The following is a 288,358-nucleotide window of genomic DNA, read 5'->3' as shown; positions in this document are numbered from 1 at the left end:
CATGGCCTGCCTAGCGTGTCTGGGCTTTCATCAGCAGTGAACTGATGGCAGGCCTGCTCTGGAGAGGACTTCTGTGTCTGGCACCTTGTCTTGCCACCAGATCCTCAGAAGTCTGCGGAGGAGCTCCATTTGAGCTTCTCCACCTCCTTTTAGCAATAATGTAGTTGATTTTATTTTTATATTCCTTTATTAAATTTATTGGCTTCCCATCTTACCACAGGTTAATTTTTATATACCCATCTGGTGATGTCATTGTATAGAGCAGTGAAGGTTAATCTTTTTGAAGCTGAGTGCCCAAAGCATGCGCACTTGCATGCGAATGCACATACGTATGCCTGAACCCCCAAAATGCAATGCAATAGCCCCCCATGCATGCACCCGCCCCTACACATACACCCCAGCCCCCCCGTGCCCTGTTTTGGCTTTCAAGTTGGTGCAGGAGGGTTTCCAGGCCCAAAATAGTTTGCAGGGGGGGGGGCGGCTCGTGCAATGCCCCCACACCATTTTGGCTTCCAGGTTGGTAGAGGAGGCTTTCCAGGCCCAAAATGCCCCCTCGCGCCCCATTTTGGGCCTGGAAAACCTCCTGCATCAACCTGCACCCCCCTGCATGCATATGCACATCCCCCGCATGCGTGCACACGTCTCCCACATGCGCCCCATCCCCGCGCATGCGCAGCAGAGATCCAAAGGCCAGTTGGCCAGCAGGAGGCACACATGAATGTGCAGTAGAGCTGGGCTGGGGCAATGGCTGACGTGCCCTCAGAGAGGGCTCTGCATGCCACCTGTGGCATGCGTGCCATAAGTTCGCCATCACAGGTATAGAGGCATTGTTTTGGTTCTTTAGTCAGTGCTAGCTATGAAGAAATCATTGGAAGAATGATGGGGTAGAATTTGTTAAGTCAGTCTCCAGTTTTATTTTGGTTTCCTAAGCCTTACAAGGCAACTACATTTCCTTCTTTCATTTTTCTAACTTTGTCACCAATGACAAGCAGCACACCTTCCTTGCATGTTCTATTGATTTCATATTGAATTTGAACATAGAAGTCATCAATCTCCTCTTTTTCTGTATCAGTGGTTTACCAATCATCATATTAAAAGAATTTTCCATCAAGTCTAACTGATATTATTTTGGTGACTGATTTTTCTGTAGCCAAGCACTGTACTTGATACTAGGAATTACAATGACATGTTTTGGTTTTCTTCTGTGCTACCCTGTTTCCCCCCAAAATAAGACATCCCCTGATAATAAGCCCAATCAGGCTTTTGAGCGCATGGCAATAAGGCCCAGCACTTATTTCAGGGTTCAAAAAAATATAAGTCAGGGTCTTATTTTCGGGGAAACACGGTACTTCTGCATCATTTGTATGTTAAATGTCCACAAACCAGTAATTTAATATGAATGGTTAGACTGTTAGCATACTGTACACAGTAAGAAAGATTAACTTGGTGGAGATATGCAGAAATAATTTTTAGGCAAAAGGGACTGAACATCTTTTCAAATCCAGAGCCACAAAATAATATTTTGAAATGGCTCAGGAAAATGCCTCCTTAATTCTCTAGAGTATAGAGAATTAGGCAAAGAAGGCTAATGTACAGAACAATCAGACTTATAAGAATCTTTTGTTATTTATTTAGAATAGGTTTAGCTTTTCCCGGAGTTAATTTCCAGACCTGGTCTACCTAATGGAGATGACAACTATTAAGGTTGTATGGACACTTAAATATTTTGATTGTGCATGCATGACCATAGTATATATTTTTAATTTACGGTTTTTTTTCAATTAACCCAATGTTCTGTGTTGGCACAACTATACAGAACTATGAAAAAATCATTTGATATAGTTTTCCCAAAAAAAGAGGGCTATAATATAGTTAGCTTTCATGATTCAGTGTCCAGTGTGCAGTCCAAATAGTTCTTCACCTTAACAAAAGCTTATAATGGCACAGCAAAATAAGAGGAAATAATAACTATCAGAAAACCTCTACATAGCCTGGAATATAACAGGTAGATAAAATGATAATAGCATATTTAAAGTTTATTGGGGTAATGGAAATATGGTTTCCTACTGCCTTTTTCTAGAATATTTTTAATCTACCAATGTAGCTTAACACTTCATAAGCATTAACCATGTCCAATCTCTGCTTAGCTTTTCCAAGGTCAGCCAAGGTTGGCTAAATAGGGTTGCACACAACACACAGTGACTTGGAGCCTATAACACCTATGTATGCTTACTTTCAAGTCGTGTTTGATATATTAGCATTTAATATGGAGCTGAGAGCCAGTTTGATGTAATGGTTAAGGCATCAGGCTAGAAACCAGAACATGAATCCTAGTCCCACTTTCGGCACAAAGCCAGTTGGGGGATGTTGGGCCAATCATTTCCTTTTAGTCCTTAGAAGGAGGCAATGGAAATCACTTCTAAAAAACCTTGCCAAGGAAACTTCAGGGACTTTCCAGCGAGTTCTGAGAACTGGACATGATTGAATGAGGGGAAAAAATGGAGCTGGTATGGTAGATGCTGGTTAAAATTTTGGGAATTGCAGTGCCAACACACCAGGGGATACTATCAGGTTAGGAATCCCATTCATGAAATCCACTGGGTATCTTTGGATCAGTCATCAATTTGAAGCAGAATCTATTTCACAGAATAATTGTGAATGTAAGAAGGCTCTGCCTTGTACATCCTTGCATAAGGCTGCGCAGAAATCTAAAATAACAAATGTTGATTGTTGTTTTGATTTCTAACACACCTAAAAGAAATAGATAACTGGCGGTTAAAGTACCCCATTAAAAAGGGGGGTTTAGGGACAGAGAATTCTAATTTCATCTACTTGACAATATCATCTCTCTTCCTCTTATCCCTACGTGTGATGTGGCACACCTGCTCACACCCACATTAATTGTAGTTTCTGGTAAGCAAACAATTGCTTTCCTCTGATGTAAACTAACCCAACACAGCTTTGTCATAAAACTTAATTAAGGTTTTAAAATCTTGCACTTTTACAAGCTGATCAATGTTCCACCAGAGGCAGAAATGCCACGTTGTCTCGCCTACCTTTCCTGCTTATTTCCTTTTCCCACCCCCCCACCCCATTTCAGATTGTACAAAAATACAAACTAAGTCTAAGTCAAGAATAAACATTCAGAAAAAGGAAAAGTGTAGTAGTTATAGTTCCCAATTAAGTTAAATTTAAAATATCTGAAATCTGCCAAAATTGTTCTGCTAGATGCGCTGAAAATAGCATCAGTAATTTGTACAATTCTTTAATTTGTCTGGATAGTTACTATTTCTTGGAACAGTTGAGATATTTCATTATGGTTTTGGCCCAGAAATTTATAGGTACTTTCCTGGATTTAGAGGAACATACTTCTTAGTGGGAAGTTGGGGGTTTCCCCTTAAAATCTGCAAATATTCTGCTTCTCTAAGAATCGAATCTACATCTGCCTAGTTACAATAATACTATAGTGTCTGATACTGCCAGGGATTTTCTCACTGGAAGTAACGTTTATCTTGTTCAGTCACAAAGTGCATCTTTAAACTAAGGATTAGCTATTTTTCCACCTTGTCATCTGAATCCTCAAATATGTGTGATTTTTTTTCTATTATTATTTGCCATCAAGTTGTTGTTGTTAAGTCTTAGAAGCCATACCTATCTACCTTGCCACTGCTCATCCTTTCCTTCCAGCATTAGAGTTCTTTCCAGAGATTGAGGTCTTTCATAATGTGTTCAATATAGACCCTGATCATTTGTGCTTCAAGTGAAAACTCTGGGTTATGATCCTTTGATTTGCTTTCTTGACTGTCCAGTCTTCTCCAATACCAAAGTTTAAAGGTATTAATATTCTTCCTAACCTGCTTCTTGGAAGTCCAACTTTTACATCCATAGAGTGTCACAGCATTTGTGTCACACATGGTTTGTACAATTCTGTTCTTCATAAGTATAGATATATCACAGCATTTGATTCTCTTTTCCATGGTCCTCATGGCTACTCTACCAAGCGCTGGTCTGCATGTAGCTCTTCATTGCTGGTTTCTTTACTGTTCATGGTTGATCCTAAAAAGAGGACGCTATCTACCCCTTTGGTATCTTCATTGTCAACTGGCTAGTTGTCAACTGGCTAGTTGTTTTAACCCTAACCTCCCCCTTTTTTTGCATGTCTTATTATTGTTTGGTTTTCTTTATGTTTAATTTTAGTTCCATTTTTCACTGTGCTTCTTGATTTTTATTACTATAGCTCAGTGATGACGAACCCTTTCAGCACCAAGTGCCCAAATTGGAACGTGCGTGTGTGTCATGCACCAGAACACTAGAAACCCGAAGACCAGCTGGCCGGCGCACGCATGCCTATTTTGTGGCCATTTTCAGGCTGTTTTGGGGGCCATTTTTGGCCCAAAAAATGGCTTGAAAATGACCCGGAAAACAGCCTGGTTATGGCTTTTTGCCATTTTCTGGTGCTCCAGCGCCCGCGAAAACCAGCTGGCTGGCATGCATGTGTGAAACCAGAAGAGCAGCTGGCAATGGCGCGCGTGCCCACAGAAAGGGCTCTGCATGCCACCTCTGACACAAGTGCCATAGGTTTGCCATCACAGCTATAGCTTGTGGCTCCTTTGCATTGTTGGCAATTGGGACAGTGTTATCTGCATAGCATGTTATTGATGTTTTTTCTTACAATGAGATCTGAGATTCCAATTTTTCTGAACACTTTCCACAGCTTGACATGATTAAGATAATTGAAGGCCTTTCTATAATCAATATCAAGTATATAGTTGCCATTTCTTTTTCCATTTGAACTGTGTTGGATGACTAAGCGTTATTTTGCTAACATGTGAAACGAAGAATATTATACAATACTTTGCACATTCTGTTAAATCTCTTTTTTCAAGGTAGAGTGACCTCTTCCAATCCTCTTCCTCTTGCAATCCGATGTCCACTGTTTCCTGTTTCATTTTGGTTGCCTAAGCCATACAAGCCAACTACAACAACTTCTTTCTTTTTTCTAAATTTGGCATTCCACTCATCAATTACAAGCAGCACATCTTGCTAGCACAATTATTTATTTATTTAGAGTATGGCATCTATAGAGGCCATGCAATCATTGATATACAAATTTAGTTTAAATAAAGTGTTAGCATATGCAATTCTATGGCTCCATATTATCGTGATATTATTACAGTTTATCTTGATATTTTATATTGTATTTGTCTGTCTGTATGTTTGTTGTATAGAATAGAATTGCAATGGAATAGATGTTATAATTCAATATCTAAGGAAGCTAACCATCTGTTTCTGATTTGGCTGTGACAAAATTATGCCAAGTGCCTTGAAATTTCCTAAGACATTCTTGAACTTTATGTGTTAATTTTGTTCCAGAACACCAGTGTCACATTGTGGGCTCTCAGCCATTCCCCACTTAAGAGCTTTGTCTTAGTTCTGGCATGGCCTGTCCCAATTCTATTCTGGTGATGCCATATCTTTCAGGCCAACTGCATTCCTGGAAGTGGTTTTGTTAGGATAGGTGTGGTTTGTTTGGTTGTGGTTATTAAAAGTCACTCATCTTAATTGCCATTCTTCATCTAGATTCTAAGTCTGTGGTATGTTATTCCAAATTGGTTTCCTAGACTTGAATTTGATCGTAGAAGTTATCAGTCTCCTCTTCTTCTGTATCAGTGATTAGAGCACAAATTTGATCATCATATTAAAAGAGTTTTCCGTGTGATCTAACTGATATTATTTGTTCACTTTTCTTACTATATTCTTCCTAATTATAAAAGCTGTTCTGTGTAGTTTTTTCAAGTCCTACGTAATAAATGGTGGTATCTTCTCATTGGAAGTATCCAGTCCATCTCAATTTGCAATGTCAATTATCAGTTCGTTTCATCTTTCACTACGTTGAGTGTTCCCATGCTCATGCTTACATTCTTACATTCAATATTCGTATTGTGATTCTACTTTTGCAGCTTTTTGTTTTTCTATATGGCACAATCAGCAACCAGACATCCTAAAGACTTTAATCTGGCCATGTCATAAACACCATTGGTACCCTGGAGGATCCTCAGTTCTTCTTCAGTAGAATATTTATTTATTTATATCCTATATTGTTTTCATAAATAACCCAAGGCACACACAATACTCCTTCCTCCTATTTTCCCCACAATAAGAACCTTGTGAAGTGGATTGGGCTGAGAATGAGTGACTGGCCAAAGTCCCCACCATCTTTCATGCATAAGGCAAGACTAGAACTCATAGTCTCCTGGCTTCTGACCTAGTGCCTTTGTCAGGTTTCGATGTTGTCTTAATTAAAATAAATTGCATTTCCAAACAAGTAATCTTTGAAGAAATCTTTCATTTTATTAAGCACGACGACCTGTCCCCGATTGTGGCGTAGCCAACACTGACTTCCTGTCCCCAAACCTTCCCTTTCCGTTCCCCAATTCTCGGCATCTCATTGGCCCTCTTCCAAATCACTCTCCCCATATCTAGTACTTCAGCTCCCAGGAATGTCCCCCCTCCCATCTCATCTCCTAGGGGACATTATCTTCAGGGAAAATAAGTAGGTAAGAAGTCAAGCGTCCTCTTGCCAGCTGCCCCCCTTCTCCTTATGTCAGCACTAGAGTAAATGCAGGTTGAAGTGCTGACAGCCTTAACTACTAGACCAGACCTGGGCTTTTATAGCCTATGGGTCATATCCAACCCTTCAGGTATCCCTGTCTGGCCTGCAGTGTGTATCAGTGCAGCATCAGGAGTGGGGAGCATGGGGGCCATTCACATCAGTTCCAGTTTCTCACATGGTCCCTTGGAAAAATTAATTGCCCATCCCTCCACTAGACCAAACTGATGCTCATTGATGTTGAGTGCTCTCCGACCTAAGGGGACCATCACCTGGCATGATATCATCAATCATTTTATAGCTTCTACAGGTAGTCCCAATTTACGACCACAATTGAGTCCAAAATGTATGTGGCTAAGCGAGACATTTGTTAAGTGAGTTTTACTCTATTTTACTATCTTTCTTGCCATGGTTGTTAAACGAATCACTGCAATTGTTAAATTAGTAACATGCTTGTTAAATGAGTCTGGATTAACCATTGACTTTGCTGTCAGGTCGCAAAAGATGATCACATGATCCCAGGCCACTGCAACCGTCATAAATATGAGTCAGTTGCCAAGCATCTGAATTTTGATCACATGACCATGGGGATGCTGCAACGGTCGAGTGACAAATGGTCACTTTTTTCAGTGATGTTGTAACTTTGAACAGTCATTAAATGTACTGTTGCAAGTTGAGAACCACCTGTATTCCTATGGTTTTCTTAGTAAAAATCAGGAGTTGTTTCCCACTGTCTTCTCCCACACAGTATAAGGCAATGATGGCTAACCTTTTTGCCATTGTGTGCCAAAAGCGGGGGTAGTGGGGGGGATTGCGCATGCCCACACCCATAATTTAGTACGCCCCGTTCCTCCACACATGCATGCATGACCCCCCCCCACTCTCCCTCCGCTTTTGGCACGCGATGGCACGGTGGGCCCAGTAGGCCCATTTTTTTGCCCTCCCCAGGCTCCAGAGCCTTTCTAGGGCGAAAACAGCCTCCCCCCACCCCCCGGAGGCCCAGAAACAGCCCGTTTCCCGACTTCCAGTGGGCCCGGAAGGCCCGAAAATCAGCTGGCCAGCGTGCACATGCGTGCTGGACTGAGGTAGGGCAACGCTTGCGTGCCCACAGATATGGCTCCGTGTGCCACCTGTGCCATAGGTTCGCCATCACGGGGATAAGGTGATGCCTTTGCCATTGTCAATTTTATTTTATTTTATTTTACTTCGAATTTATATACTGCCCTTCTTCCTGGGAACTCAGGGCGGTGTACAGCCAGATAAAAACACATAATATAAACATTAAGAACAGATTAAAAGGAAGTATCTCAATTTGGCCAAAAATTTAAAAAACATACAAATTTAAAATCATTTAAAAGGCATTGTTAGGCCAGCCCGGCTTGTTGGAAAAGGAAAGTTTTAAGGGCACGGCAGAAGGCACGGAGATCTAATAAAGATCTAATAAAGTAATTGCCTGCCTCCAGCATCTTCCTACATCACTGCAGCCCAATATAGATGTCTGCTTGCTTTAGCTGGACAGTGGGAATGACCTTCTCGCCTTGGGTGACCCTGCTGGGAATATATATTCCTGGCCTATACACCTGAGGTTCTTTGATCATCTCGCTCTGGAACACATATACCCATGATGGCGAACCTATGGCACGCGTGCCACAGGTGGCACGCAGAGCCCTCTCTGTGGGCACGTGCGCCATCACCAGCTGCTCTTCTGTTTTCCGGCACATGCATGCACGCCAGCCAGCTGATCTTTATGCATGCCAGAGCCCTGAAAACCCGAAGACCAGGTGGCCGGCTGGCACATGTGCACTAGCCAGCCGGGACTCTGGCGCACTCGCACACGCGTTGGGCACTCGGTGCTGAAAAGGTTCACCATCACTGACATATACACACCCACCTTGGGGATTTGGGGAGGGACAAATGTGTGTAGGTGCTCAGGGGGAGAGCACCTACACACCTACACACTCTGGGGAGGGGGACCCCATAGTGTGTGTGTGTCTGTCTGTCAATATGTGACAATAAAGGTTATCTCTATCTCTCTGTCTGTCCGCCTGTCTATCTTATTGTTTGTATGTCTGGAAATCCAAAGTTAAGTGATCAAAAGCTGCTTTGCAAGAACCAGTCTCAGTCCTAAAAACTTCAGACTGCAGCTAAGCGAAAACCCTGCTTGAAACTTTGCAATGCGGTCACCTCTCCTAGGCTTGACTGACGCCGGCAGGAAGGCAAGAATGATTTAACCTCTGTTGAATAAACTACCATTCGGCTGCGTTGGCCCAGCAAAACAATCCTTTGCGAATTTACAATCCCTTACAAACTCCAGTGATCCGATCCGGGCAACCTCTTAAGCGCCAAGTAAAGCCACCTCTTTTATTTTATTTATTTATTTATTATTTACATTTCTATACCGCCTTTCTCCTTTCGGACTCAGGGCGGTGAACAGCCAAAAGTAAAACATTTGTACACAAAAGTTAAAACAGTTTTAAAATAATTAAATAAAGTTTGGCCCGCAATTTAAAACATTTCAATTAAAACCAGTATCAATTTTAAAACCAATATAAAATCAGTAGGTCAGTAGTATCAGTAGATACCGTAGTTTTGCAGATTCCCAGAAACGTGGTGGTGGTGGGGAGTGGGATTGATTCAGGTTGGGGCAAGCAAACGTAACCCCTTCCAGGAGGAACCCAGATTCCGAAATCGGCGAGCGGTCAGCGGATACCGCACGAGCGTATTCCTGCGGTTTCAGGATTCCTCCCCGAAGGCTGCTTGCCAATGGGACGCCCTCCCTTCTCGGCCCGAGTCACCCACTCGGCAGTCAAGGCAAGCCTCGCGCCTGAAAATCCTCCGTTCCCGGCACCAGATCGGCAACCGGCTTTCCCCTCCGCGCGCGGCTACCTTTTCGCAAGCCAGCCCAAGAGCGATCTCGAGGGGGGGGGGAAAAAAAAAAGAAAGCAAGCAAGAAAAAGTCCCCGGGAATTTTAAATCTATTTTCGGTTCTTTGCAAAGTCCTGGAAAACGGGGGGGGGGATGGGCGGAGGGAGGGACGGGAGCCAGAGAGAAGCCACCGGCTCCTCTGATTTGCATAGCTTTGCACGTTCCCAGGAGGAGAGCCAGCTGGCGGAGAGGCTGCTCCGGCGAGGCTACGTGTGCGAAAGAACGTAAGCTGGCGGCTGGAAAAGAGATCCCGCCGGGCGGGCGAAGGAGGTGCAGAGATAGAGGTTGAAGGAAAGCTCACATGCAGCTGAGTAACGCGCTCTGGATTCCTCGCGGTGCAGCTCCTGCCCAGCATAAATCAATTGGTGCACGCTTCTTACATACATTAACACACATATACGCTCACACACTCGTGTGCGCCTACACGCGCACGTACACACTCAGCCCTTGCCCCCCCGCCTTCCTTTTTTTTTTTTCCAATTCCTAAGCTTTTAAGGTTTGTTGCAACAACTGCCGCGCGCCCTTCTCGGGTGCGCGTGAGCCTTTCTCTTGAAATGTTTTTTGTTTTTGTTTTTTTTGCTGAAAAAGCTTTTTCTCCTTTCCGAGTGAAAACGTCTAACCCCATCCAAGGAACGCTTTGCCCCCAGTCAACTCTTGGGTTGATAAGCAAATGCAATTTCCCGCAATATTTTCCAAACGAGAGGGACGCTGCTAGCTGCAAAGGAAGAGCTGTTACCAGTGGCACGTTTCTAGCCACCCCGGCCGTTTAAATTCTGAAATCCCAGGTCCTGGAGGGTCCGCGGCGGAAAAACCCGGCCGCTTCTCCAGGAGCTGAATCGTCCTTAACCAAAAAAAAAAAAAAAAAAATCTGATCTGCCCGGACCAGATTTACCTATATAGTTCAAGTTAGGCAGGCTCTCCTTAAAGAGGGAAGCGCTGGAAGTTTCCTGACTTTCCCCGGGTCCATTAGATCTCATTTCAAAGGGAGTTAAATCAAAATACTGCCTATTTTTCAACAGCCTGCCCCCCCACTCCACCTTCCACCGTGACCTTAGTAAATAGCCCCGCCCCTTCTCTCCCCCCCCCACTTTCCCCCGCTGCTGCTCTATAAAAAGGGCGAGCGGCTCGTGGAGAGCCAGTGGTAACTTCAGTGGCGCAAGCGAGGTAGACGCGGAGCTGAGCAGCTGTGTCGGGGTTTTATATATATATATATATATATTCGCATTTACGTTACAGGAGGATTTGTGGGGAACCCTCGGTTGGATTATCCTCGTTATCAGGTCTGCATTTTTTTCTTCCTTCTTAAATGGGAATTTAAGGCGAGGGGGAGTTGGGGGGGCGGCGGGAAAGGGAGAAAGGGAGTCTTCCAACCGGAGCGCGTGTGCAGGTGGCGACGGCGGGTCTGAAAGCGGGCGAGAGACACTTGCTCGAGGCTGCCGGTCCTTGGATCGGGGCTTCCTCTAGAAGTTCAAAAGCAGCGATGGTCAGAATTCAGTCGCGTTGTGCAAAGTGGGAGAGGGGAAAAGCAGCCATAGGCAACAGGAGCGCGTCTTTAAAATGCTTTTACCTGGGATTTTTTTGGAGGGGAGGGGGGCGACGGCGGTGGCTTCAGCCTTCAGCCTTTCTAAGCAAACCGAAAGTGTGTCAGATGGGAGCCCTGGACGCTGGGTATTGATCTTGATTAAGCGGACTTTTAGTGTTGCCTGGAAAAGGTCCCTCACTGGCTTAGGAATAGGGAGAATGAGAGAAGACAAGAGAAGGAGAAGAGGAGGGAGGGAGCCTCTGGGTGCGCAGAGCTGCCAAGAAACTCTTCCCCCCCCCCTCTTGGAGAAGATCAGTCTTGTGTTGACCCTTTGCCCTTCTCTCCCCAGACAAGATGAAAGCCGTTTCGCTTACCCTTCTCTACCTGGGTTCGGTGTTGTTCTTCGGAGTAGATGCAACCAAGCTGGATATTGCATCAAACTTCAAAAGGAAGTAAGTAGGCACCAACAGCACTTAAGACTTGCGGCTAAGATTGGTGATAGAGAAAGACAGTCTGCCTGTATAGGATCTTCCCACCGGTGGTTGTTCTTTCAAAGTTTGGGGACTAAGCAGGGGGTCTTTAGGTTTCATTGAAGAAGGACTCTGGGTCCCCCTTGTCACCTCTTCTTCCTCCGGTCAAAGGCAGACTGTCCTTCAACAAATCACTCCTTTCTCTAAGGAAGGGCAACTTGCTAGTTCTACACCACCAACATAACTCAACGTTTTATCGGTTTTTCCTCTTTTGCCTCATTATCCAGGTGGACCACAAAGTTGCTGAGCCGAGTCAGGCGGGACCTGCCAGCTCGGGTGGCTGCTGAAAGCTTGCATTGGAACCTGCCAAAGCAAGTGGCTGATCCAAGGGTGCATTCTTTCATCCGCACCCAGGATGTGAAAGACATCCTGCAGCAGCCCAGGTAATTAAGTCTTCTCACCTGAATGTTAACTGTTGTGACGGTCAGAGCATCTGCTGGCAAAGGAGGTGGGGGGAAATGGAATGGTGGGATGTTTGAGCAAGAAAGGAGAGAGCAACAAAGGAGCCAGAGTTCGGCTTGGCTCCAGCAAGGGAGGCACACACACACACACACCCTTAGAGATGCCTCCCCGTGATGGTTGAAGGTGGGCTCCTCTGGCACGTTGAAGTCAAGTCTGTTAAGAAGATAAATGTCAGGTCTGCAGGTGCCAAAGTGCCTAAAGCTGAAAGGGGCTCATTCCCCAAAGGACTCAGAAGTGGAAACTTTTAAGTAAAGAACCCCTTTTTGGTTTGCTGCAGCTCTGCTCTACACCTTGGTTTCTTCCCTGGGTCTTGCCAGGTTGTGGTTTCTCTGTCATCCTTCACTCACGACTTCTTGTATCACTTTTCTTTTTCTCTGTCTCAGCCTGGAGAGCAGACGCATCCGTGTGAAGAGAGAACCGGCTTGTAAATTGTCGATATGCGTCACTCAGGACTTAGTCAAGCGGCTCAACCAATGGACTGACAGTTCCAAGGACCTCTCTGCTCCTCCCAAGAAGCTCACCATATCAGGCTATGGGCGCAGGCGGCGCTCTTTCGCTTTCTTGGTCCAAGGGTAGGAGTTCACGGCCAGTTTGATTGAGTTGGAGTCCACTTTGATGCAAATCTATGTGCTCCCAAACTTGGAGAGGATAAAAAGAGTTGCTGCAGCCCCCTGATGGCGAAAAGGGGGAACGGGCAAATGCCCTCCAAGGACTCAGGCTTTAGGCTACGGCAGGAACAGGTGACCAAACTTTGCACCCCTCCCTAAGTATCTTGTGGAATAAAGACTGGATGGAAGCTACAGAGGCACTCTTTTCGTCAAGTTAGGTGGTGATGGTGCTGCTGGTGGCTGGCTCTTCTCTACTTCGGGGTGACTGCCCTCCCTTTTCCCCCCACATGGCATGGAATTGGCAGGTCCTTCTCTCAGGAGGGGCGTCTTGATACTTGAATGATCTGGCCTGGCAAAGTGCAATGGACTATAATGTGTGTGAGGTGATTTCTGGCTGCGATCAAGTAAGGATGAGTGAGTGAGTGATTGCCGATGAGAGAAATCAATCCTATTTAAACAAGTGGTGTTCTGTTCTTGTATTCTTTTTAATGACAGAGATATTTTTATATTATATGTATAGACATAGATTATATTGCTTATGGGCATTATTTTTTTAATTCCCAAAATTTCGTTTTCAACTTTTAGTTTTCATCGGTGGGATCACCCGCTGTAACAGTTTTAGGGGAGGAAAAGTGCTTTTTTTAGAATTGGCAGGATGTGCTGTTTAGGTTAAATTTCATAATGAAGAACTCTAAAATATTTCACATCCACAATGTTTAACCTAAGCATCTTTCCTCTAAAATAAACCCTCTTGAGTTTTGGTGGAGGTGGCTTTCCTGTAAAGATCTGTAGGACTACAGCCTTTTGTTCTAATGTGTAATTTTATGATTCAGTTATACTTTCTGTATGAAAAGTGCATTTTGTAAGCATCAAGGAAACCGATGGAAAACAAGCTACTTGTCAGGAGTGCATTGAAATGTGCATCCTGTAGTTTTCACTGTATTTATATTAGTCTGTTTGCCCCATTTGATGAAGTTATATTGCCAATCTCTCCTAGACCAATATGTGAAAGAAATAATAAATCTTATTGCACAAAAATAGTTCTCTGTTGATGTTTTAAGACAAGATGGGAAGACGCGATGTTTCATGTTTAGCTTTAGAATTACATGGATCCCGAACTCCTTCGTTGCCATAGTTTGTCATTGGCCAAGAAGCCAGCGTTGAGGCCAAAAGCCCCATAAACTTCAAGGTCCTGTCTGCTCACACATATTTCTAAGTGAAGCTATAACATGCCAGAATTTGGGCTGTCCGTTTATTTATTTTATTGTATTTCTGTTTCTATTTTCGGCTGTAATTAATTATAGAGGCAACTATCTTGTTCACATTGCACAACAAAATTCAGAGATTTATGTAGCGGGAAGAACATATTCTTAGAAAAAGAAAAATGGCCAAAATAGCTTCCAAGGTTATTCATGTTAAATGATTTCCTGGGCCACAGTTCAGGTTTAATCCAGAGGATTGCTGTGGGCAGGAACACATTACAGCCGGTGACCAACACACACATTGCATCAGTTTCTAGTCACAATGTCGTTTAATGTAACAACAGCACCAGCTAGTGGCATGATTTATCATTATTCCGGTGCTGCTGTTTGGTTTCTCAAGAATACCCGCAAGTCAGCATGGCATATTTTTATTCCTAAATAATGTTTTGGAATGCAGTACATGGATTATTAAGAAACTTGAAAATAAAATATTTTTGCAGATCCTAGAATAATGTTTTTAAACTGAACTATTACATTGGCTGGAAAATTCTCAAGGATGTATGTTAACAACAATTGCAATACTGATTTAAAACTAGTGAAATAAAACCTGAAGATAAATAATATTTTTGTCTTTTGGCTAATACTAGGCAATAATAGCAATAACCAGAAGAAAATAAAAAAGTTTATTTTCTAGACAGTTTATTTTCTAAGTATTTTCTTGTGAAATACGTAGTCTAGTAGTAAGACACTAGTGTAGTCAAGTTACCATATTGATAGTTCTAACACCACCAGATTAGATTAACTAGGTCAGAAGTTGCATTTGGAATATGGTCTTCCCGCCCTCTTCCATAAACCCCTGGGATGTTCTCAGGAAACTCCTGGTAAGGTTTCATTGCCAGCCCTTTGCCTGAGCAGATACCCAATTCCCTGTGGCTTGGCCATTACAGCAACATTTGAAAGCATGTTCTTGCTGCTGGTCTTGGCAGTGAGATTTCTAATGGAGAGGATGGATTTCTCACCCTTTCCTCAGCTGCTCCATGTTGCATGACCCAATGGGCAAAGTGGGGCAGTTGACAGGGCTCTGGCATTTTGGTGACCTGGATGAAACAGACTTGGCTTAACCTTGTGCACAGCTGAGTCAGCTTCGCACAGCCTTCTTAAGTGCTGTGGAATAGCAGCCTTGTACATGAATGTCTTTAACTCAACGTTCCTTATAGGTAAGAATTTTAGATGCCGAAACCTAAAAAATGGGATTCAGCTTATCCACAGATGGGCTTATCTGCCAGTACATATAGTAATACCTTTTCAAAGTGCCTGTATTTTCCATGTACACATGTGGATAAAGGCATCCATAAATAATCTTACCTGAAAATTTCAAACAAAATTGCATGAAAAATGATCCGCTTACCTATGCATGGCACATTTTTTTGGTATTTTGGTTGAAAATTTCTGGATCAGCTTATATGCAGATGGGTGTATATATATGTGAGTGTGTATATGGTAATCTGATGGAGAGAATATACAGTTCATGGAAACAAGATTTTTCCTTTATCACCAGGTGCCATAAAGGATTTTTCTGTTAAGTTTGGAATTGTTCATTCTTTATGGTCTCAGAACTCTTCTCCATAAGTCCCTGAACAGCATCCTACGCTGTGCTGGCTAGGGATATTGGAAATTAAGTTTCAGAATACATAGACTACTCAGTATGCATAATATATACTGTGTTTCCTTGAAAATAAGACCCTGTTTTATATTTTTTTGAACCCTGAAATAAGCGCTTGGCCTTATTTTGGGGGAGGTTTTACTATTTTGGGGTGCGTGGAGCAAGATGGGGATCCTCTTGCCGTCTTACCTGATTTCCAGTTCTGCATTTAAATATTTTCAGGGAGGGCTTATTTTCAGGGGGAGTCTTATTTTAACACATGTGCTCAAAAGCCCGATTGGGCTTATTATCAGGGGATGTCTTATTTTTGGGGAAACAGGGTATATGCAGTTCATAATATTACCATACATTGGCCCTATCTTTGATACTTTTAAAAATAAATATGCCAAGGATGTAAACTGATATTTTGCATGTAAAACTGCATTCAGTTACTTTTTTCCCCTCTTCATCATATAGTAATCTTCTAATTTTTTTGCATTAGAAATCTTACTATAATCATATGGTCAATCAATCATTCAGTAAGAAATATACATTTAAGAAATACAGCAAATGTCTCTTGTTCTACCAACTTCAATTTACAAGTATTCCTGCAATAGCAATCTACACTTCTAATTAAGAAATTGGGTGCTATTTTTTACAATTTCTCTACATATTTGATATGCTAGATAAGATATCCTCTTCTGGGTTAGTTGCCTAATAATACATTATTCTCATACACAGCTTTACATGGCTACAGACAGAGAATGAATGACGATGTTCTCTAAGTAGTGTAAAATTACAAAACAATAATTTGGAACAAATTTGCTACCATGAATTTATTGTAGAGATCCTCAACTTTTATAAGTTTAGACAGTTTTGAACCTGACTATCTGTGCACTGTCACTCTCATAACATACATTTCCAGTCTTTAAAATATACCTGAGAGGACTTCCTAAAGGGATCTTGTTTATCAGTTATTAAGTGTGCAGGAGAGGGACTTTTCTTGTTTCATTTCCAGGCTGTTCCATGTGAGGAATTGACAATTCTTGACACTTGGCTTTTAAAAACGCATCTCTCAATTTCAGGCTCAAGCCCAAAGACGAGACAGAGAGATCTAAGCAAGTCCAATCCTCTATTTTCTTGTGACTAATGGACATAATCTTGCCAAACTAAAGCTCTAACTTTCTAAACTACTAGCTATATCCTCAAAGATTCTAAGGTGTGGCCACCATGATCCTCTTCTCTCTCCTCTATCCAGCTTGGGGTTCCAAAGTCTCTTGAATGGGGGCTATTACTGGTAAAGCTGAGTTGATAAAATCTTCCCTCTCTGCTGCCACAGGTGCACATTCCATCACACTCATTAGGCTTTTAATGTTTATTATGTTTTGTGTTACTTTTCTAAACAAAGCAGTTGTTTCTGAATTTCAATTATAGATATCCACCTAGACCTATTATGGCGAACCTATGGCACATGTCCAGAGGCGGCACGCAGCACTTCCTCTGCGGGCATGTGAGTGGTCGCCCCAGTTCAGCTCTGCTGCGCATGCGCATGGGCCACCCACCATCCAGTTGGTCTTCGGGTCTGTGCCACGCATGCGTGGGGGCGGGGTGGGGGCGGGGGGCTTGTGCACATGCACGGGGGTGGGGCACATGCAGAGGGGTGTGTGCATGCATGGGGGGCAGGGCACATGTGCGGGGGTTGTGCATTGCATTTTGGGGATTTGGGCACATGTGCGCGCTTTGGGCACTCGGTCCAGAAAAGGTTAGCCATTACTGACATAGACAATTCATTTCAGTAGTAAGGTGGAATATAGCTGGAACAAACAAACAAACAAATAAATAAAATACTTCCGATCTAATTTTATTTTTCCGATTTTATTTTTCAGAAAGCCAATAAAGAAGGTCAGTTCAGAAGAATAATGGACAGCAAGTAAAGCTTATACATTCATCTGCTAGGAGTTAGCTGTGATTTAGGTTGACACTTTTTTCTTGGAATGTACAAGCAAGTTCTCATCTCATTTTAAGATGCCTACAATTCTAATGTTACAACTTCTGGGATATAGGATGTACTTATTCAAATATACTGTAACTGCTTGCCGAACTCTCATTTGTCAGTTGCATTTATTGACTAACTTTGCATGTTTTACCAGAAGAATTTATTATGTTGTCAGCAAGAGTTATACTTTGAAGTCTGGAACCACAATGATTGGAAAAGGGTGATTTCCAGTTGCAATGCATTTAATTGTCAAACAATATGCTCCTAGAACTCTATGTATTTAATGAAAAGAAATGCATTTTAATATATTGTTTATAGCTGTGTGAGGCTGTAATAGCAGGATGTTGCAGGGTTTGTAAATATGTATAAGGAATCCCGATTTTTCATTCTTTAGGGATTATCAGCTGAAATGTACTTCAAAGCAGGGCTAAAGAGTGTGCTTGTTTGCATACCAGCTGCATGTAAAGGTTTTGCAAGCATTAGTTAGCATTTCCTAACATGCTTAAAGCATTTTGCCTTTTTTGGCTGTATAGGACTATTTTGTCTCATAAAAACAGAATGGTTAGCAGCATTTTTTTTTAAAGATATTAGAAAGTAATCAGGAGTGACAAGGCCTTGGTTTGCACAATCAAATACTCCTAAGTGTGCTATGGGAGGCAATAAGAGATATTCCAGGAAAATAATATTAAGTGGGATTATACTTTTTTGTCTATTCAGGTTTTGCTGATTCCACACTCCACTATTTTTAGTTCCTTTCTTAGGTTGCTTCTAAATATTGCTATATTTCTGCAAACCTTCATGAGGACTTGGTATCTCCCTCTTGAGCCAGAGTAAACCTGGATTGAATAAGCCTCATAAAGTGACTGGAGGAAATTAAAGAAACAATGGTGGTGGTGGTGGTGGTGGGGTGTTACAATAAAAGGCAACTTCTGCAATCATACAACCAAACACACAACCAAAAAGCAATGTCAGTGTTTGGAAGTGGCTATTTACTTAAAAGTGGACAACTGCTTCAGATAATGACATTCCAGCTCTCTGTGTTTTTGCTTACTCTTCTCATCTGTTTTCCAAATTCCTTTGATTTGAAACGATTTACGTCTTTGCCCTTGTGATTTCATTGCCAAGAATGTCAAAACTCAGAACGCTTAAATTTCTGGCCTAGTTGAATGCAGCTGAAAGCAGGAAAACTGTAGCTGTTGATGGTACTCTTGATTCTGGAGTTAGGGATGGAACTGGGGCAGACTTCAGTAAAAAGAAAAGGCAAGAGCACCATCTACTGAAATGACAGTGACCAGCAGAAAGACAGCAGATTATGCTCTCTCATTTCAATACAATTATGAAGTAAAACTAGGATGCATTTTTCCCTCCCATGTGTTAGAAATCAACCAGAAATTATATGCAGACATATCTCGGCATCTTCTTTCCATAGATCAGCTGATGTTTGATGAATACCAGAAGAAGGGGCCATTTTAAAAACATCTTGGGAGATACAAGGATGATTTTGTATTTTCGTCAAGCCAAAGGAAATTTGCATTTGAACAGGTCACGGGCGCAGTGATGAAGGAATATGGTGTCTTTTCCTACTTTTAATATCTCAACTTCTTAACATTCTTCACTGCAGAAGCTCACTAGGAAATTTGGAACTAATTGGTCTCTCTCAACCAGACCTCACAGAATTGTTTTTGTACACAAAAATAAGAGGAGGGAGTGTCCCATCTTGAGCTCCAAAATTAAAGGTAGGATGTAAATCTAATAAGCAAAATAACGGGCAGAGTTTGTTTTCAAAGAGACTACTACCGTTGCTTCTATGAATCCTGGAGTAATCTTCAGGATAGAAAGTCTTGTGACTTTTTTCTTCAGTGAGGCCCATAGCTATAACTAAACTTGTCCTTAGTAATCCTCCTTCGTCAGTGGTGGGTTGCCCCCGGTTCACACCGGTTCTATAGAACCAGTAGTAAAACCGATGGGAGGCTCCGCCCACTGACCCTGACATCATGAAAATGCTTCTCCGCATGTGCAGATTGCGCGTGGCCCCATTGCGAAAGTAAAGGTAAGTAGAACCCACCCCTGTCCTTCATCCCCTGTCCAAACTGGTAAAAAAAACCCAAAACCCTCTCAACTATGTTCTCAATTGGGGGTATTCCATGTAAAACAGGGATTTTCCAGCTGGCACCTAGGGTTCCACAAGAGTTTAATAGGATTACATAAGAGATGACAAAAATACATCCGTAATAATTATACAATTCAACGTCTTCCTGACAGTACTTAATTCTTAACTTTCTTCATCTATTCCCACATGTTCCTACTTAATCGACATATTTAATCACATTTTATATCTTATTTTGTTCTTGAGGTCTTTTAACTTGTATTTTTGGATTTTAAGTGTTAATAAAGGTTTTTCAGAAAAAAAAAGGATTACATAAGAGATGAAGGGCAAAAAAGTGAAGGCTCCTTCAAATTCAACCAATCACCTTCTTTACCATTAGAGCTTCATCTCTTGATCAGGGGTTCCAAGTTTTTTTTAAAACAAGTTTTCTTTTTTTAAAAAAAAAAAGTTTGAAAACCCCTCTTGTAGAACCCTTATTAAGAATTTTTTTTTAAAATTTGATTTATATGCCGCCCTTCTCCGAAGACTCAGGGCGGCTTACAATGTGCTCAGCAATAGCCTTCATCCTTTTGTATATTTATACAAAGTCAGCTTATTGCCCCCACAAACTGGGTCCTCATTTCACCTACCTTAGAAAGGATGGAAGGCTGAGTCAACCTTGAGCCTTGGCGAGATTCGAACCCTGCAGTAATTGCAGGCAGCTGGTCTTAATAAGCTTAATAACAGGGTGCCTTAAACCCCTGTACTACCAAGGCTCTTAAGCCAGTCACTTACATCAGATAGTCTGGGTGCAAATACTGCATTTATTTTTTTGTTTTCAGAAGACTAAGGAGATGGAGGCAAGCAGTAAGAAGGAACAGCCAATTCTGTCTCACTATCAGTAACTTCAGTGACTTTTCCCAGTGCACCCTTTAGGAGAAACCTTTCACATTGCTGAAGCAGTTCAGGGAAAGGGTGTGCTTCCATCAGTGTTTCTCAATCTTGGCAACTTTATGAGGCATGGACTTCAACTTCAGAATTCCCTAGCTAGCTAGATGTGGGAGTTGGAAGTCCTTACATCTGGACTGTGACTGCCCAGTGGATTGATTATCAGAAGAAGCTGAAGCAGCATGTTTTCATGATGTACGAACGAGAAAAGGGGCTTAGAGGCAAAACAATTGTTTCATATTACAAAAATTAGAACTACTGTGTTAATACAGAACAGCTGGAAAGGAACTTGGAGGTCTTCTAGTTCAACCCTCTGCTCAAGCAGGAAATCCTATACCATTTCAGACAAATGGTTGTCCAATTGCTTCTTAAAAACTTCCAGTGTTGGAGCATTCACAACTTCTGGAGGCAAGTCATTCCACTGATTAATTGTTGTAGCTGTCAGGAAATTTCTCCTTAGTTCTAGGTTGCTTCTCTTCTTGTGTAGTTTCCATCCATTGCTTCTTGTCCTGCCTTTAGGTGCTTTGGAGAATAGGTTGACTCCCTCTTCTTTATGGCAACCCATTAAATCAGTGGTGAAATCTAAAATTTGTTACTACCGGTTCTGTGGGTGTGGCTTGGTGGGGGTGGTGGTAATGTGACTGGGTGGGCGTGGCCAATTTTTTTTTTACTTTTAAAACCATTTTTTCTACAACCTCTTTGGTGAAGAGGTTGTTAAAAAATGCTTTCAAAAGGCTCTGACTATCCAAGCTGAGTTGCCTGTTCGTTAGAGGCATTTAAAAGGAAAAAAGTCTCTGCCGATTAGGCAACTCAGCTTGGATCATCAGAGGCATTTAAAAGAAAAAAAACCCTTTTTTCTTTTAAAAGCCTTTGATGATCCCAGCTGAGTCGCGCAATCATCAGGGGCTTTTTTTTTTACTTTTAAAAGCATTTTTTTCTGCGAAGAGGTTGTAGAAAAAATGTTTTTAAAAGTAAAAAAAAAAGCCTCTGATGATTGTGCAGCTCAACTGGGCATGGGGGGGGCAGGGATTTTTGCTACCGGTTCTCCGAACCACTCTCCTCCATCGCTACCGGATCAGGCGATCCGGTCCGAACCGGGAGCATTTCACCCCTGCCTTAGATATTGGAACACTGCTATTATGTCACTGTATCCAGATCTGGGCTGTAAAAATAATGAATAACCCAACTCCATGATACCATCTAAGGATTGTCTAGATTTTTGCAGACTGCATCTAGATAGCCTAGATGCATACTGATAAAAGCAACTTTCAATCTATGACTGGCATTGATTTTATACAATTGAGGCCATTTTAATGGCTTTATTCATTCTTTGTTTTCATCTGGAACAAGTAACGGGCAGGAGAGGCAGCAATCAGCCTTAGCAAAACGCATACAGATACACGCAAGGGGGGAAAAGCATTCTAACTCCCCTTTGAATATTTACTTATGAGAAAATGACACTAAAAAGCTTTTTGATGTCCATGCTTTCCTGCAACTTTGGGCTTCCCAAGTGTCTGCCTTTCTGAGCATCTGATAAACTAAAAGCTAAGTGGCAGTTTTGTCAGCAGTTCAAGGACAGCATGTGTCTCTGGGTGACAGATGACCTATGAAAATATTCAGTCACATGCTTCAAAACAAACTAGCAGCATCTGTTCATTAAATTCTTCAATTAAAATCAGAATATCATTTTCAAAGGCTTGTTCTGAACCCAGCAGAACAAGGAATGCAAGCATACAGCTAAAAATGAAAATGACTAGACTTTCTAGACCAAAGGTCTAAGACAAGTTAAAATTATAACAGAGACAAAATGAAAAGAAAAACAAGAATTTCACAGAAAAGGAAGTCATTCTTGTTCGCTGATCCATCCGAAAATATACTTTAAGGAAGGATTGCTTTCCAAACTGGTATGTGGCTGGTGATAGGCTGAAAGGGTTTGGCTTAACTAAAGAATCTGTTTTGGTAAAAACATTTTTTCCTTTCTTTCTTTCTTTCTTTCTTTTTTTTTTTTGGCTTTGTTTTTTCTAAAAGACATTGCTCAAAGGAATAGGGATGGAGCACATTAAGTTCTTGCAAGTCAATTTTATTATTCTTTAATAAAACTAAAGAATTGTTTATTTCCATCAGTTAATTTCTGAGCCTGAAATAACACAGGGAGTTTAGAGACACACTTCCTGCTTCCGTGCTTCTTGGATTTACTTATCCACCAGAGCTGATGAATTTATCTAGAGATAGCAGCTTTTCCCATAAACTGAAAGCTGAGAAGACGAGAGAAGCAAAAAACAAAGTAAAGTGATACTAGGGCATGAATATACGTGTGTGCTCAACAGTCATTTTTCATGCAGTAGCAATCTTCTACGGTAAGTAACTTGGAACCATTAGGGATCGTGATTGGCATCACTGATTCTTATGTGTCATCTACAAATGGAGATGTATTAAATCTTCTCGTTTGATCAATCCATGTTAGGATATAGAGATCGTCCTAGGTCCGCCCCCCCAAATACCAACCAAATATCTATTATATAATTATCTAATATAAATCCAGGAGGGAATTATATATTATATAATTCCCTCCTGGATACTAATGTCCATTAACACTTGCTTTCATCACTTATTAGGTCAAATTATCTAGCAATCACAGAATTTCCATCCTTCTTTCTATTTTCCTGCTTGTGATCATCTGAGGCACTTTCCCCCAACTTCAGCATCTCCAGATATATGGCCTTCAACTCCTAGTACTCTCCACCAGCATGGCTGATGCTGAGAGTTCTGAGCGTAGTCCACACTTCTGGAAGTTGTCATAGTTGTAAACACCTTTTTTTTTTCCATGACAGAAAGCCAAATGCCAAGTGAAACACAGGATATGATTTCCAGATCCATCAGACATTTTTGTTTTAACAAAAATTATTACCTTCTGTTGACTGGTCTATTGAGTAAGAAATTTAGGAACCAGTGCTTTAAATCAGGGGAAATGAATTTTTTTACAGTTTTGAGAGCCACATTTTCTTTCACATGTACATCTATAACGATCTCTCACATATAGATCTACCAATACACATACTGTAGATCAAGGGTGAAATCTACTTACCTTCCCTACTGGTTCAGAAGTGCATGCGCCCTGCACGCATGCTCACTCCACTTGTGTGCACGCACGCATCACATGTGTGCGTGGAGCCTCTGCACATGCGCAAACAGGTTACTTCCTGGTTAAAACCAGGAAGTAACGATGACCAGGTGGGTGGGTGGAGCCTCGCACTGCAGGCACTACCGGTTCTCCGAACCACCTGCCACCATCGCTACCAGTTTGGCCGAACTGGTTCGAACCGGTAGCATTTCACCCCTGCTGAATATATCCACTTTGTCCTATATAGACAATTTCTCCCTTTCTCCCACATATCCTTTCGTACAATATACTGTACACATATGCACAGATATACTTTCCCTCTCCCCATGCATACTAAATCTTACAACATCACTTTGAGAAATGAGGGAAATGTGAGTTTTACCCCTTCTTTCCTGAAAAATATAAGCCCAGAGCCAATGGATTTGAAGGCAGAGATGCTGGTTAATAACTGATTAGCTTCAAGGTCATGAAGTACAAGTCAAAGCACTCACTGAACTGTAGGAAGATAGTAAAAATAAGCAACTTCATAAGTATAAGAGAGAAACTGCACCCTTGCTATGATAGAGGGACAATAACTGGTTCAATGAAGATTCCTTCAGTAAAGATCCTTATGTAGCTGCCCTATGCCTGATGTCTGAGAGACTGCAACAGAGTCCAAACACAACAGCCATGTTAGGGAGATTCAGATGTAGTGCCAAGTCCTGATCCAGAGAGCCTGACATTTCCAGCTAGGCAACTTGTAGAGCTGTTTTGCTAAGACTGAAAGAGTCTACTTGCTGTATACTTGCTGCCAGTAGCAGAGGGTTGAGTATAAAGGTTGCCCTCTCCTTTTCAGCATTCCTGCTGAAAATAAATAGGGAAATGCACAAATATGGGACAGCTTCACTAGGAGAAAAGGCAAAAGCCAAAATGATACAGTAGATCACTTTACTCCTTCAGAGAGAAGAAGAAGAAGAAGAAGAAGAAGAAGAAGAAGAAGAAGAAGAAGAAGAAGAAGAAGAAGAAGAAGAAGAAGAAGAAGAAGAAGAAGAAGAAGAAGAAGAAAACAAGGTGCAAAAGCTAATCTTGAAGCCCACTTTAAAGGAGTCATTCTGCTTTGTAAGATACGCTTTCTGACAGTGAATACCCCGTTTTCTTTCTTTTTCAGTCTGAGAGAGGATGTTTGCTTATTTCCTCTAAAAAAATGGCTGGGATTTCTACTGTTTGGAGGCTCCTCCCACCCTTGAATAGGTCCCCTTAAACGGGACTGCAAAATGCCTTCCTTTTGTACAGGTATGGTTCCACAGAAAAAAAACCCTTCTCCTGAAGAGCTAATTCTTTACTCTCTTCCCAGTCAGCTGGCTTCCTTCCTCTGAGTTTGGCTGTCAGAAGAGGGCTATTTGTGGACAGTGTTGAGCTCATGCCGAGTACACTCACTTTGTGGAGGGCAGAGTGGTATTGGCCAGGTTGTATTTATAAGTGCTGTAGGAAGGCTGATGTCATAGAAAGTTCACTGTTAACATATCAGAAAGAGTTCCTGATGTAGCACTTCTATTGTAGAAAGTTAGCACCCACCCCTCTCCTAGAAGAATAAAATATTCTGAGAAATATTAAAAAGGTAGAATATTATATTTCCCTAAAGGAGAAACATGCTCTTGCAAATCAGCCCCCACCTTTCTTAATAGCCCCAGCAGGACTGAGCCAGCCTATTTACAAGACAAAAGACCTTCAGCTCCAGGGTGATGGGATTAAGATATGTCCCTTCAGGACATAATAGGACCATTTAGTAGAAGACACAGAGCTCACTGCATTGCACAATCTCCTAAGAACATTGCATCACTCAGCAAACTTCAACCAAACCAGGGAGCTCAGACAAATATGACCCCATAGCAATCTGACAACAGCCAATAGAATACATGTTTTTGCATAGGAACAGGAAGCTCAGCCCAAGAGAAGGTATAAAAAAAACCCACTCTCAATTCCATGTGCTTTTTGCACCAGAACCACAAACATGTACTTCTGTTCATCAGTAAATGGACCCTCTTTCCAATCAGCCTCAAGCCTCCATTTTGTCTCCAGTGCCTTTCTCCCAGCTTGGAATTCAACCAGATGGATATTTCTCCCAACACTATATAGTAGCGACAGCTATATGCCTTCCCTGCTTTGGTCAATATCAGCAGCATTGCCATAAATATTGATTAGTGACTGTGGTGTTGCTATATTCTTCATTGTTTAAAATGTTTTGAGAATACAGGTATCATTTTTTCACACTATATGTTGATGTTGGTGGTTGTACTTCAATTGTCTGGAGGGCTTCAGAAAACTTGGCCCATTGAAGTAGCTGCCTGCGGAGCAAAAGTCAATGTTGTTCCTGTTTTCTTAGGAGTGATGTCTCAGACTTACCTTGAGTGATGTGGTGGCCTAGAGATGGAGCTCTCGCCTCACAATCAGAAGGCTATGAGTTCAATCCTAGGTAGAGGCAGATATTTCTCTCTCTGTGCACAATGAAACTATATCTGCTGAATAAAACCTCCACATTGGCGACAGGAAGGGCATCTGGCCAGAAAACACTCAGCTCCATTCAGTTGCCCAGACTCCACCCTGCAAGGGATTATGGGGTCATTAAAAGAAGATGATGTTTAGACCCCTTCTGAGGGTTTAGACCCTTTTTGAAATGCCACTTAACTGAGCCCTAATTCAGTCTGGGAAAGGTCATTTCAAACAAGGTATGGCTAGATGAAGGGAAAATTAGAATTTCTTGTGGTCATGTCTACATGCCTAAGGCCTTTCTTATAACTATGATATTTGGTAGTGCTCAGACTTAAAAACCTTCCTTCCCAAACTATTCATTGTAGGGAACATATTTGAATATATTAACTTTCTGTGGGTTGGCCATGCTTTAGTCCTGTCATGCTACTGGCCTCTCTGTGCTAGATCTTAGATTTCACTTGGAACCTGATTCTAGTGCCTGCCACATGGTGGGACTCCCTGTGCTTGATGCTGCACTTAATTTTGGACTTTATTTCTTCTGTCCCAGTGGAGTTTCATGACAGTCCAGCCAGGACTGTCATGATGCCATTGGGCGGCTCTGCCTGTTCTTTCCATTCACTTGGCAAATCTCAGAGAACATAAGACTCCAAACAAGGCAGTCATTTACAGAAGCTGTCTGCCCAAATGCTTTTGACATTATGCCTTTGTTTCTTAGCAGTGGGCTATTTCTTCTCATTAATGCCCCAGTTACAAACCAAAAGACAAATGCAGATAATGTAGTTAATAATAGGTGACCATAATCTAATTGTGCCTGCTGAAAATCTACCTCAGATGATGAAGTATTTATTTACCTTTTAAAACTCTGCATTCTCCCTGATCTGCACCAACCTGCACTGTCTTATCCATGTGTTGTCTGTCTCACATTTATGATGACTGTCCATTCTGTATTCAGTTTTGACCATCTGACTTCACTCTTGGTATATGTACAATATCCACAAAGCAAAGCATATGATTACATGATGCAGCATAGACCTAAATTAGAAAAATTGCTGGTCACAGCCAACAGTGGCATTTCCGACTCTTGGAGAACAGCCAGATAAATTCTTTATTTACCAATGCTGCTGACTGACAGACATTCTACAGTGCTTAGAGTAAAATATGAAAGACAATATTATTGCAGAAGGATGCCTAAAAGGTTTTCATCGCATTGCCCCCCCCCCAAAAAAAACCCCGAGGAAGGGGGAAATTCTAGTGAATATTTTTCTTTCTGGGTCAAATTCCAAAAGATTGGATGTCATAATTAAACAATGGTTTATAAATATGTCTCTTCCAATGCATTCCCCATTTAGCATTACTTAACATTGTTCTTGCACATGAGTATATCCAAAAAAGCAATACAAATCACTAACACCAGTTCTAAATCAGTTGTGTTTATTATATTAGAACATTTTATAAGGCTTTTATTCCCTAAATATTTTTAGAAGAGCTATTTGTTTCAGAAAATGATTAGTTTTAACTTTGAAGTAATTTCAACTTTCTGAGTACACAGATACTTGGAACTGGGTCATACGTCCTGGAGTGAAGGGGGGGAAAGGTAATTATTTCATGAGTTGAAAGAACTCTGTTATATAAAAATGTTTAAAAACATGGACTCTATCCTTTGATAGTGGTTTGTATCTGAGCTAAAAAAAGCAATTATTAATTGTGATGGCAACTTATTTTTCACTAATTGATTTTTTTTGTAGTTTTCTGGTTTTAATTTTTTTGTTCACAGCTCACAGTCTCAATATTGAGATGGGCAACCATATAAATTGTTTAAATAAAAAATACTGTAGAATTGTTCATATAGGCTAACTACTTTTGCTTCAAAAGTTTAGATGACCACTAGAATCTCATGTGTATTTCATTACTGCCATCCAATAGCTATCCAGATTTGTACAGCCCAGATAAGGGAGTTCTGCTTCATTGATTGATTGATTATGTGCCATCAAGTCATTCTCAACTTGTAGAGATCGCACAGATAGATTTTTCCCCATGATGATCTGTCCCTAACCTGGTTTTTCAGATCTTCCAATAGTAAACCTATCACTACTGTAACTGAACCTGTCCACCTTGCTGCTGGTCATCCTCTACTTCCTTCTCCTTGCATCTTTTCCAATATTATAACCTTTTCCAGAGGGTTAGTGTTAGGTTGGGCGATTGAAGAGGCAGAAGCAAGGCAGTGCGTGACAACAGCTCTTTAATATAGTGTGAACTTCAGCACAGGTTACAGGCAAACAGCTCCCTTTATATACCTTGCCGGCCAGGGAGCTGACCAATCACAATTGACCTATTGTTGTTTAAATCTCCCACCAAAACTATATACATAACAGCTAGATCTTCCCATAATGTGTCCAAGCAGGGTAATTTGAGCCTGGTCATTTGTGAGACTAGTGAGAACTCGATGCTGCTCAATCATTGGGTTGATTTGCTCAATGATTCATTGGTTTGTTTTCTTGACAGTTCACAGTATTCTCAGAATTCTTCTCCAACACCAAAGTTGAAAAACATCAATACTTTTCCTATTCTCTTCTTCAAAGTCCAACTTTTGCTTCCAGAGAGCATCACATGGAATACCATAGCTTGCACAATTTTGATCTTTATAAGTATGGTTCTTTGGAGGTATAAAGCCATCGCAGCCTTTGAATATCTTTTCCAAGACCTTCATGCTTCTCTATCAAATACTGGTCTCTCACATATTTCTTAAGTGCTTGTTTCTTTTAGTATTAATAAAAGAAAGAAATTGTCTACTTCAATATGTTTATTATCAATTCTAAGGCTGGTTGTTCTAGCTGTTGTAATTAGTTTGGTCTTCTTTATATTTAATTTTAGTCCCATTTTTCACTGTGCTCTTTGACTTTTGTTACTAGTTTCCAGAATCCAGATCTATGCATTTTCAGCTATCAGAGTTGTGTCATCAGCATATGCTGATGATAAAACCAATTTTCTTTCTCCAGTTTTAAAGCCATGCTCCTCTTCTTCCAACCTTAATATATATTCAGCATATTGGTTGAATAAATAAGGGGGGAATATACAATCATGTACTCCTTTGCCAATCTGGAGCCAATCTGTTTTTCCATGTTCTGTCTGTACTGTAAGTTCTGCTTCACAGCTAAAATAATATTTGACATGTGGATCATTTGTCTATGGCCATCATTCTGTGCACTAAACAGAAACTTTAAACACTAAACTTTATGACTTCTACTTGTGTTTCGCTATGAATAGTGGGAAATATAGTCCAAGAGATACAGAAGACATCCAATCTGTACAGGTTGCCTCTGCTAGGCCTTTTCCTGGATCTGGTTCTCTACATTAGGGTATCTGCCTAGACAAAAAGTATAATGTTGCACTCATATTTTTTTGTTCTTTTCCTGCATTCCTAAAAGTGCAGGAAAAAGGGTCTTCTATTTTTGGGGATCAACTAAGTGTGTTTGTTCCTTGGTTTTTCTAGATAGATGCCTTACCACTAGACCAACCTGGTTCTATACTCACAAATGTAACAAATACATATATGTTTTTAAATGCTTGGCAATATAAATAAAAAGTCAGATGAAACATAATAATTCGGGGAAATGTCTTATTATTGTAGTCATCATATTAGAATACAGAATCAAATAGAATGGTAATCCTTTTTATGCAATAGATTATTGTGTGGACTTAAGCATAGAAAAAAAAGTGGTATCCCCCCACCCTCCATACATCCACGTCACATTTTGATGGCAGTCATCAGATACCATAGGACTGTTCATGAAAGCTCCCACTCCTAATAATTGCACTATACTGGTAGAGAAGGAACCCTTTGTTGTGACTTGTGAGAGTGAAAGTTAGACAGAAGTTAGGTTCACCACTTCTCTCATATTGAATTGGAAACAGATGACAGAACAGGACTAGAATTTACATGAATTGTTAGACTTAATGATTCTTTTCCTTTTTCTACCAATGGATCCTTGCCATCCTCAATATTCCATCTCCCATTGCCATAATAGTAACAAGAGCTTGCCAATTGTGATCCAGATATAGTCGAAGTCATCTGAAGGTTGACTCACAACTTTCCTTGTGAAGAGAATGACAGAATATTTTCTTCATCTTTTTTTATGTCTCAACATTTCTATTTTTAAAGACAGTACCAACAATAAAAACTTTAAAATAAGAAAGGCTATACATAGCTGCTGTCAGACAGGAATGGGAATTTTGGTGAAAAGCATTATTTATGTCCTGACATTAGAGTCCTCACCTTTGTTATCTATTGCAACACGTTATAATTAAATTGCTATTTTTTGTCCCAATTTCGAGGGTGAACCAATATTATATAGATGAATTAAACCACAAACAGATAAATAAATCTCTAGGGAAAATTTAATTTTCAGTGAAACTATAAATGTAAAAACTTTAATGAACAGTTGAAGACTAGAATAAATGTAATAAAAATATTGTGCTCATTTGAAGCAGTAAAGTCTGAAATGATTCATAGAAATTCATAGAAATATTTTTCTTGGTTAAAAGGAGGACAAGATTTTAGCTATGGGATTTTGCTGATTGGATTCCAGAGATCATTTCCACTAACTGAAGTAGGATTTAATCACAGATAAATACAGTTACTAGGTTTACATCTTTTTCCTTCGTTAATGTGAAATATCCAATTCATTCCATTAAGGAAGTTTACAATGTTGGGTGTAATTCATAGATTTGAACATTAGATCATTATTTTCTACATTGTGCATTGGAGAAAAAATAATTCACCTATTGTCCTAAATTGTTCAATTTAGAAATAAATCTTAACTGGGATTCTTTAGGGTTCTATTTTCATCCCCCATGTGCTTTTTTTTTTTTTTAAATCTACCTGTATTTAATGGCACAGATTAAATAGAGGGTGGAAGCTGATTTATCACCAATATACAGCTTCTCCTTTTCATCTAATACAGGTTAAGATGTTAATGTTCTGAATCAGAGCTTGAGAAGAGTCAGACAGATGCAAGCTAATGAACTGAGACAGGATGGAGATACTGTTTGGGGGATGATTGAGTTGTAGATATTCTAGAGATGTGTTGAGGAAGTAAGATTCTTAGTGGAAAGATATGGCACATATTTGCACCCATCTTTTTCTAAAGAGTCAACTGAGTGGCCTCAGTAGCTTGGAATGCCTTTTTTTTTTTTTACATTAGGTTGACATAGGACAAGATAAAGCTGCTTAGAATTGTCTCAGCAAAGAGCATCACACTGTGGAGGAGACAGGATACTCTTCACACTTTGCATAGAGAAAGCACTTTACATTATTCTCGTCTCTTCCACTCTGTCAGTCAGAGGTGGCTCTGTGAAGGTGATGGAAGATTTTAAGAGGGGGCTGTGGAAGAGAGTGTTGCTTCACAGCTTCCCTCAAGGTCTCCCAGCAGGGACAGCCAGAAGATTTTTCCAGATTTTCTGGCTGAGACAGAAAGGGGTTGAGGAGGGGCTACATAAAACAGTAAAGCAATGAACTATGTCTGCTTATCCAAAATTCTTCATAAAACAGCTTCAGAGGAGCGTTTCGTTGAAAATTTACTTGAAGCAAGAGACCTCAAGGATTTGTCCAGTTATATAATATTTTAGCTGCAATTTTAGTTGAAGAAAAATAGCCTTGCAAAACTCATTTATACACTGGCAACCTCTCTTTGAATAACCTGCAAGGTGTCATGTGCAATTTTTTAAAGAAAATATCCATATAAATATAATTTAACTCAGCACAGGGCAGCTAGCCTGCTAACTGAAGATATTTCCATACAGCACTGTTTCCATTCCCCTATTTCTTCAGAAAGAATTGAAGCTGGCTGTACAATGTGTTTGCCACATTACAATAGATGGAGAACACTATGAGCCAATCCATGCTACATACAACTGATAGGAGAGTAATAAAATCAGGAAGTCCATGTCTTTTGAACTACCTAGCTAATGGAATAACACATACACTCTCAAGTCTATCTCCATGGAAAGGGGATAGAATGATCACCACCACTTTGTACATTTTCAGAGCATGCAAGTCTTGTAAAGATTTAGTACATTTAATACATATCTGGTTGTCTTACAAAACATTTGAGCTGTTGGTATAAGGCAGGGGTGTCAAACTCATGTCATCCCGTCATCGTTGTGACATTTTGCGACTTCCTCCCCTTTGCTAAACCCAGGGGTGGTCATGGCCAGTGCGTGATGCATCTGGCCCATGGGCTGCGAGTTTGACACCCCTGGTATAAGGGGTAATCTGGTTGGTTGATAAAATGTTATTCTTTTTAAATATAATTTCTATCGAAAACCATGACAAAGGGATAATACTGAAGTTTTGCATTCAGTTTTGCTACTTTCTCTAGCAACTACAATCCTGATTGTAAGATGTTGTGTGGATAAGCTATGTGTATGTATTTTTATGAAGCAGTAATGATTTTTTGCTGGGAGAGTGGAGATAGGCTGGGGTAGGAATTTAATGCACATTGCTTAGATAAGCAAGGGCAATCAAACCTGTTGTTTCTCTCTGTGTGTGATTACAGGGACTGTGAAATTGATCAAAAGGTTTAAAATCAAGTCTACTGATGAAGCTGTGTATGAAATCTTTTAAGGAGCTTTGGATTCAGCTGCTGATAGTTAAGATGACATGGGATTCCTACACATGGAAAAACAGTTCACCCTCCAAGATCCATAGAGTTCCAACATAGCATATCACAAAATAGAAATTTTGCTATTTGTTCTATGCCACAGCAGATTCGGAAGAAAATCTGCTTGGCAATCAAAGAGGACAACATTTTAAGAATATAGCTCATATGGCACTAATGTCAAATTGATACAAATACTGCATGTGAAGTTGACTTAAGACTGTTATATAATCTTATTGCTTTGTAATCTACATTTACTGCTAACATGGTTTTGAGCTGGTTTTCACCTTTAAAGTTCTAAGGCATCAACAATGCAGCTCTTTTCATTTTTACTAACTAGATTACCTTGAAGAAGTTTTCCACTCCCTCCCTTTTATACTATGTGGTAGAGAATTCTTTTGGCTCGGTGGCCATACTATTAATTTTGTAACTTTCTTAGGTATAGTGGGGCTACTGATCTCATCTTCTCATTAGAGAGAATGGAATCACATTTGGGAAATGGAGTTTTGGGGAATGATTTAAGGGATGAACTTGGCTCAATTTTCAGCATACACACATCTACAGAGATTCCCAGTCATCTAGATCATGGTTGTCTCAAAGGTGCTTTTTCAAGAGGCAACTGGACTGAATGGTGGGGATGGTGGGGAATCAGAAATGCTCAGGAGAATCTTCAGTCAACATAACATGCATGCACACTTCAAACCCAGAAATACATTAAGGGAAAAGCTTGTTTACCCAAAGGATAAAACACCCAGACACAAACTGAGCAACATGGTATATGCAGTACAATGCAGTGAGCATTGTACAGATCTATACATTGGGGAAACAAAACAACCACTTCATGAACGCATGGCACAACATAGGAGAACAAACACATCAGGACTAGATTCAGCAATCCACCTGCATTTAAAAGACACAGGCCACTCTTTTGAAGACAACAAAGTCCATATTTTGGATAGAGGATCGCTGGTTTGAAAGAGGGGTTAAAGAAGCCATCTATGTCAAAACTGAACAGCAGAAAGGGAGGGATACAACATCATCTATCTCCAATCTACAGCGCAGTCCTTTCAACAGTTCCAAGAAGGCTCCACACCAATTTGCACCACTCAGGTGACCCTGATAATACAGATAAACCTCCAGGTGACCTTAACAATTTCTAAAAGAATGCAAATGACCAGCTGTCTGCAAGGAGTATAAATCCTTCCATTCCCCACCTCCAGTCACAGCTGAAGAAGCTTCTTGGATGAGAAGTGAAACATCTTCAAAGAAAAACCAGAACATCCAGTTGCTGCTTGAAAAAAGCATCTTTGGGACACAGAGAGAGAGGGAGGGAGGGAGGAGGGAAAAAATCTTAAGTGCCTTATGTCTCTATGTCCCTATAACATTTTAACATATTTTGATCTGTCTCACTTTAGAAGATTCCAAAAGCGGCAAACAACATCCCTGTGGAGGAGAAATGCAGTCAGCAAGACATTGAGTGCCACCCCTGTTCCAGAAGACGTGTAATATGGAATGTGGAATGTTCCTCTTTAAGAGATTATCCAACATATAATGAAAAACGACATATTATTTTAATCTTTCTCAAATTCAAATATTTTGGCTCATGTGCTGACTACTTTTGAAGGGATTCCAGCTTTCCAGTAGAAGTGGGGGGTGTTGCATTATTTTTCTTTCTGAAAAAACTCAACCCAATGACAATGCCAAATATAGGCATCACATGATCGGACACTTATGAAATTGTTTAAAGATGTCACCCAGCTAATTACTTGGCATGACTCAGATTTGACCATATTATAATTGTACAATGAATGGAAAGAATAGTTATGTAATGTACCAAAACAAAAACATTAAAACTAGAGAAACCCAACACATCAGTGAATGAAGTCTCCAAGGTTCCTTTTTCCTCTCATACAACGCTAATCAATATGACAGACAAAATTCTTTTTTTTTATTGAAAAAGTTTTCAAATACAAATTTCCCCCCCTTTTTTTCCCCCCTCTCCCTCCCCCTCCCTAGCCCCCCCTCCCCACCCATCCCCCCGTGACTTCTTCATAACAAAAAAAACCCCTAATTCATAACAGATTACTTACTCCCTTCTCTAAATATTGACCTTTACTTACTAAAAATATTATTAATATTATAACATCCCCCTTTATCCATACATTTCAGAAAAAAGAAAAGAAAGGAAAAAAAAAAAGACATTATACTATGACATTATAGAATAACTTCTCCACTTTAAAACTATACGATAAGTCCTACTTTAACATTTAATCTTCTATATATATTACTATAACATTTCAAAGCGGCCTTCCCCATAAAATCTAGTTTAACATTTATTCCACTCTATCCATTTCCTCCACTCCCCTAAATATATCACTTAAAAATCCCTTTTCTTAGACTAATCAATCTACTAACTAGCTTATTCACCCACTATCATGCAAAATTACCATACACAACATTTCTTAATATCTTTGATTAACTGCCCACACTACTTAAAAATATATGTCTATATTTTCCATTATATCTAAATAAAAAAAAAAAAGACAATGACTTTAAATTTATAATCCATATAGTATCTTCTTTGAGGTCTTTCCACTGAATTGGTAGAACCAACATCCATAATCAGGTAACATAGCTTGCTGGTGCAACAGTTTATTCAGGATCTTCAATCATATCTGCCCCCATCAGTAGTAAATATCTTCTTATATATATAAAAGTAAAAACAACCACCTGAGTGACATTATAATTATATTCCATATAGTAATAATTATGGGTTTCATCAGGATTATTAATTCCCATCATCGTAGTGGGTAACAACCCGATCTTCTGCATGCCCCAGCATAATTCTCTTGCCTTGTGATTCAGGATAATATAATATGTTTATCAACACAAAAAGAAATTCCAAAATGGATAATTCAAATCCATCAGTTTAAGGCTCGTTTCACGTCCCCAGATTACGGCCATGCAGAGATCTGCCACAATCCTCAGGATGATATTAACCAATACGTCGCCTCTTCTGTATTTACACATAATCATTCATATTTTAAAGTCACTGGCTTCACTGTTGCCTGATTTAGAAATTTCTATTTTTATGCCACCTATTTCTTTTTTTCTTTTCTTTTTGTGGGTTTGGTTTCCATCCTGGTTTCCTTTCTACAAATTGTGTATCATCTGGTCGGTTTTTATTCTGCTTTGTAGATTGGTGTTGCTCGTTTTGTTTTTGTATCTCATGTTTCTTTTTTATCCCTTGTATATTCCCTAATTGGTTTCCATGCTTATCCTTGCCTTGATAAGTCATCACATTAAGGTTAGATGCCACTTCTCTCAAATTTGTAGATAGTCCAGCTGGGGTATCCAATAAATCCAAAGGCAATTCATCTGGTACAGTCTCTGTAATTCGATATTTTACCTTTATTTCCGGCTCCTTCTGCTTATCCTGTATTATACCTGAAGATGTTAAGTTCATTTTCAACCTATTTTGATAAAATTCTCCCGCTCTTTCAACAGTATTTAGCTGATATCTTTCTCCTTGGTATCTAAATATAATACCAACTGGGGCGTCCCACCTGAATGGGATATTTCTCTTTTTTAACTCATTCACCAGAAAACCAAATTTCTTCCTTTCCATCAATATCTTAGGTGGGAGTTCCTTGTAAATCCAAATCTTTGTTCCATACAATTGCAAATTAGAATTGAAGGAATTTTGCACGATATTATTCCTAATTTCTTTATCTGTAAAATAAATCACCACATCTCTAGGCAATTGCCTTTGCTTGGCAATCCAGGAGTTGATTCGATAAACTCTGTCAATCCTACAAAACACTTCGTCAGGTTGAACCTTTAGAATCCCAGCTAGAAATTCAGAAGATATTTTCCTTAAATCATCTCTATTATTTTCCTGCAAACCTCTTAATCTTATCGCATATTCTGTGAAATTATATTGTACCATTAAAATCTCTTTTTCAATCTTCTGTTGCAGATTTTCTGCATTACCATACTTTTGATCAGCATCCATTTTAGGTTTTTCTTCTAAGCTATTATCCTGAGTGTTTGTCAAATCATTTTCAATTTTTTGAATTCTATTGTCCAATTCATCTTGAATTTCTTCCATTTTAGACTCTAGTACATTAGTATTTGTGTCCAACTGTATCATAAATTCTGTAAAGCCATTAGCCACTTTCGAGAATTTTTTCTCCAAAGAATCAAACTTAGATTTCACCAATTCTTTAATTTCCTGCTTAAATTTTTCAAGTTGCTGATTCACAATCTCCTCCCTTCTTTCAATCTCCTCTATAAAAAATTCTATTATATTAAAATCAGGTTTCTGAGACTGAAGAGTTAAGACTTGTTCCTTTAAGTTGTTGGTGGGGGAATCCCCCCCTTCTTGTTTATCTGACTTTATGAGTCTCAGTGCCATGTTTCCGCCCAGGCAGGCTTTGTTAAAAAAAAAGCAAGAAAAAAAAAAAAAGGGACTTCTTTCCAATCAACAACAATATCAAGTCTCCAAGGGAAGAAAAAGAGAAAAAGACACAGGAGCGAAGTTTTGTCTACAAATGTAGCCAGTGGTATTTATTCCGCTACATTGTAGTAATAGAAAACGGAAGGACTTTCCCTTTCAGTCTCTCCTCCAGCCAACGCCATTTTAAAAGGCTTTTTTTCCTCTTTCTTTTCCTCCTCTCTCTTAAGTATTTTTTTTAAAAAATCAGTAAAATACTTGCGGTTCAGTATTACAGGTCCAGCTCACATTTTCTTTGAGTAGTCTGTTAAATTTGCAGGCTTGCTTTTGACGCCTGGCTCTGCATCAGCAGAGGTCTCCCAAAGCCCGGAGCAGCGGCTGGGGATACGGGGCATCTCATCCGCTCCGTCCCAAAAGTAAAGGAAAAACTTTTGGGACTCCGCAGAGAGTTCTACCCACCCCTGCCGGCTCTATCTCCGTTTCGTCATGGAAACAGAGTTTTTTCGAGCCGCCATTCCGTTGGAAAGGCGGCTCTGACAGGCGATGGAAGCTGACGATCCCAAAGGAACGTCTGGCAGCGACAAACAGCAAACCGGAAGTCGACAAAATTCTTTATTAACTGAATTATCTTATCATTATCTGAAACCCATAATTTTTAAAATTAGATCTATTTTAATACAATATTTAAAAAAAATATATCAGGAACACATGCCTTTTTAAAATTGTATTATTATTATTTTTAATTGTTGATTATTTTTTATATTATTGTTTTATCAGTTTTTTATTCTGCATTGCTCAGAGTCACATTTTGTGAGATGGGAGGCTGTATAAATGTGATGAATAAACAAACAAACAAACAGGTTAAGAAGATTTTGGAATAGGAATGTCTTTTGTTGAATAATCTTCGAGGCATCAGCATCAAAAGTACAACGGTTTGACAAATCACACAATCTATAAATGTTCATGAAAGATCTTGAAAAGCTAATGTCAGGTAGATAGGAATGGAAGGTCATTGGTAGCTGGAATGTAATTGAGGAAACTGAACAAAAAAGAAGGAAAAGATGGATCTGTGAGTTCTTCTACTTAAAAAGATGCTGATCCAAAATAACTTAAGTTGGGTAAAAATGGAAGGCAAGGCAAGACGAGGAAAAGGTAAAAGTGAGCATGATTATTTATTCTTCAAGTTACCATATACAACAGGAATAGGAAATATTTGGGACTTCAACAGTTGGGTGGCATTCCCTTACAGCTCTCATTATTAACTATGCTAAATGGAATTAGGTTAGTTGAAAGATAAGAATCTAACCTTTGGAAATCCACAAGTTCTTCTACCTATTTAGAAGTGCAGAGGGAGTCTTAATAAAGAAATGCAAGATTTGTTAGGAGAACTGGTAAGAGAAAATAAATAATTCAGTCCTGGGGGAAAAAGAGGGAATACAAAAAAGGAGCTCAAAAAACTTAATTCTACTTTCTGTAAGAAAGAGGGAAGCCACAGCAGGCTTTCAAGATTCTGTTATTACATCTTACATCAATAAAGTCACATTCTTCTGTTGGGACTGTTCATATTAGATATCCTTGCAATGTTCAGTAACATCAACTACCATGTCCTTGTGGACCACTATGAGGACAGGGAATGGGGGCACTGTTTACCATGTTTCCCATGCATGTAGGTTGCTCTAGTTGGTAGTAATGAGACATAAACCATTGAACACGTAACTACTCTAGCATGGAGTGCCACAGGGCTTGGTTAGCATCTACATGAAATGCTGGAAAAGTGTTAAATACATCTTAAAAATACACAGTTATATATCATTAACCTGAGATGCAGTGAATGTTGGAGGCAGTAAAGAATTGGATGGGGGGAAATAACTTGAAAGTGAATCATAGGAAGTTTAAGTTACCATTTGTCAAATAATGTCAGTTTTAGTGTTGGCCTGTATGCTAGTTCTCACTGAAAGAGCACAGTTATCACATGTGGTTTCTTTGGAATTCATGGCTTCTGCTTGAACATCAGATGGAATCTTTGGCCAATTGCATTTTTTTCCAAACTGAAAAAGATCAGCCATCCCACTCCTTAACTATGGACATAGAAAACCTATCAGTGTGGGTGCCAGCTTTAACCTGTGGCTAATAGGGCTTGTATGTCATCTATAAGATGATCAATCCTGAAAAGGAAGGATTTGCAGTCTGTAGACACAACCCTTGGGCCATTTCCCTACGTGCAGCTTCCTTTTTGGGATATGATCCAAGTACTCCTCAGTGGCTTCAGAACAGATTGTGAAGGTACTTCTTTACTACATCAAAACGTTTCCTTTGGCACGTGCTTGGGAAGCCCCCCCTCATAATTGCCTACACAGTGACCTTCTTGGATTTCATTGATCTCATGGAAAATGCTCTTGTCAAAGATAAATTGCAAAGCCATTTGTGCCGGGGGAAAAAATGACAAGTTTTTTAAAAGAATAATTGCAATCTCTTTTAGTGTTTCAAAAGTAAATGTGGCCATCAGTCCATACATTTTCTATATCCAAAACAACACAGTTGTGTTCCACCCACGTAATAAATAAGTGTGAGACATCAGAAACAATCTTTTAAGTTCAGAGCTGTGAAGGATGCATTCACACAATTCAGAGAAATAAAGAGCAGCTAGTTTGCCAGATTTCTAGCAACAAGTGCAGGCATTGGCAATGATTCCTGAAGAAAGTTTGAAGAAACATTTCATTTGGATGAGTACATATTTTCAATTCCCGGCCAATCTACAATCTGTAAAAGGATAAAAACAGAGCCAGAATAAATACAGTCCTTCACAACATTTCCACAACTCTCATCTGTCCAACAAGTTTGCCAGTATCCTTGGCCCTTAAAAAAAATACTGGCAATACATATAAATTATGTGAATAAACCTTTGGTGACCTTATTCTGATATGAAGATAAATTTTCTCTTTTAGTTTAGACATAGTCCATGAACTTATTTGATCTGACTCAATTTTTTATGATGAGAAATACATTGTGCTACAGAATCATTTTACTAAAATAAGTTTATGTCAAGAATAAAACAATATGGATGAGACCATCTGGAAGGTAATTCTCTCAACTCTACGTGCATCATGAAAGTCTCACTACTGAAACGTGATAATACAGAAACCTTTCAATCAGTGGGGGAATTCAATTTTTTTTACTACCGGTTCTGTGGGCGTGGCTTGGTGGGTGTGGTGTGGCTTGGTGGGCATGGCTTGGTGGGCATGGCAGGGGAAGAATACTGCAAAATCTCCATTCCCACCCCACTCCAGGGGAAGGATACTGCAAAATCCCCATTCCCTCCCCACTTCTGGGGGAAGGATATTGCAAAAACTCCATTCCTACCCCATTCTGGGGCCAGCCAGAGATGGTATCTGCTGGTTTTCTGAACTACTCCAAATTTCCACTACCAGTTCTCCAGAACCTGTCAGAACCTGCTGAATAGCACCCCTCCTTTCAATACTCCTTTATTTCTAGGAATACCTATCCTTATTGTTAGACAGCATGAAGAACCCAGCTAATCTGAAGTATTGTGGTAACACAAAAAATATTATTCATGTATTATTGTTGTTATTTGTTCTCCTCAGAGGAACCCCTTCCTTTTATACACTTTAATTACACACTTATGGCCTGCCTCTTCGTTGTTTTTTTTTGGGTTTTTTTTTGCCCTTCTCCTTGCCAATACCTCTGAAGATAGCAAAAACAATGAGAATGAACTACTGGGAATTAAAGTCTACTGAGAGGACCTCTGTCACATCTCTGTTCTGACTAATTTATTTATTTATTTATTTATTTATTATTGAATTTCTATACTGCCCTTCTCCCTGAGGACTCAGGGCAGTGTACAGCCAGAATTAAAAAACATGTAAGACAAATATTAAAAAACAATTAAAAGATATATAAATTTGGCCCAATTAAAACTCACTACCAATTAAAACATTTAAAACATTTAAAAAACATTTAAAAATTTCTTCTTAAGCCAGCCCGGCTTGCTTGAAAAAATGGGTTTTAAGGGCACGACGGAAGGCACTGAGGTCTTGGATTCTCCTTATCTCTGGGGGGAGCTGATTCCAGAGGGTAGGTGCCCCCACAGAGAAGGCCCTCCCCCTGGGGGTCACCAGCCTACACTGTTTGGCTGATGGCACCCCGAGGAGGCCCTCTCTGTGGGAGCGCACGGGTCGATGGGAGGTCGTCGGTAGCAGCAGGCGGTCTCGAAGATAGCTAGGCCCTATGCCATGGAGCGCTTTGAAGGTAATATTGAAGGAGAAATGGCTGACTGGCTTCTATATTTCCACAAAACCCTCTAATGATCTCTACATTCCTGTATTGGACCAGTTAAAGGTGTCCTGCATCAAAAAGGACTTATGACTTTTATGAAAGCCATAAGAATCTACTCACATAGATTATCTCTCCTGTTTGTTTTGTCCTATATTGCTTTGATAGCATGGGTATAAAGTTGCAAACTTTTGAAAGATAATACTATGTCACAATTCTCTTGAAACAACCCTCTTTTGAAGATGAACTCAAACAACCAGCTGTAGAGTCAGAATTCAAGAGCCAGGAACTCACACAATAGAGTTTTGATCATTAAAGGCAGAAAACCTCTTACCTCAAACTGCTTGAAGCTTCACCATGCTCTAGAACCGGCAGGGGTGTCAAACTGGCAGCTGGATGCATCATGCACAGGCCACGCCCGCCTCAGCTGCCTGAAGGGAAAAAACATTGCGATACGTCACATGACGGCAATGGGACGCCGCACATTTGACACCTGTGTTCTAGAAATTGCAAGTGGCAATGGGTTTAAGCTTACTGATACAATTTACAACCATTTGTTTAGCCACTGTTTGAAGTTACAATGTCAGTGAAAAAACTAACTTACAACTAATCCTTACACTTACAACTGTCACAGCATCTACACAATTATATCGTCAAAACTTGGGTGCTTGGAAACCAGAAATTCCGGTCCCAATTGTGGTTGTAAGTTGAGGACTACCTAAGAAATGGATCTAACTATGAGAATTAACATAGGAATAGAGCCGTGAATATGAAAAGGAAATTAATGGTAGGAAGTTGAAGTTTAAGAATGATCCTAAGAGCTTACAATCTCCCTATTTTTATCAGTTGAAATTGAAATAATACTTAGCTATTAACCTTAGAATAATTAATTTGATTTAGTCTATCAAATGTTAACTCCATCCCAGTTTCTCTGAGTTCATATTCTGCTTTCAAGTCTGTGAATTGCTAGGTAGCTATCTTCAAGTCCCTGATCTTTGCAGCTTTTATTTGGCTTGGAGACGTACATTGACTTTAGAATTTAGCAGTATGATACAGAATCCAATATGGAGTCCACAGGATATGTTTGATTTTTCCAATGTCATGTTCCCCAAACCTGGCATCCTCCTTCTTCTTCTACTACTACTTCATCAGGTTAGAATACCTGATGAAAAGTTGACCACAGTTGTTTAGGGAATTATGGGCAACAATAATGACTTGAATTGTTATTGTTATTATTTTTAGCCAGCAGTCAATATGCAGCCCTCCAAATTAGCTGAGAGTACTTTTCACTCATGCAACAATAGCTTATCTTTATGGCCACATGTCTGAATATTGTGTGGAGATTTAAGTGGAGCTTCAAGCACCTCAAGTAAGGTTTATCTTTCCTTTTTCTTCCTGATATATTTTCAACAATCCAGTCCCTACGTGAATCCTCTAATGTATCTGGAGCTTAACTGATGACCTTGGTAAGAAAAGAAGAGAATGTCATCACAAGGGCCATGTCCCGGTTCTTTTTGTAATAACTCTCTTGGCCATTGGATGCACTCTCAAAGCAAACAGAAAGGCCACTTTTGTAACTGAATCAAACTCAAATTTGGTCCGACAGCCAACTTTCCAGGCTTACTACTATTTGAAAAGGGCTGGAAACGTGACAGAACACCAGCAGAGAATATTCCAAGGGTTAGAAACCATCTCTCTGAGGGCCATATTGTGACTCTGTTTCTCGGCAGCAGGGACAAACAGAAATTGAGGAAATGTTATTATATACTTTTGGAACTGAAGATCAACATCTGGAATAATACTGTCTGGAAAATAACACAGATCCCAGGACAGTTACTAGGGCATAATGTGATCATGATGCATCATTTCCTCTTTCTACATCAGTTATCCTCCATGAATGAATCCTTGGCATTATGAAATATGGAATATACTTCCAGGTGTTGTTTTTTGATCTTGATCTTATTTGGTATCCTAGTGGAGTTCCTTTCCTTTCCTTTCCTTTCCTTTCCTTTCCTTTCCTTTCCTTTCCTTTCCTTTCCTTTCCTTTCCTTTCCTTTCCTTTCCTTTCCTTTCCTTTCCTTTCCCTTCCCTCCCCTTCCCCTCCCCTCCCCTCCCCTCCCCTCCCCTCCTCTCCTCTCGCCCTTCTCCTCTCCATCAAAGAAGAATGCATTCCTATGCTTATTTTCCTATGACTTATATACATGCTTTGTGTTGATTAATATCACTAGCCCATCTAGTACAATACAGGTTGTCCTTGACTTTCAAATATCTGTTTCAAGTTACAGGGCAGTGAAAAAGTGACTTATGACCTACAGAACACTTAAGACTGTCACAGCATCCCCATGGTCATGTGATCAAAATTTGGACACATGGGAACCAGTATGTATTTAGGATGGTTGCAGCATCCTGGAGTCATGTGGTCACCATTTGTGACTTTCCCAGTCAGCTTCCAACAAGTAAAATCAATGGGGGGTAGCTAGATTCATTTAATGAACATGTGATTCACTTAACTGCAGGGATTCACTTAACAACTGTGGCAAAAATGGCTGTAAAATTGGGTGTAACTCATTTAACAATCATCTTGCTTAGCACAGAAATTCTGTGTTAGGAAATGACTGCTACCTAACTGGTTGGGTTGGCAATATATAAACCATCAATATATGTTTGTATCAAAACTGTATTGTATAGCTTTAAGACCGTATTGCTGTATTGTATCATACTGTGTCCTGATTGGCTAGCTCTGTAGCCAATGTCCTTAAGAGGGAGCTAGAATCATGGCTTATTCTCTCTGCTGCTCGCTACCGCTCACTGCTGCTTTTTTGCTGTTCTTGCTACTGTTTGCAACTCTAGAAGAACTGTGAATGATTAAGACAACTGGTAAGAAGACTTTGTTATTGGAATATATCTGGACTGACATTTTGGCTATCTACTGCTTTATCTGTGTATGACCTGGATTGTTTATTGGACTTTGCTTTACTTTTTCCTAAAAGTAAAATTATATCACAACTCAGTGTATCTGTGTGTTGACTGTGATTATTCATAACTACTCTCAGCCATTTTCATGTGCACACCCTTGCTACTCAAGGGTTACTCTGCATATTCCTTAACATTCTGGCTCCAATTGTGTTCAAGGACTACTTGTAATGCTGTTTGGTGGATGATAGTTCTCCAAGGACTACAGCAAGACTTGCTTTTTGTCAGCTTTGCTAGTGCCCAGGGTAGAAAAGATGGCTCAAGGGATGGTGGTCAAAGACTCATCTGGATTCCTTCACCTCTGACAGACTGGAGAAGGGCAAGAAGTTTGTGTAGAACAATAAACTTCACTTTTTAGAAAATAAGGCACAGATAGGTAAGGTTAGGTATTGTATGAGCTACCAGATGGTGCCCAATCTGGTTTTGCCTGGGGCCATATATAAACACACATATGTGGATTTAAATGTGGGTTGAGAAATGTGTAGAATGGGGATGTGAAGAGCAAAAAGGAAAAAACTTTTAAAACCCCTTTCTATTTACTTTAATGGTAATGGTGCCCCTTTCTTCCTCTTATATATTGTCCAGTTTTAATTTTACTTTTTTGAAAACCAGCTGTAGCTGAGGAATGGATTTTGGAGTGAACAAAATGCCTTGCAAATAATTTATGATGATTAATAATAGTTGTTTGCAAAATGCAAATAACTTACAACCATATTGTAAAATTTATATTGTAAACAACCAACCAGTTTCCTCACGGAGGAACTCATTATTGAGGCCTAAAACTTGCTAAATGCTGCCTAGAGCTTTTATTCATTCTCTATTGCAATACAGTTAATTGCTTTCCTCGTTTCCCAGATTTTATTTATTTATTGGTTCGATTTATATGCCGCCCTTCTCAGGAGACTCAGGGCGGCTTACAATGCGTTAAGCAATAGCCGTCATACTTTTGTACATACCTGCTTAGTAGGGCTTTTGGCCCCCCCAAGCAGTGCTCCTTTTTATACAGTCAGCTTATTGCCCCCACAATCCGGGTCCTCATTTTACCTACCTCGGAAGGATGGAAGGCTGAGTCAACCTTGAGCCTGGTGAGATTTGAACTCACAGTAATTGCAGGCAGCTGGCAGCTAAGTGCTACTTCAACAGCACTCTAGTCTGCTGCACCACCAAGGCTCCTAATTCCTGCTAAAGGCTTCTATTAACATTGGCAGACCTGAGTGTTTCATTTGAACTGAAAAGTCATGTTATAAATGTCTTAGCAGTAGATTAAACAGTAATAGAAAAATGCTGAGTGTGCTTGGGTTGATTATTGGTCAATGTATATTGACTGTTGGAAATCTAGATTCTGTTTTCTATCCATTCTGTTATTCTTGCTACCAAACACACACAAAAATCTTAATTTAATATTATACTGATCAAGATGTACATGTTCCTTTAAAACCATTCTCTCCAAAAAAGTAAAGATGGTTATTTTTAGCAGTACCATTTCTCTGCCTCTGTTTCAAAATCATTCCTTTTTTGTTACACTTAGCATAACTGAAGTTGTAGGGGGAAATGTTTGATTTGGATTAATAACACAAATAGATCTTTAATTTTGAAAATGTTCAGCCACCAGGGAGCGTGAAGGAAGAAACTGATGAATGTAGATTAAAGATGGACAATGTAAGCCAATAGCATTTGGTTTCATACAAGAACCATACCATTAAAAGTACACACACATAAAGAATTGCCTTCCTGGATTTATTTTCTATGCACAAAATGACCATGTTAACTTTGGTAATTTTTAATTTGATCACTAGGTGGCTCTATATTCATGTTATTTAATGCACTCAAGTCCCCGCCCCCCCCCTCCCAAATGCAAGTGAAGTAATCACAAATCTGTAAACATCCATTACATGCAGGTATCAATCTCTGTAACAAATTGCTACGTTTCTGCATAATCTAAATCCTGTTGCTTTAAAACCTGCCCAAGGTTACCCATCTGGCTTTCATGCCTAAGGCAGTAGACCAAACTGTCTAAATAAAACATACAAACCTAAAAAAAAAAAGAAATTGTATTTATGTGACCCTGAAATAAGTAAAAGATAGGTGTAAATCAACAGCTAATCTCAATAGTCTGACACTAGCATATAAACCACATGCAAAGGGATCAAAGACACACTACACAACATCAAAATAACAATGGTGGAGGCTGCCAGAAGTGCCAGAACCAAAACTTTGTAACTCCCTTGATATTCAAAGTAGTAAAAGAGGAGGAGGAGGAGCAGGAGGAGGAGGAGGAAGAGTGATTACAATTCAAACAAAACGATGCACAACATACAATAGCTTTCTTTATTTGATCTTAGTAGAGCACATTAAGAGCTCCCTGCAGGAAGTTGGAAATAGCCTTTTTCTGTTATTTTCATGGGAATTTCAACTTACTTCTCTGTCTCTTAACATCTACTTAGGTTCCTTAATCAGCAAATTGTCTTGCGATTTCTGATACTGACACAGGGAATTTCAAATATGCTGGTCCTTTTTCTGTCTGAATCTGGTGCCTATAAATTGTTAACTACTATAAAAAAAAACTACAACAAAGTCGAAAAATACACATACAAAATTAATTAATTAATGAAACAAATAAAACCATGTGCACTGGCTGCTCAGATCACATAGACCTATTTTAAGAGTATTAATTACTCTTATAACTCAGAATATTACCAAAGGATATAGTTTATGGTTAGAAATAACTATGTAACAGAGTTCTTTCAACTCATGCAATCATGGGCAGACTTTTGTAGCCCAGATTTTGGAGCACAAGTTACAACTCTGTTGCAAGAGTGAGGAAATTGATAGTTGTTGATCTTCTGGATATTGAGTCAATGTTTCTCTCTTCCAATTTTTTGAGTGCCATTTTGTGAATTTTCATGGTTTATATACTTACTGCATATATCACATAATATGTTTTCATGTTTTGTTTCTATCTATGGTACCTACTACTTAAACAGCTAGAATCCAGTGGTGAAATGTAAAATTTGTTACTACCGGTTCTGTGGGCATGGCTTGGTGGTGGTGGGGGTAATGTGTCTTTTGGCATGGCCAACTTTTAAAAAAAAAACTTCTAAAAGCATTTTTTCTACAAAAAATGCTTTTAAAAGGCTCTGATGATCCCAGCTGAGCCGCGCGATCATCAGAGGCTTTTTTTTTACTTTTAAAAGCATTTTTTTCTGCCGAAGAAAAAATCCTTTTAAAAGTTTAAAAAAAAGCCTCTGATGATCGCACTGCTCAGCTGGGCATGGGGGGGGCAGGGTTTTTTGCTACTGGTTCTCCGAACCACTCGCCACCATCACTACCGGATCGGGCGATCCGGTCTGAACCGGGAGCATTTCACCCCTGCTAGAATCCACATTTTGGTAAATATTCATTACTGGCATTTTTGAAACTTGGCATTTCCATAACAGTCTTTGTTCCCCATCACAGCTAAAATTTCTCCTAATATCAAATGAATTCTCCTGGAGCTTTGTCTCTGCTCATGGCATCAAATAATACAGCGGTTTATTAATTGTATTTTTTCTCCTTAGTGACATTAGATATTTGAACAATGCTGATTTATTTTTCCCAGCATATAATCATCATTGAAGAATCTTTGGTGGGAACAGGACTAGAGCTGTGATGGAGGACATATGGCACATGTGCCAGAGGTGGCATGCAGCAACCTCTCTGTGGGCACATGAGCCGTTGCCTCAGCTCCGCTGCGCATGTGTGTATGCTTCCTGCTGGCCAGCTGGTCTTCGAGTCTGTTCCACACATGTGCGTGGGGGAGGGGCGCATGCAGGGGTATGTGCGCATGTGCGGGGCACATGTGGGGGCACGCGTCCATGGGCGGGGAGCATGCAGGGGGCCGCACTCAAATGCCCGGGGCATGAGATGTGGGGAGCATACAGGGGGCTGCGTGTGCATGAGTGGGGGCAAGGCGCATGCATGGGTGCTGTGCATGCATTGCATTTTGGGGTTCAGGTGCAAGCGCATGCATTCATGCATGCACGCACATGCTCTTGGCGTTCGGTCTGGAAAAGTTTAGCCATCACTGGACTAGAGTATCAACTCAAACATAGAGCCAATTTGGTATCCAGGTAGTCCTCGACTTATAAAAGCTGATTTAGTGACTGTTCGAAGTTACAACGGCACTGAAAAAAGTGACTTATGACCGTTTTTCACACTTACAACCATTGCAGTGTCCCCACGGTCACATGATCAAAATTCGGATGCATGGCAACTGACTCACAATAGAAATTTTGGGCTCAATTGTCATCGTAAATCGAGGATTACCTGTAGTGGTTAAGGTGCTGGCCTAGAAGCCAGGACACAGTGATTTCTAGTCCTGTAGGCATGAACACTATGTCTCACTCAGCTCAATCCATCTCACATAGTCATGGGGAAAATAGGAGGTGGAGGGGCCATTCAATATGTTCACTGCCTTGATTTATTATAAAAATAATAAATGGGAGATATAAATAAATATAACAAATATTTGGATCACCGTTTAACTCCAAGTTAAGCTAACCTTAAGGATAGCAACTTTGTGTTTGGTTGTGACCTTTTAATGTAGATAGCAGATCTGTTTAGCTTATACTATCTGCCTCTGTTAGATAATGCCTGTGTCAGATAATAATAATACAGAATAAATTTTGCATGAGCCGTTTCAAAGGATCATGAATCATTAAATCAATTTCGAAGTAGCATTTAATGCAATTTTTTCTCCATTTTTATTGCAGCTTATAATCATGCCCCCGGAGATACGAAGGATAGCGGAACTCCGGGTCTTTCGCCGTGCCCTGAAAACTTTTCTTTTCCATCAAGCAGGGTTGGTGTGAACCCCCTCCCCCTTTTTTAGTCTTTTTTAGTTTTTTAGTTTTTAAATTGTCATTGGGTTTTAATTGAATTGTTTTAAATTGGGCCAGTTATGTAATTCTTTTAATAATTTTAAATTTTATATTGGTATGCGTTTTAGTTCTGGCTGTACACCGCCCTGAGTCCATTAGGAGAAGGGTGGTATACAAATTGAATAAAAATAAATAAAAATAAATAAAAGAGCCAGCCTACTAATTTAGAATATATAAATGGTTATGTGCTTTTCCTCTTGCAATATTCCTGAGAGATAGCTCAGGAATAACACTAGGAAGAAAAAAAATGTGCTTGCCCTCTTCTCTTGTATCTGATGACATGAACTATACCTCACCAAAGCTTATATCTTTGTAAAAAAATTGTTAGCCTGAAAAAAAGGCTACCAGATTCCTTCTGATTTATCTCCCCTCTTTAATTCTTTTTTTTTTGGCATTGGACTGACAATAGCTCAGGGGTGGGTTTCACTTACCTTTGCTATTGGTTTGCTCGCACGCACGCCACTTCTGCGCATATGCAGAAGCTTTTGCGCATGTGCACAGCGTATTTGATGATGTCCGGGCGGGTGGGGGGATCCTACCGCTGCTGCTGCTACCAGTTTTCTTGAACTGGGATGAACCGGTAGCAACCCACCACTGCAATAGCTGATTTTGTTACTCGTTTCATATTAAAGAAGCCATATCATTCTTATAGAATATAAACATTCAATATAAATATTGAATTGGGACTGGTTTGTTCTGTCCTTAAGCAGAAAAAGAGATTTCCCCTAGACAGCAGACCTAGGGAGGCTTCCAGGATACAATTGTTGACAATAATGACTTATACTCTTAGGGGCAGTCTGTTCTATGTCCCTAAAAGTAGCTTGCTACTTCCAGGAAGAGCAGGAAAATCTCTTGCACTGCCTGCATTCCAGTTCCTTTTGCACATGGTGTTGAAAAAGGAGCTCTCTCGTCCTTCACTACAAGCAGAGAAATGTCTTAGGATGGTAGACCTCTCAGCTAACAGTCTGGTGACAACCCTTTTGACTGCTGTTGACTAGAGCCTCTTGTGCAGAAGGAGTAACTGTGAAGAAGGCTCTTGTAACAAAAGGAAAGGAGAACTAGGAATATACTGGTTTATTTCCTGAGGCTATTTCTGAGCTTTCAGCCAAGAACAATCCTCCAAAGTAATTTACAAACAAAAACATTGTATTATATGAAGTTTGAAATATAAAAATCACAGAATTTAAGAGTATGAGGAAACCCAACTGCAGGTGAAAAATAAGTGAAAGAATATGACACGTTGGAAAGTTAATGGAGAAGTTAGAAAGTTTTAAATAAGTCTCTTTTAGTAAAATAAGTTTCCAGCATTGATTCATAACACATCAATATAACAATAGAATAACATCTCTTAAAGCACAGAGACCTTCTTTGGAACTATATGCTGATATTTTGCATTTTTGATTCTTTCTTGCCTTTTATATGAACAGAATAACTAATATCCTCTCTCTGCCTCTAACTCTCTGAAATAAGACTGAACATCAAAAAAGAGCAAAGCAAAGCAAGACACACACACACACACACACACACACACACACACACACACACAGAGTTCCCATCATCTCCCTTGAAGTCCCCTAACAAGTGATTACTGAAATTTTATTAAATGCATGTGAAAGATACAAGTTTGCTTTCTGACTGATGTTCATGTGATGAATTGAGATGCATGTGTGTATGTGGGGGAGAAGTCCTATACTTTTGTGCTGAAACTTGTCCCCAAAAGTTTCTAACCACCTGACCATATTGGCAGGAAGGTTTTATTGGCTGTTTGTACTTCCAGCCCTCACAAAGAGTTTGAAGTTGGCCAGCAGTTGTCTTCTTGAAAGACTGAGAATGATGAGCCAATCCAGAGAATTCCAAGAGATTCTATGAAAGAGATGCTGAAGCTCTGTAGGGAAGAAAAAAGCCAGGGGCGCAGGATGAAACAAGTTGCTGCCAATGAAAGAACAGACCACCCAAAAGCTTGGCAAAACTGCTGGGGGAAAAAACAAGTTTTGCTCCCATTGCAAATAACCTGGCACAGAGCCAGACATAAGTTGACTTCGCTTCCCAAATCAGATAACACCAAGTAGTCAGGCAAATCTAGAACAATTTCTGAAGTGCTGCAAAGATAGGAAGCTGTGCCCTATGTATTATCATTCAGGATCAGAATGTGCAAAATTTATACAAAAAAACGTGCAAAATTTATACAAAAACCCCATATATTATGAACCTGCTTATCTTCCAGATATGCTGGGACTGCAGTTATTATTATTATGATTACATATACAACAACATGAAATTATAGCTATCAGGTATTATCTTCATCCCCCCCCCCTGTCAAATATTTGTTCTACTTTCATTTTCAGATCTTCATATTTTGTTATTTTCTCTGGTTCTTTCTCTTCTATTCTGCTGTCTCCAAGTACTGCCACATCGACTATCCAAACTTTTTTTTTGTCTATAGACAATTGTTAAATCTGGGTCTGTTATGTGGCAGGTGTTTGTATGTTTGAATTCAAAGAGCACTTTAGCTTCTCTCTTTTCTATTGCTTACTAGTTTATAGTTCCACCAGTTTTTGCTTGTAGGTAAATGGTATTTCTTGTGAATATTCCAAGGAACCATTGTTGCTGTTTTTCATGTTTGTTCTTTATAATCAGGCTGTGCAATCTTCTTGCAGCCACTAACTATTATGCATTCATTTAATCCCAACTTTTTAATATGTAACTCGAAGCAATGAACCTACCTAATGTTCCTGTCACTTTATTTATCCCATAACAACAACTGTGTGTATAGGTTGGGCTGAAAAAGAGTGACTGTCCCAAAGTCACCCAATTAACTTTCATGCCTAAGGCAGGCCTAGAGTTTTCTGGTTTGTAGGCCAGCACTTTAACCACAGTTCCTCAAACATTATCATATTTTAATTCTGTTTCCACTTTGAATATTTGTTTATTGTAATCAAATTTCTAGTACATAATGCATCTCTTGCTATTCCTGATTGTAGGGCATTTCCAAGCCTTGTGAGTCTTTCCTATCTTTCCTCCAAATCAAGGAAGATAAAATGTTTCTAGGTTTCACCATGAATTTGTATATTAGGAAAGTATTGCATTCCATCTTAAACTTCTCTTTGACCAATAATATTTATCCATAGGCATTCTAGCATGCCATTAGTTTTGCATGCTTATTTCTTCCTTTGACATGCCTAGAACTTCCTCATTATGCTGACTTCTCTAACAACCTCTTCTCTACTTTTATCACTCTCCTATCATCCACATGAATTGGGGAAGCTTATAAAAATAACCACTAAGAATCCACATTGACTTGATGGCACATCATTAAGATAATCACACAAACAAATTATTCTATACATTGATATTTCACTGTACCTCTTGCTAAAATATCTGTTGCATGTTAACTTTGGTCTTCAGTTTTGTGCTGTTCCTCCCTTATTATGATTAATACTATTAAAACATAATGGCATTTCAGAAACCTATGGAGAACTTTTTTTCCTAGCAGTAGACCCTGGCTAGTGACTATATATTTCCACAAAGAGAAGCTACAATGGATAAAAGGTGATGGTCCTTTAACCAAACTCTGTTTTAGTTGTGGTGGTGCAGTGGCTAGAATGCAGTGCTGCATGCTAATTCTTCTGACTGCCAGTTGCCAGCAGTTTCGAATCTCACCAACTCAAAGTTGACTCAGCCTTCCATCCTTCCGATGTCGATAAAATGAAGATCCAGATTGTTGGGCATAATATGCTGACACTGTAAACCGCCTAGAGAGGGCTGTAAAGCACTGTGAAGTGGTATGTAAGTCTAAGTACTACTGCTATTGCTAGTCCTAGCTTTGTCATTCACCAAGCACTTGGGTTAGAAATAAATCCAGCAAGAACTGGAGAGAGATGTGAGCAAGAGATTGGGCACCGGCAAAGGACAGGTTACACAACTAGATATTCTGCCTTATCACTGCTTTAGTGATAAGCGGAAAACCAATTTAAGTTATAGTTTGATCCATAGGACTGAATTGATTGCATTGTTAACTGTAGAGTTTAATTTAAAAGCTGACTTTGCAAAGAAAGTGGGAAAGCAGGAATTTTGTTAGATATTTGTAGAAATGGCTCAGCATGAGAGAGGTATTTATAGCAACCTAGGTCTTCAAAGTCTATTGTGTATGTGCTGACTTGAGTAGAATGCACTTAAAAGGCTGATGTCCAGATAGGGAAAAATAAAAAGTTGCCAACATACAAGGGGTTGTACATTATTTACAGTACTGTCCCAGACAATATATTAGCATTCTGAAGAAAATATATGGAGAAATCCTGAGTTTGTCTGATTGTTAATGTACGCTAATCTAAAGGCCATTTACATTGCAGCCAACTTGACATCTGAAGGAACTGAGTGATCTATTTCTCACTTTTTGTTTATCAAACTGCTGAAGGTGCTTCCTTTAAGAGTAGTAATGGTAGCTTGTGGCAAAAATCTTAAGGCATTGTAGGAGATGAACATGGCAATCCCACTGAGACCTCAGAACATTTGTGTAATTACTGGCACTTCAATTCCCCAATCCATCAAATGCATTGATTTGTAATTTAGTCTTCAAACCTCTGCTAATCTGAAAACTGAGCAAAAGAAATAAAAATCACACCTCTGCCCCAGTCACCTTTACTCCCTATAAAAAGTATATTTAACAACTGGTTCCACCGACATTTCAGCCCACATATGTAGCTAATGTTCAGTGCACTTGCCTGGCTGAAGGCAAAACAAACTAATAAAGTCCCAGTAGTTCTTATGAGGGGGAACTGAAACAGCTTCAAGCCATCTTGCCTCTGGAAAGATCTGAAGACCAGGAAATGATAAGAGCAATACAGTGAAGGTTCCTGCAATTAGTAGAATGGATCAAGCCCAGTAGTGGGATTCAAATCCCGTTGCTACTAGTTTGCTCGTGGGCGCTCTCTCTCTCTCTCGCACGCGCGTAATGCTTCTGTGCATGCGCAGAGATGTCTGGGTGGGTGGGCAGAGCTTCCCGCCACCACCGGTTCACCTGATCCGGGGCAAACCAGTACCAACCCACCACTGATCAAGCCACATCTATACTGCAGCATGTTTTGTTATTTATAAGTTTACTGCAGCTTCAAAGACATCGCAGCTGAGGCAGACAGTCTTGAACACAGATAGTCTCATGGGATTAGAGAGGTTTCAGGTGGATGTTGAATTGATACAGCAAATATTCTCATAGGCAATAATAGAACCCTCTCTCCAGAGTGGTGAGGCTGACTTCACTGTTTTTATTTCCTCCGGCATTAGGACTTAAGAAAGCAGTTTGCAGATAGAACGGAGTAGGTAAGGAAAGCATGTTGCAAACTACTTTCGCAGACAAGTAGAGATCCAAAGCACTGTGTTTAAGAACTTACCTTATTTGATGTGCTGATTTTGGTGAGTTGCCTATTTGCAATTGTAAAAAAAAAGAAGTTTGCAACATCTTTAGCAAAACTAAGAAAATCCTGCATTTGTAATTTTCTTTACTGAACAGGGACAGTGGAGAACAGCTTTTCATACAAGGGCTATTTGGTGTAAAAATGGAGCTTTTTTTTTCTTTCTTCCTTTCTTCAAATTCTGGAATCTAGTAAATAAAAGGAAATCTCTGAGATTTAAATCTAATAATCTAAAATCTATGTGGCTGAATATATTTCATCCCTTGCATAGGTTCTGTTTACATATTATTAGCAAGGTCATGACAAATACAATGACAGCAAAATAAATGTTTTGGTTAAAATGCATGCAGGGCCATACATGTTTTGAAGAAATGTGACATGAGAAATGTAGCCTGTTGACTAGTTTACACCACTTGTGACTTGTGTCTAGAATTGTTATGTAAATTATGACCTGTTTATATAAAGTTTATGACCTATCAGAAGTAGAGAGCATGGTGCATATTGAGTAATATTTGTCAGGTGCATGAGTTTTCCAGATATACTGTCAATAAGGATATAGTGCAACTAGATAAGGTTTAGCTCATCTACAGTAAAATGATAAGAGGGATGGGGATGGAGCAGCTTTCCTTGAAGAAAGATTGAGACACTTGAGGTTTTTTATTCTAGAGAAAAGGTGTAATGGGTTGTGAAAATAACCTTGGGAGACAGGAACCTTGACAAGGACAGACAAAAGATATCTCTGCCCACAAGAGAGAAGAGGGGCAATGGAAAGGATCCTCTATAGTTTTCTGTAAAGTAAAAGTAGAAATACTTTCATACTTGCAAGATTTTGTTACTGTAGCTTTACAATAAGGGTAGACTTAATACTTAAGGTTTCTGGGGTTTTTTCTAGACTACTTTCAAGGGCTGACAGGATGCAACTGAGAAGGGATATGCTTGAGGTGCACAAAATTACGCATGGTGTGAATAAAGTGGACAAGTTATCTTCCTCTTCCCATCACCCAGTGAAACTGATCCTGAATCAGGACAGAGAAAAGATTAAAAAAAACAAAACACCATGTAATTAAAGTTTGGAATTTGCTCCCCTTGAGATGGGATGGTAGCTACCAGCTTGGCTGGCTTAAAGATAGGGGTCAATTTGTGGAAGTCATGGAAATCAATGCTGTTAAACTTGATGGTAGTGAAGGATATCTGCAGGAAGATCTACTAGATTTCCTTATGCAGTTGGTTGGCCATTTTGGGAACAGATTCCTTGACTAAATGGGCCAGAGGACTGATCAGATTACTGCTTATGTGCTTATTCCATGTTATGATGGAAATTATTGAGAATCTTTTGTTGTTGTTATTGAAACCCTACCCATTTTCAAATTTTTTGAAAAAACAGACCAGAATCCAAGTCATTTTCACCAATCAAGAAAGATTTTGATGCAAGATTCCTGGCAAACTTCTTTTAATGCGATGTTCCAAAATAGTTTGCAATATGACACCGGGGCCAGCTTTTCAAATGGGGGAAAAGTTCCTGAATGAACTTCAAGTAGCTCTTTGGGTCCTGGCCATACTCTACAGTGGGAAGATTTAAGATTAGTTGGTGATGAAAAGGAGCTATGTTTAGCATGTTATAGCAAGTAAATCTTCAATATATTTCCCATTTATATATAAAACTTATTTAGTGATTTAAAATAAAATGATTTATTCTATTTTCATCAGGAGAAAATCAATCTAAGCAGTACAATATTGAACCTTGTTCCAGATTGATTCAGAAATATTTGCAGTTTTATGTAGTTTGATTAACATCAACCTGGAAACAAAGGATGAATTTTTAAAATTCAAATTTTTATTCACAGAGTGTCACTCTTTTTAGGAAATATAGTTTTGTGGGAGTTAGTAGGAGAGAGTAGATTGAGCAGCAGCTTGTTAACAAGTTCTTCAATCTTATATAAAATTACTTCATATTATTAGTTTATCTTTGCTTTTTTATATTTTAGTCAAGGTTATCTTAGTTAACTATATTTATATATATTTAAAAACTATGGTCTTTGCAAGAATCCAACCTAGTTTTTACATTGTACTAAGCAGTGACTCATTTAATATTGGCTACTGAATAAATAACAATGATTGTATTCATATATCACATTAAATCAAAGCAAAACAAATTACATTATCTGTTAAAGTGATCTGTGACTCCAGTAAGTCTCACATTTGCTGTTTCTGTTCTAATGTGTGGCAATGCTGTCACTCTGTTCCTACGAGATTTATTTTACATATTCAGTGAGCATTTATGTTGACTCATTAATTTATTTTTTAAACTTGACAATACTGATGCTAGCATGGAGAGGTCCCTTTGGCATAAAGAGGTAGTGAAATAAAAACATAAAATATATTTCTTTGGGACTGATGAGCAGAGGGATAAATTAGCTTGGATGAAACACAGCCTGAGCAAAAACAATAATTTAGAATGAATACATTAATCTTACTGAAGCAGATATATGCCCATTTTGCCCAAATATCTTCACATTAAGTTTTCTCTTAATAATGTGGTTATTCAGGATCTCACATCCTTTTAAAGAACTTTTAGTCCATTGGGATGCAATTCACATCAGAATACAATGAATATATTCTTTCTTTCTCTCTCATCTTACATCACAATATCTTGACTGTGGCTTTCTTCCATAGAGTTGGAAGTTGTACTTTATTTCTAAATAGGAGATGCTTGGACTAAGCCTACTTACAGTGAAGCAGCTGAATTTTTACCAATCAAAAGGCGCTATGGAGTTAATCCACCTTTATCTTCTTAAATGTTTTCAATAAAATAAAAAAAGACAGAAGCCCCTGTAGAAAAATATGGGGCAACTTTGAATAGAAAACAATTCTTAAATGCGGCAAGGCAATTGTATAAAAAGTCCAATTAACTGTCTTGCCATTTATAGAACTATAGAACTCTAAGATCTTGGGCTTCAATATGTTTATTGATTGATTGAATTTATAGATCTCCAATTTCACTATCCAAAATGACCATGGGCAGTTTACAATACATGTTATTAAACTTTGGGCATTACTATTTTGGGTTTGGATTAGAATACCCAGATAGAACACTAGAACAATCTTTCTCTCTCTGTAGTACAGAATTAGTTTTCTATGTCTTCAGATCCTGGTTATTGGTATCACATTATCTCCATATACAGGTAATCCTCGACTTACAACAGTTCATTTAATGACTGTTCAAAGTTACAATGGCACTAAAAAAATATGACTTACAATCGTTTTTCACTGTTACGACCTTGGCAGCATCCCCATGATCATATGATCAAAATCCAGAGGCTTGGCAACTGCTCCATATTTATGACCATTGCTGTATCCCAGAGTCATGTGATTGCCTTTTGTGACCTGGTCAATGGGGAAGCCAGAATCACTTAACAACTGGATTACTAATTTATCAACTGCAGTTAATGCACTTAACAACTGTGATCATAAAATGGGACAAAACTCACTTAACAAATATCTCACCTAACAGCAGAAATGTTGGGCTCAATTTGGTCGTAAGTTGAGGACTGCCTGCAATCATATCACAAATTAATCTTCTTGACCTCTACCACCCTCCTCACAGCAACAACTCTGGGGTACAACATCTATATCAACCATCCCAACGTGTAAATTCCAATGTTTTCGAGGAAGGGAAGACCCAAAGGTGCTTTTCAAGAGGCAACTGGACTTTTTCTGATTTTTCTTTGAAGATGTTTCACTTCTCATCCAAGAAGCTTTTTCATCTCTGAACTGAAGAAACTTGAGAATCTACATAGACGTTTACAGTGATGGAGTTTATGGACCATCCCAGTATACTGGCACAATGTTAAGTGCCACTGATTTCATTTGGAGAGATGAAACGGCTGCATAGCTCTTCCCTTCCTCAATGTCTGTAGAGATTCTCAGTCATGCAGGTCATGGTTGTCCCAAAGGTGCTTTTTTTCCAAGAGGCAACCAGACTTTCTGGTTTTTCTTTGAATAAGTTTTGTTTGGCTTCTCATTCAAGAAGCTTCTTTCGTTTTCACCATCCAATCAGAGCTGAAGCAGCTTCTTGGATGAGAAACAAAAGGTCTTCAGAAAGAAAAACCAGAAAGTCCAGTCCCCTCTTGAAAAAAGCACCTTTGGACAACCATCACTTAAGTTTCCTTTTTTTCCTAACGTTTCTTAAAGCAACTTGTGAATGGGCTTGTGCTACAGCAGTCACCAGTTTATTGTGGAAAGAAGACGCCTCAGACTCCGAATGCGGTCCCAAGACTTCCTTCCGAAAGCCGCTTTTAGGCCAGGAACAATCCCTTCCTCCACACACACACAGAGACCCCAGCCTTTCCCCTTCCCCACATCTCGCGTGAGAGGGAAGCTTTCCCGCGGCTGGCCGGCTTCGTCGTTCAAGGACCGCCGCGAGGCGCGCACCAGCCTGGCCTCCGAGCGATCACCTGCAGCCGGGCTGCGCTTTAACTCCAGCCAGGAGGCGCCCTCCGCCTTGGCCAAGACTCTTTCCTGCAAGGCGTCGCCGTCGCCGCGCCCCGGCAGCTCTCTTTTGCCTTTCCACCAGGGGGACCGAGCCGGCTTCGCGGAGGCGACCCCCTCCTTCTTCGAAGTTTTTCCTCTTCAACACGCCCGATTCAAGGAGAAGAGCTCCCGGTTGGCGTCGCAGGGGAAAAAAAGGCGACCTAGCCATCTCTTCCTCCCTACGCGGTTGCCTGAGAGAGAACCGCCGAGGGCGCCGCCGGCTGAGGTACGCTCGTCCTGCCGCCTGTACCCACGCACTGTGACCCTTGAGAGCGAGCGAGAGAGAGCAGGGCTTGGTGGACTGTCAATGCCGGCAGAGGCGGTCCAGTCGGGCAGAGCAAGAAGGGTAACGAGAATGGGGGGTGGGGTTGGGGGTGACAAGGTAGCGTGGACGGAGGAGGAGGAGAAGGGAAGCCGAGGCTCGGGCTTAACCCTCGCAGCGTTTGAGGTGGTGCTGGTGGTGGGGTGGGGAAAGCATCGTGTAGGGCTCGCACGCACGTTCTCCAGAGGAGCGCGCGCGCATGTTTGGTGTCCGCCGGCATATACGGCGGTGCTTGGGACGAGCCTCTCCGCATCCGGAAAGACTCAACATATTTGCATAGGAGACCTCCTCGGCCTGGCCTGTTGCCAAGCCCTTGGAAGGAGAAGGGAGGGGGGGCTGCAACGGGACAGAGGTGTGTGTGTGTGGGGGGGGAGAAGCGTCTTGCCGGAGCAGGGGTTGCTCCAGCTTCGGCCAACAGCTACGCTTTTTAGCCGGCCGTGGCAGCTGCGGCACCCTGGCGAGATGTATGCGGCAGCTTCTGACCGCGGCGGCTCCTCCCCCTTCTGCCTCCTTCCCACAGCAGGCCGACCGGCTCTCGTGAAACCACCTTGCCCAGCAGCCAAAAGCAGCCCGGCTCCCCGAGCTCCACCATGACTGCCCCTGCTGGGACGCTAGGTAAGTAGTATCCGAGTCGCTGCTTTAAAATAGGCGGCCGGGCATAAAGCGCAGAGCTTGATTGGGGAAGGGCGGCAACGGGCTGTGGCCACGGGACGGATGGAAACCATGCTCGAGCACCTGCAGAACTGCTCAGCCTGACAGGGTGGGTAGGTGGGTGGGTGGGAGGGTGAGATGGGAATCCCCTTCCCTGGCTGAGGCTCCCATCCGCTTGGCTGCGTTCTCCCAGTTGCGCTCCCTCTGTACATCATCTTCCCAACCCCCCCCCCTTTAATAGCTTGTAATATAAAATATTCAAGCCCCAGTGTATCTCACTCGATAAATGGTCTCTAATTCGACGTCTGGAAAGGGGAAAAGAGCGAGCCGACTCCGAAGCGATTAAACGGAGGACCAGCTCATCACCTTAACTTTGGGGGGTGGGAGGGAAAAAAACAAGCCAACCAACCACAACCCCAGCATATGCAGGCATTGTTTCTTAAAGGACGAGAGAAAAAGTATCTTTCAAAAACGGCAAACAATTCGTTTCATGCTATAATTTCAGGGCTCTCCCAGCATCTTGGCTTTCATTCGTTTTCTCTTGCTATTATTAAGCAACTCCTTGTTTTGAAGATTATACTTTGCAGATCATGAATTTGGTAAGCATATATAGGAGGAAGCAGATGCAGTGACATCATCGGATTTAGCCAGCTTCAGTGGTTCATGAGTACTGCACATCACAGCATCCCCTAGAATTTGTACACCAAATTTAATCTTGGAAAGTTTATTTGTGTGTGTGTGTGTGTAACAAAGTGCGGCCTGGAAATACCAGCTTCTTTCTTATTTTTTTAGCTTAGCAAATAAGCCTGGTTATAGCGTTGGGAGTATATATGTATGTGTGTACATACACATACACGTTTGTGATATTACTGCAGCAATAAAATCTCTGTACTTGTATAATAAAGTTTCTGTTCATGTATAATTCTATATAGAATCAAGGATTGTACTTAAAGCTTGCATTGTTTGTTGCTTATCACAAGATATTACTTTAAATGAGTGCTATTGGAAACTTTTTACAGAGATAAGAAATAAGAAATAAAATACATTAGGCTCATTATAAAGAAATATGAAAGTTAAAATGCTTTACTTCTTTATTAAGTATCAGAATAGATCAATATTTAATGTTAGGAACTGCTATTAGGATGAAATTAACCAAATTTCATGAAATTAATAAAATGCCCATTGGCATTTTTAGATTATTTCTTAGATCAGCAAATTTTTGCATCAACAGTTGACTAGCTGTATTATGTTTGTGGGAATATTCTTTAATACATCTGAGGAAAAAAATTCAGATCAAAACTATATCAGATTTTGGTTTTGTTTCAATTTTAAAAATCTATTTTAAAAGTTTTATTGTTATTAGTCAGGGAAATTAAAGATCTCATTTAACTCAATGAAATGAATGAGACTTTCAACTCCAATTTTACAGTCATTTAAACTGAAGTAATCACCTCATCTGAATATAATTTGAATATAATTCATTCATTACAATTAAATTGGATTTAAATCAAATCGAGTTCTTTGTGTTGATTTCACTTGTTTCTTGCAACTCTTGAAGTATGGTGCTTGGCATATCAGTTCAAATCCAAATGTTGTATTTGACTCAAATAAATTTGCATAATCTTACTTTAGGAACAAGGTGCTTCCATTCAAAACAAAAGGAAGCCAGTCCCTGTGATAGTTATTTGACATAATGAATACAATGAAAAAGAGTAGAGAAAAAGTTGGGCCTGGTTTACTAAATTTATGCTGTATCTTTCCTCCAGAGTTTGAGGTGTTATTCTTACAACAGAATAGCTCTCTAAATTATGCTGGGTTAAGAACAGTGGCTAAGCAAAAAGTCAGCATATGTTAGTTCTATTGTGTATTCCATTATATGGGTAAAGGGATCTGGGGAGCAAGAGGGAATTAGGATTAGTGATTACAATGCATGTCACAATGCAAACTTCATTCCTTAGGATATTGTTTGTGAAATTGTGATGTTGGAGGTTGCATAATGATGTCATGATAGGTTTCATCATTTCATCATTGTGATAAGGAATGGATGCCCATGCATATTAGGTTGTTTAACCCAAATCTTAAAGGGAGAGATAGTTTGATACAGTGTTTGAAGCACTGAACTATAAACCAGGAGACTGGGATTCCTAGATCTGCCTTAGATGCAAAGCCAACTGGTAACTCCTTTTCAAACTTGGAAGAAGATAATGACAAGCCAGTTCTGAAAAAAATATTGTCAACAATTGTGACTTTTCCAGGCCATCCCCCCAAATCAAGACTGACTTAAAAGTACAACTTCCCCAACTCTATTCTTGTCTATAGCCAAGTGGCTGCTGATGGGGTTTACAGACAATAGAATTTCAAATCTGTAACAAATTAGTTTCAAATGTTAATGTTTCTAAGTGCAAAATTGCAGTTGTTCTCGGCTTACTAACCAAAGTGGTAAACCTAAGATTTAGTTCAAGAACTGTACATGACAGCAGGTTAAGATAATAGCATGCAAATGTTTGTTAATTGCAATTTTTGGCTTGTATGTCTTGGAGACATACACTTTGAATGACCCAAAATGCCCACCCAGTTTTTCAACTGAGTTTAGCCTTAGGTCTCTGGTCCTAGGTAAATATTCTTGACTACGTTACCTTTGAAGTACTTGAATGGATTTTGTGCTGTGTGCTGATTCTTACTACATATGGGTGCAAAACAAGGAAAACTAAATATACTTTATGCTGTTAAATATTTCATTACATAAATATTTTATTAACTGTAGAAACAATGAAGCATTGAAATACTGAAATATCCGTTGCAAATGTATGTAGAGCAGTAGGGTGTACTGGTTAAGATGAACTGGGACTTCACAATGTTGCGGTGGGGAAAATTGGAAGACAGCATGTTGAATACATTGTCTGGAACCCCTGAAGGAAAGAGACAATATTATCAAACAAATAATTCATGTTGGATAGTCACCATGATGTCTTATTACTGCTGGTTTCAGTTGTTTCTGAATCAAATTCTTAAGAAAAGTTGGTTTACCAGAATAGTATGGCAGCACATAAAGTCAGCACTGAATTGTGGTTCAATTCAATGTAAATTTACATTCTTCTCAGTTTTTGCATTTGGTTTGGAAAAGGTCCATTGTTTTCTTAAATTTAATCACAGAGATTGTTTCTACATGTCCTCTCTAGTCAATTACCCCCCCATCTCTCTCTCTCACACACACACATACACACACACACACTGTGTGCAAACAGTACAGGATTGGGGACAATTGAAACAGTTTTAAATTGCTTACTTTTTAAGCACTCCTGCCTGCTGCAATTTACTGTTATATTTTATCAGTTCACAGTAGTGCAATCAATGTTGGCACTACTCTGCAGTGTTTGGCCATGGGGAGGGGTTATCCACACCCACTTGTCTCAGACCTTTTTCCATCCTCTTTGTGGTTTCAGGGGAAGAATAAAGATTATAACAGAGTAAGTCAGAGTCACAGAAGGGATGTATTTTCCCAGGGACTTTTTAAGGCTTTGAATTTGTCTAAGTATCAAGAAGGAACAGTTAAGCTTCTGGTAAGCAGCTTGCATGATAGAGTTGATGGAGACAGAGGGTTACCTTAGTCCCAAATGGAGGCCTGTTTTGGACCTAGGATAGTCACATGACATGCTAACACCTCCCAGACCTAGATAAGCAGATAATGCAAATAGGCATTCATCTTTTTACATAACTGCAGAGGCTTTTTGAATTGCATCTAATACATTTAGGACTAAGAAATAATGAATATGGAAGTTGGAAAGAAACATTTCATTAGAAAATCTTTCACACATATCACAAAGGAATATTTGAAGTTTACTTAATTTTACTAATTCCTGCTGAGCTATTCAAGTCTTTAAAATTGGTTTATAAGATTGGCTATAAGAAAAGCTTGCTAGGATGATTAGAAAATGGAAGAATTTAAGGTAAAATGTGCTTTTTGTAAATTATTAGAGTGGTGTGAATTTATTACATTTTATATTAATAAAAGAAATAGCAGAATTAATACATTTTGTGTTTTTCATAGCAGAGATGCCCAGACAATTCCCAAAGTTAAATATGTCTGAAGTTGACGAGTCAGTGCGAATCTTAGCTGAAAAGGTTTTTGCCAAGGTTCTTCGAGAAGAAGATAGCAAAGATGCCTTGTCACTTTTCACTGTGCCTGAAGATTGTCCTATTGGGCAACAAGAGGCTAAAGAAAGAGAACTTCAGAAGGAATTGGCAGAACAACAGTCTTTGGAAACTACCAAAAGGTAGCTTTGATGGAAGAATGTTTAGTAATGAGATTTGAGGTTTGCTAAGAACAGTTGTTTGATGCCATCAGATATAATATGAAGTGTTGTCACTCTCTAATCCTGCCATTGGCTTTTTATATGATTTTAGTCTTTTTGATGATGTATTCTTGATTGACTCATAATGTGCCATCCAGTTGCAAATCCTATAAATATATTTTCTCCATGATGATCTGTCCTGAACTTTCAGGTCATTTCAACAGTACATCCATTGCCACGGTAACTGAGTTTATCCAGCTTGATCCTGGTTGTCTTCTGTTTTCTGTGCATTCTTCTTATTTATATGAATTCAGTGCCACCCACCTCTGGCTTATTCAGTTAAACTGAAGATAGGGAATGCCAATTAGAAATGAAATCAACTTATACAGATAGAAAGTGAGCGAATCAGGAGTCCAATTGATCCTACTACTTATACAGCTTGTGTGCAAATGAGCCTACATAAAACTCAAGCTCATTCCTGCAGATAACCATTTGGTAAAGGCATATTAAGTTTTTTTTAATTGCTCACTCTTTGACTATTGTTGAAGTTCATCCTTGTTGTTCCTATGATACTCTATCTTACTTGTCGTTGACAAGTAATCAATGAACAGCTGTAAATAGATGGCTGAGACATAAATACGAAAGATGTTTATGGGCATCACATAAATGGTCCCTTCTAGTTACGTTCCTGTCTGTCAAAATATTTAGCAACTTAATTAAACAAAAGTATTGCTTTTTAATGTGGAGAAAATGACTTCTAAATTCATTCAAACAGTCAAAAGGTTTACACTGTAATACTGTGTAAACAAGATTTTATTGCTCATTTGATAAACATTGTAAAATGAATTTGTACTGAAGTCTCAACAGACCATTTGTCTAACACATTTGCAGAGTCTGTCTAGTACCATATTTTACAATCCTTAATATTTTTCATAAATACCCATTTTGAATATTTCCAATGAGATTTCTACATGAGACAGAAGTAACATAGTGGATTCATGAAGTAGAAAAAAAGCCTTTTGACTAAAGAAATGTGTATATTATTCTTTAGAAGATTTCCAGAGCAAAGAGACTATTTGTTGCCTTAAATTGATGTCTTGTTGACTTTATATTGTGTGTTATGAATACCTAGGAAGAAAAGTTTCAAGATGATTCGATCCCAGTCCTTGTCATTACAAATTCCATTACAAGACTGGAAGCCTCCATCAGCTACTCCGGCTGTGTCTCCTCCTACTCCAGTTCTTCCAGGTGCCTTTCAACCTATCCAAGGGACATATGATGTTCCAGAATTTCAAAGAGTTACAATTAGTGGGGATTACTGTGCTGGGGTAAGCAAACAGACAGATGATGGCAATGATTTTTTTTCTTATAAATTAAATATTGTATATATAACATGAAATTAAATTTTTGTTTTATGATGCTTATGCTTGTGTAGAATTGTTTAAGCAACCATGGGAAAATTGTCCTGGTCAATAGCTTTGTTGCAATGAATAAAGATATAATATACTACTATAGAAATACAGTATTCCAAATGATAGATTTGGAGTACACAATTTGTCCTGTGGGATTCCTGTAGTAGTTAAAGACAACCTTTATTTTTACTCTTTTCTTCATGTTAATCGTCAACTGGAGGCATGTACTGCTAAACAACATGACTAGACATTACCTAAAATAGGAAGTCCAAGCATACTTTCCATAGTGACATATATTGGCCTTGTTCCATTTGCAGGATATTATTACTAGGAATATGAATAGGTATGAAGTTGGAGTCAAATAACTAGATAACTTTGTGGGAAATGTCCAGAGGCCCCCAGCTTCAGGTAACAAATAGGATATTACATCTTCACTTGTATGATGTGTTGATATGAAGTAACAGTGTTCATTAAGCTGAAAGGATCCTTTCTAAGAAATCCTCAGAAATCAGATACTAAGCCTAGACCTGGATATAATTTCTTGAACCATTATTTATAGCCAAAGCTCTGGAAATGTGTTTTGCATTTACTGAATTAGCTGAGGTCTTAATCACATTGTTTTACAAAGTTATATTTTAAATCTGATTTAAAATTTAAATATCTGATCTTTATCTCTGATTCTCACTGAAGTGATAAATCTTAGTCAGACTGCAGATAGAAGGTGGATAATTAAATACCCATTTGTACAACATTTTCACACAACATACTTAATAAGGCATTAGTGAGAAGCATTCTGTCACAATTTTCTAGCTTTTTATATGCAGGGAATTCCTTTGAATGAAGGAGCATTCTGTGAATTGACTCCCACTTGCATTCTTGAATAATATAGGCTGCATGCACACATCTGCTTTCCCACCCCAGAGCTGGCAGGAAAACATCCCTGCTCTAAATATTTATACCCCCACAGTTGCATCCTTATGTGTCTCCAATATGTCTGTGCTGCACTGTGTTCATTCAACTTTGGCATGCAGCGTTCTTTTTTTTTACAAACATTTTTTTTTTAAAAAAAATTGATTTATATGCCGCCCTTCTCCAGAGACTCAGGGTGGCTTACAATGCATTAAGCAATAGCCTTCAAACTTTTGTATATTTAAACAAAGTCAGCTTATTGCCCCCATAATCTGGGTCCTCATTTTACCCACCTTAGAAAGGATGGAAGGCTGAGTCAATATTTTATTGTATTTCATAAACAAACATTAAAATACAAATTAACATAAAGGGAAAATAGGGAGGAGAATAATGGGACAAGTTAAAAGTTGACAAAAAATACATCAAATATTTTAAAAAAGTGACTTCTGACACATTTCAGTACAAAGATAACAACTATTCTCTAATTGAAATGAATATTCAATATTTAAACTGTCTTAGAATGCTAATTATCACTAATCCAAAAAACTTCTTCTCATAATTTTAATCTAACATATAATAAATGATCAAATACGTCTAACCATATACTCATTAATGGCTGTAATGGTTGGCTATCTCAACTGAAATTCCAGCCTTGCCCAATATCATCTAGTATGTGAATTTATTTATTTGTTGTTCCATTTATATGCCTGCCCACTTATTGGTTGGCAGGTACAAATTGGTTACTTTGTACACTGCAGGCTTTTTTTCTTTTCTATTTTACTGTTGACCAATTTAACTTTAAAGCATGTTTTGAAACTGTGAGTTGACTGGTTAACTGTTTGGCTATGAACCACTAATTGCAGTGGTGGGATTCAATTTCTTTTTACTACTGGTTCTGTGGGCATGGCTTTGTGGGTGTGGCATGGCTTAGTGGGCGTGGCAGGGGAAGGATACTGTAAAATCTCCGTTCCCCCCCCCACTCCAGGGGAAGGATACTGTAAAATTTCCATTTCCTCTCCACTTCAGGGGAAGGTTACTGCAAAATCCTCATTTCCTCCTGATCAGCTGGGACTTGGGAGACAGAGAATAGATGGGAGCGGGGCCAGTCAGAGGTGGTATTTACCGGTTCTCCGAACTACTCAAAATTTCTGCTACCGGTTCTCCAGAACTGGTCAGAACCTGCTGAATACCACCTCTGACTAATTGGCAGAGAGAGTCTGGCTTTTTGTATCTCTTAGTTTCCATCTACCCAATGGACAAGTGCTGCTAAACAGATGGAATTTGAGAATTGGTTAACTGTAAGGATGAGCATAGGAATTACAAAGTATTCTTAGTATGTAAGAAGATGAAGCGACAAATCAGGAATAACTTGAAACCGCACAGAAATGCAAGTCCCAACCCCACAGGCTACAGAAGTTCAAGAGCTGAGCCTTTATACTGTCCACTAATGCTGTAAGCCAGGATTTTACATTCAGTTAATTGGTTGATCAACATTTAAAAAAAAAAAGTTGGCTGCAAAAGTTCTGGTCTCTCTTACTGCCAAAAGAGAAGTGGAACATAGGGAAGGAGTTCAGGGATGAAATGGGAGGAAATTATTCCATAGGAAACACCAGAACTAGTTGGAGTCGGGTCTATGACAATTCACCATGGCAACTCACCATTGCCAACTTGCCATGGCCAACTTACTGCAGGACAACTTGCAATAGCCAACTCATTGCAGGACAACTCACTGCAAGACAAGACATACGCTAATATTAAAGAAATAGTAGAATAGAATCATTAAAGAAAGGAGGGAGAGAATGAAATGTGAATGGAATTTTTTTTTAAAAAAAATAAAATTTATTTTAAATAATTAAATAGAATTGTTAAATTGTTCTGCAGAGAGTTGTCCCACAATGAGTTGGTTGTGGTGAACTGTCCTACAGCGAGTTGACAATGGCAAGTTGGCTGTGGCAAGTTGTGCCATTCTAGTTGGAGTCACAATATTGCCAACCCAGAGCATGTAATTTCAGGCTACTTTTATGAAGTCCGTCAACACTCTTTACATTGTGTAGACCAGGGGTCTCCAATCTTGGCAACTTTAAGATTTGTGGACTAATAATCAGCTTTACTGGCTAAGGAATTCTGGGAGTTGAAGTCCAAAGTCTTAAAGTTGCCAAGGTTGGAGACCCCTGGTGTAGACAGTGTGTCTTGAAGATGGATGTTAGGGAAAACACCACTTCCAGAACTTTTAGTTTAAGCCATCCTTGGGCACTGTCCCCTGTGGGAAGATGGTGAGATAGACTCTGTGGCATGTTTTTGGAAAATAGTTAGTGGGCTGTCCTTGCACCAGGCAAGGAGGCTATTGGGATTTTCCTGTAGTCTGGCAGAGGTGTATTGCTTCAAAGAGAAGCATAATTTACTTCCAAGTACATTCATTTTGGATTAGGATTATACTTTTAATTATTAACTGTATAACTCTCCCTTTAGGTTACAGTTGATGATTATGAACAAGCTGCCAGAAATTTAGCAAAAGCTTTACTTATTCGAGAGAAGTATTGCCGCTTTGCTTACCATCGTTTTCCAAGGACGACAGCACAATATTTATGCAGTATGAAAAATGAAAAATGGAAAACTGAAGATGAAGTGCTCCCAGGTAAATTAGCTCTAATTAAAAAAAATAATGTTCACTTGCTTTTAGTTTTTTTCCCTAGACATTAAGAAGAGATTGACATGCCAAAATAAAACAGTTAATGGTACTTAATGTAAGCAAGAAAAAACATAATCTGCTATATTAATATAGAGGTGCAATTGAAAAGTATTAAAATAGAATATGAAGAAAAGATAGTTATCATTAAGTGAGAGCATAACTCCCCTTTTTAAATCTTTAGAATAGTGAATATTTTTTCTATATCCTAATCAGATTTGGTTGTTGGCTCTTTCTTGGACTGAAAGGTGAAAAAGAATCTTAAATATTAGAAGTGTCTGCAGGATATGGGTCAAGGGGAACAAATAATGAAAACAGTACAAGCTCTGCCTTTCCAATGTATCTGCCATGATGTCACACGCATGTAGGAAAGGATGGGGTTTATGTTACTAACATGTTGCTATCATTTTGGTACAAGTGCTAATGCCTCTTTAATTACTTTAAAAATTGCTTCTAAAATTTATTTGGGTTTTAAAAATATAGAGAGAATGGCTGTTTCAGAGCTAACCCTCTTGGAGATGTGTGTTTTTTGTCTTCTTTCCAATATACCATGTTTCCCTGAAAATAAGACCCTGTCTTATATTTTTTTGAACCCTGAAATAAGCGTTTGGCCTTATTTTTGCGTAGGTCTTATTATTTTGGGACATGTGGAGAAAGATGGGGCTCCTCTTGCTGTCTTACCTGATTTCCAGTTCTGCGTTTAAATATTTTCGGGGAGGGCTTATTTTTGGGGAGAGGCTTATTTTAACACAGTGGCGTTAAGAACAGCATTGACGAACTCAGGCATGCAGCGCTGGGGCCGCCTGCTCTGCTCATCTGCGCACTTGTACATGGTGCTGCCGCACAGCCCGATCAGCAGCAGCAAGAGCAGCCCAAAGTTCAAGTGGATGTCCATCCCTGCGGCTTCCCTTCCCTTTCCGAAGCCCAGAAGTGCCACTTCCTGCAAAAGCGGCTCGCTTGCCTGCCTGCCCGCCTACCTGCCCCTTGCTCTCCGCTGTCTCCTGAGGAAAAGAGGGCCCCGGCTCGCTGCAGCACCACTATTACATCCACCGAGTGTGCATAGAAAGTTTAGCACGCACACACGCACGCAGCCTCTCTCCTCTCTCTCTGCTAAAGGGTGGGGGCACCACGTTGCACGCTGGGATACGCAGCCCTCCAGCAGAGGCGGAGGGGGAGGGGGAGGGTTAGGGAGTGGTGTCTCAGTTCCTAAGACCATCGAAAATATGTATTTTCTGATGGTCTTAGGCGACCCCCAAAGGCGTCACGACCCACAGGTTGAGAACCACTGTTTTAGAGAGTCATTGAAGCACTTGGAGGTTTATCTGTGTCCTCAGGGTCACCTGAGTAGTGCTCCTGTTTCCTGTAGTCTGCAATTTTTTCTCTGGAAATCCATTCCTGCTCCTACACCATTCAAAGGGTGTTCATTCCAAATTGTATAGCTAAAAGTCTGTAGAGATTCTCAGTCATCCAGCTCATGGTTGTGACTTCGATGGCTATGTTGAAGCACTTGGAGGTTTATCTGTGACTATGACCCTGTAAAAGGATGCAAATGACCAGCTGTCTGCAAGGAATATAAATCCTTCCATTCTCCATTATCCTGTCAGAGCAGAAAAAGCTTCTTGGATTAGAAGGACATGATTTACAACTGGGATGGCACGCCTTCCTATGGTATGAGAAGAAAAAAAGCCATAGATACTTCCAAAATCACAATATAAGAAATTCACTAATATCTGTATGGGAAAAAAAATAAAACCTAAAATATATTTGAAAATCCCAGAATGAGATGGAAGCTTTTACATACCCAAACTTGGTGAACTTTTAAAAAATTGTTACTTATAAAGACATTTTGGACAATGTAAGGAAATTAAAATTGAAACAAGAGCTTGAAGAACAGGGCATTATTATCATGGTGGCCAAAATTGCAAATACAATCTAGATATGATTCAGACATGAAGGAGTACGGTTTCTATAAAAGACAAACACCTTTTGATCAGGCACTGTTGAACTTTGATGAAAAACTAATTAAGAAGGTATATAACTTCTTATTGAATTTGAAAATGGAAAATAAACAAATAAAAGATACAATGCTACAATGGGAAATTTTTTGGGGCCATAATATAGAACTAGAGAAATGGCAAAACTTATGGGAAAGGAATTATAAATTAACAATGGCAACCTTTTATAAAGAAAATCTATATAAAATGTTATATAGATGGCATTTACCACCTGCTAGATTAGCTTTAAAAATATGCTAGGAAATGTTGGAAATGTAATAAAAAAAACCCGGGCACATTTTATCATTTGTGGTGGACTTGCGACAAAGCAAAAAAAATATGGGCAAAGATACACAGTTGGTTAGAAAAGATGATAGGGAAACATGTAGATTTCAAACCTGAACTGTTTTTATTAGATATAATATCAGAAAAACTTGATAAGAAAAGTATGTATTTAATATTACATGTCTAAACAGCAGCGAGGATTATTTTTGCACAATATTAGAAAAATGAAGATATACCACGAGATGAAGAAATAGTTAAGAAGATATTAGATTGTGCGGAAATGGATGGATTGACATTGAAAATTAAACAGAAAGAGGATGTAGAATACTATCAAACATGGAATTTTTTTTACCAATGGCTGAAGAAAAGGGGTGAAGATTAAGAATGTAATTTGTATTGTTAAATAAATTAAATACCCAGACAACACAACGTTTATTAAGCACTAAGAAATGTATTTAATAGAAAATCAATAAAATAATTTTTTTTAAAAAAAGCTTCTTGGATGAGAGGCAAAATGTCTTCAAAGAAAAAACAAGAAAGTCCAGTTGCCTCCTGAAAAATCACCTTAGGGACAACCATGACCTGGATGACTGAGAATCTCTACAGCCGTTAAGCAGAGTTACTATTTCACAATAAGACCAGTATGATACAGCATACAGGTTCTTTTTTAAAGAAAAACTATTGATTACTAACAATTTAATTTCCAGCTATGATAGAATGAGTCTGTATTTTAAATGATGCTAGAATGTCTGACCTTGATATTTTACAGATTTCCATCCACCACCGAAAGAACTGCAAGATCCTTATAATCTTGATGATTCTCCAGGGAACTTGGACTATGTTGTAAAGATGAAGGATGGCATCTTCTTAGTTTTTGAAAACAAAGACATGATGGAACTTAATGAACCACGAAGTTTGCCTTACCCTGATCGGCAGACCTACACCCTTGACCTCAGCCATGTATTGGCTCTTATTGCCGATGGCCCAACGTATGGTTCTTTTTAACTTTAAGAATTCCATAAGGCTTGGACATTAAATGCTTTATTAATCATAATGCTGCAGTTGTTCTTCAGCCACTTCTGTTTGATGAAGTTCTAGAACTCTAATCCTATGCAAGTTTATTTAGAAATAGCTTTAGTCTGAAAATATATTATTAGGTGCATGTAAAGACAGTGGAAGAATAGTATGTGAATTAGGCTTAGGTTAACTCCCAGCACTTTCTGAAAAGTAATATAAATAAGTGCTCCTTAATCAGAAGAATGGAAATGACCCATTGAATGAGAAACAGTTATTTTAGTGTGAAATAGTACATTTTAAACCTGAAATGGGATGCTTCACATTTAAAATAGTTCTAGTTCAAAGTTATTTGTACCAGGGCTCCTTGGGGCATGTCAAAAAGCTAAAATGGTTCACACAACTGTGAGATCAGTCCTGCCCAGTGGTGAAATTCAAATTTTTTTACTACCAGTTCTGTGGGAATGGCTTGGTGGGCATGGCAGGGGAAGGATACTACAAAATCCCCATTCCCTCCTCACTTCTGGGGGAAGGATATTGCAAATCTCTATTCCCACCCCACTCTAGGACCAGCCAGAGGTGGTATTTGCTGGTTCTCCGAACTACTCAAAATTTCAGCTACCGGTTCTCTGAACTACTCAAAATTTCTGCTACTGGTTCTCCAGAACCTGTCAGAACCTGCTGGATTTCACTCCTGGTCCTGCCCTTTTTTTACATACAGGACACACATATTAAAAAGGAGTTGTTTCACTTGTGTGCTCACACTATCTTATTTACATTTTGACCTCTACTGCAGAGGTCCCTGACCAGTATTAATCCCCAGCGATATACTGCTCAAAAAAATAAAGGGAACACAAGCAGAAGACATCCGAAATCTGAATGAATGAAATAGCCTTATTAAATACTTGTTTGTTACATACAGTAGTTTTGTGTTCCCTTTAGTTGTTTGAGCAGTGTATAAACTACTGTATGTAAAGAACAAAGTATTTAATAAGGCTATTTCATTCATTCAGATCTCGGATGTCTTCTGCTTGTGTTCCCTTTATTTTTTTGAGCAGTATATGTTATTTAATGTAAAACAATTCTTTTCTATATAATATAAAAGTATAATTAACCAATGAGGGTTCCTCTTTCACAGGAAAACATATTGCCACAAGCGGCTTAACTTTCTAGGATCTAAGTTTGGTTTACATGAAATGCTAAATGAGATGTCTGAACTAAAAGAACTGAAGAGTAACCCTCATCGAGATTTTTATAATGTAAGAAAGGTAAGTGAAAGGTTATACAATTATTCTTCATTTTTTAATATCTAGTCTCCCCAATCATTGAAAATGTCTTATTGTATATTGAAAATTTGAAATGTCAAATTTTTCAGCTTTCAATTTCCAAACATTAGGGATGCTCAAAAGTTGTGACATGCCTTAGGGATTGTAAAGATATTTTGGTTACTTTAATATAATTTAGATGTGCTTTGTAAGTAACTACATAAATATCATAACTTTTTAACATTGTGTTTGTTTCAGTGATATGTCTTCTAATCAATCTCACTTCTTAAAGCCTTTTGAGTATGGATAGCCATATCTAAAGTTTGAATCTGGTGACAGGTTGTGAACACTGAAGAAATACAACAGTAAGGACTTATAGCTTCAATTTTTTTCAGCTAGTTTAAGAGTGTAACTGAGATGGAAGTATGGAATATGTAGTAGCACAACATTGAAAGCAAATGTGGTTATCTGAAGATCTGTAGAAAGAGGCTGTAATTCAGACCTTTGCAAATGAGAGATCTAGAGTGAGCAGTTGATACTTTAATTTTTACTCCAATATTACTTTTGTGTAATACAAAAGTCATAACTACTAGTATCTTTGGAATGAGGTGGAAGTTGTCAATGTTCTTATTCAGTACAGTGTAGTATACGGTATATTTAGACATCTTAAGCATCTTTTTTCAATTTATTTTGTCATCTTATTTACTTAGACACCTTTCTTTCAATTTATTCAAAATTTTATAACTCAAAAGATTGACACTTTTTGAAGAGAATGAATTTATTATATAAATAAAATCGGCCTAGTGCATATTAATATGTGAAATTGAATAATAAATAAACCAGTAAATAGAATATTAGAATTGGAAAAACCAGATTCAAATTCTTGTTTGACCAGTAACTTTTGGCCAAATTGCATATTACATACTGTGTTTCTCCGAAAATAAGACCCTGTTTTATATTTTTTTGAAGCCTGAAATAAGCGCTTGACCTTATTGCCATGTGCTCAAAAGCCCAATTGGGCTTATTATCAGGGTATGTCTTGTTTGGGGGAAACAGGGTAGACAACATGGACTCAAAAGGAAACACAATCCAATAAAATCCAGAAAAGTCTGAGGATTTATAAATACACTCCCAATTCATTCTCTTCCTAGTTTTTAGCTGATCATTGGTTGCAACTGGGCATTTTCTCATCCTCTGGATACTCTCGGAATTGTTTTCTAGTAATAATTGTCTTCTAGTAATCTAACAGATTCCTCACTGGATCTAATACTCAAGGAAGAGAATGGTAGATCATAGAAAGGCTCCTGTTTTGATTGAAAGGGTTGTGGGGAGAGGGGGCATGAAAAGAGTTAGTTTCTCTTTTACCTTTGCAAATGAGAGATCTAGAGTGAGCAGTGGATACTTTAATTTTTACTCCAATATTACTTTTGTGTATCAGTTCCTCCAGACCTTCTGTGAAAGAGGCAGAATCTCTCCTCATGAGCTTTTTCAGGTTCCCTCTTTTATAAGATCTAAACAGAGAATTAGAGAACTAGCAACAGGTTTGCCTAATTTTTCTTCCTCCAGTCATTTCCCCATTTGATAGACTCCAGTAACTTAGGCCAAATGTAGAAATCTAAAAAATAGTCACAAGAGAAATGTCAGTGGAGAAAGGGTGGAGGTGTAAAGATAAGTAAAATAAAGCATTCTATGTAACATTTTATTTTTTTATACTTAATGTATTTTTATATTTTATTTATATCAGGAGAACAGAGTTGCTGATTGTAGTGAGGAGAACTAAAGACTAAGAATAAGGGAAATAATCAAAAGCATTTTTCCCCTTCCAACAAGACAGAATGGGAATAGTGAATTCTGTAGGCACTAAAGGAGATTCTTATATCTTAAAATATCCCCGTTAAGCCTCTTTCAGGGCTGGCCCAGATGGTGCGCAGTTTCATATTTATTGACTATCACAAGAGGCTAATAATGTTTAGCACAGGCATTGCATGTGAGCAGAAGGGACAGAGTGACCTCGTTTGGGAAGGAACGATATAAACATTGCCCTTTTAAGATTACTCTGAATTCTTACTGTGACTGATGTACATGCAAGTTATAAGAAAAGCCCGGAATAAACTATCCATAAAACATCCAATAATAAACTACTCAACAAGTATTTCAGATTGCTGTATTGAACTAAACTGTGTAGGTGTAACAATTTCTCCCCCCAAAGAGTTGAAAACAAAATAATTACATCTAAAAATGTTGCGTTATGGATTGTAATGCTATTGTAGAGATCTTTCAGATTTCAAAACAAATTATTACAACATGCAACAAATACAAAATACATGTGGTCCTCAATTTACAACCAGTTGTTTAGTGAGTGTTTAGTGACGGCACTAAAAAAATGTGACTTATGACCGATTTTCACATTTATGACCACTGTAGCATCCCCTTGGTCACGTGATCAGTTTTTGGGTAGTTGTTAACTGGCATGTGCTTATGGCAGTTGCACCAGTGTTGAGTTGCCCCCGGTTCAGACCGGTTTTATAGAACCGGTAGTAAAATGGGCGGGAGGCTCCGCCCACTGACCCTGACATCATCAGAAGTGATCTGCACATGATCCCGTTGCAAACCGGTAGTAAAGGTAAGTAGAACCCACACCTGAGTTGCCCTGTCTTGTGATCATGTGATCACCATTTGTAATCTTCCCAGCTGGCTTCTGACAAGGAATCTGGGGGAAGCCAGATTCGCTTAACGACCACATAGTTCACTTAACAACTGCAGTGATTCACTTAGCAACTGTGACAAAAAGGTCATACAATGGGGGAATATTCACTTAACATCTGCCTTGCTTAGCAACGGAAATTTTGGGCTCAGTTGTGGTCATAAATTGAGGATTACCTATAAAATAGCCATCAATGATTAAACATCTCTGATCCTGGAAAAGAGTGATTGTGTATTTGTAACATCTCATTGTCTCAGAATTACTACCACTTATTACTATAGTTGTTGGCTGCTTTGTTTGCTTCTGTTGCTAACCTAGCAATATATGTCAAATGAATGGACATCTTCAGTCTTCAGAATCCTGCTATGGAGGATTAGAGAACCTTTTAATAAGAAGAATAAGAATGTGATAGCTTTGTTACATGGACCAATGTAAATCTTTCACCGTAGATTGTTTGCTTCCTCCCTTCCTCAATTTTTATGCTGCCCATTTCACTGATAGTAACTCTGGGCAATATACAATATAATGAAAAATAAAAGAAGTTATACAAGGAAATTAAAAGTAGGGGAGTAAAATAAGAAAGCTAAAAACTAAGACAGAAGGCAGCCTGGAGTAGGGATCTTTCCTACCCTGTCATTCACTCCTAATACAACATGCCTCTGTTGGGGTCCCAAGCCTGGCAGCAGAGCCAAATTTGCAGGTTCTTTGGAAGGCCAGGAGTGTGGGGGTGGACTCACCTCCAATGGGAGAATATTGCAGAGGGCAGGAGCCACAGCAGAAAGGCTCTTCTCTTAGACCTCCCCCCACAACCGTCTTCCACCCAAAATTCCTTGGTTGATGGGATCTGAAGTAGATCTATTTCACTGACATGAGTGGGGATCCATGCAATGAAGGGCTTTAACGGTAATGACCAAAAACCTTGAGTTCGACACAGAAGGAAATTGGTAACCAGCACAATTTGTGTAACAACGTTGTCACATGTGCCACATGAGGGACCTCCAGAACCTTCTGGAGGTCCCTCATGTGGCACATGTGACAATGTTGTTACACAAATTGTGCTGGTTACCAATTTCCTTCTGTGTTGAACCTTCTGCAACACTGCATTCTGTACCAGTTGTAGCTTCCAAATAATCTTCAAGGGTAGTCCCATGTAGAGCACATTGCAGTAATCCAACTGAGAGATAGCCAGGGCATGAGTGACTGTGCAGGACCTCACAATCCAGGAAAGGGAAAAATTGGTGCACAACGCAAAGTTGTGCAAAGGCTTTCCTAGCCACATATGCCACCTGCTCTTTGAACAGGATTCGTGAGCCTAGGAGAATTCCCAGATCTGGGGTAATGTAACCTTATCCAGAACTAAAGATGATAAACCAACAGATTCCTTAGGCCACATAAACTCACAGCCACCCTGTCTTACAGGATTCAGCTAAAGCTTGCTGTTCTCCATCCAGACCCTCATAGCTTCCAGACACTGCGAGAGGGTAGCTATAGAATCACTTGGATCACCAGGAATGGAGATAAAAAGTTGGGATAAGGTATTGATGATACTTTATCCCATGGTGTTGGATGATCTCACCCAGAGGTTTCATGTAGATGTTAAAAAGGAACAGAGAGAACACCAATTCTTGTGGCATACCAGAAAGAAACAATCATGGACCTCTCATTCCCTATCAACACTGATTGGGATTGTCCTTGAAGAAAGGAGCTTCATGAACCAGTGCAACACTGCACCACCCAGCCCAAACCCCATAGCTTGCTAAATGGTTACCATACTTTTTCCATCATCATCTTCCTCCCTTTACTCCCTTCCTCCCAGCAGTGCCCTGCTGGCACTGAATAACCTTTTAGAAGCGATTGACTGTGTTATGACCTCAAACGTTTAAGTGGTGTTGCCAATAACCATAATGCTAGGATTTGTTGTACAAAATGAGGAAGACTAGAGGAACTGGGTTTGTTTAGTCCTGAGAATACAATAGCACCCACAAATATCCAAAAAGATATATTATTCAGAAGAAAAAACACTCATCTCCGGGCACAGGAAGACACATTTTAATTGAATCTTAAAAAGAAAAATGGGAGCAAATCAGCAAGAAACGAATGATTGACAAGATGGTGAGCTCCTCTTTGCTGAATATTCTCAATTCAATTTGGATTCCTGCTGTGACAGGTAGTTGGACTTGATGACTTAAATGACTCCTTCCAGCTCTGTGATTCAGTGACATTTGGAGAGCACTTGATTGCTTCCACCTATCCTGAAGTGTAGTCGATAAAATGAAATTACATGATTTTCATTTGCTCAGGGGACATTAGCTTAGTTGGAGGGAATATTAGTTTGAGCATGCAGTCAGTTAAATATGAGTTTCTATGCTGGGGTTTTTCTTTGTGTAGCAACTACTGTTATCCAACCTAAGAATTTGAATGTTCAATGTTGTTATTTATTTATGAATTATATTGAGCCACCCATTTCACAATTGTGCCTCTGAGAGTGAAAAGAAGATTTCCAACCAACAACAAAAAACAAACACAAGTAATAATAAAGCAACCATAATTCAGTAATATTAAATAAATTATGGGCAATATGTTCAAATCAAAGCTATGTTTGTTAGTGTTTCTTTGCCATGTTTCTTCAGCCTTCTATGAAAACTAGTAGTATTTACAGAATTGATGTTATATATTGGGACGCCTAGGATAACCTTGACTGAAGCACCAAAGTCATCTATCACCACACTATGTAAACTGGTGGAGACAATGATAGAATTACTGACTCTTCTAAATATAGAATAGTTATCTATCTTGGTGACAGATTTAATACATGTGTGTACATAAAACTCTCAAGTGCCACCTCCCTCATCAGAATGTTGGAAGGTGTCAAAATTGTTTAGTATGCTGTAAACTTAGTAGTGCCTTCAATGACCCTGTTGATGGGGCCAAAAAGAAGAATAGATGGGTGCCAAGGAGAAGAAAGTAAGAGGAAAAAAGAGAGAAATAATAGTGTATCAGATATATTTGAGATTAACATGATAAAACAAAATATAGTTTGGGTGAACCCCTGCCCTACTTTTTTTATCCATACATATTAAAGTTATTGTTCAGATCTGTACCTGTTTTGCCTAAAAATTAAACTATAACTCAGTTATGATCCTATGCTAAAGTAATAGCAGACATATGCCTTCAGTGTTTGTGCCACTTTGATTTTCATAGCAAATAAAAGAAAAAGTAAGACAAATGATTAGAGAAATGTTGCTTTCTATCATCTTCAAGTTTTCAAATGAAATTGTGCATAAAAGATGTATGCTAATTAATTATCTATCTGGCGTGCAAATCAGCTTTATGGGTTTTATTATTGCCTTCTTAAAATTCTAAGAGCTTTCAAAAATACATACTGATTTCAATTATTACTCTGGATTAACATTTTACAGCACCAGAATCAAGATAGTTGTGATACAGTCTTGAGAATTCTTTGGAAATTAAAAAAGGAACATTTCTAATAAAACTGTATGCTGTTCAATCCTATTCATTTTAAAAATGATGAAAAGCATGCTTGAGTTGACCTTAACTCTGGGTGATATATCCAGGCAACAAATGCAATTTCTTATTTGCTTGGAACTATCAGAATAAACTCAAGACATCAGTGTGTATATTACGAACGTGTACCTCCACAAATTAAAATTTAAAGATACCCTGATTTAGTAACCCTTGATTTAAAACATCATATGTGATGGACCAGATTTGCACAGCAATATACATTGCTGTGAAAATTATGTAAAAAATAAATAATAAATTATGTAAATAATAAAAATGGATGAAAATTTTGTAATTTCTTATTTAGCAGATATTCATGAATAACAGACACCCCTCCCCCAGTTAGTTTATTAAAATGTGGTTTCACTGTATCCTTAACAATAAATCAGTCTAGTACTGAAATCTGTAGATTTTTTGATTACCACAAACTGCCTATTATTAATTCCCCAAAAGTGTCCTAATACAATAAATGGCAAAGGAAAATGTACACTCCAAACAAATAATTTTGGCTTTTTATATTCTGTTATTTTTTACCAGATATCTTTCCTTTTTAGCGTCTCTATATGTTAGTGTTTTATATTGTTTTTAGTCTATATGCTGCCAGAATGATAATGGAGTCAGGCAGCCTATAAGTGAAATAAGTACATAAATAAATTGTGCATTTTAAGTGAAGAACACGAAACATTTAACTGTGTGCTAAAGTCATGGGAATTCATAGGAAGCATGTAAAGATTTTGCTGTTTATTGAGAAAAGAAAACCTAACTGTGAGGAGAATATAACTGAGGGATTTTTCTCAGACATTTAAAAACCTTTAATAAATTAAAGTAGTCTTTCTACCACAAGTAGGAAAGGGTTATAACCATAAAAAAATAAAGAGTAAAGATGGGTAAAGAGTAAATAAATACAGAAGACTTCAGCATCACCCATCTAAGAGCATTTTGTTTTTTGAAGCCTTCAGTGAAAAGGCTGATGGAAGTCTGATACCATGAATACTTCTGGCCTGTCTGATTCCCTGTGATCTCCTAATTTTGTGATAATAGATCGGGTTACCTCCAGATCAGTGGGAAAATATTATATGGTGAGGGAAAAATCTATCATAATTTAATTCCATTTCCAAAGAATATTATGCACAGAGAAGAATAGTAGTGGATAGTATCTTCATAGATAGATATGCTCAGTAAGTCATTGCTGGATGACTCAATAGAATATACATTCATATACACGTAGCCTTTATTTGTGTGTAATTGACTGTAATGTTCATACTGTAAATCAGTGTAATCTACAACTGCAATTATGGAGTGGTTCACATACTTTTATATTTTCATTATAGAACCTTTGTTGGTTGCTAATTGTCCTGAAACCTCTCTTTTGCTTCATCTGAATGGTTCATTTACCCATGCAGTCATAAGAGCCTTGGTAGTACAGTGGTCTAAGGCACCCTGTTATTAAACTGGTTATTAAGACCAGCTGCCTGCAATTACTGCAGGTTCGAATCTCGCCAAGGCTCAAGGTTGACTCAGCCTTCCATCCTTTCTAAGGTAGGTGAAATGAGGACCCAGTTTGTGGGGGCAATAAGCTGACTTTGTATAAATATACAAAAGGATGAAGGCTATTGCTGAGCACATTGTAAGCCGCCCTGAGTCTCCGGAGAAGGGCGGCATATAAGTCAAATTTAAAAAAAAAAAAGGATGACCATGTGAATGGCATCAGCACTATAAGAGCCTTGGTGGTGCAGTGGACTAAAGTGCTCGTAAGTAGCACTTAGCTGCCAGCTGCCTGCAATTACTGCGATTTCAAATCTCACCAGGCTCAAGGTTGACTCAGCCTTCCATCCTTCCAAGCTAGGTAAAATGAAGAGCCGGATTGTGGGGGCAATAAACTGACTTTGTATAAAAAAGAACACCGCTTTGGGGGCCCCGAAAGCCCTACTAAGCAGGTATATACAAAAGTATGAAGGCTATTGCTTAACGCATTGTAAGCCGCCCTGAGTCTCCAGGGAAGGGCGGCATATAAATCAAATAAATAAATATCTGTGGCTCTTTTTCATCCAGTCCAATAAATGCTTCTGAATAACATTTTTTAAAAAATGAACTTCCCTTCTGTGCCTTATTACTGTGCTGTGCTGATTTCAAACATGATTTCAATGAACTGTGTTGTATCTTATTCAAGAATAGCATCTCTCTGCTATTCATTAAAACAGTTACATCTTTTTTCCAGCTTCATCTGCCCAAAAGAGGGGGGGAAAAAGCTACTTTAATGAATCCTTAAAGCAACATGATCATTTTTCAGGTTTTCAGTAGTCTGAAAAAGGACTTGGCTGACTTAATCTGTAGCAGAGAAGTGCTGAGTTCACATGAGATCTGAAGCATCTTTCTGAATAATGATTGAAAGATGTCCAGCCTTAACAGACTAATGGGCAATCTGAGACCCCAGGGACCATGTACAACCTCCTCAAACCTTCCCACAGCTTTTATGAAAATTGTTACCAACCCATAATTTTTAATGTAATCAAAGGAAAAATTAAATGCACAGAGGGCAATGATATTGTGTTTAATTAATTGAATTAAGTTATTTTAAATTTAGATGTCCCCCCCCCCTAATTTTAACCCTTTGTTATATCGTAAGATGCCTTGACATACCCTTGGCCGAAACAGATTGCATCCTGAGCAGCTCAAGGTTGACTCAGCTTTCTATCCTTTCAAGATCAGTAAAATGAGGACCTAGATTGTTAGGTGCAATATGCTCGCTCTGTAAAGCACTATGAAGCGGTATATAAGTGCTATTGATACTGATATTGCTACTTTTAAGAGAGAATTCATTGCTGCTGTTTTCTATCATAGGACCTGATTTATACATGCAAAATAAGTATCTTTTTCAATAGCAGTATTTTGAAGAGGCAATGAAGGGTATAATAAACACAAAAATCTACTTGTGTTTCCAAAACATTTTTTTGGATCAGGATGTGACTTACTAAATGTACTTTTCTCATTTTGACTTTGACTGAGTTGATTAGTCAGTGGAATAATCAAGACACTCAGTTTTGCTACAGTATTTGTAATACAATCGGCATTTGACTAGACTAACAAGATATGTGTTTGCATAGTGTAAATGTAATATTATTTGTGGAAATTCCCATATTGAATGTTTGTTTCCTTGTTGAGTAAACCAGAATCTTCTGCTTGCCTCTTACAAATTTCTAAATAGTTGGTTAGGCATATATGGTCAACTGTAATTCATTTATTACTCTCTTGCCATGTTCATTAAATAATGTTCCTCAAGGTATAAAAGAGCTGAAGATACTGAAGATTCTCATTTTGCTGAATTGAAGCATTGTTTTGTTTCATAATGATTATAGAAAATAAAATAGACAGCCCCTTAAATAAATACCTCTTGCTTAAGCTTCAGTAGTTATGATTAAAGACACAGAGAAAGCATGGAGGATTGAATGAAGTTGAAGGATTTTTTTTTATCATAGTAGAGGCTAAATTATTTTTGCAACTGAAATGAAATTAATAAGGATTGGTCAACTTCATCTATTCGGTGAAGAGCTTATCCATCCTGATCTCCCTTGATAGGAACAGTATATCATATCACCTTAAATTCTTAATAATAATGTTTGTGAGCTGAAGTAAAATGTGGCCTATTGCTTGAGCTAAAAAAAGACATTTTCCCTCGCTTCTGCAAATAGTCAGAAGTGCAATTGCTTTGGAGAAGAATCTGATAACAATTTGAACTCTGCAGACGTAAGAACTCTTTTCTATTTCAGTCCTCTCTGTTTTCTAGCTTGCACTCAATTCTCAAATCCTGCAGAAAGATTACAGATTTAACTGTATGTTTCTCTGTGACAGTAACATAAGTGTATTGGTTCATATAGATTAGGGGTGTCAAGCTCGCATCATCACAGTGTTGTCACGTGATGTAATGGGCCTTTTCCCTCCTTTGCTAAACCAAGCGGGGGAGGGGCCAGCACATGATACATCTGGCCCATGGGCCACGAGTTTGACAACCCTGATATAGATCTTAAAGGTAGAGAATTGTTCTGTCCCCGTCCCACACACGCACACAAACAGACAGCCGGGGGTTAAGTAAACTGGCAGACAACCAATTCTTCCAATAAGACGCTTGGCAGCAACCCAGTAGTTGCTTGCCAAGAACTTTTACTCAATAAACAAAATACACACAGTCAAGAATTGTCCATTTCATAAAATAAATCCAAGGCCGATAATGTTGTTTCCAAAGATGCAATGTGACTCGATAGTAGTTAGTTTTGTCCGTCACAGAGTCTGAATGGCCACGTCACCCCCTTTTATATCCTGTGGGGTGTGGTCCAGTGACTCAGCCTAATCTCTGGCACGCCTTTTCTTCTGTTGTGTGCGCTTATCTCTGCGACGCTGCCGAGGATCCAGCCAAGACTCATTACCCTCATCACTGTCCACCTGTGGCTGTGTGGACGTGCTTGGCCCCGGCCCTATCTCTTGCCCTTCAGCGGACACCGAAGGCATTGCCAGAGAGGAAGGTCCTGGAGAGGGAGGCCTTGCCAACTCCTCTCCTTCACTCTCGGAGTCCTCTCCTGCCGATGACACAGGCTCAGGTAATGGAGCCACAACAAGAATGCTACCGGTTCACACCAGTTTGGGGGAACTGATAGTGATTAAAGCTACCGGTTCATCTGAACTGGTATTTCCGACGATCAGCTGTGCCGTGCAATTTAGATTTGCTAGAAATCCTGCTTTCTAGCAAATCTAAATTGCACGGCACAGCTGTTCCCCCCCTGCTGTTCTACTTACCTTGTTAAGCCTTCTTTTTCCGCACAAAGCATGCGTTTGGTGTGCACTGTGCATGTGCACATGCACTGTGCGCTTTGCATGCATTGTGCATGCGCGCACAGTGTGCTTTTGGTGTGCACTGTACATGCATGCACGCACAGCATGCTTTTGGCATGCACTGCACATGTGCACGCACAGCACGTGTTCGGCATGCACCGCACATGCGCAGGCAGAGAACCGGTGGCAATCCACAGAGGATTTCACTACTGCATTAATCCCTGAGAAAATAAGACACATGGGATATGTTTTAAAATGCTAAATATTTTTGAGTAAAACTCATTAAACAGCCTAATAGGTTAATAAGATGGACTGTTCTTTCGTGACTTGGCTAACACTGTTGGCTCTGGTTCAGATATGCTGAAAATAAGGGAGTAAATTAAAATTGGCAGGAAAAGGGAAAACATGTATGTCATGAGAAAAAGTACTGAACAAAATGTATAGGTAGCCAAATCTGTCTGTCTGTCTGTCTGTCTATCGTCTCTCTCTCTATCTATCTATACACAGACACACACATACTCTGTTTCCCCCAAAATAAGACATCTCCTGATAATAAGCCCAATCGGGCTTTTGAGCACATGGCAATAAGGGTTCAAAAAATAAAATAAAATAAGACAGGGTTTTTATTTTCGGGGAAACACAGTATGTGACTATAAACTATTCATGGAATGTTGTTACCTTCCACTGAAGTGGTACCTATTTATCTACTTACTTTTACATGCTTTTGAACTGCTATGTGGGCAGAAGCTGGGGCAAGTAATGGGAACTTACTCTGTCGTGCAATCTTGAACCTGGGCTATCAGTTTTTCAGCTGACAAGCTCAAATGTCTAACTCCTGAGCCACAGCACCCTCTAATCATCATCTAATCTCTAGTTTTCAGTAATTTCCTTTTGCTGCTTTGGGCAACAACTCAAAAGTCCTTCAGGGTTACAAAGGTATAGATGAGATGAAAAGGGCCCAGTCTCTTCTGTTGATGGACCAAATATTAGGATAAAAGACAGGCTTCTGCCAACAGTAACATATGTCATTCACAAGGCTGTTAATTCACAATGGCATTGTCTATACAGTTTGGAAATGCTTTCCAATCTTCTTCCATTTTAATTTAGGAACTTTCTTATCCTAAGGGCTTAACAAAAGAAATCTGTGATCCTTCACCAACCCTCAAAGTGGACTTGTTTGTGACATAGTTAATTTTTATTAGAGGTGTGGATTTGGGTGAATTCAAGATTATATTTCTTGCCTTACTTGCTGTCTGATATCTGTGAAAATGTGTTTTGTAATTTTACATTAACAGTAGCACATTAATGGATAAATTACAAGTAATCCTCAACTTATAACCATTCGTTTAGTGACTCTTTGAAGTTACAACAAAACTGGAAAAAAAATGACTTATGACCGTTTTTCAGTCTTACAACTGTTGCAGCATCCTCATGGTCACATGATTAAAATTCAAACACTGACTCATATTTATGGGGTAGATTAGCAGTGTTTCCCAAACTTGACCCTTTGAAGATGTATGGACTTCAACTCCCAGAATTCCTCAACCAGGCATACTGGTTGGGGAATTCTGGGAATTGAAGTCCATGCATCTTAAAATAGCCAAGTTTGGCAAACACTGGATTATGGGATCATGTGATCACTTTTTGTGACCCTCAGACAAGCCCAAGGCAATGGGAAATCCAGATTCACTTAATAACCATGTTACTAATTTAACAACTGCAGTGATTCACTTGACAGCTGTGGCAAAAAAGGTTGTAAAATGGGACAAAACTCACTTAACAACTATCTTGCTTAGCAACAGAAATTTGAGGCTCAATCATTATCTGTAATGTCTTTAACTTAAATTTGTGTCACAGCGATAGTAATAAAATAGGTGGGAAAAATTGCTACTTTTTTATTATTTCAGGTTGATACCCACATCCACGCTGCTGCTTGCATGAATCAGAAACATCTGCTGAGGTTCATTAAGCACACTTATCAAACTGAACCCAACAGGATAGTTGGGGAAAGAAAAGACAAGAAGCTGACTTTGAAGCAGGTGTTTGAAAGCCTACACATGGATCCCTATGACCTCACTGTAGACTCACTAGATGTTCATGCAGTAAGTTCATTTTAAATAAAGAACACATCTGAATAATTATCAAGGTTTCGTAAATTGCCCAGCCATGGAAAGAGAAAGAAACTTTGGGTTGACAAACTCTTATGCCTTTTGTGTATTTACTGTGCTAGTTGTTATAGTCTGAATTCAAGTTACCTTTTTGTAGGCTCATATTTTATATTTTAAAAAAACATTATGAATATGTGAGTTACTAAAACTAATATCCAGTGATAAATAATATAAGAATATAACAAATGTACTTTTTTAACCCCTGCTTTTCTTAGGATCGCCAGACATTTCACCGGTTTGATAAATTTAACTCCAAATATAATCCAGTTGGTGCAAGTGAGTTGAGGGACTTATACTTGAAAACAGAAAACTATCTCGGTGGTGAATATTTTGCTCGGATGGTGAAGGTAAGCAGCTTTTCAGCTAATCATGTCTTAGCTTCTGTGTCTTCCAAGATAATGTTGATTCCTGGTGACTACCTAGAGACATCCCTGAAGGCTCCTTGGCAAGTTTTTCGGAAGTGACTTTCCATTGCCTTCTTTCTAGGGCTGAAAGAGTGTGACCATTATATATTTATTTGTTCTGGCCCAAAGCCATCTAGTAAATCTAGTTAGAATGTGAATTCTTTTGTATGCCAAATAAAACCAGGAAAAGTTACACCTGCTCTGAAAGATTTTAGGCCATTCAGTTACAATGGACAGAAAACTCTGTAGGAGCATGTCATCATGTAACCATTTTAAATAGGTTACTATTAACCAAAGATACAGTGGGGCAAAAAAGTATTTAGTCAGCCACCAATTGTGGAAGTTCTCCCACTTAAAAAGATGAGAGAGGCCTGTAATTGACATCATAGGTAGATCTCAACTATGAGAGACAAAATGAGAAAACAAATCCAGACAATCACATTGTCTGATTTGGAAAGAATTTATTTGCAAATTATGGTGGAAAATAAGTATTTGGTCAATATCAAAAGTTCATCTCAATACTTTGTTATATATCCTTTGTTGGCAATGCATAGGTCAAACGTTTTCCATGCAGATCTCCTCTAGAGCAGTGATGTTTTGGGGTTGTCGCTGGGCAACATGGACTTTCAACTCCCTCCAAAGGTTTTCTATGGGGTTGAGATCTGGAGACTGGCTAGGCCACTCCAGTACCTTGAAATGCTTCTTACGAAGCCACTCCTTCGTTGCCCGGGCAGTGTGTTTGGGATCATTGTCATGCTGAAAGACCCAGCCACGTTTCATCTTCAATACCCTTGCTGATGGAAGGAGGTTTGCACACAAAATCTCACAATACATGGCCCCATTCATTCTTTCCTGTACACGGATCAGTCATCCTGATCCCTTTGCAGAGAAAAGCCCCAAAGCATGATGATGCCACCCCCATGCTTCACAGTAGGTATGGTGTTCTTTGGATGCAACTCAGCACTCTCTCTCCTCCAAACAAGACGAGTTGTGTTTCTACCAAACAGTTCTACTTTGGTTTCATCTGACCATATGACATTCTCCCAATTCTCTTCTGGATCATCCAAATGCTCTCTAGCAAACTTCAGACGGGCCCGGACATGTACTGGCTTAAACAGGGGGACACGTCTGGCACTGCAGGATCTGAGTCCCTGGCAGTGTGTTACTGATGGTAGCCTTTGTGGTGAAATCTACTTACCTTCCTTACCGGTTCAGAAGTGCTCATGCACGTCACATGCATGCGCAGACTCTCTGCGCATACGCAAAACCTGTGTATGCGCACAGGGTAAAAAACACATTACTTCCTGATTAAAACCAGGAAGTAACAATACCCAGGTGGGTGGGCGGAGCCTCGTGCCACCATTGCTACCGGTTCTCCGAACCACCTGCCACAATCGCTACCGGATCGCCCAATCCGGTTTGAACCAGGAGTATTTCACCCCTGACCTGCAGGGACCCCATTGTTAAACTTTTTCTGTGATGGCTGTCCTACTCTGGAACAGCTTAGCCCTGGATATTTAAACTATTCCTTGTTGATAATATTTTCAAAGAGCTGTAAAAAATGTACCTCTTTTGAAACACTTTGGACTCAAATGAATGAGGATATGAGGATATCAGAGATGTGGCGTATCAGTTACTGTACATTTGTTTTAACCAATGTTTTTACTCTGCTACGCATTTGTTATTGCTCAGAGCCTTTATGAAGGAAGCAGTATATAAACCAGAATAATAATTCATCCTAGATACAGTTCCATTGAAGCCTTATCTAATTCTTCCATTAGCGTTTTCTAAAGTCCTGAACTTTTCTGTTCCAAAAGTTAAATCCTGTAACTATGCCATGGGCTGATGTCTTGCATAGCCCATTTACCTGCATATCTTAATGTGAACTATTCTAACTGATGAATTTCTCATCAGTTTTTTTTCCATTGTTGTAGATAATAATGAATTGTTTTACTCATGAAAATAAGATTTCTAATCCAATTGTATCAATGTCTAGATACTACTGAGGATTTATTAATCTTAAATGTTTTTATTTGAAAGAGAAATACAATTTAGCATTAATATAAATCAAATTTTGCATGAAAAATATATTATAAATCTACAAATACTTTCTGTTTGCATAAATTAGGGCATGGGATTGGAATTGAAGGACATCTTTGACCTACTGTAAATATTTGAATAAAGAGAAATGATGTACATATACACGCAATATATATGAATCATACATAAAATGTTTATAAAACTTAAATAGTACACCATTTTACATTATTCTGGTATAAAAGAGTTATCCAAAACACAATAAATGATTTGGAATATCTGATTAATCTGTTCAGTTCTTCAAAATTATTTTGATGTTAGTCTTTAGAGGTTAAGCCCATTTAAATCTCATTTTCAACAGTGAAAATGTGTTTGCCTTTTTTCTGTGAATTATGGATTGCTGAAATGCTTCATTGCATAAATTTGTGGACATTTGTGGGTGCAATTAGAAGACAAAATTGGACATCCTGCCTCCATTAGGAAAACCAGACTGAATGTAACAGTAATTACATGAATCCTATTTCATTCATATATTAGCAGCATATCTGTTTAATATTAATTAACAGAGATGCTGTTAATTATGAAGATGACATTTATGAAATAATGGAAGAGTATGTGTAGAGTAAAACAAAGATGGAATGACTTCAATTTCATATGTTTTATTACTCTTAATTAGAATCCATATAGTTTGTGGCTAATGTTTTGAATTTTACAGCTCATTGTTGGTATGAACTGCTCAGGGAGGGGTCTTCCTATAGTGTCTATTTGTTCAGGTCATGGAGGAACCACATCAACTGTGCCTGAAGAATAGGAGTATCATGTCCAAATTGATCCAGGAAAAAAGATTAGATCTAATCAATTACCCAAAGAGATAGGGATTCCCTTTCACTGGATACTGCTTCTACAGTCAAGTGGGGAGCCCCGCATTTCTTCAGGGTTGAAAGGATTGAATAGCCGCATCACCGTTGCCCAGGGAATGCCAAGTTTGGGGCTCCTTTCATATCCCCGTTAAATTGCCCACTGAAGTGGTACCCATTTATTTACGGTCACTTGATTTTGAACTGCTGGGTTGGCAGGAGCTATAGTGTGTGATGGGAGCTCACCCCGTCTCACACAGCAGCAACTGGGTCTTGAACATGAGCCTACGGATCATCAGCCCAGTGTCTAATCTAATGAGCCACTGCACTCTTCACTGGATGTGTTGGATAGCCATTATTTTGGGACAGATGCATCTGCAAGGACAGTCAAAGAGGGGAAAGTAGTGTCACACTTCACGACACAATTCTGCCTTTTTTCTACACATATCATGATATTGCAGGCACCTGTGAAAGAAATGGAATTGTGTTGCAATGGTGCAAGACTGCTTTGGTCATTTGGATGAAAGCACTGGGTTTTGTGGATGCCTCTGATACACAATGCTTTAAGAAGAATTAGGGGTGACATGATAGCAGTATCCAGTATTTGAGGGGCTGCCACAAATTATTCTCCAAAGCACCGGAGGGCAGGACAAGAAACAATGGTTGGAAACTAATCAAAGAGAGAAGCAACCTGGAATTAAGGAGAAACTTCCTAACAGTGAGGACAATTAACCGGTGGAAGAGCTTGCCTTCAGAAGTTGTGGATGCTTCATCACTGGAGGTTTTTAAGAAGAGACTGGATAGTCATTTGTCTGAAATGATATAGCTTCTCTTGCTTGAACCGGGGTGGGGGTGGGGGCTGGACTAGAAGCCCTTCCAGCTCATTCTATTCTAATTCTAATTCTAAATTAAAATTAGGGGGTGGACTTGATGGCATCTTCCTATACTTAAATGCTTTTATTGATAAAGGAGTGTTTTTATTGATAAACAGATCCTGGAAGATATAATGGAAACTACTCAGTATAGTTTCGTGTACTGGTGCTTAATTTTATTGTTAACATTGATCACTGAATTTGCAAGTCTCAAAGAGCTCAGTCTGTGGTTTCACAGTTACAGATGCAATCAATTATTAACTTTGTTAGGTAGAGTATAGAACAATACATCCCAGTTTCTGGATCTCCTTGTTACCATCTAGTGGTCATCTAGCAGTACAGGTGGAATAATTCTTCATTCAGATATTCATGATTGGGGTGAATGTTAAGCAGGATGCAACATCTGTAGCTAATAATATGGTCTATGTTCCTCCTGTCCCCCCATCAGATTTCAGCAAAACCCTGATATCCATGTCTAAGAGAGATGAGTTCCTCACCTCTTCCAATTAGGTTTCTATGGTGGAGGGAATATTTCTGTCTTAACAAAGTTTAGAAATACTTTAGGGCCTTTCCCGTATTGCTCACATTTCTAAATTTCATGGTACTGCATCAGAAGAATGCTGAAATATATAAAGTTTCAAACACTGTGGCAAATATTATGTGGCAGGAAGTTCTATAATTTGCAAATTTAAAAACAATCCTAAATGGCATCATTAAGTCTGTAAACACTTGGGGAATTTGAAATGTGGAATCAAAATGCATTGTGATTAATGATCAGTAGGTGTATTTCTAAGTTAGGCTCTGCATGTAAGACTTTTTGATGAAATATGTTTGCTCTAAACAGAAAAGTAATAATGGCTTATTTTGAATAGGAAGTTGCCCGTGAACTAGAAGAAAGTAAATACCAGTACACAGAACCTCGGCTGTCTATTTATGGGCGTTCTGCAGATGAGTGGCAGAATTTGGCTAAATGGTTCATAAGGCACAAAGTTTATTCACCTCACATGCGCTGGATGATTCAGGTCCCAAGAATCTAGTAAGTAAAAGAATCAATAATTAATTGCACTAGTGGAAACTGTTTCATTTCTCTTTTTTCCAGTTCTTTAACAGAGAGAGAGATTTAAAATATGCTTAAGTATAAAAAGAACTTCCCTTACAGGAATGAGGAAATTTGACTTTTTTTTTCTTTCCACAATTGTGGTTAAGTAAATAACCTTGCACCATGACTGTTGCCACACTATATTGTGTGAGGTCATCTGGAGGGTTTGACAGCTTCAATTAATTTGCCTGTAAGAAACATGTTGCTTTAAAAAGTGTTGAGGACAATATTTTGGAAACCATAATGATTTGGAAGATAAAAGGACTAAAGAAAGCTAGGCAGTAACATGGCATTGCTAAAGTGGGTGGTACCAGGAAGTTTCTATTTTAGAAGAGTTGGTATGGCTTACTTCCTCCTTCCCTTCCTTTCTGGTATGTTAAACCTGGGAGATTAGCACAAAGGTAGCAGCATTTTAGCAGGTTGGTTCCATAATTTGATGAGCTGATTTCTAATGAACAAGAGAGACTTGAGAGCCATGTGCAGGTCCATCCTGCCATTTTCCAATAAAAATTGGCTTATCATGTAAAGTTAAATGTGTAAATGCAATCCATATAAATTGCTGCAGTGCAATTTTACTTTAAATTTATAATTATTCGAGTTTATACATGGGAAGCAAAGATACATCCCCCAAATAGCTTCCTATATTTAAATTGCCCTTGTTATTCAATTGCTTCCACAAATATTGCAAAAATGACTCGTGGGAGATCTGGAGAACAAGCAGGTTGATATAATTTGGGGTTGCCAATATGGCTCTTGCTCAAAGGACAAGTGGCAGCTATTGCTCAGGTGGTCTTTGCACAAATCTACCTTGTGCAATCCTACTGCCTTACTCATGTTCCATCCCTGCCCTACTCATGGTCACTCAAGCCTTAATGACCTATTGTTTGGATGTCTGCAATGCATTCCCCATGAGCCTGTCCTTAAAGACCACTCAGAAGCTTTAGCTGGTCCAGAATGCAGTACCGTAGTATGTATAGTTATAGGAGTATTTGGGTTTTCCTATGCAATATCACTATTTCACGAATTGTGCTGGTTGCCAGTAGGCTTTAGGGTGCAACCCAAGGTGTTAGTTATTACATACAAAGCCCTTTGTTACACAGGAATTGGTTATATATGAGGCTCCCTATCTATGATTACTTCTATGTATCTGATACATCTGTCAGGTTGGGCATGCTTCAGTCCCATCACTTAAGCAGTGTCATCTTGAGGAGCCCAAGAGATGTGTTTTCTCTGTTGCCACATTTTCCCCATGAAAAGCTTTTCCCCTGAGATTTGGCTGGCCTTATCCTGTGTACTGTTCAAAGGACTCTGAAGAATGGTTTTCCCCCCAGGCACAGAGATAGGAGGTTTTGTGCCTATCTTGATTATTTTTCTTGGTTTTGGTTGTTTTGAAATGGTCTCTGGCACAATATGTTTTACATGATGTTTTTATTACTATTCAATGTTTTTCATTTGTACGATGCTCTGAGCTGTACTTTGATTGGACAGCTATATAAATTGATCTAATAAATAGGATATATAAATAATCATATGCAATATCTTAGGGTTCTGCTGAAGGGCTCTGAATAGGAATGGGATTGATATGAGAAGTAAACTTTTATCATTTCCCCCCATTATTTTAGATTGAAGATTACAGATGGGTAGCAGTAACATAATAATATGTTATTAAATAATAATACCATTTGGAAGATAAAACTAGAATATTCAGGTCATTTTCATGTTACATAATTCAAGTATTTTTATTTTTTTGTTATGTACTTTAAAGTGATTGTACTAAAGTTGCTTAAGGGTCTTTTTTGCAGTCAAAATTCAACTGAGATCTTGTGGGGGCGGGGGGTGGGTGGGCAGGGTTGGACAAGAATACCTATTCCTAAAGTAGGCAATATCCCAAATAAGCACAATAAAAATGTTCAAATATTTGGTTTTTTTCCCCCAGTGATATATTTAGGGCAAAAAACATTCTGCCTAACTTTGGGAAGATGCTAGAAAACATATTCTTACCTCTGTTTGAAGCAACAATCAAACCCTTGGATCATAAAGAATTACATCTTTTTCTTAAATTTGTAAGTATTTGACTGTCCTAGACTGCACATATCTAGTGATTGTATCACTCTGCATTCTTCTTTTATGTGTTTTCAGTAGCAAGTTCAAACTACAGAAATAGGCTTTAAATGTTTGGGCAGTAACTAGTGACATGAAATCTTAAAAGCCAGATAGAGGAAAGTGGACTAAGATTTTTAGTGAAAATGCACCAGTCCCTTGCATAGAGCTTTGAAATATGTTGTTAATATATAATTGTCTCATTCTAATTTACTGAGGTATATCATGGGACTATGCAGTTAATTTAATTATTTCCATATATTTCAGTTTGGATTGATAGATTAGATAAACTGGCTCTCCTGTTGATGTAAAGAATTTGGTTGAACAGGAATTAATTCCAAAAGAATTTCAAAATCTGGTATAAAAGAAGACATTTTCTAAGCTCAAACTAAATCTGCTAGCATCTTACTAGCATTTTAATGATATATAAGCAGTTCAATATCAACAAATGCAAAATTGCTTTTCTAAACTGAGAAATAAAAATATGACTCTATAGTATGGTATGATATTAAACTAGTCATTACTGACTAGAGTTAAAATTGGTGTCTAGACAGGTGAAACAAACTCTGTTTGGTTTCAGTATTTACAAATAACAAACTCCCTGCATGATAAATTGGAATTCTCATATTAATTGAGAAAATTAACTACTTAATTTCAAACAGAATGTGAAATCTAAAAGTGCTGAAGAGAGATAATTATAATCTTTTCAGTAATTTTTATGATAAAAGAAAATTACAAGGTATTAGAAAAATATTTAGACAGAGTAAAATATGAACAAATTTGTTCTATAAATATCTGTTAATCCTACAAAATACAATATGAATTGTTTTTTTAATTAGGGCATTTATTCTGGATAAAAGATTTAAATTTGGAAATGTAGAGCTAAAGGCTCCAAATATTTCATTCTGCATATGTGAGGTTATGATAATTTTTTATATCTCATTTTAGACATCTTACACCCACACGGTGTTTTAATATTCTTTGTAATGTAAGTAGTTTAATTGTTAGCAGGAAGCTTTGGCAGAAAATTTCCCATCTTATTACTCCCAATTCTAAAGGAGGAAATCTGAGGCAGCAGTTGTTTGGTATCTCAGTGATCCTGAAACAGGTTGCTAGTGTCTTGCTGAGATATCACAGCAAGTTGCAAGTTGGACCAGTTAACCCAGATGATGAACCAGCTAGCCTAGTATAAGGGAGAATATTTGCCACAAGCAGTGCTCCACTACTCCTTCCAGCTTAAAGTCCCTTCAGGTGTTGCTAATGAGCAGAAGTGCTAGGATGCCAAACACCTGCCTTTTTATTTGACAAGCATGCTCAGACTCCTGGCAGATTTAATACCATCTTCTCTTAGTAGTGAAGTCTACATCTTCCTAAGACCTGGGGAAAAATTACCATTGACTGATCCCAATAAGGATTTATAATTAATCTTTTACTACTGGATCTGTAAAAAGGACAATACCCCGTTCTGTTATAGAATTGCTTGGACTTGGAAAATTATAATAACCCACTGCAATGTGAACAAGTGATATACAATCAAATCCATCACCCACAATGGAATATGTGCTCTCTAACCACATATATTTCATTTTCAGTTGTGGCCTGAAATGAAAGGGATGTAACAGACCAATAAAAGGGACTATCAGGTGAAATATTACATACACGTATTCTGCAGGCAACCCAGAGACATTCAATGTATTAATCTAATTCAGCTTGAGTATCAGTCAAGTGTTTGAAAAAATATGAGAGAGTAAGGGAAGGAAAACTAGATGCCACTCTTCTTTCTTATTCTTGTCTCTGTACAAATATTTGTATATAGACTGGGCAAATGGAATCTGTGCAGCTGGGAACCAGCAGAACTCCATTAAATATTGCCAGGACATAGAAGGCCTCTATTTATATTGTGGTGGATCTAGTTAATTTGAATATAACTATCTCTCTTGAAGCAACAACTAAATGTATTTGAAAAGGGGGATATTTTATAAGGAAATCTAATATTTTGGAAAACAAATAGGTTACAGCCTCAGGGAGATTGGGATATCCAGGAATGAAGTATTGCCCAGACATGTGACAAGATTCACCATAATAATTTCCTGAGAAAGGCAACAGCCAGCTCTAGTAATCTGGAATGCCTCAGCAACATAGCAACACATGTATGTTTTTCTCACCCAGCTATTGATTCCCTGTTTCATTTGAAAGGATTAATGCCCAGCTCTTATTCTTAGGACTCATATCTGTGTGTACTGCATTAGAGAATTTTTGAGAAAGAAAATCAGACAATTTACAGAGACTCCAGCTTAACATTCTCACTAAGTGAAAGCTGGAATACGTTAAATCTGATTCACACAAGATTCTATATGGAGTTTGATTTTTGATATTGCATTACTGATTTTGACAATACTTTTATTTATTTTCTCTGTAAATTTTTCAGTAGTCTTGACTGCCTTTAGACTCAAATATGTACATTCATTGGGACCAGGATAACATAATTTTGATTGCTCCAGCATGCAAGTCTCATAGCCACATAGTCCCCTCCATTTGAATCCCACAGCAGGAGTTGTGAGTTCTTGTTGTTAGAGCTCAGATTCCCACAAAACACCTTTACTACTTTAGATTATCTGCCTGTTATTCTTCACCACAAATGGTCCTATTTTGTTTGTTTATTTAGAAGAATGGATCATTGTAGTTCATGATTGTTCGTTCTGAATTTTATAACGTTTAAGGATAGCTACCTTCTTCCTATCTTTCCTGTGTTAGAATATTTGCAGAGAGCCCACAATTTTTACCACATTAGATCTCATGAGAGCTTCAGATTTAATTTACATAAAAGAAAAGAACAAATATTTAACTGCTTTGATTCTTGTTATGGAAACTTTGAATACATAACAGTGCATTTTGGCCTCTAGATGGTGCCAAAAATTCTACTCTGCATTCTAAAATATGATTATCCCAGTGCACTCTTTCTTTTTGCTTATGGTATTCTTATTCATTTGGATATATGTGTGAACATTCACTTAATTTTCAAGAGATTATCAATCAAAAGTTATTTTGTGTAGTAGTTTTAAGGCAGCATTAGGTTTTGTAGTACCAAGAAGATGGTAAAGAACAATATAATAAAATTAGGATGCCTTCATACATAACTATGGAGATGCAAATTAATCACCTTGTGATGGTTACCCTATAATGGCTTGCATTATTATCACCATCATTTATATAGCATCTTAACTCCCAGAAACATTTCAAAACTTTCCAAGGAGCCTTGGTGGCACAGCGAACTAAAGTGCTGTTAAAGTAGCACTTAGCTACCAGCTGCCTGCAATTACTGCGAGTTCAAATCTCACCAGGCTCAAGGTTGACTCAGCCTTCCATCCTTCCGAGGTAGGTAAAATGAGGACCCAGATTGTGGGGGCAATAAACTGACTTAAGCCTCCCTGAGTCTCCGGAGAAGGGCGGCATATAAATCCAATCAATCAATCATTCATTCAATCAATCAATCAATAATAAATAGGGTTTGGACCTTATGATATTCAGCAGTTTAAATTTTAATTTGTAGCAATTAAGTGAGATAATTCAGAAAATTAGACATACATTATTCATACAAAAATCTGTTTTTATTGAATTCTTAGGTGACAGGGTTTGATAGTGTGGATGATGAATCAAAACATAGTGATCACATGTTCTCTGAAAGGAGCCCCCATCCTGATTCTTGGATTAGTGAAAAAAATCCTCCATATAGCTATTATTTGTATTATATGTATGCAAACATCATGGTTCTCAACAACCTTAGAAAGTAAGTAGTAATATTTCTATTTTCATGTTTCTATAAGTTTGGTAGAAAGGTATGACAAGGAATTTATATCATGGTTTCATAAGATAAACAAAAATGCATATACTTTATCTCCCCTCTCTCTTTTTAAATTTATTTTGGCTCCTTTCTAATTATACAATGAAGACATGCTGGAGTTCTACACATTTCCAAGTTGACAATTCTGCTCTGGGCATTAGGAATAGGCATAAATTGTCCTAATGATAAATTCCATTACAGATGCTATCATCTTTTGGAGGTAGACGAAGAAATAAAAAGTTGGATATCTTATAACTCTTTCTTAACCTAGGACCCTTAGATGTTTTTGGGTTACGAGTTGTGTCATCTGTGAGTTTGATGGGAAAGCTGGGGTTAGGTGGAAATTGAGAGATTTTGATTTCAGTGTGAGAAACATCAATGAAGAACTTTTTTTTTTTTTTTTTGCACAAAGTTCCTTTTGTTAGTTAAGGAGGGGATAACTTTCCAGACTGAAGATCATCAGTACTTGAAGTATGCATTCTGATTTTCATTTCAATATCTTTTGTGATCTCTGTATGAAATCACTTTTATGAGCTTTAGCAATCAAGCGGTATCAGCAGAAGCTCAAATTTCTGCATTACTTGTGACAACAGATATGTAGAGTCACTTTCAGCATTACTTCTGCAGCAGGAGTGCTTAAAGTTGTAATTACTAATTGTAGAATCGTGTCCGTGACTTCACAAGTGACATTTCTCTGCCTTGCCTGGAGCCCTTTGTAGTTAAATTATCATAGTGAACCTGTAATCTGCACAAATAGTACAGATTATTCATTCTCTCACAGACGTTTGTTTGTTTACAAATCTGTTCGCATACTAATCTTCATATTAAGCACAAAATCGGATTGCAAACACAGTGCAGCCTTCTGATTTAGATTGACTTTATTTGTTTGGAACTGGAGAGAAAGGGTGAAATTAAGAAATTTAAAATGAGAAAACAAAGCAGTCAAGACTTTCAAAGTCTGTTACGCATAGCATATTTAGAGAGTAGCATTTAAGCCTTGGTAAAATATAATATAAAATAAAACTAAGTTTCAAGAATTGAGACAGAGCTGGGGTCACAATATGATATTTAATCTCTGCTGGTGCCACTAGAGTTAGCCCACTGGCAGAATTATCCTGCAGTGAGTCATTTGAGCTACAGTCACAAATACCTGTCTAATAAAATTGAGGACTTACCTTTGAACGATTGGATAAGGTCATCCGAAACCATTTTTAACCTGAAGCTCAGCAGTTACTGAGCCCCTTCTACCCCCTTAGTTAACATGAGAGTGTGTGTGAGTATCTTTAAGTCAGGCTAGGTCAGAGGCTGTCTCAGGCTGTGATGGAGGAGGACTTACCTCGGAATCATTTAATACGTATTGCTGCCCATCAGTGGGTCACAGATGCATATTTTTTGCACTTCCCACAGCCGTTGTGAGATGTATCATTATGATTGGTCTTGGGATTTCAGAAGGGCCAGGTATGATGCTAATTGTATTTTAAATTGTTTATAGGGAGAGAGGTATGAGCACCTTCTTGTTTCGACCTCATTGTGGAGAAGCTGGATCAATAACTCACCTGGTGTCCTCCTTTTTAACTGCAGACAATATTTCCCATGGATTGCTCCTGAAGAAGGTATAGTAATGGTTCTACTGCAGGCTCCACCAATCTGTTGCCCTCCTGATAAATGACTTCTGTTATCCTAGAAAGGTCTTGGACTTCTGAAACTGAACTCATACCTTTGGGAGTCATCAGAGCACTGAAAAACTCTTAATAGAGTTTAATTTATGGCACTGTAGGCTAGGTATACTTATACAGGTAGTCCTATACTTATGAACATAGTTGGAACCAGAACTTCCATTCCTAAATAATGCAGTCATTAAGTGAGTCACAACCAGTTAAGCAAATGATGTACTTAAGCAAATCTCGCTTCCCTGATTGACCTTTCTGGTCCGAAACCCCCTGGGAAGGTTGCAAATGGCAATCACTTAACCTCAGTCACTGCAACTGTTATAAAATACATGCTAATTGCCAAGCTCCCAAATTCTGGTCACTTGCCTTTGGGAACATTACCATGGTTGTAAATGCGAGGACCAGTTGTAGGTCACTTTCTTCATTGTGTTCATAATTTGAAGGATTGTTAAATGAATGGATGTAACTTGAGGACTACCTGTATACATCATGGGAGCAGTGGTGGTATTCCACCGGTTATATCTGGTTTAGGTGAACCGGTAGCGGCAGCTGTGGGAGGCTCCGCCCAACTGCCCGGACGTCATCACATCCTGTTTTTGATGCTCTGTGCATGCGCAGAGGTGTTGTGCGTGAGCTTTGCTTGCGCACATGCTCACATTTGCGAACCGGTAGCAAAGATAAGTCAATACCACCCCTGCATGGGAGTATCAGAGGTGGGTTTCAGCAGGTTCTGACTAGTTCTGGAGAACCGGTAGCGGAAATTTTGAGTACTTCAGAGAACCGGTAGTAAAAATTCTGACTGGCCCCGCCCCCATTTATTCTCTGTCTCCCGAGTCCCAGTTGATCGGGAGGAAATGGGGATTTTGCAGTAATCTTCCCCTGGAGTGGGGGGGAATGGAGATTTTACAGTATCCTTCCCCTGCCACGCCCACCAAGCCATGCCACACCCACCAAGCCACACCTACAGAACCCGTAGTAAAAAATTTTGAAACCCACCACTGGAGTATATGGGATCTATAGATCTCCATCTTCAGGTTTGCTATACACAAAGAAAGGTGTTTATTATCTGTATATCATACTGTTCTGCATTTTTGGATAGATGCAGTTCTTAGGGAAAGCATGCCAGGTCCCTGGGCCTGTATAACTCATAGGACTACCTGACTAAATTCATGTGGGCTTATGCTGAGTGAATGTATGTGTTTAATTACTACAAATGGGAAGCTTAAAGGACATATTTACTTTCATGTGGTTGAAATCAATTTCAATGGGAAAAAGCTTACTTTCAGTTGGATTTGGGTTTGGGTTTGTAAAGCAGTTCTCCACTGGATGGCAGATTTCAATATAATTCTGATATAAGCTGTTCTAATTGAGAAATATTCTATTTTTTTGGACAGCAAACATGAGCTTCCTTAAGGACTTTTTCCAGACAGTTGTATTTCATATAATAAACATGTAACTGCAACAGTGTTCTGGTTTCTCACTGATAAATAGACTGAATAGGAAGATCAAAAGCTGGTTTTTGAAGAGGTAGCTTGTACTAAAGGCACAACTCAATCACCACAGACAGGAAAAGACCTTTTATTTCCCACTTCAGCTAATGCAACGATATGTGTTTTAACATCTCAAATCTGTTTAATTTTTCACCATAAAAATACATTTTTAAAAACAATACATCAATGCAATGCAAAATAAGGGTGTATAGCTATATATATAACAACTCAACTTGTATAATGCCAGAGGGCCGGGGTCAGTTAAAGTTTCCCAAACTGTAGAAATGGTTTTCCATTTCCTCTAGCTGAATGTTTCCTTTCCTGTTATCTCTGTGTGAATGAATAATGATTTTGGGTGTTGTTTTTGTACAGAGTCCAGTTCTCCAGTATCTTTATTATCTTGCACAAATCCCCATTGCCATGTCTCCTCTTAGCAACAACAGCTTATTCCTGGAGTATTCAAAAAACCCACTGCAAGAATTCTTGCACAAGGGACTGCGTGTTTCTCTGTCCACAGATGACCCCATGCAATTCCACTATACGAAGGTAATTTGCATGAAAGCAATTTAAAAGTTTTATTTCTGTCTGAAACAATATTAACTTAAATGTTTTCTTATTAACTTCAGCAGCAGCTCTCCAATCTTGCATTTATTTATTTGAAAGCAATAGTTTTCAGTTATCATTTCACTTCATTTAGGAGGGCATAGAATTCTATTCACAATTTAATCATTTACTGTGTTTGAATCCTAAATGTTGAATCCTGTAATGCTCACAATCCTTTTGTTTCTCAAGCCATTCTCCCTTATCTCATCTGCTGGGTACTGAACCATGGAGTATGGACTCCAATCTCCTAAATCCTTTCTTTTATGTCATTTTGCCATTAAAAACTAGAATGTCTGAGTCTTTCTACTCTCAACAGGTTTTTTTTTGCCATTTGTTTTCCGCTTCTCTTAAATGTTTCAAGGTTGATCTGGCATGTCATTAACATCAGTCCTGCAGCTGGACTATGGAGTGTACGTGTGAGCGTGTGGTCTGGTTTGGGTATAACCGATCCATGAAAATCTAAGAAGGAAAATGACCAATTTTCATAAAGCACAGTGCTTACAGAAATAAATTTCACTGTGTAGTGGCTGGAGTTTCTACCACTCTCAACAGGCTACCCAGCTCTGAAACTATAGAAGTTGGATCTTGCCAACTATGATGAGACATTTGCTGATAAAAGGGTGAGAAGATGAAATTTCATCAAATTTTCTGTTTCTCTGAACACTTAGTCCTGCTTCCACTATTCTGGTGGAATCACCAATCCTCTAGAGCACGGGTGTCAAACTCATGGTGTCACATTGCCGTCATGTGACGTATCATGTTTTCCCCTCACAGAGCTGGGATGGGCGTGGCCTGAATGTGACGCATCTGGCCCATGGGCCGCCAGTTTGACACCCATACCCTAGAGAAAGTTTTCAGGGAACATAGAAGACAGCAAGGGAAGAAGAAAATTAAGGAAAATAGAAGAGCTCTGCAAAATTAGAAGTTTCCTTTTACTAGAAATGGTCCCTTTGATTTCAGGCTATTGTTGGTGCAAAATAAATAAATAAACGTATTTGATAGCAAATCATTTATTTTTGTATGTATAATTGAAGGAAGCACTGATGGAAGAATATGCCATAGCAGCCCAAGTATGGAAACTGAGTACTTGTGACCTATGTGAAATTGCAAGAAACAGTGTACTACAAAGCGGCTTGTCACATAAGGTAAATTTACTTGGTTTCTGTAAGCGCCAGACATTTGAAGATGTAAGGGACAAACTAGGTGGAGCATTAAATATATTTTATTTTTATTTATAAAGCCACCAGAGGGCCTGATCATCACACATAATAGGAACATTTTAGCTAATGACATTTTTCTGTTATGGTGTTTTTCCTCAAAGGACAAATAACCAGGCTGAAGAGCTAATGGTTTTGATAAATATGTGGGATAGAAGTGATTAAATTCTGATCCCTTGAGCTTTGTTTACAGCATTGCTTCATTTTTGCCACTTTTGCCAAAAGTTGACATGATATTTACAGATGCGGCATTGCGGGAGGGAAGAAAGTCAAAAAGTCCCATACAAAGATCAGTCATGATTGCCATCTTGACTTTTTTCACACTTCCTGCAGTTGCCGTTGTTTACATATAGGCTTAACTTGTCCTTGATTTCTATCAAACTTGTCCATGTTTACTGCATTTCAGATCTGTTAGCCCACTCAGAATTCCCATCCGGCTTCATCAAAGGCTATCTGGAAATTATGGGAGTTTCGGTCCAATATATTTGAAGGCATAGTTTGGGGAAGTTTCACTGATCTCTAGTTAATTATCTAGTGTACTGTTACAGAATAAAATCATGCCTATTAGAGAGCAAAGGATTTCTTAAGAAAGCTGCTACATGAAGTTGCACGCCATCTTTGTATGTTGATCAATTTGGTAGCAGTTAAAAAGAGATTATGTGGTCATAGAAATTCTCTCTCTCTCTCTCACACACACACACTTTCAATAATCCATATCCTCCTTTTCAAAAATACCATTTTGTGGAGATCATCTTCCACATCCTTCAGTTGAGGAAGCATACACTAAAGAGACACCTTTTAAAATTGTTCAGTCTGCTGTATTTCACTTACCTTTTTTTAAAAAAATCAAAGCAACTTTTCAACTAGCATCTTCTTTTCTCTGTTTCTCTAGGAAAAACAGAAATGCGTAGGTCTAAATTACTGTGCTGATGGGCCAGAAGGAAATGATATTAGAAAGACAAATGTTGCACAGATTCGAATGGCTTACAGATATGAGACTTTATGCAATGAACTGAGTTTTCTGTCTGATGCGATGAAGACAGAAGAGATCACAGCACTGTCAAAATAGCCACAACCAACAAGTCTGAACAAAAGAGAGAATGTGAGCTTTTGCAGGACAGAAAGTCATTTGATTATCAGAATTCTTAGGTTACACCAGAATTGCTGCAAAACCAGTTTCTGCAAGTACTTACCTTAAATAGGACTGCTGTAGATGCCAAGATGCAGGCTTCTAGCTATGTTGTTTATGCATTTAAAAGTACATTCTAACTCTAGTCGTTATAGGTTTGCATCTCAAGATACATAACATTCTGCTTTGAAAAAAGGGACATAGGACAGTAGCTTTTGGTAGCACACACAGACCAGTTTTCTCACAATGTTTCTCATATTGGATTGATGGCACTTTAAACATTGACTTCTATTTAGATTTCAGGTGTCTGATTGTACACAGTACTGTAGTGTCCGTTAGTTAACAAAGACCATCCTGGATTTAGAAACTATAATCTAATATAACCAAAGATCAGCACATCACTTGTAGATGTTCAGTGGACATACAAATACTTGGCTTTTCCAGATGGGCCCTTTAATTGAAGAGTAATTTGATATGGTAACTTCCTAAGTCATCCAGGTATAAACCAGATACCTGAAAAATGCAAATCAGATGTTGATATATCCACCAGGATTTGCTACATGATACAGTGGAGCCTTTTCAACAGATCCATATCAACATTCCACTTTATTCACCATTATGAGACTTGTTCCACACCTTTTTTTCGATATAGAAGATTAAGAACTTTCTTATCTATGTATTAGGAGGCATATTTACTTGCTAATATGCATTCATGCACATTAGAATACCAACATTGGCTAAATTCACATTTTTATTAAACTGAGGTTTGTTTTAAAAATTGTTGAATAAGCCACAGTGGCTTTGACATAGAGTGCTAAGTTTTAAAGCATGGTTTATACTTACATCAGCAAGATTAATTAATCTTGTTAACCAAAACCAAACCAATCATAATTTGATATATGTGAGGTGTGAATGAAGCTGATATAACGGAAAGCTGACATATGCACAGACTTAACTTGCATTTTGTAGTTTGTATAAAATGCACTAAAAATGAGATGTTTGATAGCTTAATATGCCAAGTAATGTAAGGAGTACCATGTTTTCCCGAAAATAAGACCCTGTCTTATATTTTTTTGGATCGTGAAATAAGCGCTTGGCTTTATTGCCATGCACTCAAAAGCCCGATTGGGCTTATTATCAGGGGATGTCTTATTTTGGGGAAAACAGGGTAGATTTCATTGCTACTTCATTACTATGATGTAAAAGTGTGGGAACTGGAATTTAATGATTTATCAACTGCTGTAGGTAATGTTAAAATTTTTATATGGAGTTTATTTTGAATATGCAAACTTGAACATGAATTATTAGAGGCAATTTCTGAATTCTGGAAAGCAGTTATATTTAATTACTGTTGATGGTGGTAGTTACCTGTTAGCCTTTTGAAATACAGTAAAGTAATAACTCTAAAAAGGGAAGATGGAAAGTAAAATTTGTCACAAATTCTGAATTTCTTAGGAAAAAAAGGAGGTGTAACAAATTTCTCTCCCTGCACTTATGCTTTTTCTAATTTAAGTATTATTGTAGTGTGGAAAAAAGTTGTACGTGTTTTAATGCAAATTGGTTGGGAAGATATTTCAATTTCATAAGTTATTTTCATTTTTTTTCTATCCAGAAGGATGACTATCCTATCCAGGTTTACTTTACATCTGTCCAAATTTAGCTCTCCCAATCCAATAAATGCAATTTGTTCACAGAAGCAGGGGCTCAAGAACCTTTCCACAAAATAATTATAAAGGCAGCTCCTGTATTTGGAACTTAGCATTCTATTCTGGGATACTGTAGCAGATGAATAGATACTATCAGCTTTGACCAAAGATGACCATAACAATTACATCTTTATCTTTGTTGGCTAATAACAATTTCAGAACTTGACCTTATAGCCTAGTTTATCAATGCTTGACAGATAATCTAAATTTCATTTCACTTGAAAAGTGATCTATTTTGGTACTAGAAAATCTCCATTATGTAATTAAAGAACACATCTGAAAGTTTTAGTTTCCTTCAGTACTTCTGAGTTTTCCTTTTATACTATTATTCACATTAAATTGAACATCGTTTTTAAATGTATTACTTGCAATCACCGGTTACTTTTTTTCCTTCTCACAAATTAGCTGGAGTTGGTGGAGCAGAGAGAGCAAGCTTTTCAAAAGAAACCTTGGATTCCATATTGCTTTTGTTTTACAAAATTAAAAAAAAAACACTGCTCTAATAAAAAGCAGTTTAAAGCACACTCACTATGGCAAAGTATTATGCAACTGTAATGCTTGTCCAACAGGAAAGGCTAGTCCTAATTTACACAGCAATCCTGTGTTTTCAGTATGCCAAGCCCTACAGCTGGCAAATTCTCCAGTATCTGCTCTGGACATGGACAGTTGCTTTGGAAGCTGTTCAAGCTGTCTTCATTTTTTTTACCTGCACAGCTAATTCAAATAAAACACAGGTTCTGTGTATGCACATTTATGTAAAGACAGATAAGAGCAATTATGAATAACACGTGGAAAAGACATAGCTGCTTTAATAAATTGAGGTGTTATACTCAGTAGGAGCTCCTGCATATTTAGAAATGGCCTATTTGCAAATTCTAGTGAGCACTAAATGATTTTAACAATATCAAAACCAGATATGGTTTCTGCCATTCTTAGAGATGTATGAGATTAATGAGCCTTAAAGTAAATTCTACTGAATTTACAAGGGTTTAAAATTGCACTATTATTGCAAGTTCTTGAAATATTTTGGTAAGCTTTATTTCATAATAATGGTACCTTCTTCCTTGAATTATCACTGAAGGCCAGATATTTTCTTGAAGGGAATTGCCTATTATACTTTTTTGATGGCTTAGACTTTATGGGTGAAAGTTTAGCTGTCAATTTTGATTACTTGCATTAATTATTTTATATAATTAAAATAATTGTATTGTTTCTACATGGAACTTTTGGATGCTAGAATGCTAACATGACCTGATTAGCATTCAAAGAAATCCTTGCTGGTTTAAGAGGGATTATGGGAATTATGTCCAGCTTAAACAAGAAAAATGGTTTGAGTTACACATGTACAGTATGTATTTTGTTGTCTAAAATATTCAGAGATATGTATAGCATGAAGCTTAATAAATGGAAATATTAAACATTTATAAATATATTCATTGATGTTTGTCCTATTCTATAACCCAATAGCAACAGGAAGACTAGTCTCTGCTGCTAGAAAAACTAGGTGGTAAAATGTTGTGGGAACATGGGAATTGTCATAAGCCCCAAAACAACCGCAGAAACAGCACAGACTTCATTCTAAGTCAGAATAAAACTCCCCCCCCCAAATATAGAAACTAGTGTCTCAAAGCACATTTTATTTCAAGCTCAAAATAAATTAAATACAAGTTCAAAATGATCTGCATATCTCTCTGGCTAGGAATATATAAATCATAATTTACTTTCTTGAAATTATTTTATGTGTATATACTGTGACTCTGAATGCCTAAGAGAAGGTATTTCAAACATTACACAAAGATAAATAATCCAAATGTTTATTGCTCAAAACTCATAATACATTAAATTGCTTATAGTTATTAACAGTCTTATATAAAACCACTAAGAAAAGTTCACATCCACACAAAAGAACTAAGGAATGCATCTTCTCTTAACAGTAATTCATCCCTTGAACATTTCTTTTAAAAACCTTTTTTAAATTTGTCAATGTTCATCAGATTCAATGCTAGAAGAATAACTCAACTGGGCTGCAGTTTTACATGATTAATGTAACACACTTATTTCTTATGATAGGTTTCTAGTTTGCCATATGCTTATTGTGGTAGGGTATGCGTCAAAAGGCATGGGTAAGCAACTTGTAAATCTCCTCTTCCATGTCTTTGAGTGTTACAGCTTCTTCTATAATCTTCGATCTAGACTAAAAGTCCTTTAGTAAGAGGCATAGCTTCACAACACAATGGAAACAGAGAAAAGGAAGACAGCAAATGATCCATAGTTAATCTGTAAAACACTGTGTGTGTGTGTGTGTGTGTGTGCTTGTGTGTATATGTGTGTGTGTGTGTGTGTATTTTACATATATATTTACTATGGATCAATATTACACATTGTTAACGCTTTTACTAATGAGTATATTTAAAAAGAAACACTATATAATTCACATTTTCACTTTACACATATTTACAACTGTGAAATTACCGAACCTATAATTTCATGTTCCCTCTGTGGACTGCATATTTTAAAGCTTCCATCTTTCAAGATTTGGTGTACAGTTCTTATACTCATGACAGGAAAAAAGAAAAGTAATGTCAGGAGTTAATGATCTACTGCTTACATTTCAAATATTTGTGCTGTCAATCAAACCTTATATGAAGAAAAAAAAAGAATGGGTTATTGTTTCTACCATGTCAATATAAAGTATTGGGCACTTTAATCACAGCACTGCAAATCCAAATATATCTAGGGTGTGGGGGAAATCAAATCCATAATCAGTTTTATAACCAGTGAAAAACACATCAAAACAAAAACAAGTAAATGTTTTGTTTACTCTGAATTTTAAAGCCCACTGAAAATCAATTGTCAGAAATATTTGCAATATCTGAATTTCTCTATATCAAATTTTAAGTAATAAGAGTTACTCTTCGAACCTTGACTTTAGCACATATTAAAAAAAGAGGAAAAGCACTAATTTCTACTCGATTTTACTAATTTAAGCAGAATTTGATAATCTCTCAAAAACATGTTTGCCATATTCTGAAGTGGTAAGGTTCAATACTTGGATGTGATTTATAGAAATCTTTTAGCTAATAGTGTAGGTTTGCAATTTAATTAGTTCAACCTATATTTATATGCAACATTTCAGCAACAGTAGAAAACAATTTTATTATACTATATTAATCTATATTAATCATATATTAAATGCCTGGTATATTATTACCAGGCAATTCCAAATAAGGCCATAAACTCTTCATGATATTTAACTATTAACCCATCTTTCCTTGTGTGGTGCCAAATCCATTCTATGAATAATAATTATAATAATAATAGCAGTTATGAAAAATATAAAATCCAACATCACTAACACATCAATTTGGGGATTTGTGTTGGCCCAATCTGCCTAGGGACTTAATCTGGGGGGGGGTTAGGACCATTTTAAACTGCCATTTGAAATAAATTTGTAAAAATCACTCAGCACCAATTGGAAAATGGTGGATTTCTGGCAACTATTAATGTAACCTGGTAGGGTAACAACTCAGGACACATCTGTCACACCAATACTCGATTACAACATGCATACTACGTTAAAGCAAAGTGATCACAAAAAAATGAAAGATTACTTTTTCTGCTTCATATTGTACCTACAGGAAAAGAAATCTCTGTGCTTTACCGTCTCATTTCATGGCAATAGCACTTTTTACAAACTGGTAAATAGAAGGCTAAGCTAAACAAAACTAAATAAATAATAAACATGTTTCAGCCAGATTTTGTAATTAACATGTAATTAAGATGAAGCACTTGCAAAAGAAACAACAGAATACAGAAGATTTTTACTATCCGCACTATGCTTCAGAGATTCACTGTTTTGGAGAATTTCTTCTGAAATTTCTCCTGAAGCTGAGGGGACAGCTGTTCAAGGCATGTAGGAAATGAAGAGGTGGGAGAAAGAGAATAAAGATTTCTGTCTGCTACATTAGAAGCCTTCTACTGATAGAGAAGTTACTGGAAGAAACTTTGCTGGATCCATCCATACTGCATAGACAAACTTTAAGAAATAAATACTGATTTAGAAAATTATCTCTGAGTAGAAATGAAAAAATCAATCATTTATAAAAGAAAATCTGCTTTCATAAAAGATTCCATAAAAGGAATGTAACATACCAATTACTGATTTAATCAAACGCATGTCAACAAGAAGAGTTGCAACATTTCATAGGAGGGAGAACAGAAACTAGTAAGTTCAAGGACTCTAGCCATTTTAATTCCCATTTAAGCATTAGAAAATTGTTTTTAGACAGTGTTGGAAAACAGGACTTGCGAACCAACTACATTTTTCAACTGAGACAATGAAGTCAACTTTTAACAAACACTTAACAGCTTTACTAGAACTAAAATACTTCCTACTGCAGTACCTCATAAAATAGCAGAAAATTGTATTGACCGTAAATATTATCAGAGTAATTGAGGAAAGTAATAATTACAAGTAGGCCTTCCCAGAACTAGTCGTTATTAAAAAATAATGATTTAGCTTCTAGAAATGTAATGAATAAAGAAAGGAAAAATAATGAGAATGGTATCTTGGGAGATGTTAAGACTATGAATGTTAAGACGAACATCAGGGTATATGGGGCTGGCCTGCCTCATCCACCAAGTTGAGTATGTAAGTGGCAATATCTTCCTCCGTAGGTGCCTCAGATACAACCCAAGAATCATTTGCAGCGGTCACTTGTAGGCGGCATACAGGGCAATTCCTGTGACGACCACTCCTGCAAAGGAAGTCAGAAGAACCCATCACTGCTTTTCAGATTTTGTACTGACAATGCGCATGACTTTTTGCTCTAATGGTAAGAAATAATAGGATCTTGGACAAAAGGCTAAAAGACGAGTGTTTTATCTATGAGACCAAGCTAAAAATAACAGTGAAAGTATCCCCAACATAGACTGTGCAGACCTGTTTTTGAAAGCCACCAGGCAATGAGATCTTAAACCTCCAAAGAAAAACAACCTGTTGTTTTTTAAATTGGAAAAATTTACATTATTCTAAATGTCTGTAATTTAAAGTAATTGGTTGCCCTATCAACGAATACTGACTGCCTTCACCTATCACTTGGCTAAGGATACAGCAAACCCTATCAGTATCGCAGAACAGCATGATGGCTGAAATTTTCAGATTTGTTTTGGCTTTTTTATAAGGTTGGGGACTGTATTAAGAGGCAAAATATTTAGAATACTCATTTAGATCCTCAACTATCTTCCAAACAATTTTCCAATCTGGGAGGCTCTGATGTATGCAAGTTATTCTACCTCTATGCAAAATAGTAGTTTACTTCAGTAATTTTGATTTAATGTGACATGTGGATGGATTGTTGATTTTTGGTTTATGTATTTTATAGTTTACTTTGTAAGTTGTTCAACATCAGTTTGTCATGAAAGGTTTTGCACAATGTACAAACATACAGAAATATTTTTAATTAATTTCCTTGCCCAACACATATAGCTTGAGAAATAAATGGAGCAGAGAAACTGAAATATAACTACGCTGAATTCTTCTGCTGACAATGTCTTTGCAGCGGAAAACAATGTATTAGTAGTTCTTTCTTAATAACTGCTTGAAGTTACATTTTGTTCCAACAAAGCAGATTTGCTTTTAAGTGGAATTGGCAGCTCTTTGAAATCAAGACATACCACCAGAATGCTTTATTATTTTAAAAGGGCACAATTTTACTCCCTGAAATATAAAGCAAAGCCAAATTATATAACATATTACATGGTGGCTATTTGTTAACATTTAGCTTTGAATAGCGTCCAACTGAATTAGCTTTGTGCCACACAGGCATAGAAGATTTGTTCAAATTAGCATAGCTAGACAAGAAGCACTATTTCTTATTTAAAAGAAGTATATAATTTCTCAAATAAAGCATCATTAGCTAAAATATTGGTACTGGTTTTATTCAAAAAGAAAGACAAGTTCTTTCTCTTAAATTGTTATCTTTGAAGTAGAGGTGGTACTGGAAAAGGGGACCTTCTTCCAGCTCACTGAGAGCTAGAACTCTGAAAAATGCACAAGGAGCCCAGGATTGGAAGGCCTCTTCTATTCACGAATCCAGCTCCTCTCCCTCCAATTTCACTGTGGACAACTGTATGAGGAAAATATATGAGGAAAATAATTACAGTGGTACCTTGATATTCAACTGCTTTAAAACTCATTGAATTTGGTACTCAAAGCATTTTGATATGAAAATTTTGTCCTGGTACTCATTATTTAATACTCAATGCAAAAGCTAGAGCTTGTTGGTGTTGGCTGCCTTGTGATTCATTACATTATTCCTTATGGGAAAAGTCTGTTTGGTACTCAATGTTTTTGGTACTCACTGGACCCAACTGGCAATGAGTACCGAGTTAACCACTGTCCTTATTTTCTCCTTCCATATTCAAATGCCTTTTTCTTCATCTCATATCTCTACCCAAATCTGCCCCTCTCCCACCTCTGGCTTCACTATCCATTACTCTATCCCACCATCAAGCCTCCATTCAGTTTTATTTGATTTTCTTTTTGCTGGTTTTGCTGGAAAGGAGAGGTATATGTGTGAATGTAAATGAGCTTCTGTGTTTCTGAGAAAAAAGTTTGTGTATGTGTGGGTGCGCATACATACAAAAGCAAGACTGATCAATTTACAAATGGACTGTCTTTTTTGGGGGGGTTTAAATTAAAAGATATTAACTAATATTAATTTATTTACTTTGTGCTGGCATGCCTCTTTTTTTTTATTGAAAAGTTTTATAAGAAATACAAACATTTTCACCCCCCAACCCCTCCTTCCCCTCCCTCCCCCCCACCCCCCTCCCTAGACTTCCCAGAACAAGCACAGGGTATAGCATTCACAAACCAAAAACTAGAATATGCTAACAAATTATTACATTTCATATTCTCCCTAGGTCCTTAACTCCTTATAACTCAAAAAAAAAAAACAAAAAAAAAACCAAAACACCAGATATAAACTACTTAAAATTATTTCATTCATAAGCTATATGAATCTTCTTATTCAGATATTTCTTCTGTATATAATCAATTCATCTTCTCCATTCCGATATCTCTCTCTCATTTGAATGGTCTTTAAGATATGATGAAATTTTTGCCATTTCTGCCAAATGCACAACTTTTAATGTCCATTCCTCAATGGTGGGTGGATCTTCCTTCTTCCAGTACTGTGCCACCAGTAACCTGGCAGCCGTTATTAAGTTCAAAACCAGCTTAGTCTCTATTACAGTACAATCCGTAACTATTCCCAACAGAAAGAACTGTGGTGTGAATTTAATTTTTTTCTTCAAAATGTTTTGAATAATCCACCATATTTTTATCCAAAAAGCCTTAATTTTTTTACATGTCCACCATATATGAAAATATGTAGCATCTTCACACTCACATCGCCAACACTTGGGTTGTAAGTTTGGATACATACAAGCTATTTTTTTGGATCTAAATGCCATCTATAAAACATCTTGTAAAAATTCTCCCTTCGATTTTGTGCTTGTGTAAATCTTACATTTCTAACCCATATCTTTTCCCATGTTTCCATCGTTATTGGTTCACCTACATCTTGTGCCCATTTTATCATACAGTCCTTAACTAAATCTGTTTCTGAATCTATTTCCACTAATGCATTATACAATCTTTTTACATGCATTTGACCTTTATCTCTTATTTGCTTTATCAAATTCTCATCCTGCTGCAAAATACCAGTTTTTTGGTCTTCTCTCCATCTGGCCAGCAACTGTCCATACTGAAACCAAGTCTTAATAATTCCTTCTTCTCTTAATTGCTCCATAGATTTTAATTGTAATCTGACTCCTTCCTTATAGAGGAGTTCCTTATATGTAATCTTATCTTGCTTTTGCTCTAAATTTATGTTCTCTATCGCGTGTCTGGGTTCTGTCCATATTGGTAACCTATCATTTAATTTATATTTATAGTTTTTCCAAACACGCAATAGAGCATTTCTTAATATATGACTTTTACAAGTCTTATCTACTTTCTTGTCATACACTAAGCATGCCAGCCATATACCAAACCATATCCTTCAATATTCAATATCTCTTCCTCTGTTAGGTTTATCCAGTCTGTGATTGCTGAGAGGGCAGTGGCTTCATAGTACAGTCTTAAATTGGGCATCTTAAGGCCACCTCTTTCACAAGTATCCTGCAATATCTTTTGTTTAACTCGTGGTTTCTTCCCTGCCCACACAAATTTATTTATGCCCTTCTGCCATTCCTTCAAGTTTTCATCTTTTTTAAGTATAGGTATCATTTGAAAAAGAAATAAAAATTTTGGTAAAATATTCATTTTTACAGCGGCTATCCTTCCCAGCAAAGACAGTTGTAGTTTTTTCCAGTTGTCCATCTCTTTCTGTATTTTGTGCCATAATGGTTCATAGTTGTACTGATATAATTTCATATTTGCAGTCATAATATAAACCCCCAGATAGTTAACCTTCTTAACTACTTCAAATCCTGTTAACCTTTCTATCTCTTCTTTTTGGCTCCTAACCATATTTTTAGCTATTATTTTTGTTTTAGCTGCATTTATTTTAAAGCCAGATACTTGTCCATATAAGCAGGTTATATCCATCAAGGCTGTAATCGATTGTACCGGTTGGGTTAAGGTAACAACCAGGTCATCCGCAAATGCTCGTAACTTGTACTCATGCTGTCTAATATTAATTTCCTTTATTGTATTCATCTCGCGTATCTTGTTTAATAAAATTTCCAGCGTCAAAACAAACAATAACGGAGACAAGGGACAACCTTGCCTTGTTCCTTTTTCTATGTTAAAAGCATCTGTTAAACCACCATTAACTATTATTTGCGCTGTTTGTTTTTGATATATTGCCTTAATAGATTGTACAAATTGTTCTCCAAATTGCATCCTTTCTATTAATTTTAGTAAAAATTGCCAATTCAATCTATCAAAGGCTTTCTCAGCATCCAAAAACACTAGCACTGCGGGGACCTGGTTGTTCCTTCCCAAATACTCTAATAAATTAACAATTTGCCTTACATTACTCTTCATTTGTCTACCATTTATAAAACCAGTTTGATCATGGTGAATCATTTGCTGCATGACTATCATTAATCTATTTGCCAAAATTTTAGCAAATATCTTATAGTCTGTATTTAATAATGAAATCGGCCTATAATTTTTAGGATCTGTATCATCATGCCCTTCTTTTGGGATCAACGAGATAAATGCTGTCTTCCAAGTTGGAGGTACCTCTCCTCCCTGTTGTATATTGTTAAATAATTCTTTCAATGGTTCTACCATTTCCTCCTGTAGAGTTTTATAATAAATAGCTGTCAACCGTCCGTCCCAGGAGCTTTACCCACTTTCAACTGCTTAATTGCTAACACAATTTCCTCGGAATTTATCAATTGATTTAAACTATCCCTCTGCTCATTTGAAATTGTATAAATATTCTCTTTCTACAAATATCTGTCTATATCTATATCTTTAATTTTGTCACCAGTATACAGCCTCGAATAAAACTCTAAAAAAGATTTTTTAATCAGTTGTTGCTCATAAACCTCTTTACTCTTATATTTTATTTTCTCTATTGTCCTTGATTTTTGCTTTTTCCTTAACAAATATGCTAACCACCTGCCTGGTTTATTGGCATTATAAAAAGTATTATGTTTTGCATATAGGCTGGCATGCCTCTTGAAGTAAGGTTTCTGAGCAGCATGTATATAAGCAGGTACATATAACTACTCAAATATACAAGTATATAAAATACACATATTTGTTTGCGTGTGAAATCCCCAGGACTAGTTTGAGCTGAACTTGCAAATCTGAGGTGACCTTGAAAAGAAGGGTTCATTTCCTTTCTTCATTAAACATGGTATAATTTGTTCATGAGTTTTAACTAAGTGACTTACCATTTATCAATGCATTTCTGACAAAAACTGTGGGCACATGGCAAGATTAGATCAGCACGTCCATCCATACAAATGCAACATTCTTCCTCATCAGTAAGCTGTTTCACCCTACAGTGCAAATATATTATTTATTCACAATCGAAGATTTCCAGAACTTTAATTGTATATGTAGTATACCTTGAATTGTTTCTTGTTAAATATTTTATCATGAATAGTTATAATCTTCTAACCCCTAGTTCACTAAATCAATTTCACATTCAACTTGCAAGAAACTATCTGGGTTTTGTCCTAAGAAAAGAGGACGGAGACCATTTTTATATTAAAAAATGGTATTCTATAAACGAAACTTATAATACACATTAAAAATGTTAAAAAGTGTTTAAAAAGAATAATCATAGACTGATGTACAAATAAGAAAAGTTATTTGCTTCTTCAACATGTACACAATTACTAATGTTTGCATACTATGAGTGGTGCATGAACAGACATTTTTACACACACCAAACAACCAGAGAGATTGTTGTATACAATGGCAAATAGCTATTCCCGTTATCTAAGTGCCTATTTCCAATAGTTTTCTAGCACAGAAGTAATTTAATGTTCTTTCAGCTCTCTGAATAATCTCAAATTTTCCAGAATGGGGAAAATTAATACGAATGATAGATTATTTCGTTTTCAAAATGAATCTTCATCACTAAAGGATGAAGAGGATGCCTCTCTGCAGGAGGATGTGCCTCTTTTTCAGAAAAGTTTACATATATTTTCAGTAAGAAAAAAGGTAGACTAAATAACTGAGTGTTCATTCATTGCACATTTTTATAATAAATGACAACCTTCACCTAAACTGAATCAAGTTTACAAAACTCCTTGCTGGAGCAAGAAACTGGACAGATTCAAACATTTTTAGAGTATTTCAAATACCTTCCCATCCAAAGGCTAGCCTGACAAGATTCAACAGATGACAGATCTTCTGCTATTCCTTCTGAGGCAGCTTTCTGTGAAAGAACCTGTGATGCCTGACTTGTAATATCTTTATAAAGTTGAATGAACTGATACAAGTTCATGATTCTTGAAACTTCCACATTCCCACTTGTCTTGTTTATCTGTAACACAGAGAGCAGCATTATCATTTTTCTTGAATATCTCACCATTTATTCTAATTTTATTTTTAGTGAAATGTAAATCAAGAGTTCCTAACTCAGAAATTTGACATTATGAGATGCTATAAATGTCTTTATAATGTTCAGAATGGTAAATGGCACATTAATACAATCATAATTGTCATAATTGTACATTAGTACAATTATGACAAGCAAAACATTATAAACACAGCAAAATACATATTTTTAATAAGTTATGAAAATGTGGCATTTTTTCTAATTAACTATGAACATCCACAAAATTTATCCTTAATAGGCATTATATGTTGCTATAAATTAGAGAATTTAAGATTCTAATAAACTTACTTTAGTGCAAACTATCCGAACGGCCACCTTCCATAAAGCTGTAGCATCAGACCCTGGCTGCACTTCAAATAACAGGTGCTTATTCTGGCCAGAAGCTAATTGTGCAGTTCTGGAAATATTTAACATTTATTCAACATTCTATAAATGTAGCACAAAAGGATACACACTTTAAACATTACAGTGAACATGATGTACAAATTGCAAGGAAATATATTTTCAAACATAGAACTGGATCCAAATTAGGTGATCTGTGTAATGGATTTGGTGGAAATTGGTTTTTCCACTCAGGCCCTTCCTAAGCTGCTTTCATGAAAAGACTTGTTGATATCATCTTTATCTAGTTTGAAAGTATCTTGCTAAGAGCCAACACCATTCATCTAAAAGCCTTTGATCCTGGAAGACTGTTTCCAGAAGATTGGCAGGAGAACAAATCAAGGAAGTCATTTCCAGCCCAGTGCTTATACATAAACATTCATCTTTCTTTGAATTGCTTCTTGGGAATATAATTATTCTTTCTCTGGTTCATCTTCATTTGTGGTTCTCCAGGACGACAACTTTAAAATAATTATGTGTTATGATTCCAACCAAAATGCTGGAAAATTTTATACCAATATGTGTTTATATAAAGTGTGTGTTTTCATGCAACTTCTGATTTTAAGAACTGTATGTAAGTGATTGGTATATGGTTTACAGACAAAAGTTCTCAGGCTTAATTCCTTCATAACCATATCTGACATAAAGTAAATGTCAGATACCCTGGAAAGACATTACTAGTCACCATAAATAATTGCTGAGTTAGGTATACCAATTATCTGACTCAGTATAAAGCAACATTATTATGTTTGCAACTACAGTATTTTTAAGAGCTTTATTTTCCTACTAAAGCAAGAATTGAAAAATGCATTCATGTCCAATAGAAATTCAATTTTAGGACACATTTTAATAAAGTGATAATTGCAAAGAGAGTAAAGTATTTTCCAAGTAGTTCAATATTAATATGGGTAAGTCATGGTTTAGGAGGCTTGCATTGATTGGTTTAACTGTCGTTAAGTTTCAATGAATGAGTACTAGATTTATTTTTATTGCTCTTATGTAATTTATTATGGTGCCTGTAATAAGGGAAATAAGCTTCTCTCATATCTACTCATTTCAATTTGAAAAACATTACAATATACATCTGATAAAGTCCTGATCGCAAAGTATTTGTTGCGGTTTAAGATATGACCAAACACATCCCGAGAAACTAAATATTATGTCACACCATGTAATGCAACTGTCCCATTTTTATTAGAAATTAAGCAGTCATATACAGTATATATTGCTAATAATTCATTCTCAAATACCTTAAGCAGGTTCCTGTTTAATATTTAAACTATTACATGTGTAAAGAGAAAAAATCTCACGTGTCATTCAGCTCAGCCACTCTTCCCAAAAATTCTTCATATGTCAAGAAACCACTTTCTCGAACAAGAGAGACATGCTTGACAACTTTTTCTGGCAGCTTATTTATAACTGTCTGTGTTTGGCTTGAGAGTTGCTGGCCCATGATAGACTGCTTTAGCTCAGGTCCCAGGATGAAATACTGCTTTCCACATTTAGAGAATTTCTAATAAAAATATTTTAAAACACTGTTTTAGAAGAAATAGTCATCATTGCATTCAATTCACAATGCCTAAATTGCAAGCTAACCACATGCTATATAGTTTAGCTGGAGTAGCTTTATAAAGCTGGTTTGCTTTATATAGAGCTAACCAGATATGAAGTCAGATTATGTTGTGGCCCACCAGCTGCCAGCAGAGCTGGCAGCACAGTCGGACAATGAGGAGGTTGGGGGAAGAACTTGGGCCACCTCTGGAGTCTGAGGCAGGCTCTGGATGCTTTGCGTCGGATGCGATAGAGATAGAGCCAGGTCCGTCTGACATTTCCCAGCCACTGGAGAGGCAGCTGCCTTTGGAGGCGGAGATAAGTGGGGAGGAAGAACAGCTGGGGTCTGTTCCAGATGCACATATGCACAGAGCTGTTAGGAGAAGAGAACAACTGAGGACAAGGAGTCGACTCGGGAAGCAAGGCACACATGGACGCTGAATGGCCCCTCCCTGGCTGGGGAATAAATAAAAGGAAAGGGGAGTGGTGGTCGTAGGAAACAACAGTTCGTAGTTCTGAAGATTTTGAAGATTTTGGCTCATTGCCTTTCGTGTCACAAAGACTGCTTGCTAGAACTTAATTTGCAGCCTTTCGTCTGGGAGCTCACAGCTTTAAAATTATCACAAGGAACTGATAAGGTCTGTTAACTCCTTGAAGGACTAATGCCTGGTGGGTGAATGCAATTTATTTATTTATTCAATTTATATACCGCCCTTCTCCTATTGGACTCAGGACGGTGCACAGCCAAGGATAAAAACATACCAATACCAAATTTAAAATCAATTAAAAGAATTATACATCTTTGGCCCACAATTTAAAATAATCCAATTAAAACCCAATTTACACTTAAAAAGCTAAAAAACTAAAAAGAGCTAAAAAAGGGGGGGGGGTTTCACGCCAGCCCTGCTTGATGGAAAAGAAAGGTTTTTAGGGCACAGCGAAAGGCCCGGAGATCTGGTATCCTTCGTATCTCCGGGGGCAAATCGTTCCAGAGGGCAGGTGCTGCCACAGAGAAGGTCCTCCCCCTGGGGGTCGCCAGCCGACATTGCCTGGCTGACGGCACCCTGAGGAGTCCCTCTCTGTGGGAGCGTATTGGTCGGTGGGATGCCATGGAGCGCTTTAAAGGTGGTGACCAACACCTTGAAGCGCACCCAGAAGACCACTGGAAGCCAATGCAGCTCGCGCAGAAGAGGCATCACATGGGAGCGCCCTCTTGCTCCCATAATCCCCCACGCGGCTGCATTCTGCACCAGTTGGAGCCTCCGGGTGCTCCTCAAGGGGAGCCCCATGTAGAGAGCATTGCAGTAGTCCAGGCGGGAAGTGACGAGCACCTGAGTGACTGTGAGTAAGGAGTCCCAATCCAGAAAGGGCCGCAACTGGCGAATCAGGCGGACCTGATGAAAAGCCCCCCTGGCCACGGCCGTCATATGCTCTTCCAAAGACAGCCGTGTATCCAGGCGGACGCCCAAGTTGCACCAGCTGGCTATATCGGGATGCCGGAAGCCACAGCCACTCGGTCTTGGAAGGGTTGAGTCGAAGCCTGTTATTCCCCATCCAGATCTGCACGGCCTCCAGGCACCGGGACATCACTTCAAGGGCATCGTTAAGATGGCCTGGGGTGGAGATGTACAGCTGCGTATCATCAGCGTACTGATGGAACTCCATCCCAAAGCCACGGATGATCTCGCCCAGCGGCTTCACATAAATGTTGAACAGAAGGGGCAAGAGGACCGACCCTTGCGGCACCCCACAAACGAGGCGCCTCGGGGTTGACCTCTGCCCCCCTGCCAACACCGACTGCGACCGGTCAGAGAGATAGGAGGAGAACCACCACAAAACGGTGCCCCCCACTCCCAACCCCTCCAACCGGTGCAGCAAGATACCATGGTCAATGGTATCAAAAGCTGCTGAGAGATCTAACAGGACCAGGATAGAGGAGCAACCCCTATCCCGAGCCCTCCAGAGATCATCCACCAACGCGACCAATGCCGTTTCCGTGCTGTACCCAGGCCGGAAGCCGGACTGGAGCGGATCCAATTAATTCACAAGAGGAAAATAAAGAGGGTTTTTTTGTGACAAGGAGTCTGTTTCTTGTTTGTGCTAAGGCTGGGTCAGAACAGATTAAATCCAATACTACTGACACCTAACTCAAGCATATTCTCAATATGGAAATTAACACCCTGTGAATGCACATTTTTATTAAAAATGCAATAACTCTTATTTTAGTAACTCCTAAAATACAAAATATAATGACTAACAATTGCAAGTTTATGTTTAAAACTCTGTAGACTGAAGTATTTTTTAAATGGAGAGAGAATAACATTCATTCAGGTGAAACCATGCAGAAAATAACAATGCACAGCAAAATTTAGTTGACCATTAAGGAGAACATATTAGACATGCAAAAAACTCACAAATTATACTTATGGTGCATAATTTAAAGACTATAATTTATTTTATGCTCTAATTTGTCATTCTACTTTTTACTAAATATATTTTAATCTATCCAATAGCTGGAGTTTTCTGAGTATATTTCAAAGTAATTATCTTAAATCTTAAAAAAACCAAACAAAAATTGTAAAACTGTAATGTCTATTAATAGACATTAATTTAAAAACAATATACAAGATACATTATCACAGTATTATGAAAGATTTGAAAAGTAATAATATTAAAGTCAGGGAAATGTAATGCCTGTTATAAAATAACTCTGTTGCTCATAGGGTTGAGTGGAACTGCCCAAGAGTAAATAAATCAAGGCTTGAAAATTGAAAGCATTAATTTCTAAAATGAACATTTGAACATAAACATTAAAAAAGTCCTAAATTTTACAGTTTGAAATGTAATTTAAATTATAAATGTATTGTTTAGTAGAAGCATTTTTCAGAATTCCAGCAACCTGTTTTAATAGGGTATCATTTTGCAGAGCTGTCCCCCAAAATTGAGATACAGGTAGTCCTCAACTTACAACAGTTCATTTAGTGATCACTCAGTTACAACACCACTGGAAAAAGTGACTTATGACCGTTTTTCACACTTATGACTGTTACAGCATTCCCATGGTCGTCACATAATCAAAATTTAGCTGGTTGGCAACTGATTCATATTTATGACAGCTGCAGTGTCCTGGAGTCATGTGAACACCTTTTGTGACCTTCTTACAAGAAAAGTCAATGAAGAAAATAGATTCACTTAACCTTGTTACTCACTTAACAACCATGGCAAGAAAGATCGTAAAATGCGGGAAAACAATGTTGTTAAGTCAAAATTTGTTAAATCAATTTGTCGCATTTTACGACTTTTCTTGCCACATTTGCTAAGTTAATCACTGCAGTTCTTAAATTAGTAACATGGTTGTTAAGTGAACCTGGGTTCTCCGTTGACTTTGCTTGTCAGAAGGTCGCAAAATGACTCCTGAACACTGCAACCCCTCATAAATGTGAGTCAGTTGTCAAACATCTGAATGTAAACCACGTCACCACGGGGAAGCTGCCATGGTCATAAGTGTGAAAATGGTCATAAGTCACTGTTTTTAGCGCCACTGCAACTTCAAACAGTCACTAAATGAATTGTTGTAAGTCGAGGACTACTTGTATCTATGTTTTAGAAGCATCCAGAGTGTTTCATCTCTCTAAACCAGGGGTGTCAAACTCAAGGCCTGCAGGGCGCCCTGGAAACAGCCAAGGGTTAGGGTGCCCCTGTCAGCAAAAACAGTCTCTTGCAGCCATCTTCCAGTGAAAATAGAGCCCAGGGGGCTGCGTGCCCCCCCCCCAAAGCTCCATTTTTGCTGGCAGAGGGCTGCAGGAGGCCGTTGCGGCTAAAAATGGGGGCCGGGGGGGCAACACATCTCCCTGAACTCTGTTTTTACTGACAGTGGCCTAGAAGAACAAACTAAAAGCAAAACAAAAACAAAACGAGAAATGTTTCCCCTTTTGCAGGTGCCCCCGACACTTCGAGCTGGCCACGCCCTCCCTCCTGAGCTCAAACACAACTCTGATGCGGCCCTCAATGAAATAGAGTTTGACACCCCTCCTCTAAACCAACCCCGGATGTTGCTATACGGGCAATATAATCGCCTTCAAGTCCTGCTCAGCTGCTGATGTGACTGCACTAAAACATAAGTTTCCCACTGCTTATTTCTGAGACAGGTTTCCCAACTTTCTGGTTAAACAAACCTACAGGCCCCAATCTTAACCCAACCCAGCCTAGCCGTAGCTGAGCTTTTGTTGTTTAGACAAGGTGGGCCAGCTGCTAAGCCATCAAGAAATATTAGTTAGGGTATCTGTCAAACTCCCTTGGGGGCGTCACAAACATTGGATTAAAAACGTAAACAAACTTGATTCCTTGCAGAGGCTGCTGAACGGAGGAGCCCTCGATGCTCCCTTGCAGACATTCCATGACCAAAAACTAGGTAACATCGTCAGCACGAATCCTGGATAGTCCTGGACTACCCAGAAAAAGTGCTTCTCTATTCACAAAACTCAAGGAACTCCACTTATACCTGATTTATGTTTTTTAGCTCACTCAGAAGAGGCAATAGGCAAGGTAATACACAGGGAGGCAGGGCTGGTCCTCTTGAGCCTAATACAGGGGTCTCCAATCCTGGCAACTTTTAAGACTTGTGGACTTCAACTCCCATAATTCCTCAGCCAGCAAAGCTGGAGTTGAAGTCCATAAATCTTAAAGCAAAGCTGGCTGAGGAATTGTGGGAGTTGAAGTCCACAAGTCTTAAAAGTTGCCAAGATTGGAGACCCCTGGCCTAATAGTAGCAGAAAACCAACAAGCCCCAAACCTCCATGTGGGGAACCTGCTCTGTTGCCCCTAAAACTCAGGCAGCTTGGGCTGAGTTGGAAAGAAACAAAGTCCCTGAATTTTGGGAGAGAAACACACCCAGCGCCTTGCAAAGTGGATCTCAGCCAACGTCAAAAAAAAAAAAAAAAGAAGAAGGCTTTATTAAGGGTAGATGGGTGGGGTGGGGGCGGTTTAGGGTTATTTTACAGGGTATACACCTTTATACAGGGTTGCCTTTGCATCCGACGGGCGTGAGAAAAGACCTTTAAACTACCATTGCCATCTCCCAGGCTTTAGAACGCAGCCCAGTATTTGATTCCCAGTCCCCGAAAAAGGGCCAGTGTTTGCATATCGAAGGAAATGGGAGAAGAGAGCGGGGTGGGGGGGGGGAGGACAGGGACATGCTAAACGCTCATATAACCTTCATGAAAATGTGAATAATAAAATCTTAACATTTTAATGCAACCACTTCGTTATGGCTCACGCCACGACCACACACCCCACCCTCCAATCCCGTTTTCCCTTTTGTTGTTGGCTTAACTCGAACTCTGGTTGCAAGGGAAGAGACACCCCCCCCGCCCCCCTTCCTCCTCCTCCTCCTCCCGGGTTCAAGGCCCATAACAAGCCAAACTCTCCGCGGCAGCCCTCACCGCTGACGCTCCAACATCCTGCTCCGAATTCGCAGCAACAGACTCCGACCGCCAGCAATAGCTCCGCCCACCCCCCTCCGCCCCACTTCGGGCGCCGAGTCTACGGACCCGGTCCGCCTGCCCAGTGGAGTGCATGACGTCAGGACGCGACATTAACGGGCCAGGGTGAATCCCGTCGCGCTCAGCTGACGACTTGAAGCTTCGCTTCCCCGCTTTTCCTTGCCAGGACGTCGAAAATAGCCGAACTGCCGCGAGGGTTTCGAGGGTAACTTCCCGAGAATGGTTCTTCGCCGTCTGTTTTTTTTTTTGTTTTTTTTACAGTCTGCAAAACGTTTTCTAAATATAAGAGGGGGAAAAAGTTAAGAGTCGGACTATTGGTCCGTCGTGATTTTCCGGGAGGATTCTCTGAAAGGATTGTCATTGCCTAGATGTCATCCAGGTCGTGGTTTTCCCAAAGGTGCTTTTTCAAGGGGAGACTGGACTTTGTGTGTGTGTGTGTGTGTGTCTGTGTCTGTGTGTCTGTGTCTGTGTCTCTGTGTGTGTGTGTGTGTGTGTGTGTTTGTGTGCGACAAAGGTGCTTTTTCAAGAGGAGACTGGACTTTGTGTGTGTGTGTGCGTGTGTGTGTCTATGTCTCTCTATGTCTCTCTGTGTGTATCTGTGTCTGTGTGTGACAAAGGTCCTTTTTCAAAGAGGAAACTGGACTTTCGTGTATGTGTTTGTGTGTGTGTTTGAAGACATTTCATTTCTCATCCAGAGTTGAAGAAGCTTCTGGGATGAGAAGCGAAATTTCTTCAAAGAAAAACAAGAAAGTCCAGTCTCCTCTTGAAAAAGCACCTTTGGGTCATTCCCAGTGCAATCCTACAAGACACGTTTATTGGAGACAACGTGGTGGGAAAACCAGGCAAAAGATTAATTTCCAGTCTGCGTACATGCATCGAACCCTAACATTGTTCTGAGGTTTTTTACACCAATTAGCCAATGCCACAAAAGTGCTTCTAAAACTCAGTCAGATTGCCTTGCTTTTCCATGATTTTTTAAAAGAAGTCCTTATAAACCAACATTAAATTGCATGTCGCTTCTGTATTAGCAGTGAACTAATGGATCCAAAGGTTTTGATGTTTGATCTGATGCTTAGGTTTTATACAGGATTCACCTAAAATCACCATTTTTCATCAGTCTGGCGGATCTGACAGCTTTTGGTACATCTGTGGTGCAAGAAACACAGGTCTGATTTCCTATGATTTTGTACAGAAATTATATCCTATCCATCACAATCATGAATCCGACTCAAGACATAGGTTCTATTGACAGAATTGAAACAGCATGAAGAATAACAAAAATTATTTTCTGGCCTTTTCTCATAGAAAGCTTTTAATTCATTTCCACTTGGCCCACAAATGTGTGTGGAACTGTTCCTTTCCTGGCACGAAAAGTTGAATCTTACCATTTATTATTTAAGCTAATTATTTTAACATGGCATGAAGAATTATGTACCTGAACCAATACAGGTAGTCCTCCACATATGACCACAATTGAGTCCAAAATTTCTGTTCTTAAGACATTTGTTAAGTGAGTTTTGCCCTATTTTACATTCTTTCTTGTTACAGTTATTAAGTAAATGACCACAGTTGTTAAATTAGTAACAAAGTTGTTAAATGAATCTGGCTTCTCCATTGACTTTACTTGTCAGAAGGTCAAAAAAGGTGATCACATGACCACAGGATATTGCAACTGTCATAAATATGAACCAGTTGCCAAGGATATGAATTTTGATCATGTGACCATGGGGCTGCTGCAATGGTCATAATTTTTATCGGCCAAGTGTGATTGGACACACAAGGAATTTGTCTTGGTGCATAAGTGTCAAAAACGGTCATAAGTTACTTTTTTCAGTGCTGTTGTAACTTTGAATGGTCATTAAATGAACTATTGTAAGTCAAGGACTACCTGTAATATTTCTTTAATTGCTCCAGATATTTTCTTCCTATGATTATTTCTGAGCAAATATATTAAAGCAGATTGATTTCATTAAGCATTTTTTCTTTCAGACAAATCTGATTACTATAATTTATAGTAATTATATATTAATTTATATACTATAAATAAATAAATAAATAAATAAATAAATTACTAGCTCTGGCTACTCACTTTAGATTTTACATTAATAAATAATGTAAAAGAAATAAACAACTTTTTGGTAGGGCTACATAAAAAGGAATGTTAGCAGCACAGTCCCTGTAATATATCCCTTACAGGCCATGTACCTATGGATTTCTTGGGTAAGCATAGCCAAGAAATTCATCTTATGTTTTTTACAAATATCCAAATCCAATTCAATAAAAATGGTGTACCTAAAGCAGTAACATTTAGGCTTTTTAAACCTAAAATCTTAAAACACTAATTTAGAGAGTAAGTCCTATTGAACTCCACTGTACTTACTGTATTTGAAATAAATATACTTGTAATATAAGTAGAAAATGAAATGATTTGTCAAGGCACGTAGTTAAAAGCATGAATGTGGTTTTTCATGTATTTCTAGAAGTTCTCCATATAATATCAAATTTATTTCTATAGTTTTTCAGATGAATCTGTCCATCATTAGAAAGTAATTATGAACAAATTCAGCTGTTGAAAAAGATGAGTATATATGTAATTTTTTGTATCAATTTACAGTATTAAATAATTATGCAATTTTTGTTTATTTCAATGAAATCCTGATAAATGTATTCGCATGTATATTATGGTAACAGCCACAACAATCAATTTACAGAGATATTTTATATAGCAGTTTTGAACATACTAGATGGTAAGTTTAGGAAACAGAATGGAACATATTTCTAAGTAAACATGCATATGATTGGGCTGTATATTTTTGAAATAAACATGACTATGGCATGCATGGAAAAAAGAAATATAATTAATAGATTTTGTTGCTATCATTTTTTTATCTTTTTCCCATATTTAAAATTGATAGTTTGTGATTTGTTAGATTTCTGGAAAGAAGGTAGGAAGAGACACAGAGACTGGAATAAGAAACATAAATTTTTTATGGCTATGTAACAATTTGTTCTGGATTCATCTGCATGTGAATCAGATATTTCCCTTTGTTCTTTTCCATCACTTTATGTTTTTGAACTTCTGTGATAACCTCTCAGTAAAGACATATTTTAAAGTTACCATCATTTGAAAAATACAGTAACAGTTTCTCTGTTATATCTAGTTCACATATTCAAGTTTCTCCATGAAATCCTTTGTATAACAATATATATATATATCCATTTTTATTTGTTTGTTTGAGTTGCATGTCTGAATTCATGTTTTGGAAAAATATCATCGCTTCCTCCCTAAAAAGGCTTGTAACAAAACTGAAAATATTAGCTGTATAGGTGTTATTCCTATATTGACAATGTATAAGCTAAGATATATGAGGTAAGAAATGTTTGCATGACATGCCTGATACTGACTTCGGCAATATATACAATTATCGATGTATAAACTGTTAGTTTCTGCCATTTGTTCTTGCAGCATCTGTTCATTGAGATGCTCTGTCTTAAACTTCTGCTTCCAAACATTTTACTGGTGGTTCAGACTTGACTTCCACTTCTTCCTTTTTTCCATTCTTTAGGCCCTGCTCTGGAGTTTGGTTTTTTGCATTTAGTTCTTTGATGTTCTTGGTTTCTATTTCATCTTTCTTCTCCTTGCTTGAAAATAGAGATGTTTTCTTGTATCTTTCATCAAATTGAAAAACACAGTTGATTAACAATTAATCTCTCTACAGAAATTCTAGAAATGAAAGCCATTATTGTATCTTGAGTTGCACTTGCTTGAAATGCTGTGTCAGTAATTTATTTATTTATTTAGCATATGGCATCTACAAAGCTCATGCAATCACTGTAACACAAATTTAGTTTAAATAAAGCATCAGCGTATATCTACCTATATATCTATATCTATCAATTATAGTTGAGTGGACTCTTGATTTTACATATAACACACACACACACACACATGTGTGTGTACATGTGTATATGTGTGTGTGTGTGTGTGTATAAATTATGTGGACAATACAGTATAGGTCCATAATAAATTAAGATAAGACCATAATGTGTCAGCAATTAATTTTTCAGAAACATTTTTCTGAAAGCCTTGTCATCTGCCATGATAGAAATAAGGTTTTACCATAAACCACTTTGATTTTTTTTATTAAGAGATGGTAGAAAAAATATTTACTCACTGCCACTGCACTGTTGCCAAATTGCATATTTTTCTATCTGAACATATGTTATACATTCATATATGAGTATACCTTACTTACAGTATATTTATGCTGCATAAGAAGGCATGAACAAATATATTTAATGATTAAAATTATTGGTCTAATTGGTGACTTAAAAATATTCTCTATACAGTGAGAAGAATGCCCAAGTCCTATTACATATGAAAAGATAGCATTAGCATCTACATATATGTTGCTGGTAGAAATGCATGTATGTGCAAAGCAGCACGTTTTACTTACTTTTTGATATAGCAGACAGCTAAAACCAATGCAGCTGCACAGAAGAAGAGGGCAAGCACCAGAAGCACGATTGGTATAGCTGGAAAGAAGAAAGATGTAACTTTGAAATCTTGGAGACTCAACAATTATTTTTTTTTAATTTGATTTATATGCCGCCCTTCTCCGAAGACTCAAGGCGGCTTACAATGCGTTAAGCAATAGCCTTCATCCTTTTGTATATTTATACAAAGTCAGCTTATTGCCCCCACAACTGGGTCCTCAATTTACCTACCTTAGAAAGGATGGAAGGCTGAGTCAACCTTGAGCCTTGGCGAGATTCGAACCTGCAGTAATTGCAGGCATCTGGTCTTAATAACCAGCTTAATAACAGGGGTGCCTTAGACCACTGTACTACCAAGGCTACCAATTTCTGGTTGCAGCATTAATATTTTCTGGAAGAAAATTCAAAGTGCCTTTTTCCCCCCTCCATTGTTCATAGATGTGACTCCAATGGCAAAAGAATTTACACCATTTCTCCAGAATTGGTTGGATGCTGCAATAGGATTCCTTTGCAGAATTTTAAGCCTTGAGTAGCTGGGTTTTTCTTTCAATATATTTCTGCTTCACTCAACGTACAAGCCCACAAACAAGAAGAAACTAGCAAGTAAACATGGAGGGAAGTATACAGTGGAGCACCCCAAGGCTCAAGAATCAATATCACATGAAGTGTTAATACCACTCTATAATGCCTTGGTAAGACCATACTTGGAATACTTCATCCAGGTCCCTTCCAATTCTGTTATCTTATTAAGCATAATTTATTACTGGAGCTGAACTGGGATTAAATCTAACTGTTCTGGTTTCAAGATTAGTTTTGTAGCCTTGTTTATTTATCAACAATTAAACACAGACCAAATTTGGTTTTAATATTGCATTGGACATTGCCACAATTTAGTTGTGAATGTGCTCGTCAACCCCTCCTCCCTCATGGCATGGATGCACATCTCCATTCAGTAATTTGTTCTTAGCTAACTATTGTCTGACTGCACAATACAGTTACTAGTTGGAACATTCCTGCTGTTTGTGTTTATTTTCACCAAGTGAAATAGAAGAATTTTTAATTTTAAATTTTTTTAATACTAAAATTTAAAGAGGCAGCTACTAGTAATGTTGCTATTACTTTGAAAAAAAAACAAAAAACCTTTGAAACCAATAATTTTGTCCAAGGTCTTGGGTGAAAAAAAAGACAAATATTTTTATGGCTTAGAAGGTTCCCCCTGCTTTAGCTAGAATTGCTTACTGTGAAAAAAAAAAAAACTAAGAACAAAACCTCCCTTTCCTGAAGACAAAGTGGTGAGGCTAATATCAGTGTAACCTGCTGAAAAACCTAAGGTAGTGGAATAGATTGTTTGAGTTTCAGTGTCCAAAGGTATTCTTTTCAACATGCGTGACACAAAAAACCAACCTACAGCTAACAAATCCATACCATATCAAAAATGATCAGTGTCGTTTGTTAGAGAGCCAATTTTGGTTTTAATTTGGTTTTAATGGGGTTTTAAATGAGAGTTTTAAATTCGGCCTATGATTTAATTATTTTAATCTGCTTTTAAATTCTATTTTGAACACTGTTTTATTATGGCTGTTCACCACCCTGATTCCTTCGGGAGAAGGGCGGTATATAAATTAAATAAAATAATAAATAATAAAATAATAATTTGGTATAGTGGTGCAGGCACCAGGCTAGAAGCCAGAGGTCTGTGAGTTCTAGTCCCACCTGAGGCTTGAAAACCAACTGAGTGACCTTAGGCCAGTCACTCTCTCTCAGCCGTAGGAAACAGGCTATGGCAAACTACTTCTGAATTCTTGCTAAGAAAACTGTAGGGATTTGTCCAGATAGTTGCCAGGAGTCAACATGCTGGCTGAAAGGCATCCTCCCCATGCCCTTTATTATGCCAGAGCACTTTCCAAGATACTTTTGAGGTTTTTCAGGTGTACAGACTCACTGTTTGTTAGTCACTCATTTCCATTTTCTGAATGTATTCAGAGCATTCTTAGAAATGAAACCGGTACAGGAGGCTGACTAAGGAGTCATTTAACATATAACAGCTGCCAGTTTAATATTAATAGTAAGTAGTAGGAGGGATAGAAGTGGCAATAATAACATGGCCCAAATCTTGGGGAAAACAAAAAAAAAATTCTTAGATTTCAGACCTTTTGTTATGTAGACCCTAATTGAATTATATAGAGTTTTATAGTTGAGAGAAAAAAAAATCCAACTAATAATACTTCCTTGTACTACTTTGGTATATTTAAAGCTCTTTGTGTACATTATCTACTTATGATTCTTGTCAAATATCTATCTTGTAAGTCAGGTAGCTGGAAGAGAAATGTCGAAGCCTGAGGGAAAGCAGCAACCTAGTGCATCCAGATTTAAGATTTGGAGTAGCAACTCTCCAGCCACTCACTATGTTAGAGCAGCTCTCCATTGCTTTATTTGGATTGTAGAATTGGTGGGTTGAAACATGTCAAAAGGAAAAGACTACATTTCTGGTTATCGTGGTTTGATTCATCTTACCACTTCAAGAGCACACTTTTTAAATTCCCTTCTAAGCCAGCAAAAGTTTTAAACCTGAGATGTTCCTTTGTCCTCTCTCTAACCTAAAACCATGAGACTCAAAACACCTCGTATGGCTATTACCTCCAAATGGAACACCCTCATTTTTAAAGGCAGTTCGTTTATCAGTGAAAAGCCGATTTTCCTTCTCGGGAATAGGTTCAGGTGGCAACGTTTCTGTTACACATATGATGCGATACTTCGGGGGCTTTTGGGTTTGTTGTAACTGAGTTGTGTCAACCCCTGCAGAGGTATCTGGAAACGAGACTGTTAAAGTGGAATTCATCTCAGTGGAACTGTCTGGTAATGAAACTGTGCTTTCTTCTGGGATGCATGAATTAATCCACGTATCTGAAAAGAGGACAAGAAAACAGTGCAGTGAGATTTGTTGATGCTATTTGATGCACATTTTTAAAAAATAACAAAATGCAGGGGACATCTTACTAAGTGTTATTCTACATAGCTAAAAGGTACTTTGTTGTTAGTTGCAAAGTTATGTCCGACCCATCGTGACCCCCTGGACAACGTTCCTCCAGGCCTTCCTGTCCTCTACCATCCTCTGGAGTCCATTTAAGCTCACACCTACTGCTTCAGTGACTCCATCCAGCCACTTCATTCTCTGTTCCTTTCTTCTTTTTCCCTCAATCTTTCCCAGCATTAGGCTCTTCTCCAGTGAGTCCTTCCTTCTCATTAGGTGGCCAAAGTATTTGAGTTTCATCTTCAGGATCTGGCCTTCTAAAGAGCAGTCAGGGTTGGGTACTATTGTAGAGTAATAGAGCAATCCTATTAGATTTGCTCAGAGAGATCTGATGTTGAAGTATCTGTCAGACTTAACTCTTTGTTAGGCTTATCCCAATAAGATTAAGTTCTGGAAGAAGCTGCTGTCATAATTCTTCCTCCCTGTTCCACTGATGGTTTCTAAATAGGACAGGATTCATTTAGATCAGTATAAAGTAATTTCATTTAATTTCTGCATCTGGATATGGTAGATATCCAGATGTTGGTTGAATTCAGCCCAGTGACATTTTCTAAACAAACCTTATGCTCAACCTTTCTTACACTTAGGCCCAGAAGTCTTCATTTTTTTTCTTTCAATGATTTAGATGAGGGGATAGAAAGGGAACTCATCAAATTTGCAGATGACACCAAACTGGCAAGAATAGCCAACACTCCAGAAGGTAGGCTCAAGCTACAGAAAGACCTTGATAGACTTGAACACTAGGCCCTTTCTAGCAAAATGACACTCAATGGTGAGAAAAGTTAAGGTTCTACATTTAGGCAAGAAAAAAGGAATGCAGGGGTATAGAATAGGCTCAATAGTAGTAACTGCGAGGGTATTCTTGGAGCCCTAGTAGAATATGAGCTAGCAGTATGCTGGAGCTGCCAAAAAAGCCAATGCAGTCCTAGGCTGCATTAACAGAGGGATAGAATCAAGATCATGTGAAGTATTAATACCACTTTATAATGCCCTGGTAAGAACACGCTTGAAATATTGCATTCAGTTTTGGCTGCCACGATATATAAAAAAAATGAGAGCAGAGTGTAGAGATGATTAGGGGACTGGAGGCTAAAACATGTTGCAGAAATTGGGTATATCTAATTTAATGAAAAGAAGGGGTGACATAGTAGTAGTGTTCCAATATCTAAGCAGTGTTCCAAAGAAGAGGGGGTCAACCATATTCTCCAAAGCACCTAAAGTCAGGACAAAAAGCAATGGATGGAAACTAATCAGTGAGAGAAGCAACCTAGAACTAAGGAGAAATTTCCTGACAGTTAGAACAATTAATCTTGCCTCCAGAAATTGTGGGTGTTCCAACACTGGAGATTTTTAAAAAGAAACTGGACAACCATTTGTCTGAAATGATATAGAGTTTCCTGCTTGAGCAGGGGGTTGGACTATAAGACCTCCAAGGTCCCTTCCTATTTTATTATTCATTTACATTTGCAATTTTTATTGTTGGGCAATTTTGATATTGGAAAGACAATCAAACATCACGCTGTCAAAATCTCTCTCACACACACACAGACAGCAGGGGCGGGTTTCAAAACCTGTCACTAATGGTTCACTCGTGGGCGCGTGCGTGCTGCGCATGTGCAGAAGCATCTGGGTGGGTGGGCGGAGCCTCCCGTTGCTGCCGCTACTGGTTCGCCCGATCCGAGGTGAACCGGTAGCAACCCACTGCTGACACACAGACACACACACACACACACACACACTCACATGCACACACCAGTGTTTCACGTTGTTGCTTTTCCAATACAAAAGTGGTAAGTGTTGACAAGATTAGAAAATTGAGGGGGCTATCAGAAAAAATAGAAGCATCAGCAACAAATCCAAAAAAATAAAATAAAGATAATGGCCACAATTATATGTTCAAAGCCCCCACCTCACCAGTGCACAATAAAAGAAAGAGGGGTTTTAATCACATGGTGCAACCACTATATTGATTATTTTTTTATTCTCTCTGTGGTTGTCAAAATAACACAATAAACTACTGACTCTGTCTCCTTCCCCAAAAAGGTAAATAAAAACTAAGCATGCTTTCTCAAGACCATAGAAAGCTAAATGGCTTTGTCTGGTATGTTTCCTTTCTTAAAATATGCGATTAATCAGACTAGTAGGAAAATTCAGTTGTGAGGTTGGAGACCAGAGTGATTTTCTATGGAAATAAGAGAAGGTCTCTCATACTTCCCAGGTTCTACTTTCTGTTCTTGATGACAAATGTATGTACAGGAGAACAGAATCATGCACATTAATGGCATCGGCACAATTAACAGTGCATTTAGTTTGATCCTCTGGCCAGGAAAAATAGGGATTCCAAAAGTTACAGATAGCATTGGTAGAAAAATCTCGATTTAAATGATCTTGCTGTAAGGTATATATCACAATATACTATGTATAAAGGACTACTGAGATTAAATAATTAGAAACTGGTGATTATTGATTGACTAGTGACACCCCAAAACGAATTAGACAGATTAAACAATCCCTATTTTAAAGATCAAACTTTAATCTTTTATATTGCTTGAAAACTATTACAATACCAGAATGACTATGCTATCTTAATATTTGCAGTGAGGGAGGGAAATGGCCCTTGCAATGTTCTTGATGTCAGTCCCTGACAGGAAATGTGATGACACGTTTTAATGAACTGAATAGGATGTAAATGACAGCTGTATTGTGATATTGCTATGAGTCTCTGTGAAAAAGCCAAAAGGATCATTGAGTTCTGCATTATATTATAAACATGCCTGTTACCATGAACAGCCATGACAAAAACCATAGCTGTTGTTTGTTATTAAATCAGACTCCTTAAAATAGAATAGAATAACAGAGTTGGAAGAGACCTTACAGGTCATCTATCCAATCCCTGCTTAAGCAGGAGACCCTGGCCTATACTATTTCTGTCAGATGGCTGTCCAGTCTCTTCTTGAAAGCTTCCAGTGATGAAGCACCCACAACTTCTGAAGGCAAGCTGTTCCATTGGTTGATTGTTCTCACTGTCAGAAAATGTCTCCTTATTTCTAGGTTGAATCTCTCCTTGATCAGTTTCCATCCATTATTCCTTGTCTGGCCTTCAGGTACTTTGGAAAATAGGTTGACTCCTTCCTCTCTGTGACAACCCCTCAAATATTGGAACACTGCTATCATGTTTCCCCTGGTCCTTCTCTTCACTAGACTAGGCACTGCACAGTTCCTGCAACAATTCTTCATATGTTTTAGCCTCCAGTCCCCTCATCATCCTTGTTGCTCTTTGCACTCTTTCTAGAGTCTCAACATCTTTTTTTATAGTATGGTGACCAAAACTGGATATTATGTCTCTTTAAAAGACAGTTTATAGTTTAAAAATTAGTATTAGGATTATGTCTAGGTTGCCCTTTTAAAATAGACAGACTAAAACATTCAGTACTCCAATGTCAAATCATTTTCTATACGTTTTTACCTAAAAGAGTTCTTAGGAGAACTGTGTTCAGCAAGGCTAGGCATATGTCCTATGAATGAAATTATGGCCTACTTTCCCATTTTCTAGTGGCATATCTTTCGTGTTTCAAGCAAGTGCCATCCAGGAAAACTCTTTATGGTTTTTCTCTTTATTTGGAGTTAAACAGAAATAGCTTTGAGGTTTTTTTTTTTTATGCTTCCTGAGGTCTCAGAAAGTACATTACCACCCTAGTGACCAAATTCTATCTCCAGAGAGGTACTGAAGGCCCCCATAATTTGGAGATGTACTTCTCCATCAATTGATGCCATTGAGATAAGTTATGGAGAGAATTTCAGATGACAATATAGGAACTCTAGGTTCCTTGCAAGTATAAATGAGATTAAGGTAAAGGTAAAAGTTCCCCTCGCACCTATGTGCTAGTTGTTCCCGACTCTAGGGGGCGGTGCTCATCTCTGTTTCAAAGCCGAAGAGCCAGCGCTGTCCGAAGACGTCTCGGTGGTCATGTGGCCGGCATGACTAAACGCCAAAGGCGCATGGAACGCTGTTACCTTCCCACCAAAGGTGGTCCCTATTTTTCTCCTGGCATTTTTTGAGTGCTTTCGAACTGCTAGGTTGGCAGAAGCTGAGACAAATAACAGGAGCTCACCCCGTTACGCGGCACTAGGGATTCGAACCGCTGAACTGCCAATCTTTTGATCAACAAGCTCAGTGTCTTAGTCACTGAGCCACCACGTTGAGATTATGGTATTCTTTATTCTGGTCCATTTTGATTATTTTAAAGGGCAAATCGTTTTTGCAGTTTTCTTTTTTTTTAATGCTCTTTCATGGAATTTCATTATTTCCCTGATTTAAAAGCCACCCTTCTACTCAAAGCAATGAATATTTTTTTTAAAAAAATAAATTAAAACTACTGCTGTAGTAAAATTAATGATTACCAAGCCCTGTGATAGAGATCCTATGTATCTTTACAGATTTTTTATCTCTGAGTGGTGTGGCCAAATGCAGATCCCCCAGAAAGTGCAACCCGTCAGTTGGGAACAAAGTAGATGAAGGAACACTCCCATAAACAGGTCATCTTCCCAGCAGAAGTCAAGTTCAGAAGAATTTCTTGCAAATATTAATGGTGACCCATTCCTAACCTTAATACAATACAGGTAGTCCTCAATTTACAACAGTTCACTTAGTGACCGTTATAACAGCACTGAAAAAAGTGACTTGTGACCATTTTTCACACTTATGACTGTTGCAGCATCCTCATGGTCACATGATCAAAATTTGGATGCTTGGCAACTGACTCATGAAGGTTGCCGTGTCCTGGGGTCATGTGATCACTTTTTGTGACCTTCTGGCAAGCAAAGTCAATGGGGAAGCCAAATTCACTTAACAACTATGTTACTAATTTAACAACTGCAGTGATTCACTTAATAACTGTGGCAAGAAAAGTTGTAAAATAGGACAAAACTCATTTAACAAATTTCTCACTTAGCAACATAAATTTTGGGCTCAATTGTGGTTGTAAGTTGAGGAGTACCTGTATAACTTTTTAACAGTATACGGTATTTTGATCACATGTAAAGCAATTTAAATTTCATAATGCTCTTCCATGCTACAAACTTTGACTAAGGGGGAAAAAAACAGGTAAACTTGTTCACAGTGGCTTAGCTGATTTGCTAATAGTTTAACTGGTAGTTTCTGAGTTCCTCAGGCTTCCCAGGAAGTTATTGTACACTGAAGTTGTGTACATTGGAATGCCATAAATTGGTATGGAAATCTCTACAATTATTATTATCTTAACTCTTTTAGGAGGGATTCTGATACTAAATATTATTATAATCCATATCTCATCCCACTTACCTGAAGAATTGTAACAATAAACACGAACTTTCCTGTCCGCGGGCATTCTCCAGATGGGAATCCCAGTTTTATTCTGCCCACATTTTTCATTTGGAGTTATCCGAGAAATTACAGCATAGCCTTCTGCTACCCAGCCATAACTAGAGTGAAAAGCATTTTTTTCCTGTTAGATATATGACATTAGCAACAATGAAGTGTCATATTTCAAAGTTTATATATACAGTATTGTATAAAACAGTGTTTCTCAGCCTTGGAAGCTTGAAGATTTGTGGACTTCAATTCCCAGAATTCCCTAGCTAGTATTCTTCCCCAATATTATTCTTTGGTTTTATGATTCCACCTTCCTTGTTCAGTCCTGAAGCTAACAATATCATATTTGAGGTTACTTTCTCAGCCTACTTTTATTTACTCAGAAGGAAATTATTCTTTTCAGGGTTAAAATTTGGAGTCCACAGTCAGAGGTTTCCTCCCATAAACCTTTGGCTGTGGTCTTCATAGTCTCTCCAAAAGTTATAGGTTTTCATTTTTCAAAAGGGGAAAGCTATGAAATATATGGTAAATAATAATGAGTGCTATTAATTTTATTTTAATTTAAATTAAAATCAGTAGATGTTTGTTTTTGTCTTGACAATTCATTTTCAATTGAAGGACTTTGCATTAGTCACTTTATTCAAATGCCAAGTGTAATCCACAGCTTGAATCATTTGTGGAAAAAGTTTTTTTTTTTTTTTAAATGTTCAGGTTAGGTGTGGTGAAAAGCAACCTTCAATGACACAGGATTATTCATCCTTTGGAAAACTGAAGAAAATTTCAAGAAGTTTGTGATAGGCATAGACCAGGGGTGTCAAACTCATGTCATCACGGCGGTGTCACGTGATGTATTGGGACTTTTTTCCCCTTCGCTAAACCGGGCGTAGCCAGCGCGTGCCGCATCTGGCCCGTGGGCCGGGAGTTTGACAGCCCTGGCATAGACAGTTTCTGTTTCAAGGAGGCAAAAGTTGCACATTATTTGGTATACATTTAAGTGAACTTCAAGTGCTTATCTGAAGTCACATTCATATTTATACACAAATAATATACATAATGGTTTTAAATCTATGTATATGAATCTGTGGAGAAAAAAAGGAAATAAATTTAATTTGGGAATAAATAATCAACATTTTCTGCTTTAAGAATAAGGGGGGCTATTTAATTTTTAGTTGTCTGCATGCTTCTAATCTTGATTTATTTCTGAGTAGCACAGCAGACTAAAGCACTGTTATTAACATCATTTGCCTGCAATTACTGCAAGTTCGAATCTCCCCAGGCTCAAGGTTGACTCAGCCTTCCATCCTTTCTAAGGTAGGTAAAATGAGGATCCAGATTGTGGGGGCAATAAACTGACTTTGTATAAAATATACAAAAGTATGAAGGCTATTGTTTAACACATTGTAAGCCGCCCTGAGTCTTTGGAGAAGGGCGGCATATAAATCAAAATTTAAAAATAATAATAATAAAAAAAGTAATAATAATGATATTTTATTTTAAAAATGGTATTAAAAAGGGTAATCTGTACGTACGTTAGCATAAAACGTTTAAAAGTAAATGTTGGAAAGGTTTTCCGTACCTGCAAGTTTCAAAGCCATGCTTCCAAGCAGCTTCAATCTTGGATTTGTGTGCTAGCGTTAATCCCAGCTGCCTGCAAACTGGTTCTGCTTCAGCAAAACTAAAATCAATTTTATTCTTATTCGCAACAAGTGTTACACCCACAATTCTGCAGTTTGACATGTGAATATCTGCAAATAAGCAGAAATATATCAAAACAATCACTAATGGATATTTAATATTTGTATATTTATTTGCATTACAAAATATGTACCTTTACTCAGTCCTGATTCATTAATATTCAAGCGAGTGACAGAGATCCTCAGGTGTTACAGATGGTAGTCCTGCATGGATACTTTAGATGTAGGTCTCTACTTATAGGATCCAATCGGTATAATACTTAGAACAGCATTATGCATTCAATTGGTGGAGGGATTGTGGCCCAATGCATCCAGTTGACAACCAGTTGGAGAAGGTGGGTTTGAACGTCAGATAAGGACAGGGAAGAGCTGTTTTCAAACATCAGATTAATTTCCTAGAGAACTTGGTGTGGTACCTATCTCTCTACCAAAACTATCATACTCTATGAGATCTGAGTAGTGGGATTGAGCAAAAACAGCTTGGTGTGGGCCAAACCATGTATTCAACCTTGAGAAATCCCTGACAATGCCCCTTTATGGGATTTACAAAATAAGCTGATGAAAGCTTTGAAGACGCCCTTCAGACTACCAAAGGTTGATGAAAGATATATTTCTCATCTCACTATATGATGGAACTATGATATATCACTTTGAAGCACACACATTCTAAATATCCAAGGTACTTGTTTTTTTAATATGAAATGTTATTATTTTTCATTCGGGAAGTGCTCAGAACAGAAAGTTGTTTCATAATGTTTTCGCTTGACACCCCCTATTCATGCCTCTTCTCTCCTCCACGCCTCCTAATTTACCACAGTCCTTCAACCACATGACAAAATTAGCTCTAGTCCATGAAAATTCCATCCTTATCTTAAACTGACATATTTTTGTTAGAAAGGAGACACTGTACCAACTGTACCAACCAGCAAAGGGCATTTGAATGAGCAAAAATAAATGAATTAAATAAAATTCATCCTGCACATTGCAACTACACTTTGCTAGTTTGCACAGCATCTTCTTCCTAACTACGGTTTTCCAATTTGAGAAACAAAAATGGCTAGTGATCTTCATCACCTGAACAGATTGAGGATCAATTGCTACAACTTTGCTAGAACTTTAGTCATTAAACTTTCCTTAGACTTTAAGGTGCCGTAAGGTTCTTTAATGTTTCTTTCAATCAATCAATCAATCAATCAATCAATCAATCAACAAACAAACAAACAAACAAACAAACAAACAAACAAACAACCCTGTTGGTCTTGGAAAGAACTGTGTTCCTTTCCATACCTTATAATATTGCAATTTTGTGTAAAAGATACCTTTCCTTGGTGCAAGACAGAATATGTTGAAAAACTAGCAGTTTATGGTAACATACCTTTCAGAAGAATTGTGCCTTGTGCCATGAAGTTTGCCACCCAGATTGAGAAGAAAAAGGAGACAGTTCTACCATGGAATGCCATTGCTGGTAACACCAAAGAGCTGAGAGCTTCAGGCAGATTGCTGCTCTTCCTCCAATGTTGGAAATGCAGTGTGATACTATTTCGCCCTTTGAACACTTCCAATATGTTCTTTTCTCATGAGTTGCTTAAACAGCTTCTTCTCCTTCTTTATTTCCTTTATTACCACTTTGAGTGTCAAGGATGCTAAATAGCCACTGACTATTTTACAAGCGCAGCTGAACTTGTTGCTCTGCTCAAAAGCCATTCACTGACTAAGGTCACTATCTGGAAACACATGACAGCTCCCCCCACCCCTTTCCCAACCTGTCATGGGCAGTCTGGAAAATACAATGAGTGCTGACTCAGAAAATATACATCTGAGGAAGAGAGATAACATAGTGTAATAGTCTTGTTCTTATAAACAGTGGGAAGATTTCCCAGTGTACCTCAGGTGGTCATCCTGTAATAGTTCCTGTTTAGCCACTTGCTATTTGCTCATCCTTCATCCAACTCATGCAGCTATTTACAAGAAAAAAGATGTAACATGGGCTGGCTATTTGTGATGGAAGAATTTATCTATTCACTGAATCTGGAGGTCTAAACCATTTTCAAAATGAATATAGGGTTGAAACAGTGGTGGGATTCAGCCAGTTCGCACCACTTCGGGAGAACCGGTTGTTAACTTTCTGAGCAGTTTGGTGAACTGGTTGTTGGAAGAAATCATTAGGGCAGAGAACCAGTTGTTAAATTATTTGAATCCCACCACTGGGTTGAAAGATGAAATTTAAGGATTTCAAGGAATATCTATTCTCATGTTCTGGGACTATAAGATGCCACAGCAAAATGAGGCAAGAGGGTTCCTGCTCCAGAAAAGGTCTTTCGAAGTGTGGAATGCTATCTGCAGAAAGGTTTGCCTGATACCCACATTTTGAGTGTGAGATTAACATCTACATTTTTGCTTAAATGGTGCGTTTTGTTTTTGCTGTTACTTTTATTCTGGATGTGTTACATGCTGATATTTTTATCTCTTTTTGTAGCCACTTTACAAAACTGTCTAAGAGATCTCCTTCTTCATAGAAAAGTGCAGCTATTGATGCTTTTGAGTCAAACACAATTCCTAGGACAGTGGTTCTTAAACTGTTTGACCAAAATACTCTCTCTTTTTTTAGTGTTGAATGTCATTAAATTCACCAGCAGCAGTATCACCAAACCAGGCTGTTGTTTCACACAAGCATTTCAGTAGCAGCAGTCCAAAACTCAATCTTTTATTTACAAACAAGCAAATAAAAGGGTTCTCTTTACCTCCAGGATATGCTCAAATTAACCCCTTAGATCAGGGGTGTCAAATATAAGGCCCGGGGGCCGGATCCGGCCTGCAGGGTGCTTAGATCTGGCCTACAGGGCTGTCCTGGAAACAGCAAAAAAACCGGCCTGCGGTGCCTCTGCCAGAGAAAATGGAGCATCCCTCCTGAGCTCTGTTTTCACTGGCAGAAGTTTGCAGGACGCCATCACAGCAGAAAACGGAGCTCAGGAACCCGTTTTCACTGACAGAGTACTCGAACCATCACAGGCTCCCCTGACTTGAGTGATGTCAGCTTGGCCACACCTACCCTGGCCCCCCAAGGTCAAACACAACCCTGAATGAGATCGAGTTTGACACGCCTGCTTTAGAGGTAACTACCATTAGTTTTAAGAACTACTGGCTGGGGTCTGCATGAAGCCTATATGTTCTCTTGACAAGAATATGGAAGTGGTTTGCCATTGCCTGATGCTGGAAGTTTTTTTGACTTTCTAGCTTAACATACAGCTAGTCTTCCAACCTACTATTAACCAGGAAGAACCCTACTTACCTTTTCCTGAATCATCCAAGGTCAACTAGGTGCACTATCTACTGAGACAGAAAACGTAAATAAGAAACTTTAAAACAGGTGGGAAAATTATAGTTGTGTACTGTAGATGATACTTGCTACAATTTCCAGCAGCCAAGACCCTCCAAAGCCAATAAGGAAGATTACTGGCAGCAGTATGGATGGAGAAATGTCAGGATATTCTAAACCAACATCCCCAAATGTAGCATATGCATGCTACATTTCTTACTGTTTCCCATCATAGAAGCTGGTCTTCAGATTTAACAAAAAAATAGAAATTGTGCAAATGCAGAAAAAGGGGAAAATATATACTTAGGAAACTGCAATGAGGATATTCGTTCATTCATTCATTCATTCATTCAGCCAGCCAGCCAACCAACCCACCCACCCACCTACCCACCCACCCACCCACCCACCAACCAACCAATTTCTATAGCCACCCATCCTTGACAATGGCTCTGAGTGGCTTACAATTTAAAAAAAATCTGACAATTAAAAATCTAAAACATTTTAAAACCATAAAAGCACAAAAAATATCCAAATTAAATATACATATTTGGCCAGTTTTGGCACAAGACAGATCTTTCTTGGTTGTTGCTCCCAGAATTAAGAATGTCAGACAACAAAATGTTCTCGGCCAGCCTTGTCCAGAAATATGCCAAAGAAGAGGTCCTCCATTTCTTGTGAAGCCCAAAATCTTTACTTAGGGTGAGCTTTTAATTTCCCATGTTCCATCCATTTTAATATCCTATGTTACCAATAGAATTTTATATTTTTAGGTATATTTTAGTTAATTAATGTTCTTGTTATTTTTCAGTAAACAGGTGCGTTAAAAAATCCTTTTTATGTATCTCTGACCAGACAGTCTGTTCTCCACACTATGCTACTTGACCACATTCTAAAATTGACTATTACTATTTGACACCATTATGTAGCTTAAGACTGGGGAAACAATGCTTCCAGGGGTTAGTTAACCACAAATCCCAACTTCTCTCACCATTTTAGTTGAGGCTACTGGGTGTCAAATTGAGCAACATTTAATCATATCATTTCCCAAATATATTAAGTGAAAGTAGTGTTTGCTCGGTTTTCTGACCTCTGTTCCAAAGTTGCCTTAGGTACCGTGCATCCTGTGGGTGGAGGTACCACTTGCTTTGCCTCAGACAACAAAATGTTCTCGGCCAGCCCTGTCCAGAAATGATACAAAACGCCTTTAAAACACAAAGGAAATCTGAAAATGAATAATCATCATTTTTTGCTTCCTTGTCGGTTTATGGGAAAGGCTCCTATCTATGAAGACAGAACAATTGTGAACTTCAATGTTTATTCTATGCCAATAAAGCAAAATCTGGCAGAATAAAAATCTTAGTATGTTCATACTAAAATTCCTCTGTGTCATATGTGTGTGTATGTGGGTATAAGCATAATGGTTATCGAATGGTTTGAGAGCTGAATGCAATGCAATGAAATTTCATTTTAATGTATGCTGATTATTCTATTCTATTCTATTCTATTCTATTCTATTCTATTCTATTCTATTCTATTCTATTCTATTCTATTCTATTCTATTCTATTCTATTCTAAATGTGTTTTCTACAGGAATTGCTATTATATGCACAAACACCAAATGTATAAATCACATACGAGTAACTCAAAAGATTCTGAAACAATGTTTTTATTTCCAAAACTCAAGTATGTGATGCTATACAGTACAATACTAGCACACCTGTGCAAAGTCTTACAAGTTTTAAACAAAAAATAGTGACTCTTGAACTCCTCCTACTTAAAATACCAGTGCTGTGCACAAGAAACAAATGTGTCTTGTTAAAGCCAAATAAATAAATATTGCACTTCAGGGGAAAAAAAAAAACCTCAACCAACCAAACCTTGAAATAGCACTTATTCGGTGCAAATGGTGTAAGATGATCTAGTCAATTATGTGTATAAATCCTATAAATTTGAAAGTATAAAAATGTCTATGTTCTGGTGTTTTTAATGAAACAAAGGATCTGGTTTTTAAAAATTATTTTTCACAAAAGGGGGTTACTTATTTGTTTCTCAGTCTGCCAATAACCACCAATGAGCTAATTTTAAGTGTTATAATTATAGGTGACTTCAAATCCTATTAATAAAAAAGTAATAGTCTGGAGACAGCTGAAGAAAAAAACTTTTTATATCATTACTTTGCCTTGTAAAGACAGTCAATCACTTTGCATATAATATTCTACTCTCTATGATGAATCAATTGTTCCAACATTTTTTTATTTGCCCATTAATTCTTAATTTGAGTAAACATACTTAACATTTTGTGTATAAAGCATTTCATGATCTTTTTTGTCACATGAAATGAAAACTGTATGATAGATATATCTTATTAGTAAAGTTATTTAATTCAATGGAAAGCAGTTGGTTTCATTCCTTAGCCTCTTTCATTCATTCTTCCAGTTTGACAGTCAATAATACACATTCTCACTAGCCTTACTGAACATGCTTAATGCCATTATTTTATTTACCTATGGCCCTTTAGAGATTGATCCCATGCTAAAATTATACACCAAGTTGTGTTGAGCATCAATGATAGCCACTTCACTTATTAACCTCTAGGTTTTCAAAACTACTTAACATAAAACTTGCAAATTATGTTTTTGGAGAAATTTCTACTTCAAAGAATTTCATACCTATTTCCTGCTTATTATATTTGAAGGACAGCTGTCCAGTAATCTAGGGCGAAATTTCACTCTGGGCTCTGCCATTTTGTACTTCTCAAGGTGTAGAACAAAATGGAAGATTTTGTTTTTCCCATATGGGATCTCTGCTTTGCCTGAATGCTGCAGGAATATTCTGACAACATTGTGATGACAGGACCAATCATTTTATGCACAATCTTTTGTTTGTTTTTTAAAATTTGGAAAATGTGAAGATCCACATAAGTACTTTTAATAAGTACTTTTAAGCTGTGGTGAAATGTAAAATTTGTTACTACCGGTTCTGTGGGTGTGGCTAACTTTTTTTTTAAACTTTTAAAAGCATTTTTTCTACATCCTTAAGAGGTTGCAGAAAAAAATGCTTTTAAAAGCCTCTGACGATCAGGCAACTCAGCTGGGATCGCCAGAGGCTTTTAAAGGCATTTTTCTTTCTACAACCTCTTTGGCCGAAAAAAATGCTTTTAAAAGTCTCTGACGACCCCAGCTGAGCTCTGCGATCTTCAGAGGCTTTTTTTTTTTTTACTTTTAAAAGATTGTAGAAAAAATGCTTTTAAAAGTTAAAAAAAAGCCTCTGATGATCGCGCGGCTGAGCTGGGCATGGGGGGGGGGCACAGGGATTTTGCTACCAGTTCTCCGAACCCCCACCACCATCGCTACTGGATCGGGCGATCCGGTCTGACCGGGAGCATTTCACCCCTGCAGCTATGGGGGCAAAAAAAGCCTCTCCACAAATGCTGGTAGAACTTGCCTGCTTTTTTATTCTGGATTGGTGGCACCATCTAGGACATGGGGTGTCAAACTCACAGCCCGTGGGCAGATGTGTCATGTTCTGGTCACGCCCACCCCACTTTAGCAAAGAGGGGAGGAAGTTGCGATAAATCACGTGACAACGATGTGACAATGTAAGTTTGACACCCCTGATCTAGGGGATTCTGGGGACGGCAAGCTGCCTATTGGACCACAAGTCACTCATGCCCAATCACATGAGGCAGGACAGAACCTCACCCTCATACACACTTCAAAGAAAAGTTCATATCCTGAATGTTTTTGTCAAATAGCCCCTTTCATACACCAAATAATGCAAGTAAACTTGTGAGAAAAGCTAAAGCAGTATGATCTCAGCATGCATCATGCTTTTGCCAAGAATCAATTTTACAAATTAGTAAGAAATATGCTCTGGGGCTGTTTGCATTCCACTAGCTGAAATGAACCACAAAGAATGCCTGAACTGCGAGCCATTCTTTCACTCTGCTCTTTAAGCATTTCTATTTGTGCTACTCAGTTGACTTTTACTTATTGTGTGGTTATGCCTGCAATTTGATGTTTCCTAACTTTGAATTGTGTCAGGAAATCTATTTATACTTTCAGGAACAAAAATCCTCTCTTCTGATTCCAAGGAACAGAAACCACATACCACCCAGCATCTCCTGCCAACCTACTAAGAAGCTGTCTTTTGTTCCAGACATTTAGATTTAATTGTGTATGTTAATGTTAGCTACAGAATACAAAGGAGTTTTGCTGTTGAGGTGTTAACAGCATTTTCACACGATTTTTTAAAAAATGAGAAACAAACCTCAGCCTGATGTATATATAACGATAAACCATAACAAGGTTCATTGATCATACTAAGCCAAAGCCAAATCAAATCATGGCTTATTTTTTTGTGGGAAAAAGACCTCCTGGTTCACCAGAATAAGGAGAACAGAGATTAGGCAAATGTTCACATTCTATCTCTTAAACTACTTTTAGTTTGGATTTTAACATCTTAGCTGCTACTTTTTTGTTCTGAAGTAGCAAAAATAAGAGGAGGAAACCTCAAGTACTGTATCTTATCCAATTGATTAGTACTTTGTAAGAATGCTCCCATTTGTCAAAACCTACACCTCCTTGCATTGCTCACCCTCACACTGCATCAGAAATACAATTCTTCAAGTTTGCTGTACAGGTAGTCCTTCACGTACAACAGTTCACTTAATGACTGTTTGAAGTTACAAGGAGGAGTTGAGGAGCTACAGTGGTGCAGTGGTTAGAGTGCAGTACTTCAGGCTACTTCTGCTGACTGCTGGCTGCCTGCAATTTGGCAGTTCGAATCTCACCAGGCTCAAGGTTGACTCAGCCTTCCATCCTTCCAAGGTCAGTAAAATTAGGACCCAGATTGTTGGGGGCAATATGCTGACTCTGTAAACCACTTAAGAGAGGGCTGTAAAGCACTGTAAAGTGGTATATAAGTCTAAGTGCTATTGCAATTGCTACAACAGCACTGAAAAAAGTGACTTATGACCACATGTCACACTTATGATCATTGCAGCATCCCCAAGGTCATGTGATCAAAATTCAGAAGCTGGATGATGATTTATGACGGTTGCATTATTCTGGAGTTATGTGATCAGCTGTTGTGACCTGACAAAGTCAATGGGGAAGCCAGATTCACTTAAGAACCCTGTTACTAACTTAACAACTACAGTAATTCACTTAACAACTGTGGCAAGAAAGATCGTAACATGGGACAAAACTCACTTCACAAATTTCTCACTTAGCAGCATAAATTTTGGATTCAATTGTGGTTGTACGTTGAGGACTATCTGTACTTATGAGGCAATAGTTTGCAAACTGTGATACAACACATTGCCTGAATTTACACACTAAGCAAAGTTTAGTTTGTTTTCATCTTAGCATATTTTTGGGCAGAAATGTGCAAATCCAGCCGACTATGGTTTATTTAATAAAATGCAATAAAATAAATATGGATTAGTATGATCTGTGAACCTAACCATTACTACAATATTATTTCATCTTATTGGAACATGGTAGACCTTTACAGATGTAGTTTTTGTAAAGTTTTACTTTAAAAAGAAAAGTAATTAACAAAAAAAACCATGTCCCTGGCCTGCATTTCATCTATTTTTGTGGTGAGGGTAGCAAGGGTCTTGTCTCATAAGTATGGAATCTGCCTATAACAAAACATTTCAGTGTTTTGCAGTTTTAGCATTAGCTCATCCCTGTGATTGTGAGATCAAATGCAGACCTCTAAGATGTTAGTGAACAGCAGCCAAACTGAAATGTATAGGAAGAATTAATGCTAACATTTATATAGCAGCAAGTCTGTTGTGACATTCTGTAGAAGGAATGGACTTTACATTCCACTGATGAACTTTTCTATCCCAGGTTTTGATCAACTGCTATCTTTGTATTTTCCCATACAATTCTTCCAATATTCAGGCACATCAATCAAATAACAATTACCGTAACAGAGAAAACAAGATTTATTGGCTGGCGTGGCTGGATAATTAAAAACCACAATGCATTCACAAAACTGATGACATAAAAGAAACGAAGCAGTGGGTTGTTGATTACATATAACCATCACAGGAGTGACAGCACTCTGCATTGTTCATCTCAAGTTTTGTAAAGGGTTATTCCTGCTGTCTCTTCAATGGGTTCTCCGCCCCCCCCCCCACTCCCCAGGCGTGATTTTGTTACTGGTCATGTTGCAGTCCTGAATTTCCCCAAGAGTACCGATGGGCAGCAGAGCAGGCAGGTTTCACTTGGGCTCCATCTGATCTCTCCGTATAGGAGAAGAAGTAATTGTATAAACAGGAGGTTCCCAGCACTACAGCAAAAACTGTAATAATGGCTGCTACAATCCAGAGCACATTCCAGTGTTTATGCAGTTTGGGATACAGTATCTGTACATAATGGATAACAACTTCAAGTTTGCTGTAAAATGAAGCGGGGGTGGGGGAAGGAGTAAAATAAAATAAAATAAAATGAGCTTTTTTGGAAGCATTCCGAATCACAACATTTCTACTGCCTACAATGCTAACATCTCCTTTAAGACTCCAACTTAATACTTGATTTATTGAGTCCTGTGCTGAATATAACAGCTAGGGTGGTCAGCATTATGGCAGCAATTCTTCTTCTTTATTCATTTGGATTCTCTTGTTTGCTCAAATCTAAGGATTTATATAATATACAAGTCTCTTTCTAAAGTTTATATTAATGGCACTAGAAAGAAAAACGAAGTAGCAATATAAACAGCAAATACAGAATCAGTGCTACAGTCAAAAGTTGTTATTACATATTCAAAGCCACCGAAGTTCTCAATGACTGTAGTCACTTTGTAATTTAAAAAAAAAACCACAGAGTACAGAATAACAGAGTTAAAAAGATCTTCGGAGGTCTTATAGTCCAACCCCCTGCTCTAGCAGGAGACCCAAATCCAACATTAATTTTATTTAGCTAATTTATATAACCACCCATTTCACAAAAACATATATAGAAATTCACAGACAATCAGAAGCCTAACACAATATCACAAAAACTACATAAACATACTCCCTTTCTCCCAATGATTATATGAACTGAAAGATTTGTCAGAAATCTTTTTTAACAGTGTTTGACCCAAATTATGCATTTCATCTTCAGGAATGCCCCTTCTACCAAATCTTTTTCTAAGCAACCTGTTATGTTTTGTTTTTAAAGTAACAGATGAATGATCCGCAAAAGGAATTAGCCTGTTTTGTCACACAGAATTATTTCTGTATAAGTTTCTGTAACATTTATGCCAAACCTTCTGTTTTACAAATGCAAAAAAGAGTTGACATGTTTTGTTTTTTAAAATGTTTGCATTTAAAAAAAAAAGAGCTAACAGAAAATAAACTACAGTACTTTAATCCTGATCCTGATCTATTCAATTGTTGGATATTCCACATAGGAATAGCTATTTAATCAGAAAAAAAATAGTCTCCTTTTTATTATGAATAAGCAATGTCCTTACCTCTGTGGCTTGCTATTCTTATCATTTTCCATGGGCAAAAAATCCTTGAGTTTTTCATGAATTTTCTCTTCACTGTCTTTCAGCTCTTCACTTTCCTTGTTTTTCTTTAGGCCTTCCTGATAGCTGTAAGTATAGATTCATAATAAGATTAGAGCTGAGCGAACCTCTCTGAAATCAGTAGATTGACTGATTGAGGAGGGGCAGTTCAGATCTTTCCTAAAAGGACTAAAAGGAGACAATTTAGAATTTTAATGAACAAGGAAATATTTAATGAACATTTTAGACCTCCCTAATTTTATTAAAAAAATTATATAGCAATAGCTAGTATATTACTAATGAGATGAAAATTGAACACAGTTTTGGAAACCACAATTCAGTTCAGCTCTGTTCTTTCGCCAAATCCATTGGCGAACTCAGAATTTTATTTCCTTAAAAGAAAAAAAAAAGAGCAAGATCACTTTCTTAATTATATTATGTGTCATTTCTGTTTTAGGACCTCCCCAGTCCATAAATTGTTGACTTCCAGAACATTGAAATTCTTGATATATGGAAGGTCATAGAACTATTTCCCCTGCCGCATTTACAGTATTACTTGGTCCATGGGTTGCGAAGAGTCAGACACAACTTGGCAACTGAACAACAAATTTATTCATTCCAATGTATGAATTCATGGACCAGAATAAGGAACTGTACACCTTCAGAAACAAAAGCAGCAGTGAGGATTCAGTACATTTTTATAATGCCTGCAGCCAGAATATTGATGGGGATATGAGGTCTCTAAAATCTAATCTGATTTTAGATCTGGGGTTGAAGAAAAGATTTAAAATACAGTATGTCACAGAAGTGAGTACAGCCCCTCACATTTTGTAAATATTTAAGCATATCTTTTCACCTGACAACACTGAAGAAATGACACTTGGCTACAATGTAATGTAGTGAGTATACAGCTTATATAACAGTGTAAATGTGCTGTCCCCTGAAAATAACGCAACACACAGCCATTAATGTCTAAACTGGTGGCAACAAAAGTGAGTACACCCCGAAGTGATAATGTCCAAGTTCTCACCCTTTGTTATAAGCTTCCTCTTCTATTTTGGCTTTTGCCTCTGGGCTGATCTCTTCCAAGCCACTTTCTGTTGATGCCGAAGGAGGATGTTCACAATCCTGGTCGCTGTTTGGTTTTGCACTAAGAAATTTAAAAGGAAAATGATGCATCATTATTTAGGTTGCATATTAGGAGCATGAGGTATCTCTCCTTCCTTCCTTCCTTCCTTCCTTCCTTCCTTCCTTCCTTCCTTCCTTCCTTCCTTCCTTCCTTCCTTCCTTCCTTCCTTCCTTATCTTTGGGATTGAAAGCCTAAGGCTACCATATCCGGATGGTTACCAGCAAAAAGGCAGTTTTCTATAGCTAGTTGCTGCTATTTTGCAGCCTAGATACAGTACTCCTAGGAAAGGCTGATTTCATTCACATAACATTACAAAAACACCACCTAAACCAATCAAAATTGGAGAAAATGATGTATTTTCCAGTTTTGATTTGATAGAACATGATTCAGCAAACATTACATGCTTTGTACTCTTTGAGCAAAATTAGAGAAGATGCCCCCATATAGATCAGGATGGCAATGGATGGCAATGGACTGCATCCTAACCCATTTCTGCAAATTGTCCAAGTAAAACTCCCCCCAAAATGATGCTTTAATTTATGCTTTTCTCCCAGAACAAGTAACTGATGCAGCTCTTATTTAAAAAGAAGTTAAAAAAAAAACAACCCACAGGAATACAGTCTAGCTGTTTCTCATCTTGTCCGATTTATTTATGATTGTACCAAATATCTGATATCACAGCTTCATGGGCCCCACTGTCTCCTGGAAGCATGTATAAGAAAGCAAAAATTCTTGGAAAACACTACAAAAGTCATATTGTTTTTCCTGGGAAAGTCTGTCCTTTACATTTAGGAGTTTAAACATTATTTAGGCAAGAAATTCCCACTCTAATCCTCTGTCAGTTTCTCCTCCTCTATCGGATGCCAGCCAGTTCTGAGAAGATACCTATTTTACTCATACTCATACTCATCTCACCTGGCCTGCTGTGCTTTGTACCAACATACAAAAATAGCTGCACCCCCTTCAAATAATAACTAACACTATTGACATGCCTCAAACGAAACACACCCCAAATTATTGTATACCAAGCTGATTGTTGCTTGAAGAAAAGGGAAAGAGAGATTGGGTTTGTTCAGGGCATTCTGCCACCATAAAGCAAACAGAGAATCTTAAAATGTCTTGCTGTTATCCTCTGTCTCTTTCCTTTTTTTTTTAAATTTGATTTATATGCTGCCCTTCTCCAGAGACTCAGGGCAGCTTACAATGCGTTAAGCAATAGCCTTCATACTTTTGTATATTTATACAAAGTCAGCTTATTGCCCCCACAAACTGGGTCCTCAATTTACCTACCTTAGAAAGGGTGGAAGGCTGAGTCAACCTTCAGCCTAGCGGGATTCGATCTTACTTTAATTGCAGACAGCTGGTCTTAAATTACAGAGCTCTGTCTGTTGAGCTATCCAGGCTCCTTGCCTAAAGACAGTTGAGTCACACCATTCCAGGAATACATAAAGTATGATATGGGTTCTGCAGATTGCAGAAGATGGCCACTGAGCCCCATTCATCATTTCCCGTCCCCCACCGGTACTTCATCCATTTTTGGAATAAACTACTTTTGATATGCCAAATAAAGCCTGGTCAGAGGTTGCCCATTCCTGTTCTACTGCAGGGAAGAGTGCTGAATTGTCAGGACAGTTAGAATAGAGGTTTTTAACAGAATACAAGTTGTAAATCAGCCTATCAAATCACACAGAGGTCTGACAAATAGTCCTGGTATCTGTACAGCTACATTAAAGTATTTTATACCCAGTTGTTTCAGACCTATTGTTTTCTTAAAGATAAAAGTAAAGGTTTCCCCTGTCCAGTGGTGTCCAACTTTAGAGGGTGGTGCTTATCTCCATTCCTTAGCTAAGGGAGTCAGCATTGTCTAAAGATGCTTCTGTGGTCATGAGGTCAGAATGACTATACGCTGAAGCACATGGAACACTGTTCCCTTCCCACCAAAGTGATACCCATTTATCTGCTTGCATTTGCATGCTTTTGAACTGCTAGATGGGCAGGAGCTGGGGCAAGATTGGGAGCTCACCCTGTTGCCCAGCTTTTGGGTCTCAGTCTTTTTAACTACTGACCCATTGTGCCCAGTGGTGGGTTTCAATTTTTTTTACTACCGGTTCTGTGGGTGTGGCTTGGTGGGCGTGGCAGGGGAAGGATACTGTAAAATCTCCATTCCCTCTCCACTCCAGGGGAAGGTTATTGCAAAATCCCCATTTCCTCCCGATCAGCTGGGACTCGGGAGGCAGAGAATAGATGGGGGCAGGGCCAGTCATAGATGGTATTTATTGGAAGTACTCAAAATTTCCACTACCGGTTCTCCAGAACTGGTCAGAACCCATCTCTGATTGTGCCCCCTTATTGTTTCCTTCAAATTTTCAAATTTGCCCTTTCTAATAGTCTTTGTTTGATAGGTAGTTGCTCATTGTTTGTTCAGATTTAAATCACTTCCTTATTTTTGGACCTAGAAACTTTTTGGACCTAAAAGTCCCACTAAGAACATGACGTTTTGCCTTAATTTGTACATTCTTAGTTACTTCCACCATAGTTTGTGAATGGTAGAGTTTCTTCACACAAAGCCCAGTATACAAGCACTTACAGTTCATTAATGGGCCACCCCATTAACTTGAAGGAATTTCTTAGGAGTCTTTGGTAAGTAGTTACACAAAGAATCATCTCCATAGAATATTATTGACTATACTGTTGCTTTGTTTGTTTGTTTTGTAGGAAGTTAGCACCCACCCCTTTCCTGGAAGAGTGAAATATTTTAGGAAATATGAAAAAGGCAGAATATTATATTTCCCTGGATGAGAAATATGAGAAGCATATTTTACAGACAAAGCAGCTCCCACCTTCCTGCCCCCCACCCTTTGTCAATGGGCCATTAAGGCCTGGGCCAGTCTATTCTACATAACAAAGATCTGCCTCCTTCAGGCAGAGCCATAGTAGGAATTGCCAAAGATGGGATTAGCCCTCTACACAATAGCAGCAGAAACTCACCACATGTGACCTGGGAAGCACATGTGACCATCAGCCAGCAAGGCCCCCACCCCCTGGGAGTCTGACAACCAATCAGGATACTCTTCCTGTGCCCCAGGAAGTTCAAAGCTCAGAGAGGGCATAAAACAAGGCACGCTCAGCAACTCGTCCCTTTTCTGTTCAGGAACTCAAGCCATGTGATCCTGTCCACCATTAAACCATCTTTCCAAGCAGTCTCCATGTCTCCAGTGTCTTTTTCCCCACTTGGAGCAGAACCTAGAAGGATGTTTCTTCCAACAGTTTGTTTGTTTTTTATTGAAAAGTTTTATAAGAAATACAAACAATTTCCCCCCCCCACCCTTTCACCTTCCCCACATAATAGAAATTGTACATTTTCTTATACATAAGAAATCCTACACATACATGTTTCCCTTAAGGAAAGCATTAAAATAAGACATTTTAATTACATTCGGAGTTGCTCTTCTTCTCTTTCTCCCCTCATTCCACAACAAACCTTCTTCTTCTCCTCCTTTCTTTCCCTTCCCTCCCTCCTCTTCTCTCCTACTTTCTCCTGCCTCCTCCCCCCTCATCCTACTTCCTTTCCCTTTCCCCCACCTCTCTCTTCTTTCCCTTCTCGCCTTCACTCCTACTCCTGTCCCCTTCCCTTCCCTTCCTCCTCTCCTTTCTTCCATTCCTCACCCTCCCTCTCCTCTTCCTACCCCCTCCTCCTCTCTTCTTTCTTCTTTGCTGTGAAATATTTTCCTCCTTTAGTGTCTGAGCAACTCCTATATTCTACTCATAGAATATACTTTCTTCTGCTACATTTCTCTATTGACCACTTTTCCCCCCCCATCCCTTATCCCACCCACCCCACCCCCCCGACTTCCCAGAGCAAAAACAGGGTATAGCATCTAACAAACATATGCTAAAATAAACTAATAAATTATAAAGTTCAAAACTCTCACATGTTCTTTAACTCCCTTGCTGCAATTCATCAACCTCCCTTTTATATATTCTCAAACCCAATTAAATTAAGTTCATTCTTCCTGCTTATAAAAATTTTTTTTCCTTGATGTATAATCCAATACTTTAGCAGTCTTACAAACAGTAAAAATCATGAATAAATTCCATTTCTATACCCTCAAACATCATTCTTTTTAAACATTACTCCCTAGTGAAATTCTGAGTTTAACATTAATCCTCTTCCTTCAAAGAGAAAAAAGAAAGAGAAAAAGAAAAGAAAAAAGAAAAAAGAATTTTTCATCTTAAAATCTTACACATTTTATCTCATATCTTTTAAAATAATATAGTCTTATGTTAAGCATTTTAAAAATCTCTTGGTACCTTTGAAACACTTGTTTACCAAATATAAATTTCAGAATCTACAGGAGGATGTCTTTCAAATTTTCAATTAACCGTCTTAATACCTCTAACTTTTTAGAGAGCAGCCCTTTACTATCCAAAACTAATTATCATTTTGCAATAAAATTCTGAATTTAACATTAATCCTCTTTGTTTCAAAGGGTTAGGCATCTTAGAAGCTTATACAATTTATCTCATATATCTTTTAAAATAATATAACCTTATGTTAAACATTTTATAAATCTCTTAATGCCATTAAAACACATACTTGTCCGATGCCAGTTCCAAAATCCACAGGAAAATATCTTTCTTAATCTTCTATTCTTCTCTTCTTTCTATATTTTTTCCAATCCTTTTTTTTAATAAATTCTTTCAACAGCCCCCCCTCTCCTCCCCCCGGTTTTATTTTTGAAACTTTTAAAATGGTGATTTGAGGTTGATGTTTCTGAAATACTCGCTTTCTTCTTGAGGTCGCGTTTTCTAACTTGAAATCCCCATTTCGTCTCTTCTTGCTTGTATAATCATTCAGTCCATTTCTTTGTCCATATAGCCAAAATTTGTTGCCATAAAGATTGTCAGCTTGCAATAAAGAAACTATTTGTTGCTTTTCTGTCATTTGAATGGAAATGTCCACCAAAATCTTTGTTTCAACTGTGCCAGCCAGTCTCTTAATTCTGTCCATCTCCTGATCTTCCAAAAACAAATTCTTCTGAATAATTTCCTGCTGTCCCTCTAACAACTGCTTATATTTTTCCAAGCTGTTTTTGAAAAAGCCCTTTCAATTGTATTCAACAGGGCTGAAGTAAAAGAGTCTAAAAGTTCTTGAAAAGCCTGGACTGTCACGGCTTGGGAATTTGCTGATTCACCAGCCCTGTTGTCAGCCATATTTCAGCCACTTTGTATTCATCCAGCTATCAGGACAACAATTCAACTCTTTTCCACACAGTATAAAAACCAGATTTTAGTTAAAGTCAGTACCAAATTCTTTTCCTCAATACCAAATTCTATCCATGGACGCTTCCACTTTAAAACTTTCCCTTAGGGTGTAATCCAGTAGCTGTATCACTGTTACAAACTTTAACAAGCCTTAACAAGCACTTTCCCTGGTAGTTTCCTCCTCTCGCCCTCAGGAGCCATTTTCTGCATTTTAAAATGGAGTTAAAGTGTTATTTGCAAGTTTTCCTTTTGTTTTCTCCTGATTTGCTCTGTCTGCAATCAAAGTAAAGATGTTAAAAGTCCCCCCGTTGATTTTCAGCAGATTTTGGTCGCAGCTTCTAGCTCCGCTTTCGCGGAGTCATCTCTGGTCCGGAGCAGCTTGACAGGCTTCTATAGGGAGCCCACACCCTTTGCGCCCCAGGATTTCTCCTAGCGCACTTGGGGGGCTCTACCTCCCCCTGTCGACTCTTCTCTCTCCCCTTTGCCCGGCGAGAGGGTTCCAAGCCTCCAGGCAGCTGTTTTTCGGCTGTTCTGGGGCTTTTACGGAACCGGGGATCGGGCGCTCATAAAAGAGCGTCTTCAAAGCTTGCCGAGCCAAGCAGAAGCCTGTTGCTTTGTTTGTTGAAAACAATTACTACTCATAAGTAACTCAGGCTTTGCCAAAGTCCAATTGTTGTTTCTTATTTATTGAGACAACTTATAGGTTCCCTAACTATGGCTTATGTTTAAAAATAGGGGGAAAAATAAGTGAATTAAAACACTTCCATGTATTTATTTATTTATTTTGGGAGAATCAGGATTCCCCCCCCCCCCCCAGATTCCAGTATTTCTTTTCCCCCTAACTGAAACCTGTCTTTAAAAAGAAACCCCAGAACTTGTCATGGAGAGAAAGAATTACAGTAGACATAAAGCACTTTAATAGGACTCTTTTATGCATTATTTTGTACTAGTTTACAAATCACTAGTCATAATTCCAAACGTCAGCAGAATCTGTTTTTTTTCCCCAAATGTGCTGTATTTCCTGAATATGACAAATTCTTTGTCCGGGGAAAATAGCTGCCAATATAATACAAACTTTCTAGGAAATACGTTCATGCACTGTTCCAAAACACAGAACATCCTGTATTCCTGACAGTATTCTTTTGACAAAACATGACACTCTTGGCATGCCTATGTTTTGGAAGTGAAGGAAATAAAGATATTTAAGCATCTTTATTCAGGAATTCAGTAAACTACTGTATCATTCGTATTATCTTGGAATGATTACAAGTGAGACTTAACGTTATATTATATCGCTGATGCTATCAGTGATGTAGTTTATTTATTTAAAGGTCCCACCTTTAAATAAGTGGTCCTTATCAATTCAGCTTAGCAGCTATACACACACACACAACTAATCAGATACCAAAATGAAAAGATCTTCAGCCACAAGAGGAAAACATTTTTGTTGTTGTTGTTGTTGTTAGTTGCGAAGTTGTGTCCGACCCATTGTGACCCCATGGACAACATTCCTCCAGGCCTTCCTGTCTTTTACCATTCTCTGGAGTCAATTTAAGCTCACACCTACTGCTTCAGTGACTCCATCCAGCCACCACATTCTCTGTCGTCTCCTTCTTCTTTTCCCCTCAATCGTTCCCAGCATTAGGTTCTTCTCCATTGAGTCCTTCCTTCTTATTAGGTGGCCAAAGTATTTGAGTTTCATCTTTAGGATCTGGCCTTCTAAAGAGCAGTCTTTAGATCTCCTCTAGGACTGACCGGTTTGATGGCCTTGCAATCCAAGGGATTCGCAGGAGTCTTCTCCAGCACCATAATTCAAAGGCCTCAATTCTTTGGTGCTCAGCCTTTCTTACCTTGTCTTAAATACTCATCGATGGAGGGAGGGATCTCCACATGGACAAAAGTTGGTCTTCTTACAAAGACATCTGAACAACCAGGTATTGTGACACATCAGAAACTTTAAAAACTTCCTGGTTTGCATTACTTGGATTTCTGTCCATGTTGGTAAGTCATGGTTTTAAAATCATAGCAAATATTTGTAGAAATACTTCCAACTTGGCAGGGTTTTAATCTGTGCACTGATTTATTGAGTGGATTGAGCCTTTGCAAATCTGACTGAAGTTCATGCTTTGAAGTTTGGCTTTTTTCTGGAAAGCATCTCCTCTCTTCTCTTCTCCTCCCCCTTTCCCTTTCCCTTTCCCTTTCCCTTTCCCATCCATCCATCCATCCATCCATCCATCCTCTTTTCCTCTAGCTCAAAATTTTTATTTGTGTTCCTCCCTGAAGTTTCAAAGGCTCCTGAAGAAAAGTGAAATAGCTGGAAAAGCAAGATATATATCAAACAAACAAACAAACAAACAAACAAACAAACAAAAAACAAACCTAAAATGTGTTCACTACATCTGCAGCTTCCAGGAAGGTAGTCAGATTAATCTTTCATCAAAAAAAAATCTAATGACACTTTTTACAAGGTTATTATAGGATAAGCTTTCCCTGGACATGTTGAGGTCACCGAAAAAAATTCCTGAGATGACTGCTGATACCTGGGTATTATTCTTTATATGTCAGATTTACCTCTAAGTATGTTTTTGCATAAAAGATGGTCAGTTTGTGTAATATAAGGTCTGGTAAGCACTAGAAAATGAGCTGCCGGTATGGGCTGCTTTGTAAAAATATGGTAAAAGGAATTGATGGGCAAGAGCAGATTTTACATCTGAATCTAGTGTAGGATTTAATTAACTACTCTATATTTCTACTACTATTGCTAGTTAATAGGGCATCTAAATGATGACTACCTGTAGTGTAGATGTACTCTATTTAAACGCCAACAATCAATCAGAAGCTGAAGAGCCATCTGTGGAGATTTTTAAAGTTGGATTTCTGCTCTGAGCAAAATATCATGTGATGTATGATATTAAATGAGCCATTTTAACTCTATGTGTGGGACGTAGCAAGTAAGAAACATATGCAATCAATGCTGACTTGAGCTAGTGATAGAATACCATGAAACTGTGGGTCTCATCACAGCATGAAGCTATAATCTTATATAAATCTATTGGATAGTTAATTCCCAATGAACTCAATTTCTCTCTAAAACACAAGGTTTTCATGAATATATTACTTTATTCCCCATTTTTAAGGATTCAATCTTATATACTTTTTTTTTGTGTGTGTATACAAAGTTGGCCTTATTTCTGAACATTCAGACAAAGAAGCAGGTATGTTTCTTTGCCCAACCATATTCTTTTCCTAGAATACTAGTGCAAAAACAAATATTCCACCAAAAAGATAATTATATTTGTTCCTCAAAATATATATTTAGGAATAGTAATACAGTTGAGCCCTTGCTGTATTACTATCTACCATATGACTATATTTATTACTGTATTACTATATGTATTTTCAAGCTGTATTATATTGCCTTGCTTTTTTTTGAAAAAGGAAATATTTTAATGCCAGTTAAAATTGTCTATTGTATAATGCTTAATGAAATAAATATTCATGTACTCACGTCTCTGTAACTACAGGTAAGATCGGAGTTGATGTCAAATTGCTTCTTCCATTTGATGATTCAGACTGTAAATAAAAATATTCATTCAATGTCATTCAAAATCAAGAGCATAAATTGCATTTAATATATGAGAGTACCCTGATCACATGAAATATATGATCTGTGTGTTTTCCAAATAATTAATATCCAACAGACAACAATTTCAGTATAAACTGGAAGATCGAAAAGTACTTCCTTGAGAGTTTTAAGACAGTTTTTCACCTAACTGCATACTTACATTTATTTGGAGTATAAATGTAATCATTAATTTATATTTATATGAATCTTTATATAGGCCAGGTTTAGAATATATGGCATTTTTAATTAATCAAAATCAAAGTTTTATTCTTTAAAAGTGTATTTATATACAATTTTCTATGTGTAAATTTTACCAGAGAAGATGACACCAAAGGTATGGGCGACTGGCTAGGTGACTGGCCTGGGAGCTCAAACTTTGAAACAACAGCAACGCTGACTCTCCTTCGAGGCACCTAAAACAAAAAAGCATGTTATATTTCAATCTAGACATTTATTATAGTTTCATGGGAAATACAACTAAACAGATTAGAACAAAACATGCAGAAAGGAAACCATGGGACTTCAGGATAAGTTGCTGTACAACTCCATAAAATTCACAAAGTAATTTTATTGTAACTTTCAAACAGCGGCAATAGTTTCTACGGCTCCATAACACTTCTATAAAAGAATCTCACAGAATGTTAAGTGCAGGATAATTTTATATATGTTTATTCAGAAGCAAACTTAATTGTCTCCAGTGGAGTTGGTTCTCTATTGGTACCTCAGGTCTGCTGTCTCTGATAGCTAAGTTCTTAATGTAGTGGCTTCCTAAGGGCCAAATTATATATTATGTTAAATTTATGTTTTCTTTGAAACACTTCACTCTTTCCATTTCTTAATCACTTAATCCTGCCTCACACTGTTGCAGCAGTAAAAATCTCATGTCTCCACCCAATACAAATTTGCACAAAAGGAAAAAAACAAACAAACCCAAAAATCTAAGCAGCCTGCTGCTTTGTACATCTCTTGTACGTCTCATCCCTTGCCTAAGACACAGGGGAAAGTGACAGTGTATCAGCAGTTTTACTTCAATCGCTTTATGTGGGCTAGAGAGGGGGAAAATACAATTACCGTGCCAACATTCCCCTCAGGCTAATATTCTAAAACTGGGAGGAAGGATGAGACAACAATTCTCTCAAATGGGGAAACTATCTTCCCAAGTTTTGCAGACCTCCTGCATTTTCAGATAAAAATCAGCTTCATGGAACCTTCCTTCTGCATTGCAGCTAATTTGGAAATAAGATCACAAGCTGGCGTGGGAGTGTTGTAACCCCTTGGGATGAAATATCCTATCTAGGACACCATGAGTGATAGTCTTCTCTTAAATAGTTGCCTGATTCATTTTATTGGACAAGGAGAGTTACAGAAGAGCACAGGTTTGGTTAACAGATTTTACAGTATGGAAACTTATGCAAATAGTGCATTAAACAGCTTATTAAAATTGGGAAAAATACCTTTCCAATAGAAAGAGACATGGATCTTGATGTCCGAGGCACACCGTCATCTGTTGCAAAGTATAAAACAAAATTGAATGGAAAAAATAGTGGTAGAAAACACAAAACCTTATTTAACAGACTGTTTTATATTGAAAATAAGACTCATATCAAGCAACATTAAACATTATTATAAACTATGATAAAATATTGTTATGGTGATCAATATGGATTATCATTATCATACCAAAGGTGCTTTTTCAAGAGGTAACTAGACTTTCCGTTTTTTCTTTGAAAATGTTTTGCTTCTCATCCAAGAACCTTCTTGGATGAGAAATGAAACCAGAAAGCCCAGTTGCCTCTTGAAAAAGTACCTTTGGGACAACCATGACCTGGATGACTGAGAGTCTCCATAGACATTTTGGTTGAATGTGTTACAATCTCAGTTTTTCTGAAGATACTTAAATCAAGATTTTTTTTAAAAAAAATACAGTATTATTTAAGTGGAGTTTGATTCCAGGTGACTTCATAGCTATGGCCACAATTTGATAACAGCTTTACCACTGCCTTCTTTCCATGTTATTTTTCACTTCTCATGTTAGCTCTGAGCTCTGGAATTTTCTAGTAATCTCTAAAACAAATACTAACCAAGCCTATTTGTACTTAGTTTTTAAGCCTGGAGCTGCCTCCTGCTAAATCAAGATGCACAATTTTATTCAATAAATAAATATTCTATTTATCAGGTATTTTATACACACAAGATGTCCCAAAGGACTCAGTGCAATTTTAAGTTTTCTTAAAACTATGGTAAGAGTTTTGGGACACTCCATATTATCTTTAACTATGTAGGAGAGCAAATAAAGGTTTTACAGCAATACAAAGATGTGTTTAAAATCTCAGGACGTTTTACCTGGAGAACCATAGCTTCTGCTAGAATTCTGATTAGCAAGTTTCTTATACTCCATGAGCTCAGCATGATCCTTTTCATATGTTCTTTTTAAATTCTCTACATACTGCATCATAACTTCAGTAGCCTTTGACATACGTTTTTCCTAGAAGAAATAGATAAGAACAACACACATAAAGGTATATTTTTGATATCAAGGAAATAGCAGTACAGTAGAACATCTGGTCATGAAAGCTTCTGACCACGACCAAATCAGGTTCCAACCAAAAATGCACAATTTTTTTTCCCGTGGCCGATTTCCCCTTCTGCGCCATTTTTTTTGTAAATTTCCAAAATTAGGTTTGGGTCACGACCAAATCAGTTTGCGACCAAAGTTATGGAACCAATTATGGTTGTGACCAGAGGTTCTACTGTATATAACAGTTTTTAGCTATATGATTTTACTCAAAAGGAGACCCTGCCAGTTTGGCACATATTGTAATGAGAATGCCATTGAATAGAATGTCATTTTTCTTTTTTCTTTTTGTTATTAATATTCAAATAAATGTTCCTCAGGGAGTGACAGTATCTGAATTCTGTCTTTTAATCTATGACCCATTAAGGGCAGAAGCTATCATACTATGCAAGGTGATTGCCTGGATGCAATCTGATCCCAAGAACTCTTGAAGTATCAGATACTCTGAGATTCTCCGTTTTGGAGACTAGTTCTTCAGGATCAACAGTTGTTTATGCCAAGTAAACCACATTTTTTAAACCTTACTATTATGTACATTTTTCTTGCAATCTACTGATTAGTTTACCTTATTTTATCAATTTATTCTGTGTGAATCTTCATTTACATCTCCACTGTATTAGTAAATTGAACACCTTCAGTTTGTACTTGCTTAAACAATAAGGTTATTTTGGATTGTAAGAAATTTTTAGATCTATGTTCTCACAAGGCATTTGACTGTGGGCTGGAAAAAACACCTGCCTGGAACCTTAGAGGTGGTGCTGGTGTGTTAAAACAAAACAAAAAAAAAGTTTAGTGTGTTCAGACTTTTGGATATTGTTTTAGGATTATGCCTGTTATCTGGGTTTCAGCCTCTCTTTTAGCTAGAATCAGTCATGGATTGACCAATAATCAAGTCAGAGTGAGAATATATAGTTAACCCAGTGGTGAAATCCAATTTTTTTTACTACCGGTTCTGTGGGTGTGGCTTGGTGGGTTGGTGTGGCTTGGTGGGCATGGCTTGGTGGGTGTGACAGCAGAAGGATACCGCAAAATCTCCATTCCCACCCCACTCCAGGGGAAGGATACTGCAAAATCTCCATTCCCACCCCACTCTGGGGCCAGCCAGAGGTGGTATTTGCCAGTTCTCCGAACTGCTCAAAATTTCCGCTACCGGTTCTCCGAACTGCTCAAAATTTCCACTACTGGTTCTCCCGAACCTGTCAAAACCTGCTGGATTTCACCCCTGAGTTAACTGGCAGTTTTAATGGTTTTTACCTGACGAACAGCGCCAACCATTTCAGCCCGACTGGACAGTCTTGAAGCCAAACGATGAAGCACAGCAATGTCTTCCAATAATTTCTGGTACATCTCTCGATGTTCAGAGTGATGCCACAAGGAAGCTGAAGACTGAAACAGAGTGTTCCATAACATATTAACTATATTATAAATTTAAAATATTATTAATTTATTATTTTTTTAAATCTGAAAAGTCGAAGTGCAATAAAGCCATAAAAGGATAATTTGCAATAAATGTAATAAAATGGCACCCATAGAGTAAGTTTTCATCTGTTTCTAAAAACTTAAAAATATAATGTAACATGAAAGGAGTTTTTTTTTATTCTAGACATACTGTTGAGTCAACATCCAAATAACTACTTAAAGGATTAGTCATGAGCAGGCTTTTATCATCCATTTCTCCTTCTCTCACTCAGAAAAGCATAAAGAATAATAATCATCTTCTAACTATAATCTACTTGTATTTTGCACTTGTTCCATCAACCCACTATTAATGTAGAAAATATAAAATACCTGAACAATATACTATATTTTTAATGTAGTGTTAGAAATTTTTTATCTTGAAGAGATAAAAGATAGGTTTTCATGATTAGAATTTAAAATGTTCTTATATTTTACCAAAAGCTTGATAGTCAGAAAACATGTAGACTGCCTTACTCCAATCAGGGAAATGTATGCTTTGCTGAATTAATTATTTAGCAATACTTGTCCTTATTAGTAGTTGTTGTTAACTCTAAATATTAATATAAAAAATGAACATAGCCAAAGTTTGAATCTAAAATTTAGAAAATGGCTTCACCGAGTCATGCTTTCACAATTGAGAATTTCTTAAAAGGTCAAGTGGGAACTATTAGTCAGAAACCATGGCAACTTTTAATATACTATGTCAATTATTATTACTGCCAGTACAATCAACTTTCTTAAAAACAGATACTACTTCAAAATGATGGTAGTTGGATTTCAAGAAATCATGATCCAAAACAACTGAGATGGGTGGATGGATAGATAGATGGATGGACAGATGGATAGTTGGGTGGGTGGGTAGATAAATGGATGAATAGACAGACAAACAGATAAAGAGATAGAAAATAAATTATCCATTCCACCCATGTACCTCTTTTCACTGAAGACCATTTCTGACCTTACACAAATTCTAGCGATAGTATGTTCATGATGGAAGAAAAGGTCTTCAGAATTTTAAATATTCAAATTTCCTACAGTTTTGAATTTGAAATGGGCTGTCCTGATTATTCCCAAAATGTTTGGATTTTGGAGTTCATCATGGAAGCTCCTTGCATGACAATCACTCTCTTAGACCAATTCACCTCACAGTGTTGTAACTCATAGAGGAAGAAATTCTACGTACCCTGCCTTGAGCTTCTATATAAAAATGGCAGGACCTAAATCTAACAAGTAATCTATTGAAAATTTTAAAATACATAACACAGAACACAACAAAGGTTCCCAGCATGTTTTGTTTTACCGTAACTGCTCCCCTGAAGTTGTCTAATTCCTTCTCTGTATTTTCTTCAGCAAGATTTCTTTCCCTTTCAGCCTGATTAATTCTTGATTCCAATGTATAGCTATCATTTCTGAATGCCAGTGAAAGTTGTACAAATACATTCTGTTGCAGGAAAATAAAAATTAATTGAATCCTTTCATTAATTGAAGGAATTAATTTCCACCAACAAACTTTACATACAGGGGAGTCATGTTTCCTACTTTAAAATATTCTACCTATATATCTAGAAATGGGCTTAAGGTACCTACAACAACAACATGCACATCACACTTGCTTTATATGATGTAGGGTAGCATTCAGGGGTGGGTTCTAACCGGCTTTACTACCGGTTCTCTTTGTGTGCGCGCTTTGCGCGCGATCGCCTCTTCAGTCGTGCGCTTTGCGCACGATCGCCGCATGCATGCTCAGTTCGCTCGCAGGCACACCAAACGAGCGCTTCACGCAAGCGCGTTGCAAATCTGCCCAGCTGAGGTGCGGCAATCCACTCTGCCACACCTCTCAGCTGGGCGAAAACAGCAGAAATATAAGGTCAGAATAACACAGGGGCGGGCGGGAGGGCCCAGCTCCCGAAGAAAGAGAACCGGTTTGGTGACGTAATAGCGTCATCGCTACCGGCTTGCGTAAACTGGGCTGAATCAGGAGGAACCCACCACTGGTAGCATTATAAAGAAGCTGCTGGTGGCAAGCTGAACTATATGAAATGTTATTAATCTGAAGACTCAATGCTTTTGCAAGAGACCATCAATATAATTCTTATAGCTATCTTCCATCTTTTACACACTATATATAATGGACAAATAAAAATTAATGTAAAGAAGGCAGCACTATTCTGACAATAAAATAAACCTTTTAAAATAATTAAATAGCTTTTAAACATTGAATTTCTCTTTTAGCTATACCTTATAATATATTAGGAAGATCAACAAAAGTTTCCACTATGAATGACTCTGGGTGGCAGGTTTTATACTGCATCCTACCCAGGGGTGAAATGTAAAATTTGTTACTACCGGTTCTGTGGGCGCGGCTTGGTGGTGGTGGTGGGTAATGTGACTGGGTGGGCGTGGCCAACCCCTTTTTTTATTTTAACTTTTCAAAGCATTTTTTCTGCAACTGCAAAAAAATGCTTTGAAAAGCCTCTGCCGATCAGGAACACAGCTGGGATTGTCAGAGCCTTTTCAAAGCATTTTTTAAACCACCTCTTCCGCTGAAGAGGTTGCAGAAAAAAATGCTTTAAAAGTCTCTCTGATGATCCCATCTGAGTTGCCTGATAGTTTTAAAAAAATGCTTTGAAAAGTCTCTCTGACGATCAGGCAACTCAGCTGGAATCATCAGAGAGCCTTTTAAAGCATTTTTTTCTGCAACCTTGTTGCAGAAAAAAATGCTTTGAAAAGCCTCTGACGATCCCAGCTGAGCCGCAGGATCATCAGAGGCTTTTTTTTTTACTTTTAAAAGCATTTTTTTGGCGGCGGAAGTTGTAGAAAAAATGCTTTTAAAAGTAAAAAAAAAAAGTTCAGCTGGGCATTTGGGGGGGCAGGGATTTTTGCTACCGGTTCTCCGAACCACCCACCACCATCGCTACCGGATCGGGTGATCCGGTCCGAACTGGGAGCATTTCACCCCTGATCCTACCGCTATAAGATTAGTGTGCTGACAGAATGGATGCTCCCCTCTCCAAAATATCTATATGCTGAATGCCGGCTCTATATGTTGTAGCCTTTGACTGATTATAGCTATTGGAGTACTAGGTAATTTGTGCTTGTGCTATTTTTCTATGGTTTACTATATTTTTTAAAAAATATTTTTTACTTCCTACAATAATCACTTGCTGTTATCTTTATATGATAATCACCTACTTTGCATAGGTTTCAGAATACTTTAGAGCAGCAAACCTCTTTATGCATTTCAGTGTAGAATAAATATTTTTTAAAAATGTCAATACCATTTGGTTTCCAAAAACTAGGTTTAAGGTGAAGAATTTTCTCTTTTGGAAATAAATCATTCCAGTCTGTTTGGCAATAACAATCCTTCTGAATTACATCTTCCATAAAATTCTCAGGCTTCAGCTGTAGTACTAAGTAATGATTTTCAGAATTTTGAACCAGTAGTTCCTAAACTACCTTTATTTTTTGGCTTTAGGTCAAAGCAGTTCTGTTTATAACACAATGCTTACTAAGTGAAAATTGCCACGCTATTGGTTGCTTTTTCTATTACATTTTGTCAAATCAATAAAGAAATGAAAATGGATGCTTTTTCTGAACCAGCAACATTTTTAGCTAGGCAGCTAAATAAATATAGATAGAATGTATGTGAAAATGCTAATATTTGGGCAAAGTTTCTCTATGTACAATCAGCAACTTAATCATGTGATATAACCCAGCATCCTCTAGCTGTGTTGAAATTATAACTTTAAGAATTCAGGAATTACAATCTCATCACAGCTGGAAATTCCAGATTGGGAAAACTGGTTAGATAAAGTTTCTTGCAATTAAGATAAACTCTTGATGGTTTCATGGATAAGTCTGTGTAGTTCCCTTAATTAGCCTATGAAGTGATTGGCTGTTTTCAAATTCTGGGATGTTTTTCTCCCTGATTCCCCAGTTTAATTTGCATTAAGATTTTTTAATGGTCTTCCATTCAAATGCTAAAACTTACTTGCTGAAGCTGAATTTTTAATTGTCAATTCTTTCTTTACAGAAATGAATAGAAAGTCTGAGTAAGAAATTGCCCTGAGAGATATATTCTTTAAAAGGCTTTTTTGAAGGAAAACAACAACCCTGCGTTGTGTTTTTTGCTGTGATAATTCTTAGGGGTCAGTCTCTTGTGCACCATAGTTTTAAAAGCTTCTTGTTGCAATATTTTCAGGATCAGACTCAATAAAGATAATAGGAGTTAGAGCTTTAAATATATTTCTTTTTAATTATGATAGGCATTCTATATTCACTGAATATTCAAGGTAGAAGCGACGAGAATGGTGAGGGTGGCTCCTTATATATACAAGGGGTGGAGCTAGGAATGGGAGTGGTAAGTTATGAATACATTAAAGTCCAAAGAATAAGTTAACCTCTGATGTTCCATATATACATTATTTACACATTGGAGAATAAGGCATTTACATCTGACAAATCCCCCTCTAAATGCCGGTTCGTTACACAACACCAATTACATTCTGATTCAGGACAATATAATACATATAATTTAGAAGTTAAATATTTGTGTTGTTTAGAAGGTAAGGGTTTTGTTAATATGTCAGCTAATTGTTCAGAAGTATCGCAATGTATTGCTTTAATGAATCCGTCTTGAGACAGTTGTCTCACATGCTTAAACTTTATATCAATATGCCTGGACCTTTGTCCAATTGCATCGGATCTGGATATTTCAATGGCCGCTTTATTGTCTTCATGCATAATAAATGGTAAGGTGGGTTTCTTCCAAACATCAGTGATCAGATCATTGAACCATACAAGGTTATTTGCAGCTTTGGACAAACAAACATATTCCGCTTCTGTAGTAGAAGTGGCTACTAGTTCTTGTTTACCAGTATACCAGTAAACTGGACAATCATTCAATAGAAAAACATAACCAGAAGTACTCTTTCTGCATGATGTATCACCAGCCCAATCTGCATCAGCATAACAAGTAATTTTTGGTTCTCTGTCATTATTGGGTTCCAACATTAAACAAAAATCTAATGTACCCTTCAGATATCTTAGAATTCTTTTGACAGCTTCCCAATGATACAAGGTTGGTTTACTAACATATCTTGACAATAGATTGAGAGGTAATGCAATATCTGGCCTAGTCCAATTAGATATATAAAGGAGTGAACCTATAACTGATCTGTAAAATGTGTTGTCTTTAAACTCAGGGGAAGATTCATCAGTGTTTCTAAGAAAATCAGTTTGCATAGGGGTGTCACAGGTTTTAGCATTATTTAAGTTACATTTGTTTAGGAGTTCGATGATTTTATCTTTCTGTGTAAGTTTGAATCCCCTTTTAGTTTTGTTAATTTGCACACCAAGGTATTTATTCACTTTACCCAGAGATTTCAGTGAGAAGTGTTCATTTAACTTATTTACAAAGATTTCCCTGCTCTCTTTATGCTTTCCAATGTATAAAATATCGTCCACGTAAATTAATACAAATTCAATATGATCATTACTCTTTTTTACAAAGAAACAGTTATCAGCAGTGGTGGCGTTGAAATCCATGGTCTTAAGTACTTTTACCAAGCAATCGTACCATCTTTTGCCGGATTGCTTTAATCCGTACAGACTCTTATTTAATAACCAAATTTCGTTCTTATTAGTGTATTGACTGTGTGGTGCTCTTACATATATTTCCTTATCTAATTTTGCATGTAAGTATGCGGTCTGTATGTCATATTGGAATACGTCCAGATTGAGTGCAGATGCTACTACAAGGGCTGTTTTGACACTCTCAGTTCTCACTGTGGGTGAATATGTATCAGTATAGTCTTCTGGATATTTTTGTGCATAGCCTCGTGCAACTAGTCTAGCCTTGTATAAGGTATTGCCTCCTTCTAAGTTCTTAATTTTATAAATCCACCTGGTACCTATAATTGTTTTATCCTTAGGTGCGATCGCAGGTGTGAATACATTTAATCCTTGTAAACTTTCCATCTCTTTTTCCATAGCTAGTTCCCATTTTTCTCTTTCTTCATGTGGAAGTTTCAATACTTCTTCATATGTATTAGGTGTTATTTGTTCTCCATTCATATGCATTATGTAATCTTTGTATTTATTTGGTATTTGGTTTCTATTGTTTCTAATAGTTCTTTCAGGCTTGCTATGGTTATCATGCAAATATCTAGCTTCCTTTTTTGTTAATGTGTCTGTCTTTATTTTATGCTGACTATTAGTCCAAGTTTTGGTTTTGTTCTTACTTTTGTTAATATTTTGATTTTCTGTTGTTCCTTCCTCGCAAGATATCGTATCTTTACATTTATTAGGAAATATTTCATTAAGGTGCAATTTTGACCAATTGGCCTGTTCATGGAACACAGCTGTTCTGGATACTATAAATTTGTTATTACTATCAATAAATCTGTACCCTTTGGTTCCAGTTTCGTATCCCATGAATCTTAATCTCCTGGATACGTTTTCTCCCTTTCTCCTCAATTGTTTAGGTATGTGTACGTCTGCAGTGACTCCAAATATGTGCATGTGTGATAATTTGGGTTTTCTATTGTACATCACCTCATATGGTGTCTTATTCACAATACTGGACCAGGTTCTATTTTGAGTGTAATTCGAATAATGTAATGCCTCTGACCAAAATTGTTTGCCTAAACCAGCATCCTCTAATGTGCACCTAATCATGGTTTGTAGTGTGGAATTTTTCCTCTCTGCAACTCCATTTTGAAATGCAGAAAAAGGATTGGACGTGAAATGTAACATTCCTCTATCCTTTAACCATTGGGAGAATTCTTTAGACATGAACTCACATCCCCTATCTGTCATAATTTGCTTTATTCTGATATTATGTTGTGTTTCTATACGTTTGTAGAATTCCTTAAATTTCTGAAATGTTTCATCCTTGTGCTTTAATGTGTAAACAAAACCATATCGGCTGTAGTCATCCACTATTGTTAGGAAGTAACGTTTTCTATAGGTAATTGAGGGACTTAATGGACCAACTAAGTCCATATGTACCAAATCAAAAATATTGTTAGTTGATCTGTTAGATTTTTTTGGTCTGGGACTGGTTTTTAGTTTGGTGGACTTACATACTGAGCATTCCAAATAATTTTCACAATTTTTTATTTTGACACCTTCTGCGTGTTCAGTCATTTTTTGTACTACAGGAAAGCTTGCATGTCCTAACTTCCTGTGTAAGATGTGAGCACACTCATCATGAATTGGTTTACCTATTTTTGGTTTCTTTTCCTTGTATGTATTTTTGTGATCATGAGTTATTCTACACTCATCATTGTCACTGTTACTGACATTTTCATCATCTGCTTCAATACAATCTTCCATATTTGAATCAATGTTATGTAAACATCTTTCTTTAGTTATCAGATAGGGTAGACCTCCTTTTATCATTACAGTACCTACATTTGTTTTGTTCTTTTCTATAGTTGCTTTCCCCTTTGAGAAAACTATATTGATATCAGATTCTCTGCTTAATTTTATGGCACTTAGTATGTTGTGAGGTATTTCTGGGATTAATAATACCCCCTCTATTTTCCCTAGACCAGGCAAGGTCACATTTCCTTTGCCTAGTACTTGAACCTTTTCTTGATTAGCTACCTTTATCACAAACTTATCTTCTATAAATGAAGATAATATACTTTTGTTGTTGGTGGTGTGATTTGTTGCACCAGAATCAATAAGCCAATTGTTATTCTCATCCTGCTGTGTTCTGGTGCTGTCTTGTTTATTTAGCCCATTCAGTGACCCAGATTTCCTCTCTTTTGAATTTTCTCTACCCTACCTTCTTTGTAATTTGGTGGGCTTCTATATTTGTGTCTATCTGTGGAAGATTGTCTGTAATTATATTTGCTCCTATATTCTGGTCTATGTCTCTCTCTTGAGACTTTGGGGCAGTCTCTTCTACTATGTTCCCTGGATCCACAATTGTAGCATCTAAAGGCCTCATTATGTTTATCTTGAAAGACTACTTTCCTAAAAGGTTTGTGGTCTGTTTGGTTACTGGATCGATTTTTTCTTGAATTGTCTTCTGCTATCAATTTGTTAGATAGACTTTCTATGGATAAATATCCCAAATTAATGGTATCTAAGTGTGACATAAAGCTATCCCATGATGGATCAAGTGAATTGATAATAACACTTTTCATTGTTTGATCTGAAATCACTTCCCCCCTCAATTGTAGCTCAGCTCTTATTTTGTTTAGATTTATCAAATGTTCACTTATAGAAACCCCTGGTTTTACTCTAGAGGAAAAGAAATCCTTAGACATTCTTGTGGTTGTAGCTACGCTATCGCTGTGAAATAGATTAAACATGCATTGAATTATTTCTGATACAGTTAGGTTTGGTTTGATGCTATGATACATTGCAGGAGACACGCTAGATATTATTATGAAAAATGCTCTATGATGTAAACAATCTATTTTTAAAGTCCAAGGTCTTCTTGGAGGGCTAGTTATAAAGAATAGTAAATTTTCTTTCATGAAAATAACCTGAAGCTGTTGATACCACTCTTGTAAATTAATGCCATCAATTCTAAGTTTTGGGAAGTCACTGGGTAAGTTACCTACATTATTCTGTCCATTACTTACAACCTGGGGCAGTCCGTGATCTCTCAAGTGCAGGAAATTACAGAACGGCATTGGGATGCTTGCAATGAGTCTGCGCGGTTCTCTGGCCAGTTCAAGTCCTTCTGGGTCGTCTACGTAGTTTCGCACATGCGCGTTGCTCATTTCTTCTTTGGTGGCGTCGTGGAAGGTTCTCTCCCTTTCAGCTCTCTCGATCCGCTCCTCCTCAGATGAGTCGGTCTCTGGCTCGGTTTTTGGGGTTCTGGTGGTGGTGACGGTTCTTTTCTTCTTTTTGTGTGCGTTGGTATTCGATTTTGTCTGTGGTGTAGGGCGAAATCGGCATGGCTCTCTGGGCTCGGGCGTCGTCGCTTTCGAAGTCAGGATGGGAGCGTGCAGGTCTTGAGTCGCCGGTTTGATTTCTTGCTTCTTCGTAGATGTCTTGGTAATTTTCAGTCTTGGCCCAAAAGCAGCAAAAAGCGTTTTCATTGCTGATTTTACTTGAGATTTTGTTAAATCGTCTTCACTTTCTGATTTTGGATCATCTGAAGAGTTTGAGACTTCTTTCTCACTTTCTTCGTCTGATAGTGTTTTTCGCGCCAGAAATTTTGAACTGAGCGTTTTGATTGGCTCTGCTCCATTCTCTTTTGAAGTTCGTTGAAACCAAGATGGCTGCCATTCAAAATTTCGCGCGGGATCACATCTTTTCTTTTTAACAACTATTTTCTCAGTAGTCATCTCACTTACGATTTTTTGATCTTTGGGTTTTTCTTTAATGACGTTTTTCTCTCTCGCTGCTCCGCTGTTCTTCAGCATCTCCTGGAGGTCCGCGATGAGACTTTCATCATTCTTTTGGCTTTTTAGTATCTTTAATATCTCTGACCTGAGTTCGTTATTTTCTATTTCGATTTCTTTCTGGTCATTATTTTCACTCATTAGTTCTTCTTCTTCAGTGGTGTATTCTTCGGATTCTCTCGAAATCGCATTGGTGGATTCGTTGATCATCTCTTGATCAGTTTCTATTTCTTTGCTGTAGGCCCTGGTGTTGGGCCTATCTTTCTTGGACATTTTTAATTACTTATTGAGTCAATTAACCATCCTCTGCTACCAGCTTGTTGCAATATTTTCAGGATCAGACTCAATAAAGATAATAGGAGTTAGAGCTTTAAATATATTTCTTTTTAATTATGATAGGCATTCTATATTCACTGAATATTCAAGGTAGAAGCGACGAGAATGGTGAGGGTGGCTCCTTATATATACAAGGGGTGGAGCTAGGAATGGGAGTGGTAAGTTATGAATACATTAAAGTCCAAAGAATAAGTTAACCTCTGATGTTCCATATATACATTATTTACACATTGGAGAATAAGGCATTTACATCTGACACTTCTTGTAAAAGGAAAGATGAGCAAACTTCAGTTCTTTGTTCAAGTGACTCTGCACCAGTGGTGAAATTCAGCCGGATCTCTCCAGGTCGCACAATCTGGTAGCGCTGGCGGTGGGAGGCTCCACCCACCCGCCTGGATGTCATCACATCCTGTTTTTGACCCTCTGCACATGCTCAGAAAGCTCTGCGCATGCATGCGTGCTCACATTTGCAAGCCGGTAGGGAAAGGTAAGTGAATTTCACTCCTGTTCTGCACCTCTTCATACCTAGAAATTTTTTACATTGTGGCCATCTGATAAAGTGAGTGTTTCTAAATTAATGCTAGACATAGAAACTGATAGTTAAGATAATTTTGTGTTGGCTTTTCTCAGTAAAAGTATACAAAGCTTTGATTCTATCAAGGTTTCTTGATTTTTGTTTCTTGAAAATCCTGATCACAGATCCAATTAAGTTTAATTCCTATTCCATAACTCAGTACTGGCAGCTAAATAGAATTCTTCTGTTACCTCTTGATCTAATCTGGTATGTTCATATATGTTATTATAAGAGATACATTTTATATTCTATTTATTGTAAATGATGTTTTGAGAACATTCTTCAAATATATTTTCACCAAGTCTTTAACTGAAAAATATAGCATTCCCTGAAAAGCAAGTAAAGCTTGATTGCTTTTGTGCTGTTTAAATTAAAAACACTTACCTCAACCTCTCGTTCAGTAAGTGGTGGAGGACTGCAATAAAACAGAAATAACTTATATGTTACATTTAAAAGCCATTTATTCTGCATACTTAATCAGCATCTAACTGGCCATTTTCTTAATTGGCTAATAATCAGCTAACTGCATAGATGCTGTAATTAGAGAATGAAAATATATACTATAACATGCCTTTCTAAAAATCAAGCACATTTAATTCATATTTTATCATTTGTAAATTTCATTATAACATTGCAAGATACAGAATCTTGGTTCCTTAAAAAAGTTAAGGTTGTCCACACAGAACCAGCATCATTATTGTGGCTATAAGTTGAGCATTTCATGAGGTTATAGAATGTGAATCATGTTTCTCTGGAGTTGAATGACAAGTATACTAAAATATAATGAATAAACCATTATTACTTGTAATAATTGATTATATGTCATTGATATTACAGGATTATGAAATGACAGAGCTCAAGGTGACATATAATATTTTATTTTGGAATAACCTTGGAAAATCTGAGAGTCATGATTGGCTCAGGGTCTCTCATAGTCGACTCACAAGTAAACCCTGGCACCATAGTGTGTAAAACTGTATTACTTTACATTCCTTATGTTATGGTCATGTAGACAAAAGTGGATTGAGAGAATCGCCACCTCTTCCCAACTTGCTTCAATGAGATTAAATACTTCTTTCATTACATATGTTCAGACAGTAAAATACCACTCACAGATGGATTTACCTTCCTGAAAATGGTGTTTGTACACGGAGTTTTCGTAAAAGAATGTCAGGAATGTTGGGCAATGCATCACAGCTATTCTTTGATTCTTCCTCCTCCACTAAGAAAGGGATTGGTGAAGACCCTAAAGAAAAAAAATGTTTCATTGCTAAAACAGAAGCAACCAAACAAATGAAGAATATTAAGTATCACTCTGAGATGGTTCAAATGTTATGGGAAGTTGGGGGGAAAAAGGGGGGCATTCTGCTCTAAGCAGCCAATTTCAGAATAGATTTAATTTTAAAAAATCAATTTGTGCATTACTGATGAAAGTAAAACTCAAATATTCCACGGGACGATCAAAGAATATTCCATTATTCATAAATTAAGCAGACTTTTATTTTTCAGCAAATGCATAATAAATCTCTATATTCTGCTTGATAGGTTGTCTGGTAATAGTTGTAATGATCTTAAATACAAATATCATTGTAATCAACTGAATATAACTGTATTTAAGACCATGGGTCCACAGTTGAGTCATTTGCAAATTTTCTACACAGCACTTGTACAATATATACTTGTAAAGTTTCCATAATAGTGTACTATTCCCCTTTCATTCCAGTAATGGTGAACCTATAGTTCTTTAATGATTATTGGATGCCAACTCCCATGAATTCCACTCATGTCCTATACTCATTCAGGAAGAAATTACATATTAAGTCATCCTTACTAAGATTTTTAGCAAAAGGCTCAAAGTTAGAAAAATGTTGTGGCTACCAAAGTCATGTCCCATTTAATCACACACATATATATATTTAGTTGTATTTCACCTCTTTCCTGTTCAGCAGCTTCACTTAGATCAGGAAGTTTAAGTCCCGCTAAATTTTGATTTCTCATCAATATATGTTCCTGGTGGAGGAAAAAACCTTGAATTATTTCTTAATACTTTACTTTAAAAATAACTTTTCAATAACAGAATAAAGTCTATTAAATAAAGTGTTATAGATACATATAAAGCTGACAGTAACCTAGGAATTGCTTGATTTAGTAAGAAGAATATTGAGCCTATCCTTCACTAGACAACATTCCCAATATGATTAACAAATATAAAAATGATACCAATAAAGGAGAATATTTATAGCTCAGGCTTGTTTTCTTGCAGATGTTTATTTATTTATTTATTTATTCATTCATTTATTTATTTATTTATTTATTGGTTCGATTTATATGCCGCCCTTTTCTGGAGACTCAGGGCGGCTTACAATGCGTTAAGCAATAGCCTTCACACTTTTGTATATACCTGCTTAGTAGGGCTTTCGCCCCCCCTCCCCAAGCGGTGTTCTTTTTTATACAAAGTCAGCTTATTGCCCCCACAAACCGGGTCCTCATTTTCCCTACCTCGAAAGGATGAAAGGATGAGTCAACCTTGAGCCTGGTGAGATTTGAACTTGCAGTAATTGCAGGCAGCTGGTGTTACTTAACAGTGCTTTAGTCTGCTGCGCCACCAAGGCTCTTGGTTCTTACCCAAACTAGGTAATATCATCAGTGATGATCTTACCTAGTTTGGGTAATGAAACATCTGCAAGAAAACAACCAAGTTCAGAGAGCACAAAGGAACCCCTTATAAAAGTGATACCTGCAAAATATTAAAATATTGTTAAAATAATGCTGGAATAACTAAAGAGCTAGGAAAAGAAGAAGAGCTAGGACAGCCAATTTCATTACATGGCATCACTATCAAGTAGTCTCACTAATTGTCACCAGCCTACAAAAAAAGTCCCTTTTCATCTCAATTCATAAATAGCACAGAGCTTTTAATAAGGAGCCACATTCTGAACTGTACCTACAAATGGATTGGGAAACAAAAAAACAAAACAAAATAATCTTAATCTATCTACTAAAAAGCACACTAGATTAAGGTGACCAGACGTCCCGCTTTTGGTGGGACAGTCCCACTTTTGAACAATTTGTCCCGCGTCCCGCGGCATTTTAAAAAACTCCCGATATTTGTAAAGAATGCATGGCGCAGTGGTGGGTTGCTCCCAGCTGCCTCCTGAGTCCCAGCTGATGGCTAGAGGGAAAAAAACTGTTTAAACTCTTGCTGCGGGGCTTCAAAGGGCCGCCCTACAGCTGATCAGTTAAAAGAAAACAAATGAGTAGACCGATGCCTGCAAAAGTAGAAAAAACAGCCCCTTAAAGCTTCAGCATAGGTTAATTAGTACAAGTTGATTAGATCGGCTTCCCGACTCTCAGCTGATTTGCTCTCAGCTGTTTTGCTCAGGGCTCTGTAGTTGCTAGCTGCAGAGTGCTGGAGATTTTTTCCCCCTAACTATGCTTTAAAAGCGAAACTGAAAGTAAAGCAGGGTCTTTGCTGCAACGTGGCAAAATGAGGCAGAGAGAGAGATTTCTTTTTCTTTTTCCTCACCAAAAAAGGTAGGTGCAAAACTGCAAACAATGGGAAATTTAGGGCAAAAGAGGAGAGTTCAAGATTTTAAAACACAAAAGAAAAAAAGCTCTATTTAACTAGGGAATTGTAATAATTGAGATACTATTAATTGTATATTGTGTTGAAAGCAGAAATGGTTAAGTTGTGGTTTGGAGGAATATATGGGGGAAATTATTTGGTTTGTTATTATTGGTAAATATAATTAATTGATTTGTAAGAAATTGGATTGCATGGAAATAATTGGAATATTCATGTTCATATTGATTAATATACAAAAAAGATAGTTATATAACTAATTGATTTATATTAAAATGTTGAATTTGTATTAAACAACTGTATTACATAATTACATACTTAACCAATGTGAGAATGGATATAAAAATAGATGACAATGGGAAGGGTATAATATAGAATAGAAGGGAAAAATTGAATTTGATTAAGATTAGAGATGAGGATGAAGGGTAATATTGGTTTTTTAAAAAAATAGATTAGGAATAAATATGGCAAAAAGGAAATACAGAAATTGTAAATTTAATTGAAATGACTAAACACTGTTTAAATTTGTGAACCAGCCAAATATTCTGTTCAAAGAAAATACATTGTATGTTTGTATGTGTGTTTCTAATTATTGCTATTTATTCATATTTGTTCTCTTTTATTCTTTAAAGTTTAACAATTCATTCTTTATCTTAATATCTTTATATTTGTTTGGGGTTGGCTTTCTTCCTTTTCATCTTTTTTTTTTGTACAGCAATCTTTCTCCTCAAACCTACCACCTCTCTCTTTTCTTTCCTTCTTACTTTCTCTTCCCCCCCTCTTCTTCTCCTCCCTACTTCCTCTTCCTTTCTCCTTCTCCTCCTCTCTTCCTCCCTCTCTTACCCTCACTCCTACTCTAATTTCCCTTCCCTTCCTTCATCCCTCTCTTTTGCTGCATCCTTTTATGCATATGGACTACTCAGAGGGCTGAAAAAGTTATTTTTGACTGGTATGGTCCTCACACTTTTGACCAGTCCTCGAACTTACGACTGTCCTCACATTTTACATTTTTGCCCTATCTTGTTATCATGGTGAAGAGAAGCAGTTGTGAAATGAGTGACATGGTTGTTAAGAATGCTGCACGGGCATAAATGTGAGGATGGTCATAAGTGTGAGGACCAGTCAAAAGTGCGAGGACCTGTCAGAAATGACTTTTTCCTATACACATAGCCATGGCCACCCGGTCACATGACCAGATAGCCACGCCCACCCAGTCACATGACCTCCAAGCCATGCCCACAAAATGGTGGGTGTCCCGCTTTACCAATGTTAAAATCTGGTCACCTTACCTAGATATGTCTTAACGTAGCTCTAGTATTCAAAACTTTTAAAATTACCAACATACAGTATCGCTTCTTTGCTATTTTAGTCACTATATTTATATGGTTGGCAACAACGTTATTATCTCAGCAGCTTATTTATAGTAAATGATACGTTAATGCACAATAAAATAGTAAAATGCAATTTAAATTCATGTCTCTCGGGATAACAAGTTTTCTTTTTTAAAAAAAAAAAAAAAATCTCCCAAATACCCTCAGTAGTCTTGTGCACTGAGGAATTTTTCTTAAAATTAACTAATGAAGCTGAAGTTCACACAAGTTTTCTAATGGTGCATGTGGTATTGCAAGCAGGGGTTTCCACCCTAATATAATAGCAAATATCTGTGGATATTTGTTATGTGGGGAGGCAGGAAATTCCATTTAGCTTTTCCTCCTAGCATTAATAATATAATAATGACAAATTTGCCACATAAGCTGTTATTAGCTAGACAGAAAGATAGTCTCTTTTAAGATTGTGGCCCAAAAGACTGCAAATTCAGTTAAATCAACCTCCCGTGTGTGCAATTAAACTTTTAAACCCAATATTCTTTCTACTGATGCACTGAACTACTATATTGCAAAGGCATTTTCTTGTCATATGTATTTGTAAACTACCATCATTTTGGGTCAGTAAAATTCTTAATGTTTCCATTAAACTATAAAAGCTGAAACATTCCTAAAACCATATTAGCACTACAGCAAACGACTTCGTGGTTTATATTTTACATTATACATTACATTTACATTATAAGCTATTAGGCTATGTTTAAGATACCCATTCACTTGATCTGTGCTTATATCCCTCTGAAACTGATTTTAAAAAATATTAAATATTATTTAAACATTAAGACGTTTAAGATTAAAGGATAAGTGCTTAATATATATTGTCTTGTAAGATTTAAGAGTATATTTACTGTCATAAGAAGGGATACCAGTGACTTCCTTAAACAAAGTTAATAAAATGCTCGACATAAACTCTAAATACAAAAGTGGTTCTCTTGAGATCAATTTAGCGAAAAACAAGATATAAAAGCAACGGAAGCACATTTATAGCAGAAAGTCTTAAAGGAACATTACAGATTTATATGCAATGATGTATCTCCAGAAAGAAAGGAAGATGTATTTATTTCTTTGGCTGTGAAGAAATAAAATGGTTTGTTTCGGGCACAAATATTACTTTCTAACATGACAGGACAATTTGTCAGCTACTTCCTGCCTACTACATATGTCTTACATAACTATGTCCAAAGCTACAATGCTGTACCATCATATATGTTCATTTTCCTAATGGAAGCTAGTAATGTTTTCTAAATGTAATAATAATTTTTAAAGGAATTGATTCCTTGGCCTAAATTGGCCTAATTTTTTAAGTGTTTTTAATTGTTTTGTTTATCATTTTTAATTAATGGGGCCAAATTTATATATATCTTTTAATTGTATTTTAATATTTGTACTTGATGTTTTTACTTGGCTGTTCACCGCCCTGAGTCCTCAGGGAGAAGGGCGGTATACAAATTCAAAATAAAATAAAAATAAAAATAAAATAAATTCTTCATATGAGAAATGAAACTGAATCTCCACCTTATGAGCCTGAAGTTAGAATGGAAGGCTTTGTTCTTTAGTCACCTCCAACTATCTTTCCTTGAGCCCAGTCTTTTTGTGAGGGAGGAAGACAGCCCATTCTTCCAGGCAGAAGTAGAAAGGGAATGACTGCTTCCAGCCTTCACAGAGGAGCAGGCTATGTCTCTCTGAATATGAAGGAAAAAAGCCTGCCTTTTGCTCAGGCAGAAAAAAAGCAGACGGAAATTGCTTCCCGTCTTTACCTGCAAATGTTAAGATCTGCTATAATGCTTCTAGCCCTTCATTATTTCTGAGAAACAGAATAATTATGAACTTCTAACCATGATGCAAATATTAAGACTATAAAAACAGCCTCCCAGATCAGACCAAATCCTTATCTTGTCCAAAATTCTGTTCTTGCAGTAACCAATCAAAAGCCTGCAGGAAGCCACAGTCAGGATATGCTCCTAGGAGCATCCTTCCACTTAGGTTCCCCAGAAATAAGAGTCATATTGGCAGTGATAAACTGGAGGTAATAAATATAAACATTGTGACTGTTAATGCACAGGAAAATAAGCCGTTCCCACAGGAAACATAATCTTAGATATTTCATTTCAGTTGACAGTTTGCTATAATTTTGGCAAATATTAAAAAAAACATTTTTTGAAAAGTAAAAAAGTAACTGCATGAAAGGACAAGATGATAACCACAATCCATAATTGCACAAATACCACTGAACAGTCTTTCAGAGAGGCTACAAAAAATGAGGGGGACTACAGTTACAATCTCCAGAGTCTAAGCCCTACAAAAACAAAATCAAGGGATGTCTTTCTGGCTACCAGCTTGGCTGGCTTCAAAAAACGCTGGATCAGTTCATGGAAGTCATAGAGATCAATGGCTATTAGGGTGGATGTCAGTGTGGCTGCCTATGAAAGTAATATGTGGGGAAATTAACAGGCTTCCTTGTGCAGATGGTTGAGCACTTGTGAGAAGAGATTGCTGGACCGTATGAGTCAGGGATCTGATCCAGCAGGCACTGATTACATTCTATGTTATAACTCAACATGATAGGTAGAAGGGATGTCTATCACATCAAGGTAGAGGCATTTATTTTGTGCAATTCATTTGAATAAATTCCCAGAGGTCTGGTTGCATTTGTTTGTTCTTTCCCTACAGACTACTAATTTTATCCATCTTCCACTGTACATTTCAATAATGAACTGTACATTTCTGGTATAATAAACTATGGAAGAAAAATATTTTTTCCAGGTTTAAAATAGAATTTACTACATTATAATCCCATTCTATTACATAAGACTGAAACAAATACTGTATAGTTTACACAGAACTTCCCCATATCAACTTATCAAAACTCACCTCTCTGAGCTTCGTCAGTTTCTGCATTCGAATTGGCTGAACTTGTATTTGAAGGTCTTTGAATGGTGGAAGCTTAGCTGCTGTATTACCAGCTGCTATATTACCAGCACAGTTTTTAATATCTTCAGGTGGTCTGAAAGGTGCTTTTTCTACATTACATGGTTCAGGATGATCCCATGACATAGCTCGTAGTAGAGGAGAGCGGTTACTAGATGCATTAAATTCAGTTTTATTAGAAACATTGGAATCCTTCAGTAGTGGTGCTGAGTCCTTTAACTTTGTGCCCAGTGCAATCATTCCTGATCCAGGTAAATGACTTTTGAAAGGAAAGTCGTTTCCTTTAATTATTTTAGGGAATTCTTTCCCTAATTCAGTTTCACAGAAGTTCTTGCTGCTACTTAGAGATCTTTTGCCAGTGTTGGAATCTGAAGTGCAGAATTGAGGCAGATTATCCATATGTTTATATGGATCAAAGTTCTCCTTTTGTTCAGACACCTTCTCCTTTGGACTTTCCAAACCAGTTGTGTGAGGAACCATTCTTCCCTGAGAAGCTTTTCTTTGATCATCCTCCTTTTGATTAGGTATTCCTTTTGTGGGATTCTGAAATTAAACAAACAAACTTAAAATCAGTTTCTCTTAGACATCTTATTTTCTAAACCCCTGCTTTTCTTTTGAAGGCACCAGCAACAATATTTCAGTGGTAGAAACAATCTCTTCAATATTTCTTACTTCAGAAAAATTGTTGTTTTAGATGTCAGAATTCTAGAAAACAAAAGTTTCCCTCAAGAAACCAGAAGACAGCACTGCTATCTATCCAATTTCTTTATAGATACAGTATAATATACAGGCACTATACCAAATCTCCATAGGGACTTACCAAGATTCAAAAATAAATACAAAATTTCATAAAAGTGTTAATCATCACCTTTAAAGTGCTCCATGGCTTAGGACCTGGGTACCTACGAGACCGTCTTTTGCCACCAATAGCCTCCCACCGACCAGTTCGTTCTCACAGGGAGGGATACTCAGGGTACCGTCAGTCAAATTATGCCAATTGGCGACTCCCAGGGGGATTGCCTTCTCTGCGAGGGCTCCAACCCTTTGGAATGAACTGCCCCCTGAGATACGAAATATCCCTGATCTCCGTGCTTTCCGCCGTGCCCTCAAGACCCTGATGTTCCAACAGACGGGGCTAAACATATGAACATGTGAATGTTTTTAAAATGTTATCTAATTTTAGGTTCTATTTAATTGGGCCAAACTATGTTATAATAATAATTTTAATTAGCAATTTTATGATGTTTGTGTATCTATATTTTTCTTAACTGTACACCGCCTTGAGTCCTATGGGAGAAAGGCGGTATAGAAATATAATAAATAAATAAATAATAAATGAATAAATAATTTGAATGGACTATTTCTATGGAGAGAACCTGGATCCAGCCTATGTAAGGCTTTATAAGTTAAAACTAGCACTTTGAATTGCATCCAGAAAAATCTGGGCAACCAGTACAATACCTTCTGTGTAAATGTTCTATGATCAGAGATCTTAATAGACTAACAGTGTTGGAAGGGATCTTGGAGATCTTCTAGTCCAACCCCTCATGCAGGAAACCCTATACCATTTCAGACAAATGATTGTCCAATCTCTTCTTTAAAATATCTAATGTTGGAGCACCCACAACTTCTGGAGGCAAGCAGTTGCACTGATTAATTGTTCTAGCTGTCAGGAAATTTCTCCTTAGTTCTAAGTTGGTTCTGTCCTTGATTAGTTTCCATCCATTGCTTCTTGTCCTGCTTTCAGGTGCTTTGGACAATAGATTGACCCCCCTCTTCCTTGTGGCAGCCCCTCAAATATTGCCCCACTGCTATCATGTCATCCTTAGTCCTTTCTTTCATTAAACTAGACACACCCAATTCCAGCAACCAATCTTTATATGTTTTATCATCCAGTTCCCTAATAATTTTTGTTGCTCTTCTCTGCACTCTTTCTATAGTCTCAACATCTTTTTTATATCACGGTGACCAAAACTGGATGCAATATTCCAAGTGTGGTCTTACCAAGGCATCATAAAGTGGTATTAACACTTCATGTGTTCTTGATTCTATCCCTCTATTAATGTAACCTAGGACTGCCTTTGCTTTTTTGGTAACTGCAGCACACTGCTGACTCATACTTAAGTGTTTGTCCACTAGGACTCCAAGATTCCTCTTGTAGTTACTAGTACTGAGTAGTGTGTTTGATTTTTCTTGTCTAAATGTAAAACCTTTTTTTAAAATCAACATTGGATTTCAATTTGTTAGATAGGGATTTCCTTCACCACCTGGTGGGCTGCTGAAGTTTGAACTAATTGCAGTTTCTAAGTGATGCTCATACGCAAATTCAAGTAATGGCTGGGTTACTGACTGAAGCATCAATCACCATTGTCAATGCTCCCTGTTCCAGCTTAAGTACCCCAAACCAGACATTTCCCTTGTATTAATGCAAACTGGATAAGGAGAAAGTTAAAAGCACTAGCTCTTCTCAATAGAAAAAAAATATGTTTAACTTTTCACTCATCTGCCAAGTGACCTTTCACAGTGTTTTTTGACTTTGTTCTCTCACATTGGACTCTGACAACATGCCCAGATTTGGTGATGCAATCACTCAGTGTAGCATAACTAAGCTAGTTACTGCCCATATAATTCCCATTTCTCAAAATAACATTGTTTACCCTGACCGATTAATATTAAATGAACAAAGAATATGAAAGCATATTTACCTGCAATGGAGACACCGACTCAACACTTGACGTGCATATATCAGAATCTACAATATGAAAAATATGCAATAAAAGTATTCACCTTGTTTGAAACATATCATACATCAAAGAGAGGCATGGCAAGTTGAAGAAAATCACTGCATACCTTAGGAATTCTCTTATGAGCCAATCCATTTGAACACATATAACCTGCTGAGAATGTGCTACTCTGGATCTTTTTTTTTTTTTTTTTAATTTGATTTATATGCCGCCCTTCTCCGGAGACTCAGGGCGGCTTACAGTGCGTTAAGCAATAGCCTTCATCCTTTTGTATATTTATACAAAGTCAGCTTATTGCCCCCACAAACTGGGTCCTCATTTCACCTACCTTTGAAAGGATGGAAGGCTGAGTCAACCTTGAGCCTTGGAGAGATTCGAACCAGCAGTAAATTGCAGGCAGCTGTGTTAATAACAGGGTGCTTTAAACCACTGTAGTACCAAGGATCTTGTTGTATGGGGACCCTTTCTCTGAAGTCATGAAACATCCTCCCAAAAAGAGTTATTAATTTCCTTGATAATGTTTACCTAATTCATATTCTCTCTGAAAATTAAAACCAGCTCTACATGACTTGTTTCAGATCTGCCTGCATTCCTTGTTATTTTGTTTATTAAGTGGATGAATGCTTATTTTACTATATAATTGCAAATATATTCAGTGCATGTTAAGAATAGCCTTCCCCAATCTAGTGACAGGATAGTTGGTGGTTCTAAGACCATTTGATATCTGGAAGGCACCAGGTTGGTAAAAAAAAGTGATTAAAATAGACAAATTTGTGGATATCACCTAATTATGAGCAGATGATAGATCAATTGAACCTTCAGGGTCAAAACCAAAAATGCCAATAAGTACTACCATGTTTCCCCAAAAATAAGACCCTGTCTTATATCTTTTTGAATCCTGAAATAAGTGCTTGGCCTTATTGCCATGCACTCAAAAGCCCGATTGGGCTTATTATCAGGGGATGTCTTATTTTGAGGAAAACAGGGTAGCTTGAAGATAATAGTGTTAAGTTCTCTATTCAGCTTTCCCTCTTGAATTGCTGATTTGATTGGATATTATGGGAAACAGAATGATTTTTATTTTAACCCCCTGTTGCAAAATAGTTCGTATTAAACTTTTGAGGAAGACATCATTGTAAATATATTTACAATACCTCTTTATCGTCAACTTTATGGAGCATGGAGGTATCAACCAACACAAAAGCATTATTCTGTAATAGAATGTTGCACTAGTGATTTTACCTGTTGGATCTGGAAGAGTCAATGAGTTGCTCCGAGATGAAGCAGGTGAAACACTGGGGCTTAGTGATGGGGATAAAGCTGCATTAAATAAAGATATCACTTGTGAGGCATTTAGTAAATTCTATAAAGGTGAAGTTAAACTCAAAGCATGTATTAAAATAACATTATAAAATCAGTGTTACAGACAACGAAACACAGAAGGGATAAAAGAGCTTAGTTCAACATAGTACAGTGGTACCTCGGTACTCATTGTTAATTGGTTCTGAGATGCGTGATGAGTACCAAAAACGATAAGTAGCAAACAAATTTTTCCATTAAGGTATAATGTACTGAGTCACAAGGCAGGTGACACCAACAAGTTCTAGCTTGTATGTTGAGTACTAAGCAAATGATGAGTACTGGGACAAACTATTGGTGTCAAAATGTGTTGAATATCAAATTTGATGCGTTTCAAAGCATTTGAGTACCAAGGTACCACTGTACTTCTTAAACTTCCTTCTGTATGGGATGGAACAGTCAGTAAGGATCATCCCCAAAAAGCATTTTATAAAATCAGTGAATTATTCCCAGAGCCATTATGATATAGTGTTTAGGATGCTAGACTTGCCGCAGGTCTAGGAACAGGGAGATCCAGGTTCTAGAGACTATCCCCAGCTATGGAAGCTCATTGGGTGATTTTGAGCTAATTACTATCTCTTAGCTGAATCTACCTCACAGTAAGATTTTAGTAGAACAAAAATGTTCTATTTTTGTCGAACTGTGACCAGCCTGGGATGATTGAATAGAACCTTTATGGTAAACTGTCTGGAATTGGGGAAATGGATAAAATAAACAAACAAACAAACAAACAAACAAACAACTGCTGGAATGCAGAGCATTTATAGCATCAGTGTTGAAGTAAAACACATTTTCTGTTTTGTGGACTCCTCTACACATGATTCTTGGAATAAAAGATCATAGTTGTTGTATGTCAGCTAACCATGAGTTCCATTTGCATAGAGTCTGAAAGATGGTATTTTGGAATACATACCTGTGGGTGATTCTGAAAGGCTGCTTCTTGATTTTCTTCCTCTACGTGTGAGGAACCTCTCACTCACCTTCTTTGCTTCTTCTAATAGTTCAAAGTTCTTCTTTTTATCTTCATCAGATATTTGTATATCTGGCAGTTGGTCATGTAGGAGATCAATTACATGACCTTTATTATCTAAATAGGAAAGTACTGAATTAACAATGAATGCATACCATAACTGCACATTCGAAGTGTTTCTTCTTGACTGCTGTAATGAGTGTATTATATACAAAATATTGGTAAATGTCTACTACAACTGATCAGCTAAATGAGGGCAATTAGTTCTCTATTCTGTAAGGTATTTTTACTATCTGTAAATATATCTATTATAATTGAGCCTGTAGGTAGCCTCATATTATTGTTTGTTTCTTTTTATGAGGCAACATTGGTTACAATAGCACATAAAATTGTCAGAAGTTAAGATAGTATTTGGCATCTACAAGGTTAGGCAGTTATTTATTTCTTTGTTCTTTGACATTTACAGGCCTTGAATCTTCTGTTATTGACAACATTCAGGATTACATCAATGCATTCTGTGTTTGTAAGGGTGTTTTATGAAGAATGAAACTGTCTTATACAGTATGTTCTCTGACTATATCATATACAAAATAAGATCAAAAACTTTTGCACTGCATTCAGTATAAAGGCCATACAATATTTTTAAAACAGAATCAAACTTATGGAAGCAAATGAAGCAATACTTGAAATTCTGCCAATCTGTGTGTATAAAAAATTTGAAAGAAACAATAAGATAACAACATATGATTCTTACCTACAGAAGTCAAACAGCTTCCTGATTTTCTAGCATTTCTGTTAGAATGTCGCAGATGAGGGCTGACAGGCCTAGGGGGAAAGACCCAGGAATATTGAAAACTGTTAAAATTAATATGTGTGAGCAGGTATGTACATCTATGTATATATGCATCTATGGGCATGAGACTGTTTCTACAAATCTATTCATCTTTATTTTGTACTGTGAACAAAATATTGATTTTTTTCTGTGTTTATTGTTAAATTAGTAAATTGTGATATATAAATACAGGCCAAAATCAAGATCCCACCCAAATGCTGCTGCTATGAACTCACTCATTCCTTTGTATGCGCTGAGCTAGTGGGAACTAGGCCTTTATATCTTTATTAGATTTTTAAATCTCTCTTTTATATCATAAGTAACTGAAGACAGTGAATATACATAATACACCTTCCTACTCCTATTGAGTTGAACTTTGCCACGCAACCCAGAAAAATGGTTTATGAACTATATATTTCCAAGTTATTAAACTTATCTGAATTCAACAGCATTCTGAATTATTTAAAAAAATATCATAATGGTTCTTAAGGAAGCAAACTGAAATAATAAAAACAATCATAAGGAATAAGTACTTTCCTACATAAATAATGAAGGTCATGTAATATGTATGTAGGAAAAGGTTTTGGATTATTACAGACCAGTTTAAAAAAATAAGCAATTCAGTTAAATGTTCTATTTCCATTAAAAGTAAGATAAATAATGTCCTTTAAAAAAAAAGTTAACAATAGGTGGAACAAAAATTAAAAATTGTGGCACAATAGGTGTCAGCTACTATTAGCTTGAAAACTGGCTGACAGTCCTATTTTCTGTTTTCATCCAACTACCAATGCAAAAATAGTGAAAGCAAGCAGTAAAAAGGTGAAAAAGAGGACATGGAAAAGTAGAAGTTAGTCTATACTATTGTATATTTTTTTCAAACTACTGTAAACTTTAAGAGATGACATCAGACTCAAAAATTTTCATCCAGTGTTTAAAACATAAAGCATCATACAATAAATGAAAACAAACTATGTAGTATTAAAAGCTCAATAAATTAGTCCTTTTAACAACTGCTCATTCAGCAATTATTCAAACTTACAACAGTGCTTTAAAATAAAATTTATGAAGGGTCCTTGAAATTGGGGCCATTTCAGCGTCCCCACGTCATAATGGCCTTTTGCAACCTATACATAACCCTTCCAAGAAGCAAAGTGAAAGGGGAAATCAGCAGAAAGTTGCAAGTCGCAATCACATGATGCCTTACTTAATGACTGTGGGTGATTTGCTTAATGATCATAACCGGAACTCATAAGTCAATGAAATCATATTTCATTTAATATCTGTACTGCTTAGTGATGGAGTTGCCAGTCCCAATTCACTCAGGAAATAAGGACTACCTATATACTGCCAGCAATGGCATTCATTCAACTTTATAATTTTGTAGCTGAGGTACCCCTGAGGGACTGGACTATCCAGTGATGGCAGGGTGCTGTCAATTAAAAAGTGTCAGTTTGTAGGACCCAGAAAGCATGCCTTCTCCATCCCTGCGTTTTGGAATAATAACTTCCCATAGATTTGTATAACTCCCACTTTAATGGCATTCAGAAAATCATTGAAAACCAAATTGTTCTTCCAGGACTTGGGATAGGGTGGTTGCAAAATTCCCTAGTATTTGGGTTTTATTGATGTCTTGTAGTCTTCTGGTCAGTTGTGATTTTTTTTTTCCAAAGATGTTTTACTTTTTTAATTGTAAGTCACACAGAGTCATTAAGAACTCAGACAGCCTGAAAATTGAATTAAATCAAGCAAGCAAGCTATCTTTTGGTTCCAATTAGACATTACAATGGATAGGTGAACCCATCTCACCTTTAATTTTCTTGAATGGAAAGCTTAAATGTAATAGGGATGTGTGTATGTGCATTTGTGGGAATACTTAAAGAAAACAAGTGGGCAATGTAAATATAGGTGTCCTCCTGGTTAGAAAAATATGGATGTCTCCATAGATATAGGAGAAACCCTTCCATACTTCCACCTCTCACAATACTAGACAACATAGTATCAATAATAGAGACCTTCAAATTTCCAGGTTCTATCATATCACAAGATCTAAAATGGACAGCTAACATCGAAAACATTATCAAAAAAGCACAACAAAGAATGTTTTTCTGTACCAACTCAGAAAGCTCAAACTGCCCAAGGAGCTGCTGATACAGTTCTACAGAGGAATTATTGAGTCTGTCATCTGCATCTCTATAACTGTCTGGTTTGGTTCTGCAACCCAATAAGACAGACACAGACTTCAGATGATAATTAGAAGTGCAGAAAAACAATTGCTACCAATCTGCCTTCTATTGAGGACTTGTATACTGCACGAGTCAAAAAGAGGGCTGTGAAAATATTTACGGACCCCTCACATCCTGGACATAAACTATTTGAACTCCTACCCTCAAAACAACGCTATAGAGCACTGCACACTAGAACAACTAGACATAAGAACAGTTTTTCCCCAAACGCCATCACTCTGCTAAACAAATAATTCCCTCAACACTGTCAAACTATTTACTAAATTTGCACTACTGTTAATCTTCTCATCGTTCCCACCACCCATCTCCTTCCATTTATGACTGTTTGACTGTAACTTTGTTGCTTGGATCCTTATGATTTATATTGACATTGTTTCCTAATTGCTTATTTGTACCCTATGACTATCATTAAGTGTTGTACCTTATGCTTCTTGATGAACGTATCTTTTCTTTTATATACACTGAGAGCATATGCACGAAGACAAATTCCTTGTGTGTCCAATCACACTTGGCCAATAAAATTTTTTATTCTATTCTATATGAAAACAGCTAATTGATTAAAATATGGCTCTCTTAAACTTTATCATCTTTTAAGAGTACTCTTGGTCCCCTAGCACAAGTCCTTTGACCATTTTCTCTCCCTGCCCATTAAGTATGGAAGCTACCTAGTCAAGAACTAACACTCTCTTTTAACAATTCACTTCCAAGCTTTTGGAATATAGGTAGTTCTTCATTAATAGCTATTCATTCAGTGGCCATTCAAAGTTATGATGGTGCTGAATAAGACTTGTGGTCTTCTAAGCCAACAGAAATGATTTTTGAAATACACTGAATAAATTTGCTGCAAAATATGATTTTGTAGAATACAGTCTACCTCATTAGTTGCAGCCACTGCAGCATTCCCACAGTCGTGATTGTAGCATGGATGCATGGCAACCAATTCACAATTATACATCCTTCGGTCATGATTGCCATTTGTGCCCTTCCTTGCTGGCTTCCCACAAGCAAAGTTAATGGGAAAGCAGGCAGAAGTTAGCAAATGAGGATCACATAATATTATGCCTAACACCCATGTGGAATTCCTGTAACAACTATAGCTGGAACTGCTGCAACTGCCATCATAAATTGGTGTGATCATGTGATTTTATGCCTTATACCTGCATAGCTTAGTAACAGAAATTCCTGATCCCAATTACCATCATTAACTAAGGATTACCTTTTCTTTTATCCCACTTTTTTTCTTTCCACATAAGTTTAGATTAACATTTTTTTTGTCAAGCAAAGCTTTCTTTTTATGTGACTCTGTACATTTATTTATTGAATCAAATTTATACACCCGCCCATTTTATCAAAGGTGACAATTAATGATCGTGGAAATAAAATGGCACTCATGCATTAATTACCTGAGAGGTACATTTGTGTCTCTTTCTGTAACTGGTCTAACGGCACACTCTGGAAGAATTATTGAAGGTGTGTGGCATGTAGCTGTTTCAGCAGACGACTCCTGAACAAGAGAAGTATATCTCATTCAAGCAGAATAAAATACCCCATTATTCTTACATGAAAACTTAAAGTTTATTCTCCACAAGTTCAGCACAAGTATTCTATTTAACAAAAGGTAAACCTTCTTGAAGCTAAGATAGTTTCCTCCAAAATATAAGATGAGGTAAAACTCATCTGCCTCCATTCCCATATTCCAGCAAAACTTTGAAAAGACCCTTCTGTTTAAAATTAATAATTTTTTTTGAGGAAAAAAAATGCTTTCCCTTTCAGTAACATTTGTAAAGCACTACATATCACAAGGGAATTATCTAATTCTTGATTTGTAAGTATGTACAGTTTTAGAAGATCTTTCAACCCTCTCCTGATAATAACTAAAGACTTGTTGACAAATTGGACAAGTAAGATGAATCATACAATTACTTTCATTAATAACAAGGGAAATTAAGCTATAACAAGACCAAATTAAAAAAATGATGGACTCTACAAATTTCAGCCTACAATTATCATCCTAATGGTAAGGGCTTGAACAAAGAAACATTATGTTCAATGGTAGTATATCAACCACTTAGCTTGTATAACAGCAAAAACAGAATAGAATGAGATGTGATGGGCATATACAAACACAGGACAGTAAGAAATTGTACATACATAAACAGATTTGCATATTTGTTTTTACTCTGTCTTAAGCTTGTCAATTGTATATCTTAAGGAGAATGCAAACTATGTTCTCTGAATTTTTATGTGATTATTCTTATTAACAACAACCTTTGGGGAACAAGAACTTGATCACGATTACTGTCTTTAGTGAAACATCTTAGTTATAAATCAATTCTAAATATTTATACAGCCTTGGAAAAGCAACCTATTTTTAAAACATTCTCCCTGACGGATGTTTACTGAGCAAACAGAAGACAGATCTTGTGATACCTAGAAATACATTTACACACTCACTGTAAAATATGATTTTGTAGGCCAGTGTCTACCTCATTAGATTTGTAAGACAACTTATTCTTTTTTTTTTTTTAAATTTGATTTATATGCCGCCCTTCTCCGGAGACTCAGGGCGGCTTACAATGCATTAAGCAATAGCCTTCATACTTTTGTATATTTATACAAAGTCAGCTTATTGCCCCCACAAACTGGGTCCTCATTTAACCTACCTTAGAAAGGATGGAAGGCTGAATCAACCTTGAGCCTGGTAAGATCCGAACCTGCAGTAATTGCAGGCAGCTGTATTAATAACAGGGTGCTTTAAACCACTGTACTACCAAGGCTTACAATATTCTGTAGGTGTATTAATGACATATCACAGTTTTAGAGAGTTAAGAGAAAATACTGGATGATATTTTGACAGACGATGCACTTCATTTAAAAGCTTAGGATGTAGAAATGGCTATACTTCTACGTTTGTCAAAGTTGCTCCATTTCATGTCTCAGCAGACCAGGCTGACATAACATGGATTTTAAAGGTTAACACTTCCTTTGAATCTAATAACTTAAAACAGAATCCTACATTTATGTAATTATGACTTAACATATATTTGAGCTATACTTTTCTTCTAAACTGTGTAAGGTAGGGGTGGAAAGGATACCTTGACTGTGAACCCTCCCCACAAGGAGGGGTTACATATTTGTGTATCACAAGAGACATGGTACTCATAGAAGGAATACTCCATGGGAGAATTTTCCAGTAGTTTTGATGTAAGGGTTTCTATAAATCTTTCTCATTTTCAAAGTATGTGCAACAATTTCATCTCATGTACTTTAGTGTTTCAGGGTCCAAAGTAGCCAAAATATCATTTAACAATTTATCTGGGATTAATGGAACTCAAGAGACTGTTTCTTCCCAAAATTTGGAAGACTGACAAGCCGAGCTTCCACTTGTAACATCAACAGGCAATCATTCTGGAGTTATTTCTTTCACTTTAAATACACCTAATATTTTGAGAAACAGAAGACTCCGAGCTGTAACAGAATAAGTGAAATTCAGAAGTAGTCAGGGACTAGAAGTTGGACAATTCCTCACAACCGTTTTAGGCATATAAACCACATGGAAGAAAAGGCATGAAAATATCTTTTGACGTATGCTGTATGCTTTCCATCTGACTGCTTACTACATTCACATATAACTGACTTGTTTATCTTCCAGCAGGAAACTAGCTGTTAGCACTAAGGTGTAATTGTGTCAGAAAGCATAACAAATCACTTAAGGGTTCAAATTTTTCCTATGAAACTAAAGGAAAAGTAGCGGATGTTTTCATCCAGATGTAGAATACCATGTCCTAGGTTTGGAAGACAATGATAAAAGCAAAACTGAATGTGCCAGATATACATTGGTCTTAAAAGTTTTCAACACATCTCAGAGAACATAATGATAATTTTTAAAAGGTCAGTTAACTAAGTAAATCCTGACATTGCAGATATTTAGTCTTGTAAGTCATTGAATACATGAAGTCATCATTGTACATTAATAAAAGTTTCTTGTTTTAAACATTCCACATATATCACTTAGTTTTTGTACTTTATGTTCCCAAAAATATTTTTCAGGGGAAATTAGAAAGCAATGACGTTCATCAATACACTATCAAACACACACACACACAAATGATTTTGACAGGATATTGCAGCACACCATACTGTTAATATTTTTTTAAAATCCAGACTGGTAAGAAGAAAGGAACAGAGATAGTTAAAAAGGAAATCTGTATGATATATTTCAGTTTTGGCAGTAACTACTACTGGCTGTCCAGTTTCTCCTTTAATACGTGAAGAGGAGTCTATTATTTCTCTGACAACTGGTTCCACTATCAAACCGCTCTTAGCAATAGAATAAAGTTTTATACAGCATTCAAATGATAGAATGCTTTTCATACATTGAACCTGAAGGCTGTCAATTTAAGTAAATGTGAGGGTGAAAAATTATAATACAAATTACAGGTAGTTCTCAACCATTCATTTAGTGACCATTCAAAGTTACAGGCAGCACTGAAAAAGTGACTTAGGATCATCTTTCACATTTACGAGCATTGCAGCCTCCCCATAGTCACGTGATCAAAATTCAAACACTTCACAACTGTGAATTTGTGACTGTTGCAGTGTCCCAGAGTTATGTGATCATCTTTTGCAATCTCTTGGTAAGCAAAGTCATTGGGGAAGCCAAATTCACATGTATTACTAACTTAACAACCACAGTGATTCACTTAACAACTGTAGCAAGAAAGGTTGTAAAATGGGGCAACACTCACTTAACAAATGTCTCACTTAGCAACATACATTTTAGGCTCAATTGTGGTAATAAGTCGAGGGCTACCTGCAGTAGGATCCAATGTACCAGAAAATATGTTTTGTCTTCCTTAGCAATGTAAATCTTGGGCTCAGTTATAATCATAAGTAAAGAACTACCTGTAATCCATTTGTAGAACAGAAATCTCTCAATGTAGGAATTTCCCAAACCCAAACATAACTATTGCATAATATTCCAATTCTATCCAGTTTGCTAGAAAAGTGACAGAAGCTTCAAATATAATGTAAACAGTGGAAAAGATCATTGCTAGACCCCAAGCCTATCAATATTTAAGAAGATTAAAGGGATTTAAGGATCTGGGACTTAGCCCAGATCAATTACAGTATTTTTTTTTTCCAAATAAAATTTGATACAATATGGTGTTAGCATAAGGTGCACTGTAGTGAAATTTGAGTATAGCTACATTCAATAGTGCAGTTATAATTCAATAATACATCAGACTGTAGTCAGAAATCCTTCAACTAGAGACAAACTAGAAAAAATATTAAAAGAACAGTTATCAAAACAAACTATGGCGGAAGATAGGTGTTTCTATGCTTCTTCTTTCCCTACCATCAAGTTTATGTTAATTGATTATTATTTTATTAAGTTTATGTTATGTTAGTTTGAAGTTTGTGCAAATATTTTATCTACTCACCCAGCAAAATCATAATGTGGACATAATAATATCACAGAGAGCTGAATTAGAAAACAGCAGCCACCTCTAAGCATGGCTTGGGTATACGTCCGCAGAGATATTCATACCCATTGTAAGAGAAATAGAATAGAATAGAATAGAATAGAATAGAATAGAATAGAATAGAATAGAATAGAATAGAATAGAATAACAGAGTTTGAAGGGAGCTTGGAGGTCTTCTACTCCAACCCCCTGCTTAGGCAGGAAACCCTACACCACATCAGACAAATGGTTATCCAACATCTTCTTAAAAATTTCCAGTGTTGGAGCAGTTTTACTTTTTGTAAAATATTCAAGGTAATACATAAATAAAGATAACTTACTTACTTTGACAAGAGAAGGCAAATTTGAATGCTGTGTCTCAGTTGGCTGTCTGACATCTTCAGGTACGGTTGGCATGATGGGGTGGTGAAGGACACGTTGAAATACAATGCAGATTAAAGAGCACTGATGCGAAAGTCTGTTTCAAGTTAACCTCTGGAGATACGTACTGTGGGTGGTTATGATCCCAGGACTAGAGTAAGTGCCAAAAATAAAATAAAATCCATTTAAAGTCCAGACTGTTAACACTGGGATCAGTTTATAATAACAAGCAGCAATAAAGTTTAAAGTAACGACTTATGCTTCTCCCCAAGTTTTATTAAGTATGCCTTTCAAAATCTAATGAAACATAATAGCATCATTAAGAGAAATTTGCTCAACATTCCATGAATAATTGCACGAAAGGGTTTACTGGAGAGTTTGAGGAATGCACTCTCTTTTCCAACTAAACTAGACCGATCCCTTAGTTGTTCATAAAACCTTAGGAAGAATTTTGGATATTGTATCGCAATTATATCAATGGGATAACTTCATAAATGATACAATGTCAGTGTTAATATTACCTCTTTGTACACAAAGGACTTCATATAAATATATTTCAGCAGTGAACCTGTTCTAAATGAGTACTTGTTCCATTCCCAAAATATATTATCTTTTTCTCTGGCTTGGTTGGAACTACTATTTTCAATTTAGAGGGAAATAAAGCTTGCTTGGCAGTTATTGGCAGATTCTGGCCAGTCATTAATAATGTCATTGGCCAGAGAAGTCCATCATGCAAGGGAGATGATCTGACTTCCTTGGGAGTTTGTAAAACCTCTTAGCCCTTCTTTTCTCTTGAATGGGTTAAGAGTTGCTCAAGATTTGATATCCTTTAAACTAAATTCCAATTCAGAACTAAGAGAGGACTCTTACTTCCTTTCATCATAAGGATAGCTTTCAGTATTCTAACACAAGAAAAGATCTTAGGATCTTTTGCAGCTTCCTCTGGAAATTTGTATGAATGTAATCTATTCAAATGGAAAGAATTGACAATAGAAGCAGAAAACATTTAACAGCCATATATCATCAAACCCATTTATGTGATATATTTCCTTACTACAGGCAAGGCAAGGCAATGTTTATTACAGTCAATGACCAGAGCAAATTAAAAACACTAAATTAAAAATTCTAGAATAAAATAATAAATAAAATCTCGATTAAAATCACAATTTGGCATCCAATCTGTCAGCTGCAGGCGAACAAAACACAGCATGGCCTAACTATAATATAATATCAGTCCTTAAACTGTGAGGCCCCATAGTCATTAGATACTAAAATGCAAGAGAGAGATAATGCAAAAAAATTGCTGCATTAATTGTGCAAAATAGCTATGATGGATTAATCACCTGGTTCTACATGCATGATAATTATTTATCTAAGAGTTTGTTTACTTTCAATGATAAATGAATTGTTATTTTTTGATCACATGGACTGATTATATCGGCTGATGGATTAAATGTTTTTTTTTTAAATGTACTATTTAATATTGCATCAATATTTTTATTTAATGAAACAAAAAAAATCAGTCTGGATTAACTCAAAATGATAGAAAAATAAGAGGAAGAAAGCAACAAAGGAGAGAGAGAGAAAAGGAAAGAGAGTAATAAAAGAAGTAAAGTAGTAACATCCCACACAGATGTAAAGAAATGTATGTTTTAGGACTGTACTGATTACAACTTCAATAATACTTCAGAAGTACTTTGTATCTTGTGTGTGTGGGAGTGCAGCAGTTCTCAACTAATCATTAGCCTTATTTTCAAGTTGTCTTTTTTAAAGAGTTACATCACTGTAAGACTCACATGTTTTCTTCCACAAAGCAGAGAGCAGTTATGTTCTTGTCAGCCTGCAGCATTTCTTCTGAAGCATTTTTGAAGCATGCATTGCTTAGTATTGATCTTACAGTTTTACAACTAGGTGGTATGTTTATTTTTGGCTGATCTCAATATGTTAAGAGGAGTCAGAGATGTTTAGGCCTTGGACAGGAGAACATATAAATCCCAGGGCTGCAGACTGAGTAGGATGCTGAATAGGATGCTGAAGGACAGCAATGAAAATACCTTCCATGTTGCTGCCAAAGAGTCTTTGTTATTCCAAAATTTATAAGGTGGCATAGAAAGTTGAATAATGGTCTATAACCGGGTGTCAAACTTGCATCATCACATGACGTATCGCAATTTTTTCCCCCTTCACTAAACCGGGCATGGGCGTGGCCAGTGCGTGATGCATCCGGCCTGTGGGCCACGAGTTTGACACCCTTGGTCTATAATAACCTAGAAATCACTACTGAAAATTTTACTACTTATATTGTACAATAGGCCAAAGTGAAACTCTTCTCCTATTCTTCTTCTACCCCTATTCAGTTCTAGAAAAGGTTCTAGAAATGCTACCCCGGAATTACCAACGAATGTATTAGCCTTTTACTTCTTTTGCCTTTCCTTAATTAAAACATATAGCATTGTGAGAAGTAGCCTACAGGCTGTATTCAACAACTGGGGCCAAAAGAGATTATGCTGCAGCAATTCAGAAGCAAGCCACTGAATAAGCCAACAGTGACAGCAAACAGGAATCTGGCAAGTGAATTGAAAGGGGCAGGAGAGATAGAAAGAACCAAGAAGGGAAATGTCTGCTGACTATTTGCTGCTGAAAACCTGACTGCTGCTACTGACAATTTCCTGAGTTTTATTGCTTGGTTGTTGTGTCCAATTTGAGCCTTGCCCTTCCTGACTTAGCTGAAGCAAGTCAAGAGGACATATTAGGAATCTAACTTTTAGAGAGAGGAACTCAAAAGTAAGATCCTTTTTTTTAATTTCCTCCTTCTCCCTCCAACCAATTCATCAAAAGGTACAACTTCTGGGAACTCAAAATCAGGTTATCAATGTGTGGATTTGACTAGGGCAATAAGTGGGGGAATCTCCAAGCAAGCATAAACAAGTGAAGAAAGCACTATTGTGATCTCCAAGGTGTGGGTACAATGTTTGTCTTCTTGCCTGAACAAAATTATACTTTCTGTTATTGATGTTGGAGAGAAGAGAAGGGAGATGGAGAAATGAAGAAGTCGTAGACAATAGGAAAAAAAATCTCTTTATCAAAGGCAAATGTTTGGAAGCATATGACCCAAAGAAGTAAGAAGATCAGAAGGATACTTGAGCTGGCATCAGGCTCTTCTAGAGGATAATCCACAATCACTTGAATAAACCTTGCTCTAGATCACTATGGAAGACTGTATTAACTGCCATGGATCAAAAATAAAATCCAAGAGCCATCTTGAGAAAGAATAGGTATGTCATGGTGGTAGGTGAGGTGATTCCTGCTGAGAGGAAGTAAAGTAGATCAGTACAGTACCAATCCCATGACAATAATGTGGCTTCCTGTAATAAGGGTATGGTGGAGATTTTATCAAGACTATTCATATTGCTTGACAAGTATTCCTTTTGATACACAGGGAGACAAATTATATAATCACAAAGAGACCTTGAAAGAATCTAGAACAGACGAAGTAATTGTTCCATTTTATTCTCCCTGGTCAGACTTTATTTGGAACAATGTGTCTAGTTACGGGCACTATAGTTCCAAAAATACAGTGACATATTGGAGTGCATTCAAAGGAAGGCAACCAAGATAGTGAGGGTCCAAAAATAAAGCCTCATTAAGGATGATTAAAATAACTGGGTATGTTTTAACTGCAGAAACGTAGTTAAACTAAATATAGTTCTGTAGTTTTAACTATGGAAATGAAATATAACAGTAGTCTTCTGACATCTGTAAAAGTAGGTTGGAATAGATGATTCTTAATATTCTTTTCAACTCCAGGATTCTAATACCATTTCTTTTTTTATTATTTTAAAATGTTTTACTGTTTTAATTGAGGTATGTTATTTTGAATTCTAAACCACTCAGTATCATTGATTGAGATAGGCAGCCATACAAACTGAATAAGGTAACAAACATTTGGATGACTGTGTGATCAATGCTAATGATAAAACCAAATCTTAAGAACAAATGCACACAAACTCAGAATTGAGAAAACAGCAAATGCTGCACTGGGATACCTACAAAAATATCATTTGCTTGCAAGCAAGAACTGGCGAGACCACAAAATACTTTAGAACTCAAACAGACAAGCACCTGCCACATATATAGATAGTTAGATAGCTTTATTGATTAGCGTATAGGCCATATCAAAGCACAAAGTTCAGACACGTATCACCAATAAAATCCTATACAAACAATTTAAAATAAGAGTAGGGTAAAATACAATAGCTATAGGATAAGATACAATATAATTTAATACATAAATATGTAAAATAGAATAAAATGACATCAAATTATATTTCGATGTCACTCTTAAAATCTACCCCAATCAGTCCCACATATACAGATCTCAACCGAACCATTTTGTTAAAATACTGTGCTATGTTAAATGTTATTTTCAGGTTCTGGCCACACATAAAGTAAGTTGTTTTGATATGGGGATCCCAATGGGTCATTCGTTTGGTATATAGACCAAGGTACCTATCTCTCATCCCCCTATACAAACAACAATCAAATAGGATGTGAGCCAGGTCTTCTACCTGCCACATAACACCCCAGACTTAACAACTTTCAATAAGGGGAAAAAAAAAAAAGATGGATAGTAGATGTGGCAGTATCTGGAAACTGGAGAAGAGAAAGAACTGGAGAAAATCACAAAATATAAAGACCTGCAAATATAAGTAAAATGGCTATGAAAGCAAAGATAGCACCAATAGTAATAGGCACCTTGGGTACAAACCTAAAACATCTGGAGCACTATTGGCATTTTAAAAATCACCATCAGTCAATTGGAAAAGGCAGCTTTATTTGGAACAGCTTGCATCCTACCAATTTACCTTTACCACCATCAGAAATAATATCTGCCTATCCCAGGTCCTTGGGAAGAACTTGGCAGGTGGATGAAAATGCCAAATCCAATCTAAACATCTGACCGTGTTCAGTGACCAAGGAAATAAACATTGTTCATCTGAAGTTTCCCTACTCCTTATGTAGCATAAATGATCTGGTACACAGGAGACACAAACTTGACTTTCTGAGGTATACCATCCAATCCCATATTAGGAGCCTAGGATCATATATGCAGAATTGAAAAATGTATCATTTATTCTCAAATAAGCTACACTATGTTCGTAAAGAGATATAAAATACAAAGTTTCTTCAAGATGTCCTGCTCTGCATAAAATGAAGAGCAAGACTATGGGGAAAGGACTGACTTCTAGTCCAAATGACATTCAGCTGACAGAAGGAAGACAGGAATCCTAGATTCAGGAGTTTCAATGATACACTGGATTAAAATTTTCTTATATATTTGACATAACAATACAATACAGGGGCAAAAAATATTGTCCAGTAATGTTTTCAACATGAGAAAATAGAAAACAGAGAAATGAACTGAAAAAGATTGCATCTCATTCCTTGTAGATAAACTGTAGTATATAATGGAAGTTCTTCATTTGGCAATGTCTAAATGTTTAGCAAGGGATGCGGTGGCTCAGTGGTTAAGACACTGAGCTTGCCGATCAGAAGGTCAGCAATTCAGTGGTTCGAATCCCTAGTGCCGCATAACGGGGTGAGCTCCCATTACTTGTCCCAGCTTCTGCCAACCTAGCAGTTCGAAAGCACGTAAAAAAATGCAAGTAGAAAAATAGGGACCACTTTGGTGGGAAGGTAACAGCGCTCCGTGCGCTTTCGGTGTTTAGTCATGCTGGCCACATGACCACGGAGATGTCTTCGGACAGCGCTGGTTCCTCGGCTTTGAAACGGAGATGAGCACCGCCCCCTAGAGCTGGAAACGACTAGCCTGCATGTGTGGGGGAACCTTTACCTTTAAATATTTAGCAAAGCCAGGTACACATACTGAATGCTCAAAGAGATAGACTTTTAAAATTAAAATCTTTTCCACAGTTATTAGTTATAATATGATATAAGTCCCATATTAAATAAGTAATTGGTGCTTTTTTAAAAAAAGATTATTTTAATGTAGGCTAAGAAAATTAGGTTCTTTCTCCTGTAGTAGATTCTCATTTCATTGTTCTACTATAATCATTTGGAAATTATATCTGTATATACATGCAAGGAACTTGCAAGTTGTTTTACTTACATCTATTATCAGTAATATCTGTTCTCCAAAACATCCTTCCAGCAATATCCTGAATCACAATTTCCACACCATTCTAAATTATAGAAACCCTCTAGGATTCTTGATATATGACTTATTTATGCTGTGAAATACTGAATTAAATAAAATTCCATGTAAATATTTATTTTCAGTATTTAGTTCTGAAATTAAAATATTAATGGAATAAATGCTTATTAATTGGGACTATATTCAAATTTGGTTCTAGCATGCTTTCTGCACAAATTCCAGTTTATATGGCATCCGTTGCCTATTGGGATTTAAGATATTTTTAGCTGTCTTCCTGGAAAAAAAAACCAGTCTCAGGAAACTTTTAAAATATAATAATTAAAAACATTCATTCCTAGGAGACATGCATTGTAATTTTAATGCTTGGGAAATTGCTCTCATTGGCAGTGCCATTAAGTTGACTCTTTAAATATAAATGTTTACAAAAACACATTAATGTAGACTGAATAAAAAAGTAATAACTTAATCATAAACAGGATTACAGAAAAGAAATAAGTATCGTATTTTGTAGTAAAGTATCTGATAAAAGTCATGTGAGGATAAAGTGGAGGGATTTATTGTTTCTTGGTGAAAAGGCAGAATATGAATTAAATAGGTAACAGCCTTGAATTGACATTAGGTTTCTCATTTCATGTCGTAAATCTTGTAGAAATTGACAAAGTGAAGCAAGATTTAAAGAGCCGGTCATAACTTCCAGTGAAATTGTATAATGAGCTAACAGGGACAGCTAATAGAAATTTGCCAGATGATTTCAGGATAAAGAGAAGAGAATGACCAGAGAACAGGGGTGGGGCTCCTGGGGGTTCGGCAGGGTTTGGGCAATCCTCTAGCCAAGGATCGCTGGGGTTCAGAAAACCCCCAAATGCCACCCCTGGCTGGCCACGCCCATCCCACCCCTCCCCGCCCCTCCCCGGATTCTCCATGCGGCCTGTTCAGCCTACACAGGTAAGTGCAGGAGACACAAGGAGGATTTGGGAGGGCAAAAAATGAGCCTACCGGAGGTTCCGAAAGTCTGGAAACAGGCCTGTTTCCGCCTCTGGAGGGCCTCTGGACCCCAGGGGAAGCTGTTTTCACAGCTTCAAGGAAAGCCTCTAGAGCCTGGGGAGGGGGAAAAATGCACCCATCATGGTGCAGAGAGCCGACTAGGCCATGCCCACCATGGCCACGCCCACCCAGCAATGGGGCAGCAAAACCGTTGCTAAAGGATCTGAAGCTCACCCTTGCCAGAGAGGCAATGGTATTAGGGGGATGGGAGAGTGAGGGGAATGTCACAAGAGCAAAGGTGGCATCTGTGACGTCGCAAACAAAACCCCTTCTCTTTCAAATATGTATCACACATTTGTACAAAGAGGGTGAAAGTTGCACATGGTGTAATAATCACCATCTTGCTTTTTTTTTTTTTTTTACTTCGCCTCCATGAATGCTGCTACTGCAGCAGCAGCAGCAGATAAATTGTGTTTTGCAGGACTGTATGCTCAAGTTAGAGCAGTGTTTCTCAACCTTGGAAGCTTGAAAATGTGTGCAAGCTGGCTGAGGAATCCTGGGAGTTGAAGTCCATACATCTTCCAAACTGCCAAGGCTGAGAAACACTGGATTAGAGGAATGAAAACATCTCTTGAATATTTTCTGACCGCATGGATTATGTCCCAGGAGCTGTTTATTGTCTACTGTGGGGTGATTAATTGTTTTCAAGCTGATTTACAAGGGATCTGTAAGACAGCTAGGTTTCAGGGAACAAGCCAGTGAACTGGGGAAAGCTAACGGGATTTGCCAGAGGAGATTATGGAAGAGTCTTTACTTTACTTTTCTTTTTTTTAAGAGCTCTTCTTAGTTAACATGAAATAGAAGCTTTTCTACTGGTGGTAAAAGCAAAGTGAAACTGAATCAACAGGAAACTGCAATTGTGACCTGAAATGCTTGTGGAATGTTTGTCTTCCCATCTAAAAGAAACCTCTAAAGTATATTTTTCAGCAATGCATAGTTGTAGCAGTCTCTAAAACAACAACAACAACAACAACAACAACAACAACATCCAGATTTGTCTATCCCAGGTCCTTGGTAAGGACTCGATAGACAAAAATGCCAAACTCAGTTTGAACATCCGGCTGACTGTGCGAATAATAATTATTGTTATTAATAATAATAATAATAGCTGTGAATACCTACAATTCAGCTGATAAGAAAAGGTAAGGATTTATCAGTTGAAATAAAAGCAGAAGCTGAGGTGGAAATAATTCTTTGAGTCAAACAGAGAAGCAAACACAGTGAATCTGAATAACAAAAAAGAAACACAGAAAATATTGTGGATCACCGGAAGATGAAAACAATTTTCAGGCTCCTGCAGATAAAGGAGCTTCTGAGCTTTCATATGAAGGTAAACTGTTACCAAAACAAGAGCCAGACAGAAACTGCACCTCTGTCTAAAAAGAGAGAGCTGTCTAGACTATTCTGTTGCTAGTTGGGAGGAAGAGGCACAAAAAATTGAATACTGATTTTATCATACATAGGAACTGCATTTGCCACACACCAATCATTGGGATTCTTTTGCAATGGATAATTAGCTTTTCTACAACAAATCTACTCATTAGAAATGTACATCTGTTATTAATTCCAGTCCAGTCTATCAGAAGAATCCTAATATCTGTACCATTTACAAACTCATACCCTTCACAACTGTTTGTACCAAGAAAATATTACAACATGTCAGATAGTAAAATACCCAACTTGGAATAATAAAAGGAGGCCTTAAAAGCTTGGCAGGATAATTTTAACTAACTCTCTAAACTTGTGCCAAGTGGACAAAAGCATGGAGGTTGCTGAACTCATTGAGGAAGAACATACTGTAATTGGGCAAAAGGGCACCCAACAAGAACAGTATCTTCCTCAGAGCCACTCTCAGAGGGATAGGCTTAAGGTCCAGTTAAGAACACTGACTGGACTGAATTCCACTTACGCTTTATAGAACAAAAGGCACATTTTATACCTAGCTCAGAATGTAATGAAAAATCAATTAAAAGCAAAAAGAAGGAATAATGCGCTACTGTCTTGCTCAGATAAAATTCTTGCTGCTATGTTCTGCAATAGCTCATGTATGATCTCTAGCATCCTATATGGAGTCCATATGGCAGTTATGAAGCTAGGTTATCTGAACCTCAGGGCAGGGGTGAAATCCAAAATTTTTCCCTACTGGTTCTGTGGGTGTAGCTTGGTGGGCGTGGGAGGGGCAGGATATTGTAAATCTCCATTCCCACCTGACTCTGGGGCCAGCCAGAGGTGGTATTTGCCGGTTCTCCAAACTACTCAAAATTTCCACTACCGGTTTTCCAGAACCTGTTAGAACCTGCTGGATTTCACCCCTGCTAATGGCCCAATGGTAAAGATGAATCTAGGTGCACCCTCATTACCTGGTTTTTCTGGGGAAAAGGGTACCCACATAATTTATTTCCATTGATCTGAACTAAGACGTTACCCACTAACAAAATTGTTTGAATGGAACTTCTGTTGGTTAGCTTTTATCCACTTATTAGCATGGCAGAGTATTAGGCTAGAAACTCACAAAGGTGCTTTTCCAAAAGGCAACTGGACTTTGTTGTTCTTTTTCCTTGAAAACGTTTTGCTTCCCATCCAAGAAACTTCTTCAGTCCTCTTCTTAATTTTCAAGGAAAAAGCCAACCAAATCCATTTGCCTTTGGGATAGGCATGACTTGACTAATTGAGAATCTCCATGGACATCTAGCAAGTTATAATTATAGCAGATTTCAAAAAAAATGAGAAACAAAATGGTGGCCATCAACCTACGATATTGCACACTAAAAACCCAAATGGTGTCATTACGTAGCTTCAGATAAATATTACATTGCATTAAGGATGAAGATGAAAACTCTGTGGAATCTGTAGGGAAGATTGCCTAGCACCACATGTTACATCAGTGTGAGGTAAATCGATCCCAACCCAGCTTAGAGTCAGTGTGTTATGGTGTTTAAGATATTGGATGTGTAATGGGAAGTCACAGGTTCTATTTCATTCTTTCATTCACGGAAGCTCACTGGGTAACTATCGGTCTCTCTCTCTGCTCAAATTATCTTTGTTACATAAAGTTTGTAATTGTCGTAAAGAAAAAAGAAGACGGAAGATATATAAATCTAACAAATAAAACTCTAAATAAAATGACTGGTGATATTGTAAACTGCTCAAAAATAGATGATGCAGGGCAATGCAAATATTATTCTACAAGGTAATTAAGACCATTTCAGTAGAAAACTTAATCCCTAATAGAAATACAGCCAAAAATGAGATCTCTTTTGAAAATAAACAGCTTTCTATGATTGCTTTCACCCTTTAAAATTAAAGATAGTGTTGGATGACATCTAAAGAACTTCTTCTCCACTAAATAAACATGAAATCATATTGAATATTAGAAAATAACTGTTTGTAAATTCCAACATTCCTATTCAAAAATGTGAGAAAAAAAGTAAAGCTGGATAAAGTAAATGCAATTTATTGAAGATTATTCATCAAGAATTTTAAGAAGAAAAGTACATAGATTTAAAATAAAATTTAGACGTTGACACAGATGTAGAACATGCTAATTTGCCTGGCTGCATTGCACTGGGGTAAAAACGAAGGAAGAAATCCCTGCTATTAGCTCATAAAATCCAGGGAATAAAACATTCAGCCTTTAGAGCAGAATACCTTGTATAATTAAGAATTTTATAAAATATATAAAACTGGTGCAGAAGCCATGAATATTGTAAATTACTTCAAATCTGAAAACCCACAGCTCACTACATTCTGATGTTCCAATCGTATCCAATATAATATAAATAGGTTTTGTTTAGATGATTCATGTTTTGGAATTTCACTGCTTAAAATAGAGAGGCAGAATATTAATCTTTACCCTAAAGCTCAAATCTCAGAATTGGATGCAAAGAACTTTCTTGAATTGCTGAACAGTTTAGAGAATATAATATGCAGGAAGTGATGTTCTAGGAGTTCTATTCCATAAAAGGAAAAAGTATTTAGAAACGCTTGGCTTTCAAATCCGTTGTGTCCTTGCAGCTTATTTAACCACAGTAGGAAAGTTGAATACAAATAATCATAAACTTGCCTGACTCATGCCTAAATATCTTGGCAGATGAAGGTGATTTACAACATTTTCATAGCTAATTGATATGAGTGCTGACCTTAAAGAATCCATTTTACCATGGCAAATAAAAAGAAGAAAATATAAGAATGCAAAGAATTTTAAAATGATTGCAAAGATATATCAACAGTTTAATATATCTTGGGCATGACATATAAATCTCATAATTTTATCTCTTTACCCTCGTACTGTGGTATAACCAGTTTTACACATAAACTCTAAATATTCACTTAAGGATGCGTTGCCAGATTTATTCTTAATCTATTTGGACAGGACAAAGAAGTCCTGTACCTTTTATTTTTCAGGTTGGTTCCCTTAATAAGGATTGTGACAGACATGATTTGGCTAAAAAGGTGGGAAAATGGAACTGGAAAGTAGGTCTTGTGGATTTTACATACTTACTCTAATGCAAGTACTCTACTAAAATAGTCTTCTGTGTTATATAGGTTTTTCTTCTTTCCAATCCAACTGAATGTTGGAAAGAAATTATGTAAAGAGCTCAGAACTCTGCCCAACTGTCTACCCAAAAGAAGGATATTTCTCTGACACCTGAATAGAATGAGACTAAATTTGATATAATGGGGGAAGTCAAGAAAAAAAAGTACTGAATTTGAAAATGGGCTGTATCCAATTGGCAGTAATCGAGAAAAAAACCCAGAACAAATTTCTCAGATGAAGCCCTTTAAGAGCGAACATTGAGCAGCAGCCCCTTCCCTTCTCTCTCCGGAAAGGGAAGGGGCTTATGAAACCTGCCCCATGCTTTCCAGTGCACATGTATGCACAAACACACAGAGATATTACACAAAGGGAAAGCAGAAGCAATTGTGTTTTGAACACAGAAGAAAATGCAGATGCTACGTATGGCCACTGCTGCAGTGATGGGATTCAAAAATTTTTACTACCGGTTCTGTGGGTGTGGCTTGGTGGGCATGGCATGGCTTGGTGGGCGTAGCAGGGGAAGGATACTGTATAATCTCCATTCCCACCCCACTCCAGGGGAAGGTTACTGCAAAATCCCCATTTCTTCCCAATCAGTTGGGACTCGGGAGGCAGAGAATAGATGGGGGCGGGGTTAGTCAGAGGTGGTATTTACCGGTTCTCCGAACTACTCAAAATTTATTTTGTATGATTTCTCATTCAAAGTATCATCTGTCAGAACCTGCTCTAGATTACTTTCAATTACCTTAAAATTCTAGCTCCATCAGCACTCCTAGCTTTAGGGCTGTTTCTCTTACAATGGAAATTATTAACAAGAAGTTTTTGTCAAATCCAGTAATGCTACTGGGATTAAGATAGGAGGAAATATGTTGTGAGAATCATAGGTGAACCTTTATAGGCTTTAGCTTCCCTTTATTATTTTGAGCATTTTTACAAGGGAATAGTCTCAGTTTCATTATTATATATAACAGAGTTTACTGGACAATCTATATTAATAATTTAATCCCTAGTAATTGACTATGCAGACAAAAAAATAATTCTATAAAGATTTCCACACAATCTTGAGATTATATAAATTTATAATAAACTTTATAACAGAGATACCAGTTAAACTATTACTACGTGCACAAGATACTTGATTAAAAAGGCAGATTCTTTTGCTGATTTTTAAATAAAGCATGCAGCTATCAAAAATCAGACTAATTTTCTTTTAATAAAAAGAAAAACATGAAATTGTAAATGTGAAACAATTATAATAATCATTGACTTGTTAATGGGACATTAAACAGTTTACTATTATATTATGAAAACAAGGACACAGATCATCAAATGTTTTCTTGTTTGTCCACATTATTAGGAGTTGAACTTGATTTGAAGGAAACTTTATTTTAAACTGCTAATAATATCAGTTATTTTTCTTGGTTTTCACCGAACTGTTTCCTAACTATTTGAACACAGAATGGTTTAATGAGCAAGATTATGTAAAATAATTAGAACGGCTCAAGGGTAATTATAGTTAGGAAATAATGAAATTAAGAAAATATCAGAAACTGTTTCAACTCCTGCCTTCAAAACGATGGTATCTCACTGCACGCCAGAACAACTAGACACAAGAACAGTTTTTTCCTGAACGCCATCACTCTGCTAAACAAATAATTCCCTCAACACTGTCAAACTATTTACTAAGTCTGCACTACTATTAATCTTCTCATCTTCTCATCGTTCCCATCACCCATCTCCTTCCACTTATGACTGTATGACTGTAACCTTGTTGCTGATATCCTTACGATTTATATTGATATTGTTTCCTGATTGCTTATTTGTAACCTGTGACTATCATTAAGTGTTGTACCTTATGATTCTTGATGAACGTATCTTGTCTTTTTATGTACACTGAGAGCATATGCACCAAGACAAATTCCTTGTGTGTCCAATCACACTTGGCCAATAAAAATTCTATTCTACTCTATCAATATGAAGATGATCATACTAATAGTAGATTAACATTCTGCAATATAAAGTTTGTTCCTTCCACTACTGCATTTAAAAACCACCATACCAACCTCAAAGAGGACCCAATGAGGACCCAGATTGTGGGGGCAATAAGCTGACTTTGTATAAATATACAAACGTATGAAGGCTATTGCTTAACGCATTGTAAGCCGCCCTGAGTCTCCGGAGAAGGGCGGCATATAAATCAAATTTAAAAAAAAAAAAAAAAGGCTAACTGGCAACAACAGGGCTGCTCTGTGTTATATATTCCCATGATCTCTTCCCTAAATTCCAAGATGTTAGATTCCTCCTCAAGCACAATGCATGACAAGGTTCGAATTAAGAACTGTCTACAGCAAGATGCCCATAGTTATTAAAAGAAAAGAGCAATACTTGTACAATACAAAATCTATATGTCCTATTGGTTTTCTAATATGTGCATAAATTATTATTACTCTTTTTATTTATGCACTATTCTGTCTTGTGAGCAATCAAGTGGTTTACAAAGGGTGTGTGTGTGTGTGTGTGTGTGTAAGTGTGTTTTAAAGCAGAATAAAACAAGTTCAAAATAACAATGAAAATACTAAAAAGAGAAAATACCAAAATCCTCTAACCATTAAAAGCTTGGCAAAGAGATATATCTTTATATATCAGGGGTGAAATGCTCCCCTTTTGGACAGGATCGCCCGATCCGGTAGCAAGGGTAGCGGGTGGTTCAGAGAAATGGTAGCAAAAATCCCTGCACCTCCCCTCCTCACCCATGCCCAGCTGAGCCACGTGATCATCAGAGGCTTTTTTTTTTTACTTTTAAAAGCATTTTTTCTACAACCTCTTCAACCGAAAAAAAGTTTTTAAAAGGCTCTGATGAACCCAGCTGAGTTGCCTGATCGTCAGAGGCTTTTAAAAGCATGTTTTTTACAACCTCTTCAGCCAGAGGTTGTAGAAAAAATCTTTTAAAAGTTAAAAAAAAAAAGTTGGCCACACTCACCCAGTCACATTACTCCCTCACCAAGCTAGCCCACAGAACCGGTAGTAACAAATTTTACATTTCACAACTGTTATATATTTTCTGAACACTGAGAAATGGGATCAGTTCAGCTTTTCAGGAGGTCCATTTTCTAGGGAACAATGCAGGAGAAAACCCTATCTTCCACCCCCAAAATACAAACCTACTTATAGCAAGGCAGGGCTGCCTTTAGGCTGGGGGACAATGCTCAGAGGATGCCAATATCACCCTCCTTCTGAATTATTCTAAATATGTAAATCTTTGCATCAGTGGCAGTGGTGCCATCAGTCAATGTGACTTAGGGAGTGACTATAGAAATAGTCCTCGATTTACAACCACAATGGAGCCTAAAATTTATGTTCCAAGCAAGGCATTTATTAAGTGATTTTTGCCCCATTTTACGACCTTCTTGCCACCGTTGTTAAGTGAATCAATGCAATTGTTAAGTTAGTAACATGGTGGTTAAGCGAATTTGGCTTTTCCATTGACTTTGCTTGTCAGAAGGTCGCAAAAGGTGATAACATGACCCTGGGACACTACAACCGTCATAAATACAACCCAGTTGCCAAGCAGCTGAATTTTGATCACGTGACAACATGGGGATGGCTATAATGGTCGTAAGCATGAAAAAATTGTCATAAGTCACTTTTTTCAGTACTGTTGTAACTTCCAATGGTCACTAAATGAACTATTTTAAGTCGAGGACTACTTGTACCTTAAGCCTGCACTGTAGCTCAAAAATATATAAATAAAAAGTCCTAGAGTTACTGTTGCTCTAGCAAATTGTGTATCAGCTGCCTATTTAATTTCATTAGTTACAATCATGGTTAATTTTCTGTGTCATTTCAGGATTCAATGGGATGCATATCTCAGAGCAGGCTCCTTGCCTGGGTCCATTCCTTCACCCGCCTTGTGACTGCTCTGCCTCTGTTACCCCATCTTACCTCTCATTTATCTCAATCCAGGAAGAAACCTTAAAATGCTGCCATAGCTCTGAGTTTTAGATAATATATATCATATAATTCAGGGGTGAAATCCGCTACCGGATCTGGAGAACCGGTAGTGGAAATTTTGAGTAGTTCGGAGAACCAGCATATACCATCTCTGGCTGGCCCCAGAGTGGGGTGGAAATGGAGATTTTGCAGTATCCTTCCCCTGCCATGCCCACCAAGCCACACCCACCAAGCCACATTACGCCCACCAAGCCACACCCACAGAACGGGTAGTAAAAAAAATTGAATTTCACCACTGATATAATCCAATCACATCACAATACCCGGATGTCTCTCTATTTTTAAGGGAACGGTAATGCTAGAAACATGTTTACTACAATTTTATGTGGAAGGGGGGAGGCTATTTGGTATTATATCAAATGTGTTCCAAATGGACACAATAAAACTGTATCCTTCCCCTTTTTCAGTTTGGTCTAGCAATGTCATTTTAGCTCCTTTATTTCAGCTTTTTAACCTCGATTATAATTTTATTCTTTGGTTCAACGAACAGTCACTTGAAAAATATAATATATTTGAGTATATCTATTTACTGTATTTATTACACTTGCTTAATCAACTCAACTACTTACATTTATCTTTTTTTTTTTTTTGTAAATTCCCTGAACAGTTTTCAGAAATGTTTAGGCTATTCATAATCCTGCAATTAATGTAAACATTCTAATATTATGTTACAATATTATAAATCCCAATTATATTAGCTTCACAATGCAGCTCTGCTTACTCACTTTACCAAAACAAAAAAATAACAGAACATCATATACCTCTAAATGGATATCAAACCATCTAATACTCTTTCAGTCCCACAGAATATTCTTTTTAGACCTGCTGTTTGTTATTTGGAGAAGGCTGCTTATATCTTGGGTTTTCTCACAATTGCTGCTTCCATCACAGAAACAGTTGTAAATTAAATTAAGAATTTCTAATGTATTTATGGAAGGTTTCTGATTCTGTACTGTATCAACAGCAAAATGAATTAAGTTAAAGAGAACTGAAATAGATTGTATCTGAAGGAGCTCTAAATTCAATTCAGTTCTGGTTGAATATCAAAGTGAATAATTCTTCTGTTTAATCTGTTCTTCATGTTGTCTTTATCACTACCCCTAACTCTTGAATTCTTGCACAGCTTTTAAAACAATGTCATGAGAATCACACTGTGATCTTGAGCAAAGTTGAGAACCTCACCCCTCAAAAAATTACTGAAATTTCAAGAGAAGGCCAAATTCCTCAAGATTACAGCATTCTTTTTGAGATCTCACTGAATTTGTCCTTTTCATGAGATTGTGGTAAGTTTTATTATTGTATGGTTATTTTATATTGGAATCCTAGGGATTGCAATATGAAATTAATGTTCAGATCTTTTCTTTATTTGTTCTGATCAGTATACTATATTTATTGTTGTTCAATAATTTCTTGAGTGACAATTCCTACTTAAACTCTTTGATTTAAACTTCAAGTTCTGAACTGTATAATTAAACTTACCAGTATATCACGTGCTTTAAAAAAAAAAAACTTCCAGTAGTTGAATAATCTTTTTCTAAGTACCGTAAATTTATAATTTAATTTTGTTTGTTAGCATGGCCAGATGCAAGCAAGAACTGAATGATTTTTAAAAGTTTTTTAAAAAAAACATTTTCCTTACTGTCCCATTTGTGCCAAGTACATCAAGAACACATTATAACCTCTGGATCCAACTGTCTACTGTGGACCTCACCCCATTCTTAAGAGGTCCATAAAGGGAGCGTGCATAAGCGCACTGGTGTGCCTACTGTTCCTGTCTTACTGTCCTCATTTATCTGTATTTACTTTCTTTGTTCATGTTTATGTTCATACTTATACTTGTTATCTTGTACTTGTTTCACAAACAAATAAAATAAAATAAAAAAATAAACTTTCATTTACATTATTGGTCAAGTTTATATTTTGACCGATTTACAGAATTGTAATGTAAAAAATCCCAGATTGTGAGCTATTTCTAAAATCAAATTGCTTGGAAATATTCTATTTCTATTTCTATTTCTGTTTCTATTCTCTTATTTGTGGTCTCCTTAACCATTCATACATTAAAAAAAAACTCTGTATTGTCTTCACTGGTTCTTCAATATACTGGATCTCTTTCTTAAATAAAGGCTGTGGGACAATATGCAGATCTTCTCAAGTGAGTCTCAGTTGGATCTTCACCAGTGGTGGGTTGTCCCTTGTTCGCACTGGTTCTATAGAACCGGTAGTAAAACCGGCGGGAGGCTCCACCCACCGATCTCAATGTCATCAGAACGCTTCTGCGCATGCCCCATTGTGAACCAGTAGTAAAGGTAAGTAGAACCCACCTCTGATCTTCACCATGTCAAAATTTCCAGGGATGATACTATGCAACCAAAACAAATGGCAAAAAAACCAAATTGTAGGCAAGAACTCTGACTTCATCTTGCTTCCCTGGTTCTCTTTGCTTAGTTGTGACATCAGAGTGCCAGGAAAAATTTGCTAAAATCAGCATGGGGTGGCTTTGCAAATCCCAAGTTTCCTATCATTTGTTTCCTTGCTGCAGAAACAAATAACGCGGGGCAGGATGAGGGGGAGGTTATTGCCTGGAAACTGATGTTTGTGCTCTCTTTTAGTTTGTGCTAATTAGTTTGTGGGAGTACTGAGAATAGTTAAGATGATATTGTGGATGCTGGGTATGAGATTCTTTTTCTGGATTTTGGGTGAAGATAATAACGAGGAGCAAATGCCCTGATCAAACACTACATTATCTCCCCATTCCAAAACAGACTAATTTCCTCTAGAATTTTGGTGCTGTCTTCAGAAGAACACTCTTTTTCAATAGCATCCTTGTTACTGGAACATTGGGTTTATAGAAGATGGGCACACTTGTCCTTAATTTGATTTCTATTATTATTTTACTATTTCTCAGTTGAAATGAACCCTAGCGATTTAAACAGGAAAAAGTTATGTGGGTGCATTTGAGGACACCATTAGGGAAGTGGTTAAATCTGTTCCCTGTCCTTAGTGACCTACAAGAATAATTCAAAAGGTTGGGAGGTTTACTTTTCATTTGGCAATGGAACATAAATCTGCCTGCATGGGGTTCTTTTGTACTGTTCTCTAAATTTTACTGAAAAAAGCTTAGAAAAAGCCTTCCCTCAACCAGTGCTCTATGTGTTAGGTCTACCACCTCCAGAAATCCCAGCAATAATAACCAACATGAATTTTGGAAGTTTTACAACTAGAAGGCATTATCAAGTCTGACCAGCTTTACAAATTTCCTTATACTGACAATCTAAAATTTTGATCACCTGTAAAATTTCATTTCTCCATATCCTGCTGATTATTGTTCAGTCAGGAATAGTTCTACAGTAAAGCTAATAAAAATGAGTGTAAACTAAACAAAGATTTTCTGAACAAGAATCCATTGGACTTAGATGGCTATAATAAATAAAAAATAAACAAGATGTTTTAAGTTACAGATTTAATGATCTGTAATCCTCAACAGCTTCTAAACTAGATAAGAGCCTGAAGATGACAGGGTTGTGAGCCTGTCGAAACGTTGCAATAAAGAAAAACTTTTAGGGTTCTGGTAGGATTTTAGCTAGGGTTTTAAAGGACCTTGCAGAGTGCTCTGTAAGGATTTTTAGAAGATTTTAAGCTGGGATTTTAACCAGAATTTTAAACATTTTAATCTAATTTATTTAACATGACACGGAAAAACACCCGAGATTTTAATTTTTTGCATATACACATATATATATATATGTTTTTCTTCTAGCCAGGTTTTCCCTACGTAGCCAAGGTTTTTTTTGTAGCTCCAGCTCAGTAGAATCTCATCTACTCGGTTCTGGGCTTTTTTCTTTTCTAACACCTAGCAAGCTCTCACTGTTAGGTGGGAGACCTAAATAGATCCATTTCTAGCTCGTTAGCTGTCATCAGTAGGCCACACCCATATCCTCCCTGTAAAGGCATAGTATCAATTTTCTTACTTCTTCGTAGGGTTTATGTGTGTTTTTCTTCTAGCCAGGTTTTCCCTACGTAGCCAAGGTTTTTTTTTTTTTTTTTTTGTAGCTCCAGCTCAGTAGAATCTCATCTACTCGGTTCTGGGCTTTTTTCTTTTCTAACACCTAGCAAGCTCTCACTGCTAGGTGGGAAACCTAAATAGATCCATTTCTAGCTCGTTAGCTGTCATCAGTAGGCCACACCCATATCCTCCCTGTAAAGGCATAGTATCAATTTTCTTACTTCTTCGTAGGGTTTATGTGTGTTTTTCTTCTAGCCAGGTTTTCCCTACGTAGCCAAGGTTTTTTTTTTTTTTTGTAGCTCCAGCTCAGTAGAATCTCATCTACTCGGTTCTGGGCTTTTTTCTTTTCTAACACCTAGCAAGCTCTCACTGCTAGGTGGGAGACCTAAATAGATCCATTTCTAGCTCGTTAGCTGTCATCAGTAGGCCACACCCATATCCTCCCTGTAAAGGCATAGTATCAATTTTCTTACTAGAAGAAAGAAGAAAAACTTCTTTCTAGAAGAAAAACACACATAAACCCTACGAAGAAGTAAGAAAATTGATACTATGCCTTTACAGGGAGGATATGGGTGTGGCCTACTGATGACAGCTAACGAGCTAGAAATGGATCTATTTAGGTCTCCCACCTAGCAGTGAGAGCTTGCTAGGTGTTAGAAAAGAAAAAAGCCCAGAACCGAGTAGATGAGATTCTACTGAGCTGGAGCTACAAAAAAAACCTTGGCTACGTAGGGAAAACCTGGCTAGAAGAAAAACACACATAAACCCTACGAAGAAGTAAGAAAATTTATATGTATATATATATATGCAAATATATATATATAGAGAATATGCAGTTTGAATGTGAATAACTAATAAACATTCAGTTTATTCACAAAGGTTTTGAAGTTATATGAACAAATGGCAGTGTATGTCCTTAGGTCTAATTATGTCAGCCTTCTGAGGTAGACCAGATAGGACACATGACCAGATGAGCCAATTCTACTTTACTGCAAGACTACATTAACAGAATCTTGCAAGTCTGAAAGTACAAATCTTCCACCATCTTTTTTTTGTAGCCTAACAAATTAGAAAGTTTCCTTTCTGAGTTTCTTCTCTGCCCATTATGCTTTTGTGGGCTGCACCCTCTTTTATCTGACTGTTCCCTAGGTAGCATCTCCCCCCCCCAGTCATTCCCACACACCATCACAAATTGGCAATACCAATATTCAAACAACTTTTAACTGTACATTTGCTTTCCAATTAAAATAGAAAAGAGCACAGGTGTAAATATTTTCCTGAGAAAAGATAGGCTCCACTGATTATTTTTTTTAAACGTGGCCAATTTACTGTGGCAATATAATCTAAATATACATATTTTTATCTAACAGTCAACATTTGGTTGCATAATTAGTTACCATAGGAACTTTGTTAGGGTTACATTCAATGTTCCAGATTCACAACATACTTTAAGAGGAAACAGAAAGATAGGAAAATATGATGCCTCTTTACATTTGTCATACTAGCTTACTTTGTTTTTCAAAAGTTCACTGGCTTACTTTGCTAAATCAACTGCTCATTTCATCCTTGCTTTTTCTCCTTTCCGTTTCTTTTAAAACATTACTCAATGAGAAATTCTACTAAGTTTAATAACTCTTTTAAATTAAACAACTTTTAAGGGCATTAGCAGCACCATCTGATAAAGGATTTATTGCAAAAATATTTTACAAGTATTTTATAAAGACAGCCTTTATGCAAAAAAATAGGTTTACTTTACCTTGTATTGTTCTGCCCATACTCAGTCTTAGAGGCATGCCATATTTTCTTTGAATTCCCATCTTTGACCCAAGAAGAACCGATTAGGAAATGTCCAACAACATCTCTTCTGAGTTGAAATGTATTCTAAATTCAGTGCATCTATGATTAACACATAATATCCGAAGATCAGAAACTAGGAGGCAACACTGTATTATATAATTTGCAAATGCTTTTGCTGTAAAGCTTAAAGTTGCACTAACAAAAAAATTCCATTACAGCTTATTTTAAAAGTACATGTTAAATCCAGTGTAATGCAACCTGACATATTGAATAAACAGCAAGCTGAAGCTTATTTAGAGAGGGAGAGAGAGGGAAGATTATTTTAAGGAATAACTAATTCTGAAAATAAGTTTAGACCTTATTTTAAAAGTCAGAAAAGTTTGCTTGTAATTTGATCTATGGATGGAGGGAATCCCAATTGTGGTCATAAATCAAGGACCACCAGTAAAAAATAAGTTTCAGGGAACAAATTATACCTGTTAATAATATATATTCTTCCAGCTATTATTCCATTTTTAACATAATATAAATTATGTACCTTTTCAACTGATTAAATCCACAGGTGAGCCAGAAAAATTATTTTGCCAGCTAACCACAAAGTTACCTGCATATTAATAAATACAGAGCTTTGATTGGGAAAATAGCCCATTGGTGAAGTATTCCCTTCTCCAAACTAGTTACCCACTCAACTGATTTATCTGGATATTCTTTGGTACAGCATCATCATTATCACATCTATTCCTAGTACTATCTATTACACTTCATAGAATTATCTAATTTCTGTGGACAGTTCCCTTAACTCATTGATTAGCTATAATTCAAGTATCAAGACCCTTTCCAATATCTTCCTGAATACAGATTAGAAAATAGATGTCTCCATTCTCTACTTGCTATACCATCACCGACCATGCAGCTCTCAATAGATTCTTCTTGAGATACTGCATTCCTAGGAGCAGGATACATTAATAAAGCCATTTAATAATGTAACTCTGGACTTGAATGATTGAAATTATTCCCCACATTAGAAATAGTTCCTTCTCTCTTTATGGAATATGATGCTTAAATCTTCTGTTTACATGTGAAATCTCAAGAAAAAATGGCTCCCAATTTAATCTCCATTTATAGACTTTTAGATGTGAGGGTGTACATTAAAGGTTACCACACTAGAAACCAGTCACTACTATCATTCAAAGAGAGGTGCTGAATTTATAGTCAAAAGGATTGGACACCAGAGCAGAATACAACAAGCATTGGTCAAAATAGACATCTGAGGTGGTTATTCATTATATCTTCCCTTTCTTTTCAAGGCGTACCAAAGTTCAACAATTTGTATCACAACAATTGTTTGAAGGATAAAATGAAGAGATCTGAGCCCATTCAGATGATCTGGTATCACATGGAATTTTTTTTCTACATACAGGTAATCTTTGACTTAAAACCATTCATTTAGTGACTGTTCGAAGTTACAACAGTACTGGAAAAAGTGATTTATGATAGTTTTTCACACTTACAACCACTGTAACATCCCCATAGTCATGTGATCAAAATCTGGAGGCTTAGCAATTGGTTCATATTTATGACCTTTGCAGTGTCTCAAGGTCATGTGATCACCTTTTGCCACCTTCTGACAAGCAAAGTCAATGGAAAAACTAGGTTCAGTTAACAACCGTGTTATTAATTTAACTACCACAGTGATGCACTTAACAACTGTGCAAGAAAGGTCATAAAATGGGGCAAAACTCATTTTAAAACTGCCTTGCTTAGCAACAGAAATTTTGGGAGTAAGTCAAGGACTACCTGTACAAGAAAGAAACAGTGCATATACAAATATAAAAACAACGTACGTAACTGAAAAACGGAAAGACTATCAGGTTGGATTACAGTTTTGTAGCATTAAATTTGGTAAATAAATCAAAGCCCCAGCATATATTAAATTAATCCTATTATTTTTGCAAAAACTGGTGTAAAAACAAAACAAAAAAAAAAAGCACCAAGAAAATTAACTAAAGGTGCATATTTAAATTTATAAAAATAAATTTTAACTTAGATATTAATTAATTAACATTAATTCCAGAAAAGAATACAGTGCAATTAAATGATGAGTAAACACGATGAATATGACAAGTCTCAGACACTGTAAAACTGACATTCAGTTCAGTCTTCTCAAACTTGGGCAATGTGTTCAATTCAATTCCATAACCAGTTATAGCTATTGCTGAGAATTCTGGTTGCTGAAGTCCACACAGTAGAGACACCAAGCCTGAGGAAAGATTGAAATCACTGATATTTTTGGTACGAAGCCATTGTGCTAAGATACAGTTTATGAAGTTTTAATTTTAAAAAAAACCTGGGAAAATGGTAAGATCTTAATTAATTTGTATACTTTCATATGAAAATGGAAAAGAAACCAAGAACTTATAAAAAGCCAATTATGTAATCATGATTTTATAATTTCACTGCAAAGAAATACCAAATAAACGAACTACTGCATATACAGGATAATGATGGTGTTATTCATTCAGTCATGTCCAATTCTTGGCAATTATATGGACAGGTCTTTCCACATCTTCTGATCTTGCGCTACTTGTTGTTCTATGCTCTGTCTGGTGTCAGCTATGATGGTATCATTACACAAAATAGTTTATACATGAAGCCCAACAAGCAAGACCTATTTAATTCTCACTTGTATATTACATATTGTTTAAAAATGCAGTTATTCACACCTCTCTGTAATGTTGGAAACTTGAAATTACCATTGCCAGGAAAACTATGGCTCCAGAAGTCAAGAAGGGAAAACAAATCGGTAGCAGGAATATTGATTTTGAGCAAAATAGTACCTTCCTAATTTAAAAAAGGCAAATATAACTCAGTTTTAATCAAGTATCAAGTTCTATAAGCTAGATTCATAAATGTATATTAACCCTTTTCTATGACACGTTCAAAGTAATTTTGATACCTTATATTGAAAGCTTAATTCCCCTTTGAATACCATCTGTAAAAATAATTCCAGAATTAGTCAAATTAATCAATCAGAACCAAGCAGTAATATAAAGAGATGCAATGGGGGATTTAGGCTGATGGTGGCCGCAGCCTGATGCAAGCTTTTCCTTTTCCAACCTTTTCCGTGTGACATGATACATGCCTAAAATGGCAGAATTGTGATGCAATGCAACTTATCTGTCTCATGATAGTGGCGAGTACTCTAAATCAGGGGTGAAACCAGCAGGTTCTGACAGGTTCTGGAGAACCGGTAGTGGAAATTTTGAGCAGTTCGGAGAAATGGTAGTGGAAAATTTGAGTAGTTCGGAGAACCGGCAAAAAACCACCTCTGGCTAGCCCCAGAGTGGGGAGGGAATGGATATTTTGCAATATCCTTCCCCCAGGAGTGGGGAGGGAATGGGGATTTTACAGTATCCTTCCCCTGCCACGCCCACCAAGCCATACCATGCCCACCAAGCCATGCCCACAGAACCGGTAGTAAAAAAAATTGGATTTCACCACTGCTCTAAATGTTGTTGGAATCAAGTTTTGTGGCACGTTTTCCTTGATTAGAAAATACTTTTATGTTAAATGCAATGTTTTAAGGCATGCACATGAACACTTATAAAAGTATGTGTCTCCTTGTGCATAAACAATAAATCACTGTTCACTTAGATCAGGGATCATCAAACTCTTCAGCTCATCGATCCTTTCATGAAGCTTCAAATTCAATTTATGAAGTTCATTAGACCCCAATGTTACATGAAAATAATTCGATGAATGCCACTTTAACTAATAATGACAGCATCAACAACCTCTTTGATAGTCCCATTGATTCTTGGGAGTCAATACTGACCACTTAGGAAAAACCTGACCTAGATGAACTTGACCATTCTAGAAAAAAGAAAGTTACTATAAATAGGATTAATTTCAATTATAGCGTAGAACCACAATTGATCCCAAATTTCTGTGGCTAAGCAAGACAGTTGTTAAGTGAGTTTTGTGCCATTTCACAACCTTTCTTGCTATAGTTGTTGAGTGAGTCACGGCAATTGTTAAGTTAGTAACAAGGTTGTTAAATGAATTTGTTAAGTTTCCCCATTGACTTTATTTTATTTTATTTTATTAAGTTTCTATATTGCCCTTCTCCTGAAGGACTCAAGGTAGTGTACAGCCAGAAATAAAACCATGACAATAGAAAAATTAAGAACAAGTTAAAACACTTAAATCAATTGGCCGAAAATTCTAATAAAACAATCCATTAAAATAGTAAAAATATTATTATTTAGGCCAGCCCTGCTTGTTGGAATAGTAATGTTTTTAGGGCATGGCGAAAGGTACGCAGGTCGGTAATCCTATGAATCTCTGGGGACAGCTCATTCCAGAGGGTAGGAGCCCCCACAGAGAATGCTCTCCCCCTGGAGGTCGTCAGCCGGCATTGTCTAGGTGATGGCACCCGGAGGAGCCCCTCTCTGTGGGAGCGTACCGATCGATCGGAGGCTATCGGTGGCAGAAGGCGGTCTCGTAGATACCCAGGGCCCATGCCATGGAGCACTTTAAAGGTGGCAACCAACACCTTGAATCGCACCCGGAAGACTACCGGGAGCCAGTGCAGCTCGCGCAGGAGCAGTGTTACATGGGAGCGTTGGGTCGCTTGTCTTTGCTTGACTTTACTTGTCAAAAGGTTTCAAAAGGTGATCCCATGACCCTGGGACACTGCAACCATCACAAATGCTTGCAGTTGCCAAGCATCTAAATTTTAATCACGGGAGTGCTATAATGGTCTTAAGTGTGAAAAAGATCATAAGTCAGTTTTTTCATTGCCACTGTAATTTCAAACAGTCACTAAATGAATGCTTGTAAGTCAAGGACCATCTGTAATAGTTGATTGGGCAAATGATCTGGGAAGCCAAGGCTACAGGCTGAATTTGGAAACTGAAGAAACATAGGAAAAGACTATTACAAATTAGTTCTATATCATGCCAAGAGAATTATATGACTGACTATGTAAGCCACTAGGAACTGCGTCTGAATCAAAAGCAATTTTCCTTTCCCTCTCAAGTTGTATTTCCCACAAGATGTCTACTTCAAAATCCACCGGCTTTCTAGAGAGTACATTGCAATCCCCCCTCCACACACTATTTCTGGAGATCATTCAGAAACTTCAGCTCATAGAAAATATCTGAAAATTGTCTGTTGATGAAGTAGAAAAAACAAGATAGGAGAACGCTATCGTAGATGTGGGCAGCCTGTACTTTATGGACAACTATGAGTTACCTTTTTTAAGACAGATCTCTTGAGATTTCACTGTCAGAATTCTCTGCCCCTGTTCCATCTGGCAACATCATTTCATCAACAACCTACTCATGTCACTAATGTTGCTACCTCCAAGTGGTAGTGGTAGTAAATAGCCTTCTGCAAGGTCAAAATATGAAGAAAACAGAACAGAACTCAGAACCACAGAAAATTGAGTACAGGTACTCGAACACAAAGAGCACGCAAAGTTTGAAGGCTTGAAACTTCAGAGCTGCACTTTTCTCAGTCCTAACTAGTTGCAGGAGGAAACTGTCTGTTAACATACTGTTAGAAACAACCAAAAATGATTCCCAAGAATAGGCCAAAGGAGACACGGGGACAGGCCAAAGGGGACATAGGATGGTGTTTTGGAAGAGCGTTCCAACAGACTTGAGACATGTGTTAACAGAATAGAATTAGTAGAAATAGAAATAGAATAACAGAGTTGGAAGGGACCTTGGAGGTCTTCTAGTCCAATCCCCTGCCCAGGCAGGAAACCCTATACCACTTCAGACAAACGGTTATCCAACATCTTCTTTAAAAATTCCAGTGTTGGAGCATTCACAACTTCTGCAGACAAGTTGTTCCACTTATTAATTGTTCTAACTGTCAGGAAATTTCTCCTTAGTTCTAAGTTGCTTCTCTCCTTGATTAGTTTGCACCCATTGCTTCTTGTTCTACCCTCAGGTGCTTTGAAGAATAGTTTGACTCCCTCTTCTTTGTGGCAATCCCTGAGATATTGGAACACTGCTATCATGTCTCCCCTAGTCCTTCTTTTCATTAAAATAGACATACCCAGTTCCTGAAACCATTCTTCATATGTTTTAGCCTCCAGTCCCCTAATCATCTATACTTTATTTGGACAAGTGTGATTAGGCACACAAGGAATTTTTCTTTGGTGCAGAAGCTGTTAATATACATGCAAAGCAGTAGAGTAATAATAATCAAAATAATGATACCAATAAGAAAGGGTAGTAGAGAACATGAGAAGGAAAATACTACTACACTCATACAACATGGGTGAATATACCTAGACATAACACGGTATTATGAGGATTAGGTGTTCAGCAGAGTGATAGTATGAAGGGAAAAACTGTCCCTGTGTCTAGTTGTTTTGGCATATGATTCCCTATAGCCATGATGGCGAACCTATGGCATGCGTGCCAGAGGTGGCACGCAGCGCCCTCTCTGTGGGCACGTGAGCCATCGCCCCAGTTCAGCTCCGCTGCGCATGCACGTGTGCCTCCCGCTGGCCAGCTGGTCTTCAAGTGCCACACATGTGTGGGGGGTGGGGTGCATGCGGGAGGCTACATGTGCATGTGTGGGTGAGCGGAGCACATGCATATATGGGGGCTGTGTGCATGTGCAGGGCCTGTGGGCGGATTGCATTTTGGGGTTTCGGGTGCACTTTGGGCACTCGGTCCAGAAAAGGTTAGTCATCACTGCCCTATAGCAACATCGTTGCTTTAGGTGTTAACCTACCTGGATGAATATGATGACTAAGATTAAAAAATACCTATTTTGGCTCCATATTGCTAATTTTTTTTAAAAAATGTGGCTCATGGTTGCCAGCAAGAACCCCATTTTTCATTGCTGCTAATTAATTCTTAAGACTCAGTTCCAAGTACTAGATAAAGAAAAGATGAAAATGAACACAGTGAACTACATTTTGAAACTTGGAAAATAGATTTACTACTGTGACTGCAGTAACACATTTAAGAAACACAGCATATGAAAATATAGTGACACAGAAAGACCTAAATGCTTCAAGTCCTAATTATGTCAGTGAGTCTCTACTCTCTTCAGTGAATATCCCTAGGATTTAAGACCAATAGCAATAGCCAGTTAGAAATTCTGATACTAAAAACAAGGAAACAAATTCAGGGCAGAGAACTGTTCATAATACTCCAACTAGATACTTTTTAGGAAGAAAGGCATAAACTCTATGACTATTGATTTATGATGGAGCAAAGCAATGGCATATCTTACATTTTTAAAAATATTTTTTTAACTTGAAAATCAGGACTTTGCCAAAAAGTACATTAATTGACACAGAAGGAAGCCTACACAAAACTCAAAACACAAAATGACAATTTGAGAGATCTGGCCATATAAGCATATGCAATTTGGCTAGTTGCCCATGGGTCCGGACACTCAAGAATACCATTGGGATTATAATGAAAATGTTAAAATAGTTATCCCACATTGCTTATTTATTTTTAGTACCATTAATTTTAGTTCACCCAAAGATTCTTTGACCAACAGCCTGTTTATAAAAAGTTTGGGCTGTTTGCATGACAAATTGCTTGATTCATTCTCTACCAACACAAAAGATTCACAAAGCATTTTAGTCATGATTTTTTTTCCGTCTATTTGCTCTATAAGCAATGTGAGCTCATGTATATTGGAAGGAGAAAATTGTGTTCTGTTCCTTCCTCTTGGTTTTTATAAAGAAAAATCTAAGCATGTATTTGATAGACAAGAAAAGCCAAAGTTCCTGATAGGGGGAAAGAATCCCAAAGTACGTAAAATAAATAGAAAATATCCTTTCTGGTACATTGGATCCTACTGCAGGTAGTCCTTGAATTATTACCACAATTGAGCCTAAAATTTATGTTGCTACTGAGACATTTGTTAAGTGAGTTTTGCCTCATTTTACAACCTTTCTTGCCACAATTGTTAAGTGAATCACTGCAGTTGTTAAGTTAGTAACTGAATCTGACTTCCCCATTGACTTTGCTTGTTAGAAGGTCACAAAAGATGATCACATGACCCTGGAACAGAGGTGGGTTTCAGCAGGTTCTGGCCAGTTCTGGAGAACCAATAGTGGAAATTTTGAGTAGTTCAGAGAACTGGTAGTAAAAATTCTGATTAGCCCCGCCCCCATCTATTCTCTGATTCCCAAGTCCAGCTGATTAGGAGGAAATGGAGATTTTATAGTAACCTTCCCCTGGAGTGGTGTGGGAATGGAGACTTTAGCGTATCCTTCCCCTGCCATGTGCACCAAGCCACGCCCACCAAGCCATGCCATGCCACGCCATGCCACGCCCACAGAACTGGTAGTAAAAAATGTTGAAACCGACCACTGCCCTGGAACACTGTAATTGTCAAAAATATGAGTCAGTTGCCAAGCACCTGAATTTTGATCACATGACCTTAGAAATGCTGCAATGGTCATAACTGTGGAAAATGGTCATAAGTCACTTTTTTCAGTCACTAAATGAACTGTTGTAAATTGAGGATTACCTCTATTTGAAGAAAATGAGAGTACAGGCAATAAAGCCATTTAGTAACTCATGAAAGTAAATTTCTCATATTTCAGTTTTACTGTTTAAAGAAAGCTCCAACATTTACCTATGGACCTACTGCACTCTTAAATCAGCCATGATTCAACAATTATTTGGAGCGGGGGGGGGGAGCCCTTATGTGGAAACAAGATGCCACAGAAGCACAGTGTTCTGCAAAAAAATGCCTCCCTGCATCACCATCACATGCATCTATCTAACAGTTAAATATTCCTCATGCACACAAAATATGGTCAGTTTCTATTTTGGATGGACAACATATTGTTCCACAGAAAAAGCCATGATTAATATGACACTGCAATGACAGCCTTATCCCAAACACCAGTGGTTATCAGTACCATTTACAGCTTGTTGTGCTTAGTCCTTTCTTCAGAATTCCAGAAAGCTCTTCCAATTTGATGGAGTAGCTTTTATATGTGTGGAAAATTTAATGAAGCCTGACTAAATGATGTTCTTTCTAGGGTGCCAAGTACCTTCATATAAAGATGCCCTTGAGTTAAACTTCACTCTGGGTAGCTCCCCAGACACAACCATATAATTTTCTTGGCAATAACATGGATGACTTGCCAATGACTTCTTCCATGATGGTTTTCAAGTTTTACTCTAGACTAGGGGTGTCAAACTCAAGGCCCGCGGGGTGCTTAGACCTGGCCTTCGGGGCTGCCCTGGAGACAGCAAAGGATTGGCCTGCAATGCCTCTGCCAAAGAAAACAGAGTTCCATTTTTGCTAGCAGAGCCTTGCAGGAAACCATCGCAGCCAGAAACGGAGCCTGCAAGGGCCTCCCAAGCTCCATTTTCGCTGGCAGTGGGTTGCAGGAGGTCGTTGCAGCCAGAAACAGAGCCTGGAAGCCCATTTTGGGGGGCAGAGTGCTCAGGCAATCACAGGTTTGATTTGATTTGATTTTGATTTTATTAGATTTATATATCGCCCTACTTCCGAAGGACTCAGGGCGGTGAACAGCCAAAAAATAAAACACATAGATTACAAAATTTAAAAGACGGTATAAAACCACATTAAATAATTTGGCCCGGAACAAATTAAAAACACCCCCAATGGTTAAGACTAATTTAAAATTTACAATTTAAAAAGGGAAAAGTTAGGCCAGGCCAGCCTGTTGAAATAGAAAAGTCTTGAGGGCGCAGTGGAAGGTGCATAGATCTGGGATCCTCCGTATCTCCGGGGGGAGCTCATTCCAGATAGCAGGTGCCCCCACAGAGAAGGCTCTCCCCCTGGAGGCCAATGGCCGACACTGTTTGGCCGACGGCACCCTGAGGAGCCCCTCTCTATGACAGCATACTGGCCGGTGAGAGGCTACTGGTGGCAGCAGGCGGTCCCGTAAATATCCAGGTCCTAAGCCATGGAGCGCTCTAAAGGTGGTAACCAAAACTTTGAAGCGCACCCGGAAGACCACCGGGAGCCAGTGCAGCTCGCGCAGGAGAGGTGTTACATGGGAACGCCATGTCGCTCCCATAACCACCCATGCGGCTGCACTCTGCACCAGTTGGAGCCTCTGGGTGCTCCTCAAGGGGAGCCCCATGTAGAGAGCATTACAGTAGTCCAGGCGGGAAGTGACGAGGGCATGAGTGACCATGTGTAAGGAGTCCCAATCTAGAAAGGGACGCAACTGGCGAATCAGGCGAATCTGATAAAAAGTCCTCCCAGCCACAGCCATCAAATGCTCTTCTAAAGACAGCCATGAATCCAGGAGGACACCCAAGTTGCAAACCCTCTCTGTGGGGGCCAACGATTCGCCCCCAATAGTCAGTGATGGCACCAACTGACTATATCAGGACGCCGGAAACCACAGCCACTCGGTCTTGGATAGGTTGAGCCTGAGTCTGTTTCTCCACATCCAGATCCGCACGGCCTCCAGGCACTGGGACATCACTTCAAGGGCATCATGGGGTAGTCCGGGGTAGAGATATACAGCTGAGTGTCGTCAGCGTACTGATGGTACTTCACCCTGAAACCACGGATGATCTCACCCAGTGGCTTCACATAAATGTTGAACAGAAGGGGCAAGAGGACCGACCCCTGTGGCACCCCACATATAAGGCACCTCGGGGTCAACCTCTGCCCTCCTGCCAACACAGACTGCAACTGGTTGGAGAGAAAGGAGGGGATCCACTGCAACACAGTGCCCCCCACCTCCAACTCTTCCAACCAGTGCAGCATGATACCATGGTCGACGGTATCAAAAGCCGCTGAGAGGTCTAACAGGACCAGGACAGAGGAGCAACCCGTCCCAAGCCCTCCAGAGATCATCAACCAATGCGACCAATGCCGTTTCTGTGCTGTACCCAGGCCTGAAGCCGACTGGAACGGATCCAGATAAACCGTTTCATCCAGGTGCTGGGGAAGCTGTCGTGCGACCACACTCTCAACAACCTTTGCCACAAAGTGAAGTTTTCCCGACACAAGTGACATTGAGCTGGCCATGCCCGCCCCGGCCATGCCCACCCCACCCCTGAGGTCAGACACAATCCTGATGCAGCCCTCAATGAAATCAAGTTTGACACCCCTGCTCTAGACTACACTTTGGATGTTCCTGGAGATCTTTTAAACAAGTACTAGCAAAACCTGATCTTAGTCAAGCACAGACAAAATTCATTTGTGTTTGCTTGCACCTGCAGTCATCTTGATTTGTTTTCAAATAGTTGGAGACCTAATCATACCTACCTTACAAAACCTATTCTTTTCACATATTCCTTGTTGCTCAGGGCATTGGGGATGGTTTTTTGCTCTAGAAAAACAAGAATATTTTCTAGGCAGACTGAAGGCAAGTGAATACTAATAAACACAGACAGAAATCCAATGACAAAATACTATGCCTTTGGCCCAATGCATTTCAAATTTCAAATTCTGCTCTCCAAATAGTATTTGTATATTACTGAGGATACCTTTCTTCAATCTCAATCCTCAAGACATGGAATGCACAAATAGCAAACTATGGAGCAAGAAAGAGAAACTCTGAGAGTTTTGATTTCCAAACTACCTTCTGGAAACTACCAGTAATGTACAAGAGAGAAAAGGTGAGCAATTCTCTCTTGTAGCAAACGATCACAAAAGGACAGAAGGGAAGATGCTTGGTTTATGCTACCGAAGCCCCAACTTTGAGATATCTGGTTACTTATACTGCTAGGGAACTACACAAATCTGTCACTGGTTCCAATTTTGTCATAGGTTTGGCAAAAGTCCAATATAAATACTTGAGATGCAAACTGTATAACCATTTGTAATTGTGGTCTTAGTCTTTTATGTTGGTCTTTTATGTTCTTGTTATCCTGAAAATATCTGGATATCATATATTTTTGCTGTTTCTTTATTTGGAGCTGGAAGACTCCAATGCATATTCCACTCCCAGATATGAATAAGAATAATTAAGTCCTAGTAACTAGTCAATGCATTTTGTACAAATTCACACTTTGAACCTAAATGCAATCTATGACATTTCAGGCAAAATGTTTTTGGAGAATACAGTCCTAATATGATGGATGGGGCTAGTCTCCTTGAAGTAATCAGAGGCATGGCAGTGAACTGTTGTCAATTCTCACATCAGTTAAAGAATGTAATTGCCATAGTAACCGTGGAGGCATTTAAACAGAGCAACAGACTTTTTATAGCATCTTTTTGCTTGTTAAACTGGCATGTGCTTTTATATTCAGAGCAGATACAAGATGGCTTTTAAGGCAAACATGAATGGAAGGAATTAAAGAAGGTCCATAGATAGGGTATATGATTTGCAAATTCTTGGGAGCATTAAGAGTCTTCAGTGTGATCATTTACTTTTATATTTTATGTATTAAAATAAAGAATGACTAGTATTCAGTTCTATAGAGAGAAACCATTAGAACATTCTCACCTGGCCCAATTTTCTGCCAAAGTAGCATTTTCAATTTGCTCTCAAATTCAGATTTTCCAAGCTCTTTCTGAGAAAACATTCTGTATTTGTTTAGTGTCCCTACTAATAGCAAGTCATGTCTGCAATGGAGGCTTATTCACAGATTGGGAAGTAGCGAAAGAAAGGTACTTGGCATTTGCTGAGACTTGTTTATACTGATTGTTGCTTCATAGTTTACAGAGCTGAGTGTTGCTTCTGAGTTGGCAAGATTATAAAAGAAAATCCTAGCTCTTATTCAGCTTACAAAACCTATATAGGAAAACCTGCCACAGCAATACACACAATAGGATCCCAATTGTTTGGTTCAAGATGGAAGTGAATTAGGATATAGAGCCAGGTCTGAACAGGGATGTTTCTAAGGGAATGGTTACTGACTTAAATATCACCTGAGATTTTAATGAGCTATCCAAACTTTAATCAGCAATATGGGTTTCATGCAGTTGAAGTTCTTCCCATGACTGATTTTTGAGTCAATCTACTGTATGTGAATTAGAGCGATCAATAGTGATGTGTTTTATTTTTATTTTATACTGTACCATTGCAGCATATAATGTATATCAGGTGTGGGATTCAGACACTTCGGACCGGTTTGAGCGAACAGGCGCTATGCCGTCCTATTTAGTTGTGTTTTTTAAGCCGCGTGCATGTGTACAAGTGAACGCACGAGCAAAGCACATGCACAGAAGGCCATGCACTCACATTTTCAGTGCTGGGGCGAACCGGTTGTTAATTCATGTGCTGCCCACCTCTGAATGTATTACAGTTTTAGAAAGAACCATATTATTTAGCATTTTTATTGTTTAAGGAATTTATACAACACAGATGACCAGACTCAGATTACCATATTTTGGATGCATTACACAAAAACCTAGCTCTCTGGAGAAGGTTATAGTGGAAATGGAAGAAAAGGCAACCAACAGCAAAATGGTTGGGCTCACCATAGGGTCACCTATGGAAAACCTAAAGTACTAAGTTAGGAACAAATTGTCACAAAGAATATCTGTATGGCTGCTAAGAGTTGACATCAAAGTAACGGCACATAATCAATAGGAAGATGGAAGAGTCAAATATTTACTAAGATGGAAGAGTCAAATATTTACTATGCTATTTTCTTTTATTATATACTTATTTGAACAGGGGGAAAAAGCATTTTCCCTCACAATAAAATACATGATTAAGATGACTAAATAGGTAGGAATTCTTTAAAACATGTTATTAATAAATTTGATCCAAATTTTATTTTCTTCTCACCATACAGTGTAATGGTGTGAGCTGATAGTATCAATAATTTGTACCCATAAATCGGTTTATTTCAATTCAATCTTTTATATTATGGTTTTTACCACAGGCTTCCCTTGAAATTTCAGTTAGGGTTTTGTTTTGAAAGTTCTGTGTGTAATAGCTTCCTGAGCAGAACATGACCGTGTTCTTCTATCAACAATCTGGACCACTCTACTTCATCCCCACCCCCTAAGAAAGTTTTGAGGCCTTGGAAGATGTAAAAACAGGTGATTACTTTTTTAAAGGGATATAAAAACAAATTATATTTTTAAAAATTGCATCAGGAACGAGAAGCTGAGTGAAGCTTCTTCCCTTTCCTAACTTCACACTCACTTTTTTTTTTTGCCTTCCTGACTCTTTTCCAGTCCCATCTTTTTTTCTTTTTTTTTTTTACTGCCTGCATGTGGCTGATTCTACTATTGTGTTGTGGATTAGATCTTATTCATTGCGATTCCTCTTGGTAGTACAGTGGTCTAAGCCACCCTGTTATTAAGCTGGTTATTAAGACCAGCTGCCTGCAATTACTGCAGGGTTCGAATCTCGCCAGGCTCAAGGTTGACTCAGCCTTCCACCCTTTCTAAGGTAGGTAAATTGAGGACCCAGTTGTGGGGGCAATAAGCTGACTTTGTATAAATATACAAAAGGATGAAGGCTATTGCTGAGCACATTGTAAGCCACCCTGAGTCTCCGGAGAAGGGCGGCATATAAATAAAAATTTAAAAAAAATGGGCTATTTAACATTTTACACAGCAATGAAGATTTGCCCAAAACCATATGCACTTTTAAAATGGTCACATCTTTGAAAAAAAATCTTTTTAAAATAAGGATGGACTGGGAAACACCTCCATTCAGAGCAGTGGTGTGTTTCAAATTTTTTTACTACTGGTTCTGTGGGCATGGCTTGGTGGGCGTGGCATGGCTTGGTGGGCATGGCAGGGGAAGGATACTGTAAAATCTCCATTCCCACCCCACTCCAAGGGAAGGTTACTGCAAAATCCCTATTTCCTCCCGATCAGCTGGGACTTGGGAGGCAGAGAATAGATGGGGGCGGGGCCAATCAAAATTTTTACTACCAGTTCTCCGAACTACTCAAAATTTCCGCTACATATATATATATGTGTGTGTGTGTGTGTGTGTGTGTGTGTGTGCGCACACGCGTGTGTGTGTTTTACTACCGGTTCTCCAGAACTGGTCAGAACCTGCTGAAACCCACCTCAGAGTGTCAATAAAGTTGAATGGAGATATATAAATGATCTACAGAGCCTCTTATCCTCAAAGGAAAGACTGGCGTTCAACAGTACCATTTAAAAAGGGAAATAAGATCTAATGAAGGCCAAAACCCAAATAAAGGCAAAAGGATAACACACGCATTACATGTTCTGGCAAGACATCTTCTCAATAAAAAATCAATGAGTGCTGTGTTATCAAGGCAACTTAATTTTTTGTACATCATGATTTAGAGGCGACAGATGGTTAATTTCAGGTATTTTTCTGCCCACGAGACATTTTTTTAATCTTGAGCTCTTCCACAAAATGCTAGTTTATATCATTAAGCCTCATTTATACATTCCTAAAAATAAGATCCAAAGCAAATATTCCTATTTAAAAAGCACTAAGTTACCTTTCTATAGGTTTTGTTAAAACCCACAAGTTAATATAGTTTTCCTGCATGAAAATAAGTGCAATTTGAAAGTTTTCATATTCAACATCTAGAATGTCACACCTGAACACTTCACTGTAAGCATTACAAGCTATAGACTGTAGTTGATTGTAGTACTTGCTATAAATATTAAGAACATCCTCTGTTTTCCTGAATGATTTAAAACTTGCTTCAAATTATATATCATCCAGCCCTTGAGACGTGAAAGCAAAATGATAGCCTGGTGATCTTCCAAGAGTAACATACAATGAAGGCAACCAAGTCCTTATAGTAAATCTTTAGATTTCTAATCCTATTGTGCTCTGCATTCTGTCTCACTCATTCACATACATAACAGCAGGGGATGTTAAAATGTGAGCATTAAAGTGTGACATTTCCTGCTTTCATTTTTTTGGTTTAGAAAATGATGTCAAACATATCAAAAGTATTCAGGAACAGTTTGGCCCTGAATCTCAAAGACCAGGTATGAAAGCTATTTTCTGATCCTTAGAGATTACAACTAACTCAAACTCTTGAATATACAAGAATAAGGGAAAAAAAGAAAGAAAAACAAATATAACATGCATTCAAACAGAGCAGTAAATTAAGGGAGAAATGTACATAAGAAATTAAGAACACCAGAAAGCCCAGATATGGGAGCTTAACATGTACTTAAAGGAGATCATTCAGAAGGAACAGAAATAATGTATTCTATTGGAAATAGCACAGTGCTGTTCAACATATTTCTATAAAATGCTGTAATGCCTTACAAAATACATACTTTTTCAAACAAGCTACAGTTTATCAACCATATTACAAATGTGCAATAAATATTTCCAGAAGTTGGAATTCTTGACAAATTTTAATAAGAGAGTATGATGGAATACTTTTAAACCAGCCCAGATTTGCTTGTATAAATATATTATCCCCATAATCTTTCAGTTCATGGTTGCCAACAAACCTGAACAGAGGTATCAGAATACCTAATATACTTTAAAACAGTTATTTATAAACAAATTTTAATTACCTGCAAAGCAATTACAATCCAATCGTGCAGTAAGGTTTTTTTTTAAAGTTCATTTACACTTAATTTTAGAAATCCTTAAAGAAATCTCCAGGGTTTGCTTATAGGTGTTTTTTTAAAAAAAACAATCAAAAAGAAATGGAATCACCATTCCAATGTCACAGTTTTGGAGACATCTTCTGAAAAGACAGGTTCCAAAGTTAAGTAGATACTCCATCAATTTGACTCTAGACTCTATTAAGTGAGCATATAGCATAGAAGCCCATACAGTTGTACGTTAGTGCTAGAATGCTTATTTTTACACTCATTTATAAATGGATAGTAGTTAATCATCTCAAATTTTAAATAAAGAGCTGTACTTAACAATTAACGTAAAATCACAATTTACTGATAAAATTAATTAGTTTAAACATCAGCTGACATTACTTGAGCATGGTTTTAATAGTACAGGAGAAGGAAGTTTGCTAAGTACTTTACCAAGATACCCCTGCTTAGGAAACTGAAATCCAAGACAATAAGACTTATCTAAAGCATAATAATGTGGTACTGTACCTTTAAGGTAGAAAAAGGTTCCTTGGCTGAAGAAAGTGCTTTACTCTTGGTTCGCAGTGACCACTTACCTAAAACTGAGCAGTTCCTAATTTTCCCCATTCAGCAAAGCTTCTCTCTCTGTCTTTCTCTCTCACTCTCTCTCTCTCCTATTCACTCTGGGAGCTTTTACCATTTAAGGTCAATGTGTAACATCTGGCTCCCTTAACAAAGCTAAAGCACTTGCTAGACTTAGCCAAGCTTCTAACATTAAAAATGCATTTTAAGAAACTATTCAGAAAGCTAAGTGAATGCTTTCCCCTATTTTAGCAGAAATGCTGGGGGGGGGGAAAACAGATTAGCATTCTCTCACAGTTTATAACACGAGGACATTACTCATTTCTGAATAACTAAATTTAAAATGGGCACATAGGAAACAGATGAAATCTCAAGATTGTGTTAACTCTTAATGCAGGTATATGTATTAGCAAAAGCATTTTTCTGAGATCTTCTTTTCACACTACTTGTGAACAAAGCTTTCAACAACATATTAACTACACCTACACATTTTGGAAAAACCTCTGACCCAGTTCCAGATTAAGACTGTATTCTCCTATTTAAAAATGTAAACTAAAAATGCATATCCAAAAGGATGCTATTTACATCTACTTGCATCTTACATAATAAGAGGAGAGACAAGCAGTAGTTTATTTTTATACCATGAATCTCACCTAGCAGAAACCTGATTTTAAAATTTGGACTGTCGAAGTTACTTGTAGCCATAAACTCCTAGTTTTTATGGCCTTAGACAGAATAGTGAAATCTTTCATTATTTATCATATCACAGAATCAAAAATGGAATTAGTACATCAGTCCTGTTAATATGGCTGGGGTTTTTTACTTTTAAGCAAATTGGATAAATACCAAATTGAGCTATTTAATGAAGAACAAAAAGAACTTTATGTCATTTATGCTGGGACTCTATTGTCTGGAGATGCATACCTTCCCACCATTAACACTACCTAATTTGCCTATATGGCCTTTTTTTTCATGACTCTCTATGGCAGGGGTGTCAAACTTGCATCGTCACGTTGTCACGTGATGTAGCACGACTTTTCTCCTCTTCACTAAACTGGGGGTGGATGTGGTCAGCACATGACACATCTGGTCTGTGGGTCGCAAGCTGGACACCTCTGGTCTATGGAGATCCTCAATCTTCCAGATCATGGTTGTCTCGAAAGTGATTTTTCAAAAGGACTTTGTTTTTCCTTGAAGTTGTTTCACTTCTCCTCCAAGAAGCTTCTTCAGTTTTTTTCATGACTTATTCTGAAGACATTACTTAAAACACTCGATCTGTTTTCTGCCTCTCTTCCCCCTTTTTTTTTCTGGTGAATTTAACCATTTTGTCATTAAAAGGTTCTAGGTGAATTTTGCACTATTTTATAAACAATTTGTTGATTTGATAAAGATAGTGCCTTAATACAAATTCTGGATTCCTGGAATCCTAGATCAAGAATCAGTTTGCTATAGTGGTTAAGTCATAAGGCGGGAAGCTTGTGAGTTCTAGTCTTGCCTGACTAGAGGCACAAAGCCAGCTGGATGACTCTAGAACAGTCACTCCCTCTCAGCCTTAGGAAGCAGGTAATGTAAACCCATTTCCAAAAAGCCTTGGTAGGAAAACTGCAGGAACTGCAGGGCTGTAGGATAGTCTTGGAAGCTGAAAAGGCATTCTGGAGGTAGGCAATGGGAAACCATTTCTGTATTGTTGCAGTCTGTTTGTGGTGTGCAGTGGTCAAAAAAAGCAAGAGGTCAGATATAGTATTACAATACAAGATCCACTACATCCAACAAAAAAATTGGAACTTGCATTGCAGTGACCCATTTATCATCTTGCCTCTTTTGATGCTGCCTGTAGACACCACACAGTTATCAGGAAAATTGCATGAACATGACAATGAAATCACCAGCAATCAAAATGAATCTTAGAGGGAATCTTCTAAGGGAATGATCAATATTGCTTTTTAATTATTTTTTATTATTCAAGTTTCTTAGGGAGCTTTATTCAATAGACAAAGTGGGAATAAGAATGGTAGCATGAGTGTAATGGGCTTCTCTCTCTCTCTGTCTCCATAAAATATTAATCACATGGGATAAGATACTTAGTCACCACAGTCCTCACATGGATGCTCTTTGACCATTTTTTTGAAAATGTTGAAGACTGAGCATTTGCATTGTGATGCCTCTTTGTTTCGTATCTGTCTGATCAACATAGCCACAATTAACAAGAAGCTTCTGAATAATAGCAGAGGGAATATTAGCATCTTCCTTACATTTTATATAAACACAAATGTTAACTGCAGTGGTGCATCAAGAAGTATGAGTGATAATTAAATATGAGAAAGGTAAAGAATGTATTGGATTACTGCTGAGTGAATGACAAAAAGTGATTGATTTTTTTAATGGTTTAGCCGTCCTGCATAGACAAAATCATTTAGGATCAAATTGCAAGATAAACACATGAAGGAGGAATGAATGAATGAATGAATGAATGAATGAATGAATGAAGAGGAATATGAAAATCAAGGCTGTGGTTACATGGTTTTTATGAGATCCTAAAAAGGGAGAGGAATAGAGAACAAAAAACAATAAATGAAGTGGTACATGCATGTGATGGAAGCTTGAGTAAGACGTTAACTTTTGGAGAAATATAATGAAGAGTATTGGTTTAGATTAATCTTAGAATTGTTTTCTTTTTCTAACACTATGCCATAATTTCACTACCATATTATTTCAGTGCTGGTATAATGCTGTTTATGCCAAAGGGAATATTTGGCGGATATGTATGAAAAACTAATATATCAAGACTACAGAGATAGGATGGAAGTCCACCACTGAAAGCAATTCTTCACCCATATCTGGTATAGCGATCTGAAATTGAAAGACTGATGTCAGCTAATCCTGAACTGATTATACTAGGATTGCACAAATGCTGGGACCATTTGGGTGAAAAGAATGAGCAGAGCATGAAGCACTATTTGGATTTTTGCACTATTTGGATGTGCAAAAGATTCCGGGAAACAAGTCTATCTATGGAATAGAAGATGGAATAAAAACCTTCCTCAGGAGTCATACAAATTTGCTCCAATAAAAGTAAACACTTGGAAAAGGTACCGTAGTTCACTGTAAATCAGAAATCCTCAAAGAGTGACAAATTGAAGATAGTGCTTCAAATCTCAATATTGGCAAAAAAACAATAATCCCATATTGGTTGTCTGCTATGCCTTGTAAATGGAGATAGTGGTGTATCCAGTGATGTATTGTATTTCAAAAGGAAATGCAGGGTATCGGCCAATTCAGCAGTCTTGAATGCAATCACTAGGACTAATATTTCAGGACTTATTTACAGAGTAAGAAAACACATCTCCTTGAAAACCTAGAAGAAATAAACCAAATACCTTAGGGAGGAAAATTTACTACAAAGGAGAAAGAATCAAATCTGACAAGTTTTCAGAGTTCAAAACATGAAAAGATGCCTAGAACCCAAATCCTTAAAGTTATGGCACAATAGAGTACATACAGTAGTGGACAGAAATAGTGTGAGGTTATTTCAAGATATTACATTGCAAAACATTGATACCTAAATCATGTGCTTAATTTTATTCAAGTCTCTTAAAAGTTCTTTCTACTCAATCTTATATTAATGTTACTATTTCAGTTTAAAATATTTCACCCATATTATGTCAACAATTAGTGTCTGTCTTCCTTAATATTTAACTGGTCTCAACTTTATGTTAAAAATATTACAGTAGCCTTTGACTTACACTCACAATTGGGACCAGAATTTCCACTGCTAAGCAAAGTGGTTATTGAGTGACTCATGCCCAATTTTATGACCTTTCTGCCATGGTTGTTAAGTAAATCACTGCAATTGTTAAATGAATCATGTATTTGTTAAGCAAATCTGGCTTCCCCTATTGATCTTGCTTGTTGGAAGTTGGTTGAGAAGGTTGCACATGACCCTGGGACATTGCAACCATTGTAAATACATGCTGAAGCTCCCAAATATCTATTATGTGACCACGGGGATGCTGTGATGGTTGTAAGTGCGAGGACTGGCTGTAAGTCACTTTTTTCAGTCCCATTTTAATTTCAAACAATCACTAAACTAATGGTTGTAAGTTCAGGACTATTTGTAATGCAATTTGTAATTTAAGACTGCCAACAGAGTATATCCTCTGGTTTTTTATTGCCATATCTTCTACACAAGCCAATTCTATATATTACTGTGGTAATTTCAAGCTATTTGTACCAATGAAGACTGTTTTGATATTTTTGTTTACTAGGGTATTCATTTAGGTCTCCATCTAAGCCACTTATAAAACTATTGCCGAGTACAAGGCTTAGCTATGAAGCTCACTCAATTCAATTCACTTCAATTTGTTGCCATACTACCGATGAACACTCTGAGAATGATTTCAAGCTGTTCAATTGTCTTTCATTCTAGCTTTGCCGCCTGCACTAGCTTTCCCCATTAGAATATTGTTAATATTATACAATTTGTTAAAACAGGAAAAATCCAGTAGAAAATCATCCATACGTGCCTAGAAAGTACATTCTAACACTAAAGTGAGCTCTGCAATGAAATCCTATTTTAAAAGCACAAGCATAAACAAATCTGGTTCTCAATCTGCCCTGAGAAATTCTAATTTTACACAAAGTTTCTTGAAGATGTTATTCTTAGTATAACTCATGGAGGCCAAGACCACTCTTCACCGTTCATTAGCAAGAACATTTATTCCCATGGAAAAGTCATGCCAGTTGAATTACAAATGTCACTCCAACTCCAGTTAAATAGCCAAAAACAGCTAACTTTAAAAAAAAAATCTTGATATGAGGAATCTTGAATGATTTTACTGGACATTAATAAAGTGCAGACAATCCGTTATCAGTTGATCAGGATATTAATTTTGTAATCACACTTTAGATGAAAAAGAATATATACCTTACACTGAGATTGCATTTTGGTTTCAAAATAAGCTAGAGGCAACTTTTGTCAATGCTAAAAAGATGGGGGTCGTGGTTGGCAAGATGGGATAAAAAATTCCATGGGACTCAAAATTATATACAATCTTTCAAGTTATCTAATTCGGAACCACTAAAAACTCTGGCTATGAACTACAGGATACCAACTACAGGATACCAACTTTCCTGGGTGCAATATACCGGTTCGAACATTGCAAACAAGGTAGTAATACTTGAATTAACTTGCAGGGCTGTTATTAAGATTATTTTCATACTTTCTGGTTGCTCAGGCTTTTTTTACCTCCAACAATCTGACTCTATTTTTGCTAAACTCTCAGTACCATACACCACAATCCCTTTCAGATATTCTTTGTTTAGTTTTGTTAATCACCCATTAATCTACCATGTAGAAATTACAGCTAAATAGCTTACTTTTAAATATGCTAAAATAAGGTTATGTGATATGAGAACTTACTCTAGAGTAGATGAAAGATGGAAAATAAACCTAGAAATTGAATGTGATTGAATCAAGGTTATTTTTCCCTTCCTTTCCTTTTTTTCCCCTGCCAAATGATTCTGTGAAACAGCTTGTATTTAAGAGTATGGCAGCCTGTATTTTGAATTCTTTAGATATGAATTCTCATATCTAAAGTTCTAAAGGATGACTAGACAAAACTCATCCCTGCCTTGCATAAATTTGCTACTAAATTTTTCACCAGATGGAACATATATTTGTTTTGTTTTTATGCCTGATTATTTATTACACGGCATTTTGTTAATCACAAATTCCAGTGATTTCTGATTTAGCCTCCCAAATTGGCCTTTGATCCAGGCATCTCCTGGTTCTTGGTTTCTGGCTTTCTCTCTTTCTCCTAGTTCAACTCCTAACAACAGAGCCCCAAGTGACTGCTCTTTTCTGTATTTAATTATTTCTAATCATCATCATCACAAAAAGTTTGCCCCAAAGTTAATATATATAAAATGCCATGGTTCCAGTAGTGGGTTTCAAATCCCAGCACTACCGGTTCGCTATCGGTAGCACGGACACGCACACGCTTGCTTCATGAGCGTGCGGTGCTTCTGCGCATGCACAGAGCGTTTTTGATGACGTCTGGGTGGGTGGGCGGATCCTCCCGCTACCGCTGCCACTACCGGTTTGCCTGAACCGGTTGCCAGGAGCAACCCACCACTGCATGGTTCCCATACAGGAGTGATTTCTACTGCTGTATCTTTTAAAGTATCTATTGTCAAAATCTCCAGGAAAAAAAGTAGAAATATACAATTCCTGGGAACTGTAGTAATATAAATGAAATCTATGCCTATCCAATAACAATTTCTGCAAACCACTGAACATTCCTATTAATAGTGACACTTGGATAATCAGTCACTTTATAGAACATCATCACCCCTGAGATGAGAATTAGTCCCAACCTTTATGGCTTTCACAAAACCCTCAAAACATTTTTTTTTTCATCAGTTCTGGCGATCCCCTGCCAGTTCTGGCAGAAAAGAGCCTACACATGTGTTGTGCATTGCCCAGAGTCACCTTGTAGGAGATGGGCAGCCATATAAATTTGAAAATTAAATAAATAAACAAATAGCACAGCTATTATTTCCAAGTTGTTTCTTATTGGATACTGCCTACTCTATAGTGTCATCCAGCCTGATAACCTTATTTGCCTTTAAGGCTGTGCTATGAATTTCATGAACTGCTATTAAATTTTATTTTATTTTTTTTAAAAAAGTCCTTACAACATGTATTACTGTCAACATCAAGAAATCATTTCAGATATATTACAAATCATTATATAAGAATAATTTGGAAGCCAAGTTGTAATTTTTAAACAATCCTGATTCCTCTAGAAATGCAGATAATCCCACTGTAGAAAAATTTAGACTGCCTTACAGTAAAATCAATATAAATACATTCTAATATATAATGCCATCAGATTATGTTAGTCTTACTTTCTTACCTTATTGAATATTTTGGTTTTCATAAGCAATAGGACTTCTTTCTGTAAAGAATATCTGTCATTTGCTCATATCAAGGTAATTCAAAAATGTGAGGGAAAAATGATTAAAACAATAAATGCAAGAAACCAAACAACGTAGTGGAAATCGTGCCAGCACCATCTTTACAACAATACTGATTTGGCATTTATCTTCTTATAGTTCATACAATAGCCTGGCAACCAAAACCTTCAGAAGAAATCCAACAATCCAGTCTGATTATACCTAGCAACAGTTTCACTCATCTTCCTACTCAGATAATTGAAACTGATTATAAAAGTACTGGGTTACAACTCAGTAAAATTTAGAGGGCCAAAGATTCCTTATTCTTGCAGTGGGAATTGATGATTCTATATTACTATATTATGGAATCATATCATATTCATTTCTGCAGGTAGTCTTCAACTTATGGTCATTTGTTCAGCAACCGTTTGAAGCTACAATGGCACTGAACAAAGGGGCTTATATAACCTGTGCCCATAGTTAGGGCTATTGCAGTGCCCTGCAGTCACGTTGTCAGAATTTGGGCACTTGGCAGCCTAAATACAAAAACCTAATACAGAAATACATTAATAAAGAGAAAAAAAGTATATACACACACAGGGTGCAGGAAAATTTTTAAAAAAAAATCCAAAGCAAAACAATATACAAAAATTCTCTTCTCATCCCTGAGGGTTTTATGTATCTTCCTCAATCCCAAATCTTCTACCAGAGGCCTGGGAGTTTCAGGCTTCTGGGCAGTATCTTAGCTGTTTCTTGCACTGCACTCTTCCGGACAGAGAACTTTAATGTTGTTCCTGAGACCTATTGGAGCCACTCTCCCACCTTAAGAGTCATGGCCCTGAGTGCTTCTACGACCATTGGGATCACTTCAGCCTTTACTTTCCATATTCTCTCTAGTTCCTCCTTCAGGCCCTGGTATTTCTCCAGCTTCTCATATCCATTCTTCCTGATGTTGCTGTCACTTGGCAACATTGTCCTACATCTATTACCACTGCTGTCTTCTGGTCCTTGCCTATTAGCATGATGTCTGGTTGATTGGCTGGTTTGTGCCTGTCTGCTGGATCTAGAAGTCCCATAGGACCCCACTCCCCAGGGATCTGCAGACCACAGGTTAAGATACCCCATCTGGACTTGGGAGAATCTGGCCCATACGCTCTACAGGTGTTCTTATATACAATCCCTGGTACTTGGTTGCGCTATTCAGTTTATGCAGTCCCTGGCTGCATCTTATACCCTGCCACTATGCATTGGAGTATCTTTGAAGCCTCTGCATAGTCTGCACCTTGGGTTCTGTCTAGTGTGGTAGATTCCTGCTTCTGTGGATCTGGTGCTTATTGCATGTTCTTGCGCAGATATGGTCAGTACCTTAGTGCTGTCTTTTAATCCAGCCTTTCCAGCCACTGATATAATTTTCCAAAGTCTGCCACCTCAGCTATCTGTCAGTTGTACATCCCATGCAGGGTCTTGCTATGGCACTTGCTCTGTCTGCTGCTACTTCAGACATTCTCTCAGCAGCTCATATTTGGGTATCACTTACTGAGAATTTCATCTAGGATAATGGCTTTGACATATCCCAGACCTTGTCCACTCTCTTTCTAGCTGGTGTACAATCTCTGGTTGTTGGACTTGGGTAGGACCCTCCATATATGTGATGAGCTTCCAGGTCTTCACATCAACAACTTCCATGTCCTTCTTTGGCCAGCTCACTATAGTAGCAGAATATCTGATGACTGACAGGGAATATACTATATGTCGATGGCATGGATCGTCTTCTTCCCATTCAGCTGGCTCTTTAGGATCTGTCTTATCCTTTGATGGTACTTAGATGTTGCTGTTTTCATTGTCTCCTCATTGTGGTTCCCATGTGATTGTGGGATACCAAGGTACTTGTAAATGATCTGATACCTACTATGTTGTCCCCCTGGGAATTCCACCCCATCAGTCTTAATTACTTTTCCTCTCTTGATTACCGTATGGCCACACTATTCCAGTCCCAATGACATCCCAAAGTCCTCAACGTCAAGTAGATCAAAGATTCAATGTCTCATTCACTCATAGCATACAACTTGATGATAACCATGAAGAGGAGCAAGTGTGAGTGTATAAGTGTGCATGTGCTCAGGAGAGAGAAAAAGTGTGTGTGTGTGTGTGTGTGTGTGTGTAGCAAGAGGAAAAAAAACCCAAACCCAAACCAAACCAAACCAATGCATGCATGCACACACACACACGTGTAAACACACACCCAATTATAAAAGTCTTGGAGTGCAGCTTGGCAAGGATAACTACAGTTGTAGCAAAATTCAGCCCACTAAAGCAAGCTAAAGCTTATATGGAAAGGCCATATTGAATCTTTTCTTGGAAAAACATTTTCGAGTACCCATCCCGTATTTTTGTCATGATCTTCATGTACTGAACACTCTTGAGCCACTAAAAACTAATGGAATAGATTATTTCCATGTTAACAAAATTTTTCTTATACTATACTCACATTTTATACTCATACTATACTTATTGAGAATCAGTTTGGTATAATGGTAAAGATTCTGACCTAGAAACCAGCAGACTGTGAATTCTAGTCCAGGCTGAGGCATGAAAACTGGTTGGGTGACTTTGGGCCATTCACTCTGTCTCAGCCAACTCACCTCACGGGGTGGTTGTTGTGGAGGAAACAGGAGGAAGAAAGGGGTATTAGCAGGGGTGAAATCCAGCAGGTTCTAACAGGTTCTGGAAAACCAGTAGTGGAAATTTTGAGTAATTTGGAGAACCAGAAAATACCACCTCTGGCTAGCTCCAGAGTGGAGTGGGAATGAAGATTTTGCAATATCCTTCCCCCAGGAGGGGTGGGAATGGAGATTTTGCAATATCCTTCCCCTGCCATGCCCACCAAGCCATGCCCACAGAACCAATAGGGAAAAATTTTGGATTTCACCCCTGGGTATTATGTAAATTTGCCACCTTGAATTATTTATTAAAAACTTAATAAAGGTGGGATAGAAGTGAAATAAATAAGTAAGTAAGTAAGTAAGTAAGTAATTGTTTTAACTTTTTAGTTCTGGAGACTATACAAATACATACAGTTTTAAACATGAATATTAGAATACAGGGAAATGTAAATATAAAAATAGAAGCCCAGATAAAAAGAAAGAAAAAAAGACTTATCCCTAAATATATTTCATCTAAATATACCTATTCATATCCTTATTAACTCGGCATAGTCAACAGTAATCACAAAGTTGGTTTCTCTCAATAAATATAGAGTGAGCTACATTTCATATCCCTTATTTCCATACTGGGCTTTTATTGTAAGGCCGTTCTTTATTCACTGGGGAGAGGTCTGGACATTGTCACCTTACATGTCTAATCTTCCCATGCCTGGATTCAAGTGGAGAAAATAGGAAGTGCTCTGTTTTCTGCAGCATCACAGTTTTTTTTCTTTTAGTTCACAAAACATAAAGGGGCTGATTATGAATTAAGCTTTCAAACACTGTCCAAAACTAGTTTGTGTAACTTGTAAAACTAGAGCACTCACAAATAATCCTGGATGTAAAAGCCATGTAGGAAGAGAAGAGGAGAGAACGTCTGCTCTCTCTCTATTGATGTACTAAAACCCCTAGCATTTCGGATTACTGTCCATGCAAGATGGGCTGGTGGAGAGCTTTTTATCTTCATCTGAAGGCTCTATCTTTCTAAATTGTGGGGTTTTTTTTTCTCAATGAGAAGGGGAAGATAGCTGAACAATAGTTTTCCCATGAAAAAATGCAATCTATTTAGCAGGCAAGAAAACATTGAAAGACCTGTCCCACGCTCCCAGAATCCAGCGTCACTCTGAAAAGGATTAAGACTTAAATAGGTCACAGACTACCTAAGCCTCCTCTTCTAACCTTAGAAACATCCCATCCTAGCATCAACCTCAATAGATGACCCCCTCAATCCCTGCAGATTTTTCCTATTGCTGTGCCATAAAACGCTTCAGAAACAGCCACAAGCCCTTTAAGAATTACCACCAGCATCTCTCCAGGGTGAAACCAGTGTTAACCTTTAAAGGACCTCAGTTGTCTGCACGGCCAGCTCTTTATAAGCGTAATTGCTACTTGCTGCAATTCATTGGAAAGTGAACTGACTTGTTTTATCTGATATTATCTAATTAGGGTTTCCACCAATGGCAGCATTACTAGTCTGGAGCAGGCCTACTTAGTTCAGAACCCATCTGATTTAAATTAAGCAGGAAGAGGTGGGAGTCCCAGATTATCAGGCTAATGGTTCAATGTGCAGATGCTGCAAGTGTGTGTGTGTGTGGGGGGGTTCTGGGCAGCAGCTACGGAGTTCAGGCAGGTGCACAGTTGCCATGGGGAAGAGGTGCCACAAGCAGACACTATGAAGAGTGGATGGATGGGCGAAAAAGCAGCAGGAAAGGAAGTTATTCCTGATTTCCTGCTGACTTTAAAACAATAATTTGAAACAATAATTGCATGATATTGTATCTTTTCTTTTGAAATAGGATTTAATATTTTTCTTAAAACAGAAACTATCCTTTTACCTTCAGAAATCTGAATTGAAGTGTTTTCAGAAACCCTTGAATATTTCACTATTTCCAATTGTCCCACGGAAGTATTTCATTAATTATACGAGCCGATTCTTTCAAATCTTATAGCAGCAACCAGATTTTCCTTTTACAGCTCCATTTTATTTTTATATTTAATTGATACAGCAGTTCTGTCTCATGCCAGATTCTTAACAATTTCTGATATGACTTAATGTCTTTCCCCTTTTTTATTATCAGTTTTTTCAGGTGTATCAATTGTTTCTTAGATTTGGTCTTTTTCTTAGGTTGAATTAACATTTGCATTCGTGTTTACAAAGCTGTTTTGCTTAAATAAGGTTCAAGATGGTATTTGGAAACACCCACATTGCCCTCTCAAGCAGCAAGGATAACAATTTACCACATAGTTGGGGAAAGTTTTCATCTTTTCTTCAAATGAATTTTGTTCCATGTGTTCTTCTGTTTCATCCACTTGTTCTGTCTCATGGTGTTCAGTATTAAGACTAAAAACAATTGAAGGAAGTTATATCAAGATTACTGTTAATGGTTTTACTACAAGTGTTGAATTTACTACATGTGTTGAATGAGCTTCAGTTTCTCACATTGTTAAAACATTTTGGGGTTAAAGTCAAAGCTCCTAATAATATGGACAATTCCATACATGTAAGATCACAACTAGACTAGAAACGTTTGAAATGTGGATTTACAGATGGCTGTTATGTATAAGTTGGGTTGACAAAATCAGAAACGAGGAGATGATAAGCCGCCTGGGAAAGCCAAGGGAAATAATCAAAACCATAAAAAAGCAAAGTTTGAATATTTTGGACATGTGATGCGACACCCAGAAAAATACAGCATACTTCACTTAATCCTCCAAGGAAAGATTGAAGGCAAATGAGGTCCAGGCAGAAGAAGAAGAACATGGCTTCAAAATCTAAGGAACTGATCTGGACAAAACTCAACAGCACTTTTTCATGCGTTTGTTGATAAAAATAGGATCGGCAACATGATTGCTAATGTCCGATGAGGGATATGGCACAAGAAGAAGAAGATCACAACTAACAACACTACCTTATTTCATCAATAAATTGTTCTATGGAGAGTCATTAATGCCACAATGAATCAGTCCAAGAGAATAGCACTAAGAAATGGCCTTTCAAATTAAAAAGTGCACTCTCATTCACACTTTTTTGTATTTTAAAAATAGATTCTCTTTCCAATGAACTATGCCCAGTGCTAGGCAAAGATGCAACTCAAAAACAATATCCATAATAAAGATAACACAAGCCTTGGAAAGACGAAAAATATATATTTGATTAAATGTTCCCGGATGGAAGGGTTTATCTTTGCGCTATTGTTTATGTTCTTTCCACTTCCTATTTTACTTAACCACTGAAACATGAAAAATTTACTTTTTTTTAAAAAAAGTAAATATTCTAAAAATATGCTACGTAACCTTTAAATTGTTTTAAAAGGAATGTTTTTTCTTATAAATAGCTGCCCGTAATTCAAAACTCAGGGAAACTGGAGTGGTTTAAATACTATTTTGGCTCAATCTGAAACATAAATTGCTCTTTAAAATCTCTGGCGTCTAGTCAAGTTTACTTAAGTTCAGCCTGCCCGTTTATTTCTAGTCTGTTATATAAACAGTTCATTTTCAATCAATTTGTTTAAGTTGAATGGTTAATAGATGAATCAATAGCAATCTGGAATTATTAACCCAAACAGAAATTACCAATTCCAAATTAAAAGAGTCTCAGCAAATAGTCATTCAAACATTACCTTTCTGACTATTGTAAATAGTCAACTAGTATTGTCAACTGCAATAGTTTTTCCTCTCCAAATGTCTATGGAGAGTCAGTCATCTAGGTCATGGTTGTCCCAAAAGTGCTTTTTCAAGCACCTTTGACTTTCTGGTTTTTTTCTTTGAAGACATTTCGCTTCTCATCCAAGAAGCTTCTTCAGCTCATACTGGATGGTGGGAAATGGAAGGATTTATATTCCTTGCAGACAGTTGGTCATTTGCATCAGGAGTGGATTCTATTTACATTTACTACCGGTTTGCAACAGGGCCGCGCATGCGCAGAAGCATTTTGCTGATGTCGGGGTCAATGGGCAGAGCCTCCTGCCGGTTTTACTACCAGTTCTATAGAACCGGTACGAACTGGGGGCAACCCACCATTGATTTGCATCCTTTTAGCAAGTTGTTAAGCTACCTGGAGGTTTATCTATGTCATCAAGAGTCATCTGAGTGGTGCAAATGGGTGTGGCGTTTTCTTTGAACTGTTGAAAAGACTGTGTTGTAGACTGGAGATTTTCTCCCAACATTTTATTGAAACCTTTTCCGGTAACTTTAACCATTATTTTTTGGCTTGTTCTCTAGGATGACGAAAAACAAGTCTGAATTTGCTTCTCTGCACCATCTTTTTAAATATTTAAAATATTTGTCATTATATCCCACTCCAAACATATTTACCTCTTTTCAGGCATGCATTTGTGATTTTAAAACCCTACTTTTTCTGTAGGCTCAGGCTGATTTTGTGACCTACAACCCTCCTTATCAGCCTGGACATTGTATAGAACCAAAAATACAAAGTACCCAGATCTCTCTGCCTGCGCAATTTAGTGAGCCATGTCAGCCCTGGAGGCCATCTTTTTCTTTGGATCTTCAGGGCTGCCACACTTAGTGGATGGGCATGCTGTGGGAACTGGGAAGGGGGTTAGATGGCAACAGGGTGAGATCAGGGGTGAGTTCTACTTACTTTTACTACTGGTTCGCAGTGGAGCCGCACACACACTGTTCTGCGCAAATGCAGAAGCATTTTGATGACATCGGGGTTGGTGGACGGAGCCTCCCACCGGATTTACTACCGGTTCTATAGAACTGGTGTGAACCGGGGGCAACCCACCACTGGGTGAGATGTATAGCCATAACAACATTCTTTCACTGGGAGTCAAGGACATTCAGCCTGCACCTGGAGAGGCATGACTGGGAAGCAACTCCAGTTCAGATGGTGACCTGATTGGACCATGTGATGGACATGTGGGTGCAGGGGAAGGGATTTTGATTTTCCTTTGGGTGTCCGGGAGTCTTCAGATTCGGGTTTTCCCAGATGTGCCAATATGACATCTCTAATAAAATGGAACTCTGAGGAAATGTCTGCCTCGGAGTCTTACTTGGTTGGGGTTGTTACTTGGAACCCCGACAAACCATGCAATACAATCAAGCAATATAATAATAATCATCAACAGTTAAAATTAGGGATTCCAATTAGTGTCTCTGAACAACCAGATACATTATCTGGTTGTCTTCTACTAGATACTTAAAGATAACAGGAGTTAAGCCACTGGCTTAACTCCTGTTATCTTTAAGTATCTAGTAGAAGACAACACAAAAATTGGAGATAATACCATAAGAGCCAGTTTGGTCTAGTCTAGTGGTTAGGGCATCAAGCTAGAAATGCGAAAAACATGAGTTCAAATCCCACTTAGGTATGAAAGCCAGCTGGGTAACCTAGGGCCAGTCATTCTCTCTCAGCCCAACCCACTCACAGGGTTGTGAGGAGGAGGAAGGTGTGTTGGATATGTATTATTTGTAAAAGTTATTTGTAAAAATAATAAAGACAGGATGCAAACAAATATAAATATAATAAACAGAATAAATCTTTTTTCCATATTATGCATTTCGCTTCAGGTAGATATAAATCATGATTTCTTAAATAAGCATTAGACCATTGGAAATGAGTGGTTTATGCATTCATATAAATGATAAAATAATTGTCATAATAAACCTCATTTCCTTTGCTTACCCTGCACCATAAACATAATTAAGCTATGGTATGGATTATGAGTCTCAGCAACAGGATTCATGATCATGCTAATCCCAAAACACCCAATACAATAATTTTATTATGACTTGGCACAGTGTGTAAACATTGACAAATCAGGTTCTCCATGTCAAAGTTGCTGTTTCCAGTCACTTATAAAAAAATTGCTTATATTTAAAACACTACTTATATAAAACAAGCATGCCAAGATAATTTTGTCAAATGCTGTGAACTTTCCACAAAAAAATTTCTAATCTCTGTAGGACTTTTTTTTCCAGATCTTGATGAATGGACATTAGTTGGTCAGTATCTGTAATATAAATGCAAGCAAATGACCTGTAAAAAAACATGTTATACAAAAAAATGCAGAATAACCTAGTTGGAAGGGACCTTGGAGGTCTTCTAGTCCAACCCCCTGCTCAAGCAAGAGACCTTATACTATTTCAGACAAATGGTAGTCCAATCTCTTCTTAAAAATCTCCAGTGTTGGAGCATCCACAACTTCTGCAAACATGTCACTCCACTAATAAATTGTTTTGTCAGGAAATTTCTCCTTAGTTCTAGGTCCGTGATGGCAAACCTATGGCATACGTACCACAGGTGGCACACAGAGCCCTCTCTGCAGGCATGCCAGCTGTCATCCCAGTTCAGCTCCATTGTGCATGCGCACACCACCTGCCAGCCAGCTGGTCTTTGGGTCTCTGTCATGCATGCGCAGGGGCAGGGCCTTCACCAATCTTGGCAGTTTCCCCACCCCAGCGCGCCCTAGCTTTCTCCTGCATTCCTGCTGCCCATGCAGGAGGTTCCACCCTCCGCAGATGCCTCTCCGTAGCAGAAATGGAGAAGGCCTGGGCGTGCTGGGAGGAGAAACTGTAGAGATTGTGAGGCCCCCCTGTGCCCCGTTTGGGGCCTGAAAAGCCTGCTGCACCAACCTGGAAGCCAAAACAGGGGTCAGGGCACATGCGCAGAGGTGTGCTCGCATTGCATTTTGGGAACTGGGGCATACACGCTTTGGGCACTCAGTACCAAAAAGGTTAACCATCACTGTTCTAGTTTTTTTTTTTTTTTTTTTAATTTGATTTATATGCCGTCCTTCTCCGGAGACTCAGGGCGGCTTACAATGCATTAAGCAATAGCCTTCATACTTTTGTATATTTATACAAAGTCAGCTTATTGCCCCCACAAACTCGGTCCTCATTTAACCTACCTTAGAAAGGATGGAAGGCTGAGTCAACCTTGAGCCTGGTAAGATTCGAACCTGCAGAAATTGCAGGCAGCTGTGTTAATAACAGGGTGCATTAAACCACTGTACTACCAAGGTTGATTCTCTCCCTGATTAGTTTCCATCCACTGTTTCTTGTCTTGCCTTCAGGTGCTTTAGAGAAAAAAATACTGTACTGTCTACAAAAAAAAAAATACTTTGGAGAAAAAAAAATACTGTGGTTTTTTTCCCCAAGTTTATTTGTACTGATTTATGTGGCCACACCTCTTACAAATGTGACTCTGGGCAGTTGACAAAGATTTTAAAAAAAAAAAACCCTTTACAATATAAAAATACATTCCACAACCAACTGCAACACAATTGATAATTGGGTTCAATTACTGTTTCAACCTCCATGCTTGGGAAAACAACAGATCTTCAGTCTCCTAAAAGGTGAGCAGAAAGAATTAGGCCAATTTAATCTCAAGCACTATGGTTCCAGAGAGCAGGTGTACTCCAATGATTAACCATGTCTTTGAATGTAATCCTGGAGCCAGGACTTCTTTGTTGATTTTGTGCCCTCTGGAACATCATCCCTCCAGAGGCTTGTCTGGCCCCATCTCTGCTCTTTCAGAAAAGCTATAAAAACCTGGCTTTTCAAACAGGTCAGAGGAGAAAATGATTTCTGATCTTGATCTTGTGGGTGATGTATAATTGATATTTGTGTCTACTTTTCTTCCCAATTCACTGCAAGTAGTTTTATATTGCAAGTTTTAAGTTAAGTTTAATTTTATATCATAGTGATTTTTGACTTGGTTGCCTATAAATCTATATAAATAAAGCTCTTTCCTTTTACCGGTATATGCAGCTGGCACCGTAATAGGATTCTAGGTTTAGTGTTAATTACATTAATTGGTTATTAGATTAAATTCTATTTTTCTAGATAATTTAATCTATTTGGGGTTAAAGCTTAAATGGCCAGACACAAGATACTTAAAAAATAAACTGTTTTTATTTTGACAGTATAACTGCTGCCCCCTTCTGACACAATTTGCATGGGTTTTTTTTGCAGTTTTAAACATTATTTCAATCATTTTGCCACATCTCATGACATACACTTATATTTTATTATTCCAGCCAACCTCAAGTTCAAAATCTTAAATGAAACGTGAAATATTTCAGTTTAAGTCTAGTTAGGCAGAGTTTAAAAAGGACAGAGAAGAGAAAGGAGAATGAATGTTAAATGCTTAATATTCCCCACATTATGAAATGCCAAGAAAGATACTTGGTATTCCTATTTAACTTCCAGTTTGCTCTAGAATGCTTATTATTTCTTCCATAAGCACTTGAATATAAGTTCTCTTTCTCAGATTTTATTTTGTCTATTTCTTTAAAGATATTCTTGAAAGTTTCCCATATAGTTTGAAATAATAATGCTTCAAATACAAGAGTATGTTTTCCTAGAAACCTTTATATTCTAATTGAAGAGACAAATTAATTCTAATTACCAAAAGGAAATATTAACATAAAGTACAATGTGTATAATTATATATGCACATATAGTGTTTCCCATGATAAGCAGATTTACTGTAATTTCTCAGAAAATGATAGATATATACAAGTCCAAAATAATGTCCAATTCCAATTTAGATATAACATTCTGTTAACAAGCATCTTTCATTATTAGAGTGAATCTTCAACTTATTTATCTCACCAGATTGTTATTTTTTACTTTATCTACCAAATGTTGAAAAATTCAAAATAAGATTTAAAAAAGGATAAAAACATGAGGAAATTTTCTGAGGATTATGGAATATAGAATATATTTTATAGAATATTTTTATTCATTTTATAGAATATAAAATGAAAATGTATTCGTTCATTGAATGGAGTGTTGGAAGAAAAATCCGGTCTGGTTCCAATCCGGGAGCAAGATGCTGGAAATAAAATGGAGGCTGGCTGCAGGAAAGAATTTGGATTTGGATTTATTTGGATGCCAGAAACTTCAGTGACAGCAGCATGTTTCTGGGGTGGCTGACAAAATGGGGTTGAGAGTTGGTGGGTTTTTATACATTCTTTGGGCTTTGTGATTGAGATGCCTGTTCCTGTGTTAAAATGTGTCCTTTAATATGTTAATGGCTGTTGCCAGATTCCTATGGGGTCATGTAGTGGCTATGGTTGGCTCTACAGGTAAAAGGGGAAATGTGAATCCTGTTTGTCTGAGCTAATCTTGTCATTTTTGGCTTGCCTAATTATGCTGTTTATTTGGAATCTCTTTGTTTATGAATAGATTGGCCCAGTCTTTCTGAATGGATACAAAATCTGCATTCATAAAGATCAGCCTCTTCAAGTTCAACTCTTGAACTTCAACTCCAAATCTCAACCAACAAATGCTTTGTCTTACACATTGGCAAAAAAGATCAAACACCAAATACAAGCTGGCTAGATACGACCTCGTAGACAACCCTCACTCAGTCAAGGACCTTGGAGTACTCATCTCAAACGATCTAAGTGCCAGAGCCCACTGTAACAGTATTGCTTTATATTGAGCGAGGTGAGAAGAGGTGAGACGGTATCTAATAACTATTACCTTTATTAGGCAAGACCTCAGGCCATAACAACAGCAATACAGAACAGTAAGAACGAACGAATGAGGCAACAATTTCTGTCACCGCTGCTATTTATACAGCAGCTGTCAAACGGGCGGCCAATCACACACGCTCATTTCTCCCGTCGGCAGAGCTTCTTCTCCGGTAATATTGTACTGCAAACTAGGGCATACAAAACCTTTGCTAGACCAATTTTCGACTACAGCTCATCTGCCTGTAATCCACACTGTATATCAGACATTAATACAATTGAGCGACTTCAGAGGTATTTCATGAGCACTCCACTCCTCTGCTCACAACAGAATACCTTATGCCACCAGGCTTGAAATGTTGGGCTTAGACAACTTAGAACTACGCTGCCTTTGGTCTGACCTAGACAAAATTATCTGCTAAAACGTCCTACCTGTCAATGACTATTTCAGCTTCAACTGCAATAATACACGAACACACAATAGATACAAATTTAAGGTAAACCACTCCAAACTCGATTGCAGAAAATACAACTTCAGCAACAGAGTGGTCAATGCCTGGAATGGACTACCTGACTCTGTTGTTGTATCCCCAAACCCTCACAACTTTAACCTTAGACTGTCTACTGTTGACCTCACCCCATTCCTAAGAGGTTTGTAAGGGGCGCACCAATGTGCCTACTGTCCCTGTCCTACTGTCCCCAATATTTGTAGCTCAGGGTTGAAATGAGCGCTGTCTTGAGCTTGCTTGTTTTCTTACAGACATTTCATTATCCTTAACTAAGTAACATCATTAAGTGCTAGCAAGTTGTTCTAAAACACAGTTTTTGTTTTTAAATAATTTTATGGTCCCTTTCATTTATTCATTCAGCAAATTACAAACCACAGTACTGCAGGGGAAATAATACCTAGGTTGGGAGATTAGCAATGTTTAATTTCTAGTAATTTTTTAGATTTTTTTTTTCTTTTAGTGATTCACAAAGCTTCCTGGACGTATTAAATTAGCATTGTAGAGTCTGGGCTATATTGACTGTTCCTTTTTAAACAGCTAATTATAGATCAGGTCGTCTTCAAACCTGGCCGCTTTAAGACTTGTGGACTTCAACTCCCAGAATTCTCCAGCTACACTATGCTGGCTGGAGAATTCTGGGAGTTGAAGTCCACAAGTCTTAAAGCGGCCAAGTTTGAAGACCTCTCTTATAGATATATTCAGGCGAAACGCTCCATCTCTCTCCCTCTCTTTGACAAGGAGTGTGTGTGTGTGTAAATATTTACAGATAAACCCCATCTATTTGAAATGAGCATTACTCCATACTGCATAATATGCGAATCGTTTTCTAAAAGGTTGCTACTGCTGAGAAAGAGAAGAGCCATTTCCCCACTAAGAACCCCGCTACTCGACTGCTGCCCGGCGCAGCAGCAGAAAATCGAAGTGGGGGGGGGGACCTGCCCGTCGCTTCTTCACCCTCTTCCTCCCTCCCAACCACTCCCCCCGCCCGCGCGTCGCCTCTTTCGCGTCGCCTTCCGCGCATGCTTCCGAGACTGAGGCTCGACGGCGCCTGCGCGGACGGCGACGGCGGTGGGGCTGTTGGTCAGACGGCCGCTCGAGCGGGAGGCTGGCGGGCGTGAGGTGTCTTAGGGGGCTGTAGCGATTTCCTCCCCGGTAGCTGGAGCGGCGGCGCTGTCACTCGCCATCATGTCTCGGGGCTCGATTGAGATCCCCCTCCGGGATACCGACGAGGTGAGTTGGTGCGGGGCGCCCCGGTGTTTGTCTGAAGCCGCTTTGGGGAAAGGCAGGTTAATTGGATATCCCACTCGCTTCCCTTGGAAGAGCTTGGAGCGGTCCTCGTGGGGCTGTTGGGGAGTTGGTGCTAAGTAAATCTGCTACCACTAATATTTTGTATGCATTGCTTGCATACATATTATGGATGCACAGAGCCTGTTTGGTCTCGTGGTTAAAAGTCCTGAACTAGGGAGTTGGGAGACTGGAGTTCTCTTGTTTTAAGCGTCACTTGGAGCCAGTCCCTCTCCCTCAACCCAGAGATGGAAGCAATGTTCACCCACTAAAATATATATATATACATATATATTGTCTAGAAAACTGCATAAATTGGTCCATATAGTTACCAGAAACTGACTTAAAGGCAAAACAAACAAACAAAAGTACATGCACATGTGTATCTATTGCCAGCAGTACTTTGTTTTGATATCCCTTAACTTGTTGCTTCCTTTAACAGCTGATAAGTTTGGGGTGGGGTGGGGTGGAAATGAAGGCATAAAAATATTTTTATAAAGCACTAAGCCATATGGATCTTGAGCCTGCTTTTATCGGTGTTAACTTTTCTTTGTTTGGGTACACAGAGGTCACTGCTGCGAGAAATTTCTTTTGCATTGGAAAGTAATCAAATTTGTGAATCAGTCCTTATTTATTTATTTTTATTGATTGATTGAATTTATATTGCCCCCTGTTCGTCCATGGCAACTCAAGGTGGCTTGCAGAATATAAAACCATATTTAAAACAATAAAAACTAACAAAAAGAATCAAATAAATTAATATAGTACAATATAACAAAATCACCTCCCCCCACCCCCCACCCTGGTGACAGCAGATCACACGAGCCATTTAATGGGCTTCATCCCATTCTGGGTTCCCCAGGCCCGTAGGTCTTCAGCGCCTTCCAGAAGAGTATTAGAGTAGGGGCCATTCTAATCTCTGGGGGAATGATGTTCCAAAGAGAGGGAGCCACCACGGAGAAGGCCCTTCTTCTGGGTCCCACCAGATGTATCTCCCTCGGAGATGGGATCCACAACATTCCCTGCCTCTCCACTCTGATGGGTCGGGTAGATGTGACCGAGACGGTCCCTCAGATAACCTGGTCCCAAGCCTGAATATGTAGGATGAATGCATGGAAGTCTTATTTTTCTGTGTGCTTCTGAGTACAAAATGAGATTCTGATCTGTAGAACTCCAGAAATACCCCTTTAAATAATTTTAGTCGAGGGGGCTTAATGTATTTGCTTTGTGATCTTATTGTATGTGCCCTAATAACTAATATTGAATTTTGAATGTTGTCATTTGATTTTTAGGTCATTGAGCTTGACTTCGATCAGTTACCGGAGGGGGATGAAGTTATAAGTATTTTGAAACAGGAACATACTCAGCTGCACATATGGATTGCCCTAGCGGTCAGTTGCATATCAGTTTGCTCTATTTTATTTATACTGTAAGCTCATTCATATTCCAAAGTAGTGATTATTTTTAAATTTATTGATAATTTTCTTTGACTTAAGGTAATATAGAAACATATATTACTGTTCCCTCATCAAGGTAATCATTTGTGGAAGATTTAAATGGAATATCTGTATTTATTTTAGTAGCAACATTTTTGCAGTAAGGCCTGCACTTTTTTTTTTTAAAACAAAAATATGAGTTTGGTGACATGATGTCACCAGAGTGATGAGTGGTTTGTTTTGCAGTGGAAAGGGAAGTTCAAGAAATAAGCTAGATATATTAAGCAATACACTCAGCATACACTATACACTATCTTTTCTTTTACCTCCATCTTAAATATGAACAATTGTGTCACTAAAATTGGTGCTTTTCCTGCTGAAATTGGTGGCATAATTTGAGGAGGCTGTTGCACTCAAAAATGGAACTGGGTCTGTGTGCAGCCCATGGCTTGCCGACTCCTGTAAGACACAATAAAACCATTTATACACACACACACACACACACAAAATTTTCCATCAACAATGAAAAGGATGACATGTTACAGATATGGCCCAGAACTCCAATTTCTTGTCATAATTTAATATGTAATTGCTTAACTTTATGTACTATGCATATTTTATGAATGCAGTTTTAATAGCAGATTGCTAAATGTATTTTCATTTACTTTTTAGCTGGAATATTACAAACAAGGCAAAACGGAAGACTTTGTGAAACTATTAGAGGCTGCTCGCATAGATGGAAACCTGGATTATAGAGACCATGAAAAAGATCAGATGACTTGCTTAGATACCTTAGCAGCCTACTATGTACAGCAGGCTCGGAAAGAAAAGAACAAAGATAACAAGAAAGAGCTTATTACGCAAGCTACATTGTTGTACACTATGGCTGATAAAATTATCATGTATGATCAGGTAAGATCAGTCAACTAATTATGTTTGTTTTAGGTTAAGGCACACTGAAATAATCTCTTGAAGATGAGAGGTTTTCTAATATGTTTTGATTTTTTTTTAAAAAAAAAGACTCTTAATGCAGGATATGATTGCATTGAAATAACAAACAAAGTCACATTGTTTGGTTTATTGTTGTGTCCAAAAGTGGAGCTTTAATGGAGCAGACTGTGGTTCGAAAGAAGTACCTTAATCATAATCTATAACCATAGCTTTTTATAGTTTAGTTTACCTAATTTACATCACTAGTCAAATTTTGTCACTTAACCATAAGCTAGCCACTAGTCAAAAAGGGAAGGGTTTCAGCTTAGTGTTAGAGCATTTATTTAGCATGCAGGTAGAATTCAAGTAGAATCTTAGGCATATCTAGCTAGTGTCCAAGTATCAGTTGCTAGTAAATAGAATTAATGAAGATTTAGATAGAGATGGAAGGCCATTTCCATGCTGGGAATGAAAGAAGGAGGCTAGAAATAAGAATCTTCTATTTAATGACAAGCACTTCTTGCTGAAATGAAGGCACCTAGTTTTGGCAATCTTTTCTGCCATTGTTATCCAAAAAGTTCAATGTCCTTCCATTGGACTATAGTGCATTAGTCAGGATCAATAGATAGAATTCAATTGTACCTTCAGCTGTGGAAGTCTTTGGGTGATTTTGAGCCAATTACTTTCAATCTATTAATGTTATATGGTTGTGTCAACAAAATATTGAAGGAGAGCGCCAGCATTAGCTTGTGGAGGAAACCTAGGGTATAAATCAAAGAAATGAACAAAAATAATTCAGAAATATATATCCATACACTATACTGGAGAAATAGTAATAGAGCAGATGGATAACATTTGTTCTCTGAGTTCCTCAAATATTTTTCAGCAACAAAAAAGGTTATGAGTAATGTAAAAATACAAAGCATCAGAAAGGTTTTTTAGATCAAGAATTTGTTGCAGATACAAACAAGAAGTTTTAAAATCTCTACTAGCTGAAAAAGTACGCTTTCCTGGTGCAATTGGCATGCTGCTGAAAAAGGAGAAGAGGCTCCATAATTTCCATATAAAGGATTTCTGCCTGTTGGTCACTGGTTGTCTATCGTTTGCTATAGAAAGAAGTGAATGTAAAATGTAAAAGGAGGAAGACAAGGAAACCTTTGAAGCAATTAGACAGCACTTCAAAATAATGAATGTAGGAACAAAGTGTGATTTTGAAACTATCACTTAGAATGGTTTGTACTAACTTCTCCTAGAAATAAAAATTAAAGATAATTTCCTGCTTTTCTAGAATCACTTATTGGGAAGAGCCTGTTTCTGCCTTCTGGAGGGGGATAAGATGGATCAAGCAGATGCACAATTTCATTTTGTACTCAATCAGTCTCCCAATAATATTCCAGCCCTTCTTGGTGAGTCAGTTGTATTTTGTCTTCACGGAAATAAATGCAGTTTAACAGTGTTGAGCCCAGCAGTCTTAAGAGATTGTGATCTGTGGGATATACAAGGGAAATCTGTTTCACTTTGGTATATAACGCCTCTTGCTGAAGTCCAAAATAAGTCCTCTTACTTTTTTTGCTAGAAATGATAGTTTATTGCTCATTTTGGACTTTGAATTTAAAGTAGAAATTAAAAAGGGGCCAGTATCACGGCTTTTAATGACTTACTTAGATTAGATTGTTAGCTGAAATGGATGGTTTTTCCTATAATAATAAAAGAAGCAACTGCCTCCCTCTTCAGTACTTAAAGCTTGGCAGCACCACATGTAGAATGTGGTCATGATCTGCTGCAAAACCTGATTCAGCCTTTTGTTGAAATAAACTGAGGCTCAGAGACTTGTTTAAGATGAGAAAGGTAGAGGAGAGTTCAACAACCAGTTATGGCTTTTATCGGGCCTTGTGCTATTAATAAAAAGACAGCATTAGTTATTTTGAAATGCATCTGCTGCACAACCAATACAAGCAGGATGTTGACAATTGGATTAGAGGGAAATGGGGACATACTCGTGACTTAACGTTGTTTTATATCACCTTTTCAAGGAATAACTGTATTATTCATTAATATATTTGCTGCTAGTAAATTGTGAACTCCTGATGTCTATCATAAACTTTAGAGGTATTTATTATCTTTTATTGCTCCTTTTTAATAGGCAAAGCGTGCATTTCGTTCAACAAGAAAGATTACCGAGGTGCCCTTGCCTATTATAAAAAGGCCCTGCGAACTAATCCTGGTTGCCCAGGTAAGAAGCAAAGCATGCACAGTAAAAAGGTTACGGTTTCCCCTGCTCAGTTGTGCCTGACTCGAGAGCAGGGGTCGGCAACCCGCAGCCCTGGAGCCACAAGCGGCTCTTTGGGCCCTCTGCCGCAGCTCCCTGTCCCATCACTGGTTCGCCCCTCCCCTCTTATTTCTTTTTTGGACTCCAGTCCAAAGTGGCATCAAGTGAGAGAGACATAGAGAATAATTTTGTGGCTAGGTAGGCATGGCTAGGTGGTCATGTGACTGGGTGGGAGTGAGTGACATCAAGTTGGCCACACCCACCCAGGTTTTGTGGCTCCTGGTATGTTTTTTTTCTGTAGGAAACGGGTCCAAGTGGCTCTTTGAGTGTTTAAGGTTGCCAATCCCTGCTCTAGGGGATGGTGCTCATCTCCATTTCCTAGCCAAGGGATCCAGTATTGTCCAAAGGTGGTCATATGGCTCTCATCACTGTACACCAAGGTGCATGGAATGCTATTACTTTCCCACTAAAGTGGTGCCTATTTATCTACTTGTATTTGCATGTTTCCAGCTGCTATTCTTAATGAAAAGTCAGTATTTTATGTAACAGTGGTTTTGGGTTGAAATAGTGACTGGCCCAAGGTCATTCAGCTTGACTAAGAAAGGAATAGAATCTGTGTTTCTCTGCTCCCTGTGTTTCTCTGCTCCCTGCCCAGCAACCACTATATATTGGCCATCTATGGAATTTTTATCTTTTTTAGAAAATATTTCTGAATCTGTAGCCTTCCTAAATAACAGCTTTTGGTGAATAACGGAGATTATTACCAGAACCAGGAGCTGTTCTGTGGTTCAAATTTTAGCCAACACTCATGAAAATTATAGAGGTGAAGCTAAAGAACTTCATCTCTGGTGTGGATTTTTGTTACGGCTATGCAGCGTTTTAAATTTGATTTACCAAAGATGCCTTTGAATGTATGGGGTTATAAATGTCTAGAACACCTTAAATTCATGCACTATCCAGAGGAAATAATTGTGGTTGTTATAGATGTGTTTATTTTTTGAACCATATGTTGGAAACTGAACCAGAAGTGCTGCACCACCTAATCTTTATAGTTTAGATGAGGATTTTGGAGTAGATCGTCTAATTAAGAATTTTGTATTCTCTGGAGTTCACCTGACAGAACCTCACATGCAAAAATGCCATTTATGCAAATGAACATAGGAACTCTTGAGTAAATATGCCTACTATTATGTGCAAAGTGCTTCGGAGTCATTAATACATAAGAGCCGAGGTGACGCAGTGGTTAGAGTGCAGTACTGCAGCTACTTCAGCTGACTGCTAGTTCAGCAGATCAGCGGATCAAATCTCACCGGCTCAAGGTTGACTCAGCCTTCCATCCTTCCATCCTAAAATGAGGACCCAGATTGTTAGGGGGCAATATGCTATTTAGTATACTGTCTTTGGTGTAAGCCGCTCAGAGTCCTCAGAGAGTGGGCGGCATAGAAATATGACTAATAAAATAAAATAAATAAATAAAAGTAATAAGACAATCTTTAGGTTAAGAAGGGAATATAAATGACGATGTAGTGACCAAGTTGTTGGGCTGACTTTGGGAAGACTCAGTTTCAAACCCTCCCTCCAACCCATGAAAGCCCAATGAGTGACTTTGGGCCTTTTGTTCTTTGATCCCAACCAACCTCACAAAGTTGTTACAGAGAAAAAATGGAGGTGGGGATGTTACGTAGGCCACCATGGTTCCTGAAAGAAATATAATTCAAATAAATAAACATTGGAAGTGTTTACTGTTTTTGTCTCCTAGCTGAGGTTCGGCTGGGCATGGGCCATTGCTTTGTAAAGCTCAACAAGTTAGAAAAAGCTCGCCTGGCATTCAGCAGGGCACTGGAACTCAATTCCAAATGTGTGGGGGCTTTAGTTGGATTGGCTGTTCTGGAACTAAATAACAAAGAGGTGAGTGAGTTTAACCTAGAATGGTAATATCGCAAGATCTTGTGTTGCTACAATCAGTTTTTTGGGTGGCAGGAGGGCAGCTATGGACATTTTACAATTTGAAATAAAAACCTGATTATTTCTTTTTTTTAATAAACGTATAGCTCCTTTGATTTTGAAGAAATAGTTGCTGAATAAGTCATTTAAAATAGAAGTAATGGAACCAGCAAAGGTCTGTTGGTTTTATAAGGTTGCTTAGTATATGCTTAAACATCTCCAGACTTGTGATATTGCGGCAGATTATCTTAGATTGGCTTTTCTGTTCTATCTGCATCACAGGAACACACGAGGAAGGAATGTAGTCGTGCAGATTTTGTTACTTAGGCCTGAAATAAAACACCAAATAAAATCTGTCCAAAGCCGAGTCCAGTGGTGGGATTCAAGTAATTTAACAACCGGTTCTCTGCCCTAATGATTTCTTCCAACAACCAGTTTGCCAAACTGCTCAGAAAGTTAACAACCGGTTCTCCCAAAGTGGTGCGAACTGGTTGAATCCCACCGCTGGCCGAGTCCATTAACCTATAAGTTTTGATGGTTATAAAATAATCAGATCAGGCTTGCTAAAATTTTATTACTATAAGCACAGCTCAAGCAAGAAATGGCTCTCAAGTTCATGCTAATTTATTTTTAAAACAATCCCAGCAAAAGTCATTACAAAAGCCAACATGGTTTAATGTGATGAAGATGATTTGCACTGCACTTAATTTTGGATTTATGCACTCGTCTGCCCACTATCACAGCCATGAAAAGATAAAAACTTTTCCCATTTGAATAATGTTCTGCTATTCTTGGCTCTGAAGGTGAATTTCTCATATGGTAGAGTTTTCTTATTTTTTTTAGAAAAAGCTGTTATTCTTCTAATTGATATACCATTATCAGTCTAACCTCATTCATCTTCATGGCACGTTTATGAAACGAGCTACTTTTTCTGCTGGGAATGGCACCCACCCACATGGCCAGTCAAGGTTGTGACCAGGATTCTGAAATCAAATTTTGAAAAACATAGCCCTTGAATTTTTAAAGACAATAATTAAGTTAACATGCATTTCAATATGAATAAAAACTATCAATATTCCTTTCAGGCGGATTCCATCAAAAATGGTGTCCAGTTACTTTCTAGAGCTTACACAATTGATCCTAGTAACCCTATGGTATTAAATCACTTGGCAAACCACTTCTTCTTTAAAAAGGTAAGACAACGGGTGTGTTTGAGTTATGCTGCTGTTTCATAATGTCAGGCTAATTCAGAATTGCCTGAAATCATTCTTATTTTTGATTATTCCAATTGTGAAATGGAGTTGCATTTTGCTTTATATCTTGTGGAAATGAGGAAATGCTAATGCAAATGATGGAGGTCATAAAAACAAGTTTCTTTAGTCATCTGGAATATATAAGCTATAAGTATATATTCCACAGTGATGTAAAATTTGCAAACTGGCTTCAGGAGGTTCATTAATGTTTGTGCGTGTGTGTGTGTGTGGGAAAGAGGGTGAGATACACATGAATCCTCAAACATTCAAACATTGGCTGAATTTGTACATTATATCAACCCGGACTTCAAATTGGGACATGTGTAAACTCAACTGTTATGATGGTCACACTTTAAGAGTTAAGGATTGTATAGGCAGCAATATCTTCAGGAAATTATGAATTATTGCACTTGTAACAAATGGTCAATCTAAAGTTTCTAAGAAGTTGAATTTCAGTCTATACTTCAGACCATGGGTGTCCAAACTTTTGGCTTGCCTGTGTGCCACATTGAGTGAAGAGGAATTGTCTTAGACCACATATGAAATATATAATTAATTGTATAAATAACAAACTGCCTTTATTTTTTATATTTTTATTATATCTTGTGAAGTGGCTTTACTAGATGTCCAGGGCCATGTGGCCCTTGGGCTGTGAGTTGGACACACCTGCCCTAGAATATACTATATTATAATATACAATACTATAAAAATATTATGATAATCTTATTTTCTTTATACAGGATTATGGTAAGGTCCAACACTTGGCACTTCATGCTTTTCACAATACAGAAGTAGAAGCAATGCAGGCAGAGAGTTGCTACCAGCTGGCCAGGTCTTTTCACGTTCAGGTATATTATGCCTTACATACCTCTCTTTCTGTTTTGCAATCTTATTTTCCTAAGAGTTTTCCAAGTTTTAATGCCTTTCTTCCTTATGTTCTTCCTTTCATTAGGAAGATTATGATCAAGCTTTCCAGTATTATTACCAAGCCACACAATTTGCCTCTTCATCTTTTGTACTGCCATTTTTTGGACTGGGTCAAATGTACATTTACCGAGGAGACAAAGAAAATGCATCACAATGCTTTGAAAAAGTTTTGAAAGCCTACCCTAACAATTATGAGACCATGAAAATTCTTGGATCTCTCTACGCTGCTTCAGAAGATCAAGACAAACGAGATATTGCAAAGGTACAGTAAGCCTCAAGAGATAAGAGCAAAATTATAATTCATCGCTCTTTTAATTTAAGGTGAAATCTCAAACTCAGTGACAGTTATTTTTGAGAAATGCATGTACAATTGATACTTAATTAGTATTGCCTATAGACCTGGTATATATTAGGAGGGATTTTCCTATCATGGTTAAATTCAGAGGTATTTGGAACTTGTTTTTAAAAAGGGAATGTTTGTCTTAGAAAGAGCAAATGCTATGCTACTGGTAAAAGTGATTATTTATAGAATGCTGAATTTTAGACACTGCATGCAGTCCTTAACTTAGGTCTATTCATTTAACAACCGTTCAAAGTTACAACGGCCTCAGAAAACTATTTACTGTGTGGCACTTTTCAGGGAAATTCTAAATCAATTATATAAAGTAATATGTTGCTTTTTTTAATAGGGTCATTTAAAGAAGGTGACAGAACAGTATCCAGATGATGTGGAAGCTTGGATTGAGCTAGCACAAATCCTTGAGCAGACAGATATACAGGTATATAAAAGGTGGGTAAAGTAGTCTGGTTTCATGCTGAACAATTACACGTTACACTAAAACCTTCCACTGTCTCTAAATGTATAGGGTGCTCTTTCAGCCTATGGCACAGCAACACGAATACTTCAGGAAAAAGTACAAGCTGATGTTCCCCCAGAAATTTTAAATAATGTGGGTGCTCTCCACTTCAGACTTGGAAACTTAGGAGAAGCAAAGGTATGAATCTCAACTTCCCAACCACTGTTACTGTTTGTATGCAATATATTTATAACTTGGCTGTGCGGGTAAACACGTATGTGCATATGTGTATGTATAATGTATGTGCACACATGTATAAATACACACTTTTTTTCCCTTCTTATACTTGCATTTAGAAATATTTTTTGGCATCCCTGGATAGAGCTAAAGCAGAAGCGGAGCATGATGAACATTACTACAATGCAATTTCCGTGACAACATCATACAACTTAGCCAGATTATATGAAGCAATGTGTGAATTTCACGAAGCAGAGAAACTGTACAAAAACATCCTAAGGGAACATCCAAATTATGTTGATTGTAAGAAACCTTGTTGCAATCCTTAAATTGAAAATAGCCGCAAGTGTACATTTTAAAACTGTTATAAACTATGATACCTCACAGATCTGTGCATTGAGTTGCTATTAGAAATAATGTATGCAATAATTTCTCTTTGATTCATATATTGTTGGGTAGGGGTAGGATCTCACTGCCTTGAAGGAAATGTTACAAAGCCACTGCTGGACTGTGTTGGATAATTCTTGTCCAGTGTCCATTGTCTCTTTTAAGAACACTTGTGGAGAACATGGTTGGGGTATGGTGCCAGAGGTTTCTGGAATAAGCATTTTCAATCTGGCTTTGGTTCCGGGCATAGTGGTGAGACGGCAATGAGTGCACTTAGGAATGACCTCTGGTGAAGCTGGAATGGATACGGTGCAGCTATGATGGCTCTGCATGATCTGTATGAGGTTCAATACCAGCAATCATGGTACCCTTCTGTAATGGCTCCAGGAGCTAGGGAATGAGGGTTGTGGTGGCTCTTCTTCTCCATAGTCAGTTCGAGTTAGTGTTGATAAGGGATAAATATCAAGCCCAATATCCCTCCTTACAGGGTCTTTATGGTTTCATTATTCCTATTTATCAGCTACATGAAACCATTGAATAAGCTTGCTCAATGGCATAGTATCATGTATCATCAATATATTGATAATATCCAGTTGTACAGCTCAACTGCTAGCTGACCATGTGATGCTGAAAAGTTCTATTGTGGGGCCTGGAAGCTTATGGATCTGAATGGAGAGGAACAGGCTTAGACCTTAATCCTAACAAGACTTAAAAATAAGAAATTTAGAAAATTTAGAAAATCAGGAAAATAATTACATATGCCTCCATAGCCAGTAAAACACTGCCATTATAAGCCAAAGTCCCACAATTTTCCTCTTTAAATCCAAATATGCAAAGTATATGCAGTTGTTTTAAAAGATAAACCTAACAGGAAAATGTGAAGATAGCATTGTTGTTTGACATCTTTATAGACTCATATTAGAATACATCTCTGTGAACTTCTGAAGCATCTTATGTTTGACTCAAGTAGCATTAGGAAGATTTGCTGCTGTAAAAAGGCATTCTGTTGTTTCTTTTAACGTGACATCTAAATGACTAGCATCATTGTGTGATCCTTTCGAACCTTTAGTACAGCTGATGGTTGGCACTATAATTAATCTGTTCTGCTTTTGTCCCAATCTGGTGCAGTAGTAATATCGCAAAAGTCTTGAAGAGCAAATATGCATCATTCAAAGCGCTTATTAAACAAGATGCTGTGTTCTGGAAATGAGTCTTTGATCATTAAAATCTTTCTTTAGGCTACCTGCGTTTAGGAGCTATGGCTAGAGATAAAGGAAACTTTTATGAAGCTTCTGACTGGTTTAAAGAAGCACTTCAAATCAATCAGGTCAGTAAGAATTTGCCATCCTTTAGAAAGCAGTTTTACAGCTGAGGCCATGAATTTCTAAAGATTTTCTATGGCCAGTTAACAAATCATCAACTTTTTTTTAAACAAAAGATCATGTGACCTAATAAATACACATTATTTCATTGCTGGCTTTGACATTTTCATAGTGTATTTTTGTATGAGTAGTTGAAATGTCTCACGGACAATACCTATTGTGGAATTTTCTCCCCTTAAACTTTTCCAAAGTTTGAATTTTAGCCAAGTTTGCTAAAGTTCTTAAAGCTTTTATGGGATAGAGCTGAGGAGAGGTGGATCTTTTTGAACTATTTCTTATTATAGTAAAGCTGAGTTTTAGTGTATTGGAATATTATTTCAGGACCATCCTGATGCTTGGTCCCTGATTGGCAATCTTCACCTGGCCAAGCAAGAATGGGGTCCAGGACAGAAGAAATTTGAGAGAATATTGAAACAGCCATCAACACAGAATGACACTTACTCTATGTTGGCTTTGGGCAATGTGTGGTTGCAGACTCTGCATCAACCCACCAGAGACAGAGAGAAGGTAAATACTCTGCATCTTTACACTGTCTTTTTTGCAGCTGCTTCAATGGATGAGCACTGTTTTTTGATTTTCAAATCCACAAACTGCTGGAAAATGGATTTTCCATTCCCCAGTCTTCCTAAATAGGAGAGAGGAAGTTCCGTGCAGAAATGAAAATTGTTTTACATTATATAAAATTACAAGTTGATCTCATTGATCAGCCTTTTCTCTTTATGTACTATGAATTTATGTTACACTTGAACAACAACAGAGAGTAAGACCTTTATGAAATTGGTCTAAAATGGAAATTTTAAAAGAAATGAAAGGATAGACAGTTCGTCTCTCTTTTTGCCAAGGATTTTACATTAGTTTTTATATTGATTGTGGGATGCATTTAATATATTAACATTTTTTTAATATGTTTAATATATTTTATTAATATGTTTTAATATATTTTAACATTTCTTGAGTATCCAGAAAACTTATTAAAACATTTTGATAAATATTGTAAATACAACTAGTCCACAACTTATGACCACAATGCGGGCCAGAATTTTCATTGCTAAACAAGGCAGTTAAGTGCGTTCTGCATGATTTTACAACCTTTTTTGCCATAGCTATTAAGCAAATTGGTGGAGTTGTTAAGTGAATCGTGTGGTCATTGAGCAAATCCGGTTTACCCCATTGACTACTTGTCGGAAGCTGGCTGGGAAGATCACAAATGGTGATCACACGACCCAGAGATGCTGCATGTGTTGTAAATACATGGCAATTGCCCCAGCGTCCAAATTTTGATCACATGACTGGAATACTGTGACAGTTGTAAGCGTAACTTTGAAAGATCACTAAATGAATGGTTGTAAATTGAGGATTACCTGTATTCATTTTCTTGAGAGTTCCCATCTCTCTTTTGCAGGAAAAACGTCATCAAGATCGTGCCCTAGCCATCTACAAACAGGTCCTCCGGAATGACCCCAAGAATTTGTATGCTGCTAATGGCATAGGTACTAAGATTTCTTGTCTCAAATTTTCTTTTTACATTACAATTTTGCAATGATTTTGCATGGATCTGGAAATCGGATTTTCCTTTTTTAGGAGCTGTGCTGGCACACAAAGGATATTTCCGTGAGGCTCGTGATGTTTTTGCCCAAGTGAGAGAGGCAACTGCAGATATCAGTGACGTGTGGCTTAATCTTGCACACATTTATGTGGAGCAGAAGCAGTACATCAGTGCTGTGCAGATGGTAATCCTTAACAAATACCTTGATTTAGGACATGTTTCTTGTAAACACTGAAGTAAGAATTTCAAGCTGCTCTTTTCTGTAAGGATTTTTACAGCTTGGTTTTCATGAATATATCATGTTGGGCTAAATTGGATCATTCCATGAATGTTTTTAGTACCTTTTGCTTTTCTTTTTAAAAAAATTACATTTAAATTGTGCTGGGTAATGGATATATTCACAGAACTGAATCAGTGGTATTGGTTTACTTTTATAGGCAATCCTATCATGGGATCTTTTCACCATTTTGCAGATACAAAATGGTCTAGGTCAGAGGTCTCCAACCTTTGCTGGCTGGGAAATTCTGGGAGTTGGCAAATCCACCAAGCTTAAAGTTGCCAAGGTTGGAGACCCCTGGTCTAGGTTACCATTATAATAAATAATTGGAGATGGATTACTATAATTGAGACACATAATTGGCAGACTGAGTGGTCTATTAATCAATAGTTAATGCCCAGAACAAAGAATGACTGTATTTTAAGACTGCAATATTGAAAGAGGATTGAAAAGGAAAAATCTTTCCCATGGATCTGAAAACTGATTAAAAATAACTCATGAAATTACAGATGACATATTGGCAAACTTTTGATGTGCCATATGTGGTAGAGTTTGTACTATGTATCATAGAAATTTATATACACGTGTTTGGCTTCTAAGCTGACGGCATGGAAAAGGAAACTCAGTTTTTTTTTTCTTTCCAGCCTTCTTAGTGGAGAGGATTTTTTAAACTGCTAAAACATTGGATTTGTTGTGCTGCTGTGTTGGATATAAAGAGAGAGCTTTGCTCTCTTCTGCAACCTATGTAGAAATGCAGGATGTTGTAGTAAGTTTTTGGAAATTACTAAGAGATCTTTGCAAACTCATTTATAAGGCTGTGTTCAGCATTGCACTCTGGCTGCAGTGCAGTTTTGTCTGAAACACTATTAAAGTTGGCAATTTAAACTAATTCTTCAAATGTTTATTCTTTTCCCCACCATAGTATGAGAACTGTCTCAGAAAATTCTATAAACATCAGAACACAGAAGTATTGCTGTATTTGGCCCGAGCTCTCTTCAAATGTGGTAAATTACAAGAATGCAAACAAACATTGCTAAAGGTAGGAAGTTTCTAATATTTACCAAAACGATTATCAATAATTGTTGTTATTAAAGGTTAGATTATATACCCTAGAATCCTCTACAGTCACAGTTATTACAATAGCATTTAAAATACAATAAAATAGCCATGTTGGAAAAAAGTGGCCTAAGTAGAATAAAACTTCTATAGGAAGAAAAAATAATTAGTCCCAAATATCACCCGGATACAATATAGAGCAGGGGTTCCCAAACTATGAGGTGTGCCTCCCTTAGGGAGGTGCAGAGACCAGGGACGTACGAAGAACCTTTTAGTTGCATTTTTAAAATAAATCTACCTTTCTCAAAGTTTAATTGTATTATTTTCAACTGTTCATTTATGTTCATTTTGTATTTGGATATTTTTAAGGAAGGCGTGTACATTAAGATTGGGCTAAAGGAAGGTGTGATGGCAAAAAGTTTAGGAACCCCTGCTACATAGAGAGTCATCACAAACCAAAATCACAGATTATGGCTACTGTACAACATAAAAAAGGAGATGAATAATCATACACCATAGGCTCTGCAGGGAAGTTTCCTCTTCTCCAACTTGTGGGAGGCCATTACTGAGAGAGCCTGAATGGCTTCCTAGGTATGTTATAACAACAGTTTCTGCTTTCTGGCCAGTTCACATTGGTTTAATTTTGAATTAAATTTGAATTTTCAGGCAAGACATGTAGCACCCAGCGATACAGTCCTTATGTTCAACGTGGCTCTTGTGCTGCAAAGGCTAGCTACCTCTGTCCTGAAAGATGAAAAAAGTAACCTGAAGGAAGTATTAAATGCTGTGAAAGAACTGGAGCTAGCACACAGGTAAGGATATATAATCTTTATTTAGGAACCCCCCCTCCCTATAATATGCATTGCATTGGAGTATGGTGGGGGTGATGATGAAGATAAAACCAAATTCTAACCTAGCTTAACAAGCTATAGTTATTTTGTACAGCTTTGTAGATGCATCTAGAGCAGTGCCCCCCCCCCAACCTTTTGGGCACCAGGAGAGAGGTTCCGTGGAGAGAGGTTTTTCTGTGGACAGGAGGGATCGTGGTTTTGCATGCTGCCTGCATCCAATGGATGGAGCTTCGCTTTTTTGTGTGACCCAGTTGCTGGTATGCCATGGACCAGTGGTGGTCTGTGGACCGGGGGTTGGGGACCCCTAATCTAGAGACAAGATTAAAACTGTTTACTTTGTTACAGAATAATAATGTATTTCATAAGCTCTGCCTCACAGCTTTTAGATTTTGTTTCTGGCCATAAATGTGTGAAGTCCTTAGCATTACCTTCCTCCTAGAAAGTTAATGGGCTAAATGAAATCTTCAGGGATGGAAAGGGAAGGCAGCTAACCTTGCTGCTTCAATGGCTCTGTTCTACAAGTAATCCTTGACTGATGAGCCTAACTGGAGCTGGAATTTCTGTTGTAAATCAAGTGTGGTTGTAAATGGAATCATCATCATGATTGGACCCAATTTTATGACCATTTTTTACCATGGTCATTAAGGTGAACGCCATCGTTATTAAGTGGATCATGTGGTTATTACACGAATCCAGCTGCCCGAATTGACATTGCTTCTGAAAAGCAAAAGAAGGTTTGCCAATTGCGATTGCATTATCATAAGATGCTGCTGCTGTAGTAAATGCGAACCAGTTGCCAAGCATCCAAATTGTGATCATATGACTGGAGGGGCCATTGCTACAGGCATAATTTTAAGAATAGATTGTAAGTCACTTTTTCCAAGGCTGTTGTAACTTCAATCTGTTTGTTAAACAAACAGTTGTAAATTGAGGGACTAACTATTGCTGTGGTCCTCGAAAACTAGTTGGTAGATATAAATGCAGGTTCAGTAGTACAGGTAGTCCTGGACGTATGACCACAATTGAGCCCAAAATTTCTGTTGTTTAGTGAGACATTTGTTAAGTGAATTTTGCCCCATTTTTATGACCTTTCTTGCCTCAGTTGTTGAATGAATCACTGCAGTTGATAATTTAGTAATCCGGTTGTGAAGTGAATCTAGCTTCCCCACTGACTTTGCTTGTCAGAAGGTCGCAAAAGGGGATCACATGACCTTGGGACACAGCAACAGTCATAAATATGAACAGGTTGCCAGGCATCTGAATTTTGATCACGTGATCATGGGGATGCAATAAAGGTTGTAACTGTGAAAAATGGTCATAAGTCACTTTTTTCAGTGTCGTCGTAACTTTGAACGGTCACTAAATGAACTTGTAAGTCAAGGATTACCTGTACATGTGAACATTTTCAGCAGAGTCTAAAAATCCAGAGAGTCAGAAGATGAGAGCTTCAGAATTGGATCTAGTGCTCTAGCCTGCAAGCATTACTGCCTGTTTTAATATACAAAAGGGGGCCGGAAGGGAAGGGGTGTCCATTTAAGCAGAAACAGAATGCGTCCCATTCAAAAGGATGCTTTTGAATGGCACACTTGTTCTTAAAATTAAATCTTTTTTAACTTAATGTATTGATGCAGGCTATTTTTTTCTCAGTTTTATCTAATACATTGCCTTATATTTTGGAATGTTCGCCTCTGCCAGAGAACTTTCTTTTATCACAGGAGTTTCTTTTGTATGAGATATTCCTAGAACAATCAGTTCATCAAGTTCTGAGACAGATTCTCCAAAACCTGTCTTGAGCCATCTGCAAGATGATTTAGGTTCACTTTTAAAAGATGCACTTCAATCTCATTGAAGAAATTGTTGTGTTGATTATTATGAGCGGTTATTGGCAATTAAAATACTTCGAGAGTACTTTCTTCTCTAGGAACTGAAAGAATGGTTTGATGGGGAGATAAAGATGGAGAGTGGGATGTGAAATTAAAAGGCAATATCTTAATTTTGACATCATTATCAGTTTATGATAAATATGTACCACTTTTAACAAAAACACACATGGCAAAAAGATTATTTTGGAAGAATGTTAAGATATCCCTAATTGTCTCTTTTTCATTCAGATACTTCAGTTACTTGAGTAAAGTGGGAGATAAAATGAGATTTGATTTGGCACTTGCTGCAACCGAAGCCAGGTAAAAAAAAATTTTTAACCAGTACTTTCAAAAATCAGTTCCTTATGAAATAAGCAAGGTATTTGAATTGTAGGTTTCAGTTTACTTTAGTACAGACATTTAAGGTTAGCTATGTACATCTGTAAGGGGATGCGGTGGCTCAGTGGCTAAGACGCTGAGCTTGTCGATCAGAAAGGTCGGCAGTTTGGCGGTTTGCATCCCTAGCGCCGCGTAATGGAGTGAGCTTCCATTACTTGCCCCAGCTTCTGCCAACCTAGCAGTTTGAAAGCATGTAAAAATGCAAGTAGAAAAATAGGGACCACCTTGGTGGGAAGGTAACAGCGTTCCGTGCACCTTCGGCGTTTAGTCATGTCGGCCACATGACCACGGAATCATCATCAGACAGCTCTGGCTCTTCGGCTTAGAAATGGAGATGAGCACCGCCCCCTAGAGTCGAGAATGACTATGTGTAAGGGGAATCTTTACCTTTATGTACATCTGCAGCTTAAACCCACAAGGGAAGGAGAGTCAACTTATAATTAGGAGATAATGTTGACTAGCCATATGTGGGAAGTTTTGATGCCTGTAGTATTTTCTGTGGATTATTACAATAGTTTTTGTATTTCTTTTTATTATTAGTTCTAGCAGAATTTTCCAAATATTGTCATATACCTCTTTTGAAACAATTCTACAGTGTATCCTAGATGTTCTATAAGCTATATTTCTCCAAGGATTCTCTTTAATGAAGAAAACCTGCTTTGTCTTCTGGATTGGACTCTTAAAATATTTATCTTTTTTACTGCCTAATTAAATAGATGTCAGACAAAAAGTGGTTTCAAACAAGTGTAGGCAGGCAGCTTGTCCATGAAAGCTGAAACTAATGCTTAGTTTTATAGGAATAAAAGCACTGCAGAAATTCTAAATCTAAATATAAAGGGTTCATATGATGAAGCTAAATACAAAAAAACACTGAAAATCAGATATTTGTCATGTATTGAGGCTCAAGGCATTGTAACCCAATTAGCTGGATAAATAATTGATCTTTTCTAGGGCAGAACAATTTGAGGTGCCAGGCTACTGCTTTAATAAGTGATTTGATTGTTAGAAATAAAAATCCTCTAGAAAATTTAGCAGTGAATTTCCAGCTGCATTGATATGTTTTTCTTTAAAATAGACGTATTTACTACAGTCTAGTCTCTTTAGCTACTAGCATTCATGAGTCCTTTGTAAAGTTGAAAAGTTTTGATTTGGCCAGTGGCATGAAATGTGTTTTTCATCGTTATTTCTGCTTTTGTCTGCAAATTTAACCCCAACTTGTAGGCAGTGTTCGGATCTGCTGAGCCAAGCTCAGTATCACGTAGCTCGGGCTCGCAAGCAGGATGAAGAAGAGCGGGAGCTGCGAGCAAAACAAGAGCAAGAAAAAGAACTGCTGCGTCAGAAGTTACTCAAAGAACAGGTCCTTTATTCCTTATACCGCTAAAACAGAGCTGGGATCACTTTCTCTGCTGAGCTAGGAGCTGTGATGCTACAACAAAATGCAGTGTAGATGAACAATGAATAAATAGATGTAAATGGGTAAAATAAATTTGGAAGGTGGTTTACTTTTAGGTTGCAAATGATGAAGGAGTGGAATGAAAATGTAGATGCCTCATCCAGTCTGTAACCTAGAAACATTTTGCTTATTTCCACTTGTCTATTTACAGTAGTGCTACAAGCACTGAATTCTCTTCATATTATTATTACAGAGCATACTGTTTAAAGGTAGACCCCATGTCATTGTGGTTGCAAATAAGTCTTCAATACTTTGTTTTTTTTTCTTTTTAAATAACCAAAAGATTAGAATGGTGCTTTGCATAGAACTACAATATAACTGGTTTCCTTACTGACACTTTTCCAGGAAGAAAAACGTCTCAGGGAAATAGAAGAACAGAAGAAACTTTTGGAACAGAGAGCACAATATGTGGAGAAGACCAAGAATATTCTCATGTTCACAGGAGAAGTTGAAGGCTCAAAAGAGAAAAAGCGTGGTAGTGGAGCTGGCCGGGTAAATAAAAATAGAGTTTTTAAAAATGATTGTTATATGGCCATGTATTACTAAAACACTCTGGTCTGTTTATAACTTTCAATTGAGTGAAATGGTTCATCACAGGGCAACAGTTTTTCAATTAAGTACCTGAACAGGGCAAACTTAAAGAATTGTTAAAATCTGGGACCCATTGTTCCTGTGTAATGGAAATTTCAAAGATCTGCACACCAGTTGTATTCACAAAGTTGTGGCTGCTGAAATACACAGTTAGCCACGATCACATGATTGTGATTTCCAACTAGTCTTCCCTGAAGCCTGTAGGTTGCGTGTACAAAGGAAGATTGGGGTGGGGTGGGGTGTGGTTATTCCCATGTCTTTCCTGTCTCCCTCTGGTCCCTACACCCAATTGGCTGATGGCAAGGCCTGACTGCTGACTGGAAATTGGCTGGTTTGGAACCAAAGGTAAAAACTGAAATCTCTTTTAAGAGTGGTGGATGGTGAGGAAAGGACAAGGGAGTAATTCAGATCCCGTCTTGTCCTGTTCTTGTTGGAGGCACAGTTTAAGGCATTTCTGGTTGAAAGGATTAGCCAGTGACATCACCATTGCCTAGGGTGATGTCTCCATGAAGGAGCTGGAGGGAGTGATGGGAGCTCACCCCTACCATGCAGCAGCACTCAGGTCTCAAACATGGGCTTGCTAACCTCCAAACCCAGCATCCTAATCATGTGAGCCACTGTGCTCCAAGAGTAATTCGAATGCCTGCTGCCAAGTGAGGTTTCTGATGGTCGATTGTTAAGCTCTTTTTCTCCCGGGAGAGAGGGAGTCTTTGGGGACACACCAGGAAAGGGAGTAGAGATGCATTTTTCCTTGTCCATAGTCCCCTTTGTTCCCCTTGCTCCCAGCAGAGTGGCAGGCAGTTCCACAGGTCAGCCGAGGAGAAGGGGGCTTCACCAGGGCTCTGCTGAGAGTTGTGAGGGAAGAGGAAACAGTGCCAGCCTATATTATATATGGAAACAAGAAAAATCCAATGGGTCATTAGTTTAGTAATATATAAAGCTATAGCAGCAAATGCTGAATTTAATCAGATCGAAAAGGTATTCACATAAGAGACATTTAGACCAGTTTTGTATTAATTTTGATACATAAACATTTCTTTTATTTCTTTCCTTTCATTTCTTTCCTTACTTTTTAAGTGCAAAAAAGAGGCAGTTTTTTTAAAAATAGAAAGTAACAATCTTGTCTATTTTGGCTCTTTAGTTCTTCTACACCTCTGTTTAATGACCTACAAAGTTGTTTGTCATTGATTATCTCGTTTTTATTTCCATTGCATCATTTGAAAGGTCTTCTTCAAGTATTCCGTCTGTCATTCAACATACTTTTCATTGTCTCTTTTCATTGTTCTCTATTAACTTTTATGGTTTTCTTGGTTCCTCATCATGGTATTAGCAAGTTCTGGTTCTACTTACTTAAGAACTAGATTTTCTCTTTCTCTGTAATATTATATTGTTTGCCTGTACACATAGTTCAACTTTTTCTTTTGTTTTACAAAATTTCCCCCTCTTGGCCTTTTCTCTGCTTTAGAATTTTATCCTACAGTTATTTCTAGGATCCAGCCGAGTCCTCCTTTAGTCCTTCTTACCCATTTTAATGAAAATATAATAGATTTTGTGAGAAATCTGTTCTCAGTTGCAAACACACTCCCCTCATTTTCACCCTTAGGCCTTTGAACATTAGAAAATCCTGGCTGAATTCAGCTTTATGGTTTATGTGATGAGATAAGTTAAACCCTTTATATTTTATCTTGGTTTCAAGCAAAAAAGCAGTCTCCCATGAAGTAAAGCTGTCTAATATAGTCCATGACTGAATCCTCTCTTAACTTTATCTTTTCGTAATTATATTAGACGATCTTTACCAAAGGGTGAGGCTCTAATCAGATGGCTCGTCCAATTATAAAATAACAAACACCAAGAGTTACAGAGAGCTATGAAAAGATGGATTTCTGATATAGTTGATTGATGGTTGAAGTCTTTTGATTTCTTACCCTAAAATCAAATCTTTTTATACTCAATTTTCAGACTGCCAGCATCTCTTCTGATTCATCCAACATCTCTGGGATCTTGGCTAATCCTAAATCTTTAGCCTATGTCTCATGCTGATTATCTCCCTCATGAGTCTTTCTGACAATAATCAGACATATTTTTGTCAAATCAAGACTCTTCTTAAGATCTTTCTCATTTATTTATTAGTTTGGTCAACTACCTCTCCAAGCATCTACTGCATCCAAATAATACGGTGTGTCTTTTCTGCTCTCTCAAAATGATACATCATGTTCTTTGCCTCCTTGATGAACAGGTTAAGAAAGCCCTAATTCCTTAACTCCGTCTGAGTGAACGTTTACCAGTTCTTTTCCATTCATAGCAATTCATTTCCTTTAATTGCTATTAAAATGGTAATCAAAATGAGCATTAAGATCAGATCTCTCAGAGAATAGGAGAAAGTAGGCTGAAGTCTTGCAGCATTAATTTGCACTTTTATAATAATTGCTCAAAACATACTTCATTTTAATTTTGCATTAGTATAATTCAGTGTTGTGTGATCTTATCATTTGATTTCCTATATTCATAATCTACATGTTCAGATGATTACATTATATTTTCCGATAGAAAAAAATGGTTGTATTCTATGCCTCTTGATCTTTTTTTGAGAATCTCTTAAAATAAGTCTTTACAAAATTTGTAAGAAAAACAGCAACACTTTCCTCTGTCTTTTTTAAAGTCTAGATTCCATACTTCTCTACATTTAATTTTAGCATTCTAGCATTTCATGTCTTTCATTTTGTTTTTCTATCACTTTTAATTTTGAGGTGCTCTTAGTTACAAATGACTGGTGGATGTTAAAGTTAGCAAAAGTAGCGTTAGAAGATTAAAGACCAATTGGATTATTCTATTCTTTTTTTCAGTTTGTGATTTGTGTTAATCTGTGTTTGCATAATGTGAATCCTAAGAACAACGATTCTGAAAGGAAGGCTTTAAAAAAACCCATAAATTAAGTGTGAAATTTTCTAACTCTGTATTCTTTTAAACTAGAGGGTAATTCACTTCCAAAATGCTTGATTAAGCAGAGGATTTTCATCTAAAAATAACAATACATTGTGGTTTATGATTTTTGTGACAGCGTTCCAGAAAAACTGGAGAATTTGATGAGTTTGTCAATGATGACAGTGATGAAGACCTTCCCGTATCCAGAAAGAAAAAGAGGAGGAAGGGCAGTGGCAGTGAACAAGATGGCGAAGAAGAGGACGGAGAGAAGAAAAAGAAGAAGCGACGAAGGTGAAATCCTTTGGAGGGAAATGAGGGTGTACACAGTGAATTTGATAACGCACATTGGGAAGTTTGATTCCTTTCTTCCCATTACTGCTCTAATCTGCCTTGCTGCCTGATTCTGCTTAAAACTCAGAAAAGAGCAGTTTTTGATAGCGGGAAAGAACCAGAGAAGTTCTGATGTGTACTCATAGAAACATTCAGAGCCTAGCCATGGCATCTGAACTGCAGTTTCTGGCATTATTATGAACTGGTGTTTACAAGTGTCTTCTTCTTTTTTTTTTTTTTTTGCTATTATAGATGTGTAAATACAAGTTTTTAATTGCTGTTTTATGTTTTAAAAATTATTTGAAATCATTTCAAGAATTAGCTCTGCAGTGAGCTTTTTTAAAAAAAAAAAAGCATAACCAATCCTATGATACTCATTACATTTGTCTATATTGTTAAGTAATTTTAATGTAAAGTTCTGGAACTATTAATGGAAAATGTTTTCGTAAGAAAAAGTGAAGAATCAGTAGGGGTTTTTTTTTCTTTGTAGAGATCTGATCAGGACACAATGTTTATAGAACTTTGATGATTATTTGTGTGTGTGTTTTTCTCAAGACCTCAAAAAGGAGATGGTGATACTGATGACGATGAAAACGAGACAGGACCAAGACAGAAGAAGCGACGCCCAGCCAAAACTGAGAAGAGAAGAATGGTATGATTTATAACTATTTCATTAAATGCTCTGTGAGTCTAATTAAAAATCTTTAGTTTAAGGTTGGATGGTGGAATGTCCTAGAAAGCACTAGAAGGTACCCATCCTTGCTTGCACATAGCATTGCTTCACTTATTTCTATTTGAACTAAATTGAAGACTCAGAAGCATCTTACCGTGGGCCTTAGCTAGAGATCCCCACCTTTTCCGGGCTAATGAACATAATTTGTAGGGTTATAAGGATATGTTATAAAAGGGCTGATGAGAGAAGAGGCTTGCCCATTCACGAAATGGCTCCAGTGGGAGATGTAATGCAGTTCTAAAACACTGATTTATTAAAATGGGGTCTGCAACCCCCTTGAGCCTCTTTGTTTCTTTGCTTACCTTTATCTGATAGGTATAACACACTTCTTTCAGAGCACTTGCATCCTCAATCATTTGTAGTTTCTAACCAAGGTTCAAGACTCTAGAATTTCTTCTTCTTCCATGTCTAGATCAAATTTAAACTGAGAGAATGAAGCCACCTTGGCTTTGTCATTGGCCAAAAATAAGTCATTATCGGTACATGCTTCTGGTAGTAGCCAACATACTAGCAGATGGGCCAGGCTCTGTATCTCTCCACATTCACATAAACATGTTGTTATCCGCTAAGAGCCTCCACTTGAGATTATTGGTTTTACATTAAGGGACTCTAACCTTCAACCTATTCAGGGTCCTTCAAATAGTATAAGGGAGGTCAGATCCTTTAGCCATATCTTCCTTTAATGTTATTCCTTGCTCAATGGTCTCCTTCCTCCATATTTTCATTAATTAAAATTAAATTAATTTAGTTAATTTAATTTAATTTAATTAATTTAGAACTGAAGATATGGAAAATTGGAGCTTATTTCTTCCAGGATAACAGCTTTTGGTTCTTGTTCTGTTTTTTAATTTGAAACATTTTTCAAACATTTTTAATACAAAAAATTGAATGGAGGTGGTAGCCAGGTAGGTATAGGAGATATTCATGTATCTCCTGGCACCTCCAGGCTCACAGCATATAATAACCTCCTTTGTTATGACAGAGTTTAGCAGTTTCTAGAAAGTTTGAATGGTTTTTTCCCATAGTTTTTTAGTTCAGTCTTTAGCAATTGGAAATTACTTTTATATCCTAGACCTATGGGATTGGGTGTAATTTAATAAGACGTGGATAGAAAGAAAAATGCATAGCCACCTTTTAGCTAAATCGTTTTACTTTTCCACCACAAGCTTCTGTAATAGGAATATTTTATAGTTTATTTTATTAAAGAGCTGAAAGTCAATTTTCTTTACAAGTTCTATCACTTTTTTTCCCTATCTGTAGTCCAAGCCAGAACGCTTGCCTCTTTCAATGAAGGGAAAAATCAAATCTAAAGCCATCATTTCATCAAGCGATGACTCATCTGATGAAGATAAACTCAAAATCGCTGATGATGGGTATGTATATTTTCCATTGGAAGTAATAGTGATTTATTTATTCTGATAAAAATGGAGTCACAGGTAACATGTATTTTCTTCTCCATTTCAAAATTGTGAAAAATGCAGAGTGAATACATCCTAGTCTATCCTAAGTAACCTTTAATTGAAGGATAATAGAACTAAATTATGAAAGATTAAGAAACCTTTTAAAAATCCAGGTAAACCAAGTGACTCTTCATTATGTTTCCTATTGATATAGTGTTTTATATTTTAAAACAAAATCTATTAGTATTTTCTATGTCTTCATGGGTACAGGTTGATTAACATCTGCCCTAGTGACTGTTCAAACTTATGCTGAAAATTAGGTTTACAATCAGTCCTCAGCATCCTCCATAGGCATTCATTGTAGTAGTATCCCACAGTCATGTGATTGCCATTTTATTTATTCATATCCCACTTTTTTTTTAAAACAAATAACTCAAGATAGCAAATGTATCCAATACACCTTCCTCCTATTTTCCTCACAACAACACCCTATGAGGTGGTTGAACTGTGTGAATGTGATTGGCCCAAAGTGACCCAACTGGCTTTTATGGTTAAGGTGGGAATTGAACTCATGATCTCCTACTTTGTAGCATGGTGCTTTTACCACTAGACCAAACTGCAAACTTCACAGCTGGCTTCCAACAAGCCAAGTCAGTGGAGAAGCTGGCAGGAAGGTGCAAGTCATGATAATGTGATGTTGCACTTAAAGACTGCAGGAAATTTGCTTAATGACTGCAGCAGAACAGATATAAGTTGGGCATAGTCACATGATGTTTCACTTAACGTTCATGTTACTTAATGGAGTTGAGAATCTCGATTGGTCATTGAGAGAGGATTACATGTAATAGGTTGGTAACATTTAACACTAAATTGGGAACTAAATTGGGAACCCCCAATTTAGACCTACAGACGTATTAGGCTAAGGAAGGAAATTTAAGGAGATACAGCTTCTGTTTGGCCTTCACACTCAATGTAATTAATCCTGATTCCATGGGGATAATTCTGTATCTATGTGGAGACCGCACCAAAGCACCAATGATGTGCAAAACATTTTGATTCAAGTCATTTGAAGTAAGAAATACCTTACTTCAAATAGGAAGCAGCTGATTTGCATTCCAAAGATAGTCATTTAGAACATTTGGGAAGTGTTTTGAGGTTAAACTCTGTCTCAAGATCAGAAATGATCTTTCATATTTGAGATGGTTTTATTCAAAATATTTCAGTAACATCTAAAGTGCAATTATGCATAATTAAACTTTCTGAAAATGCATAAATGTGGTTAATCGGTACTTTCTTTCCTGGCTACAAAATTATATGAAAAGGTATAAACTGACATCTCAAAAACTATAAAAGTTAACAGCTTAAGGACAGTCTCAGCACACCATACATAAACAAGAACAAATTATCACAAGTGATAGTTCATTTAACTTTCTTGGCATAAGATCTATTATGCTGGACAAAATTAACAGAACTCCCGGGAACTTGTAGTATTTCATACACAGCCTAATGTTCTGCTTCAGATGTTTGCATTTTATTTTTCTCTTCTTTGCTTGAACAGCAATGCCAGGAACAGCAACAGTGACTCAGATGATGCCGAGCAGCAGCGTAACAAAAATGTTGTGTCTGACAGTGATTTGGACAACAGTAACAAATCTGGCAGCGAGGGAGGCAGTCCCAGACGATCCAGTGCCCGCCCTTCGGATGAAGACTCAGACAGTGATGGTTCAGTGAGAAAGAGAAGACACTCAGACAGTGATGGTTCAGTGAGAAAGAGAAGACACTCAGACAGTGATGGTTCAGTGAGAAAGAGAAGACACTCAGACAGTGATGGTTCAGTGAGAAAAAGAAGACAGTCTGATTCGGAGCAGTCGGATAATGAGTCTGTGCAGTCAGGAAGAAGTCCGTCTGGTGGTTCTGAGAACGAATCTCGCCCAGCTTCCCGCAGTGCTGATTCTGACAGAGATTCAGAGAGAGTCTCTGACAATGAGGGTTCAGTTAATGAGTCTGAGCCAGAGGCTTCCAACAACGAGGCTTCCGAACGAGGCTCATATCGTGGATCTGATGATAGTGATTAAATATCAGCTGCAGCCCGGTTCTTATAAACTCCTTTGTAAATACATATCCCTCTGAGCCTAATGAGAAGGATAGAAAACCATCATTTATATCTCAAAATTGATTTTAAAACATGCATAGCTATGCTTTAGGAACAAAGTCTTGAAATTTTTCCTACAACGTTTTTCTACTGAACTACCCATTCACTAGAGCCTAGTGTTCCTTTAGTGTATGTGAGCTACTCAAGTACCACATTTGGCAATAAGTAAGCTGCATACTTACGTTCTGTAGGCCGCCTAGAGTCGCCCTATCAGGAAGATGGGCAGCATATAAATTTAATAAATAAAATAGGGCGTTTAAAAGTTTATTTTGTGGAAATGTACATATAATGTGAAGATGAACCAAATGGTCAAAATGGTAACGTTGCATCCAGTTATGCTCACCACCTGAGATAAATGCCTTGAAGCCCTCTGATTTGGGCGGAAAACTGGAGCTCGTCCTTCCTTACCTGGTCTTGCTAGATGTTCTGGTACTTTATGAGGTGGTGTAAAGAATGGGTCTACAACCTGTCACTCTGGCTAGCAAGCTCTTTTTGTTATGTACATACCTCTTGTAGTAAAATTCTAAATTTTAAAAGTTTTTTTTTAATTTGAAAATTGCTACAGGTACATAAATAAATTATAGCTTTGTAATGTGGCCAAATTGCAATATTGTACAAGAGCCCTCCTGGAATAAAATTATCTGTTTGTGGCATGTAGTAGTCATTATCCTCTGTTCAGAGTGGTCCAGTTTATTATGGTTTTTGACAATTCTGTTTTCTTAAATAAATCCTTTTGAGTTCAGTATTAGCATTTTGGTAGAGGATTGTATTATGGTAATCCTGAAAAGTTGGATTTGGGCATATGCGGGATTTAATTTCAAATTATAAATTACCTAAATTACTTTTTAAATATTCCTCGAATGCCCATTTCCAATCCAAATCTCTATGTCAGAACTACAAAGAGTGCAAATGGGCAGATAAAACTCAACGACAACTCCCATCATTTCCTATTAGGAACTATTGACTTGAATTTAACTTTATTCGGCCAAGTATGATTCGACACACAAGGAATTAGTCTCCGGTACAAAAGGATTCAGTATACATGCTGAGCAACAGAATAGTAATCATAGTAATAATACCAATAAAGGGGGAGTGAAGAAAATAATATAGATAAATAATAATACCATAACCATACTACATGGGTAAATATACATAGAGATTAGACATCTGTGGAGATTCTCATCCAGGTCATGGTTGTCCCAAAGATGCTTTTTCAAGAAAAAATTCCATTTGCTTTTTGAAAAAGCACCTTTGGGATAGACATTAGACAGCGCTGTAAGAATTAGATGTTCAGCAGAGAGATAGGATGGGGGAAAAACTTGTCCCTGTGTTTAGTTATTTTGGCATGCAATGTCCTATAGCAGCATCCTGGGGGGAGGATTGAAACACTTTATGTCCAGGATGTGAAGGGTCTGCAGATATCTTCTCAGCCTTTCTTACCCGTGCAATATACAGGTCTTCTCCTATTCTGGTAGGACTGCTAAAAGCTGTAGCTCAGTACAAGTAGTCCTCAAGTTATGACCATAATGAAGTCTGCCCACTATAGTTGTCTTGACAGTCATAAATCGGATCATCCATGTGACTGGCCTGATTTTACAACCTTTTTTGCAGTGGTCATTTAGCAAACTTTGCCAAAGGTTTGCTATGGGCCAATTTTGCTCGTAGCCATGAGGAGGAGGCAACTGTCAGAACTTCAAATGCAAGTCATAAGTAACCCTCTACAACTGTTACTAAGCAACTGGTTGTAAGTCAAGGATTACCTGTACCATTTAGAAGGTTACAATTATTTCTGTTCAAACTCCAGGTGCCAAGAACAATATTTAACAGAAACAGCAAAGCCACGTAAAGTTTGCTGTCTGACTATTTTAGTAGCCTGTATGTTTTGATTTGTAATTTGGAAACACAGTAGAAATGATAACAGACCAGTTTTTGATATTGCTATCTTACATAGAAAAAGAAGAACCTGGCATGTAGCATTGTTGTATTTTCACTCTTGAATAATTTTAAGGAGCCCTAAAAGAAGTAATCTTCATTTGTTGTTAGCAATAGTAAACCAGAAATATGGGAATGATTTGATGAAATGAACTAAGAGATAAAGAAATGGGTAAACACAATGTAAAAACAGACATAATAGTATTACTTGGTTCACAATTTCCTTAAAGAGTGATAATGTGATGACTGATACGATATATTCTGGCTATTCTCTGCAGAGAGTTTGGCACCTGATATTTATAAGGATGTTGTAAAATTAAAAAGTCATGATTGGCCATGCCAACTATGGCTGTTAGGAATTGTGGTTCAGCAAAATCTGTTGAGTTTGAAGTTTTTCATTCTCATTCCATAAAGTTAACCTACAAAGCAAGTTATATCAAAGTCCACCAACAGAAAGGGAGAGGCCATGACAAGTTGAGCATTATAAGGAATGCCTAACTTATTGTTGAAATTCTTGCCACTTCATTTTTTCCTTCAAAATGTTTTGCTTCTCATCCAAGAAGCCTGGTTGAGAAGCTTGGATGAAGTGAAGAAGATTCTTGGAGATGAAAAGCAAAATATTTTCAAGGAAAACCCCCCCAAGAAAATCCAGTTGCCTTTTGGAAAAGCACCTTAAGGTTCTTTCACGTAATTGTTTTTCTTGTTCTAGTTCCAAGTCTTCATTCTTTGGGAGAGAGTAGTTATTTTTGCTTAGGATATGCTGCCAAAGGGCTACACTGATCAACTTTCTCCACCTTCACCTCTTGCCAGCTTCAGCTTCCTTAGTTCCTGTCCGACACAACCACTGACTGTGTTAGCAGAGAATTAAGGAAATGGAAGTTAACATTATTACAACTGTTGGGGATTAGTTCTTGAGTAGAACAGGAACTTCCATGAAGCAGCAATTTTTTTAGGCTGCAAAGAAGACGAGGATACATGATGTAATTTAGCTATCAAAATGAATTTGATGCTATATAAATTAATGGTGCTGTCCATATACATTTCCTGTCCATAATGCAATTCATTCTCAAATGCAATTCAGTTATTCTGGAATCGGTTCCATTGAAATTGGTAGATTAAGACAGGGGTTGCTCAAGGGGCGTATGGAATGCATGTTTCAGAGGACTGTGGGCTAATGGACATTTTGTTGACTCTTTAGAGTAGTTGTGGCCCTTATGGTGGCTCTATATAATATATCATTAGGGAACCGTGGTGGCACAATATTGCACTATTGTAAGCTAACCGCCCACTGCCAGGAGTTTGAGTCTCATTGACTCAAGGTTGACTCAGCCTTCCATCCTTCTGAAGTCGGTAAAATGAGGACCCAGATTGTTGGGGGCAATATGCTGACTCTCTAAACCGCTTAGAAAGGGCTATAATAAAAATACTATGAGTCTATAAGTCTTAAGTGATGGGATCAGCAAGTTAAGCGCTTATTATGTGACATGCTGATATGTGCAGAATCAAGAGGAAGCCACTATCCAGGGCAGATAGCAACCATTGCATTAATACTACTAAAGTTATTTAAGACAGATAGAAGGATATAAGAGCCCGATCATCCATTATTGTTATATGGTTAAAAGTGCCATTTTCTTTTTCTCATAAATACATTTGGTGTGTTATTTGTATGTCTTTTCCCATCATTCTTCATTAAGACCAGCACCTAGAAACAAAAAAATATCCTCATCTTTTACCTTGTCTAGCCAGCATTTTATTTCTGTAATTCAATAAGACAAAGTTCACACAGCAGGTTCTGACCAGTTCTGGAGAATCAGTAGTGGAAATTTTGAATAGTTCGGAGAACCGGTAAATACCACCTTTGACTGGCCCCGCTCCCATCTATTCTCTGCCTCCTGAGTCCCAGCTGAGGACTCTGGAGGAAATGGGGATTTTGCAGTAACCTTCCCCCGGAGTGGGGAGGGAATGGAGATTTTACAGTATCCTTCCCCCGCCACGCCAAGCCACGCCCACAGAACCGGTAGTAAAAAAATTTGAATCCCACCACATCAGTTACTGACTGGAATTTAAATGAGGTACAATATGTTATGCAAAACCTTGCCAAAATATAGGGAAAACATATTGTTGCTTTTAAAAAATGACATCAATCAATTGAGCCAAATGTTCTATACTTCCCTGGATTTTTCATTTCATTTTATTGCTTTCCCCCCCTTATACTGTAGTATACAGGCAAAAGAAAAGGAACACAATACAAACCCTCCAAATACAGGAGAGTTCTATTGCTGATCTTCTTGTGCCATGTCCCTCATCGGACGGTGGTGATAATGTTGGCGATCCTATTTTTATCAACAGCCGCACAAAAAAATGCTGGAGTTTTGTCTAAACCAGTCCCTTAGATTTTGAAGCCATGATGTTCTTCTACTGCCTGGACCTCGTTTGCCTTCAATCTTTCCTTGGAGGATTAAGTGAAGGATGCTGTATTTTTCTGGATGTCGCATCACGTGTCCAAAATATTCTAACTTTCGCTTTTTTATGGTTTTGATTATTTCCCTTGGCTTTCCCAGGTGACTTTCACCTCATTTCTGATTTTGTCAACCCAACATATACGTAACAACTGCCTGTAAACCCACATTTCAAATGTTTCTAGTCTTTTCAAGTGGCTTTCTGTCAGGGACCAACTCTCCACTCTGTAGAGCAGGATAGAAAAGATGTAGCATCTGACAAGCTGATATTGCTGATATAAATAAATCCAATAGAAAAATGTTGGTCTTTGTTGTTTACACAGATCACAGTTACTTCTTAATTCTCTAACAACGGGACATTTCTTATGCCATCTGGCCACTGACCAACAAAACTTTTATGGGTAAATTAGTGTCCTTTAACAAGAAGCTCACTGCTATAATAGACCTACAAAATCCACAGATTTGCTAATTTCAGTTTAGGTCTTTACCATAGTTTCTATGACCCTGATTCAGCTATGTCTTTCCATCCATTTATCAGACAGATCATTTTTTTAAAAATTTGATTTATATGCCGCCCTTCTCCGGACACTCAGGGCGGCTTACAATGCGTTAAGCAATAGCCTTCATACTTTTGTATATTTATACAAAGTCAGCTTATTGCCCCCATAATCTGGGTCCTCATTTTACCTACCTTAGAAAGGATGGAAGGCTGAGTCAACCTTGAGCCTGGTGAGATTTGAACTTGCAGTAATTGCA

At 37.7% G+C, this 288,358-nt stretch overlaps 6 protein-coding genes across 8 annotated transcripts; 3 read left to right on the top strand and 3 right to left on the bottom strand.

Moving 5' to 3' along the window:
• The first annotated feature begins 10,672 nt into the window (after positions 1 to 10,672).
• On the top strand, positions 10,673 to 13,695 carry ADM (adrenomedullin). Its single transcript, XM_034417073.2, has 4 exons — positions 10,673 to 10,815; positions 11,407 to 11,509; positions 11,815 to 11,970; positions 12,433 to 13,695. The coding sequence occupies exons 2-4, from the start codon at positions 11,412 to 11,414 to the stop codon at positions 12,623 to 12,625; spliced, it is 447 nt and encodes a 148-aa protein (XP_034272964.1). The 5' UTR covers positions 10,673 to 10,815; positions 11,407 to 11,411; the 3' UTR covers positions 12,626 to 13,695.
• A 45,487-nt stretch (positions 13,696 to 59,182) lies between these two features.
• AMPD3 (adenosine monophosphate deaminase 3) lies at positions 59,183 to 107,858 on the top strand. 2 transcript variants are annotated; one of them, XM_034417074.3, is made up of 16 exons: positions 59,183 to 59,579; positions 60,196 to 60,290; positions 64,375 to 64,600; positions 65,751 to 65,946; positions 69,409 to 69,574; positions 72,674 to 72,893; positions 74,057 to 74,186; positions 87,141 to 87,335; positions 87,617 to 87,748; positions 92,444 to 92,607; positions 94,607 to 94,733; positions 98,394 to 98,557; positions 100,104 to 100,224; positions 102,144 to 102,317; positions 103,409 to 103,519; positions 104,484 to 107,858. In XM_034417074.3, the coding sequence occupies exons 2-16, from the start codon at positions 60,266 to 60,268 to the stop codon at positions 104,658 to 104,660; spliced, it is 2,328 nt and encodes a 775-aa protein (XP_034272965.2). In that variant the 5' UTR covers positions 59,183 to 59,579; positions 60,196 to 60,265; the 3' UTR covers positions 104,661 to 107,858. The 2 variants fall into 2 exon arrangements, with proteins under 2 accessions (XP_034272965.2, XP_034272966.2); XM_034417075.3 differs by having other exon boundaries at positions 59,198 to 59,579; positions 64,378 to 64,600.
• A 366-nt stretch (positions 107,859 to 108,224) lies between these two features.
• RNF141 (ring finger protein 141) lies at positions 108,225 to 125,055 on the bottom strand. Of its 2 annotated transcripts, none has more exons than XM_034417078.3 (6): positions 124,899 to 125,055; positions 119,217 to 119,419; positions 117,814 to 117,922; positions 117,269 to 117,450; positions 116,348 to 116,455; positions 108,225 to 111,183 (listed from the first exon to the last, which is right to left on the bottom strand). In XM_034417078.3, the coding sequence occupies exons 1-6, from the start codon at positions 125,049 to 125,051 to the stop codon at positions 111,033 to 111,035; spliced, it is 906 nt and encodes a 301-aa protein (XP_034272969.2). In that variant the 5' UTR covers positions 125,052 to 125,055; the 3' UTR covers positions 108,225 to 111,032. The 2 variants fall into 2 exon arrangements, with proteins under 2 accessions (XP_034272969.2, XP_034272970.2); XM_034417079.2 differs by having other exon boundaries at positions 110,655 to 112,554; positions 124,899 to 125,049.
• Positions 125,056 to 127,579: 2,524 nt separating this feature from the next.
• LYVE1 (lymphatic vessel endothelial hyaluronan receptor 1) lies at positions 127,580 to 141,243 on the bottom strand. The gene is made up of 6 exons (XM_034417077.3): positions 140,906 to 141,243; positions 139,413 to 139,581; positions 137,807 to 137,946; positions 132,093 to 132,359; positions 129,416 to 129,494; positions 127,580 to 128,627 (listed from the first exon to the last, which is right to left on the bottom strand). The coding sequence occupies exons 1-6, from the start codon at positions 140,988 to 140,990 to the stop codon at positions 128,450 to 128,452; spliced, it is 918 nt and encodes a 305-aa protein (XP_034272968.2). The 5' UTR covers positions 140,991 to 141,243; the 3' UTR covers positions 127,580 to 128,449.
• Positions 141,244 to 148,787: 7,544 nt separating this feature from the next.
• Positions 148,788 to 235,256, bottom strand: IRAG1 (inositol 1,4,5-triphosphate receptor associated 1). The gene is made up of 21 exons (XM_034417080.2): positions 235,126 to 235,256; positions 218,108 to 218,247; positions 196,543 to 196,729; positions 192,136 to 192,236; positions 188,412 to 188,482; positions 187,601 to 187,774; positions 186,571 to 186,648; positions 185,290 to 185,336; positions 182,528 to 183,127; positions 176,620 to 176,698; positions 175,814 to 175,934; positions 175,073 to 175,103; positions 165,708 to 165,848; positions 164,204 to 164,335; positions 162,718 to 162,859; positions 161,829 to 161,878; positions 160,689 to 160,787; positions 160,258 to 160,322; positions 151,386 to 151,505; positions 150,320 to 150,442; positions 148,788 to 149,259 (listed from the first exon to the last, which is right to left on the bottom strand). Exons 3-21 carry the CDS (start codon positions 196,612 to 196,614, stop codon positions 149,019 to 149,021), a joined length of 2,487 nt encoding a protein of 828 aa, XP_034272971.2. The 5' UTR covers positions 196,615 to 196,729; positions 218,108 to 218,247; positions 235,126 to 235,256; the 3' UTR covers positions 148,788 to 149,018.
• Positions 235,257 to 255,798: 20,542 nt separating this feature from the next.
• Positions 255,799 to 283,864, top strand: CTR9 (CTR9 component of Paf1/RNA polymerase II complex). Its single transcript, XM_060687682.2, has 25 exons — positions 255,799 to 256,023; positions 257,370 to 257,468; positions 258,186 to 258,425; positions 259,732 to 259,849; positions 260,587 to 260,676; positions 262,472 to 262,620; positions 263,742 to 263,849; positions 264,650 to 264,757; positions 264,862 to 265,098; positions 265,526 to 265,615; positions 265,703 to 265,831; positions 265,990 to 266,173; positions 267,496 to 267,584; positions 267,961 to 268,146; positions 269,042 to 269,129; positions 269,221 to 269,369; positions 270,385 to 270,501; positions 271,185 to 271,330; positions 273,481 to 273,552; positions 274,852 to 274,987; positions 275,429 to 275,575; positions 278,733 to 278,887; positions 279,482 to 279,578; positions 280,920 to 281,032; positions 282,618 to 283,864. The coding sequence occupies exons 1-25, from the start codon at positions 255,979 to 255,981 to the stop codon at positions 283,132 to 283,134; spliced, it is 3,609 nt and encodes a 1,202-aa protein (XP_060543665.2). The 5' UTR covers positions 255,799 to 255,978; the 3' UTR covers positions 283,135 to 283,864.
• The last annotated feature ends 4,494 nt before the right edge of the window (positions 283,865 to 288,358 follow it).

Source organism: Pantherophis guttatus, chromosome 1 (assembly GCF_059756535.1).
Source record: "Pantherophis guttatus breed Tessera chromosome 1, ASM5975653v1, whole genome shotgun sequence".
NCBI lineage: Eukaryota > Metazoa > Chordata > Lepidosauria > Squamata > Colubridae > Pantherophis > Pantherophis guttatus.
Note: the sequence above shows the minus strand (reverse complement) of the source record. Positions and strands in the feature narration are given on the sequence as shown.

Coding starts and splice junctions, on each gene's coding strand:
- AMPD3 (XM_034417074.3), top strand. CDS start 60,266: ATGACTGCCCCTGCTGGGACGCTAG. Junction 72,894..74,056: donor CTTATTGCCGATGGCCCAAC/GTATGGTTCTTT, acceptor CCTCTTTCACAG/GAAAACATATTGCCACAAGC. Junction 92,608..94,606: donor ATTCAGGTCCCAAGAATCTA/GTAAGTAAAAGA, acceptor TTTTTCCCCCAG/TGATATATTTAGGGCAAAAA.
- CTR9 (XM_060687682.2), top strand. CDS start 255,979: ATGTCTCGGGGCTCGATTGAGATCCCCCTCCGGGATACCGACGAG. Junction 265,099..265,525: donor ACAAACGAGATATTGCAAAG/GTACAGTAAGCC, acceptor TTTTTTTAATAG/GGTCATTTAAAGAAGGTGAC. Junction 279,579..280,919: donor AAACTGAGAAGAGAAGAATG/GTATGATTTATA, acceptor CCCTATCTGTAG/TCCAAGCCAGAACGCTTGCC.
- ADM (XM_034417073.2), top strand. CDS start 11,412: ATGAAAGCCGTTTCGCTTACCCTTCTCTACCTGGGTTCGGTGTTGTTC. Junction 11,510..11,814: donor GCATCAAACTTCAAAAGGAA/GTAAGTAGGCAC, acceptor CTCATTATCCAG/GTGGACCACAAAGTTGCTGA. Junction 11,971..12,432: donor GACATCCTGCAGCAGCCCAG/GTAATTAAGTCT, acceptor TCTCTGTCTCAG/CCTGGAGAGCAGACGCATCC.
- RNF141 (XM_034417078.3), bottom strand. CDS start 125,051: ATGTCGCGTCCTGACGTCATGCACTCCACTGGGCAGGCGGACCGGGTC. Junction 117,451..117,813: donor TTCGGATAGTTTGCACTAAA/GTAAGTTTATTA, acceptor TCTGTGTTACAG/ATAAACAAGACAAGTGGGAA. Junction 116,456..117,268: donor GCTAGCCTTTGGATGGGAAG/GTATTTGAAATA, acceptor TTTGCACTGTAG/GGTGAAACAGCTTACTGATG.
- IRAG1 (XM_034417080.2), bottom strand. CDS start 196,614: ATGCCAACCGTACCTGAAGATGTCAGACAGCCAACTGAGACACAGCAT. Junction 164,336..165,707: donor ACTTCAGGGGAGCAGTTACG/GTAAAACAAAAC, acceptor ACTCTGTTTCAG/TCTTCAGCTTCCTTGTGGCA. Junction 149,260..150,319: donor AAGAATAGCAAGCCACAGAG/GTAAGGACATTG, acceptor TTCATTTTACAG/CAAACTTGAAGTTGTTATCC.
- LYVE1 (XM_034417077.3), bottom strand. CDS start 140,990: ATGGCATTCCATGGTAGAACTGTCTCCTTTTTCTTCTCAATCTGGGTG. Junction 139,582..140,905: donor AGGCACAATTCTTCTGAAAG/GTATGTTACCAT, acceptor GCTTATTTGCAG/ATATTCACATGTCAAACTGC. Junction 137,947..139,412: donor CATGGCTTTGAAACTTGCAG/GTACGGAAAACC, acceptor TTTTCACTCTAG/TTATGGCTGGGTAGCAGAAG.